Raw genomic sequence first — 280,643 nt, 5'->3', positions numbered from 1 at the left:
TCCAAACTAACCATGGAGTTTTGGGGGGGGAACAAAGACGAAGCCGTGGACCAGGGAGAGAGTCCGCTTAGGCTACATTGTTTTAAATCATAAGACAATCATCAACAATCATAAGACTTTAGATGCAAGGCCGTGGCAAAGCGTGAAAAAAGAAAGTGGACGTGGTTTGGCAGTGCATTCATGTACTGAAGAGCTTCCTCCCACAATTCTATCCATTCATTTAGATACAAAACAAGACCAACAGGCGTCAATAGTGGCTTTCGTTGGGAAACAAAACTCCTCAGCTGGACGTCACGCCGTTTTAAGTGCACACATCCTGTGTTCCTTCACACGGGGCGCAAAGACATTTAACATCCAAGACTCAAGACAAAAAACAAATCATTCTAAAATGCATCGGACAAAAAACGCCTCATCCGCTAACAGCTAAATCCGACCCACCACGTTTAATCTGATTGGTCATTACAGGAGGTGAGAAAGAGACTGTACAACAATACTGGCCGAAGGGTAGAGAATGAACGTGAGGCTGTTACAGCAACACTTTTAATCACTTGGCATTATGAGTTTAAAAACAACAACAAAAATCATCTGGAAACTTGGTGCATTCTTGTATATATAAAACAATCATATTAATAATAATAATAATAATAAAAAATAAATCATTACTTTCGCTCAAAACACACACACTCTTGCATTTGCTCATACAAACGTGCCGCATTGTGAATGGTCACAATCGCCGGTGCGTTCATTCCTCGCGTGGACCGGCCTTCTGTCTTTGTGGAATGTCAAAGTACGTGAGGTCCGACTGGAAGAAAAAAAAGACAACAACAACAACAAAACCTCCTTCAGCACCAGCAACTCGGCCTTTACAAAATTGGTTTTGTACACGAGCAGGTCTCAGACATGCAAACTTCATCATAAGCAGGAACAAACACACGAGGAGCCGCAGAGAGACCAACGCAGTCCGAAGGTCTCACACAGAACCACCACGGTGGCTTTGTGTCACCGGTGATACGCGCAGATGCTGAGACATTATTGGCCATTGGTGACTTTTTCCAAGCGCGTGGTCAGAAATTGCCGATGGGAAGTTTGCTCGCTGTGGAGGCTCTTCACCCCGACCTGCCAGCAGCTCCACTACAGCGTAGTAAAAAGCATACAAAAACTAACGAGGCGCACAGAAGCTTTACAGTAAAACAGAACCAACCGAGCGGGTGGCTGAAATCAAACATGCAGGTACAAAAAAACAACTACATTAGTGGCACCCTTTCACCTTTTTTTTGTGTTTTTTGTGTCTTCGAGTGTCCTCCTCGTCTTACTGACATGTTTCCATGGTAACACTGAACTCTGTCACCGTGGCACTGGCGGCTTCCTGTTCTATTTAAGGAGCTTGGTCACTCGCTTTTTCGAGTTCCTCTGCACGCGACGTCTCGGCGGGGACCTGGCAGCAGGGAATGAGGGGGGGGGGGGCGACCTGGAGAAGGCCTTCTTCTTACGGAGTCTGGAGAAGATGTCCTCACAATTCATTTGATCCTGTCCAATGTATTTATTCTAGGGAGCTTAAGGCCGACAGATCAACTGACCGGGATCTTGGGAGGAGGTGGGGGGGGTGAGGTGGGGGGGTGGGGACAGTCCAGCTGCTTTTGGATGTGTTGCTTCAGGGCAGGAGGAAGGTGGGAAGAGAACGGAAATAAAAGCTAATTTGCTACCAAATGCTCATGATAACGTGGCGTGTGGCAGTTCTGAGGCGAGAGATCAGCCCCCCTACTCCCAAAAAAAAAAAGAAAACAAACAAACAAACAAAAAGAAGAGAACACTTTGTTTCCTGTGTGATCAGGAAGATGTGCTTGGAGACGGCTCTGGAGTGTAGAGCTGGAGGCAGTTTCTGGCCCGGGAGGGGCGGACCTCGCTGGGCTCCGTCGGCAGGCTGGTCCCACAGGAGTGATGCTACTGGACAGCTGATTGGTCCGACGGATCAGAAGTAAAGGGCGGGCTCGCTGCTGTAATCTGACAGGGACGAGCTGTCTGCAGGTGTGAGCTGAGGACAAAAGGACAACGTTGGAAATTCAACCTTATAATTATTTAATTATAATCATGCAACCTTTTATGATTGTTGTGCTCCACCTTTTCTCTCAGACTCAACCTGTTTGCATATTTTGGCTGCTGTAAAAGCTGTCAATCGAGTCCACTTCCTTTAATCCTAGTATGGTTTGTTTGTGGTCTGAAAGCCAATAAACCAACCAAAGGGATTTCATGATGAAGTGACTTTTTCTAAAGCTAAACAGGAAACAACGCTCTCTAGGTCCATTAAAAGTGTGACAGCGCTCCATCAGCTATGAACCCTTCATAATTACTGAGATGTCTTTTGTGATACCAAAGAAAAGAAGCTCATCCCATGCATTAATGTGCCGCAAAAACGGTATTTATCGCCCTTTTTCGTCCTGATGATGCGGGAGGTCTATCACCTCCTATTGTCCGATCAACGAGTTCCCCGTCAGCCTGTGCAACGTCATGTTGACCCTTCTTGGTCCGTTTGTAAAAAGTGAGCAGGAACTGACCAGAACTACAATGCACCAAACAGATTCCCAGAAGATCCTAAAATGACCATATTCTGATATTCTGTCACATCACACTCCAACATAAAACCCACTGGACTAAATACCCCGGGTCAAAGACATAAAACGCAAGCTGAAAGACACAACCCATCATTATGAACCCATCCATAATGTAAGGGAAAAGGCTTAGCAAACCACCCCTAATTAAACCATGACACGGCCCCCCCCCTGAAACAGAAACGAAGGAGATCTCCCTCACCATGACCTCCTCGCTCATCTGCGCCTGTTGGTTAGCGGTGTCCTCCTGGTAAACACTCTCTTTGTGCTCCTGCCAGGCGCTGAAGTCCACTGAGTGCTTGGGAATGTAGCTGGAGAGGTCTGCAGGCGACACCACGGGATGCATTACTCACATGTAAAGGGCCGTTTGCATTTCAATGAGGGACCACCACAAGCTCATTTTTGTTAAATGTGATCCACGAGTTGTCCAGCAGAGGTCACTGTCTTCTCACCCGATGTTGTCTCTGAGCTTCCACCACCCACATGAGGGTAGTAAAGTTATGATGAAGCAGCAAAAACCTGATCAGACAACTTTGTGGTTTTGATTTGACATAAAAAACAATGTGTCTTCCCGCAGAGAATTGATATTTTAGAGCCCCAAAAACGTATTCAAAAGTCCATAACACACCTTCATAATTAGTCTAATGCCACACATTAAGCTTGAAGAAGAAAAAAAGCTGAGGTTTTTGGCATTTTTTACGATTGTCAAAGTAAAGTGTAGAAAAGAAAAGCCGTGGTGCGGCTATAAACAGTATAACAGTATAACAGTATAAACAAGAGCAGTAGCCTCCAAGAGACTCCGCCTTGGCTAAAGTCATACGTCAACGTGCTTTACACAGCTGGTGTTTAAGGATAGGCGTATATATCTGACTTCAGACCATGTAGGAGCAGTGCCATGGAAACCAAAAATACGCTTTTACTGCTTTACGGATCATCTGGGGAATGCAAAGTGGTCATGGCTTTGCAACTTGAGCTCATAGATACACGGAGGATTGTGGGTCAGAAAAAGCATGCAGGATGGATACTGCAAAATGCAACCGGATGCAGCAGGGCATCCTGGTATTTCTGGCTTACTCCATTTGACATTATGTGTATTGATTTTGGGGCGCACTGTATAGGGCAGGGTGTCAGAATACACAGGCCGTGTCCTTCACGAGGCGCTCTACATACTGAGCAGGCCGACAAAGTCAGATCGTCGTGGACAACCAAACCTCAAAGGGGCCGCCGCAGGAAATGTCAAAGCTACATACGACATGCAACAAACATACGAACCGACTGTCCCCCCCCCCCCCCTCCCCTCCCCCGGTCACATGCCCCGAGGACTCACCGTTGCCGTTGTTGGTGTGGGACGGCGAGCCGGTGATACTGGGTCGAGGGATGTGGATGCGTCCCACCATGCTCGGCTGTTCGTCCGCCACCGCCCCGTCCTCGTCCTCGTCCTCGCTGTCCCACGCGCTGCTCTCCGACGGATACTCGTGCGTACTCTGCAGACTGGACTCATTGAAAGAGATCTTGAGCTGAAATAGACACACAGGCGGAGACAGAAAGGTTGGAATAAGTTATTATCTTCAACATGTCCTTGAACTGCTGTTGATTTTTGCCAGTATGGTCTAATCCCCCCCCCCACACACACACACCCCACACACATGGTTGCAGTGATTTCTACTGCCTCCGTATTGTATTTTCATTTCACTGGAAAAACAATAAAGATAAAAACACCAGGCACTGAGCAAACTGAGTTTGCACGGCTGGCTGTCACTGAGAGAGAAAAGGAGCAAATAAAACACATTTAATCTCAGACAGGAACTACTGTTCTCAAAGGATAGATTCCCTCCAGCCAGAAGGCCACAGTTCACTCCTGAGCCACTTTGGTCCGTTTGCACAGGACCAGCTATTTAGGGGCTCCACAAACAGAATTTGACCCCCCAAATACAACCACAACAGTGATAGTTAACTATTAATAACACAACCTAGAGCGACCCCACCCTCCAAATGATTCGTTTGAGGCCTTTCGACCACTTCTCAGAGGCTTCATCAGCATGTGCTCAGTTGTACATTCAGTATTCAGAACTCGACTACAGGTGCAGTAAATATTAACAAAGCGTTTGCTTCCTTATTGCTTGGCAAACCTTCTACACTAAAAACTGTCACCTGACTCTGCCCTTTGCTCACACTGCTTAATGCCAGTTCACCACCTCATCACTCATTCAAGAGGGCCTTTAATTGGGATTCTTGGAGAGCCAGCTGCGGTTGCGTTAGGCGCCTCGGGCGCAGCGCGTGCTGTACTTTTAACGCGTCCTTTGAGCGGGACAGGTGGCGGGGGCCTCGCGGGGGCCCAGTGATTGATTGTCTCCTCCTGTGAGTCTGTCTGGCAACGCTTCGGTGGGCCGCAAACACGGATCCGCTGGGTGACCTCGGGGGCCTCGCACCTCGCAGCGCAGTGGCCCCCAGAGGCTACGGAGGCTTTAGCTGCCAGTGGGGCCCACGGACCGGCACCTCGGCCCCTTAGAGGAAGCGGGGCGGGTTCTCGGAGAGGTTTTTGCCACCATAACACTTCATGGTGATTTGGGGGTCCTATCCATTCGCAGGGAATTCAATGCAGTTTGGACTGTATTTATGCACCATGCAATTAGAAAATGTCAGTCACAAATCAGAAAGACAAGTGACGGTTTCTGCCAAGTGACCATTTATGAAGGTTTTCATTATTTACCCGGCGTGTTTGTCCGTGTCTGCTGACTGCTCTTACCGTGTTGTACCTGGCTCCATCTACTCTGCGGGGCCTGATCTAAATCTGCCCTAATCTCAGTCACAAGGCCAGTAGCCAGCAACACCACCTCCGACTCAATATCACTCAGGGTCCACACTCCGACAGCGCGTGTCATTAGGACCTGAGCACACGTGGAACCGCAGGTTTTCTTATCCAATGACATGGGAATTACACATATTTCCTCACTTTTACAGAAATCCTAACTAGTACAAAGTGCAGGTACTGTGCTGTTCAAATCACATCATCGTTATTATCTATGCAGACAATACATATAAAAACAATTGAATGTTTCTTACTTGTCTTACATTATGCAAGAGCTAATGTGAGATGCGTTTTGACTTACTTACGATTATATGAGACACAAAACACATTACAAACTTCCTGTCCGGAAGGATGAAGTGCAACGTTACGTTGAATTTACAAAGCATAAAATTCAGGACAATGGTTTATATATTGAGGACATCTATAGATTCAGAACAAAGTCTATAGATATTGAAGGTTCCACAGGGTGGTGTAGCAATGAAGAATGACACCTTACTAAACAATATACAGACCATTTCACATTCTCAATTTGTTTCCCATTTTATTTCCATTTGTGAATGTGAATGACATCTCTTGGCAGGAAGTCAACATGGACTCAAGCTGTTGCCAAGCAACGCAATACAGACAGAAGGGGTCGTTTTATTGAGAAAAGACAATGTAAGCTTTGTCCGACAGAAACCTAAATAGAAAGTAAGAACCTGGAAATGAGCACAATGTGTCCATTTTAAACACACTTCTACAGATTTAGGAGGAACGCCTGTAGAACAAAGACATGGGCCTATCACAGGGGTCTTCAAAACGTGAAGAGGTCCAGTTAGAGAACATTTCTAGAAGCAAAGGTCCGGTAGATCATAATGTCACTAGTTAGTGTGATTAAATAGAGGAATAGAGTAAATCAACATTTGCATTTTATCAATAAACCACTAACAAATCAAATTATGATTCAAAAACTCTCTCGCAAAAAAGAACAGAACATGTGTGAGATTGCAAATATAAATATGAAAATTTCTGCATTTCAAATAAAGTGGTTCAATTCAGAAAAAATGAAAAAACAGAAAGATAAGCTTGATTTTCCCCTTTTCTGCTTCAGATTTGGACCTTACAGTCCCAGCTAATTATAAATAATAAATCTAAAACCCATTTTAACAATTGAACAGTTGAATAGAAATAATATAATCGACTCTCTTTTTGGTAAGTGGGAGAATTAAAATCTAGTTTGACCTGCCAGGATTTGAAGTCTGGGCCTGAGTGCAGATTCAGGACAGGACGTTATGGACGAGATTCACAGGCGACGGATTTGGGATGGAGGCAGAGTCTAAATATGCAGCCTCAGCATCTCTGGGACACCGCCTTTTATTAATTCCAGATTTCTTTCTTAAAATTGGCTAAACATTTAGATCAAAAGCCTAAAACGTTTTGGCTTTTAGGTAAAATGAGGTTCTGTGCGTTCAACATGTTTTCAATTGATTTCCGCCTTCTTAATCAGGTTTTAATGACGCACATATCTGATTGGAGCAGATTCAAGAGTACATACGAATAAATCACAGATATGGATCAGTAGGGAGGCTCTATCCTTTTGTTTTCACTTTGATATATATATATATATATATATATTATCCCTATATGTTAATATATTGAACTATTCTCTGTATTAGTATTTTTTTTTACTTGCATAATTTTCTTTTCATACTTTTTAAATGAGCATTAGAGGAGGAAGCCAACAACGACCTCTTCTGTAATTATTGTGCATATGGCCATAAATAAGTTGAAGATTGAGGAGGCCACGTGGAGCAGGACGAGGGTTCAATGGACAGCTTGTGAACCCTGCGGACCAAACAAAGGAGCTTTCGCAACCGCAACCTTTCGACCAATTACTCACTTGTGTTACCTAATGAGAAGCACCTCAATGATTAGTGTGTTATTTCCTCGGTTTTGACCCGCTACGTAACAACGTTTCACATTTCTGCATCATGCTTCTCCAACGTTTCATTGAAACGTTTCTTTTAATACCATCAACAACCTCAGCACATAAGAAGATAGATGTGATGGCTTTAGACACACTGACAGATGGCCCTCTTCACTCACTGGATTTCTCTTTATTAAAACCGTATTTTCCTCCGTGGCTAAGTTTCCACATTAGTATCCAGCCACATTAACAGTACAATCCAAAAAACAAGTCAAGTGTATAAATACATATTGACACTGTTCCCGTCTTTAAAAAAGGGCCCACAGTCCCAGACGTCGGCTATTTTTAGGGCCAAAACCGTTCTTTCCTTTGGTTCCTGTGTTCACTCTCTTCACCATGAAAAGCGTTCGCTCGCTAAACTGGCATCCTGTCTGAGAGGAAGTCTGCGGATGCCAAAAGAGGGTCCATCAATAAATCAGGCGAGCCGCTGGGCTCGCTTCCTCTTTCGCCGTCTACCGGCTCTTCTGTCTGTTCCACCAGCCCCCTCCTCACACGAGACCTCGCTGTAACGCCTCGGCCCGTGTCCCCTCTCCGACTCCACGTATCGGCTGCTTTATGAGCAGCACTGATCCGACTTAGAGGTGAAGGGAGGGAGCGGGCGGGTCAACCAAACTGCGATCTTAAATATCCCGGCCTGCCGCTGCTCGTGGCTGAGCTTCAGCCGCGGGTCTTTTTCATCTCGGAGATAAAAGCCAGCATCATGGGAGGCAGGAGTGATTTGTCTTCTGTCCTCAGGCTGTGGGACGGGCCAATAGGGGCCCGACTCAGCCCCTGCTGTCCCCCTCGTTCACCACAGGGAGCTCAGACGGGACGCTGCAGTATTAACAGGCCACTGACTCATTATTCTGGTTTGGTTTTATATCCTCAAAGACGGGCTGTGATGCTCGGGGTGTGTGTGTGTGTGTGTGTGTGTGTGTGCGACGGTTGCTTTACGTCAGCAAGCACCTTCGACAGTACCAGGGAAAGCTTGTTCAGGAGGTGACCTTAATCCATAGGAAAACACTGTGCTTTGTGGACAATGCATTGCTAACTCAGGCTATTTATAGGTTCCCATTATTGTCAAAAAAGGGTAATTTTATGCTATAAGTCGCTATGGGTTTAGGCAGTTTACAGACAGACGGCTTCATGCAAGACATATCAGTCATCATTACAATATGTGCATGGGCTATTTGTGTTATGTATATAAATTCAGTTGTCTGGGTAAGTGGGAAAGCGTTTTTGAATGAGGTGATCTTGGTTTTAAATATCACCCGAGACTTTTGTTTCACTTACACCCTTCAGATTTTAAGCTTGAACTTAAATTAAATTTAAAGCAAAGCAATTCATTACTTTTCAAAGTTAATTATATTCTATACGACATAAAAAGAGGCTACAGGCGTAATGAAGGAAATGGAAGGGAGCATTTCAAAATAAAACAATGATCTTTGTGACACGATTGAACCGTTCAGGCGAGACGGCACAATCATGTGTGGGATTTGTTGTTTTGCTTGTGCTGAAGTAAAACCCAAGAGGGGTTTGTGAAGCTGAATACAAAATGAAACAGACTTGTTAGGACTGCGGTTGTCCTCAGAGTCTGGAGCGGCTGGTGCAGCAGCAGCAGCTTCACCACCACCAGACAGAGACATTACACCGAGCTGAGCAAATCATGTTTACCCCACAGGTTCCTTCCCCCCCCCCCCGAAATTTCCTCAGCTCTATTTTGTTATCGTTTGCATGATTTGTCTGACGCACAAAGGGGCTCTGGGCAGACAAAAGGAGTGAGGGAGAGAGAGAGGTAGAGAGAGAGAGAGAGAGAGAGAGAGAGAGAGAGCGAGACGAAGAAGAGAGTCAGCAGACGAGATTATGTCTTCATCAATGTGCCGCGCCAATAGGCCAGATGGGAGCTGCGCCAGGAATGTTTTCAGGCCACCCTGCGTGGCGTGTCCTCGTTTGGTGAAAATTGGTTCCTACTGAATGAACACACACAGACACACACACACACACACACACACCGGCAGTGTGGATGGCGTTGCACACCGAGGCCGCTTGGTAGCAGTGGCGCTGCGACACGACAGCGCCGGCACTCGCTAACAGCCGAGGGTGCAGCAGCAGCACGACGAGGGCGTTTGTGTTTACACAATGTGCGTCTGACTGGGAGTACATCTCTTCAAAATGGGAATGCACCTCTATCCCAGCTGACCCCAGGTGGCATTGGGCGTGGATGCGGACGGCGATATTGGCTTTGCACCTGCTCATTGAAAGCATTGGGTGGATAAAAAAAAAAAAAAAACTTGATTATATTTCAACAATGTCTGCCGCAGAATGTGTACACACTGCACGTTAAAGTGCTTTAAAAAAATACTACCACCGCCGCGTATCTGCTGGGCAGGAGACTGATCAGGTGATTAGAGGTAATCTCCAGCCTGGTAGATAATATTAGAGCAGCACCACAACAAAGCGGCTGAGGAGTTTAACTGTCGCTGCGTTAGAGAGGGATAATACAGCCCACTTGCACTCAAACAAAGCGCGCCGTGTTCCACTGTGCCGGTAAATTGGGATAACTACTGTGAACCAGAGGGCCTCGTTTGGAAGAGACGACGTGTTGGCTGCGCCATTAATGATCAGATGGAGTCTTTCAAAAGACCACTCCTGCTTTTGTATTTTGGTTTTATCCTGACCTACATGTAAGACATGAATAGAAACCCAAACACCTTTTCACAGATACACGTCAGAACAATAAGCATGAAGGAATATTCACACCTGCTGGGTGGCACATGTTTCATTTCTCAGTATCAGCTTCATCTGTGTGTGTTCAAATAGACACCAGACGTCTTAGGCCTAGCTTAGCATAGGTGGGACATGCACAACGGTTCCCTAGTAGCTTATGCTGATTTGTTTTGTTGAATTATGATTCATCGAGCTCGACAAGCAAAGTAGAGAAAAGTACTCCGGCCCTGTCAGCCCTGAGTGATGTCTACAGGTATGCCTTTCAGCCCCAACAACCTTCACCAATAGGATTAGGCAGATAAAAGCTCAACGGGAAAAAAACAAAAACAAAACAATGACAAAGCACTTGCTGCACTGCCTGCTGCCAGTCAAGCGGAAAACTTGGAAGACGTGCTAAAACCCAGAATGCGACTCCGAGGGCAACTTCTCTTTCCTCTCATCTGGTCTACGGTGGCAGATCGGTAGGAGAGCAATCCTCAGAGAAATTTGAATAACAAAATCAACCTGACACCTGAACTATTTCTGTCCGGGCACACATGGGCAGAGAGGAGAGAGGTGGTGGTTTATTTACAGAAAAAATAAATTCACCCCTATGTATGATGCACCATACCGTCACCACACCCCAAAAAAGACGTACTATTTGTGTGATGCTGGCAGTACCAGACTGAAACAGAGCATAGATTTGTTCATCAGAAACTGTTGACAGCAATCACACCTGAAAGCATTTCCCTGACGGTAATTATGAGTAATTTACTGAAAGGCACCGACGGGCTGCCGATAAGACACACACAAGATACAGCAGGTCGCCTTCGATACACTAACAACCGAAAGGGCAAACAAAAAAGCTTATGCAGGGATTCAATCCTGCAGTGTCCAACACAAATACCAGACCTTCAGGCTGTCGCTGACCTCTAAACATGTCCGTGAATGGTCTGTGCACAACTACGGCAAAAAAGGGTAGCCTACATGCTCTTGTTTTGGTACCGTCAGCCTTCCCATCATGCATTGGGTTCAAATCAGTTCACCGTTTGTGTGGACCGACGTGTGTCAAGACTGCGTGAGCCACTGCTGTGATCGTGTGCCCTTTGGAGGAGAGGTTTAAGTCTCTCTAAAGCTATCTGGGCTGAATTATCTGACTGATAAGAAATGGAGAGGAGAGGAGACACATTTCCAAGCTTGTTTGTTTCAATCAGCGAGACCCCAAACCGACCTGTGTTTGGCCCATCTAAAAACACGAGCTGGTATGGAGAGAAATGTCTGCACACGTTGCATATGTAACGTGATATCAGCAGGGTGGAGATCGAAACCCGTCCACACACGGCCCTCGTGGGAGCCTTTAGGACTCACTTCTGGTTGGTTGAATGAAAGTGTCAGGACAAAAGGCCGGGATGGGATCCCACACTGGATTAGGATCAAGGATATTCTCTGGGGTCCTGGATGCATTATGGATCCAGACCTCATTGTTAACGTCCCCAATTGGTTTGTCCCCAATTATCACAGATTTTTTTAACCTTTGGGAGGTGAAGAGGAGCCGATGGTGTGTCCTCCCTTGCTCCATAGTCGAGCTGGAGGTGAATTGCTCTCCTGTCAATTGGATTTTATGAGATAAGTCAATGATCTACGCAGTTTCTCTTCAGCATGCAGTAATGATGTCACACACCGAATAGGTTTACTTCATAAAAAGCAGCAGGAAGTAAAGCATACAGTATGTGGGTTCTGGGCCATGCAAGCAGCTCAAGATGGCAAAGTTGGTCCAGATGGAAATATGGTGTGTTTATTACTAATTAGCAGGTGTAGACTACATTTGTTTGGATGCGCTCAAGTAAAAAAAAAGAAGAAATTCTGTGTGTGTATATATTTAAATAATTAAAGACACATACACAATAAAAGATGGTTGACGTACAGTGCCTGTCAAAAGTGTGTCCAAACTTTCGACTGTAAGTAAAGTAAGTAAACAAATAAAAACTGAAACGTCTGAAGACTTTTTTAACCATGCAGTGAAATAACTGACCTTGGCGTGTTGCAGTGAGCCTCATTAAAACACACCAGCCCACTGTCAAACATCAGAGGGCTGTTTGGGTCTCCTCCCCCAGATACACATATTTAAGTCAGCTGATTACAGGAGGAAACCCATCCAAGCATCTTTATTAGAGCTTAAACCCGTGGAAATGCTCCTCATGGCAACTACATATCCACCAATTACAAAATCTACAATGTGGGCACTGAAGTAACAGTGCGCTTGTGTGTGCGTGTGAAAAGCAGAGAGTGTGTGTCCTTATCCTAGAATCCTAATGACAGGATAGAATGGCCGCGACTGGCGTTGCCCCGGCGACAGGCGCCATGGATATGTGACAAAGGGAAACGGGAGAGTGGAGGTAGAGGCAGACGGTCCGAGTGAGACAACTGCGGCAGTAAGACAGACAGCGTTTGATCATGGAGGAGCAGGGGAACGAATGATGGGGGAGCACCGACGAGTCACACAAAAACCACAACACCACCTGACATGCTGACGCTGCACATCATCAAAGCTGTACTGTCGATACCAAAACAGTCTCTGCGGAGGAGTTATTTGAATAACATTTACATTACGCACTAAAAGCGGCACATACGGCCGCATTCATAGATGAAGGCAGTAGGACTGGATGCACTCTTCCGCTTTCGGGGCGATGAAGACAACCAAATCAATTGATCCAGGGTTAGAGGCACGTGACGGCAGATGCTGGGAAAAACAAGTTAGCTGTTTCCACCTGCCTGTGTCACTCGCCCACTCAGCTTTTTTTTTTTTATAAACTCCCCACTGTTCATGTCTCTTAACTTCTTACTCGCGCACTATGAAGACACACACATGGACAAGCACACTGAATTAGACATGACTACGATGGTGGGGCTCCGCTGGACGAATTCTAATTACACTGACGTTGCAGGCTTGCATGCGCCTGGGGCCTGTGTGGGAAACCTGTGAGCGCGTACGGGCCAGAAATGAGCCACGGTGGAGCTCGTGCATGTGTTTTGTGTGTCCACATCCTGCAGGCACAGAAATGACAGGCTTGTCAAACGGAAACCATATTTGAACCACCAGGGAGAAAATAGAAGCGGCGCTTCTCTGCAAAGCAAAACGAAAGCACCTTCACCATCGAGAACAGTCATCAGACATCAACATCCTGCACCTGCTAACCTAGTTTCCTTTATAATAAAGATATACGTGGAAATACTGAAACATCAAGACTTCAACAGCTGAATTTAAAGCTGCCCTAATGGATGTTTTCCCATTAGCTACGGATCAATGGCCTGTCTGCAACGTGAAAGGGTCGGCTTGTAGACGACAAACAGAATGATGGCCCTACACACCACGCCGCTCCTCCGCGAGCTTCACTCGTGGCGGCTTGGATAAAGCCCGAGACGCTGGTCCTTATTCGGCTCAGGTCCATCCTTTACGTAGGACCCCGGTTCCCTCCTCCCTCACTGCGAGCTCGGCACAGCAACCACTCCACTGAGTCACAGCTGCGGGAAACAATGGACTTGCATGATTCTTGCACTTGTATCCAAATGGTTGAATTTGCTTCTTGAATGTTGCTTTGGATGAAGCATTCATCCTTCAGCTCCGGCCTCCCAGTTCCACGGAGCAGATAGGTGTCGTCTCCTAAACTCTTATCAACCTTATTTTCAGTTCGCCTCAGCTCCAATGAACCCACTTCAAACCACATAGCCGAAGTCAGCAAGTAGCTGATGAACACATTAGAGCCTTTAGCAGTGTAAGATACACACATTCTCCAATGAAGCTGCTGGGAACCAACTCAGTTACTCTTTAAAGATGCTTTGGCCCAGGGCTTTTTGCTTGGTCTCTGAACAGTAAATATTTTCTTCCTAATCTAAAAAATGTCTCCTGTGGCTCCAGCTCAGCCTAAATAAAGAGGAAAAAGGAAAGCAGGACAGAAGGCCGTGGGCTTTTATTTTGAAATTGTCAGAGCAAGTGGGTGTGTTTGTAGGTTTTCAGGAAATAGAAGGGAGGAGGGATAGGGAATGTCTACTGAGTGGTAAATAATTAAACACAATGGACTTTCACACCTGTAGCCCAGGCACACAAGGTAAATGTAGGAGTGTGCCCTTTCATTGGCCTTCCTGTGCTACGGGGGATGCTTTTATACCATTTAAGCTTGAGTATTTTTAGCCTGCTGTATGTATGCCATTTAACCCCAATGAAGTCTGTGGCCTTCACATTCATGCACCAAAGAGGAATGTACTCGATGCTGCAAACTCACGACTTTGATAGGACTACCGTAACTTTCTCAAAAAGCAGCCGTTCACGCTGCGCCTTGGCATCAATGCATAATGTCAACATGGTCTTCGTACTTTAGTTAAAAAGGGCTGCAGGAATTATTTATTTATTTGCACTTTTGAGATTTTAACCTCTTGTTCTACCCCATAAAATGAGCCAGTAAATACCCCTCTTGTACATTATGAAGCCTTTCCCTTTCCTAAAAAAGTATCCTATCCTATCCTAAAAATATTGCATTACAGTTGTAATGTGTGTGATTTGGTTAAAAAGTTTTTTTCTCCACTTTCCCACAGTAGGAATTTAATATCTGCCTTTGGCCAATCCTATTAGATTTAGTGTGGTCTGAAGTTACGTCAAACAGCAACATACGGCTCAAATGTTGAGTGCCTATTGGATCAAATTACATGTTCAGGTTCCCATAGACATCCAGGATGTGAGCAGAACCAAGCAGAGTAAAAGTATTATTGTTGCTGTCACACCTGTCTTTCTGCAGACAAACCAACAGGAGTAGGTGGTAAGTCATAAGAATCGTCACATAACTCAGTTTGATGAATGTGATTGTGCATCATGAGGAAAATAACTGAACTCCAATCACTATCTTGACTGAAAACATGTAAAAGTGAAACTGTACTCACTTTCGGATGCATCATGGAACGTGCCTGCACACAACTACTGAAGTGCATATGCGTTACCACGGTTACCAAAAGATCATTTACTCCCCACTCAGGCCAGTGGTTCCCTTCCACGCACTCCCACAGCCCATCACATGACTGCGAGTAGGCACGGCCAATAGATAGGATGGCCTGAATGGAATACTTCAATAGTATTTGACTGTGAGAAAACAACTGATTGACCCACAATCCTCTTCAGCAAACCTAATCAGTAGCGTCTGAGGAAAAAAACTCTATATGATAACTTATCGTCTTTTGGTGGAATCGTATGGTGATGAAATCATACATTGAGATATCCTGACACACAATGACGACGTTTATTACCAAGCACATTCAAACTCAAATTTCAAGAAACCCATTTATTATTATATTATGATTGCCTGCATGCAGGTAACATTGTCAATGCATAGCTGGAAATATCTATCTATATACAATTTTACTCCGTTTATTTAGCGATAAATCTCTTAATAAAGTTAGAATACTTTTGTATTCACTTCATACAGGACAAAAATGTCTCTCTCTCAAAAACAAACCACTCTACCCCCTCCTCTGTCTTGTTGCCAGCTCGATCTCTCCTTGATGGAATGGTGTCTTCCACCACAAGGCAATGAAAAAGAAACATTACTCGAGTCAGGACAGCCCAATCCAATCAAACAGCAGAAGAAAACCAAGTCACTCCTGGTCTGTGCATATCACCAGAGCCAGAGTCGATTTTATGCAAATGCAGGAAGAAGCTGCACTTGACCTACATAGCTCTTCCCCAATTCCTTCCCCAATAGAGAGGAGGAGATCACAGGAAGCTGGAAGCCAGGGGACAAACCTTAATAACCACCAGCGCACAGGAATAAAAGCACTGCACTATGGATAATGGGAGTAAAAAAAAAACCACAAAGCAGAGTGGTGCTTGTGGAGCGATAGAGACACAAGCATATGAGACTGGATGGGGTCCAGCGTTCAGCACCAACATGCAGCCACAGTGCGATGGATAGGGGGAAATGTTTTTGGAAAATCCAGAAGAAGAGGTGATGACCTGCTTTGATTGTTAAGTACTGACGTGGATGAAGGAACATTGTTTTTGCAGCCAAGAAGAAGAAGAAATGGTTTCGGGTTTGCTGGAAAAAAGATTCCAGTCCCAGAGCAGAGCGCTGAGCCGAGGCCCTTCTCGGAGGCTTCTCCCACACAGAAGCGGCGCTGGACAAAAAAAATTCCGCACAAATTACACAGGCCGGGCCGAACCGTGGTGCTTTTGTAATTGGCTGCGCGGCCCTGCCCAGAAAAGAACACGAAGAGAGAAAACAAATCTGGACCCGAGGACAGCAGACGGACAGCAGAATGGAAGAAGTGTTTGTCTTGTGAGCGACAAGGACAGGAGACAGGATGAGCTCATGTCTCACGCTCTCAGGCGGTCTGCATGCATGTCATGCTCGCGCGATAAAAACACACCTACGCCGCCGCCGCCGCCGCCACCACCACCACCACCACCACCGGATGGAGGTTCACTCTCGCAAAATCCCTCTTTAGAAGGTCATGCTCTGCACCCTAACCCACATAACTTTATTTAGCTACAATCTCCGAGCTTCTATCTATGCCAGAAACATGATGCCGAAGTGCAAAGGTACTGTGGACGAGATCATCGACTAAGAACCATTTAAAAGGTAATGGTGCAGCAACAAAAAAAAACCCGATGGCGTCCTTGGATTGAGTGTTTATTGAGGCAGGGCATCGTCTCAAACGCTTCGATGCAGCTGCCAGTTGATAAGAGTTGCACTCCTGATACCAAAGCTTTCCTGAAAGTTTTTTAAACTTCTGACAAAAGAAGTCAAAATGTCTGAACACAACAACCTTGTGACCTGTACGGTACGAATGGGATGCAGCTACAGTGGCGTGACAGCGGAGTCCATGCCTTTGCTCGTCAGCGTCTCCACTCGATAGAAGCTGGCGTAGCCGGACTTGTTGTGTTCCGGTTGGTAGTTGGATTTACTTGGAGACCAGAGGATTAAAGCAGAACGGGTCGAGGAAACAAGACTTCGGGGCCAACAGGCCGAGACACTGGCCTAGATCGAAGAGCTGCCAAAAGGCCCAACATAATGTGCATTAGAGCTCCTGCGTGGCTTTGTAAAGCACAAAGGGAAGGGTTGTGTGGTAAATAGATTAAAGAAATTACTAATTCATTTGCACATTTGGAAATTCATTGATTGCAAATAAAAGTTTGTTATTGTTCTAAAGACTAAATCTTAAACGAGGAAAGCGTTATTTAAGTGTATTTTCTTTCTTAATGAACACGTTCATTTTGACAGCCGTAGTTGTGACAGCAATGCATTAAACATTTGTCCTCTGTAGGCGGCCTACTGTAGACAGAGAGGAAAGGTTGAGGGCTGACATGGACCTTCATAGGCTGGACCTGAAACTAGAGGATGCTGCAGCGACAAATCCTGAGAATCTGAAACATCGCAACAATCCTAACAAGGTGTTATCTTCAAAGGTAAAGATACAAGCCACAGACAGGCTGTGTTCCTCGGCTGTAAAGAGAAACACAAAAACACACAATAGATTCTGAAAGCAGCCTGCAGCAACTTCTTAAATTAATTAGAAATAGTCTTTGATTTCTAATTAATCCCCAATACAGATGAAACAGGGGCAATTTGCAGCAAGACCATCGCCAGGCAATCGGATTAAGATGGCAAGATAACCAAAACGCCCAAAACCCAAACTTTGTTATCATTTTAATTATGATTGAGGGACAGGCCTGGGAATATCTCATCTTTGAGCAAAAGATAAATTCAACCGTAAAAGAAACAATAAGTGTGTTCCTCGGATTCTGTGACAGGTCGGAGCCTTAATGACAATGTAGAGTCATTATGTTCGGAGAGGCCACCTAACCCAACAATGCGCTGCGTGACTAATAACATGCCTTTGTGGGGCGGCAGCACACCGAAGAAAGAGTAGCTGCGTGTCAAGTCCCTGTGTAAACACACGCTTTTTAATCCACTTGGTATCGGGAGCAGGTCAAGTGACAGGACGGGGAGATTCAGAGTAGCAGACACACTCACAGCGCGGAGATGCTGCTCCAAGTCGTTAACGACAGCGCAGGTGAGCGGAAGGCACCGGGATGAAGAACAAGAGAGTGGCAGATGCACTGAGAGAAAAAAAAACTGGGCTTTGCCTGTATGACGCTTGACTACTAAATTTAGATCAGAGGAAACTTTCATGATCCACCCGGGAAGATTTGGCAAAAATAACAGAGAAGCGAAAAGCGTCATCTTCATTACTGATGAATTTGTTCTCTGTGTTTCTGAATAACAGTCTCTTTAAATGAAAATTTTACTAAACACTAGTGACAAAACACAAGGGATGTCTTTGCATAATAAATGACTTCACTCACTCCATAACCAATTAGTGGTTTAACTACATCAACTAATCTGGTCAGCAACACTCTGTGTGTCCCCTTCCTTTCTCGCAGTATAAAACATTTGAATAAAGCCACAGATTGGACGGGCTCTTGGTTTTTAATCTCACCTTCTTGCCCAAGGAGCCCGTCTTGGAGAGGCAGGACTTCTCCAGGGACAGGTACCCGCCGATCACCTCAATCTCCTCCACAGCGGGGTAGCGCTTCTTCAGCAGGGAGCCCAGCTGAGCGTAGGGGGCCTGCTGCGCTGTGGGCCCCCGTGGGGCCTCGTTGGAGGCTTCTTGCTGCTGGGGCTCAGGTGAGCTTGGCAGGCCCTCGGGCTCCGCCCTCCGTTTAGGGACCACGGTGAAGGTGTTACCCTTCCTCCTCTGCCCCATGGGGCTCGGAGCGGGGACCCGCTGCTGTGGATCCACTTCAACGTCGTCTATGTTCGTAACTGGCAGCTGATCCACGGGGGGCTGATCGGGAGCCGGGGAGGGGACGGCAGACGGGGCGGGAGAATCCGAGGGAACCGGAGAGAGGGAGGGTGAAGATGGGAAAGCTGGAGAAGAGGGGGGTGAAGAGAGGGCAGGCGGAGAGTTGAGAGCAGGCGATGGGGACTGAGGTTCTGGGGGCGGAGGACTCGTGGCAACGGGAGGAGATGGTTCAGGCTTTGACACCCTCACCTGCCTCTTGACTTCCTTCTCCTCCTGCAGTTTCTCCTCATCGCTCTTTGAGGGAGTCACCGTGGGCACGGGGGCGTGGGTGGTTGGCACTCCTGGGACGGGAACCTCTGCCGCTCCGTGGGAAAGCGAGGACTTGTTCGGGCTGCCTGTGGCGGACGAGGCAGCAGGACGGTGTTTGGGGACCACCGTGAAGGAGTTCCGGGATTGCAGCCGCAGGTTCGCTAGGGCCCGTGCCTGGGTGTCCCCATCAGGAATTCGGTTGAGGTCTGGCTTTTGGGAGGGACGGATCTCAAAGTCCGACGAGGAGCGGGATACCTTGAATATGACGGGGCTGGCGGGGGACTCGGCGCGGACGCGACGGCTCTCCGGAGAGCATGGCACCTTGGGTTTGATTGGCACCACAGAGACCTCCCAGCCCCTCTCTGTGGTGGGCTCGGTTTGCCCCTTGTCTGGCTCATCCCCGGGGCCCAGGGCTGCACCGTGACCTCCGCTCTCCTCAAACCATTGACGGGAGGGAGACACGGGCTGGGGGTGGGCGGCGCTGCCAAGCTCAGAGACGGCGTGCTGTGGCTTTGGTTTGGAAGACGAAGGACCCTGAAAGACAGGCGACGATGGCTGGCTGCTGAACGAGGGGCCCGGCCTGGCCTTTGGCACCAGATCTGGCTGTGGCCTGGACCAGAGTCGCGGCCTGCTGCTGGCACCGCAGTCCAGCAGGTTCTCCGTGCTCCGGGACTTCTTCTGCAGCTTCCCGTAGTTGCTGTCAAACTTCTGCAGCATCCGGCTGACCCTGCCCTGACCCTCCCCTGTCTCATACGATGGGGCCTCATGATCAGGGCGGCCCAAGGTGCTCAAGTTCTCCTCACTCTTGCTTATCGAAGTGTCATAAATGACCACTTCCTTGGCTCTTATCTCAGTTACAGCACTCCCTCGTCGGTCCAGGAGGTCGCTCAGAGAGCTGTAACTACTGACACCGTTTTGTTGCCATTTGGACCCGCTTTTGATCCCTCCAGCTTCCGGAAAGTAATCCGGGTCCGACTCGATTATGATAATGTTATCCGCGCGGATAGTCCGTATGCCGGGTACGTTGCCGTACAGCTCCAGGATGTGCTGGACCGGGCGGGCGGCGTTTTCTCGGTCCTGTCGCCTCCTCCGCTCCTTCTCCAGCTTGATGAAGGGGTTCTCCTCCAGCGGGCCCAGGCTTTCCTGCAGCACCAGGCTCTCGCGTCTGTCGTCGTCCTCCCTCGGTGTCGTCCCCTCCGCGTCAGTCGGCCGTGGCTCTTTGTTGTTCGCGAAGTGTTGAACGGCCGTGGTGATGGTGTAGCTGCGCCCGGACCCGTCTCTTTTGGGTCCGCTGCCGGTGCCGCCGGTGCTGCCGGTGGCCCCGTTCACGTTTCCCGGCTGCTCCCCGTTAACCCGCTGCGAACCCGCGCCGCCGGGGCTTGTCTCCGCGGCACCGACTCCTCCAGACCCGCCGCCCTTCGCCTTCCTCCTCTCCAAGATTTCTCGCTTCCAGGCCGGCATCCTCGGGCTCTCTTGCCCGGGCTCCTGGCGAAGGACGCGTAGCTCTCCTCCGCCCGACATTGCGGAGGTTTGTTTGGAGGGGATGAGGAGGAGAGAGGCCGGCTCTGAGGCGATGTGCCGCGGTCCGGTCCGGCTGTAAAACCTGTATCCGGCTCTGACTGTACCTGCTGCACCGATCACCGCACACTCACATGCATCCCTACGGTCTTTTTTTCGCCCTCTCTCCTCTCGCTCTGCTTTCCCACCCTCTGACTCCACACAGCCCCTGAACGCGGCCCCGCCCATCCGCAGCAGCACGAGCGCCTTCGGCTGTCCCATTCGCTTCTTGATTGGTCGTTTCTGCACAGAGACACGCCCCTTGCTGCCCGTAGAACGCGCATATTGACGATAACCACTCCCATTTTTATTGTTGACTGGGCAAGGGAGGCCTGTCAATCAAAAGTGTTGCGTTCAGGTTCAACCCGCCCCTCCCATTTTTGTAGTATGTAATACCACCAGTGGCTGCATCCCATTTTTGGAGGGTTGAACATAGATTTGCCAATATTGTTTTCGTCGATAGTTAAGATTGAATCACAATCCTATTGGGTGAAACTCAAAAGACTAAGTTCATCCAACACATTATACATGTAATAAATATTATGGTTACTACATTTGGTCAAAACTCGATATATTAGTCTTAATTGCATCTAAGTCACGTACTGAAGATTGACTGTTTTTTCTGTTTATTTTACTATTTATGATTTACTATTAATAGTCTAAATTCATTTTAGAAGAAAAAAAAGATCACACACAGTATAAATGTTACTGCTATTGCAGTGCAGGCCATTGAGCAGTGCGGTGTTTTTGTTGTAATAAGAACGGAAGATCCAGGAGGATGGAGGCCAACTAAGCATTTTGCCGCTGATGCCACCTGTCGATAATCCGGCCGCAGTAAACAGATGATCGGAGAGGTAGCATGCTGCACATTGAATCATCACTAAGGAGGCTATTCTTGGGTACTACAAGCTATTACTGTACCTCATCAAACATTTATCTGCGAGCCATAATTAAGAACAGCGAGGCTAAAGAACACACGGGAGGAAATGCAAATAATCAAATGCATAAAATAAATAGGTCAGAAGGTAAAATGCTTGAGAGGAATTAAATCAGCTGGAGTAAATAGAAGTCACGTCCTCGGGGTGCTTCTGAAATCTGAGAGGTGACGTTAAAATATTCTATCAAAACACATTTATTTTTGATTTATTATCATCTTCATTGGCGGTAATATTTTAAGAACTGTAACATGAAATGGCAAATACATTCAATGGCATTAATTTAAGACACAATCCATCACATAACGAGCAAACATATGCAACAATAAAGCTGTTAATGCTCGACAAAAAATTAAGATATAAGTGAAGGATATGCAGTGTGATGCATCTGTTTGCAGTCTGAAGACTGATTTACACCCCCTGTTGAATTTACTGTAAAACAGTCAGGAAAATAATATTTTCTTTTCAAACGTCATCTCCTTCCGAAAAGGTATTTTGCAAATTTGACTTACGTTTAAAACATACAAGTATTGTGCTACATATTTTAAAAGTCCAGTAGCGCCTCCTGGCGGCCAGGTAGACTAAAGCCTATCGACAGACTCGATGTTTACACACTGGACGACATCGGATAAATGTTTATGGTTTATTCACAAGTATATACACAGGACAATAAGGGTGCAATAAAAAGAACATTAAGAACATAAATAAGATTTAGTCAATTTCTTTCCAAAATCAACATATAACACATAATTGACAATGGCAAATTACCTTAAAATGAGACCAATCATACAGCCATTACAGTCACAAGGTAGGATCAAACTCAGATCAAATATATTACATATTGTACAAATAAATAGCAATACACAAAGAAGACGTGTACACAACTGACTGATCAGCAGAAATCACATTCAGTTCTCCTACGTGGATGTGAGACTGTGAGCAGAAGTTTCAGAGCCAGTTTATTGCTCTTCAGACTGTTCTCCTTGATGAAATGGACAAGCGAGGCAACTTGTGGGGAGGGGAGTGCGGTGGTGAGCGACACTTCTTGAAACAGGCAACAAAGTAAGACACACGATAATAAACCGAACCATATTGTGTTGCAAGCAATGGTTTGCTCTGGGAGGAAAAAAGCATATTTTTGGTGCATCTCTTCAGCTGTCACCCAAGACAGTTGTCCAAAAAGAGTGGCTAGGGCATTGCAGCCTTTAAGTTTCAACTGTTATTTAAATTGTGCACATGTGCAATAAAACATAACTCTGGTATACATTGTCCTCATGGCCCATTGTTTAACATTGATTGCACTGTGTAAAAGGCACACCATGACAAATACACATGTACTGGTGACTCTTCGTATTCCTAAAAGTATAAAAAAAAGACCAGCAAACCACCCTGGTGTATAGGGACTCAGAAAAACAATGACTTGTATACATATTCATTGCCCCCCCCCCATCAATCTCATTGAGAACTTATGGTGCTGCTATACAATATCCTCCATTTTCCAGGGAAGAGAAATACTGCACTATAACTCAAGCAAGGACGGACTTGTGTCCATTTCGTAGCTATTGGAAACACAAATATGTACAAACTCTTTTTGGACAAGCAAACGTGAATGAAAACCTGCTTTGTGGCTTTTCTTCTTTTACGTGTAGAAAAAGCAGCCAAAAGATAATTGACGCCATTGTTATGCTTTAAATCTCTAATGGCAGATGACGATTGCTCTTTCTTCCTGTGTGGTCGGTGATGCGAACTAACGAACGGCCTCTCCTCAGTTGACGCGGCACGCTCGTATCATCAGCAGCTGCAGCAGGATGAACAGCGGCGAGACGATGAGGCCATACCACAGGTCTCTGGCTTGCTCCTGCTGCGCCAGCTTCTGGCACAGCAGCACCTCGCACACCAGCTTCAGGCTGAGCACCGTCAGCACCCAGAGGAGCCGCAGCACTGCAAGGCGCTTCTCATTCTCCTGGTAGAGCCGGATCGACACGATGGCCGTGAAGTAGGTGCTGAGGCCATCGGCAGCAAACAGCGGGACAAACACCACCCACCAGCTCAGTGCGGGCGTGAACATGTCAGCTCGCAGAGCGACCAGCATGCTGAAGACCAGAAAAGCTAGCAGGTGGAGAAAGAGTTCAAAGGTGGCAAAGCCCAGCCACTGGACCAGTTCCTTCAAGGAGAACAGCATAACGGAGGACGGATGGGTCTTCTACCAGCTGCGGACTGACTGACGGTGGAAGAGTAGCGCACAAGGCAGCCGGGGTTAGGGTGCAAAGGGCTCCAGATCGCAGCAAGAAGTTACTGATTACTCAGGATTGGTGAGGTGCTGCAAAGGTGACCCACTGCACTCTTGGCTACATCTTCAAATCCATCCTGATGATGATGATGATGATGATGACGACGGCGATGATCTGGAATTTGATGGCAGGAAGTGCTCCCAATCTCTGGAAACCCTTCCTTATGTATGACAAAGAAAACACAATATAAGTACAGAAGATACAATGCGTTACATCAGACAGATGCACGAGGCATACAGCCACACAATGACTATAACGCAAAGTATACAAGGCCCAAATCACATCTCCCAGTATTAGTACACAGCTAACGTCGGTTAGGCAGCGGCTGCAGCTCTCCTCATTGATTTCATCACATTGTCCGTTGACCATTTAGACCGAATAACCTCAGCTAGATACTAGCTATGGTTATGGTAATGTAATATTGAGTTTGAAATGAACTTACACGTGACTTTATTACTATAATAACGTTACATCGATGATACAAACAGCATAGTTAGCCGATATCACCCTAAGCTGACCAGTCAGATACTACGTGAGTACAAGCCATCTGATTACCAACAGAACGCAAGCATTGGCGTATAGCACTGTTATTTTAATGTCAATTCACGTTACTTTACCTTAATAACAGTCAGGTGTTTCCTTCTCCATCCAGCCGATGGTGAAACTGTCCATATCACAAAGCTATCAAACCATTAGCATCGTAGCTGCTTTTCCTCCTGGGAAATGTCGCGAGACGAGTAATTCCGATTGTACGGAGGCCGAGAGGACTGACTGATTTGGGTCAGTTTGCAATTATTTTCCAATTGATGCGTTTGTGTTCCACAGCTCCACTTTTACCTTTGATGCAATGCTGATTATGAATTGCATTTAGTTATAACACAAATGTAATATTGGCATTTGGATTCTTTCCTTATCCCCGGTGTAATACCACGCGCACCCCAGTCAGTGGGGGGCGGTAGTGCGTCACCAAGTCACCCGCGAACCATCAGACAAAACCAGAGAAGAAACACTCTGAGTTGACAGAAGTGAGGGGAAGTCGCCGATTGTCTTTTCCAGTGGTAAGTACACCGACTTATTGAATAATTTATAGTGTTTTCGGAGTTTTTGGAGTCTAATATTGAAGAGTTAACACAATGTATTCTGTTGGTCGTGGCTTCGACATGTACTGTACGTTGAACGTGTAGAATCAAGGGGTTTTGCCAGCGAAGGTGACAAACGTCTTCTGGTTGAATAGCTCAGGGTCACACATGTCTGAAAACATGTCTGTGCACGCTGCAACACAACATAAACACTACGTAGTAGTGAAATGGCTAGGGATCTTTGTAATCTGCCATTTCCTGAATCCACTTTGCCTCGTACTCATAACTTTTTTGCACCAAGGGTTCAATTTCATATCAGGTCATCAATGCAGGCCCTGATACCACAACCCATACAAGCTAAACTATTATTAAGAAGAAAAACAGGATTAAATTGCCAATTAAGGTAAAAGGGTCCTATTTAATGGAGTTTTGAAAACATGTGGCATATTCTGCAGTGAGAAAGTACAGAGCCATGCTGCTGTTTAGAGAAGCGGCGTCACGCATGCCTGGTCAGTTTTATTGGTGACTAAGGCGAGATGAAGCGGTATTTTGACAGAACCTGACCTCTTCCCTGTGTTACCCTTTGTGTGTTATCACTAATGTTCTCAGAGTAAAGATGCAGACACCGGCAGAGTCCATCATCCACAGCGGCTATTTCCATCCAACGCTGCGATACTGGCAGACCTGCGTTGCAGATTTAAGACCTGACAATCTCATCTACCCGATCTTTGTCACGTAAATTAAATTCCTTTGTATTTACAAATTGCAATCTCATGAAAAGGTGTAAAAAAAAAAGGTACTGCGGTTGAGGAATTAGATATAGTACAATATATGTATGTCCTTTTCTAATGGATCAGGCGTCAATCTTGGCTTTTTGTCACTCTCCCACAGAGACAGTGCCGATGCTGTGGAGCCCATTTGCAGCCTGCCGGGACAGGCCAGGTAAGAGGGACAAAGCCTATCATAGACATCCCAAACCTGAATCCAACATCACATGCCACTGTTGGGAAAACTTAAACAATGGTCTTGTCTTAGTACACACACACACACACACACACACACACACTCGCAGTTACTTGTCACACTGCAGCTGTAAACCCACTGAGGGTGTTGTCTCCAGATAAAAATAGGGTGGACTCGGAGCCAAAGGCTGGACCCACAACAAGATAAGAAAAGAATCCGTTAGACTTCTATTTCCCACGCACCAAAACCAAACTGCAAAAACCGGCCTTCACTTTTTTGTGACCCGAATTACAAAACACACTGACTGAACTGTACAGAGTTGTTTGAAATTAGACCATTTCTTTCAATGCATATAAGAATATAGTTCCTTGTTTTGAACAAAACCTCTTAAGATTGTTTTCATTGTCATTTCAAACATTCCCCAAAAGGCCCTTATGGGTTTTGATGTTACTCTCTTATGTTTCCATAGATACGGGGTGAACAAGCTGGAGGGAATGTTGCGGCCTCTTGTGGAGAACGGCTTGAAATGTGTGCTGATCTTTGGTGTGCCTGCAAAAATAGAAAAGGTATCTAAAACTACAAGAGGTTTAGGGGGGGGATCATGTTGAAAATCCAACTGTCACAACAGTGGGATTTGCATTCATCACAGTTTCTGTGACATCAAACATGTAGCACTCATTCCTTACTAATACTACAGTATGTTATAAAAATACGGACTGCACCAACGCTCTGGTGTCTGGATGTAAAGTGTGTTAACAAGCAGATTAATGTCCACGCCCCGTGGAAAGAGACAAACTCACTGAGCGTCTCGTTCCCGTTAGGACGACAAGGGTTCAGGCGCCGACACGGACGACACGCCCGCTGTACTGGCGGTGAAGAAGATCAGGTCTTTGTTCCCGGAGCTGCTGGTGGCGTGCGACGTCTGCTTGTGTCCCTACACGTCACACGGACACTGTGGTCCGTATCCTCCACGACTTGCCTTCTGTTCATTTAACTTAAAGAGCAGCACGAAAAAGGGGGGAAAACAATGCCCACATATTTAGTGTTAATAATAGTGTTTTTCCTGCAGGTATCCTGAACGACGACGGTACTCTGAACAATGACGCCAGCTGTCTGCGCCTGGCAGAAGTGTCGGTGGCCTACGCCCGCGCCGGTGAGGAAGTTTGCTCTCACCGTAGCGTTGCAAGGCTGATGTCGTTTTATAATGGCCGGCGCTAATAGTGTCGTCCTGCTCTGCAGGCTGTCACATCATTGCTCCCTCCGACATGATGGATGGAAGGGTCCGAGCCATAAAACATGCCCTGATATCGAACGGTATGGGGAACAAGGTAACGGACCTAAAATCCCTGCGCAGTGAAGAAACATGCAGAGACATGTAGAAAGGGCTAAGTAACTTTCTTAATGAGCTCGGCACTGTAGGTTTCAGCAAGCCATTTGACTCCTTTTCTGTCTTGATTAATACACATTTGTTGCTACAGGAAGTATTTACAATAGCAGAATGGTGAATTTCGAATTGAGTCACCCAGAGCAACATTGTAGCTCCATTATAATAATACTACAATGGCGTTCTATGGCACAGACTAATCATTTACATTAAGGTGTAGGATACATTCATTTTTGGTCATAGCTCCTGAGCATCTTTTTTTTTTTCCTCCAGGCTTCAGTGCTGAGCTACAGTGCAAAGTTTGCTTCTTGTTATTACGGCCCGTTCAGGTAAGCAAGTGCTCTTTGAGGTTGAGCGTAAACGGATCAGTGCAACAACTCCCTGACGTTCGACTAGACTGAAGCTGTCCGCTGTGTGTGTTCACAGAGACGCTGCACAGTCCAAGCCGGCCTTTGGGGACAGACGATGCTACCAGCTACCACCCGGAGCCAGAGGACTCGCCCTCCGGGCCGTGGTAAGCGCGTTTGCGTGTGAGCATTCAGGCTGCAGGTGTAGGAGCGCTTGTCTCACCGTCGGTGGTTCTGCGCTGCAGGAGCGAGACGTGAGAGAAGGAGCTGACATGCTGATGGTGAAACCAGGTCTGCCGTATCTGGACATCGTGAGAGAAGTCAAGGACAAGGTCTGTAACTGAACCGGCTTTGGGTCAACCGAGGACATTTTCCCTTTGCTTTTAGAAGACATTCCACAAACAACCCGTCATTCTGGAAATATTGTTCCTTTTGGAGTAAGTCCTCTCTTTGATGACAGCGATGGTTGTTTTCCCCTCGCACTCTTCCCCTCAGTTCCCGACTCACCCCCTGGCGGTGTACAACGTGTCGGGGGAGTTCGCCATGATGTGGCACGGAGCGCAGGCCGGAGCGTTCGACCTGCGGGCCGCTGTGATGGAGGCCATGACCGCCTTCCGCCGGGCAGGTGAGAGGGCGCGGGAGGAGGCGGGAGGGGGAGTGGACGCGCACATCACTCACATCGCCGCGTCCTCCCATCACTGCCGGGGTGTAGTCGTGTCGTTCAGCGGGTCGAACGGCTACGTCCGAAGGCAAAGCAGTTGATTGTTATTGGGTCGTTCTTTTATAGTCACCCTTCAAAGGTGGAGTGAAAAGCCTGCTGTCATAGAGACAGGACAATGGACAGCCTGCAAGTAAAGGGAAGGCTTTCATGGAGGTGCACCGCGTTGAACAATGTGACGCAAATAGTGAACATATGTGAAGAATGGAAAAAGCATGTGAATGGAGTTTTAGATGGACAATCAGTGTCCTCAAATATGGATACATTTTATTGTAAATTGATGTAACTTTAAATCTACATTTAATCTGATTGCTGGCATTTCTTTTTGTTTTTTGTTTCTCCACCTCTGTGCTGCAGGCGCTGACATCATCATCACCTATTACACGCCTCAGCTGCTCAGCTGGCTGAAGGAGTAAAGAAAGAAGATGTGAGGCTACAGAATGGCAAACATAGAGATGGGTCCACAGACAGGCTACCTTAAAAAATAATAAAGAAACTTCATCATGTATGAAAACAAGATGAAAATAGCTTTACATCTTTATTTTTACTTTTCCTGTTCCATTCTGGGACAATACACATATCAGTAGGTTTATCTGTTCAACTGTTTTTCCCAATTTGTTTTTGTTTTAAGCTTTTGAACAATCAGAATGTAAAAGTTGACAATCCTGTAAGTGTTTCCTGTCAGTAAATTTCTCCTGTGTGTCGATGGTATCAGCATTAAATAAATGTCTTTTAATAATGGGATGTAGGAATCGTGGGAACGTGAATGTCTGATGAGATATTTCTGCTTCTGGTTTCTGCTCAATCACTGTCATCCCCGAACAGACTCTTTGACCAATAAAATCATTCATAAACAGCCACAACAGGTGTGTGTGTGTTTATATTCAGACATGTTGAGGTCTTGATACTCCTCTTGTTCCTAAAGTATGAGCATTGTGTAATACTAATTCAAATACATCTTCATCATGCAGTGCTGTCCTTGTTTAGTAAGGAACATTCAAGATTTGTATTTATATTCTAATGGGGTTAAAATGCAGTTCCACATCCCCCCTGGAACGTGTGTTGATTAAAATAAAATGACTCCTTGACATTTGACACAATGACATAAAATTCCTCAACTAAACAAGATACAAAGTGGATGCTTTTACAGTGAATGCTGGAATCCAAAGGCGTCTGATTCAAGGTGCTGCAGTGGTGTGATCAAAATCCAATTTGATTTGCTACATGTACCTGAATTATACAAAGGGTGTCCTTTTACATCTTTTTAAAAGTGTCCTTTCAGGTCCTATTCCAGACCCCGAGCACAGTGCTGACCCCTGACCCCTCTGAAGCCATGTGGAACTGAACTAATTTAGTGAGCTTTTACTGCTGCGAGAAGTCAAGATGTCTGCAACAAAAAAGATGCCTTTAAATGAGCCTTTAAACCTACATTGCTTTGGTGTGAGTGGCATTGTTTGAGAGATATACGTATGCCCCCCTTCTCTCCAATGAAACTATGACACTTGGCTTTTGGTGTTCAAAGTACCAAAAGAATACATTTGGCCAGTTGAGATGTGGTTCAATTTCTCCAGAAGCCATGATCTGGTTACCTCTATAATCTACAGACCTTGTTGTCCATGTAGTTCCATTATATTTGAGATAAGGCAGACGTCTCCAGGCCGAAACGTAAAAAACTTGACAACTCACTCAAAAAAAGAAATCTAAATTGATAAAAAGCACTATAGGTAAGAGGAAAAACATGTTTTATATTTTAATATAATTGCTGGAGTGAATTCTATCAGCTGCGGAGGGTATTTTCTAAAGGTCTACTCCAGATGTAAATATACACTGTTATGAATAAAATCTCAACAGTTGGTGCATAACAGCAGACAGTTAGACAATGGACAACAATATATAATAAAATATAATGCTATTTGTAAGTTTAATTTTTTAAGTTAAAAAGTTAAAAGTTAAGTGCAAGTGTAAGAGTATGTGCATGTGGAGTGTGAAGGGAGTGACCGGTGGGACGTCTTTTTTTTGTTTTTTGAGTGATCCAAGAATTAAACTTAAACTTTTCCTTCGAGCCTCATACAAGGACCGACCAGCAGGAGGAGCAATTCAGTCACTGTGATCGATGTGACGCCTCTTGTGTCAATCAATCAATGAAATCTACCAAGCAAACATGTATAGTATATAGTAAACATATAACATATAGAGTATATCATGTATCAGATTACACTTCCTCTCAATAAAATCCAACTGGCTGTGAACAATCAAACCCATTAAAAGCTTCACCCCCCAACACAATCCCTAATCCTTTAACAGTAATTACGCACAGGAGGCACGTGAATTGGCAGACAGGGGGCGACTCACGGCCTATTTGACATTTGAATTTAAACACTGCAACAAAAAAACCCTTTTCACATGTAATCTTGTATTTCGCACTTTGGTTTAGCATCACATGCTTTTCATTTAACAACATCATCCTTTTGTCTGTGTTTAAAAAAATAAATAAACATCCATGTCAGAACTCTCTTTTTTTATTAACAACATTTGCACTTCATGAGAGATTTTTCTACATTTAAAACCATACCAACTCGCTGGAAACGTATTCGACAACACTTTCACCTGTAGAACAATCCCCTTAATCTAGTGGTCGGGGGGGCTTTCCTTACAGTGTGTGACGCGTGGGGGCCGAGCAGAAGGCTGCTCTCGTTTAAATTGTAGTCATCTGGATCGATGTCATTACTCTCCCACAGGCTGTCAGTGTGAAGGACCACGCCGCGCTGGAGGAGTCGCTTTTGGAAGTACGGAGAAGCTTTATCTCACGTGGATATTACGCAGACGGAGACGCATGGCACCGCCGCGCCGGCACGACAGAATGATCCCTTTACCGACTTTGTTTGACATTTGAAAAAGAGAGAAGGAGACCGGGAGCGAGGGAGACGGATACTTATGGTGTGGCGTCGGGGTGCAAAAGCCGGCCGCGTCTCCTCTCCAAACGGTGCGCTCTCCGTGGCCGTAACTTTCCAGTCTGGGACTTACAAGCGGCTCGGGCGCGAAATGGGATACAGAAACGCGCTGGGATGCTGCCTCCTCGCCGCGCTGTCCTGCTGCCTCCTGCCCGGCTGCCGAGGCAACATAACCATAGCGGTGATGCTCCCGGACAACCACCACAAGTACCCGTGGGCTCTGCCGCGCGTCCTGCCAGCCATCCTCATGGCGCACGAGGACCTGCACGGCAAACACCGACTGCTGCTCGGCCGCTTCATCAACATCCTCAACTACAGCACGGAGGACCCCGTCGCCGGCTCGTGCGCCGAGACCGTGGCGCAGGTCGTGGCCGTGGACGCCAAGCTCTACATCCGTCCGGACGCGTTCTTCGGCCCCGGGTGCGTGTACCCGCTGGCCTCCGTGGGGCGCTTCGCGTCCCACTGGAAACTCCCGCTGATCACAGCCGGAGCCCCCGCGTTCGGCTTCGACGAGCGAGAGGAGTACCGGACCATTGTGCGCAGCGGGCCGTCCACCACCAAGCTCGGGGACTTCGCGAACGCCCTGCACACGCACTTCAACTGGACGTCCCGGGCCTTGGTGATCTACCACGACCTGCGGCACGACGACCGGCCGCACTACTTTCTGTCGGAGGGCATCTTCCTGAACCTGAAGAACAAGATGAACATCACGGTGGAGGCCGAGCCGTACGAGGACCACCACAACGTGTACAAGCATCTCATTAGTTCCATGAAGGAGCGCGGGAGAAGTAAGTTCGCGCTGAAGGAAACGCATGGATTTAAAAGTGTGATTGAAAGTTGTAAAGCCTGGGGGAATGTGCACGAACCGCTTTAATGTTCATATTTAGTCCTGTAATGTCTACGCCAGCTTTTTGAAGTGTGTGAGGTTAACAGCTGGTCTCTACAAATAATGTGTCAGGAAAAGGAGAAGGATATTTCTATTTACTGGATAACTGGGACACGTATTAGTTAAGGAAAAATGCCCCGAGTGCAACATTATGTCCACCCACATTTCTGTTCGATTGTGAGCTTTGGTTTGAATCCTGCAGATTCTGCGCTTCTACAATGAGGCTCCACTTCCCAGCAGATATAGACAGAGGATGATGCAGGGAACATGTTTATCCCGCAGCCATTACAGAGGAATGTTTAGGCTGTGAGCAGTCTGCATGTTTATTGCTTTGAGGACCACCACCTGAGAGAGAAAGAGAGAGAGAGAGAGAGAGAGGGGCAGGGGTTGTGATCATATGGACACCCCGCTACGTCACTTTACCAAATGTGTTATAATGCCTTTTATGGAATAGTGATTGAAATGATGCACACAACGTGTATTGTATTTCTGTCAGCAGTGAGGTATAACAACACCCCCTCCCCCTCTACTTAAAACTACTTACGGGAAACTAAATGGTGAATGGAATTCATTTGGAGTTGCTAAACAGTCTTTTGTTTTTAACAGCTGTTTGTTGGTGAGGCGTAAATAACACAGCAGAGTCGCTGTTAAATCACCCATCAATGTTCTCGCCTTGAGTTTAATTAATTAACTGGAAACAGTGTGGCTGACTTCATCATCATCATCAAGTTTATTGTGTGACAACAACACAAACACATATGTTTGTGCATGAGAAGAGAAAGAGAGCAGCTTATATATATACTATATATATATATATATATATATATATATATATATATATATATATATATATATATATATATATATATATATCCTATCCTGGACCTATGAAGGTCCGGTAATAGAACTTGAACAATTTACCATCTCCTTGATTAAGGACTCATTCCCGCAGCACTGATGCATCAGGTATGGAGTTGGAGTCAGGAAGCGAGTAGCTTAGCTTTGCTTAGTATAGAGACTTATGGTGTGAAAAGCAGCTTAATTCAAAGAAAAACACCAACAGATGACAAGCTCTCTAACGTTGTTTCTTGTTTGACCGATACAAGAAACAGAAAAGTAAAGCTTTTGGTTCGTTAGAGGAAGGTATGTGCTGGAACTCTTTAGTGATGGACAACCATCAACACTTTATTCGGCAATAAATGACGATTTTTTTTTAAGAAGTCCCAACATGTAACTAACCCCTAAAAACTGAAATAGTCTTTTGTGATTTTCAGTTCATATTGAGGTTATGCAAACAAGATGAAGGAGTTGATTTTAGATGAGTGAGCAGCTTATCCCCTGTGTTTTCACAGACATGAGCTTTATGTCACATCAAATCAAAGCATAGGTGTGGGCAAAAACATTTATCCTCCTATACTCCTGGGAACGTTTGGTGGCTCTTATCTGGAACCATCTCAACATCTCAGGACAAATCCCGCTTCCAGCGAGTATTATTGTTTCTGGCACTGTGAACAGCTTAATCTGTTGTTACAGTAACACCGTCCACAAATACTGTATTAAACACAGGGTAAAGGTAATCAAAGCAGTGAGGTGAAAGATCCAGGCCGCCACCCCCTCCTCACTCCCACTTCCACCCCCTTCCCAAACGAGTTATGGAGCTACCGCAGTGAGCTGGAGGTCACGGGAGCTAATGGTTTTGTCAGGGCCTGTCGCGGCTCGTCAGTCAGCTCGCTTTTACCCCAGCAGATAACCTCTGGTAGATCGCCTCTGTGATGTCACCCGACCGCCGCCGGGTTCAAACGGCGAGGAGGCCGAGCCGAGGTGGGAAGGGAAAACTGGGGCTTTTAACGTGAAGCCACACATCATCGGCGCTTCGACAGCTGACCAAGTAATTACGTGCCGTTGTAGAGTTAAACGCCCCCACCACCACTCCCTCTAAATTCCTCAAATTCCTAATTTTAGTGCCGGAAAAATGCTGATTTTGGACTCAAGTTTTCAGTAACCCTGCTTGAGTATTTTTTCTTATGTCAAACATAATTCCCCTACTGCCCGGTTTCTACTCCTTCTGACAGCTGGAAGTAGCTGTGCTAATTTTACATTTAACATTAGTTGAGCTCATTGGCTTCTGCCCCCACAATGTTTACCATGTTCACAATCTCACTTTAGGGTGTTAGGGAGAATAAGGTTGGCACAGCATTAAAGGAAGAGTACAGCCGAGGCTTCAGGTCAGTCATTACTAGTCCTCCTCTACTTTTCCTTTAATATCTGCATCCAATTTAACAGTATCCATCCACAGATGCGGATAAAGATTTTTTTTTAAATCAAGATCCATTTCACATGAATATCAAGCCTATGGCAACAAAAACATTGTGTCAATAATAGAGACCAGAGATCATAAATGACATTGACACAGCGAAACAAGTGTCCACTTGCAAAAATAACAACTCTTGAATTGACCTATTTTGCACTAAAGTGAGTGTATCCGCAACAGGTAACTATTTCTATGTAAATATTGATGATGGGGTGTTTGTATTAAAATGTATTTTATTGTATGATAGGAATATGATTTTGAAAGGGTGCATACGTGCACATTTGAATCCTTACAATAACTAAACCATTTTCTCATCCTGTAGTCGTAACCTTTCTGCTGATCTAAAAATCAATTTCATCATTATCTCATGTCACTCAGAGACAGACCAGCCTTCACACTCTCTCAGTCTTCATTGAAACGGTTATTTACCTTCAAATACTGTATTCAGCAGATTTAAGCCATACATTGGACATTGTTGTTGACCGTTGTTGATTTTTTATTTTGTATTTAATTTTCTTTTTTTCTAAGGGAAAAGCATGAAATGAAAGCAGTAAACGTTGTCCGCCTCATGGATGTTGATGAGGAAAGTTTAAAATATGGACTTTACAACCTGTTGGCCTATGACGGAAGGATTTATGGCAGGGCCGTTCCCAAATAAACTAGCAATTGGGTAGATTTCACACTGTAAATCGTGATGGGCTACAAATACACGGCTCACAGTCGAGTGTTTATATTGTGCAAAGGGAAATCTTGTTGACCCCTTATGAGCCAGCTGGCTGCCTTATACGCTCAGGTGAGGCCCTGGTGCCTGTTCCAAAGTTGACGCTGAGAACTTAAAGTGACGCGCTTTAGCCATCGTGCCTCTCGGCTGTGGAAGGACCTGCCCGAGGAGATAGGGCTCGAGGAATCAGTCCTTTAAATCACTTCTTAAAATATATTTTTACTTCTGATGTCATTGCTTTACTTGTATTCATTGATTTTACTCAATAATTCATTTTAATTTAATATGCTATTTGACTTATTTGACCTATTCTTTCTTGTTTTATGCAGGTTTAAGTGTCACATTAGTTGACAATTTTTGTCGGGCCTCACTGTTGAGCTTTTTGTTGTTATTACTCTGTTGCTTTTGCTGCTTGGTCTGTCAGAGCACATTAACAACTCCCGTGTTATAGTTATTCAATTGTATTAATGTCATTATTATTTTTAAGAGCCATTGAACGTGACGAAGCCAATCATAAACGGGGACCGGAACTATCATTGTGTTTCCATTTTTTATTTACCTTGTATGCAGGCTGACATTTAACCGTTCTGTTTGCAGGAGTTGATGACGAAATAGAGAATCCTTAAAAAATCTTGATTTAAACAAAAAAAAACTCAGACGTCAGACAAAAAAGTATTGAATCAGAATTGATCAGTATCAGTATCATTGCCTCTTTGGTTGAGGTTAAAATGAGGATTTCAAATTCTTCTAAAAAGCATGGCTCATGTGCAAGAAGGATTTTTCCCTGCAGTGCGGAGAGAGCAGGAGGAGGGTTGATTACCGCTCTGGCCTCTGTGAAAGGGAACAACTTGTACCAAACAATTCAATGTGCTTTTTTGTGAAGTATTACCTCGGCAGGTCCAGATATGGTGCCACTGCTTCAACACAGGAGGACATTTTCCCCCTCGGTTGTGCAGCACATTTATTTTGGGAGCGGGCCAGGAGACATCAGGACTCCTTGGCATGGTGAACCCTGTTGGAAGGGATGAGAGTTGGGTTCTAAACAGGAGCCGGCTTTGGTCTAACACATGAGGAAATGTCTGCTAACTGGGAGTGCTGCCTGGTAGCTGGCAGCAGCTGCTCCAACACACTGCAAATGGAAATAATGCTACATTTCCCTGTTCATGACTCAGCGGCAGGAGGGTGTAGGTGGCAGGCTGAGGGTGGTGGGTAGAGACACCGCCCGAGGCTGGTACAGAGGTCTCCAGTTTGATTCCTACAACAGCTAACGAGGACGTTTGGTTGCAGTGCCTACGTGCATTTCAGTGTGTGCCTGCTCGCTGAGTTTAAAGCTGTCTTTCTCTTAATGTTTGAGTTGGCGTCTGTTCTGAAACTCCATGCCTTTGTCAACACAAAGTACAAAAAATATCAAGTAAAATTGACAAAATGAAAAGGCACTTGTTGTAATTCGCTTTGCATCAAAGCGTCAGCTAAATGACATGTAATATAATGTAATGTAATGTAATGTAGGCATGGTGATTGTGCGGCTGCTTGTGTTTAGAGAACATGTGGTGGCTTCTTTTTATGAATCAAACATATTTATATATACTGTATTATAGACCCATTTTTAGTATTTTTAAGAATGGTTTTCCAATTGTTCCAACTGGCAGTAGAACCAAAACACATCATAAGAAGCAACAAGTCACCACTACATGACAATATCAATGTTTGTGATTTCACACCACTATGGTAGGCTATGGTGGGCTATGGTGGGTTATGGTGTGTTATGGTGGGCTATGGTTGGCTATGGTAGGCTATGGTGGGTTATGGTGTGTTATGGTGGGCTATGGTTGGCTATGGTAGGCTATGGTGGGCTATGGTGGGCTATGGTGGGTTATGGTGTGTTATGGTGCGCTATGGTTGGCTATGGTGGGCTATGGTGGGCTATTGTAGGCTATGGTAGGATATGGTTGGCTATGGTGGGCTATGGTAGGATATGGTTGGCTATGGTGGGCTATGGTGGGCTATGGTGGGCTATGTTAGGATATATGGTTGGCTATGGTGGGCTATGTTAGGATATATGGTTGGCTATGGTGGGCTATGTTTGGCTATGGTGGGCTATTGTGGGCTATGTTTGGATATGGTAGGCTATGGTGGGCTATAGTGGGCTGTGGTGGGCTATGGTGGGCTATTGTAGGCTATGGTAGGATATGGTTGGGTATGGTGGGCTATGGTAGGATGTGGTAGGCTATGGTGGGCTATAGTGGGCTCTGGTGGGCTATGGTGGGCTATTGTAGGCTATGGTAGGATATGGTTGGGTATGGTGGGCTATGGTAGGATATGGTTGGCTATGGTGGGCTATGGTAGGCTATGTTGAGCTATGTTAGGATATATGGTTGGCTATGGTGGGCTATGTTTGGCTATGGTGGGCTATTGTGGGCTATGTTTGGATATGGTAGGCTATGGTGGGCTATAGTGGGCTGTGGTGGGCTATGGTGGGCTATGTTTGGATATGGTGGCTATGGTGTGCTAAAGTGGGCTATAGTGGGCTGTGGTGGGCTATGGTGGGCTATGTTTGGATATGGTGGCTATGGTAGGATATGGTAGGATATGGTTTGCTATGGTGGTCTATGTTTGGCTATGGTAGGATATGGTAGGATATGGTTTGCTATGGTGGTCTATGTTTGGCTATGGTAGGATATGGTGGGCTATGTTTGGATATGGTAGGATATGGTTTGCTATGGTGGTCTATGTTTGGCTATGGTAGGATATGGTGGGCTCTGGTGGGCTCTGGTGGTCTATAGAGGGCTATGATGGGCTATAGAGGGCTGTGGTGGGCTATGGTCGGCTATTGTTTAGGCTCAAAATATTTTGTTGGGTTTGGGAAAGATCTTCAAATGAGATATTAGGACATCTGTTGCCTTTGGGTTGAAATAATCATGAATTAGTTATGATCAGGGAACAAACATGGTCATATTTAGAGCAACAGTGTCTGATAGGAACAGCTTGAGTCCATTTACTTCCTCTGTATATTTATACTGTGAGAAATGCTCCGTACCCACATTCACCTTTGAAGGATTTCTGGCTCGATTTTGGCTTTTTTGCTTCTTCTAATATACATTTTACTTTATTTTTGCATATCTGCAGCTTTTGTCAGATTTATTCTATTTATATACAACATTGCAATAGTTTAAATATGTATAGAGATACGAGCAAAGCGAGGAGACTTCCTCCAAATGTAAAACTTGTTTTTGTGGAATCGACAGATAGACAGAATCAAAGGTTACTCGAGGCAAATATTTGGCCTAAAATGTCTGGCTGAATAATGAATTTCTCCATCCAAGAGTATTATCCACTACCAATGGTATGCTGTTGACTTCAGGATGTGTTACTAGAAAAAATGTAGGAAAATACAGCACTCAACTCTTGATAGAATAGCAGCAGTTGAACTGAAACACAAAGAGGCAAGACCAGCCACAGTAAATAAGGTGATAGGACTACCTCACAGCACCCTGCACCAAACACACAACTACCTCCCAGCTCACTGGATGCTATGAAACTAAGCACAGGTCACAGCCGAGGTTCAAAACATCAACACACGCAGAGCTAACTGAAAGGAAATTTGGGGATTTAGGGGCAAGACATCAAAACAAAGAGTGTGTTTAGTAGCAGAGAGGTTAGTGAAACTCCGCCCACCTGCTGCAGGCTCCTCCAGTGGAGCGTTCAACCCCGGACTGGTGGATTTCCAAGCCACCTCCTGCTCCTCATTGGTTTGGCCTGTTGTTGCAGATGCTGATCGGTCTCTACATCTGGCATTTATTCGTTTATGCTTACTGCTGGTTTTAAGTGAAAACAATCAAATAAGACTCACTGTGGAATTGAAAAATCCAAACGTGTTGACAAACGAACTGAGACGTAGACAACAATCTGAACATTGTGTAGAGCGCTGTGGTGTAGATGTTGTATTTAACTACGGATTGAGTGGGGAAAGTTACACTTGTCAAACAGCACTTACTACTCTACACAATCTCCATCTTATCGAGCATTGAGACCTTCAAGTTTTGTTTACCTACCTGTTTTCAATACAAATGCACTGCGTTGACATCTCGATTAAATCTATTGCAATGCACAATGTTTTGGAAAAAAATCGCAATAGAAATTCAATGGCAATAAAAGCAATATTTAAGAAAAATGACGTGAGGTAAACCACTTTTTTGTTTGTTGTTGTTCTGTCTGCAGTTGTATACATCTGCGGGCCCCTGGATTCTTTCTGGAACATCATGAAACTGTTTCAGAGGGAGATCCAGGACCCAGAAAACTACGCCATTTTCTATCTGGACGTGTTTGCGGAGAGCTTGACGCATCGCAAACCGTGGCAGAACTCCGACGCCGACTGGGCCGATCCCATCAAGGTGTTTAAGGTACAGAACACCCGAACACATGCACGCACATAGGAACACGTATGATGCATCTGGGGATAACATTTAGGCTGTGTTCACTCTGTAGATTCATTGAATGTGGGCTGTCGTAGTTTCACCCACTTTGTAATTGGAGGCATGAAATAATAAAAGGCCAAAACCACCACTTTGGCATGATAATTGATGTCTATAACAACCATATTTTATTCTCTCTTCGTTTTCCCTCCTGACCCTATAATATGAATCAGATCCCCACTGACGGAATAACACAGAAGGAAGTACTAAAAGCTGACAATTGGTTTAAATACTTTCAGGTTCCATTGTTTTGGAGTAAATATCACGTCTTCCAAAAGGCTTTTATGGTAATGACACGTTTAAGTGCACTCTAACTGATGATCTTAGGTGGCTTCATCATTGATGACTTGTGCAAATTGTGTCTCCCAGAGGAAAAAAGACCCCCCCCAATCCTTTCAACCAGAATAAGGCCTGAAATTCTCTCTAGATAGTAATGAATGGGGGATGTATGTTTTCACAGGAAGCCTTTCACCCTACAAATTACTGCACTGAGACGTAACAGAGTGGGCCCACTTGTGTTTATCTCCCTAAATGTCACACTGGCTTCTCTTAATTGGATTTGGTTAAGTGTTGAGAGTTGACGCAGAGCGGCCTTATGAATTTAAATATTGCTTCACATTCATTAATTCCATTTGTGTTACAATGGACTTTTGCTAAAAATGCTTTAAAAATTCACAATATTAAAAAAGCAATCAGGACATTTTAAATTCCATTTGCAGGACTTAAAGATGACTTTTTGTTGTTCCTAGCTCCTCACACATCTCCAAATATTCATGAAAAACCCCAACTAATGGCATTCTACGTTTTAGTAGTGCGCATAACCCTAACCCTAACCCTATGCTGCACATTCATTGCACATATTTTAGGTATTAAAAGTTGACATTCATTCAAACTGTTGAAATATAGCACCCAGATGGAACAATACCAAAGTTTCCCATTAGTTCCCGTTTTCATGTTGTTGAAATAAAGAAATCTAAAAGCTGCTTTAACAAGCCTCCACGCATTAAAGATATTGCTTTGTTTGTGCAAAAATTACTCTTCACAAAGATTGCATTTATATCAAGAAGAAAACAGTTTTTTTGGCATATAACTAACTTCTCGAGGCGTTAATTTGTCTGTGAACCATAAGGTGATCATTATGGCCAGATGTTTTTGTGAGTGTTAATCTCTTTGTGATGGTTGGCCATGAGTGCTGCAACATGAAAAACAACGCAGCTCCTCCTGTTAAGAGCAAAGCCAAAGGTTTTCCCTAAAAATGTCTAAACCTTGTTGTTGTGGTAGCAGCAAGTATATAATAAACCAATAACAAATTCATTCATTCAAGGCATTTGAGGAAAGTGTTTGAACAGAAGTTTGGCTGAAAATTATTATTTTATGTCATCACCCAAACTTTTGATCTGTGTCTCCTCCAGTCTGTTTTCGTCATAACGTACCGACCTCCTGACAATCCAGAGTACACGAACTTCCAGAGGAAACTCCACGCCAGAGCCCAGAAGGATTTCGGTGTGCATTTGGAACCATCATTGGTCAGTTATCAAAAAACGGTTGTTTTCTCAGCAACTTTAAGACACCTTTAATTCTTTATAAGCTAAAACGAGAGAGAAGAGATTGTTGTTGCTAAGAGATGTTAGCTATTAATACCTTTGTTTTTATCATTGCTTTCATCTCAGCTGTTGGGAAACAGCTGGGAAACAAACAATCACCTTCCCAAATCAAGGTTTTTCATAGAAGGAGGCTCTTGAATATTAGCTAAATCTTTCAAATTTCATAATCATAAACGTGTGTTAAAAACATTCGATCGTCTCCCTGTCGTTCAAAATGAGGCCTCTCTCCTTGCAGATGGACTACATCGCCGGCAGCTTCTATGATGGTTTCGTGCTGTACGCGATGGCCTTGGAGGAGACGCTGGCGGAGGGCGGAGCTCAGAACGACGGCATCAACATCACGATGAGGATGCAGAACCGTCGATTCTGGGGTGAGCTAAAGTGGCTTAACTTGTAACGACTGCTCCGTACATGAAAGCAGGTTTCAGAGGATCAATGTACAGGTATGTATTTACTTTGCGTTTGTGTACCAAATGTTGTTCAAAAATAACACCAACACAATAATTACACTTTTATCACAAAGCACTCCTGTTAGTAGTCCATTTAATGCCGGAGGTGGGTGCTCTCACATTTCCTTATTCATGCTGTTGGCTGCCAGATGACACGTTATTTTGGCAGACGCGGAACAAAGGGGTGTCATTGATGGTTGTTTTGCTCAGCAGGATTGATGAAAAATAGGGCCAATGTTGAAAAAAATAACTGAAAGTTGTTTGGTTCTTTTGACAATGCTTTTTTGTCCAAAACTTGCGCAGACATTCTTTTCTACTTTCTTCTCACATAACAAGTCTTTTCCAATCGTTTTCTACAGTGTTCAGTAGGTGGGAGACAAGATGATGCACAAGGGTGATTAAGTATGGCTGCAGAGTCATCTTAAACTAAATGTTAAAATCAGTTTAGCAGAAGCATTACGCTGATCCGGATTGTCAAGGAATGTAAGTTAATGCCATAATTACATGAAGACGTAGAAAAAGCCCTCAGTTTGCACAGTGAATCAAGCAAATTTGAATTGGAGCGACAGTAAATAGGCCACACGCTATATGATGCTGCCCCAGACTCTTAATGTGGGAATGCTTTGTGTTTTTAGGAGTGACAGGATTTGTTACCACAGACGAAAAAAATGCCAGGGACATAGACATCAACCTGTGGGCAATGACCAACCAGGAGACAGGAGAGTACGGGGTGAGTCACTGTTACATCATGTATGTTGTGTTCAATGCGTTGGAGATCTTCAGCAGAGTTTGATATCGGGGTGGTAGATGAATTCATGTTAATGGACATTTCTTTTACTGCTCTAATATGTTGTTTATAAATTGTTATTTTCTATTGGGGTATGGGATATTGCTGACAGAAGAGGTTTGACAGGATTCAATGTCGGGAGGGAACTGATTTAAAAGTAGGCCTGTGAGTTAAAGCTGGCAAAATTAACACTAATATCATCAAAAGTTGAGACATTTGGCAGGACGATAAGGGGATTTCAATAGAGATTTATAAAGAACCTAAATGTGTTTCCATCAAACCCGTGTTTGGACTGGCACAGTCTGTGTGTTATTTAAAGCAGATTTGGCATTGAGTCCTTTTTGTCGGCATGGACTGAGCTGATAAGGACTCGGTCAACCTTTCTTTTTTAGGTTAGTTACTACAATGATGTCACAACGTTTTAAATACTATTGATGAGTTTGCAGAGTCTCATTGTCAACATATAAGGCCGGCGTCTTTACGGAACATTGGCTTCTTGTATCCTACAAAGAAATTATTGTCCTCATTTATTCCACTGGTATTAACTATATAACTTATCTAAGAATGTAGAGCTGTTAAGACAAATAACGATAATGCCCGACCACATTGAGAGCTAATTCACTTCATGTGTGTCTTATTTCTAAATTAAAATTCTAGCTGTTTTCAAGAGACTTAGTTCAAAACCTCAGTCTTTAAAGAAATAAAAGCCAATATACATAACTATTCGGGATGTATTCTGTTCTGACTTCTCTAATGATAAGATGCATAAAACCTCAAATTTCCCTCAGAGTCCAATGAAAATATTTGTGTACTGTATGTCTTGCTCTGCAAACAGGGTCGTGAACTGCCCCAGTGTGTGTCTGTTTTTCTTCCGCTGAGGGGAGAAGAAGTGGGTTAGCTGCGGACTTAAGTTAGAATTTCATAGCGGTCCTCAGAGGCTGTCAGCGTGACTGCGTGGTCTAATTTATCCTCGGCTTTTAATTGGACCGTTTTAATGACCGATTGACCCAAGCAGCCAGCCAACCGGCTGGAAACCCCCACACTGAATATAGTAAAATACAATGTCACTATTGAAATGACCATTTAGTTTTGATGAATTTACTCGCTGTGTTTACTTTTTGTATCTTCTTTATCTAATTTAATTTTCATACTGCATGCCAACAGTTATCGAAAAATACAAGATATCTTACATTGCTCGTTAATTGACATGGCTATTGGTATAATCAAACAACTGAAAAAGAAATAAGTCTAAGAACATGACTCTTACCTTACATGTGTTTACCAGAAGATGAGATAACACATATTTGGTTCTGATCCACAGCGCATAAACAGATGTTCTAAACATGTGTTCACATAGTTACACAATCTTACTTTAAACTAAAAGTCTTCTGCCCCGTTCAACACTGACACAAGTGACATCACTTTTGTTTATTGGACATCCCACAGGGTTCTCCAAGACCTGTAAACAACAAGTCGATACGATTGAGGGAATTCCCCTTCACTGTTGCAGCATATGATGTCATTTTAGATAACGGTGTGCACATTCCTGTTTCAACATAACGATGCCCCCCGTGTTCATAGTGAATATTCAAATATTCAGAGTAGCCTGCATACTTGTATGAATTGGAGGTTTTAGGAGTGAATGCAAGCATGGAGTGAATTTCTGGAGGAGTGCAGTGCAGTAAACACAGGTGGCTTAACTGAATTAGTGTTACTATTTCAGATGGTGCTGGAATAGTGCTGCATTGTTTGGATGATCCTACGTTGGGTCAACTGCCTTTAAGGTTTTAGCGGAGACGACACAACTCGCCGGGAGCCTTGGTGGAGACCAGAAAAACTCCTCCGGCTAGTTAGAAACACGGGAGTCGTGTTTCACAGCAGGACAACAGATGCTTCTCCTGAGGCTGTAGGCCTACCATCAATTACAAGCTCACATATACTATGTTAGGCGCTATTCTGGATGTTGGTCACGCAAGCGGAAAGAGGAGCAGGAATTGTGGGGGACTAAAGAGAAGGGGACAGAAAAGGGTGAAACAAAACCAAAAGATGGCTTGAGTGCTGAAAAAATGAAGCCGGTTCATCTTTGATTGAGAGTGCGTCACGCAGCGACAAGGGCAGGCGTCCTTTTGCAGCTTTATGGCACCAGCTTCCTTTGAAAATGACTTGTGGCCTGTTACTTGTTACTCAGCATAAGACTTTACTGCAGCCATGCTCTGTGAGGCTCAAGGCACAGCACTTTTACACCATTTTAACAAAAAGTGCTGTAGTAAATACTAGAATAGAAAAACAGAAAATGATTTGACTTTTTCCGGCCATCAACAGAAACCCTCTGTGGAGAAGTGCTAATGTAACATGTCCTTCTATCAGCTGTTAGATAGGTGACATCAGCAGTTCATTCAGAAATGTCCACAGGACTATGAATGAGTGAGCTAACGTTGCAACACGCTCCACTTATTATTATTTCCTGTGTGTTGCAGCTGGTTGCGTACTACAATGGAACCACCAAAGACATCATTTGGTCACAGACAGAGAAGATCCAGTGGCCCAGTGGGGGCCCACCGCTGGATAACCCCCCTTGTGTGTTTTCCACAGACGAGCCTTCCTGCGTTGATGGTATGTCAAAAGTTAAATCTGCCTACGGATGATTATACATGTGTTTGAGGTGAAATATTCTCTAGGAACAAGCTACAGAGGAATGACTAATGGAAACACTCATTTCAGGAAATTGCATGAAAAGAGTTGTGACAAGTTAAGTAAGATTGAATCTCTCATCACATGCACATTAAGGTGCACAAATGCTTTGTTTATATTTTTGCTGTCATCTCTACAGGGCTTATGATATTTGTGTTGATGCTGTCATGATAAATGTGTTTTCCTTCATTTAATCTCAACTCAATGAAGTGAAAGAGCAAATGTAAAAGTGTAATATTTGTTGCAGTTAAAGATAATTGCTGAAAGGGATCTTTTTTGCTTGAACAGCGTGATAGTTTCAAAGAGAAATGTCACAGACGATAAGCTGAGGAGGAAAACCACTTGAATTACAAATGTATTTTGATGTGAGGGGGGATTGTGAGTGGAAGAGCCATAAATCAGACTCAAATAATTTATAGTTGGGAGCCTGGGTGTCACCTTCTCAAGTGTTGCTTTCAGCATCAATGAACATGAGTGTTGGGGAATTTAAAGAAAACAAATTAAGGATTAACAAAAATACGGCCCCACAAAGCACAAAGGCATCAGTGTTGTATCCGCAGAGTGAACACATGGAGAAGGCCAGGATGCTGGAGTCGCTGTGCTTCACTGAAAGTTTCCTGGCTCAGCTCAGGTCCCCGTAAAACATTACGTTTTCTAACAAAAAAAAACAGCACTGTTAATTATGTTGTGAGGGAAACATTTGATTCTGGATCATGTTGGTTTTCCGGGTACAACAAATGTGGTCGCAATCACGCTCCGTAGAAGTCTGCACGTTTTTTGATGTACGAGGTGATTGTAATTGCTTGTTACAGATGTTCACTGTTTATATACATCCAGTGAAATAAACATCCTCTAATGTTTATTAGTGTTGGAAATTAATGTTCTCTAATGATGAATATAACATCAGCAGCTGTTGTAATTAGTCTCCATTAGGGTTTTAAACACATATCAGTTAGGCCCAAGCTGTTAAATTGTTTTTGGTTGTTGTGGCTGACCGATTCCTAAATCAATGCAGCTGTGGTTCAGGAAGTCACAGCTGTGTCTTCTAAACCACAGTTGTCATTTTTTTCTCTTTATAAAGATATGAATGTAGACATCTGTTCAACATGTGAGAGGAAACCTTCTACACCTGTTTTCCAGATAATCTGCCAGTTTTGGGTATTGTAGCTGTGGGATCCGGCTTAGCGCTCATTATCTTTGGAATCTCCAGTTTCCTCATTTACAGGTGAGTTTAATTGCAAGGAGATGATGTGCTTCCTGTCTTTGCTGCTTTTTAGCTCAGTGGACATGCAGAGATGATCTCCTTTTTTTCTGAGATAGAGAGAATATGATGAGAGAATTGAAACAGAGCTTATGGGGCCTTGCTGCTGTAGGTGCCAGTGTGGTGTTTACACTTGTTGCTACAGCAACGGCTCAGCAGGTGACGGCATAAATGCAGCGATGAAGTGTGTTTAAGTTTCCAAAGTGAGCTCATATACCGTACTGGGCTAGAATGATGCTCACTGGTATTCTCACTAAATTATCATCAGTGTGTTTATTAATATGCTTTCTCTGTGCTAGATTAAAACCACACCACCTATTTGGATTTTCACACACAGCCGATGATGATGTGTGAATGCGAAAAGTAATATTGAAAAAATCGGCCTCTGTGGTAACGACGATTTGAAAACGTGCTTCCAATGCAGAACAAACTGTTTTGTTTGGTCCGAATATTCACTGACAAGAACAACCTGGATTTCTGGATTTCAACCAAATGAGTAGCTTTTTCCTTCAAAAACAATGCAAAAACACTTTCAAATGGATCCCTCTCAATCATCACTCATAACCACAGGAACCTGAATTTTCCCTGTCATTTTGTATTTCTTCTGGACATTTCTGGGCTTCAACCCGTATTAAAACGTAGCGGCCGGGTGCCAGATAAGCACGCAGCCAAGAGGAAGCCACCAAAAGGGAGCAGACATGCACGGCCAGAAAAATGCTAATATAATGAATTGAAACAGCAAAGGTTTGTTTAAAAACGTCGGGGATTCTGGGACTGATAAGCGACTTCATTCTCGTTGAGCCGGATACGAGGGGTCAACTTTGAATGTTGTCTTTATATAACTGCAAACACTTTTTTAACATACCTAATCAAATACCAAGATATTGTGTTGAAATAGTAGGATTTTTTCTTACTGTTTTCTAACTGTTATATATAAAGTTGTTTTGCCTGGTAGTCATTAGTTGAATAAATAATCACCCGTCAAGACCTGGACTGAATTGAATAGCCTGAACATTATGGGTTGCAGAATGGGGGGCGTCACAAGCCGTATTTAACTGGATACAGGATGGAGAAATTAAATGGAATTCACTAATTTAAAATAGATGTTTGAATAATTGTCGGTGTTGTCGCCCCCGAGCAGCTGTGTATGTTTGGTTAAAATAATTGCCTGCCTCTTTTTTAATGATAGTAAACTTTTACTGCACTGCATTCAGCTGTAAAACTAAAATTCAACTAAAGGCCTGTGTCTCTAGTGCACAACCTATGTGCTGTTAATGAAATTCATAATGAGAAATAGATTGATCAACATTTAAATACACAAAAGGGAAACCATGCATGCCGTTGGCAGTTAGGTGATTGGGAGGATTGCTAAATTCAAGGAAATTTCAACGATGAAAGTCAACTATTCTTTCCATTTTTTCCTGTTTTCATCACTTCTTCAAAGGTGTCTCTACATAGGTGTTTAATTATATACATGATTAATTAACTATTATACAGGAAGAGCTCACTTTTATTTCCCTTCTCAGCTCTGACTAACAAATCACACCGGTAATCTGATCTGATTCTAATACTGACTATTAACACAAACAAGTGTTAATCACCAGCCGATCAGAATGGATTTTGATCCGAGGAATGATGGAAGCAAGACTGAGGAGCAGCTAGCCGCCTGAGGTAAATCCACTAAACCGGAATCTGTGTTGATCATTTTATGTGGATAAAAGAACTACCACATAATTAGAGGTTAAGTGTGCCCTTAATTCTGAGAACATTGACATTTCCTTCTATATTTGTTTTTTCAGCTGTTCAGCAAACTCAGCATGGTTTCCTAACGAGCTAGCTAGTTTCCCTGGACTCTTGGCGAGTATGTTTTGTAAAATATGCTCTTCTTTTTGAGTTTTGTTAAAAATAATATTTGATCCGAGTATAGCATTTGATGACTTATAGCAACACATGTCTGTTTCTGTTACGGGAACCCAAAGGGGAATCTCTATGACGCATTCCTGGTCCTGACCCACATATCTGCTCAAGCCCCAACTAAATATTTAGATTGAGATGATTCAATCAATGACAGTTTCATGTTTGCAAAGCTATTTCTGACAGACCCAAACACTTTCATTGAATTTTGAGTTGACCTCAAGCCCCACAAGGCCATGAAACTGTACATGTAAATGTAATGTAAACCACGCGTTCAAGTGGAACGGATGGAATCACCGTAGAAGGCTAACGAACCCCTTCCTGTTTCTACAGACACAAGTGGAGCTTTGGAGAGGCCGTCAGCAGAGCTGTTTACACCCTCTCTCACCTCCCAGCTGCTCTGAGGCCTCCGTGTTCACTACTTGACCTTTAAAAACACCACTAAGCTATTTCTAAAACTTTGACACTGTTAACAGTTATTCTCAGATCAATCAGCCAGTAACCAAGAGTTTCTTAACTTTGGGGTCGCTTGACATGCATAGGGGGATACAATTTATAAGGATGATATATTGATGTGGATTTTTTATATTTTTCATATGAACATTTTAAAAGAAGATGTATTATTGATTCAATCCATTTTGTATTTGCTGCTGCCTTTTTGTAATTTCTTTCTAAAAGATAAAGATTTTATACTCATAATTCATGTTGTTTTAGTGTAATGGGAACGCTAAGTCTAGTTCACAGAGCGTAAAATGTTAAATACACAACATAATTGAGTCGACCCAAAACTGTGAACTTATTGATGTATTTTGTATCAGGACAATGGCTGGCTACTTGGATATGTTTTGTGACATGTTGCTCCTCTGACCTGATAGTGTACAGTGTAAAATGTGCGCCACAATAAGATATGGTGAATAAACAACTTAATAAAAATCAACTTCTGTATGAAATTTGTGTTCCTGCATCCTTGCATTATTCAAAAGTCACAAACGTATGCAATGCAACACAATTTATAGTCATTTAGCCTGAAATGCAGCCTCGTAAGTTCAATTTTCTTTTTATTTATTCGGAAAAAAATCTGCTTTTGAAATGCCCAGAAGTCTTATTTCCGGCATGAGCATTTTGAAACCTGATTTTTTTTAAGGCGGTTAACTGCACTGGAACATTCTTGTTGTTTTTTGAGAAACCTGAAAAACACAGACATGTGGACTGCAAACATTTAACTCCATCAAAAAGAAATAATGCTCACTGATTTCTACTTAAAACATTGCACCACTCGGGGGATTCAACGCGCTGGACGCTCAGCGGCGCTCCGTTGGTCCCGAGTGAGGCGTGAGGCTGGTGTGCAGCAGCGGTGAGAAGGGGTGTTGACCAGAGCAGCAGTGCCTCTGTTGTTTTAATGGAGGGGTTGGTCCAGCAGAGGTATTCACATATGGGACTTATGAAACAATAGGCCCAGTGTGGAGCCCCACACTTTGCCCCTCTGGCTGCCAGAGGTCTAAACGAGACTCCTTAAACTGAAAAATGCTTCTCTTTTTTTGGTGGTGGTGGATGGGGCTGGAGGGCACTGGTGGTTAAATGGTGTTTCCTGTCCTTAAAATGGTTGCACATAGGCATGACCTGGAGTGTTTGTGGATTAAAGTCACATGACTGACAAATGTTTTCCCTGGTGAAAACAAGTTTGAACCCTTTTGGGGCCAACTGGTATGGTTTTGGGGAAAAGCTCAAATGCGGTGATGTGCAAGCGCTTCAATAATTCCCTGCAGCCATCTGGAAGTGTTTTACACCTTTTAGATTGGGCTGGAATGTATGGCCTCTGCTCGTTTTTCATAGTATTTTAAACAAAAAGATTCTGTAGTAATAGTTTAGTCTGGTCTGGTCTGTGGTACTCTGTGTTTTCCAGACAGACTGATGATAAACAAAAATCCCACTCAAAAAATGACTATGTTCATCAAATCTGGTCAGGCTGTGCAGACCGTTAACACATCACACCCCAACACTAAATAGCACATGACCAACATGACCTAATATCTAATCTAATCTAACATTGACCTGAACTATTATCCTGTAATAATACTCTGAGTAAGTGCACTCAGGGAGCACACAGCTCAGACAAAGCGCTTTTCAACTGTTATACAATAATGTGTTCATCTTCCTTATCGTTTGAATCTCCTCCAAAATGTAATGGCTTCTTTCTTTGCCTCGTCCTACACTTGTCCAACAGTATTTTTTCCGTATTCCTGCTGACAGAGAAACCCACAAACAAAACTGTAACACTATTCTAATAAAACCTAATATAACAAACCGTAGGCAATAAAGTGTCTCTAACCGAACTCCCTACGTTCTAACAGTAATGTAATCTCCTAAAATGAGCAAACTTAACGTGCTGTACGGATGAAATACGTCTTAGTCAAACCGGAGGTCAGCATTGTACTGTGTCCCTCTACAATAAGACAATGAGACGCTTCCAATGGATTCAGCCGGACTGCAATTTTTGTTGCCTTTTTAAAAACTAGAAAAAGCTTTGTTATGAATCAAAAATGTATCTTCACTGACTAAGTTTGACACTTTATTAAAAATGCTTTGGCTCAGATTTTATGACAGGATTTTAATCCGCAAAGTTGTTGAAACAAATGTACCAAATGTTGTTCTTGTACATCTTAAGTAGGCGCATTTATATTCAAAACACCAAATCACATGCAATCAAGACAGCCACTTCATAGAGAACATACAGCAGTATAAATCCATGTAGGATTTGTTTCATTCCATTTCTTATGACTTGCTACAGCTGCAAAGCATTTTGAAATGTAATGTAAGCTTTATGTCACTGTGATTTACTGTATTATGCTTCTGAGAATTGCCCAAGTCTTAGGATGATTAAAAGGTGATTTTTGTATAAGCCACACAATTCTTTCATTGTTGTTTGAGTAATCGTTGAGGCAACGGCAACTACAAACTCTGTGTTGATGAGAATTCGTCATTGTCTCGTCGCACTTTGTGAAAGTTCTTGAGCCCAACACTTGGTTTTGTTCTCTGTTTGTCACCTGCAATGTGAAATTTGATATTTAAGCTAAAAGAAATCTGTAGATTACAATTTCAGAGTGGTCTTCTTAGTTTCATTGGTCTTGTGACTTTGAATCTTTCATTTTTAAGGTTGCATTATTTTTACAGTTTTTGAGTTGTTTTTTACAGTAAAACATTGTTGTGTATTTCAGCATTTGTTTGAAAGAAAGAGCCCATTGTCAAGGACAAAAAAAAATCACCTAAAACTGAGTTTCCATTCCATTCCAGTTGAATAAGTAGAGCATATGGCCCAATGAAGTTAAGATCTAATAGAATCCAAACACACACATACAGACGTGTACTGTCCCTGCAGATATGAGGCTGCTATGTCAGGAAGTACCACCAGAAAGATGTAAATACTGCACAAAAACAGCATATATTTTAAATTCCATGTACTTTATCCTGAAAAAAGTGTATATATATATATATGTATGTATTCTACTAGCTTGAGCTTTCTTGATACTTCCAGCAGGTTATTCATGAGGAAGCAAAGTGAAGAGTTGGTTATTCTGCTTTTGTTTCAAACATGCAATTAGAAAGACATCTCTGCAGGGTTAGGGAGATTCAAACCTGTAATAAAAACATCAGCAAATGTCATCCTTCCCAGAAGAATCATGAACCCAGTACGCTGTAAGTGAGATCGTCCCCTCGTTCGTTGTGCTGCTGTCCTTCTTGACATCGCCACCTGGTTTTTCCCTTTTCCCAGGAAACTGAAGCTGGAGAGAGAGCTGGCTGGAATGCTGTGGAGGATTCGTTGGGAGGACCTTCAGTTTGAGAGCCCCAGTAAATACCACAAACGGGCAGGCAGTCGGCTCACCCTGTCGCAGGTACAACATCTTCTCCTTGTCGTGGTACATTCACAATACAGTAAAAGTGGGCTGGCGAGGAGCACCAAAGTGGTTAACTTTCAAATGTATTTTTAAAGCAGGAAGCCCTGAACATCTCATCTACATAATTCTTCCATGGTCTTACGTTCCATCAGGTGTGTGATTAGCAGTGTGTTCTTCTGGAAGGTTACGTTGCCATGTCTGCCAGCGGGAGAGACTCAACACCGGGTCTCCAGCTTTCATCACACGAGACTTTATCAGTATGGAGACGCCACTGCTTTAAAATGCGACCCGCCGAATATGAGAAGATGCCATTGCCGACGCGTTAGAAGTTTCCCAAGTTGGGACCGTTTGCGGGCTGCGCATTGAGAAGCAGTTTGAGGCTCTCCGTAGAAAAGGCCAAGCCGCGGCCCCGAGAGGGTCCAAATCCTTTGTTGGTTCACACATTCCTCACAGCTTTCCCGGCTGGGTTTTGCGGTGGCAGGCGCATATTAAATGATGTTAAAACGAGCCTCCCGTCTGGCCCCGGCCCGCACGTATACCATTCCTCATCATGGTCCTCAAGTATCGGGTTGTGTTGTCTAAGCTGGCTAATGCGTGTCCTTTGGGTTGTGTTTTTTCGAACCCACACGTGCGAGCGTTCATGAAAAGCACATGCGCGCACCTTTTTCATTACTGGTTTTCCGTCCAATTCCGGGATAATGTGCGTTTGGAAAACGCAGTCTTTTTCCAGACCGATGTATTTTCCAGCGCGCCGTGTTGTGCCAACATTTGCATTCTATGCAAAGTTAACTGTGCTGGCTGTCTGTATGCAGTGCGCCCACTTGATTTTTATTCACTCCGGGTTGCACTGCAGACATTTGCCTAAGGACTCCAGTTGGTGGTATAAAAAAAAAGAGTAGAAATCAGCTGTATTTCCATTTCTCATTTCACATCTAGGCGAAAGAGAATTTCACGCTTCACTGGGGAAAGTACTTTGGGTGAGAGAGTCGGTGGATGAACCCTTTTTAGGGAGCTATCTCGCAGTGAAGGGAAGGTCTTAAATGACCGACGTTTAATCCTTGACTTTTTTTTCTCCTCTTCTGTATTCTTCTCACCACCGTCTCAGAGAGGCTCCAGCTACGGCTCCTTGATAACTGCCCATGGAAAATATCAGCTATTTGCAAAAACGGGCTATTTTAAGGTAAGGCTTAGTGAGTTCTGACATTTTCAACTCCTGCGCACTCCTTTCCCACCCACATACGTGCACACTCTCAGAGAAAAGCCAGAGAGACGGAGAGAGGAGAGAGGAGAGAGACAGGGAGCGTGTGGGCGAATTTAGGTAGTTGGGTTAATGTGAGCTATAGAATGTGGGAATCTTCTTCTTCTTCGTTCCATTTCTTTCTTTCTTTGTTCCCACACTCCCCCCTCGCAGTCTGGTCATGGCCATCAACTTGTTGCAGTTAATTCATCCTTTTAAGGTGGTGGAGGTGTGAGGAAATGTGACAAAAAAGAATGCTAAAAAATGATAATGTCTTTCAGCTGTGTGATGCAGGTTTTATATAAATGCTGATGTCACAGTACAGCTGGAACGGATCCTGATACATTTCTTAAATTCGATACAGGCCTGAGGTGATTACATCTGACACCAAACAGAGAGAGAGCTTCTACACACAAATACTACAGAAAATCTCAGGTGTTTCTTTTTTTTAGAAGAAGCCAATGCATTGACTCCCTGACACATGGCACCAATCATCAGCTCCTAACTGTATATTTCCTTTCGAATAAAAGTCTCAGCTCCTGTGTGGACGCACACAGTTGTTTTGAGGGATATTCACATAGCTGCCTTTGGTTACTGATATTCACATATCAAAAGCAACAGATACCGTTGTTCTGCAGCAGCGGACTAAAATAGACCCTGAAAGTACCTGCAGCTCACTGTTCTCTCCTCTGAATGCTGCCTATATTCCTCTTTCCATTCTAATCATACTTGTGTGCGCTTTTTATATTACTTGCTTTATCTACTTCTACGCCAAGTTCCATTTTTGCACGCCATGTAAAATAGACATCCTCAGATTGCATCCATTGCTCTGTTTCTTACACAGGGGAACCTGGTGGCCATCAAGCATGTCAACAAGAAGAGGATTGAGCTGACAAGACAAGTTTTGCTTGAACTCAAACATGTAAGTTTTCAATTATGTCCTATAGTAGATGTTTTTGTCCTATAGGGTTCAGAGAATTATTTTGTAACAGTTATGTCAGCTGAATTTAACAAACAAAAACCAGGTATGTGTCAAAGAACATTACAGTCTGAACGACATGCTGTCTAATTACATTTCAACTTCCTCATGAAGAATCAAATGAATGGCTCTGGATTTGTTTTTACGGATGTCTTTGGTTTTTGACGTGTATTTGATAACTGACTTTGATTGGCAAAAACTGACATTTTATTGCAAAAAGTTACAACGTACAACGTTCAATCTCTCCATCTGTTACAAGCTCACGAAAAGAATGTTTTTTTACTCAGTAAAAGCTTTTTTTAAACTGATGAAAGGAAGCGGGAGCCAGCTCCTCATTAGTACGTTCAGCCAGCACCACAGCAGGATGTTGATCATTAAAGACTAAACATCCCTAAACTGTCTCCTCAACTTTGACGGCCTGTGATGCAGAAAAAGTTCCTTTGTCCGGGAAATAGTTACGAGATAGTGAGCAATAAGGAAGCTGAAGAGGAAAAATGTATGTGGTTTGGTGATGGAAAAACAGCCCATTGAAACCCATAAGTAAGAAGCTCATGAACAAGATTGAAGCTTGTCGGAAAGATTTTTAGCCATTTTTTCCACTTCAATCATCTCTGACCCAGCTGAGTTGTATTTTATTTTGTTCCTGTGAGCTGCAGTGCGCTGAAAGAGATCAGCTGGGGCTCCTTGGATGCCTCTGTGGTCCCTCGGTCAGTCAGCAGGCAGCCTCTCGTTGCCCGGGGGGCTGATTGACTGTCAAACCTCAGCTCCAGAAAAAGCCCCCCCCCTCTCCCCCCCCCAGATGGGGTAAGAGACGGGCCTGTCAGTGGAAACTTAACCACTCATCTTCCAGCACTCTCTCAACCCCCCCCCCCCCTCACACCTCTCTCCATCAGGAGAAAATATGTAGGCCAAAGGGTAGGCTAACATCTCCGAGCTCTAACTGCCTGCCCCTGTCCTTCTGTGGGCTCAAAGGACAAAAGGACACTGAGGACATTGGTGACACAGTTTTTAGAAGTTTCACTTTGGCTGCATATAGATATTTGACATAGATATAGATTTGTGATGTGTCTGACAGCACAAGGAGGATGTGCACTCTATGACCCACCATTGATCCCTCTTGATCCCTGAACCCCAAACATCTCTCGTTCGCTATACTTTTCCTATTCAAAGTAACTATTGTGTTGTAAAACCAGTGGGATCAGCGGTTATTTTCCACGCAGAGAAGTTTTTACACGCCGTGCCTGCTTCCCTCTGATATTCCTGCTACGAACATCCTCACTGTATTATTTTTTTCATCATCCTTAGCACACAGGCTCATTCATAACCACCAAGGGCAATTTATGCACATGCACATGGTTCAACGGGGTACCCTGAGCAGGAATGCGTCTCAACATGTTGAAAAAGACACCGTGCCAGCTAGCTGAACTGCAAATAGACTATTTTGATGAACTGCTGGCAGCGTTATTCTCCAAACTTTGTACATAAATGAACCATCAGTCCTCTCCCCCCGTCCTCTGTTTCCATGGGGTTTTGGAATGTGATGTTTGGAAAGAGTTACACTCACAGTTGCAGTGTATATGTGTGGTTATTTTCAGATGAGAGACGTTCAGTTCAACCATCTAACCAGGTTCATTGGAGCCTGCATTGACCCCCCGAACATCTGCATCGTAACAGAGTACTGTCCCAGAGGCAGCCTGCAGGTAATGTCTTTGTAAACAACAACAACAACAGTATTTTTTTTAAATATTCTCTCAGGAAATATGTGAATATTAAATAATGATTTCTTTAATATAAATAAAATAAAGATTTATGATTCAAACTAACAGCCTCCCGATACTAATGTCTTGAAGTTTAAATTATTTTAATTTAATTTCTTATTCTGATTCTCACATGTGTGAGCAATTTCTGTTACTTCATTTTGATGAATGAGAAAACCTCCCTGTACTTTTGACCTATTGATTTTACGTTGAAGCAAATATCTTATTTCTTGGCTCATGGCCAAACTTCCCACCAAATTTTATTATTCAGCGGTAATGTACGGTTGCTGTTCACATTGACCCGAGCGTCCATATCACTGCGCACTCAAAGTAACACGTTAGATTTTACGGGACCGTGAGCTGACATTTGAGCTTTTAGCTCGGTGGCGATCGACGGAAACCCCTGTAAATCCCCCTAAATCCCACAAATGATCGTTTTGAGGCAATGCGAGCTTTTACAACCGGACAATACAGGTGGACGTCACGAGCGATGTGAATGAATGAGATGGTGCGGGACCCAATGCTGTTTACATGCACGTACGGGGACTATTTTTCCTTTAGACTGATGAAATGTGATAACATTTGGTGGCTACAACTATTTTGTGCTGAAAGGCAGCTATTTACTTACTATTTATAATTTCACTGGTAACCGTATTATAAAATCACTAAGGTACTTCAGGCTGTAAAAATGTCCTGACTCTTTTTTTTTTAATCTGTTTCTGTTTTCCAGGACATTTTGGAGAATGAGAGCATCAACCTGGACTGGATGTTCCGCTACTCACTGATCAATGACATAGTGAAGGTACAAAACAGAAAGCTCTGCAAACAAAAAGCAGGAATCAAAGGCAGACTCCTCCATTTATATAATTGTTGTGAATAGATGTTGGCAAAGTGGTCCCGTTACAATTAGATGCTTTGTGTGTTTAACGATTGGCAAAGAACAATGTCTCAGTTGCCATGGTTTCACCTGGACAGTTTGTGAAAGAGGGAGAGGCAGAAAACCCAGTGAACGTGTCATTAAAGCCCAATACAGAGTCTGAAACTAGAGTAAATAGTGCTGTTATACAGTGTAAAGTCGCACAGAAGTACAATTATAAACTTTGCAAAAACTTTCCTTCAAGCCAATCAAAACTAATCATAGACTTATTAAGAAGATTATCTTCAATCTGTCCTCACAAAGAGGCTTTTTGTCTCTTGGATGGACCCGATATTGCCCTGCGTGCATGGCAAAGCCCTTTGGCTTGATTTCTCCACACAGATAACAGCGCTCTGCAGAGAAGAGGCACTATAGTGAAGCTTTGAGGGACTTTTGACTCACCGTTTCCACAAAATATTGAACGCGAGTACATTCAGTACCCACAGTCCCTTTCCCAAAGGAATTAACAGTAATTTCACAGAAATTCTCCCATGACTTTTCCATCCTTGAATCAGGGCCTCTTTTCAAAACCTACCGCATACATCCACTTCACGTCAAAGCCTATTGCTTCCATATGTCTGGATTGGTGTGTTCTCATATATGATTTGCTGTGAAGAAGGAAAAAATAAACCAGGAGAGAGAACCCCCCTTAATGCTCGACTTCACACTCCTCTCCCACCAGGGAATGAACTATCTCCACAACAGCTACATGGGCTGCCATGGAAATCTGAAGTCATCTAATTGCGTGGTGGACAGCCGATTTGTTTTGAAAATCACGGATTATGGCTTGGCCAGCTTCCGCTCGTCCTGCGAAAACGACGACACACACGCACTCTATGCCAGTAAGTGGAGCTTGTGTATTCTGTCACAGCATCTTATCACTCACTAAGTCCAAGAAATGGCCTTCTGTTATGCTGCAGACATGCTGTAAGTGCATCCGTTTCTTTGTTTCTCAGAGAAGCTTTGGACGGCCCCTGAGCTGCTCATATACGACCGCCATCCTCCTCAAGGAACGCCAAAGGGTGATGTGTACAGTTTTGGCATCATACTGCAGGAAATAGCCCTGCGGAATGGGCCTTTCTATGTGGAGGGCATGGACCTCAGCCCCAAAGGTAAACACCAGTTTCTTTCAGAGGCTTCCTAGAGGTCAGCTGACCACCGGGATCCTTTCAATCACAAGTGTGCAGCAAACCAACCTGTACGGCATGAGCACATACTAAAAGTAGATCCAACGGATCTGCAGTAATTTAAAAAAAAAAGCATATCTTAGTGACGTAATGAAACTTCTTCATAAGAAGCTGGCATAGAAATGTTTCTGAAGACAAGAGGAATGAACAGACGGAAGTTAACGTAATAGTAACTTCATTCATTGGCTTCTCATTGTTATTTCAAACCTTATCCTGTAAAAGGTCAGACAACTGGACGCAGCCATTTACGCAAACAAAGAACAGGTGTTGGCCAGATGTCAAAGGCAGGTGGAGTGTGGGACAAGAACATATGAGAACAAACCCAGACAAAGCACAAAAAAGGCAATTGATTCACAACATTTTAAACGTAAGCAGTGTTTCCCCCAGGTTAACACCTTCAGGGGGGAGGAGTAGTGAGGCAGATGGTTCGGCTGACCGGGGGGTGGGGTGCAGTGATGTGTTGGTCGGGTTCTGTGTTTATTTATTTATTTTATCATTAGTATGTCTGTGTACGTGCCTGTTATTATCAAATCATGATAGAACCACCTGCTGGTATCGACAGGCCAGTCTGTGATGCTAAGACACAATGTGTCCCTCAAGTGTGTCCTTTCTGTAGGACTGGCAGGGATTCCGGTTTCCTCTCACGTCTACATATCCGACAGAACATTCCGCAAACCAAATAGAAAACTGAAATAATCCCTTTTTCATTCTCTATGTATCTATTCATTTTTGGAATATACGTACTGTATTTACTTACTTACCCAGATCAGTCTTGTTCAGCCAGGGCGAGTACTTCCCATCTGACAGCCAAGCTCGGTCCAATCGGTCTGTGGTGACAGAAATGTGTGTCTCTCCGCTGCTACGTATGTGCGCACATAAGGACACGTGTGGAAAAAATATATTAAAACTTTTTATTCCACACTTTTCCAGGGGGGCGGGGTATAATTCCAGCGGGGAGGGGGGTACGTTTTAATGGTTGAGGAAACACAAAAGAGCCAGCTTAAAGGGTGGATCCATTCATTTTTATATTATGATGTAGCTTCTCAGTAGTAGTAGTAGTCAATGACGTCTGTTGGTTTTTAACAGATTTTAGTGTAAATATTCTAGTTTTATTGTACACGTAAACTGTTGGATATGTTCAGGTGGTTAAGATATATTTTGCTGCTGCTCCCATCCACATCTGCTTTACCTTGTTGTCATAGAGACCCTTCCAGCCGGTACTACAGAACGAGCATTCAGCTAGTGCTAGAGCTCACATTAATAATTGACTTATTGATTGGGTTACCATGGTTGGTTTCTGTTTTTTAAATCCTGGAAAAGAACGCAGACTAAGTCGACCCTTAAGCAATGAGCAATGGTTTAGGATGCTATTCATGTAATTTGCCAGCAAAATAATGTATTCATGTGTACTGTATATAGCTAGGAACAGCCAATGATGAACATAAAATAAACATTTCAATATACATATGACCCCACAGAATCAACATGCGGAGATACACAAATATAATGTAAGTTAAATCCTTAGGGCCGATTTGACAAATTATATTTCTAAACAACAACTTTATCACTGAGGTCTTCTTTTTTGTACTTGCTAAACAACAAACTCTTATCTTCTTATTTTAGCCAAGGCTAAAAAATCCTCAAGCTTTACCACTGATGACATTTGGGCTCTTTAGCTTCTTGCACACATGTTTTTTACCTAATCTGCTGTTTCCTCCTTAGTGATAGTGGGGAAGGTTATAAAAAACCTTTCAGGGCGCATCCACTCTTTGATGACTTTAATTGGCCTTTTATTCAAAGTTGCGGTCGCTGCAAGTGCATGATAATTTTCCCTTAACAGCACCTGGAAAATGGCACTTGTTCTCCAGTGTCTGAATGTGACTTTCATGATGACACTAATAACCGAGACAAGAGTATATGGAGGAATTAGTATGCGAAAGATGTCTCGTTCAAACGTTTTAAATTACAGTACAATGCATCAACCAAAGAAGTACGGTGCAATGCTGAATATATTAAGGGCCATTCAGCAGTAACACGGAAATATAAATACTGAACTCTCATAAGGATCTTAATATTCATAAGGCAGTGTCCTGAGAACAGCATATTCTGGCTTAAAACATGTTTATTAGCAGCCCTGTAACTTGCATTAGTAAGAAGTCAGATGAATACTAAATGTTTTCAGTTGCTGAAGTTGTCTAAATGTGTAAATTTAAGCTTGAGTTTACATTCACATGAGAGAAAAGACCACAGAATACAAAAGAACACTTGCTTCCTGGAGTCATAACTTCGCATTGAGGTGTCCAGGGCAACCAGCAGTAGCTGTATTTCCCATGAACAGAGAGGAGAGTGTTATCAATGTTCTTGATAAATTTCACTCTGAGCAATAAAATATGAAGGCATCTTCTGGACAGAGATGCCCGAGGAAAGTGTAGCATCACAAATTAGCACCGAGGGCTGTTGAATTGTACGTACACACATTTTACACACCATGAAGAAAATGTGAAATGCAAAGTAAGTGGTCCCAACACCCAAAACCTTCTGTCCTCAACAGAGATCGTACAGAAGGTGAGGAACGGTCAGAAGCCGTACTTTCGGCCAACAACGGACAGCAAATGCCACTCGGAGGAGCTGACCATCCTGATGGACGGCTGCTGGGCCGAGGACCCAGCGGAGAGGCCCGACTTCGGCCACATCAAGATCTACATGGCCAAACTCAACAAGTGAGATGCACAGCTTACTTTAAAAAGTCCTCGAAAAGTCCCCAAAGTCCAAGAAATCACGTCAACTCTAGATTTGGCAAACAGGCCGTTTATGTGAAAGCATTAAATAATTCCAATACGCTGGGAGCAACAAGCACTACTGTTTTTTCAAAGTGGAGGCAATTTGACGGATTGAATTTGACGGGGTCTGTTCTTTCTCAGACTATCAGTGTCACACGTGAACGCTGTGTTGAGAACCTCATGTCCCTCTGAATCACACGCAATCGATACATCAAAGAGATTCAAAAAGACAAGCGGGGAAAAGAATCATGTTCTCGAAAATCGCTGCGGCCATTTGAGATGAAAGGCCGCATGTAATTCCTGACAGGCCGCTCCGTTCAGGAGGTTTTTCCACCTCTGCGTGTATGTTTGTGTAAGAGAGGGCAGTGGGTGAGTCCTATTGTTTTCAACGATCCTATGAATCATTCATATGCACATTTAGGTTCTGAGTTCAATGTCGACCGACGCAGGGAGGGAAGCTCGTATGTTTTCCCTCATGCAGAGCAGCTCTGTGAGGAACAGTTATCGTGTGAAGGGTGATGCAAAGTGACACTAGGGCGCGCACACACACACACACACACACACACACGAACATACACAAAGTATAACACATTTTTTAATGTAAACTAGATACTGATGGGAGCTGTTTGGGAAAGAAGGAAATAATTGTATATGTGTACAGATATAATGCTCGACAAGTGTTTTGATATTTTTTCTATAAAATCTTTGTAGAATTTAGTCAACAACTCACATCAATGGGCTTCATCAGGACTCTGGCTGTGTGGCAATGAACAAACGACCCATTCAGTGTTTTTTGGAATTGTTTTCTGGACTGAAGCCAATCAAAACGAGTGAGACAAGCACGAAAAAAATATATCTCATCCTGTAAAATAACCAAAATGTTTATGTATGACTTACATGCTTTAAGGGAAATAGGATCTCAAACAATACAGCTGTGTACAAATACAAATTTTAGTCTTGAGCTGTAAGGAAAAGCGTGTTAAATTAAATAATTGCGCAATTGTCATCTGGGATATTTCAATTTCATTCAATAATGTAACGATTAGATTGAAAAAGTAGAATATATATTATTCCACATACAATGTGGGAAAATATTGGTTGGACAGGCTGTGTTCTGCTTTCATTGTATAGAGTTATCGGTTTCCATTGAAGGTCACTCACACAGTGCAAATGCCACCGGCGCTGGAAACTGAAGGTGAAAACGCATGATGAGTATAGTCATTCTGTTTTGATGAAAGGGCCTTTGCAATCAGCGCCAAAAACAAAGGAGCTCGAACTGGTCGAAGACAGACCAGTTCCATTTTTGTGAGATCAAGTCTACAGGCTGCATTTATTTGTTCAATACCTTCATGCATAATAGTGTAACGCATTAACATTCACCAGAAACAAGTTACGAGAGGTCAACTGTTATTCCTTGCATTAATAGATTGCTGAATTTTAATTTATTCACATGTGTGAGTCAATCCTCTACCTCGTAACCTCGTAACCTAATCAAGAATGCTTTGAAAAGCAAGCATCCAAAATGTACGATCATTAAAGCGTTCATACAGAGATGTGAAGGTGTGCGTGTGGATTTAGTGGAGCGGCGACCTAAAAACAGGTGCTTTGGAAGGAACTCCATAAACAGATCTGCTGGGCCGATGTGTTTTTCCCTCTCGGTGCGGCCTCTCCTCCGTCAGTGTAGTGCAGGGTGAGCTCAGTGATAAACAGCTCTCCATTTGCAGCCGGCTCGGGGCAGAGAGCTGCTGTATGATTGTCATCCTCAGAAGCACTCACGGATGCTCCTGACGGATGCGTGCATAGCACCTCCTCGTGTGCATGATGCCCGGCACCGCGTTAATGCTCTGTCTGACGCTTATTTTCATTAGGTAAATGTATGTTGTTGACATGACGTGATGGATGGGCTGTTATTTTTGGTGTGTGTGTGTGTGAGGCTGGGTTTGAAGGGCGCGGCAACAAGAGGGGTGTTCAGCAGTAAACGGTTTGGTTCAACCCGCATGGGGAGCTGACACTGACTCTGTGTTCAGCATTCAAATGTTCCCTTATTTTTTTGTTTTATAACGGTGTTTTTCTGAGAAAACTGGCAAATGAGCTCACAGATTTGAGGCAAAGGGAACTGAATGTTTGGCTGCTTTGTAAACAAGAAAGCACTGAGAGCACCGTCCAACTGCACAATGTGTTTAGAGACACATAACAACACAGTTTAGCTGGTTGTGTTGGGTTTACATTTCAACTTTAACATATGGTCCCATATTGCCCCATTTCTGTCTGCACCGGGCATCGGGGAACCCTCCATCCACATCCACCCAAGGTTCTCGTCTCTGCTTCTGACAACATTAAAGACAGGAACCTACAGAGACATTTCTTATTTGGCTATTTCTTCACCATCCCCTTCTTCTCTCCCTCTCTCTCCTCACCTGCTCTTCAAGCTCTTTATCCTGATTCTGACTCAAACAGAGAAATTCAAAAACATCTATATTGAGTGGTTCAGCCATGACATGACAAAATGTTTTGGATGACTCCGCAGACGTTTCAGAGCGAGTCTTCTCCTTGAAATACAGTACATTGCATTGTGTTGCTTCTCAGTTCTAACGGCAAATCAAGCCTTTTAGCGCAAAAAACACCCTTTTGATTGAAGGTGGCAGCTGACATTGAAGCATGTGAGCAGCTGCCACACCGCAATCAAAATTGTATTTGACACTTAAACAGAAAGTTTAAAGAAGCTGAAATTCAGATAATTCCTCTTTAGAATAAAAACTCTAATCCTAACCCCCTAACTAATCTTTTATATTTGATACCTTAATGAGGGATTTATGACGAGCTCAATGTTCTTTCAGACAGCTGAGCTGATGTTAGCGTTGATTCATTTGCAGCAGAGTGAAACCCGATTGTTGCTACAGCTGGAGAGAAGCTCGTAAATGTAAAATAATGTAAAAATGTAGCTCCAGCCACTTCGTGTTTAAAGGAAATTCAAATTTCAGAACTCCATATTTGAAACAGAAGTCAACAAACCAAAGGGGGTGACTCTCTGGTGACTACATCTACTTGTATACAGTCTTCAAATGCTTCAAAACAGACATCAAAACTCTAGTTTCAGTATTTAATCCGTCTCATTGATGTTTTTGAGAAGATTAACAGGATGCAGGGTTATTCCTTTGCTGAAATGACCATTCTTGGGCTTCTCACCTCTTCCGCCTCACGCTCGGCACAGATCCACCGCTCGGTTTTCACCGGGTTTTTTTCCCGTTTGGATGAATGGTGGAAAGCTTCGGGTGTCTGTGAACACGGTGCCGTGATACGCATCGCTGTCTTTCATGTCTCCCTCTGATGTTTTGTTCTTTAAACTCAAACAACACGTGGGTGTGTGTAGGATCCGTGAGCCACAGGGAATATGGCAGGAGGCCAGGCATCGATGCCCCGAGCCGTTAGCGCCGCTGTGGATGACTCACACTCACTCGCAGTCGTGGGGGAAAGCGCGGACATGTGCTTAAGCAAGTGAATTCAGAAATCACAAATGATACACTGCGTGCATTATATGGTCGCCAGTGGTCACGTGGCCACGTTGGGAGGGTGGAAGCTGCAGCACTCAGAGACTCGCCGAGACTGCCTTTTAGTCTATTGGATCCTGGAGAATATCATCCGCACAAGACTGCACTGTTCCAGTTTGCCACACTGCTTTTGGGCAATCCTCTTTTTCTGTAAAAGCCACAAATCAGAGGAACACCGGGGATAAAGTTGTAAAGAGCTATCAGCACAATTAACCACAGTTTAAAAAGTCAGTTAAAAGCTGCTCAGCACCTGGGCCTTCAGATGCAAATTAGCTAAAGCTATATTCTTTACAGTATAGCAAATGGTACGTATGGACGTATTAACGTATGTTTGAACTGTACATGGTCCCCTCAGATTAAAATGAAATGTAACCTCTGAACTCCAGCCGTCCTGCACATGAGGCTCAGTTTGTGTGTCATAGTTCGTGGTCCTCAGGCTGTGAAAACGGTTTGGATGGAGCTTTGTCAAGTCTGGGAAAATAAGCTCAGTGATGTCAGCAATGTTATCTAAGCTTGGCTTGGAAACTAAAAATGTCTCAACAGGAAGGCGGACTATGAACTGGCTGTACCAGATAGGGAAGGTCTGATGAAGATATGCTAACGGAAATGAGTTATCTATAGTTTTATGGCGTCTGGCCCGTTTTAGTGCCGGGAAGTGGAGGCCTTTCTGCTGGTTGGTTTTCAGCTTTTTGTCTCTAATGCCTCTTATTTGTGCCTTTTCCTGCAGCAATACCACATCAATGGAATAGGCATTCATTTTCCATAGATCAATATTGAATGTCAGTAACAACCGATTGGATGCCGGCTGCGACTTAAATTTGTGGCCAAGGGGACAAGGGGTTCATCGAGGGTAAATACTTGGTCTTGGCCTCCTTTGAAGTTTAGAGGGTTTAACATTTCTAACCCAAACCCATTTTTAAACTTATTGGGGAGCTAATTGACGTTTTTATTTTTCGCATGATACGTTTACATGTTTCATCCAAAGTCCACCATTGTTTTGCCCCTCACATCGATAGATGGATCAGACTTTACAGAGTACTGCTGGATATGTGAAAACGAGTTGCGTAAAGCCTTCAGGGGCTCCAGTGGGAGTACGATGTCTGATGAAGAGCTTTAAGTGATTTGCTTGAGTCAGCGTCGGTAGAGTTTGGCCCGCTCCTCGTCCCTACTGCAGGCCAGCAGCTCCGGTCTGCAGCACATTAGCTGCTTATCGCGCCAACACACCAACTGCGAGTGGTGGAGTTGCATTGTGGGTAACGTGGGAGGCAATTTTTGACACGGAAGAAGAATGTTTGGAACAAAAAAGATGGAAGGGTTAGGGTGGAGTTATCAATAAAAAGAGTGCAATTCTAAATTGATGGAGTACCTTGAGTACTACTACTTCATTCCTAACTGGATTTTTGTAGTCATACAATTTTTGTTAATCATAATATTGTGCCATCCAAAACAACAACGGAGATCTGGGAACAAAAGGTTTTCTCTTGGCCGTGTGAGATGCTTGGTTGTCAGTAGAGTGTTTTTGACTTAACTCTCTTATTTTAGTTGAAAACTGTTTCTGAAAACGTTTGACTCCAAAAATAGGCAATGCAGGAACATTGTTTTAACAGCGCGGTGTATTTTGACAGTGTGATTGGCGTTAACCAGCTTCGTGAGCGGTAATTGGTCGCCTTGTTATACGGTATATAGACTCCTCGGCTCAGGTAGGCCGGGTGGAATTTAGGAGCAGTCAAGGGAGGCAGAAGATGTTCCTGCCAGTAGGAATGAGCATGTGTGTGTATTTTTAAATGTTGTACTAGCAATTGCAGTAGGACATAGCTCTTCGCTTCCTGGGGGGTTTGTGCGAATAAAACCTAATTTGACTCTGTTTGTGTCTTCCATAGGGAGGGGAGCACCAGTATTCTTAACAACCTGCTGTCCCGGATGGAGCAGTACGCCAATAACCTGGAGAACCTGGTGGAGGAGCGAACACAAGCCTACCTGGAGGAGAAGAGAAAAGCTGAAAACCTCCTCTATCAAATTTTGCCACAGTGAGAGCAAATGACCGACGCACTTTAAATTCACATTTTTCCTTCTACCCAGAAGCTTAACATTTCCAATCAACGTTAAACTAGCAAATTGGCATAATGTTTTCAGCGGAGCTCAATATGAGTGTCAATTTCCTTAAATCCCTCTTTAATTAAAGATTCTAAATCCCTCCCAACACTACGTTTCATACACACTTCCCTGTGGTGAGAATTCACTACAAATGAAAGTCATTAAGGAGGACAAAGTTACAGACACCAAAGGGAGTTTAGAAATGTAGATAACACAACAGCAGTGAATCCCATCTTTCTCACCCATTAAGCCACTTCATTTATGCGGAAAAATCCAGATTTATACAGAAAAGAGCCTGAGAGAAAGGACAGAAATCACTTCTCACACCCTTTCAATACATCTTTAAGGAAGTGGAGTCACCTAAACAATTATTTTGTCCTCATGTCTCTCTCTCTCTCTTTCTCTCTCTCTCTCTTCACATGCAGTTCAGTAGCAGAGCAGCTAAAACGAGGCGAGACGGTTCAGGCAGAAGCTTTCGACAGCGTCACCATTTACTTCAGCGACATCGTGGGCTTCACTTCCATGTCCGCAGAGAGTACGCCGCTACAGGTACACAGCAACCGCTACCATAACGTTCCCATGCCCGCGGACTCGGTGTCCTTAACCTCCTTCCGAGCTGAACTCTGAAAGCTTCTGAAAGCTTCCACCATCTCCTGTTGCTGCAGCAGAGCAGCAGATCTGTCCATCCATGAAAGCATCGGGTCTCTACCTGTGTCTCATCGTTCCCACACATGGGCTGCTGCTCAAAATAGTACAGCTGTTGCATGGAAGAGTGTGTTGACGCAGAGTTGACTCACATTGTACCACCACATATCTCCCTCTCCGTTCAATATTGGTCGGAAAGTTGATTTGTGGAGCCAACACATGATCCACGCACAGGGTTCTACGTTTCATGGATAATTTGACTCCTTCGCCAGGAAAGGAAGCTGCCCACAAACAAACGAGGGCTCTTCTAAACCTCTAAACCTCCTTTCTCTAAAAAGAACCGATATGCTTCTTATGCAATAACAGAGTAACCCACATCCACATCTAGTACAGTAGTGGTAGTAAAACAAGTGTAAACAAGTGTAAACATGATGTAATCACAGTGGCCAGCCTGTTGCCAGCTGGTTGGCCCCCAGAAGTGTGAAAAAAGATGATTTTGGTTCTTAACCGTTGCAGCACTGACCAGCAAAAGTGAGCTTTTGAGTTTTATCCTGTGTTTGGTGCATTTTAGTTTAGTTAGATTTGGGCTTTTAAGAGTTCAGTATTCATAAAACAATCTCTGCTGATTCTTTGCAAATCACAGTTTAAGTGCTCACTCTTAAAGCACATGTCCTGACCAGCAGAAATGCAATAATAAAAAAGAGATCATCAAAGTTGAAGACTAAATTACTAAAGTGGGTCAAATTAAATGCAGATTGCATTTGTGCAATTTTTCCTCTGGGTATTTGACTGATGACCCTGTAAATGTGTGGGAGTGGGAGACTGGGAGGTTTTGCACACATGTTGGCCTCCCAATCTGTCATCCTTGTAAACAGAAAAAAACAGTGTTGTAAAATGTTGGCTTTACAGTTGTAAACATTATTGTTGCTTTATCAAGTCACATCGTTGACACTACTCCGCCTCTCTTCAGGTTGTCACATTGCTCAATGATCTCTACACCTGCTTTGATGCCATCATCGATAACTTTGATGTATACAAGGTAAGTCGGTGTGGGAATACAACAGAACAGCTGTTCATATTCCAATTCATTTTGACTGTGTCGTTCATCATGACTCATCCACCAGGTGGAGACCATCGGCGATGCCTACATGGTGGTGTCGGGCCTCCCGGTGCGGAACGGAAAACTGCACGCCAGAGAGATCGCTGGGATGTCGCTGGCTTTGTTAGAGCAGGTCAGAACGTTCAAGATCCGACACAGACCCAACGACCAGCTCAGACTCAGGATAGGAATACACACGGGTGAGTCCACACTCTCACCTGCAGCTGTGCACATCTGCATCCCATATTGGGTCTCTCAAAAAGGCTGGTTTCCATCCCAGTGAGGTGTCTTTGACTACAGCACTGTTGGCTCTACACCACCATTTGTTTTATTTGTTTATGATGGTATAGCTACTTTTCTGTGTGGCACAGGGAGGTGATTATTCCATCCTGTTTGTATCCAACGCTCAATTGGCTCCTGGTGGAAAACAGCCGGTAATGAGCACAAAACCAGAACTTTGTGAATTATTGAATAAATAGTGATATTGTTTGAACTCTGAAGCTCTGAGCTACTTGAATATCGGCTTTATCAAACGTTATTCGGTTGTAGCATTATCAGAATATCCAGATATTCCAAGTCTGTATCTTGTTACAAATTGCCCTCTTTCCCTTCTAAAAGCGTTGTGGGCTGATCTAGAATTGGTTGCAATAGATCTTTCCGAATAAAGAAATTGAGCTGTTAGCAAATTCTCACAAACTTGGAATATAGATTTGCTAAGACATGAAACCTTCTGTGCTATTGTTAGTCCAAGAAGATGTAAAAGAAATATGTAATGTGACACCTAACGTGCTGTGCAGCCGGATGAATTGATTACTTGGAAATGATATTATTAAATTCAATTGAAATTTTTCACTCTACTCGAAAGCTGAAACTGAATAAAAAGAAGGATTTATTCACCACGGGTCTGTTCTATTAGCCTGCGTTAGTGTAACTCGTAAACCTGCAACTGATGTAAATCAAGTTGAGATATGTAACTTCCCACCGCCAGGTGCCAACGTGCTGACTGGACACAAACACTCCGGATGTTTTAACTCGACCTGTCTGCAGCCTTTAATCGGATGTCATTTACAAGAGGCTGCTGTCAGAGTATTTAGACTGGATCGGCTCACGGCTCATATTCTTAATCAGGCACTTGACATGCAACAGAAGAGGACTAGTGTGGGAAGGCTAGTACTTAGCGAGTCATTGGAAGCAATCTGAGCATAATTTTAATCAAATTATATCATTTCATTTACACTGCCAAGCTGGTTGTGTGATAATGACAGAAGTTCCCAGTGTTTGTTCCCCGCTGTCAGATGTGACAACACAGTATTCTGCTGTTTTTTTTTCCAGGTCCGGTCTGTGCCGGCGTGGTCGGTTTGAAGATGCCCAGATACTGTTTGTTTGGAGACACTGTCAACACAGCATCTCGAATGGAGTCCAACGGAGAAGGTAAGGCTCACTGTCGCTTCTTTTTGTTCTATTTTGCCATATCTCGACTTGACTTATTGACTCACTAAACCTCTGACCTTCTTTGGCCAGTGTAATGGAAATATGATTTCCCTCAAAATGAGAGAACATCCTGTATATGTATGATAAACTGGATTCATTTTTGTGTGATGTTTAGTATTCCTTGATTGTTGGGTATTTCTTTAATATACTTTGAGTTTAAGCCATTTGGAATCAGTTTTACTGTCAAGTATGAAACAATACTGTGTAGTAAAAGATGCACATCTTGTCTATGACAAGCACATGTACATTTTATAAAGCTAACAGTGAGAAGAAAATAAAAGAATTTGGAACCATAGTAGGACCTTTATGGTTCAGGAGGTGGTTGTTGGTAGGTAAGGTAATAGCTGATGGTGTTGGATGGAAACGTTATCCAGTCAGAACGGGATTTCAAAGCTGAATATGAGAGGTATTGATAGACCTGCAGAGTCATATGAGTCCCTCCCTTTCTACGCTGACGTTTCCTTTCTTAACTGGCAGTGACAGGAAGTAGTGTCATAAAACCCTGGTTGGATAGTTTGCCAGCCAATCATCAGAAGTATTGATTAGCTACTGAATCGCTTCCTGTGCCTCCACTGGTAAATAATTTATTGCACTTACGGCCCTTAGCCAGCGATAAACTGTGCAGTCTGATGCTTCACTGGCAGGAATCTCATCTCAGCATTGTGTGCATTGACTGGACAAAACAAAACAGATGTTCCTTCCTGTTAGCTTCTCAGTCGCTGAGGTCGGAATGCCTCGGCTCGTCTCACTCCTCACTTTCCTCCTCTGTGCGGCTCGAGGCCGGAGATGAAAGCAGTGTGGTGGCGATGTGGATATTATTAAAGTTATCATTTGTCATTCACAGTGCGGGAATGCTCAGTCTTTGTTGTGTTTCTGCAGCCTTAAAGATCCACTTATCCTCTGCAACCAAAGAAGTGCTGGACGAGTTTGGCTACTTTGAGCTTCAGTTGCGAGGAGACGTAGAAATGAAGGTAAGAAGCCAAATTTAACTTCAAGAAAATGAGCACTCAGACCACTAAAAACACTCATGTGGCCTCAAATTCGGACTTATGGGTTAAATTTTGACTTGTTGATTGTCCCTTTGATCTTAAATACGCCCCCCCCCCCCTGTATACATAAATTAATTGCTTTTTGCACAGTGATGCCAGCCTACTGTGTTGAGAAAATCAGCCGACCCGTCTGGTATAAACAGCTGTTAAAGTCTTCAAACTTACCTTAGTTCGTGCTAGGTGTCTAGAGTAGTACATGTTGCCATGGTGACCTCTACACACACACAAACACACTGACTGAAGTGAGTGTAAAGTGTAAACGAGCCTCGGTTGCAAATGGCGACAAGATATCATACTTGAAGGAGGACATTTGTAAGTGAGATATAACAAATGCTCAACGCAAATACTCTTGAAAAAGAAGACTTGTAATTTTAAGTTAGAAACACCCCACTTTATACTACAAAGAGAGATACGGTTCTGCTTTAATGCAGCTTCTGAAAAACTGTCAATGTATTAAACGTTTAGAGGAGCCAGTACGTTTAGGTTCGAAAGTCTTGCAAACTGTTGAAACATAAGTAACAAAAACTGTATATAGCGCCAACACCCCACCCCCCCAACTTCATCCCCATTGATGAACATATTGATTCCTGCATTTTTTTTCAGGGCAAAGGCAAAATGAGAACGTATTGGCTTCTTGGGGAGAAGACTGATGTGTATGTTATCTGAGAGGCCTGCTGATGATGTGGGATCAGCAGTGGAGATGATATGCAGACGCTCCGGTGGCCGAGCCACTTCTTTATTTGTTCTAGAATAAGTCCTTACTGGTGATTTCTGCACAGAGGAAAATAGGACACCATATAACCCAACAGAGGGAATTCCAGGTATATTTATTACCTGCATACTGTAACTGCAAAAAAAAGAAGAAGAAAACAAACACGACAAAATATTGTAAAAGCTGTTTTTTCCTTTTTGTCCTGAGTAATTTTCACTGATAAATTCTTATTTTTTGTGCTTTCTATATTAAGATTTGTATAATGTGTTCGGGAGTCTATGATGTATTAAGTATTTGTTTGAAACATCCAATGAGATTTTGAGGTACAGTGCTACGATTGATGTCATTGCAGGGGTTCATAAACCGTGCTACACAGTACAAGATTATATGTATATATGTATATCCAAGATACTGTAAGATATTTTGTTGAATAAACTGAGTGAAACACTCGTGGGAGGTAATTTGATGCTCCTGATATGAGGTGTCTGGTTGTTTTTTGATATTTGCATCCACAAAGGCTGTAACATGAGAAAAGAGCCATAATCAGTCAGTTCTTTTTATACATCAACGTTGAGTCGGTTCATGTGAGCTCTTCTCAGGGCCATATCCTCCTGAAAAAATTCACCAAAACTTTTTACCTTACTTCAACCCCAAAATAATGAATGAGAGCTCACGGTGCTAATGCAGAAGTACAGAAGCACGTTCAGCAGTCTACCCGGTGTAACCTTTTCACAAAGGTCTGTTTAAATAAAACCGCACCTTGAAGATTTTCTTTTCCAAATTTATCTGCCCATTTAACATCAACTGCGCTTTTTCCCTCAACTCTCCTAGCAATTAGTTCAGGTTTATCTGATCCGGCCATTATTTTCCCTCCGACTTAACACCTCCCAATACTGCTCGTACTATTCCATTGTCATTATCTAAAACACAACAAGTGTGCAGCGGAGAAACTGAGCATTAAGTGTGTGTCGCCTAATTGAGTGCAAGCTGCTGTGGACAGATAAGAGAAGAGAAAAGCGTGTTTGGTAGCAGGCAGTTGTGCGCTTGTTGTAATGACATCACCGATCATTACAGGCTCATTATCAGTTGCGGAGGCAGAGGCGCTGTGTTGGTGGCTGCGTGTGCTTTCTTCTCTGCAGGGGGACATCTTCCCGCTCCTGGATGGCTGTAATTACCACCCACTTCCCACAGCGATGCTTCGCCAGAGCCTATTAGAGCCCCAGCAATCCGAGGGAAGGTCTCTGCTGAAATGGGCTGTGACCTTCTGACCCCACACAACTGACCGGGCTGTCTGTCGTCTTATTATTTTCTGGCTTTCCATCCAGCCGAGGAACCAAAGCATACTGCAAAATAAAAAAGTGCATTAGCCATATCATTTTCAAAATCATTAAAAAATATAGGACATAATATAAATAAAAATATAATTTATTTAATTTAAGTCTCAAATCAGTGATGGAGTTTGTGGATCATCAACTCAGAGCATGTTATCTGGTTATCTATGCAGAATAAAAACTGGAAGGTTTGTTCTAAGATGTCTGACACTGGCCTTCAATTACCTTAAATGTAAAATATATACATATAATATTTATATATATATATATATATATATATATATATAGTAACTATTAATTAAATGTGTGTATATATATATAAAGAATAATAATAATATTAAATAATTTAATTTATAAATAACATGTTAAAAAGCCATTCAATCTTTTGCTACAGGAAAAAACAGCTCGTGTACTTCTGATGCCTGTCCGGGTATATGAGAATATGTCAAGTTTCAAGATGAGAATAAATTCAAAGTAATCTACCAGGTCATTTCAGTGCTTTTTGGCAATGCCAGAAGTGTGCTGGCCATGACATGTGGCACACACAAAGGTCACACACATTGCTAGCTTTGCTTTTCAGGTGTCATGTGATCAAGTAAGTCATGTGTTTCCTGCCGGCCAATCGGTGTCCTGTGAGCACCCCCGAATAGACAAAAGCGTAGGCCCCTGTTCGTTCTAAACAACCAGCTTAGAAAGCTGCAACGGCACCAGTTTGATTGACAGATGGTTCCATCCGATCACCTGTCTAGTATTTTATGGAAGTGCCTGCTCAAAAAACATTACTGTTTGTAATATCAGTGAATTCTCAACCATCAACATCCCTGACCCGGGATATCCGTTCTTAAATGTTCAAACCATTTCTGACGGCTGTTTGTTGTCAGTACCAGACGTACAGATTTACTTGGATTGTTTAAGTAGGAGCGTCAATGGACAGAAACTTATGAAGTTCTTTGGAAATTTCTCATTTACAGATTTACACATAACGTCACAATACTTTCAGATTGAACTCACTATCAGTGTGTGAATATTTTGGTAGAAGGATCATTTTTTATGGCCTGTTTGAAGTCTATAGGCTAGTTTATCACTACTGAGAACATTATCCAGGCACTGGTGCATGTGGTATCTATGGCAAACATAATCACAGGTCAGAATAGAAGGATTGGTGACAAAGCACAGTTTGTCCACTGAAAACTCCTCTGTTCTTCCTCAGACCAAATGCTTTGTTTCTGTATAATATCCACGGTAACAGATGCTGAACGTTATTTTTAGCAGTGTTCACATTGAAATGAATAATTGATGTTCTATTCTCAGTGGACAAATAAATAATCAAGGTTACTGTAAAATAAATAAAAGGCTTTTTTTACACTGACACTCACCTTCATGTGAGACGAGAGCTGCTGCATGTTGAAAATGTCTTATTTACGGACATTGTACGGGGAGTGAAAACAAAGTATTGTGCAGTTATGTGAATTAGAAAAGAAATAATAGATAATATCTATTATATGAAACTTTTGGACATTGAGAACAGTATACTCTCTATGGAAAAATAATCTACTCACGTTCCACCACCTTTTTCTTTAGCTGTTTTTGACAATTACACAGTCTTCATCAGCAGATGGAAGTGGCTTTGAAGTCATTAGGAAATTGTGTTACGTCACACCAATGGCTGAAACTGGGTTTATTATTAATATATTTGTTTTGGAGCCATTGTAAGAATAGTAGAACTAGAATAGTAAGGATTTATTTCTTTTGTAAAGGACAAACAAAGAAACAATATTTGACTTGTGATTGACAGCTGCCCCTGCAACGTCAGCAGGGTGGATGTTCCCATGGGTGATGGATGGACAGATTAATCAGTGGATGGATGTGAAGACATTTTACCAGGTGATGAAATCAGAGGATTACTGTTGACTTGCACCTCAGAGGACGATGCCTTCACCCACACCCCTCTCACCGAGACAGAAGGAAGCGCTTCTGTGCTCGCCTTAAAGAATGTGGGGAGGATTGTCCATCACTTAACATTTCTGTCTGAAGAAACCTCTTAGCTCTTTAATAATAGCGGCTGGTTTTCCACACAGGCCAGTCACTTTTGAAAGAGTTTCTTAATCAGACCGGATTATATTCCTGAAAAGTTAATACTGTATTTAATATCAAATGTTATGCACCAACCGTCATGTTAAATTCCTTGTATTTCTAGCATACTTAAGCAATAAATGTTCCTGTTTCCTGAATAGCTATAATAAATTGAATCTATTGTGCTAAAAGTTTGAGGGCATATTTTCCTTTGAGACGTTTAGTAACTTTCTTGACAACGAGCATTTTTATAATTTTGTGCAACAGGAATTCATAAAGAATGCATGTACCAAAACATACAATACAACAGAATACAATAGAAACACAACGCAGCATATTAAAATATGTGGTAAAAAAAAATTCAATTTCAAATAGTTTGCAACAATAATGTTTTGACAAGATATCCACAGTTGAGTCAATTCACAGCTCTGACTTTGAGTCGACTCCCAGGTTCTTCAGAACCTGACCCAGTGACACAGATGAAGGCCGTTAATGACAACTATGAAGGTAATATAGAGGCATCAAGCTAATATTACAATTTAGCTTCAGAATTCCTCACAGTAAAGTTAACCTACCGGTTAGAAATGGTTTCTACGGACTTTAATAGTTAAAACATTGTTTTGAACACAGTTAGTGACACGCTGAGATAACACTAACAGACGCCTATTATCACACTGTAACACAATATGCTCTGTGCTCTCTGGTGCTCTCACACAAATACAGAGATCATCTACCTCTGTTTGTCTTTTGCTGTCAGCATTATTCAAGTTCCAAGGTAGTTGCTGGCGGACGCCATGATTCTATTCTTATAATAAAGGATATTTTTCCATGCTAAGTTGCACCGGTGGCCTTTGAGGCTCTGTAGAGCGCCAGGTACCTTCCAGCGCTCGATGAAGACAAATCTGAGTTAGCGGGGTTGTTTATCTGGATGACAGTGGGGTGTTTTCATCAACCATCGAGCAGACCCTGAGAACCTTGATTGTTTGAGACACAGAGTTTTTACAAGTTGGGGCTTACTATGAGAGACAGGGGGGGATGGTTGAAAAGGATCCGTCACATTCTTGAGTGGCTCAAGGAAAAAGTACCCACACTGAGGGGACTGGAATTTATGGGTCGAATTACTTTGGTAGGAAACAGAAGACTATTGCTATTTAATGAAATAATGTTGATTTGTATTATGAACCACTCTAGTTATAGATACTGTTGCCTTAGTGTCACTTTCATTTGCAAACCGGAACATAAGAACATCGGCTTAGTTATTCCTAATACTTGTTATCAGCGCTACATGGTCTGGTGAAATCTGACCGCCATCCACTTGATCTTGGACTGATGATCCAAGGTCAAGGCCGCACATTGCCTTTGTAGAGAGCTCTTTCCTGCATTCGTAAATACGGCTGGAGGGTGTAAAGCAGAGTCCAGCAGCAGTGTCTCCTCATCCGGGCCAGGAGCAGAGCTTCATCTTAAAGTAAACACACAGACGTGAATTTTCGGTAACATATACAAACCCTCACAAGAGTTTTGCTCAAGCCCAATGAGAGGACAAAGAGCAGGCTTGTCTAAGTGAGTCAGTCCTGCACAACACGGATCAGTGGCAATCCTCACACAGCCGGTAGGATATTTGTCTGACTTTTATTTGACCTTTTATTTGACCTTTATTTAACCAGGTAAAATCAATTAAGAATCCATTGTTATTTACAATGATGACCTGGTCAAGAAGCAGTAGCACAGTCCACACAAGTGACACAAACAGCACAGATACAATACAGTATGACAAACACAACAAATTGCTAAAAAAAACATAGTTAAATTAACAAACACCATGTACAAAAAAAGGCAGATCATTGGAAGTTCTTTTTCAAAATGGAAGAGAGACCCTCTCATTTACACTTCATGATCCCAACTACATCAGCATGCAGATAAAGGCAATGACAACCTCAACACCGCAGTTGTTCTACACCTTCTGCAAAGCCAAGAGCAAGATGGGAAATACCACCTGATTGGAGGGCTGATAGGATAGTTAGTTTAAAAAACAACACTATTCTTGCACACCATTTTGAGTTACTTTACACATTCCTATTCTATTCTTCTATATGGATAGTTGTTTACCGTAGTACAATATATACATTCTTATTTACATACTTTTATGGCATTTCGCTACATATTTTTATTCTAAAATGTGAGTAACTGCAACACAACTGTTTATTTGTAATTCTGACAAACAGTAACTCATATGAGAGGGTGTCCGTCCGTAGGAGGGCGTGGCCCCGGAGGGGGCTCCGTTGTCAAGGCGACACTTCCCTAAACAGGGCCCTTTTGCTCAGTGGCGTGCGCAGTCACTAAAGCGTTAATCCCGACGACATAGGCGAGTTCACTAGCCTTAGAAGTTTGTTCACGGACGCGGTGCCGTATTCTGGACAAGTTTAGCACTTATGCCAATGCTCCAATGGCCGAACAGCAGAACCCTTCGGAGAGGACCGGACGGGGCTGTATGTTGCACAACTGGGTAGAGGAGGTGAGTTTAGAGCGCGAGCTGCTAGCTTAGCCTCGTGTAATATCAGCTAGCCATGTGACGTGTGCATGTATGGATGCATGTGTATCATGTATTACTTCTGAATGTAACGCTACATCTTGTGTTTCATATCAAAGCTATGTGGAGGTACTGTGATGACGTCAGGGAATAGCAGGGCACTGCTATTGGCTTATGGAGTTGACTCATGATGGATGCTATTAGTCACACCTGTGTTTGGCTCTCTGAGAGGTTTATCTCCACAGCAAGATTAAACCAAGTGACTTTTTACCTGCCAAATATTTCCCTGTTTGGCAGGTAAAAACACTCTATGTAGATAGATTTCCATCATATATATATATATTCTCTCTATATATAAATTATTATATTCATTATTTTCATCTAAATCCCACATCTCAATTCATACAGAGGGCTGTTGCTCCTCTTGACACTCAAAGGACAAGGTTACAAATTCTCAAACAAGGACACGGAGGAATTCTCACAATGGACTTGGGGTCCAAAATGGAGACCGTCACCACGCTGAAAGCGAGTTATGTCCCTCCAAAAGGTCCAGTGGTGAGGCTGCGGGGTATGTCTTTGACCATCAGCACGATGGAAGTAGCAATACTGTATATAATAATGTATAGACATATATTGCAAAAGAGTAGAACATATTTTAGTGCTGGATTAGAGCCTTTGCATTTACACTTAGAGCTTTTTTTTTTTTTTACTGTTCAATACAACTTTTTCTAATGATTTGTTATGCAAGCTCTGCTCATCTCTTTTGTATTCCATTGCATCAGGCATCAGAGGCGAGCTTTTGGAAAAACACATCGCCGAGATGATGAGGTAAATCAAGTTTGAGTCTTTTGATGCTTAAAGAATTATTGCGACTGGTAGAGCAGCTGTACATGTAAACTGAGAGGATAGTGAGGTAATATTTACACGTCTGGGCTTGTTTTACTATTCCATCTCAGCTGTAATACCTTTTTTAAATCAGATTTTATGATGTTATTTTATATGGAGGCCAGTCATCATAATGTCGTTTATAGAGTCTCTACCCCACAGATGAGGTTGTGAACACGCTGCACATGTTAACTGCTCATAAAGAAACACAAAGCATCAGGTCTTCCATGAAAATGTCTCGTCCAGCAGTAGATTGTGTCTCATCACTCAGTCTTGAGCCATATGCACTAAATGTCCTGAACTTCGTACAAACCAAGCGTGCTTGATTCATACGGGATTCTTGTCCGCTAAAGTTCTCAGAGCAATTTTCTTAGCTGATCGGTTGCTATGCTCAACAAAATCCCCCTTTTGAATACATTAATCAACCAATGAAAATGTATTTATTTAAATCAGAGGTTTGGAGAGTCAAGAGCTTTTCTTTTTTTCTTTTTTTTACAGCTTGCTGTAAATATCACGTTGACCATTGACACACTGTGACATTAAATGACACATGCAAAGAGTTGCATTTCTTACATTGCCACTCATAAGGCTCCACACACCCACGCAGTTGATGGCTCTGATTAGACCCCTTCTCACGACTGTGTGGGCGTGAACAGACTGGCGTCTGCTTTGTTCTTCTAATGGTCTCCATTTGCCTGTTAGGGCTGGAAAACCTGGACTTTTACCATTGATGGTGATAATGTGAAATGGTTATCTTGTTGCATTTCCATGGATCTTATGCTGCATTCAGGCAACGGCAGCAGCATGGGAAAAGCTATTATGGCTTGGTGTAATTAGGCTTTTATACTATGCGTAAGTCACTTCATGTAAAAATAAAATAAAATTATACTTGTTCTTTCTTCTTCCAACACTATCAAATACTGACATCCTCTTGTTTTCACAGAGACGAGGTTCAGGCTGAACTGAACACGCAGAGTCCTGAAATGGACTACTGCTCCACAACCCAGAAAGATTTCTGTGTGGAGGGATTCGTGCCTCTCACCCCCGAAACAACACAAGTAAGTGTAAGCATGTGTACTCTTAATTACGCGTGTACGCAAGATCGCAAACAGTCAAACAACATGTTTACTGCTATAATAGCGCCCAAACTCCAATGTCAATACTGGCATTACAATTAAGCCTCACATGTTGCATCAGTTTGAAATCTGGATGATTTATTTACTTGTTTGTACAAGCATGTGTTTTCATCTACTTTACACATAAATAGCTTTGCTTGTTTTAAATTACCAGCCAGTTGAACAAAGAGGGCAGTTGATTAGTACTGATAATTCGCTTTTTTTTTCGAACAGCCATAATTGTAAACCAACACCATTAATCTTATTCTAATATTTCCATTAGAGTCCAGACTCTGTTGTAGGAAATCTGGGCAAACTGATTGCTGACCGTTTTTGTTCTAAAATGATTAGTTGAGTAATCCATAGTTCTTTCTGATTGGCAGACATTTCCCCCTGCAGGATAAGCACATGTGCAACTAATAACATTAGTGATTGACAACATTGCATTTAGCACCAAACAAGTGCAACCTATTTTGAGTCGACAGTCCTCTCTAAGCTTGACACTGGTGACCCTGCATAACCTGAAGCTGGTTGTCTCCTGGCTCCGTTAAGTCCTGGCTGCTTTGAGCACATTCCTCATTACAAGTCACTCACAGTCATTATCAACAGAACCATCAGTGTTATGATATTCTAAACTTATGCTAGCAGGCTAGGTTACCATGGTGACTCGACCAGGTTAGAAGTAAGCTGGCTATGTGATAGAGTAAAACCCACAGATGGCTGGCTGTAGCTGTGTGGTAAGCAATAGTCATGAAGAAGAAAGGTGATTCAGACCAAAAGCAAAGCCATTTTCGGCATTGTTGTATTTGTATAATGTGGGTGTTGCTGTTTTTGGCAGCTTGGCTTTAAAAGACGTTTAAATTTGCAGATTTTGGTTGGTTTGGTACACGTGTTAGGGGATTATTTTTTGTATTTTCTTCTTCTTTTCATCCTTTGTGATCAAAATGTTTCATTGACAAAAGGAAACCGATAACAAAGGAGCAACAGACGGTACAAACAAACATAAAGAGCTCTGTCAAATCAGGAGACGTCCGGGAACAGTAGAAAACAAAAAACAGTGCAATGTTGTCCTTGACGGCACTGCATGTTTTTTAGTTTTCGGAGATAAAAAACATGTGAAGGCCTTGACAAAGTAACATCACACATTAACAGTAAAGGATTTAAAGTGTTCTATTAAGACTGCTCTGACTGTATTCGGGTGGCAGATCATTAATCGATTACCCTTTGGCATACCCCCATTGTTTAAAATCAATAAATGAATTAAAGCAATCAATTCAAAATGGCTGACATTATCTGATTCCAGCTTCTGTGCTCTTGTGCCATATTCAGGTTCATGATTATAAAACTGACGAGGCCATCACCTTTTGGAGTGAGAATTACCAGCGGATACAGGTGTGTGAGATCCTCTTACCTGTTGTGTCATGTATTGCAGTTGCTTTGCTGTTGCATTAATTACACATCAAATATTTTTCGGGGATTTTTGTGGATTTATTTGCCGGCCCTAGTAATTTTCTCTCTGATGCTGACCACTGTGGGTTTGCGCTTTTGAATCTGCATTAAGTTCAGTTTTTTGGTTTCTAAAGTGAAATACAGTCACACATGGCCCCTTATAATGCCAGATGAGTTGAATATCCATCAAGGTTTAGAGGAGGAAGATTTCATTCAGATTACATTCCCTCCTGTGTCCTCCTTTACTATTGTGTGCCAGGATGTGAGGTAAGATTTAGGAAAGGTTTGCTCACTTTTAAAGATGTTTCTGTGTTATTTCGTGCCACAGGGTGTGACTGCCGTGCAGAACCCGAAAGCACCTTTCAGGAAGTCGGCCCTGTTCAGCACTCCGATCAGCGAGCGGCTGGATGAAATCGAGCTCCCACCCGATAACTGAAACAGTGTGTTGGAGTATCACTTCACTTCAAGTTGATATTAAAGTGGTTATCCACTTTGAAGGTAATCGTTGTTCGTGACGTTTCACGTCTGCTGGTAATAAGCTTTCATGTTCAAATCTGAGAACCATGAAGTCACTGGAAAGGCAGCCTTTCAGCCCTGAATATCTACACATTTAGAAGATGTTAATAGACATCAGGGGAAGATTGTTTAGGTTTAGTAATTCTGCAAATAATAAACAAACAAAAGAATACATGCCACACACAAAGCCGATGTCAACATTTGCCTACTTGTTTGACTTCTTAAAAAAATGGTAGTGTAGTGTTTTTGGCCGCTCTTGTGTGTCACTTAGTGAAAAGCCAAAGCGACACATGGCCAGTTAACAACAACTAAAGGAATGAACAGACGTAGCTGCATTGCTCTTCTTTCTTGACTAGATTATGTTCATGTTTACATGTGCAACACTAAAACAAACAAATTCCCCTCTACTTTGCAGCTGCATGGACTATGAGTCCATGCATTATTATAGCCTTCTTATAAACACGATTTGAGTGACTATGAGTCCATGCAGCTGCAAAAGCCAGCTATTAACTAACAGCAAGAACATTCAGACTGTCTGAATAACACTGAGATATATATATATATATATATATATATATCTCATCCGTGATATGAATGAAACAGGAACCTTTTAGCAACATTAAACACAATGGAGCCCATCTTTAACCTCTGAAAGAATAACGCTGGGATATCTAATGGAAAAAACATGTGCAATAGACAATCCAGGTCATGTTGTTGAGTATTTTTTTTCCTTTCAAAGCGACAGCAAATGTAATCCTTTTTATAACTGGGCTGTTATTTGTACCATGCCCTCGTGCCGCCTCTCCATCTTATTCTATCAAAATTGGTAATTTGCAGGTCAAAAGATATGTGTTAGGTATAATTATAACCTTCTTATAAACACGGTTTGAGTGACTATATTTCAATATGACGCAGGTCCTAAATTCCTGGGGGAAAAAATGTTTTCCTTTTATGGCCTTTTTCTTTGTTTCATGATCTAAACAAAGATGTTGGCCAATTCTTGCTACTGTCTTCGTTTGGACTAGAAAATAGAGCAACGTGGTTAATCGTTTTTTCATTTGACTTTGAGGATCACTGGAAGCTGATTTAAGAATGTCGATTTTCAGGCCCTTACAGTAAAGGGATCAAATTTTACAAATTTTCTCATACATTAGTTTGTTTTTCCATTCCTAAATCAAAAACGGGATGCTGAGAGAACATCTGTCTACAACAAGCAGAGCATCAATGCAGCTATTTTTGTACTTCATTGTGATTACATGTTCGTAACCATCTCCATGACTACCAGCATCTCTGTAAAGAATCATCTCTTGACGAGAACTGAATGTTGGACTCCTTCTTCTTTTGTGTGGCACGGCTTACATGGGCGCCCACTCGGGGAAATGTCACTTTCTGTTGAAGGGCGGCACGGTGGTGTGGTGCTTACTACTGTTGCCTCACACCAAGAAGGCCCTGGGTCCTTTCTGCCCCCTAAATCTCACCCATGATTGTTAAGAAGAATTGCGATACCAGTGTGCAAAGGTCAGTCCCTGCGACCTTATTCTCGTGAAAGCTCAGATCATTGAGAAAAGGTACACGTCTACCGAAATGGAAGTACTCAAGTAAAAATTAATATAAGATACGGTGATTTTCCAGCTCTGCAACTCTGTTAAAGCAGACCTCTCTGGTTTGAGAACACAGGGAATTTCCACCAGAAGTTTCTGCCCTTGTGAAGGAAAGACTTCTGTGCATGTTGCGGTACAGCCATCCCTAACCTGTCTGTGAGCAAACAAAAACCGAGATTCCAACCGGTCCGACCTCAGAACCGACTGGCAGGATGCGTCGTGTTAGAATTTCAACAAGATAATTCAATTTATGCCTGTTAATACATTCAGTGGTGTTCGATCGGTGTCCTGTGTTTACCTAGCTGGAATAACACTGCGTCGTGTGGCCCGCCGCTCGGTATCGTAATAAAGCGAAGCGGCGCTGTGCTGGTGTTATTTACGTCTTCCCTCAGCACACCGTTGAGTCTACACTTCCCCCCCCCTCCCCCCAGTGTTTTGGTTGGCATTTAGTCAGCTTGTCAGCACATCTCTACCACTTGCTTTTAGCGATCCCTTTTTTCTTCTTTTTGATGAAGCCTAGCAGTGTCTATGGCACAGAAACACCTCCGCCTTTACACCCGGGGGCCAACAGCAAGAGTGCTGCCTGCTTTTTCCCCTTATTTTTCCCCAATGTAAGGGAAATCCTTTTGGCGATTTTATTAAAATGTGTTTATTTAAAACAGCTGTCCAAGGTACGATTCGGTCCGTTGGCGTCGGGAATGTTGGACAGAAACGCAGAAAAGACATATATTCTCCAAAAGAGAGATTCTGCCTCGATTCTAACCTTGACCACACTGCCTCTAAATGAGTGTTGTGTTGAGTCTGAAAGCCCCATTAGGAGGGAGTTGTAGAAAAGCGTGTAACATTAGCATCAAGGTCTGGGATTCCCATTTTGTCTTCTGACTGCAGCCGTTGTCGATTTCTTTCATGCTTTTAGTTGCTGAAAAAAACATTGATCTCCCGACATGCTTTTAGCTTCTAGATTTTTTGACCTTAGACCTTTTTAGTCTGCATGTGTTTTTGCTTTCATCCACAACAGTGATGTTGGCCTTTTATGTTGATTTTCTGTCTATTTTTATAACCCTGAACACCCCACTCTATTGACGTGGATAGTTGCCTAAACTGAACAATAACTCTTGATATAATTAATGCCATGACTAATTAACGATGTAAATCTAAAAATCAAAAGGGTTTAGTTCCTATAAAAGCAAATAAATGAAAAACATTCTGTTTGTCTCTTTATTGCCAGATTTATTATGTGAATTTGAAATGTTGGCAAAAAATATTATCTTTAGGAATAAAACTTATATTCCTAAAACACTTCTCCTTTATATCAATATGGTCTTCTTCTAAAAGCCTTTTTTCAACATTAACATCTGCTGCATATCTACACCTGTCCTCAATCAATAACAGGCTACATATGACTAGCTGACAACTATGAATGAACGTTTTAAAGAAAACCTTCTTTACTACACAAGGCCTTTCAGGCAGTAACAAAAACAGGGTGTAGATAATTCTTGCTTTTTGGAAACCACAGATATGGCTTTGAATAACAATCGACAGAACTTCCCGTCTGCACAATAGAGACTAGAAGACTAGAATAACCTCAACAAGTTAACAACATCAAATTATGTTCTGCATTATGATTTCAATTTCTCCGTCAAATTACTGTGCTGAAGTGTAATACGTTAGTGCTCACAAGCATGCTTTTTCAGCCTCTGCTTCCAAGATGGAGAAGACACTGCTTTTCTGGAACAGCCAGTGACTGTAAATTATCCCAGCAGCAAAAGAAAAAAAAGTGAATTTGTCAACACTTCCTCTGACTCAAGGGGCACCTGCATTCATTGTTTGAACTCTTTTCATGTACATCTTGTGCAAGTCCAGGTGTTCGACGCTCCTGGAGGCCCCATCTGGCAATGGTAATTTGGTAGGATGGTAATTATGCTACGGTCCAGCAGGAGTTTAAGTCAACTTCCACCTCTGGGCCTCCTGATCTACTCTATATTCTCCATAGAAACATTTCTTCCTAACTTCCCGTTCACTTTGACACATCGACAAGGAGCGAAGTGCTGCCACGAAGACACAAACACTTCAGGAAACCTCAGTTTGCTCTAATCCCAAATGAAATCCCATATTGAACATTGTTGCAGAGGACTGCTCTTATCGCCAAGTATCGGTCAGCACAAAGAGCTTCACAGGTTGGTAATCCCTCCTTGTTGTTTTAAAGGGCAGCCATATTGGATTAATGTTATTCTTTGTGTCATCTGCTCAAAGAATTCCTACTGTTTTCTTGTCGGCAATCTATTGTCAGTCACCACCTTGGAGATGATTTTAATTAACTTCCCGCCAAAACAACACTCTTGAACTCTGCAAGACTTCTGCCCAACTGTCCTTTAATGCTTCAACTAATTTCCTGATCACAACAGGAGAAGCAATCACGAGAGACCATGCAACGTGGCCAATGCAGCCTGTCCGAAGTGATATAAAAGAGGACGATACCGTGTCCAGGTCACAACAACAAAGCAAAGAACACAGGAAAGAAGCCCATCTCTGCAGCCAACGCTTTGCACCTCCCGCAAGATCTTCACCATGAGACGGTCACTGATGTCGGTCCTCTTCGCCGTAGCGCTGTTTTTGGAGTGCTACGCTGTGGCAGTGGCTCTGCCGATGGGCCAGACCGACGACGGCTCCTTGGAGCGCGATACGTTCGTCTCGCTGCTGAGCAACGAGGCATCAGAAAACGCCCTGATCGACGGAGACTCGGCAGCAGCGGGCAAAACCAGGGGGCAAAGGGTCATCGTCATCGCCGATCCCAGCCTGTGGAGGGACCTGCGGGGGCCACACAACGGACTGACCGTCTACAAGCGGAGAGCTGACGACAACGGCCAGGACCCGAACATCCCCATTCTGAGGAGGGACACTATGAGGTGCATGGTCGGACGGGTGTATCGGCCCTGCTGGGAAGTCTAGGAGACTGCTCGATCAAGGCGCCAAAACAGCGGCCGACTTTTATCGTTTCATCCCGGGCAGCGAGTTGCAACGTCACTGTGTCTGTACTGAAATGATCGCAGATCTGAAAAATAAAACTCCTGAATTCTGCCTTATGTCTGAATTGGTTTGGTATCTGTTCCACGACCTAACTCTGACTCTTACTGACGGTTTCACTTTCAGATCTATTCATGATTGATGGCACAGAAGCGCTAGTTAAATAGTTATAACATTAAACGGGATACATTTTGTGAATGTATGTGATAATATTGACATGTTAATCACTGAGCTTTGAAGGTGCTGACTGGTAAGTGTTGGGCATTGGAAAGACCCGGGCTAGTTGTTTCTCTCTATCTCCAATTTTATCGCTGAGCCAGACTTCTTCTTCATACAAACATACTGTATAATGGTGTTGCTCTTCTCATTTAACACTGTCAAGAAAGCCAAACTGCAAGAAAGAGGGACAATCTCACAACCCCCCAAAAAGGGTGCAGTCTTTTAAATGTGTTCCTGTGGGTAGCAAGCAGCTGGAGTAGTTGCAGTAACAGTTTTCTAATACATGATTAACATCAAAACATTATGCAGGTGGTATTGTGTGGTTCATTGAGCAAGACGGTTTGACAACCTGTTTTGTCTTTACTCTAACGTGAAATCTGTTTTCCGACGTGTTAAACGTTTCCGTCTTTTGTGACACAGAGGAAAAGAGTTTTATGGCGACGTTGGTGCAGAATGATGATTTGATTGTGTGGCAGCTAATTCAAATTTAGTGAGCTCGGCATGTATGCGAGTTTCATCTGGAACTTGTGTGTACTTGTAGAGGCTCCGTTAACAACTGTAAAACATTCTTCACAAAATGCCTCGTGAGAGCAGTGAGTCAACAGAGAAGAGGATGCTTTTCTGGGAATGTCTGCAACTTTTTGGTATTTTTGAATGACGTTCTGGTTAGAAAGAATTACGCTAATGATAAAGGCAGATATCCAGCATTTAAAAAAAATCGTCATGGCCTTACAGATAAGAACAGGACGTTTGTTCGCCCCGGGGACATTGAGTTTTAGCCATGCTAGGGCTGTGTTTCTAGAGATGGTAATGGCCAGAGCTGGTGCGGCTGAAGACTGTTACCATTGTTTTAACGACGACTAGTCTAGTCTTTACTAACACTGAGGAATGTGAAATGGCAGTTAATGAGACTTATTGTCGGGAGGAGAAGCTAATGTAACGTAAGCAGAATTATGCAACATAAACTGCCGTATTTCCAACGAATAGAAATTCCTCCTGCAGTGTTTATTTTTTCTGTAAGACATGCATGTTCACAACTCAGGCATATTGTGTCAAGTCTTCTGCATTAAATGAGAAAGACTTACACTTATAAATTATGACAAATTACAAGAGCCTTTTGGCTATCAACTAAAGGTTTTTTGAGAAGGTGTTTTGTTTTACTGATAACATTAAAATTACAATAAGTTTACTACCGACAGAGCTTTTTCCATGTTATAGTAATAGTAAATAATATACCATCCGTAGAGAGCATCATTCTTTTGTATGCTATATATGGATGGTATAATAATGGTGAAAAAAAAAAAAAAGGTACACTGTCCTTTGAAACTGTTGACAAAAAAGGTTTGAAGGCACAGCTCTGTCAGCTTCATGCTTCATGCTACAGACTACAATATCCCTTCACCTTGGAAGATACCATTTGGGACAATAACCTCTTAGGGAACTGTTGGACAGTTGAACTTAGTGAATAGAAGTTTAATGAGCTTTCTTAAGTGGGATTTTAGAAAGCAAATCACAAAAAATTAGAATCAGTGGCATCTGGTCCAGAGAGGACAATGGGGCAAAGGAGCTATTGACATGAAATGTTCACCAGATGTTGGTAACAACCCAAGTAATACATACATACAAAGAAACCAAAACAAAGAAGTTCAGAAATAAAGTTATGTGTAATAAGGTGCAAAAAGGGCTGGAAAGCCAAGACAACAGCTGAAAACTAATCAGTAATTAAAAAGCAATCCAGTCCCTTGTCAGTGCAAATTAGTATCAGCTGGTTCAGTCCCAACTGATGGCCTACAAAAAGGTCTCATTTCCAAGGTGTCACAGAAGACACATCCCATAATGTGTAAAGCAAAGAGCCGTCTCAACCTAATTGTTACAAAACACAATGATGGCGTTGGTTAGAGGTGCATTTCTAAGCTGAATGCTCCAGTGAGATGAGAGCAGAAGTGTTTGGATGCCATAATACACACATGTTTGAAGGGGAAATGGCACTGCACATCACCCTAAAAACACCATACCAACAGTGGAGTTTGGAGGAGGGAACATCATGGTGTGGGGCTGCTTCTCAGCAAATAGTACTTGCAAACCTCACATAATTGAAGGAAGGATGAATGGGCAAATTTACAGAGACGTTCTTAACAGAAATCTGCTGCCATCTACCAGGATGATGAAGATGAAACGAGGGTGGACATTTCAGCAAGACAATGATCCCAATGGGAGAAAATAAAGCTGCTAGAATGGCCCAGCCAATCACCTGACTTAAATCCCATTGAAAATCTATGGAAAGAACTGAAGATCAACATTCATAGAAAAGAGCGACGGAGCCATCAAGATTTAAAGACTGTTTGTGTGGAAGAATGAGCCAAAATCCCACCAGAGCAAAGCATGCGACTAGTTTCTCCAAACAGGAGGCGTCCTGAAGCTGTCATTACCAACAAAGGCTTTTGTACAAAGTATTGAATAAATATCAGTAAGCGTGTTCAATACTTTTTCCCTGTGTCATTTCACATTATTGCACATAACTTTATTTCTGAACTTCTTTGTTTTGGTTTGTATTACTTGGGTTGTTACCAACATCTGGTGAATGGTACGTCCTCTCCGCGTGCAGAAGGTCTAAGAAGCAGTTCTTCAATCACTGATGAAGTTAATTAGTGACATAATTTCAGCATCCTAAAATACCTTGAGATTTGGGCTTGCCCTTCACCGCCACTGCCATTAATATAGAGTATAAGCAGGATAAACAATACCGTATAGATATATAGTGCCTGAGAACAATGCATCAGAGCTAAAGTCAAAGATCTAAAAGGAAAAGAACATCACATATTATCACATGAGAGAAAGTCATGATTAATTGCAAGCATGGTTACAGCAAGGTAACGTACATTTGGCATTTCTAAAGACAAATTACCACATAATCAACAGTAACCCGTGGCACCAAAAGCCATCCAAAGTGTAGCATGACAAAACCCAGAACGTTGTCCATAGCTTTCCATAACAAGACGCTGAGTAGTGTGGAATGTTTTCATCCGTCTCTCTGGCTACTTAACAGTGACGCTGATCTCACCAACACTAGTCCAGACCTTCTTGTACACAGGCTATTGTCCAGACACCAGCAGAGGCAACCGTGAGCTTGGAGCCACATGGACACAGGGTCCTTTTATTTTAGTTACAAACTGTAGCAGTATGTTTTATTTTAAGTTGCAGAGCCCTGAAAGTCTTGATTTGTGTGTATACAAGTATGGATATATGGTATTTGTGCTTACAAGGCAAAAACAATCGGTAGAAATCAACAGTAAAAAAAATATATAGCATATAAATTTATACACAAACAAATGTATACAAGTACGGTAATTAGATCCCTTCTAAAATTAGGGCTGGTGGCTCAACAGCTCCTCGGTTTTACAACCAATTTTCAGCAAATAAAAAAGTGAATGATGAATAAGAAACATAAAAAAATGAATTTCTGCGTATCTTTTGAATCCTGCCCAACTTCTAATGCTGCTCTCTAATGCCTAAAACATAATTACTGTTATTTTACTATTACAGAGGAGATCAGGGAAGGTTTTAACAGGCTAGATTTGCACAGCGAGACCCCTCAAGCTGTGTCAGGGCAGGCCCACAATTGTCTGAAATGGTTGAAACAGCTGATGCGGTGAAAGGAGGTGAAAACATGAAGGCTAATTATAGCAGAAAAGGAGTCATCTGTCTATGGTTCCTGCAGATTTGTGTTTGTTCAACAGTGCTCATTTTCCACAGTTTACAACAAATGGCCTTCACTCTCAGTGGGGTGCTTTGGAGAGCAAAAGAACATCTGGAAGTGATTATTCTGTCTGGGCTGCCAAATTGACACGGCACTATATTTACCTTTTTGTCCCTGAGACATTAAGTCTAGCGTACTTGTGATAATTGAATCCAACTGTATGCTACATCTCATACTGGAGCATTGATTTTCAGTACATTTACAAACAAAGGATTCATATTTCTTCAGTTGAGTTGGTTGTTTTGATCACATATGTGAAGATGCGCTGTGTGGTCATTGACGTCAAGGATGCAGAAGTTAAAGCTTGTGTAAGTATTTCTTAAATCTACTTGTGAGTAGGACGTCTTTATTGGGTCCTTAGGACTCACACACACAGAATTAAACATTTATTGTATCAAATTGTCATGTTAAAAATGATTACACATCTAGTTGACACAGAGTAACATGATCATCCTGTGTTAGAACAGGCCTTTGCTTTGGTTGTCGCATCTCAACACCAATCCATTTCCACACCACTGATTCCTGTCAGCTTCTCCTTGCCAAGAGGGAACACTTCCTATATGTGTTTAACATCAAAGGCCTTCCCATTAAGGGCCATGTGAAAAGCTAGATGATGATTATCTGAAAGAATATGCTTAGAATTCTGAAAATAATGATGGGCACCATTAGACTTAACTATTTTTTGTGATGTTGGTGCGGCTACTCTCAGTTAACTCCTGTCAAACAGGACATGTCACATTGGAGTGTAGTGTTTTATGCCTCTGCCGCACCATATGATACCCGAGGAGGACACTTTCTCCTCCCATCCAAGGGTGAAGAGCAGGGGACAGGGTTAGGTCAGACCACTAAGAAGGAGTCAGATTGTAGCCTGAGGATGGGTTGTGCAACAAATACACTTGAGGCCAACAGGAGGTCCTTTGTAGATCATGTGTTTCCGGTCTCCAGTCGGATCATTCGGCTTTCAACCTCTACATGCACATAATTGTACGTATACCCACCGATATAATGTTTGAAATGCATGCATTGTGGTACAAAGAGAACATCACATGTATAAATATGTTTTCCAAATGAAAAAAACAGCGTTACAGCATCCATAATGAATGAATACATAATAAAGTGATATTTTCAATTAATAACCACCATACACAGATTGGAAAATACAATTATTTTTCTGTCCTCCTTTACAGTCTTTAAATATCAGAATATCACTTGATCAGTTGGTGTACACCATATTATAGGGTGAACATCTGCTCTACCATCTGTCTCAAGCCATAAGCCATACTTGATCTCTAGATTTATTGCATTATGTGCATTGATAATGATGTGACTGAAACCTGATACTGAAATGTAGTTAGGAGCTTCTAAATCCTTTGTTCCATAATATGATCAAAATGACATCTGCCGCCAAAGGGCTCTCTGATTTACATTGCTGATTGAACCCCTAATTTGAATTTTTAGTATAACGGATCAACATCTTTGAGGCTGACTAGCTGTTATTCTGGAAAAGCCTGGAAATTGTTTTTAAGAATTCCAACTGTGGCAAATTGTTTGAATGCTCAATCTTTCAGGGATCTTTGCATTTCAGATGGACTGCAATATGCAGTTCCTTGTTCAGTACATTTACAAACAAATCTTTGACACTGCAGCATCATTGCCACTGAATGAATCGGTACCTTTTAACGGTGGAGCACCTCTGATTGACGCAGAGCACCATTGTCAGCACAGATATTGCATTTGCTAAGATGCGTTACTGCCTAGTGTTGTTTTCAACTCTTTGATATCATGCCATTTATACGTCTTGACAAATTTTGTCAATGCCTTGATTTAATAATTCTGAATCAAGTAGTGCATTCACGCGCAGATTTATACAATTTGCAATGTCCCTGTTTTCCCAGGACGTCAACCCTTCATCCTACCTTTTATTGTCCCACAGCAATCAGAGCAAAGACACACCCTCTGCCAGCTTTTTCAAGTGATTTAAAGAGCTTTGCTGGCTTCCCGAAGCCCTTTCTCCCTGAGGGCAAGAGCAATGTGGAGTGTCAGGGAGATAGAGAAAGAAAGATGACTTTTGGCCACAGGTTTTCTTTCTTCTCTCTCTCAAAGTGTTTTTTTTCCCCTGTGTTGTAATGTTTTTGCTGGGCATTCTAGCCTCTAACATTCCCAGAAATGAGACACAAGCAGACCAGCTGTATGGGCGGAAATACCTCACGCTTAGCTAGAAGCGTGGCCTGATTCATGTGCTGTTAAGTTTTTGATCAGCGGCATGGCATAGTCTGTATTTTGACGGGATTGTCCAAGTTAAATAGCCTTTCTTTGATTTCCAGAGCCTCTCACAGGGATTCACTTGTTTCACAATTTCACATGAGGCAGTACAGTGGGAACGTGTTTATTGTCAAGTGGTATCCATGGAGGTTGTTATAAAGCGGTAACCTTTTCAATACAACCCGGCGGAAATGATGAATAGTCGTCCTCCTGGTGAGATTGGATAATGGCTGCTTGTGTTTGACAAAGTCACTTGAGTCTGTTTCAGTGTCAGACTGATAACACCAGTTGTGGGGAGGATGGTTTGTAATCTCTTTCGGCAGTCCATCCATCAAGACACTTGGGCTTTTCAATTTTTTTGGAGATTATAGAAATGTTTCCTGCCTTACATCAAGCGGTGTGAGAGAACATCCTGCAGAAACCAAACCATGACACACTTTTAATCTCTGACTCCAGCCTTCAAAGAAATGGGTCAACTTCACAGGTAGTTGTAGTGGTCATTGAGGAGATTCAACAGGTGCTGGTTGTACTGGTGCTACACTTAGAGATTGAGTGGGACCTTAACGTCATTTGCATGGTCAACTTCTGATGATTCCACTTTAAAAACCAAAAGAGGGAAAATGTTTTGGATAGTTTTCCAATAGAGTGCCTGGTCTGTGAGAAGCTGCTCCGGAGGCTCACAAAGACATCTGCTGATGGTTTGTCTTTTCATTTTATCACTCGCTTTTTAAAGCTCTGCTATCTAGTATCAAAGTAGGGCTTCTCCTTCCTGTCAAGTTTGTCTCCATTGTTTCACTTCAGCCACACTTATCCTCCCTCAGCAGTCATTGGTCATTATGCGCTGAGGTTGCATACGTTTTTATTTACGGACTGAAGTGACCTGCAGAGGCAACGCACTCGTCTGCTCAGAAAGAGCTTGTGCTCCTCTCCACAGCTGACTCCATCATTCAGTCCCAGGTGCCCTTGACTGGCTCCATGGGGCCGGGTGACATCATCATCACCCCCCCCCCCCCCCACCTCTTTCCCCTGCTGTCTCTAATGGAGGCCCGGAGCTGGTGGAGGGACATGGTGAATAATTTAGAAGCTCTGGTGCACTTTATAACCTGGCCTCCAAGGCTAGCCGGGGCATTCACACCAAATGCATTAGTATAATAGTTGGGGAGGAAACTAGCTCTTATTGACTGATAGAATCAATAGCTGTGCTTCTGTTTGCTGTTGAGTCCCCGTTGCTGTATGTGAGGAACGATTGGTCAAACTAACAGAAAACACTCAGGAGAATGACAAAAGAGTAACTTCACACGATGACTGATGAATTAAGCAGCTGATAATGATTTTAGCCACTTGAATCGTTCATTTCTTGATGTGGCTTTGTGGGGAGCCATCGGCAGCGATCCTAATTCCCAACGGCAACCCAGAAAAGCTCTACAGAACACGTGCAGTTTACTCATTTCAATGAGGAAAGAGCTTGATTATCAAGTAAATTCAGTGTGACAGGAAAATGACTTGACAAATGGTGCAATTTTTCATGGCTTCATGAGTGAGATGCTGTTCCTCCTAATCAGGAGGGGGAGCTCACCTTAAGAGGTGACAGCTGAAAGAATTACTCCAGTGTAATTTACCAAAGTGCTTTCACTTCACAAAAAGGAAAACGGCTTCAATACATTTTTATGGTTTGGGCTAGATAAACAGCAATAAGTGGTAAACACACTTTTGCGTTTTTTGGTACAATGGTGGCATTAACGGAGAGGTCAGCCTGTTGGTTGGTCCCCCAGATTGAACAGGACTTGAAAGGTTTTCGATGACTTGTTGTGGTGCCTAGCGGATGCCTCTTACTCAGCTCCATATATGCTGTTTTTAGTGAAATGTCTTAAATCCGACTGGATAAATCAAGACTTGCCTCCCAGAAAATATTGCCCATTACTTTGATTTATGGCCAAATAACTGCTAAATTCCCATCGGCGGTACTCTGCGTTCATGGCTAAAGTGTTAGTAAACATCTCAATATATGTCATATAACCAGCATATTTTAGGGGAGGGTGTTCAAAACCCAGCTAACCGCAGAACTAGCAGTTAATTTGTCTCATGAGGCTTGGTGGCAGACAGGTAAAATCGTTTTGTGTAATTTGGGTTACAGCCAACCTCCTATGAGTTAGGAAAAATACAGTAAAAAATGGTAAGTACATCATTCTAACTGCACTCTAGATTTAGATCTGATAGGTCTCCCATGAGGCGCAGTGTAAGTGCCACGGTTCAGTGGCATACGGTCTCCGACAATCTCTGTGCATGGAGACAACAAAGGAGATGACCAAGTGACCCCAGAGGTTGATTTACGATGTGTCAGCAGGAGCAGCAGCATATCGCCTCCCTTCCTCCCAGCCAACTGAGGATTTATCACAGCTCAGTGAGGACGCGTGGCAGGCAGCCCGATCAGGTCCGATTACAACACGCTGTAGATACCAGGGGACTTCTCTGAAGACCGGCCATGCTGGGTGATGACATCACAACTAGCAGGAAAGAACAAACGGTTCCATCACTAGTTCACATGGAAACGTTTCGTTCTTCTTTTTTGTTTTTTTTGTTTTAGTAAAATACCTTTTAGGGATATGTCCAAAATCAACAAAGCGAACCTTAAATACTACAATCTTGCATGGCAAGTCTCATTAGAAAGCATCATATAAAACGTATAATGTACCAACAAACCTGCTATAACAGCCTCGAGCATGAGATTCATGAGCAGTCTTGTTCTCATCATCACCGATCTCGTCAAATCAAAACACAAACACCAGCCCACTTGCCTCTAAGTGAAACAGAGATATAACCTTTGATAGTTCTGGCGCGTACAACATTAACTTAATGGCCCTTTAGTGAAAACTTGGTTGCTCAGTGACGTCAGGATAAACACAGCAAACAGTCTGAGAAGCAAGAACTATTGATGCTTCTGTCAACGTGATGTAATGTAAACATTGAGATGTGTTGTACGTGACCACTAGTGGAGTAAGATGCATTTGTCAAGCCAGATGAGAACAATTTAGGATAAGATGAGCATTTGTGTTTATTAATCTTTATTTGAGATTACTTTGTGAGATCAAAAAATCAAAGAAATGCTTCTTTATAAGACACTTGTAAAAGTGGAATGGCAACAACTGTCTAAAATGTATTCTTATTTACTTTCTTCCTGTAGGAAAGTCCACTGGCATCATATAATCCTTGGACCAAACCTGTAAATCCCCAAAATTTAAGAGGTAATGTCCAGTGGAAACCTATTTTTTTGGAGAGTCCTCACCCAGTGGAGCTGCTCAGTTGCCAAAAATAACCTGAAACAAGATAATAACTGTTTTGTCTCCCAAAAACAACATGTGTTGCCATAACCTTAATAATCCCAGTTTGGATTTCTACAGTGTTTTATTTTTTAAACAACTTAATATTTGTGTTTTGTATCCTGGCTTTTATTTGTCATGTGTGCAGCAAAATATAGTTGTTATAGGACTATTCTCCTGTTGAAAATTCAATTTAGCAACCCTGTGTTGACAAGTTCTTCATAGATTATTAAAGAAATCCTAAATTGAGACAATGATCATTCATTTATGGCTTGAGATGTTTGTTTTTTTTAAACACTGATCTCTGTTCCGTTTTTCTTGGACATGTTAAATTCGAAACAAAACAGAGTATTTTGAAAGGGAAACGCACCAAACTCCTGCCTGAGACTACAGAACACGGTGCACGCGCGCGCAGCCTTCATCTGCTCGCCGCTCATACCGTGCACGGTAGAGAGGTTCATGTGGTCTGGAGAAAGTCCCATTCACACCTGGCTCAATCGCTGCCCTGTTCAGGCCACAATGGGAGCCTTTCTCTCGCTCACCTGACCACAACTTTTGGCAGTGGAGACACAAATAAAAGGGTACCGACCCGACCCGTACCGTACCGCTCGGTGGAAACGAGTGTCCGAGGTCAGCAAAGTTCAGACAGCACATGACTTTTATTTAAATATCTATAAATTGTGGAGCTGAATGCCCTGGTGTTTGTTTGTGTTTGGCCCTGCTCTCCAGCCCAGAGGCCTCATTCTGCTTGCCAGCTGCCAACCTATTAGCACCCTGCAGAAACCCTCACGCCGCTGCCTCGGCCGGCTGTTTGTTTGACTTTGTCAGATTGAATTGAGACGCGGAGACGTTGTGGACGGCAGGCGAGAACGGACACCGGCTCATTCTGAAGGGTGCTCTTGTTAAATCTCTGGTCCATCTCGGACAATGTTTAGACTGGGAAGGAGCTCCGCACTTTGGACTCTGGTCTCGGCCCAACCGCTTGTGGGTAAGATCTGTATTACTCAAATGGTGAGAGGTGCTATTAAGCCAAGCTTGGCATTCTTTCTGTCCCTCGATGCTGACTGGCCATCTCATATAATTGGAAGAGTTGAATAAATATGGAAAAGGACTAAAGCCTTTGGGCTTGAGGAGACTGGAATGTGCATGAATCATGAAGGTTGTTGTCGTAGAATGCTTGTTGAATTCACTCAAGAGCTTTTAAGGCCAGAAAGTCTTTGTGGTGGACATTGTGGCTCCCAAGTAGTTGAGTCACCCAACATATCATTAAATGTGGTCCCCATCAATGCAGATAGTTGTATTTGTACAGCACACATTAAATTGGAGGTATCCGCTCTAATAATTACTGCTTAACAAATTCAATGGAGTTCAATTGAATAAATTACTTGAGATAATCCCAAATCCTCCTTTTTCTTACTGCAACCACTTTCCACCAAATGAAAAGCGGTAGCAACTAAGCGATGGAGCTCCTCCACCCGGTGAGTCAGAACACCGTTATCTGCTCAGTCTCACAGAATGTTAACTCCTCGCATGAGAAATCGTTTTAAAAGACTAAAAGTTACAGGAACTGTCACAGCCTGATTATTTTATCATAAATAACAAGCTGCTGGGATAAATCCCTCTAAAGCTTTTTAAAAAATAAATAAAATATCAATGTCTCTGGTTGAAATTCAGGGGGAACCAGGAATGTCTTTTCAAAAACGTCACCATTTTGAAATCTTTCACTTTGAACCACAGATGGTCATCGTTTGCAGCCTTTGCTTGAATGCAGGTAGCAGACCGTGTGGAGAGCATGGGCTGGAAATGCTATGTGGAAACGGTCCGAGTATCATCTTTTATTGGTTTGAAAATTGGCTTGGTAAGAAACAATCTGGTCGTACGCTTCTTCCCTCAACAGCAAGTCCAGTCTTGCATCTCAAGTTGCTAATTGGACTGCAAATGACGAGCAGCACTCACAGAAGGAAGTCTGGGCCGGCACATCCGGAGCACATCACGTCCACGCTGGAACCCCAGAGAGGAAATACCCTCTAAGCGATTTTCAGTAAGGTTACCAATGTGTTTCTGTGAGTTATCTTGACCTGCACAGATGTGATGTTCAATTTTCCATCATAATAAATGTCACACAGCTGAATCTTCATCGAAAGGGCCAATCACTGTTCCAGGCCGCTGTAAGTGTAGTGTGGCTTGGAGGCGCGCACAGGAGGAATCTGTCTCGTAAACAGATATGGCAGGCCAGTCATGACCTCAGCCTCAAAGTACAAGTTCTCAGTGTGATCTATGGGTTTAAAAGGATAACTAAGGCTAATTATGTGCCTCTGAGGAAAACAACAGAAGGCTCCCAGCTGAACAGATCGGAGCTTTAAAAGGTGTCAGCGCTACTGTCCAAATGTCAGTATGTCAAGTAACAGCTGCATGGTGCTCTGTCCATCAATTATATATAGCTTTAGCCACCAAAATGCATTTAAAGCTTAACGCAACATCTAGAAATGCTATTCCCCAGTCTGTCAGATCCTCTGGTTTGGCCTTACACAAATGCAGAAGCATCCAAGCAGGTATCCTGCTTCCTCATGATCTGGATGATGAGCAGAATTTAGTGCAGATTGCAGGTGGTCTTGTATAGCAAAGCTTTCCTGGCATCCCCCTGGGGGGGGGTAGGGGGGGGGGGGGGTAGTTCATCCTGGGTCTCAGCTGTGAATGGGTCTAAGTGATAAAAGTTCCCACTCTGCTGTCCATTAGCTTTAACTACTTTGGGCTTAGTGAAACTGTTAGTGGTTGACTAGTTGGTATATTTAGTTTGGCAAGTCAGTGAACTACACAGTAAAGTCTGCAGTCCTAGTTACTGTAAAGCTGTGCTCCAAAATTTCTTACAACTCTAAAGACCACTGCATGGTGAATTTCAGGCTTATATAAATGGCAGGTCTTTTAAACACCTAAAAAAGAGGCAGTTAAGGGGGATTAAAAAATAGGCAGGGTGAAGCTTAGGTCTTACTGTTCTGTAGATTATCCAGAATGTCACATCTTGCATAACTAAAGTTTGTGCTAAATATTGACTTTGGGACAAATTGTCATATGACATCTTTCCTTGAAGGGAATATTCACTTAATGTTTATGAGGCAACCGAGCTGTGATGAAGTCGTAGAGCTGGTGAACCCTGCAGGATGAACATGAGGCACACAGGGGAAACTGAGCTTAGTGCTTCCTCTAGTGGTGAAAAACATCACTGCTGTGAGAGCGCGAGTCTGGTTGAAACCATTTAATAAAGGCTTTAAGAACAAGACATTCAAGGGCATAAAATCGTAGCTGTACACTTTACACAGAATAAAAGTCACATTTTAAAAATAAAAAACCACACCTCTACACTGGCCCCTTTAGTTATTTTAAAAGCAGGCCACACGTCTTAGAGCGATGCTTCACAAGTGTTTCAAAGCAATAAAAATAGCTCGTCTGGGATAGTTTGGACTTTGTCAAATTATAGTGAGCCAATTGTGAATATTAAAGAGTCAGACATGCAGCCAAGTTGTCGTTTGCTGCCGACCTCAGGCTCTCCCCAAAAAACTGCAAGTGTGGGCAAAGAGATGTCGAGGGCCAGCTTTCAGATTAAAAAAGGAAAAATAAAACTTGTAGCATGCTTTCCCAAAAAATAAAACATGTTCAGTTTGTGGTCATAAACTGACATGGTCTTGGTGTGCAGCTCCTATTGTCACATTAAACATTTTAAGTTACAACTGTACAAGTCAGCACATGGTGCAAACACACTGTCCCCTCACTGAGGGAGCTGCGTAGCCAAATCCTTCACTACCGAGGACTTTAGCTGCGAGATGGTGGCAATCCGCATTTGTTTCGAAGTGGAGTACTTTCCTTTAATGGCCTGCAAGAACAGAAGGTTAGAATTTTAGGTTTCAGATAGTCATTGCAGCGTAATCCCATAAGAGTGCCATAGCTGCTAGAGGTTCAGTGCAAACCAATTAATGTTGGTAAAAACACTTACCATGTGCTTAGTGAGCCCATCATTCACCTTCACAACATTCTTGGCAATGTGCGCCATCACAGGAATCAAACTCTCTGCTGTGTAGTCCATGTAGTGCTGCAGGGTCACATCCTGAGGAGAAACCAGTTTACCATCAGACATCGATAGCAAGACAGCTCACTTGGCGTAGAGTCACCGTCGTTTGACAAATACGGGGCACCATGTCAGTTGGAAGTCATGAAATGCCGCACATGGGACACCGTTGGTTTGCAGAGTCAAAAGGCCTTTATCTGAGCTGTAAGAGTACGAGAAACGTACCCAGTCTCCAGCGTCCAAGATCTTGAGGGTGAGAGCCAAAGAAGCGCTTGCCACCATGGAAGGTGGGAAGTGAACCATCTCATAGTCCACCATGGTGAGCTCCAGGAGGTATTTGGCCAGTGTGTGTTGCTCTGCAGTTACCTGGGGAGCAGACAATTGAGGAACCGGGATGTAAGCGACTGGGAAAGTGGCAAAGTGGTCACGGGGACTGTTGGTTCAAGGAGCAGCTACGAACCTCGTGAATCTTTGAGGCCCTTCTCAGGAACTGCAGAGGAAGAGGGCGGCCCAGTTGGAACTTGAGCACCCGGAGAATAGTCATCTCCATGTCTCTGATCTGGGCGGTGGTGTAGGCGCGGTCGGTCACGTAGGCAAAGTCGGAGATCTCAGGGGGATACATCTCCTCGTATTTGGAAGCAAGGAACATGGCAGTCACACCGACAAGCTGCAGCTGCTTCTTGGGGACCGGTTTCTCCTGCATCAGGCACAAACAGAGTTTAGAAACTCAAGTTACCCTTGCCACTTCAGTAGACTGAGGGAACTTTAAAGACACCAATGGGCTTACGTTGGATACGGTTACTCACCTGAAGAAAGCGGTCAATGATTCCCACGGTCATGTACATAGTTTCCTGCAGCAGGCGGAACTTCAGGCTCACTTGCACCAGCCAGTCAACAAGAATGGCCCGCATGTTACCAGTGACCTCCTGACCCTGCAGGTAGGCGGGTTTGACGTTCTGCTCAACCTGAGGAAACAAGAAACTGGTTAAAACTGATTAAACAAAACATTGCCGTTTGCTGGGGGGGGGTTAGTGTCACTTGCCTCAAGTTGTCTGAGGTACTTGTAGATGTCTTTGACATATTCGCTGCAGAGCATGGGGTTGTCGTAGTCGTCTGCATCCACGTCGCGGACAGCGGCGTGAAGCATGACATCAGAAAAAGCTTGGCAGAGGTCACCGGGCGCACAGCCAGAGGTCTCCATTGGCGTGGGGGAGGCTGGTTCTGGGAGAACCTGGGACCATGGAAAGCACAATTGTTTAAGTGAACTGAAGCAACAGCAGGCCATTAGAGTCCGAGAGCAGTTGACATGCAACTCACCTGTACCTGTACCTGCACCGTGGGCTCCGGCTTGGCAGGAACAACATTTTCTGGTTTTGGTTGCTCAACAACTGCTTTTCTGGTGACAGGTTTGGTCTTCTTGGTGGCCTCTGTCTTGACCATCTTAAAAAAGGAAAGACCGATGAAAACTGCATTGTGATAAGCAAGCACACCCTAGTTTTTTTTTTTTTTTTTAACAAGTCCTATAAAGCAATTTTCCAATACATAAATATCAGCTCTTAGAACATATTCAGAGACATAATGTTGCAATTTCCCAATCAGAAGGTACTACTACCCAGACTATTCAAATACAAGTGGTTCTCAGGCGGTGGCAACATTTAATTGGTTTTGCCTCATACAGGTTAAATCATTCAGAATACAAGTCGGTGACGTCAACCACATGCTGTGAATCAGGCCAGAGAGCGAACATTAGGAAGGCTCCTGAATGCATGGCTATGTAGTTGGTGCCTTCACATTGTGGTCGTCCGAAATTATTTTCACCAAGGAAAGACCGAACAGTTGAATCACGTGAGCCTTCATAATAAAGTCACATATTTACCTTCTTCTGTACTTCTTTGTTGTTATTAGCGATGTTTCCGATTTCGCCGAGCGCAGCTCGAGGCTTCATCGTGGGCCCGGCGGCTGTGCAGGCCTTCCCAGCGAGGTCGGTCCTGGTGGAAGCCAAGCGGTTCTGCAGTAACACAAAATAACTTAACGTTAGAGTGGAAGTGCGTGTTGCCCGTTTTTAGTGTGCAGTACTGCCGTCTCCAGTCAAATTCCGATGGATTTTTTGCACCAGAGCAGACGGAAAAAAAAAAAAAAAAAAAACAGGAAGGGAATTTTCAATCGAATAATACAAATTAAATAACTAAAGGTTTATTTCACGCGCATTTCCAGTATTAATACACAGAAGTAGAAATGCGGTAAACAAAAATACATTTAAAGCACTTACTCTGGTTACTCGAAGAGCCATTTCGGGATGTGCGTTTCTTCCACAACGAGGCGAACAGTCGTAATGGAGAATGGTGCGGTGTAGATTCAGGTTGGCAGTCTTGGTTTAAATCCTCGCTGGCTACAAGCTGATTCGCTGTGACAGGATTTCTCCAGGTTGTTGATTGGCTGAGCGCATGTGTTGCAAATGCGTTCCCCCGACAACCAGTGGTCACGTGAGTCAAATCTGCTCTCCTCCTTTTCCGTCCAAGCCCTTGTTATTCATCTTTATTTGACATATGTTTTGATTTACTTCATAGATTAATACAGTATATAGTGAGCACGTTTCCTTTCTGGGATAATGTAACAAAATGAGAGAAAAGAGTGAACACATTACAATATATTCTGGACCACTATTCATCATCGTAACTAATGTTTCGATTATTTATCCCCCCGCAAAAACCAGACATAGAGAGTAATTAAATGTTTATTTTCTATTTTGAATTCATGCATGTCTTAAATGTGTCTTAACTATTATATCAACCAATAATAGCAATTTCACAAATGGTCGCTCTACTTTGAATGTGTATCTTTATATTGTGTTAAGTGGATCGATATGTGGAATTCCTTACAACCAGAATTCAAAATCCTGTTTAACTCAACCTATAACAGCTTTTTAAAAGAGCAACCGGTCAAGCAGTCATAAATGAGCTGATGCTGTTTTAGACCACTATTTTTGCAGTGTTTCTATAAAGCCACAAGAACATTGCGAGCATTTATAAATATGACCCTCGGCCGAGACCTGTTTAGTACTCTAACCATGTTTGATGGACCTATAGCTTGAAGACTGCTAATAAAAGTAGAGGGGATTAGAGGCGACATGTCTACGCATAGGGAGAGAAAACATAACAAACTGCCGATCACGACTCAATAGTGAAAGGACAGAAGTCTCGTGGGGAGGTGGAGTTTACGAGGAGCATTCGAAGGCAACACATCCTCTCAAACTTGTTTTCCTGTTCTAACTTAACGTCAGGTTAACGCTGCAGCCACCAAGGCCACGTCCACCCTTCCGATTAAGATTGATTGATTAATAAGCAACAATACGTTGATATTAAAGGCTGTATACTCGGTGAAATAAAGTAGGTTTACTTTTTTTTAATGGCCTGAAATGTGTTGTGGCTATTCTCCAATACCCATACCGTCCAATCGGAAGATCACAATTTCCGTGACGTCCACCGGAAAGAGAAAGGACGCAAACGCACCACGTAAAACAAAACAGATGCCACCACAAATCAGCGACAGAGGACGCCAGCAGAATTAGCCACCACTGCTCCCAGGCGGAGTGGAGTCTACATTTTATTTGAGGACTGACCAGAGAGCCACAAACACGACATACCTAGACGGCCCTAGTTGATTCACCCCGAGGTAAATGTAGGCATCCCGTCGAAAGTTTCAAGAAGAAAACATCGTTTCTCAGACACGCGGTAAGTTAACTGTCGTTAATGTAACTGTAGTGAGCTATGGTTATTTGGCCGAAGTGTGTGCTTGGGGAGTTTCGGTAGTGAACAGTAAAACACGAACATAAGCAATGCTCAAGTTACATTTTTGAGTCTTTAACGCTAGCATCAATGCCGAGTCGACTTCGTTTGCTTACGGATTAAATAAATATTCGCCTGGTTAACACGTGTCGCCGAAAACTTTTTTTCAGGAACTCTGCTATTAAACAACTTAAACCTAAGCAGTGCCATCGATTGCTTTGCCTTTGGACAACATGTCCACTAACTAAACCTAAAGACCAGCTGTATTTGATGGAGCTAGTGTTAATCTTTAGTGCTAACGTTACATCAAGGTTTTGTGATTATTTAACCTGCCGTCTTAACCGTATTGACTGATTGTTATATCCGTTGGTAATACTAGTTCAAGCAGCGGGTTTTAAGTTATTGTCAATATACTTAATTAACTTCTAGTGGTATTAAAAACAAAGAACAGACAAAGGCAACAACAGTGCTAAAAAAATCCCTACCATTAGCATGCTAGTAATAGCATGATCACGAGAATCTGCCTTCACGGTTGTTTCGGCTAACTAGTTAGCTTACGAACAATTTGCCTAAATCATGTACAACATCGTCCTTCAGTTGTCTGCATTTTAACTTTACACCCGACCTCCGATATAACAAAGGAACCATGTCCGGTGCTATGTAGCATTTAGCTATATTATCAAAGTGAGGCTTTAGCAGCAGCCATTAGCTTGCTAGCATGACTCAGTGGATTTGACGAAGTAACGCGGCTGTGGCCCGGTGTGTTTGTCAGGAAGCAACCCGTAAGACTGCAGCGACATAAATGGTATCGATTACTTAAAACGCCGCCGCTTAGCACTTCTAAGTATAGTCTCTTTACGAGTTTCCCACTAACATAGCCCCAGTACCACCAACTGTTAGGTTGAGGTACAATGGGTGGTTTTGGGCTTTTGTCTCGAAGATAAACGTGCTCTTCTTGTTGTGTGATCTACAGGTGTAGAGCTGCAGCTTGTAGCCATGTTAGAATCTGTTACTACGAGTCTCTGGCCCCACACCGCTGTGACCATGTAACGTTATGATTGGGCAAACTGTTTACGTCTCTACTATGTGTTGTGAGAAACCTACAGAGGCTAGGTTTCATATTTTGATACGAAAGCCGCTCTGTCAACCGGATTCTTGGGATTGTCTATATTTAGATGTGTTCACTGCCTTACTGCGTTAGTCACTCTAGTGTGTTCCAAGGAGATCACAATGTACTTGTGTGACAGTGTAAGGCCATAACTCCCACGTGAGCCTGGGGCACTGCTGTTTACAGGCACATGCATGTGCAGATGGCAGCGGTGTAGGGTCAACAGTGTCCTGGAGACAAAGACGACTCTGATGCAATTACTCAGAACTTTGCGATGTGATTACTTTTTTTTAAAACCTTTTTGGTTACCCCATGTTTTTACAGTAATGATTAACTGTCCACCCCAAGTTTTTGCATAGTATCATTGTTTATTATATGTTCTCATAAAGCCACTTCAAAGTTCTCAAAAGTTAAATATTTTCTACAGCCAATAAAGATTTTAGCCCATGGCCAATTGACCAGAACTCTTGAGCGACCTTCTATCTTATCCAGGGCTTCCAACCACATCTCAGTCTGCAAAGATATTTGCATACAAACCAAAAACACCGAAACAGGATAAGTTGCAATCTCTACTCAAAATCGCTATCATGACTGGTGTTCCAAGTGCTGGTACATTCACTCGTGTCGGACAGTACGTACTTTAACAACATTGCCAATATGTTTAGTGTTCAATGAAAAGACCAGATAATTACAGATATAATAATCATAATCTGTTTCGTTGTTGGAGCCATACTATCGAAGTAGTTCACTTTCTAGGGTAACGTCTAAATTCATGAGTTGTTGATAAGTCACATCATCATTATATCCGGGGGGTCAATATAAAAATATATGAGAAATTATTTATTTATTTTTCCCCCATTGTTTTTTCACACATGAAGATGCTTGCTCATAATTCTGTGTATGCGCGTACGTGGCAGACTACTCCCCTTCCCCGCTGACCAACTACTATCCCCCCCTAAAGTTGCAAAACCTAGGGAAAAAACTGACATCTAAATCTAAGGTGTCTTTGTGCCTGTCCTTTGTTACTTCTGTTTCACAAAGGCTCATTCCTCCACCATTCGTCTTTGTTTGTATTCTCAGGTACACCAGACGGCACACATCATGGCCCAGGAGACCAATCAGAGCCTAGTTCCTACACCCTGTGCTAATGGCTGTGGTTTCTATGGCAACCCTAGGACTAATGGCATGTGCTCTGTCTGCCATAAGGAGCACCTGTCAAGGCAGAACAATGGATCAGTCAGTACTTTGACTGCCCTTGGTGAGACCTGTGGTGTCCGTCGCACCTTTTTTTTTTGTTGCACATAAAACTCCCAACCTCTGCCTGACTGTAACATGTGGTGAAATCTCCCTCAGGTGGCAGCGGTGGTGCCGCAGCTGAGGCCTCTGCCATGCAGAGGTTAGAAGCCACCTTGAATAATGCCGCAGCAGCTGCCGTCGCTGCTGCAGAGTCTGCAGCGGAGGCCGCTGCCTCTGCTCAAGCTGCTGCCAGCGAGGCTTTCAGGTGAGGGGATCCCTGGGCAACGTTGTACTGCCTTCAAATAAGACATTTTGTTGAGAACTGAATTATCTACTTAACTTTTAAGCCTGTGATCCCAACAGTATTTAGTTCTTCTTGGTTTACCAATAAATCGGTTCACGTCAAACCTCAAATTATAGGCTGCAACTAACGCTTATTTTGATAATCGGTCAATTATTTTTTCGATTAATCAATGAATCTGATCTAAAACGTCAACTAAAAAGCTTTAATTTCCAACCCTTTATTCTAAAACAGAACTGCAAATTCCCATTTCATAAATACTTCAGAAAGTACAGGTTGCTCCTTGAACGTCATAATAATTTATGAAAAACAATGCTAATCAGAAAATATACCAGGATTTGTTTTGACGCCAGAACTACTACATTATACTACGTCCAGACGCACACACTCCGAAACACCCTCCCCAAATTCATTAAGTTATTACCATCATTGGAGTGCAAGTTAGTTTTTTATCGATTTCATCGATTCGTTGTTGCAGCCCCACTCCGCAAACAATGCACAGTTTTTTAAAGCAGTACAGAGAAAACATCTCTACCGTGTATCAATTAGATTTAATCTTGCATCTACTAAACAGCGATTGGTTTTCAATTGTTGAACAGAGGCTTTGTTTAATCCTAATCCTGGATGAGAACTAATATTTAATTAAACTCTTAAATGTTGAACTTAGTTAGCGGGTAATTCATTTGGAATTGACTTTACCAAACCTTAAAGTTATTTAGTGGTAGAATTTCATGCTGATAAAGACTGTTTAATATATGGAAATGGGGTTTGGGAAGTGTTTTTACTCATTTTCTTCCATTCATCATTTTGCAGTGGCGTTTCTACTGCGATGTCTGTAACACAGCAGATGACGGAGATGAGTCTCTCCCGGGAGGAGAAAGGAGCAACAGGGAGCAGAGTAGACCTCTCAGACCCAGGTGGGTTGGATTTAAAGGGTCGACCCTTCACGTGTCAGATTTAAACTAAATTTGTCCTTTTTTCCTGCAGTGTTATTTGTCTTAGTGTCTAATGTTATGCACCAACCACCATGTCAAATTCCAAGTAGTTCTAACATACTTTGGTAATAAATGTTCCTGACACCTGAAAAGTGGCCCAAAACTGATTATTTCTGTACTTCATTAAGTACAAACTCTCAAATGTTCTGTGGTGTATATACTATATATCAACATTGTAGCATTAACTTTATTTATAATGCCTCCACTCTCAGGATGGAGGTTTTGCTCCAAGAAGGATTTAGGTGTTTACGGTGTCTGGTACCTTACCTTGACAATTGTTTTTCTTATACGCCTTCAGTTTTGACTCAGCCCACATGCTCGGCCGCTTATCCCTCCACTGCTTGTAGTGACCAGCCCAAAGAGCCCGAACCCCAAAAACCCAAGAAGAATCGCTGCTTTATGTGCCGCAAGAAGCTCGGCCTCACAGGTAAGAAACCGAGGCAACAGCCGACTTATTGTCAGGAGAAAAATCTTCACTATTCCCAGGTTTGTTCTTTTTCTTCTGGGTCAAGTTCATTTAGTTTCTTACATAATTATAATGTAGTTATAATTTGCAAGATGACGCTTATCTTCCATTTTGTCATGCAGAGCAACGTATAAACTTTCTAAATTCTGTTTTTATTATTAAAAAATACGATAATGTCAGTGGTCCATCACCATCTTTTGAAGCAAATGTAAAAGGACGACAAAAGAGTTCAGAAGTTATTGATCACATGTAGCACGATAAAGGCAAAAATGATTTACATAAAACCGGGATTCAAAGTTTTCGTAGAAGCTGATGTTGATATTTTGTGGGTCCTTAATAACATTTAAAACCAACTTTCTCGCATGAAGGATCCTGCAAAAGGCATCAGTTACGTCTAAAGACTTGTGACGACATACGGTTGAGATCTGTCTCTAGTAGTCAGTCTTTTTAGAAGATGAGCTAATGTTTGCAGCAACAATGTTTTATGAGCAATTCATTGATTTGACGCGTTCTGTCCTCTGCTGCGGCCTTTCAGGTTTTGACTGCCGCTGTGGGAATCTGTTCTGTGGACTTCACCGTTACTCTGATAAGCATAACTGTCCGTACGACTACAAAGCCGAAGCTGCTGACAAGATTCGCAAAGAGAACCCTGTGGTCGTTGCTGAGAAGATCCAGAGAATATGAACTGGACTCTCAGTTTGACTTTGAACACTGGGATCTATAGGCTTTAAAAAGAATGGACTTGAGCCCGACCTTCTTCCTGAAGGACCTGTACCCCCTCCTCTCCCCCGCTCCTTTTTGTTTGTTTCAAATTCAAGACTTTCCTCCCAGGGCATGAAAGTTAGCATATTTTCAGCTTTCATTGTTGTTTATGTGCGCATTTAACACTTTTTTGAAGGGTTGTGGGTGTGAGGAGGGGCGAGCGGCGGTGTGTCATTGGGAGTGACTGCGGGAGGCTGCTGACAAACCAGTGGAGCCCTTTTTAGAAGATGTTGATGGCGGTGCCCATTGTTTGCTGATGGCACCGTCTCAGCCCCCCCCCCCACTCCCTCCTAACACACAGCTCGGACAAATTGCTGAGGAGACTTTAAAAAAGACTTTGTTGCGAGCCTTTGCCTGCTGGCCGGCCTGCATTCCTTCCCTCCGGCTGTGTCTGCGCCACTAGAAACACAGTTGAACATTTTACTCTGTTTTTAGTTGCGCCCCCCCCCCCCCCCCCCACTGTTTGTGGGCTAAACGCTGCAATCCTCCCTGTTCAAAACCATCCACTGAAGTCACTTGATGCTAGTCACCTGACTAAAATGTTAGTTTCCCTTTTTGCGTTTGTTTTCCCAGCGAAGTGGTGTGTGTATGCCGTGTGTTGGGGTATGACAAGTAGTGTGAACTTGTATTAATTTTTGCCTTCGGAAGGGTTTAGCTCCACTAATATTTCATCTTTTACTTCACCTTTGAATGTTTTTCCTCTTTTTAATGTGAGCTGACAAATTCAAAAAGTGTGTGTGTGTGTGTGTGTGTGTGCGCGTGTTGAATGGTTGTATGCTGCAGTGACTTAGACCTGTGCTTGTAGGTTATTAATCAATTTTCCGTTTTTTGATTGTTTTAGGTCTGGCTGCTTGTGTGTTTTGTTTTTTATTCTTTTTAGTTATGCAAGTTTGTACAAACATCTTTATTTATATACTGCAGTGTGCGTAATCTTCCAGTAATAAAGAACTAGTTGTATGATGTAAATAAATTATGTTCACAAATATAAAACAAGAGTTCATGGCTCTTCATGTCTGTCATGCCACTGTTGTCCTGTTCAGTCTTAATTCTAAATGTAGCCAGTCCTTCCAGTTCTGAACTTTTATTCTTTATGGTTCTACTTGATGACAAATATTTAGTCCTCACCAGCATCTGTTAAAGTGTTTTAATACGCTTTGTAAGATTATTTGTTACAGCACGTCAACGATACATCGAAGGTGAACCGCTGCAGACGCTTGGTGCGACATCCTTTAGTTCTGCATCCCCTGAACATGGAGACCGTAGGTTTACCCACACACACACACACACACACACACACTCGCACTCCTGTTCCTCAGCCTGTCGGTGCACTGTGGGGAAAACCTGGTTTCTTTTCAGGAGCAAACAAGCTTTGAGTTGCATGAGGTCTTTCTTCATGTTGTTCTTACAATGCTGTTTCACTAGTACTCTTGGTGCTCCTATTATTATGTTCCAACTACAAATTGTCCTCCTGCAATATTTAAGTTTTTTTTTTCCTTTCACCTTCAAACATAGCAAGTTATTGTATTATATAAATCAAGCACCCACATAAAGCAGATGTGGTGTTTTTGCTTCATTATACAAAGGGAAACATTACTTTCTTTACCTCATCTATAAAACTTTCTAGGAATTCTAGATGTTTTTTTTTTTTTTTTGTAATGTGAGGGATACATTTGTGGTCTGTACACATTTCTTACCAATGCTGCAAATAACCTTTAACTGCAAACTAAGTTAATTTCCCCAATGCTAATCCAACATTTTACTTAACTAAATCTTTTAAGAACATTATTTTCCCCAGCAATTTGCATAATAACCATAATTTTTGTAGGAGATAAAGTTGTCAGTTTGCGTGCTACTTTGTGACGGCTGAACATCTAGATTCATGATTACCACACTGCTTTAGTATGTACAACGTTTAATCTTTGCCACACATCACAAGTTGCAAATGAGTAATATGCATTTCACAAACTCAACAGTCAACATTTTTTTACATTTCAGATAATTATTTTGGAATCTTGCACAACTTGCCTGTCTAGTGTTTCTCTGAGATGTGTGAAACCATAAAGATCACCACAACATGATCACGTAGACGGCTCATTAATTTTAATTAAATTGCCACTAGGTGGCATAAAAGATTTGTGTAGCATTAAATTTAAAGCCCAAACTCTCAAACAAAATATGTAATCCATGAATAAAGAACTTTAAATTAAAAAAAAGAAGACTTTAAATATAGCAAGATGACATTCAATCATCACTGTTCAGACACCATGGAAGGTGCTAGATATGCGTGTTAACATCAAAGCTAATCCAGATTTGAGCAAAACTTGTATACTAATTGTGTCCTAATTATAGATATGTACCAACACACAACTGACAAAATAGACTGCTGGACAAAGACACACATTTATAAAGGTGCTTTATATGATGCTTGCTGATGAACATAGAACTGGATTTACAACTAGATTTCTGTAAATGTCTGTTGATTGGTTTGTGTCGATTCTTACCTTGAAAATCTACGTACTTCCGGTTTAGCGGCTACGCTTCGTATTTTTATTTTATGGGGAAAAACCACAAAAAAAATTAACCGAGTAAAAAGTTGTTGGTTTGGTTTCAACGATAAAAGGGACGATGATAAGGTACACACACCTGCCTTCCACCTGTCTTAAAAACTCCTGTTTTCAAATTCCACCTTTCGTTTAGCCATTTTTTGGAGAGAGGGATAGTTAAAAGTTCACACAAGCGGTATGTAATACAGACTGAGGCGCGCGAATGCACAACGACACACGGAGAGTGCATTGTGGGATTTGTAGTATTATGGTGATGCGTGCGATATACCGGCGGGCTCTAATAGTAAATCGATCTGATCATGCGGGCCAAAGATGATTCATTCACGGGCCGGATGTGGCCCGCGGGCCTTGAGTTTGACACATGTGTTGTAGAGCGTGTAGCTACAGGATGGTGTTGTTGCTGTGATGTTTGTGGTATATTTTAGAATATTGTTTTCATACTCAGAACACACAAATACATGGTAACAAATATATTTTATTCTCCCCACAAAAATGCACACAGAGTACATCCCAACCAACACAACGTGGCACATACAGTGGTCTACATACAAAACAACAGAAGAATTTACTGTATAAGTTACAGTAAAAATCTGCTGCATCCTCTCTTCTGTTCCACAGCACCTCATCCACATCACAAACAAGGTTTTCCCTGGCCAAGCAGCGGGGGAAATATCGCTCAGCATGTCCAATCCAGCCATGAAAAGCATCACCTGCTTTATCTCCACATGCGTCTTCCATAGCTTAGAGAAGGGGGATATGCGTTTGTGGATTTCGGTCAAACACTTTCCATCTCCAGCTTGGGTCAACCAAAGTGGCTCAGATCTCATCAGAGTTTACGGTCCTTGGCCTTCCTCGTCCTCGTCCTCCCCCTGTCCTCCTCGTCCTCGTCCTCGTCCTCGTCCTCCTCTTAATCTCACTCATCTGCCCCTGTTTCTAATGTTGTCATCCATTGCTCCAAAACGGAGGAGCTCACCTGTTTTATGCAAAAGCTCTGATTCCTAATTGTAACGCTCTGTGACAGGTGTTTTCCCATGTGACGAGTCAGTGTGCATAGTAGGGAAATTGACTTTAGAATTTTGAATGACTGTGTGTTTCTTGTGAAAACAAAAAAAGATTTTCTTCATGAAAATTGTACAGAGAATGCGGAGAAGTGTGTGTAGTGTTTTGAAAAAAGTGTGTTTTAGAACTGCAATTTGAGTGTAAAGCAAGAATTGTGCTTGCAGTTTAGCAGAATTGGTTCAGGGGGTTGGTGCATGAGTTACATGTTGTGGTCATTGTGTGTCAAGTACCAGTATTTGTGTGTAAACAATCGAGAAAAACTAAGCATCTCTGGCCATGCCACGTTGACAATGCCGTGCAAAGTTCTACACACACTTTGGGGCCTCTTTGATGGGAAATAAATGTCTTCAAAAGCAAATCCAGTGGACTTTGGATTGCAGGAGGTGTCTGACTGAGGGGCCCCTTCCATCTCTGGTTCATTTTTAAGAGGAGCGGTCTGAGCCTGATGCCACTGGTCAAATACAAGCGTGAAATGGATGATCAGATTCTTCGCGCTCGCCCTGCGATGGCTGGAGGCTCGAGGAGACGTCTTTTCCACTATCGGTCAGTTAGACATCTCCGTCGCGGCTCCAACTCTAAATAGAAACCTTTAGTGGTCATAAATACGGACTTGTGTACCTAAGAATAGCCCCGGTGTAATTCTATGAAGGGTCATCTCGAGGGTAGTGGCAGCTTCTGGCCATTTGTAATACCTTTTTGTTTTTATTTGCTCATTTCCTTTTGTTAGATAAGAATATTGATACCAACAACACTTGTGTCAGCATGTTATTATATGATCCTATGAAGTTATTGCTCACAACTTTTCTCTTCCACTAATTTACTTTGCCTCATATTTTGGTATGCTCACATGCGATTTTAACATAGTGTGCAAGGCATCAAAAACTTATTGGACATCTATCATGGACAAAAGTAGATTTTCAATGGATGCTCTAATTTATGAAGGCTGGTTGTTCCTTCTCTTTAAAGTCATTTTAGAATTCACTCACAGAAAATGTGGAGAAAAGTCTTCGTTATTCGCTTTTCATCCATTTCTCTGCCTCGACCAGTTTAATAATTACATTTTTGCCCATTCTCCAGTGATGGTTTAATGAAACTGTCGGACTACGTTCACATGTTACCATAGATTTGTCAAACCAGCCGTGGTAGTTCATCCACACACCGGCCAAATGACCGGGGTCAGGGTATGTGCACAAATACAGAAATCCCCTCTTCTTCATTTGCGGCCTCGCATTTCGCCAAAGAAGGAAATGGATGAGATGAAAAAGATAAAATCCTTAGACGCTGTGCTACTTTCCAGCTGCTTTCTTCTGCTAATTTGTAATGAAGTTGAAAAAAAAAACACTTACTGGGCCACGGAATAAAGCATGATATTTACAAATTAATGAGGAGATAGTTATCTATGCCTTGGACTTGGCTCAATTTTGTTGACACTGTTGTGGATCCTTGCAGGATCAAGTTGTTCTGTGCCCCTTCATTTCATTTATGTGACGGATGACCGCTTTGTCCCCACGTTCTTGTTCCAGTGAGGCTCATACACTTCTCAATTCAATTGCCTGCGTGTCAATGAAAGCATCGATTTCTCTTCTAACCTGAAAGTGAGGTCAGCCATCACTTGGCGCTCCAATGTCTCCCAGATTCCCTCTGACAGCCACGCACCCGTTTATTATCTCGATTGCAGCAGCACACTGGAGCGTTGGCCGATGTCCGAGGGAATGCGTTCTCTGCCTCTGGTCGTATGTGGATACTTGACTGACCACTCCAGTCCCCAGCGATTAATGCTCTCACAATGGGTGAAACGATTGACTTCCATTCTCAGTGATGGCCGACTTACGGCTTACATTTATCTTCATGCGTGCCAAATGATTCACCAAATGCGGTAAAACTTGACACCGGGGGATTTCAAAGTACAAATACTAACATTCAAACACTGAAGGGGGCCACCTGTCAATTATCTTCTGAATGCCTGACCTTTGCTGTAACCGACGTAATGGAGAAAAGCCAATGCTCGTCTGCAAAGACCTGTGAGAGCTGACACACACTCCTAAGTGGGAAGGGAAGAAGGCAACAGAGAGAGGGGGAGAAATTATGAGAGAGGATCGAAACATGACAAATTGATGAATTTAAGGTCACATCTCAAAGGGAAAAAAGACGGCAGCCTCAGCATGCTGATGTTCTTTTGAAAGCCAGACTTCTATTGAGGTTTTAAATGCTGTGAAGACAGAATAACACCAACGTGGGTGTGAATTTATTTTTTAAATGGTCTGTATGGTCAATTACAATTGTGCTAAATTGTGATCCGAATAAGATCAACTATATATTGCACTTTCTCTACATATGGACCTGTGGGCAGACTCCCTGAACAGGTGGGCGGGGATGCAGCAGCAGCAGCAGCTGCTGAGTCTCCTGAAGCACGACTGAAAAGGGTGTGAACCCCGTCTCCCTTGTGTCGACTGATAACCCTGTAAAGGGGTCATTTTGGATGTGAATAGTGAGCTGTGCTCTATTACTCAATTGGTGGATATGAGGCGTTTCAGCTCGGCTCACGCAGGGAGCTGAAGTCGGTCTCTGGGGAGGCTCACAGGTCCGCCTGCTGGGTCTCTTCCTGAAAAAATGTCAAAACGGAAATACCGTAACTGCAAAGTCATCTCAGGGTGCTAAGTGTTTGCCTAACGATGCTCACCGAGAGAAACCTAAACCTTCATTAAATCTTCAGGGCCTCTGGTCTTCTTGCACGTGTGTCTGTATCGTCTCCAATTACAAGATGAGTGAGAGTCTCTCTAGGCGCTGGAGATGGTCTCTTGGCCATTTGCGATAAGAACAAAGCAGGAAACGTCCGTCAGGCCGAGCTGAGCGCCACAGTGAACGATCTCAAGGGCCTGACCCACGGATGTATTTCCTCGCCTCCTACGTAGTTATGATTCAACATATATTCACCTGGCCAAGCTGCTGGAGAATAAGCCACACTAGAACATCTTTGGTGTCACTAATTTGCTTCACCTGTCCAAGATGACCCGGTCACGTGAAGCAGTCGCCATAGCGACTGCGCCGTCAGATACCTGAGTGCGGCGCTGGCGGCTAGCCAGGGCAGAGGAGCGCCTACCAGGACGGGGCTTAGACCGGGCCGGCGCTGCAGAGGACACACGGGACGGACGCTTTTTGTCCATTTTCATCATGCCGAGAAAAAGAGAGACAGTTTCCAACGATGATGGTGAGTAGAAGATTAGAGGATTGAAACTCATTTCTTTTTTAGGTCATAATGATTTGAGTTGTGTTGGTTATAACAATGTAACCACTTTTAAGAGTTCTGTGAGCTACGTTTAGTCAAGGGATTTATACCAAATGTTTAATATGAATACTTCAAAAGGTTAGGCCGCGAGTTTGTATTTTGGGTAAACAAATAAGAGACCCAATCGTAGAAAGACGGCTCCACATCAAAACTACATCTCTAAAAGTCTGCAGAGATTTTAGTATTTCAGCATATTAACATTGGTTTCTTACAATGAACACAAAGTGCAGCCGATGGGACTGTCATTAGTTTGGGAGCTTTTTGGTCAATAGAAAAATGATTGGAAAATCTGTATTTCTTTTTTGTGTATTTCCTTTATTTCAACATGTTTTTGTAACATTTAGGTTACTCCTCGTACTATGATACATTATTCATTATTCCTCTTCCCAGTAAAAGGAAAAAAGAAACAATCGTTTCAAGTGTCAGCCCTCACAGAACAGGGGAGCTCACTAATGTACTACCTTCTTACCTTACCGTACCTTCTTACTGCTTTATGTATTCTAGAGAATTCTTGAAATTTAATCATATGTGCTTTCCCCTATCTCCAAAAAACAAACTAATTGGAGAGGTGTTCTTATTGTCAACACGTAATGTCTTAGAATATTGAGGTAGCTAATGGATAAATTATTCTGCAGAGAAGTCTCAATTACAAGAAAGGGTGACTATTCTCTTTCTTTGGTAATCTATATCTACGCCGCGCTAGCAGCTCGGTGACGTCTATTCTGGCACAATTGTGCTTTAAGCTAAGTTCTATTATATTAATGCTAGTATGCACTAAAGGAGAAAACTGTAGCTCGCTGAACATGAGATAAAGTGTAATTTTAGTTCCTGTGAGAACGTCTGTACAGAACATTTGACAGTCGATACTTTGATGGAACATGTGACTAATGCTTTGTGGCCTTCCTCAGTTGAGATTGAGGTGGACGGTGATCTAAGTGGCAGCGATGGTGAGTCCGTCGAACGCCACGTCATGGAACTGGTTTGAAAATTATTTTATTTTAATTATTTTTTTCAAGGGTCACCAAATGCAATGTTTTGTGTGTTTTATTTGCTCACAATGTAGACGACGGACCCCAGAGGAGACCCAACAGGAGACAGGGAGCCGGGCGAGGAGGTGCAAAAGGAAGAGCCCGGGGGAAAAAAGCAGCCAGCGAGGATGAAGACGAGGACGATGAAGATAAAGCTCCAAGGGGACGCAGGGTAGCAAACAAAAAGAAGCCCACGACAAAGAAACGTGGCGGTGGCGACGATGACGAGGATGACAGCGAGGACGAGGCTCCCAAGAGGAAGAAAAAAGCAGCAGTCAATAAGAAGAAAGGAGGCAAAGCCCCAGAGAGTGATGAAGAGGACAGCGATGTGGGGAAGGGGAAGAAGGGAAAGAAGGCAGGGGGCAAGAAAGGGGGGAAGGAGGCGGAGAACACTAAGGGTAAGAAGGGGGATGCCAAAGGGAAGGACAAGGGGAAAGACAAGGGAAAGGACAAGGACAAGAAGAAGAAGAAAAAGGACGAGAGGTAAGAACGCCGATAGTTAATAGATGATAATAAATGGAAACCTGACCAATGGCTTTCAGTATACAAAGTCTGTGAGGGTGGTGTCTGTAGAAAGCCAATGGATATGCCCAATTGAAAAAGGTGTATCATCTGGGGAGCATGAATATCTCATGGCATGCTACTCAGCTATGCCAACATACTCGCCTTCTAAGCTCGTTTCCCTTTTTGGCATATGACCCGTCAAAAGGAAATATGGCCTTGCAATCCCCAAAAACCTGTCTGATTCATTCTCCACGAACGATTGGATGGATTTCTATGTTTTGCTCTTGTTTTATTGTTTGCCATTCATAGTCCTGAGAGAATGGATCACACTTATTGAATTATTGCCAGACGTTCCCTCCAGCACCACCACATTAGTGTTTGTTAGTGAAAGTTTGCTATGCAATTTGGTGCAGAGATCCATGGATGAATCCTAAGGACTGAACCATTAGGTCAAAGTTTGAATTTATCCAATAATTAATAACAAATCCCTTAAAAGGACATTCTAATAAGACTCAGCGCAACTGTTTGAGTGCTATTTAGCCAATGTTGTCATAGCTTAAGCTACCATACCTTTGCTGTGTTTTCTCTGTTTGACATTAATATTTTTTGGCCTGCAGCAGCAAAGCAAGTAACTCACAATGGTATTTGCTTCCCTTCCTTTGTACTCTCCGTCTGATTCTTCTGCTCAAGTTCAACTGATACCAACTCGGAGGAGGAGGAGGAGGAGTCCTTGTCAGAGGGAGAGATGGCCCAGCTGTTGGAGGAGGTGGAGGAGAAGAAGAAGCTGATTGCCACCATCAGGAACAAGCCGTGGAGGATGAAGAGGAGGCTATTCGACTTGAAGTAATCATACACCTATAACTTTTTTGGGCTCAGCCCATAATCTCTCAGCCATCTGTCAAGCCTTGACAGGCTGAATCACGTGCCATTTGGTTTATTTTAAATAATTATTTTGAAACTGTTAGAAACATTTTACTACAGAAACCATTATACTATGTTAAACACTCAAGTGAAAACATAAAATTGGGTTGATTGCAATTTGGGTTGAAACATTATTTGAATATTAGATTGCAACTAATATGTCTGAATCGTTAAATGTGCACTTTAACCAGAATTTGCATTTGCTAATTGCGAAAAACTTTCTGTGGGTCTAGAAGTAATTCACTATGAAAAAAAACTACATGAAATCCATTGTAACATTTATCTTACATGGGACCTTGTTTCTTCACAGGGAGGCTCAGGAATTCGTGGATAAGTTTGAAGGAGCGTTGGGCAAAGGAAAGGGCAGGAAGTGGTTTGCCTACAAAGTGATGATGAAAAAGGTCAGCTAAAAATTAAAACTTTTTATCTTTTTTCTTTTTTTTGGATGACTTTTAATGTATTTTTTTTTCATCCCAGAAATGGATCAAGTTCCAGAGAGATTTTGAGAATTTCAGAACAGCCTGTATCCCGTGGGAGAGGAAAATCAAAGATGTGGAGAGTGAGTAATGCAAATTGTGCACAGCAGTGTTCATCAGCTGAACAGCGAGCCCTAGTGGACAGATGCGGAATTCATGTTTCGCCTTAATGTCTTCAGGTCACTTTGGGTCATCCGTGGCGTCTTACTTTATCTTCCTGCGCTGGATGTATGGCATGAACCTGGTGCTATTCGGTTTCACTTTTGGACTGGTGGTCATCCCTGAGGTGAACTGATGTCAACACTTTGAAAATCTTCAAGCTATGCATTTGATACTTTCTTCCTAGTGAATACTTAAGTACATAAGACTAAAACTAATAAAAATCCAGTAAACATACAGATAAAGTAAGTAGTAGTATTCAGCAAAATGTTCAAAGTGAATTAAACAACTGTCCTTTGATGTAGTGGGAAATAACAATCAGCCGTAATGACTGGTGTTTGTTGGAAGAATTCAGTTCATCAATAAAAACGTTTCTGCTTATTATAGGTTCTGATGGGCCTTCCCTACGGGTCCATTCCCAGGAAGACTGTACCCAGAGCTGACCAGGACACCGCACAAGACTACTCTGTCCTCATGGACTTCAACGTGAGTGGAAATACGATGATACAACAGCCCAACCAACATTAGGTTCAGCGTATGCATTTTCAAGTGGTGCTATAAAGTCCAAAAGTAAAGAACTTTGGTGCTAATCTGTTTTCCTACTGATTATTTTCTAATATGTCAGCAGTCTGAGCGAGACATTTCTGTTTGCTTGTTAAGCAATAAAACTAAACTTTCGTTTCATTCAACCCAACTCAAGTTTTTTTTCTTCATCTCAGGGCTACTGCAAGTATTCAGTCCTGTTCTACGGCTATTACAACGACCAGAGGACCATTGGCTTGCTGAAGTTCAGGCTGCCTCTGTCCTACCTCATGGTTGGAATCGGCACCTTCGGCTACAGCCTGATGGTTGTGATCCGCACGTGAGCCCGCGGCAGCAACTCAGAATCTCAACACTGTTGTGGAAAAATCATCGCGCACCAAGTTGGATAAAATTAGCTTTGATAATTTTTTTATTAACAAAATTTTATTATTGACAAAACAAAGCCAGGACTAAAACAAATGTTGTGGAGACTTTAAGTCGATAAAAGCGTCAGCCAAATGACATGTGATGACATGTAATGTGACGTAATGTAACAAAACGGAACATATTGACATGAAGGTAAATCAACTGTTATTATTTGTTTTTTTCAGCATGGCCAAGAATGCTGATGTCGGCGGTGGAGACGGAGACGAAAGCGAGTTCACTTTTGCCTGGAAGATGTTCACCAGCTGGGATTACCTCATTGGCAACTCGGAGACTGCTGACAACAAATACGCCTCCATCACCACTAGCTTCAAGGTAACCCACGGCAACGGACAAATAAACGCACGCGTGCGGTACTTTTGAGCACATGGGTTGTCCCATTGTCGCACTGCCAGTGACTGTAAATGTTTCTGCTCCGGACGAGAACAGGAGTCCATTGTGGATGAGCAGGAGAACCAGAAGGACGAGAACATCCACCTGCGCAGGTTCCTCAGGGTCTTGGCGAACTTCTTCATCACCTGCAGCCTCGGTGGCAGCGGATACCTCATCTACTTCGTGGTGAAGAGGTCTCAGGAGTTCGCTAACAGGACCGACCTCAGCTGGTACGAGAAGAATGAGGTAACGTTGCAACAAACGTTTGACAAATCAGACACTTTCTCTTCTCACGCCAATCAGACAAAAAAAATCTCTACTAATAGCAGTGACAAAATATGTAGCAAAAAAGATGTAGAGAGACAATAATAAGCTGGTAAAATTGAATTTTAAGATATCATTGGTTATGGTGCTTGTTTTGGACTGGTTTCGGACAGTTGGAGATTATCATGTCTCTGCTGGGGCTGGTGTGTCCTCCTCTGTTTGAGACCATCGCTGAGCTGGAGGACTACCATCCACGAATCGCCCTCAAGTGGCAACTCGGACGCATCTTTGCCCTCTTCCTGGGAAACCTCTACACCTTTTTGTTTGCCCTTTTTGACGAAGTCAACACCAAGGTACAGCAGCAGTGTGTGTGTGTGTGTGTGTGTGTGTGTGTGTGTGTGTGTGTGTGTGTGTGTGTGTGTGTGTGAGCTCTGACCAGCTGGATGGTTTTCTGGGACCACATTTCCCCTCTATGTTGATCTAAGGATGTAAATTATTCTCATTGTCCCTTAAGCCTGTGCCACTGTGTGTCCCCTAGCTGGAAGAAGAAGGAGCCATTAAGAACGCCAGCATCTGGGCCATGAAAGAGTACTACGCCAACTACACGCTTTTGCTCAACGGGACCGGGGCGACCCCGCCCCCCATGAGCCCCGCTGATGTCATCAGAGGACCCTGCTGGGAGACCGCTGTCGGCATTGTGAGAAAAATACAAACGTATTTAACCACACGGAAACCAAAGTATTTGATTAAAAAGTTAAATAGATGATTACCATCGTGAATGTGACATATGTTAGTAAGCTTCTGTGCTGTTATGAGGAGTATTTGCTCAAGAAAAACAATGACGGATTCAGCAATAACCTGCTACAGTTAAAGATGAAATATTGCAACTTGAATTGTTATTCATTGATTAATGAGTGTGCCGTTTTGATATGAAAACGTGTCTTGTTCCAGGAGTTTGTGAAGCTGACCGTGTCGGACATCCAGGTGTCCTATCTGACCATCCTGATCGGTGACTTTGCGAGGGCGGTCATCGTTCGCTTCCTCAACTACTGCTGGTGCTGGGACCTGGAGGCGGGATTTGTGAGTCTGACAGCTGAAGCATTTAGAAGGTTTACCTCTTAAAGATGTTTCTTAAACTGGTCCATGGCTTAGAACGCAGTGCTCTTTTTACCTGCTGTGATGGAGTATGTTCAATATATATCCTGTCCAACAATACTAGATCCCATAAACCCTAAAAAACATCAATAATAGCTTTGTTGTTTACATCTTGATTTGCCTACTCTGTCTTCACAATTTAAGAAAACATCTTTTATTGTGACACTCCACGCCAGCATACGATTGGGTCATTTTTTTATGAAACGTCGGAATGAGTCTTCCTCTGGTGCTGTTTGTTAAACGTCATACTAAGTGACTTTCCTGAAATCCAGCTGTCTATCTGCTCATCTGGTGACTTTATGTAAGTACTGATCCTTTGCTCTGTTCACTTCAGCCGTCATATGGAGAGTTTGACATCAGTGGTAATGTACTTGGATTGGTATTCAATCAAGGAATGATCTGGTAGGAACTTCATTGGTGAATTGCCTTTTTCTCCCGTGTGTGTGTGTGTGTGTGTGTGTGTGTGTGTGTGTGTGTGTGCGCGCGCATTTGCGTAACTTTACATGCATGCGTTATTATATCTGCATTTACCAAGGATCTCTGAGTGGATGTACTGTATATTATCAATGAAGGCAGTATTTCAGCACGTATTGGTTGGGTTACCATGACGCCCACTTATTTTCTAAAAACAACAATTGTCCACGTCTAATTATCAGTTGATGTAGTTGTGTTGATATAAGACACATTATAACACAACGTTTTACTTGTTTATATTGGCATTGTAATCAATTAAACAGAATTAACAAGCCGTCATCTGATCACATGACATGCTGCCATGTTCGGTGTGCTTCAGGATGGGTGCGTTTTATGCTCCTGGGCTGGTTGGCATCAACGTGCTGCGCCTCCTCAGCTCCATGTACTATCAGTGTTGGGCCGTCATGGCCACCAACGTCCCGCATGAGAGGGTCTTCAAGGCCTCCAAGTCCAACAACTTCTACATGGGTCTGCTGCTCCTCATCCTCTTCCTCAGTCTGCTGCCCGTCGTCTACACCATCATGACCCTGCCGCCTTCGTTTGACTGCGGCCCCTTCAGGTGAGAGCCGGGACAAAAAGGCCTTCTTCCCAGAGGACGCGTAGATACACGCTCACTCGCACTCGGGTTGACCATGTTTGCAGTGGGAAGGCGAAGATGTTTGATGTGATCATGGAGACCATCAACCTGGACCTGCCGGCCTTCTTGGGGACGCTTTTCAGCTATGCGGCCAACCCAGGCCTCATCATACCGGCTGTACTGCTCATGGTGTGAGTGTAGAGGAGACACAGTGGATCACATGCGCACACACACACACACACACGTCTTTGCAACCACTGGATAACAGGTGTTTTCTCCTTCACAGACTGGCCATCTACTATCTGAACTCTGTGTCTGAGGCCTATCAAAACGCCAACATGGAGCTGAAGAAGAAGATGCAGATGGTAATTACAGAATGGGATGGACGCTGTTTGATGGTGCTCACAGAGCCACAGGCTACTGAACCGATGGAATAAACTGGATAAAAAAACGTTATGATAACGAAGAAGTGCAACCTGCAGCTCAAAGTATTTTATATTAGCTTTATGGTTTAAAGAATGGTGTTGTCAGTCGTGCCTGATTAGTGCTGATTGGCAACACCAACATCACTAGCATAGCCTCAAAATGACTCAACAAACAATTTCTCCTGGTTGAAATTCCTGCGTTTGCTTGGCTGTTTTGCCCTCTCCATTCCAGATGATCACACTCCCCAAGTATTTCTCTGAGTGTCTATCTGACAACGTGGTAGTGTTGACATTTTTTGTTACTTCAGACCCCTGGGCGTCTCATGCAGACACTAAAGCCGAGGGATGGGACAAAGCGCCAGTATTTGATGTCCTGTGAAGGACAAAAGGCTCAAATTTGTATCAATACGCTCCTGAAAATAACACATGACTCATTTACTTGTGTTTGTGAAGCATTTGACAAAAACAACCGAGACTAATAGTTTTTCCTAAATGTCTCTGAAATATTTTTCTGTCTTTCTTCGTCTCCCTCCTTCCCCGTCTGTCCAGGCTCGGGATGAAGAGAAGAATCGGAGGAACAACACGGACAGCACCAACCAGGTCATGAAGGACCTGGAGGACCTGCTGCCAAACCGATCCCTCATGCCTCCTCCTCCACCACCTCAGCCCGGTCAGTAGGCTGCACTCATCGAGGTGTTACGGTTTGCACGTACGACTTTGCATCCAGGCATGTAGCTGATGTATCACTGTATCCGTCTGAACAGAAAAGAAGCCGCAACCAGAATCAAAGCCAACAAAAACGAAGCCCGGGACAGCGAGTAAAGGCGTTAATCTGGAAAGAGACGTGGCTCTGGCATCGCCCAACCCCAACCCCAACCCCAACGGCCGAGGCCCGGTGAGCCGGCCGCCGGGGCCGAGGGGACCTGCACCAACGCCGGGCGCTGAGCCGGGCCGGGGCCGCGGCCGTGGGAGGGGGGCCCCTCCGAGATAACCGCGTGAGAGAATCGCATCCCTGCAGGCCGTGTTCAGGCCTCCAACCATCTTGGTTCATTCCACAGTAAGAGACATAAATGGGCACAAAAGCGAGAAGTTGTGGCACTTGAGAGAAAAGGACCTCCATTAGGTCTCCATGTCTCCCTCCTCTCTTCACAAGCTCTATGTTGACCGTTGGGGGGTTGTCACAACACAACAACACAGTGCTGTAGAATCAGAAACTTTTTCCTAACTCATAACTTGAAGAAAGAAAGAATGTGTGGTTGATCCATTCTCCTGCTCACGAGTGTCCTGAGTCAATCAACCTTTCTGCACATCCTTTATTTAGACTCACACGGTGTGGATCAGTTGTCACGTTGTCGATGCTCAAGATGCACGTCCCGATATCTTTGTTCAAACGAGACAATTTAAGTTAGGATTACTTTGTGCAATTGTGCTATGAAGAAAAAGTAAGAATTAAAAAAGAAAAACATTAATCTCAGGACAAACTCTGTTTAAATGTTCTAAATAGCCATCGCCATAAATACTTCTGATAATATGAGATACAGCAAGATAGAGCTTCTTCCATCCCAAACAATCTTTCCGTGGCCAAGAAACAGACAATTGAGCAAAAATAAATTCTTTGAAAAAAAAAGATTGACAACAAAATATCTACAAAGACCGTTTTCTAGTTTCTAAATGCATCTCCCAGTCTCTGTAAACATTCTTTATGTATTCCCAATCAAATAAATCTGGGGTATGAAAAGCCAGATATTTAGTACAAATAATGGCGTAACAGATGATGGATAGTTCAATAGATACATTGAATGGAAGTCAATCTATTAAAGTCTTCCCTTTGGGACAGAAATACAAAGTACACCAATATTGTAACTTAGAGGTCTTTAATGCAGGAAATAATGGATTTCATCATGTCTACTTTGTTCATTATGTTCATACATCCATATTATTATTATTTATTTTTTCTATAATCACAAAACATGAGATTGTGTGATTGAGTCAGTTTTCAGAGTTCTTGGTTTTCTCACCTTTACTCTGACTTTGTAATTCATGGTACGACTCTGACTTTAAATAAAGCAAAAAATCACTTTAATTGTATATTTTATCCTGTGTGTGTGTGTGTGTGTGTGTGTGTATTGTAAAAGGCTCTGGGGAAACAGGAAATTAATAAATGTTTTTTTATTCCATGAATGAGTACTTTTCTGGTCAAAAAAAGGAACTTGACCACCAAGAGTTGGTTTGGAGATGTGATACCATTGTCTAACATTACTTCTAGCTGCAGAATTGAAGGCGGCCTACAGACGTATCGCAAGGTCACTTCTTTTTTCTTTTTTTAAACTTCTTCACCCAAGACAACACTGACTTAAGTGACATCACTTCAGGTTATTTAACCTAGATCACAGAAAAGGGGCTTTATATACTTTTATAGTCACATATGTTTACACCCTGAATGGGTTCAGTTCCCTTTCAGCAGTATCAGCTCAACAACATGTGGAACATCAGGTTCAGTCATTTAATTGTGCAAGACCAACAATGTGCAGTCTCAGGAATGTATTTAGGAGAGTTTCCTTCAGCTCCTCTAAAATACGTCCTACAGTGAACGTTTCTGCTGCTCCCACTATGTGTGTTTGGTGGATGCGTTGTTTGATTAAAGGATCAAGTGCTTATAACAAATTACAATACAAGTCCGCACAGAAGAGTCACCAAACCTGTCAGAAGCGACCAAACCTCTGTCGCCTGGGAAGGAATGTTGTCTTTGAGAGGCAGCAGGCGATTGGCCGATCCCTTTGCAGGTAAAAAAAAACAAACCTGTGTGAAAACCGTCTGTTCAGAGATGGGTGGAGCCTCGGCAGGGAGTGAAATACAGAGACTAGCACCTGAGATCTTCAAATCGGGGTGGGAAGGCCGTCTGCAGTAGCACAGGTGAGTTTTTCTGTTTATGTTTAATTATTAAATATTTAACTCAACTTTCAGCTCTTTTTTAAAAAATGTCTTTCTGATTTGCTTTCATCCCTCAGAAATAGTTTTTTTTCTGTTTCTGTCTATAACTTTACAGCAAACATGTCCTTCCTCACAAAATTCTTCAAAGGTATTCTCCATAAAACAGACCCAGTCGACGACACCGTAAAAGTGAGTATCGTAAGATCTGTCAATTCTGCACTTAAAACGAGATCAAAATGTCATAGATATGTGGAAGTTAATGAGAGCCTCTGTGTGAAGCTCTGTGAAGCCTTGTCTTCCATCTTTCCCGATAGATTAAATACAAAATCATCTTCATCACTGCCACGAGTGAGTAAAAACATTTGTATTTCCGTCTGTTGTTGTAGGTGAAGGATAATCCTAAACCAAAGTACTATGGAACAGTCACTCCGTATTCGAACTTCAACGCCACCCAAGATGCCGCCACCCTTCAGAGCGCCATTAAGAGTAAAGGTGCGTGTGCTCGCTCACGTTATCTGAAGAGTGTCCCCGTGCTTTGAAGGTCGGGTTCAATGGTCGCTCGTACAGAGACGGCTTTAAGTTAAATCACTCTGCATCAATAAGCACATGGTTATTGCTTATTGTTTTCACAATGCTTTACTCAAGTCTAGTTCAGCATTTTAAATGACTTACTAGTTTTTTTAAAGATCCACATCTGCTCTCAAGACATTTTGGTGTAAGGCTTTGCTTAAAGCGCTTTAATGAAAGCACGACTTGTCCCTCACAGGTGTGGACGAGGACGTGATCATTGCAATCCTGGTCAAGAGAAGCAACGAGCAAAGACAGAAGATCAAAGTAGTGTATGAAGCGTCCACTGGGAAGGTGAGTGATTCACTTCTCATGAGGATGAACACAACATGAACAACGCACAAGTCTACTGCCACAGGAAACGTCACAGGAACCCCCTCTGACCCTAAAATGTAAAGCCTGGTACGAAGAGTATCATGGGATCTAAAGTGTCATGGTGGCTAAAACAGCACACTTTGAACACATCACAAGTCCGTTTTGCGACCCGTGACCGTGCGAACCTCCCCAAAAACTGGTGGTACACCCCCTCTTGATCTTCGAGAACACAACAACAACAACAACCTCACACAAATAACAGCCCTTGTTTTCTAGTAGCAGTCGTGGTCCTCTCTGCAATGTCTTGACCATAGTGGAGAGCAGCTCCCTCACGCTGTCGTGCTGCTGCTCCGTGTGTCTTGCAGAAGCTGGACATAGATCTGAAGTCTGTTCTCAGGTCACATTTTGAGGACGTATGTGTGGCCCTGCTCATGGACCCGACTCACTACGACGCCCACCTGCTCAGGACGGCCACAAAGGTGACTCGGACGTTCATGCACCATATATGTCTGTATCATCAATTAATACCAAATCTCACTTTTTGCCATTTTACCTGAGTTGTATCTGGCTTTTGTTGGGAGAATTGTTTCTTTTAATGTTTGAGTAGTAAAACAAATTGAATTCAGTCCCATTCAGCATTTGCTCCTTTCCGACAGGGTTTGGGCACCAATGAAGACGTTCTAGTGGAGATTCTGGCAACAAGATCCAACCAAGAGATTCGAGAGATTAAAAGGGTCTTCAACGAAGGTTTGGCCCCATTCAATGCAGTTACTCTTTAAATCAAATTTGGGAACAGGCTGAGCTCTGAGTAACTGAAAGGCTTTGACATTTTATGGAACAGTTTATGTATTTACACTGTGGTGTGAGGACTGTGAGCCTCTAAACAACCAGCGCAGTCACGCGACGTGCCAACCACATCATTGCAACGTCTGATGTCTTTGTAATGCTCCCTGTCCTCCAGTGTACAAAACAGAGCTGGAGAAAGTCATTCAGGATGAGACCAGAGGGGACTTCACCTCGGCCCTTCTGGCCATGTTGAAAGCAAACAAAGACGAGAGCAAGGAAGTCGACGCGAATCTGGCCCAAAAGGACGCTCAGGTAAAATCTGCTTTACAATGTTAAAAGAGAGCTTGATCCAACCAGTCAACAAATTCCCCCCTTTAAAATAAGACTTTCCTTACAAACAGCAGAGAACTGTATACTATGGGACAATATGAAGTTGGGGACTAGTGGTGCTCTAGTTTGTATTTCCAAAAGCATGAAAGAGTACGCATTGTTTATTCCCCCCCCAAAAAAACAAATTGTGTTTGTTCGTGGTGATGAAGGATCGTGTTTCCCAGGGCGACAGTGTGGCTCGTTGACGTGTCTTATAGAACAAAGGAGCTCTGTGGCAGGGAGGACAGATCAGGCCTTGATACACACAGTACTTTAGGATCATCTGTTAACCAGAATCACCATATCATCTCGTAAAGGCGTGTTTTCCACCCGTAGATTCTGTTCGAGGCAGGCGAGAACACCAAAGGAACCAATGTTTCTGCCTTCATCGACATCCTGACCAAGCGGAGCGGGCCGCAGCTCTCAAAGAGTGAGTTCTAGAAACGCGTGAATCAGTCAGCTGTAACGTTGATTTATCGGAGGCGGAATCTGCCGAAACCTTCCTTGCAAAGAGTACACGTGCTCATACACTTCTGGAAAAGCTGGTGGAACCACACTGTCACACTGTCAGGTAACAGGTGGAACACACCCAGCAGTATGGAAACAAAACAGAGCAAAGTAGCTCTAAGTCTTCTGATAATTCTTTTTGTCTAACTATTTTGTGTTCATCTTTTTCTTTGGAGTCCACTAAACTTAGAGAAAACAGAAGAAGTTGTGAAGATTTTAGTATCAAGCACATACAGTATATTATTTCAGAGTCATCTCTGGCAGGTCACACTTAAAAATCCTCTCACGCTGTCTTCATTTAATAGCAAAGATATCTGTTGGTTTCTTTAAGAAACATCCTCTTTCTGGCTAACAAGCACGGCCCATTTACCCGTTGTCTGTTTTCCTCGTCAGCATTCCAGCAGTACGCCAGCGTCAGTGACGTCAAATTGCCCAAAGCCCTGGAAATGGAGCTAAAGGGAGACATTGAGAAATGTCTCATTGACATCGGTAAGGAGAGTTTCTTTGTTTCTGTCCTGATTTGGTCTCATATGGTTTCATTTCTCATGAAGGCAGAGTTAGCTTTTCTCAATCGACATCATGCTGGGATCATAGTGGACCGTCATTAATGTTGTTATTTTACATACAAGATAAATGTATGTAAATGGAAGCTGTCAGGCAACTGTCAATCCAAAATACACACCTTTAAAACAAATTAAATGAAATTTAATGAAATTCTTGAAATATGAAACATTGTTTTCATGGGCTTTAAATTACTTATTTGGGTGTAACAGTGATTCCGCAGCAAAGGTCGGCGGTTCACCTAAATCCAACCCTGAATTTCCAAAGTAAAACCTATTGAAGTCTGGCCAGTGGTTTTGATGAAATTTTACACAATTATTTTAAAATGGGCAAATGTATGGATGGTCATTTGGACTTTGCCCTCCTCAAAGACCACGGCTAGTTGGGTGACGGGGTTGTTTTACAGTTGAGTCGCAGTTATGCAATATATTATTCAGAGAGAAAACCCCAGAGGGGGTGTGTTAAAAGAAAAACAAAAAAACAAACAGAGGGAGTGCAAACTATATTAAACATGCAAAATAACCAGAGAGGTTCCATCAAAGCCACCAGTGAAGAGAATAGCATGGATAGACCCAATCCTAACAATACTACCTGCACATCCCGGTCTCCTGCGAAGAGGCACATCATGAAAGTCAATAAAATAACGCGCAGCTGTCAGACATATTGCAATATCTTCACTGGGAATATATGTGCGTCTTTTTCACCTTTAGTGAAATGTTCCTGGAACACACCCGCTTTCTTTGCAGAGAAGCTCCACCTGTCCATGAAGGTTTGTGTGAATGTCTGTCTCTTGCTCAACAACTCTGTGGCTTAACCCAAATGTTCTGAGGTCTGGTCACCATAAATATTGTTAACCTATAGAAAACACTGCTTAATTGTGGTGATTGGTTAACACAAAAGCCATACACAGAAGTAGTATATACTACATCTGTGTATGACTTATTGGATGACCCAATACATGATAAAATATTCAAAATGAACACAGTGTGTAGTAGAGCAGCAGAGTAAGGCCATTGGCATGCTTTCAGTTAACGGCTGCTCTGTTCTCACAGGGCCTCGGCACATGCGATCACACACTGATCAGGGTGCTGGTTAGCCGCTCCGAGGTCGACCTGAAGAAGATTGTGGAGGAATACAAGGCCATGTATGGTGTCTGCTTACAGGAGGATATACTGGTAAAATGACATACCTATGAAATATTAGAATTTTCCCTAATGGCTGCTTTAACGATCCGTCTTTTTCAATCAGACAACTCAGAAATGTATTTAAGATATTGTATCAGAGCATTTTCGCTGAGCACATCTTTTTCTCTGTTGTACAGAAAGACACTAAAGGACATCATCAGGCTATTCTGCTTGGACTGTGTGGAGCTCCCTGACACTCTGTTTAAAACCACCTGTCTTGAATTTGAGGCCAACCTGTGCAATGGATGCAACTAAAATGTCACATTAAAAATCACTTTCATAAATGTGACTAATGTAATTGATTAAGTTGAGGTATTCTAACCAACAATAAAAACATCTCATACCTATCTTGTCTTATGCTGTTTCTTCCCTTTCTTTCATGTGTTGTAAGTTGTGTGGTCCGTTTACTAAGTCAACATGAGGTCCCAAATCTAAAATTTGAGTATCAATTATGAGATGGTAGATCCAAATTTGTTGGTATAAGATGTCAGGTTGAAGTATTGACCTATACAATATCAATGTTTACGTTTCATAATATAAATAAGTTATATGAAACATTGCATACAATTTAGACTTTTTGAGAACATTTTTATAAAATTACGAAGAACACACCCATTGCTTGGTATCTCATTATTTGGAATTTGTTCTAAATTCTAAAATCTTTTTCCTCACAGAATCAGGCTTCCCTAGGAGAATGTTTCTATGGTTGAGAGGACCCGCCCACATTTGACACGTTTATAAAGCGGCTAATTTGGCCAAAAATTACATCTGATTTTCTGATTAAGACAGATTACACTTAAAATATGGAAAATTCAGACACTGCCATCACCACCTCATCAATTGTGTCTGCATCTACATCCATGCCATCTTTATCCTCATTGGACTAACGTTACTTCGTTCGCGGTGCTCTGCGCAGAAAGCTGAACAGCGCAGTAGCGACGCTCACGAGTAATACACACACGTGACGTGGACTTGTTTACGGTGTCCGGAAGTGCTGTGGCTTTTTGGCCAGCTTGGATGTTTTATCCCTTCACGACGGACCTTGAGATAACTGTTTATGTGGTCCGCTAGAACAAGCACTCGTTAATTATCGAGCTTTAACCGGGAGAGCACATGTAATTGTTTGTCGTACACGGCGTTGAAGCCAGAAACCTTGGATCCATTTTTCCAACTCGACTGGCGTGCCGGATGACTAGCTAGCAGGCTAACAAGCTAGCAGGCTAACAGGCAAAGCAAGCTGTCAAGTCTGCTGGTTTATGTCTGTGTGTATAGTTTAGTTAAGAAGTTAAGTTTAAACGGAAGAATGATTAAAAGCAACAGCGAGCTCGGTCTTATTCTATGAATGGGCCGTAGATTAATTTAATTATTCGGATAACAGTGATGTTTAGGATATTCGGGACATAAATACTGGCTCCGGACAGACTGGTGATGGAAGACAAATACAGCAGCAACGTGCTGTCCGGGGGGAAGCTGGGCATGGTCGAAGTGCCCAATTCCAGGTATGTGTCTGTTGATGACTGATTGATCTCATCCAACCGGTGTGAGTAACTTCTTTATGCTTTCTTGACATTGACTCCCCCATTCAATTGAACAGTTGACAGGTACTGTATATGTAAAGTAATGTCCAAAAACTAAAAAGTTAAGTGGGATTGGAAAACCTAAGCAGATGTCCTCATGTTTGTTTCAGGTTAACCAGATACATCGTTTTACTGGTTGTCACTAAGGTCCTCAAGGCTCTGGGGATCTTTGAATCGTATGATATCCTCAAGGTTGTTCACATTGTCCAGTTCATCTTCATACTAAAATTAGGGTACGTACTTGTATTACCTGCTTGCCATTTTATTGAACATTATGTGTTACTGTAATTAAACTGAAGTTCTCTTTTCTCAGGAGTGCTGTTATTCTGCTTTTCTTTCAAAAGCCTTTCTCCTCTGGCAAAGTCATCTCAAAGAGACAGGTTTGTTGACAATGTTTCCCATTCAAATTGTATGTGATCCACCTCTTGCTTTATTTAAGGATAAAGCAGTTTCATCTGCAATTTCTGCTTTATTCAACATAAAATTTGAGCCCCATGCTTTAAAGGCTGATCTTTATTAAATGAAAATACATTTTGTAAAGTCACTCTACCAACCTAACAATTCCCTTCTTTTGCCTCAAGCAGAGAAAACTATTAATACTAATTTCTGTTTTCATTTTAAATGTGTTTTCTTTTCAGTGGATAAAGTTACTCAAGCATGCTGTTTTCAGCTGTGTCATATCCCTCCTTGGCTTCTTTGGTCTCACTCTCTGTGGACCTCTAAGGTAACATTTCACCAATAATGTGTGTTAAGAGTACGTTTATAAAAGCAGCATTGCTGTATGCATGCATGCAAGATATTTGTGTTGTTTTAAGTGTTTATTCATGTATTTGTGTTTACTTCAGGCCAACTCTTTTTTTTGCTTAGGATGTGTAATGTGATTCTCTTTTTTTCACAGGACATTGTTGCTTTTTGAGCACAGTGATGTTGTGGTTGTTGCTCTCCTCGGCGTCCTGTTCACGAGCTCAGGAGGGGGGCCGTCCAAGGTAAGAGGCCACAAGTGTACTGGTTTGAAATCACAAACCTGACCCTACCTAAATACCTGTGTTGCCTTGTCTATACTGCCTCAGGTTAATCGATCACTGTAGTAGAAGTATGTGAAATACATTTCTGTTGGTTTGTCTGGATTCACGTAGACCAGAGGCGCTGCCCTCTTCATCATCGCCGTGATCTGTCTCCTCCTCTTCGACAACGACGATCTCATGGCAAAGATGGCGGAGCACCGTATCCTTGCTCCTCATGGGAGCCTCCTCGTTATTTTATTTTTTCCGCCTGATCTGTATGTGTTTTTTGTATACCTTTTTATTTTGTGATTGCCTTGACTCGTCTTCAAACCAGCTGAGGGCCATCATGACAGCGCGCTCACTCATTTCCTCTACACAGCCATTGGATTTTTAGGGGTTGCCGATCATAAAGTAAGCAAAAAGCTGTGTCATGCGTTAAAGGTTCTGTTTAGTGCTGCTCACAGAAGCATAGTAAAGTATGACTTTGGTTTTCTGAATGAGTTTCCACCCTCTGTCTACCCCTCAGGGAGGCGTAGTGCTGCTGGTGGCCTCCCTGCTCCTGAAGGTGGGCTTTCACACGGCCTCCAGGAAACTGTCAGTGGAGATTGGGGGCTCGAAGCGCCTCTACGCCCTTGACAACTTGGTTTCGGCTATCGTGCTGCTCCCCTGGGTCATAGTGCTCTCATTGACCACAGACGTAAGGGCACAGACCATGTGCTTTTTCTATGTATTTATGCGCTCAGATGGTCTTCCTCGACGTCACTCAGATGATTTGAATGACCTCCTAACCGACTGCTGTTTCTCAACGCCAGAGTAAAGTAGAATCCTGGTCGTCCCTCATTCTGCCATTTGGGATGATCATCCTCTCCGTGACGATCCTGGAGTTTTACGTGGAGGCCATCTGCAACACTAAGATGGAGACGCCGAGGTGCGCTCGCTACGGCGCCATCGCCCTCTTCCTCAGTGCCCTGTTGCTGGCGAACTTCTGGACCCACCCGCTGACCGACCAGCTGCGCTCCATGAGCAAACCGCCCCAGCAGGGCAGCACGGAGCATGTGCTCTCTGGAGGAGTGATAGTCAGTGCCATCTTCTTCATCATGTGTAAGTGAAGGAGACGGCACCTTATCTCGGCACCGGCAAAGCATTTATGGATATTTATGTTCCTTCGCATGTCACCATTCTCACTGAAGTGCATCACGAATTCCTTTTGTTTGTTTGTTTGTTGCTCATCTTAAATGTGCATCTCTGTCTGCAGCCTCCAGTATTCTCTCATCTCCATCAAAGAAAGGTCAGAAAGGCACCCTGGTGGGTTACTCGCCTGAAGGGACCCCTCTGTACAACTTCATGGGTGACGCCCTGCAGCACACATCTCAGTCCCTCCCACGGTTCATCAAAGACTCCTTGAAACAGATCCTAGAGGAATACGATTCCAGACAGATCTTCTACTTCCTGTGTCTCAACCTGGTATGCATAGTGAGCAAAGTGGGAATTGACCAAAACGCTTAAAGTTCCAGGACCACAAAAATTCTTGTCAAAATAAGAGCTTTCTTAATACGTCACACAAATTGTGGAACCCATGGGACATATTAGAGATCCACAGGAAAAATAACAACAGCAAAGTGGTAACGATGTTCTGAGTAGGTAAGTTTATTAGAGTGAACTTTCCAATAGAGATTGATAATGTAAGGAGGTTATTGTCTGTATATTCCCTACAAACTTCTCCTGCTCTCCTATAATATTTTAGAGGCAGTGGTTGGCTGTGGCCACCAAAGAAAGCCCTTTTTCTAATATTTTCACTTTCTTTTTTAAGAAGTCAATCCCGTTCTCTTTTTTAGAAAATAGTCAAGATTCTGACTTTCATACTTGGGATTGGTGTGTAGATTCAGCTTTGACATTACCTGCTCTCTTGTTATATTCAGGTATTAAGTGTTATGTGTGTTGCTCTGTTCCAGGCTTTCACCTTTGTGGAGCTCTTCTATGGTGTTTGGACCAACAGTCTGGGACTGATCTCTGACGGCTTCCACATGCTGTTTGACTGCTCTGCTTTAGTCCTCGGCTTGTTCGCTGCCCTCATGTCGCGCTGGAAAGCCACCAGGATCTTCTCCTATGGGTAAGGGCCGTCAAGAAGACATTGGAAAGTTGTAAGGCATTTCAAACTCCAGCTGGATGTGAAAATGGTCTCTCGTTCTGCTTTGTTGCAGGTATGGTCGCGTGGAAATCCTTTCTGGATTTATCAATGGCCTGTTCCTCATGGTCATCGCTTTCTTTGTCTTTGTGGAGTCGGTAACCCGTGTGTTGGATCCTCCTAATATAAACACAGACATGCTGACTGTGAGTACACTGTCCTGTACTGAAAGTGGGCTCGCTCCAACCTGCTCATGTACTTGAATAAATGTACCTTTTAACTTAATATTAAGTATCTGCTAATAAACTCTGAGATATTTCTATTTTCCAACATTCACATTGCTCACTTTATTTTAGTATCAGAGTGGCTTCTTTGTGTTTAGGTTGTGCAGTGGTTGAGAAAAAGAAGTGTGTGTTGATGAGCTTTGGAACAAACTGACTGATGTATATTTTTAATTATGTGTCAGTTATTAAAGATCTTTCGTAGCAGCCCAACATCACTCTGTGTCATGTTTTTTTTTTTTTTGGTCTCCTCTAGCCGGTGTCTGTGGGAGGCCTACTGGTCAACCTGGTGGGCATCTGTGCCTTCAGCCACGCTCACGCCCACGCCCACGGCGGCAAAACCTGCCCGTCGAATGACCACGGCCACTCGCACCACGGCCACTCCCACAGCGAGCACGGCCACTCCCACAGCGAGCACGGCCACTCCCACGGAGGGCACGGCCACTCCCACGGAGGGCACGGCCACTCCCACGGAGGGACTAGCGGACACGGGCCCCCCCCCGGCTCCGGGGGTGGAGGCATGAACGCTAACATGAGAGGTGTGCGCTTGCGTCGTCGCACTCTCGTAATGCTGCAGACTAGAAGTTGTCTGCAGATAAAATTCTTATGTTTTCTTTTTTTTGTTTTTCATCGCAGGTGTTTTCCTCCACGTCCTGGCCGACACTTTGGGCAGCGTCGGTGTGATCATCTCCACCATCCTCATCCGCCAGTTCGGCTGGTTGATCGCCGACCCCATTTGCTCGCTCTTCATCGCCACGCTCATTTTTCTCAGCGTCATCCCTCTGCTGAAGGACGCCTGCGAGGTTCTTCTTCTACGAATTCCCCCAGAAATTGAGAAGGAACTGAACAGTGCGCTGGAAAAGGTGAGGGGTCACACGTGAGGGGGGGGTATGTTTTCATACAACACGTGATGCTTTTCAACTCCACAACGAAGGTTGTGTGTTCTGTTTTAAAGTGTGAATGAAAGCGAGGCCATTTGCATAATATGTTTTTAGTTTTAATTGGAGGTCCAGGAATTGTTGCAATTTTGTAGTCTACTTTAGGTTTGCATAACCATGGAGCCTATGGCATGTTTCCTCTCACATGAAGAAATAAAACATGCCCCACGGTTGCTTGCCAGGTGTCAACTGAACCTGCTTGTGTTGTGTTGTGCGATCGCCATATAGTTTTTGTCTTCATGCCCATCTTTTATAAATCAATGACAATGTATTGAAGTAGAATATTCTCATCCGAATTCAAGTCAAGTCTTGTTCAGTATTGTTGACAGTAAAAATACGACCACCCCGTCAGCAGAGGAACAGTCTAAAAAGGTTTCCTGGTGTTGTTTCAGGTTGAGAAGATCGAAGGAGTTTTGTCGTACAGAGACTCTCATTTCTGGAGGCATTCTGCCAGCATCATGGCAGGGACCATCCACCTCCAGATCATGGCCGGCGTGGTGGAGCAGAGGATCGTACAGCAGGTCGGTACAAACGGTAGAATCCAGAGTGGTGGTGTTGCTGCACTGCAGGGCTTAACTTGTGCTGTGTAATTGTAGATGGCCTAAAGGGTCATTTTACATTCATGTACCCCGAAGAATGAATCCTCAGGCAGACCGCTGTGAAATGTTGAGTTAGGATATTGACGATTCTGTTTGATCTTTGTGCCACAAAGGTGACGGCCGTTTTGAAGGACGCCGGGGTGAATAATCTGTCAGTGCAGGTGGAAAAGGAGGCCTACTTCCAGCACATGTCGGGACTCAGTACAGGATTTCAGGAAGTTCTGGCAATGACGCAGCAGATGGAGTCCATGAAATACCTCAACGACGGGACCTGTATCATGTAACGAAATTCTGATGGACCAAATGAAGGCTTCTGTCCCTTTTTCATTCAAATGTACAGTTTATGTATGTATGCGGTTTAAAATAAATCTTATATTGGTTTTATCTTTGTATCATCTGATTTTGCAGTCAAATTGTTAAACTTCTTATGTAATCGATCTAAAGAAATAATTATAGTCATGACATATTCTCTTAGGGCAAGTTAATGTGTTATTATTTCAAGGCCGACAATCATTTTGTCATGTGTTAATTATTATTATTTTGTAAGTCCATTGCTCACTGGCTCTGAATACAGAACCACAACTGAAAACGGGCAGGAACATTTACATTTGAAATCTCTTCTAGACGGCAGAGTTGATAGAACCAAAGTTGGTAACCTGTATCACTGAAAGTGTTTTTTTTCTTTGGGGGGGGGCAAAAATGTGCCTGCACAGTAACTGGATAACTTGTTTTTCTATAACAATCTAGGAAAAAAGATAATTCAATTTTTTTTTTATTTGCATAAGTTTAACTGCTACTGTGGTAAGTGAATACTACTGTTAAAAAGCACCTTATTTTTTACAATACTTTTTTATTGAGTTTTGGGCATCACCATGCGATTAATCATGATTCATGCAATGAATCACGATAAGAACGGGTAATCCTTGCCCGCGCTAATTCGGTGTCATTGTTCTTCCAGTTATTTTGGCCTAATTAGGGATATTTTGGAAAGGGTTGAAATGATTATTCATTTCAAACTCAAGTTTTAGTAATGACCCCAAAGTGATGCATCTTTTCCGTTTTATTGGCAGTCTACTAAATGATAAGCTGTTAGGTTTTGACTTCTGCATTTACCAATGAAGAGAAAAACAAAAATAATGGTGGATAAACTTCTAGCTTCATTTGAGCAATGAGCATTAATCTAATGCATCAAGATGTGAAGAAAGACGGTTAAACACGCTCTCTTTGGCTAAGGTGCTGACTATAACACAACTGAATACAGAACTACGTGAAAGGATAATTTCTAACCACATCCCTGCGTGTTCTGATTGACGCGCAGGTGTCCAAAGCCTGTAATGTGCAACAAATAACCAAGAGGGCTCAATGCATCCTACGCAGCAGACGTCCTCTTGCCTTCTACTCGATCTTATTGGAGGTTTCCACGGTGGCTTTGATCTCCATTTCTGTGGGGGATTTAAAAGGAAATCAGTTCAAACCACCATCTATTGATCGTATACGTAGCGTTTTTTTCTTCAATGTTTTTTCTGTAGTACTGCAGATTCTTTACCGGGGCAAGTTCCGCCTTGCAAGATGATGTCATCAATGGCGATGTCGCTCCTAACTGATGAGCCCCTGGTTGCCTCAAACACAATCTGGAAACATATTTCTCACTGTGAGCGATTAGCAAAACAACAGTTTAATCTTATAACTAGGGCCGGGACTCGATCAAAAATATTAATCTAATTAATTAGAGGCTTTGTAATTAATCGAAATTAATCGCATTTTAATTGCATAAATATTTGACCTGAGAACAGTGATTAGTAATTTTTTTCACATGGATTTTTATTTTTGTTCAACCAATTCCAGCAGACAAGTGTAGCAATAGCATATTTAGAAATATAGTACTTTCAGAAATTCAGGTAGCCTATAGGTTAGTAGACCTTCTGTAAACTAGTTTTTTTAAGTAGACCAATACTTTCAAGTACATTCAGAACATTGGTTATTTTTTCAGAAGTGGACCAGTTACCCTGGTGCTTAAACCAGTCATCTGGTGCAGTGTGGGTTGGGTGTGGGTCCTTGTACGTCCACGCTAGCTGCTAGCTGCTAATTGTTTTGCGTTGAGGTGATACTTGCTGTTCGAGGTGAATTCCTTGTTGCACAGCTTGCACACAACCACGCTCTTATCGACGCTTCCATCTGTGTGTTTATTATAATAAGATTTCCCATTCATGGGGCCAACCGACACGGTCTCGTCAGCTTCTTCGTTCATGTTCACTGTGGTTTGTGTGTTGTCTGAAGTCATGAACGCTAGTTGGTGCTCCAGTATAATCGGTCCTCCGAAACTCATCTAGTGAGAAACGTTCCGCGGTGCAAAAAATAAGTGTAAAAATGCGCAAAAAATGTTTAATGTGTTATTTTTTGTGCAATTAATTAATCTTAATTCACATTGTAATTAATTAATCGTAATTAACGCGCTAAAGTCCCGGCCCTACTTATAACTTATGATAGAATCCTAGTAAAAAGTATATAACTGCTATTATTGTCTCTCAGAACAAAGGCTGTACATGAAGACGTTTTGTTGTACTCTTGCCTGATGCTGGCTGTCGCTCTGGTACTCCACCGTGGCCCTCAGCCAAGCGATGCTCTGCTCGCCGCTCAGTTGCCACAGCAACAGCTCCTCTCCATCCGCGCGGAGGTGAATGCCGAGCCGACCCGTCCCCGAGCCGTACATGTGGTAGTAGAAGTGCAGGCACTGTGGCCCCTTGGAGCCCCTCAGAGGTCGAGACAGCAGACGCGCCCTCTGACCGGGCAGCATGGGCGACGCCTCCATGTGCAGGTAGTATCCTGCCAATCAAAAGTCAACGTTTTCAACAGCCCTTCACTGTCTGGGGGGAGAGTTTAATGGGGAAACCCTCACCCAGTCCCGTGGTGTGGTCTCCTCTGGGGCCGGTGTACGAGGTCGGGGGGGGTCCTCTCCTCCACCGCCAGTCCGCATCGTCGCTCTGCTTGTCCTGAGCGTAGCCGCACAGGCCTGCCTCAAAGTCACAGTGTCCTGGCAGAGACATTGACAACAAACCTGCAACAGAGACATGAAGGACACCTGGTTTTTGTGATGCAAAAGATATGTTTGAAGTAGGGGCGGGACTTTAGCGCGTTAATTACGATTAATTAATTAATGAAAGTACTATATTTCCATGTGAAAAAAATTACTTCTCACTGTTCTCAGGTCAAATATTTATGCAATTAAAATGTGATTAATTTCGATTAATTAATTACAAAGCCTCTAATTAATTATTAATTAATATTTTTAGAGTCCCGGCACTAGTTTAAAGTAAATAAAACATTGAGTTGATGGTTGGTTACACTCTTCCGGTCGTTTTGCAGATTCTTACCCACTGTCAGCTCACAGTCTCCGAGGCTCACATTGATGTCATCCAAAGCCACAGAGCCGCATTCCCAGAAACTCCTGCAGGTGCTGACAAAAACCAACTAAAGAACAGAAATAAAATAGTAAGCAGATGCGTCAACATCCGCCCCCCCCACAGAGGAATCAAATCCACTGCTGGCATACACCATCACTTTAGAAATGAACTAAAACAATGAACACTTTGTTGTGTGTGACTCATGAGGCGGAAATCATCAACCAGCTGTTTTCCTAAAACGGTGCAATGTGTAAAGTTGGGAACAAGTTGGAACCATGTAGAGAACGGCTTTGGGATTTGGATAAATTCATTATGGTATACATGAACACACAATGACAATATTATAACCTCTAGCGTTGTGTGGTAAATAAATTATATCACAGAGCAGATCAGTTTTTTACTTCTCATATTAATTCTTAAGCATTTTTCTGTTCTTTCTGTCGTTCTTTGCATGTGCTGCATCTGTCCTTTTTTATTTTTTGGGAATAATTAAAATGACGTAGACATAAAACCACACCGGCCTTGTATTGACCATTCTGTCAAAAAATCTCGACAATCAGCGGAGGCCGAGTTGCATAGAGGATGGACATCGCCCCCTGGTGGACGTCAGAAAGGATACAAGTTTAAGGCAGCTCCACATTTAGTGGAAAGTTTGTGTAGACTTTCGTGTTCCCCAGAGGAGAAACAATAAAACTGGTGATTTGTGACTTTTCTTTTTATGTTTACCTCCTGGTTTCCTCCTTTCATTCTTTTTTTGTTTCTTTATTTCAGTTCATTTATTTTGTATTTCTACCTGCTAGCTCCCATTATTCAGTCATTCATTCTTCACTTCCTCTTTCTCTTCCTCACACACTACCTTCCCTTTCTTCATTCTCTCATTGGATCTCTTCTGCCCTCCTTTCTTTTTTCCTTTCCTTTATGCACTCATCCTCCACTGCTATGCCAACTGTTTTGATATATCCTCTTCCTCTCCTCTGACCCTGCCAGGCTGTGATGTCTGGAAGGTGATGTCCGTTGTGATCCAGAATCCTCTGGAGTTCTCCCCGTGAGTCCAGATCTTCTCCTGGCTGCTGCTCTGCTGCTGCTGCTGCAGATACACAGCAAGCGCCTCGTCTGTCTGGTTGAAACCTGCAGTTGCCACGGTTATTTATGTCTGGTGAGTCAGTAAAATAAATCGACAGCCCAGGATTTTCACTGATGGCACAAGGTAAACATCCGTCACCCACCCCTCAGTGAGTAGGAGAATCTCAAGCAGTACTTCATGTTCGCAGGGAGAGTTGGTCCCATCAGCCGGGTAACGTAACCAGAGCGTCGGCTCAGCTGGGAATGAGACAACAGGAAATATCCTGCGAGGAGAAGATGGAATTGTTTTTATTCTTTCCTAAATCTGCTTACCATTAACGTTCCCACCACTACTCGCACCTGTTATTGATCTTAGTTTCAACGGTCTCCAACAGTTTTTCAGCCTCAAATAGCATTTCATCACCCAGAGGTGCCACAGTTTTAAAAACTGTGCAAAGTGAGCTTCAAACTGGTTCATAAGAAGCTAGTACCAAATCTCTGGCTTGTAAAGTTGTATTTTCTTCTTGTGGCAAAAATAAATAGTGATGAATAAAATGATTGAATGAATGATAGATCCACAGAATCTTAAAATAATCATCTGGAAGAGTCCATTTGAGCCGGTCAGTTAGACATATTGGTTTAGTAACGCAGTCCTATGACATTGTCAAACTCATGATGGATTGTTATTGAAAAAAGGATCAGTATCAATGCAGCAGAAGCAGAGAAAACATCTGGCTGCCTACATTACCCAAAATGCAACTCCAACTGCACAGATTTTGATGTGAAAGTAGCGTTTAGGCTTCGAGCGGCCAGCCTCAAAAGATGAGGAGCAGGCTACAAATATCTTGTAAATTCCCTTCTTTCTAACTCCAGTCGCACATTCCTTTTGAATTGTTTTAACTCCCCATCTAATGTAATGCAGGTTTAAGTAGACCAAAGCCCACTATCAGTGTCGTCTAGGCCCACCTGACCCTGTAGTGTGGTCTCCATTCCTAAATATGTTGGGCTTCACAGACACTCTACTCCACGACGACAAAATCCCCTGGTCCTGGACGTAGTGGCAGAAACCTGACTCAAAGTCACAGCTGGAGATGGAGGGGTCAAAGGTCGGCTCTGTGGAACAAATGTACGGGAGCAGTGTTTTGATGTTGGATAAACAGGTTTGAGTGTTTATTATTTATCAGTGAGAGTATTTGTATGGCCATCAATAGTCCACAGAAGATGATTACCGGTACCCTCTGGATATTTGTAAAGATATATCCATTTATTTACCAGGTTAGTCTCTCTTTAAAAAGAGAGACCTGGCATTGACATAAGCAATTAACATAATTGCACATAGAATGGAGCAACAACAACAAAACCCACTCTCTCTGATCACATAATGTGATCACCATTTTCACTTTGAACATCACAGAGAAAGCATTGTAAAAACGTGATATTCTATATATCCTTTACGATTTTCATCGGTTTCAATCCTAGGAGGTTATTATTTGGTCATCGATGTAACGGTTGTTGAAATGAACACAAACTGTGAGTGCAGCTCACCAGTGTCTGTGCTGCAAAACTCTGGAGAAAAGGAAATGTCATCAACTGCCACGCGTCCCCCCCTCGGGCTGTTAAAGGACACCTCAAAGACCAGCTGGAACAGAAGGAAGACCCTCAAAGACAAAGATTGACAAAGACAAAGCCGTTGTGTCCACGCAGATGCAAACACAGGAGGAATGAACATTATATTCCACATGTAAATGTAATATCTTTATATAATGTTTCTTATACAACATTCAGAAATGGGATGCTTCATCTCCTCTTCCCTCGCTTTTTAGAATGTCATTTCTGTTAATGTAGATCTTTAAAATGCAATGGTAACAAAGACATGACCCACTCACCTGTACAGAGTATGGTGCCTTCAGGTCCACCTGGGCAGGGGCCCATTGTGCCAGCGTGCCGCTCTGTGTCTCTCTGTCTGCCCTCCACAGCTCCTGGTACTGACCCAGCTGGTCTCTGGTGTAAACAGAGAACAGGTTCGACCTGCTCTCGCTTCGCTGGTACTGAAAACTCAGGCACCCGGACATCGGCACCGTCGTCATGGGAGACGCCAGTGTGGCCACTTCGTTGAAAGTTTTGGCGTAGATGGAGTCCACGTACATCATGTGACCTGAGCGAGGGTTCAAAAGTGAGCTGTTCCAACGTGGGTGAGTGCAGACAACACCCGCAAAACAAAAAGCTTCTGGGAACATTTTAGATTCAGGTTGTTACTTTCATCCAGTTTGAGCCGCGCAGAAAACACAGGACATCGAAGGCCCTGCACTCTTTGAATGGAGAGTGTGGTTTTGTTTGCTTGTGGAAGCAACAAGTATTTGTTACGGGGGCCAAGAGCTCAGAAATAAAAGGATAATGCTGATGGTGTTCTGTATGTTTCAGATTGACATTGAATGAATTGATCCTGGAACACTATTAACACACACACACACGACTTGGAGTCGATCCCACATACGCCGTACTTCTGCTGTAAATACATATTAGAGCACTACAATCATGGCCAAAGTATGCAAAGAAAAATATAAAATGTAGAATTAATTTGCTCATTTGGTCCAACATGAAAATGTGCAGGGCCATGTCATTGGACACATTTATATGAATCCTTCTCACCTGTCTTGAATGTGTGGTCACTTTGTATGTTGTTGTGAAGCAGCTGGCCCCCGCCTCCTCCCACATACCAGTTTACATTGGCATTCCACCGGTTACTGTATCCACACAGGTGAGATCCCTCAAAATCACACTCTAGAAGCAGAAACAAACAAAACAGGGGCTGCCATTAAGGGTTTGGTTACAAAAGGCTTTAAACGTAATAAAGTATGTGTGTGAGATGAAGGGACGGCGCACGGATGGTTTTAAATCCAGATGTGCAAGCTGACGTGGTTTATTCTTTGGTGTTAAGAAGCATGTGTGAGTGATGTATGTAGTGATGCACCGACCCAGGCAGTATCCAGAGCTGATGTGGATCTCAAAGATGGCCACGCTGCTCCCAGTGCTCCGTCCAGGTTTACCTTCGATAACGACCTAACCAACAACACATGCTCAGCAATACTCGGCCACCCTGCTGTGGAGTGACATAGCAATGACATCATAGAAATTAGCCACGGTATTTGGACCCATGACATGTACGGACATCTCATTTATTTTTAAATCTCTGGTGAGCAGCAGGTTTCCAGTGAAATGACTTCCAGAAGAAAGAGGAGAAACACTCCTTGTCCATTTGAGTCGTCGTTCCGATGGATGAATAACATGCTTTTATTTATTATTTTAAAATTAGATACTCAATTGTTTAATTTCTTTAGCTGAAATTGACAAAAAAGCTTTGTAGGACAACATATTTGTTCATTTTCATTTAACTTCTAAAGAAATAGTTCCAGCTGTTACATTTTGAGAAAAACATTTTTTTGCTTTCTCTCTTGTACATAAAAAGAATGGTATCCCTTTTATGTCCATGCCTTAGGAAGGTTAAACATTACAAATGTAGATCTGGGAGATGGATGGCTTAACTAACACAGAGGTCACTAAAGGTCAGAGGCAGCTGTAGCCTGGCTCTCTTCAAGATGAAACATAAATCTTTAAACCGATGAATCTGGTTTCTTTAATTCTGATATTTTAGTGGGAGTTGCGTTGTTGAATTATGTCCTGGCTTGCCTGAGCTAATTTAATTGCATCCAGACTCCGTCCTTAACACGCAACGTAGTCTCAGCTTTTTGATACCCACTATTTGTCATGTAGTTTCTTTAGAAAGGGCTCTCAGTTGGTATCGATTATCTCTTCAGATTTTTGGGAAAAAAAAGAAAAGAAAGAAAAGAAAAGAGTATTCAGAATCTGGTGGTAAAACCACCGACATACCATTGTTTCACCTGGGTCTACTTTGGACTGAAATACATTCATGCACTAAGGGGCCCACATAGCAGAGACCCCAGTAAACGTCATGTAGGCCGCGACCCTGTCACAGTAGGCCCTGCCCATGTATTTAATATAAACATGTGCTGCCCTGTTCCCACACTGTTTGGATAATGTTTGTGTGTGTCTGTGTGTGTTTCTCCACACACTTTGCGCTGGCCTATATTTGGGCCTGCATGTGTAAAATAAAATCTTTGTCTTTCGTCCTATCAACAACAGCATAAAATATTGTGTTCTGCCCTAACAATTTCAAATTTACTAAAGGTTTAATTTACATGTAACTTTCAGATTTTATTCATTCATTTGAGCTCTTTTTAGGCCTGGTTGTCCCACATTTTAAACAAAGATTGTTTGTTCCAGCCTCTCACCCTGAACGGCTCGGTGCCGTTCTGCAGGTCCATGCTTGAGATGACCCAGCTGTCAGACGGCGCCTGGCTGCCCCACAGCGGCTTGTCAAAGCTCTTTCCCTCGGTGCGCTGCAGGACTTCCAGGCTTCCCTTCCCGCTGATCTGGAAGACGAGCCTCAGGCAGCTCCACTCCTCCTGCTCCAGGACCGGACTCAGCAGGGCGCCGGTGATCTCTCTCTGTGGCCCAGTATCTGCATCTATCTCGGCCTCCCGGGTGTCGCTCATAGCCGCGTCCACTGAAACAAAGTGCCCTGAAATGACAGGGATAAAATGTTGTCAAATCACTTTAAGAGGTTTTATATTGCATGTTACAAATATAAAAGTCAATACTTGAAGAAGAATAATATGAACATTTCATATTTATATTCTATGTCATTGTGGTTATTTTAAATGCTATTTCAGAGTTTGGGAGCACAGCAGAGACCTTGAGTGTCCTGCATGTCATTTCGTCAGTATCCATCATAATGCAGTGGATTGGTTCAACTCCAGAAAGTAGCCACTTATTTCATGAGCTGACAAAGACATTTTTTTTAAAAAGTACCCGGCCTCAAAACGAGGTCATATGAAATAAAAACTGCATTTGCTGAACTAGGCTGCCACTAATCCGTAAAGATGTTAAAGCTTATAAATACTTCTAACTGGAATGCAGGAATCATGTGACCTTCTTTTGTGGAAGTGTTCGCAATAGTGTTTCTTTTGTTTCAACTATAAAGACTTCTGTGAAGGTAAATCCTTTTTAATGGGTCTCAAAGTTTTTTGACTATAAGAAAGAATCGACCCCAAGCTCTGAATCGAATTTCTACACAAAGTGACAGAGAAAAAGTGATGAAACAAGTCATTCAGTCTGGAGAAATGCCAGCAGAGCTGAAGATTATTTTTAAACTTCCTCTTTCCTCTTTTGGCGAATAAGATAAATGCTAATATGTTGGCATTTAGCAGCCGATGTGAATGTTAGTTCACACACATTTGCTTATTACCAATAAGCACAAAGAAGAGCAGAGACTGATGGAATGTCATTATCTTTGTGTATATTTAGTGCTGAGTAGGCTGAGATTTTGACCTGATAATATTTTACACATCTTATTTTCTTATCTTAAAAAGAGCCAAATGCTGAACAAAAATGCTATATTTTAAATTCAGCTCCGACCACAACAGAAACTCTTATTTTCTTCTTTTTACCACTCCACACCTCTGGACTGTCTTCACTCACCATTTATTATTCGTCCCTGTGGAGTGTCCCGCTGCCCGGACAAACACGTGCTCATACTGAGCTCATAATGGTTAATTCAAGATGTTTTCCTTCTATTTTGTGCCAATGCGTTGCAATTGCTTTTAAATGTTTGAATTTACACAAATTCAGTCGTGAAATTTAGGTGATCATGACGTATCGACTTGGTTTTATAATGGTCTCTCCCTTTTTGAAGTCAGACAGGAAAAAAAGTACATAAAACGCTTCATATAGTTGACATGAGTCCACTTCTCTTACAGACTCAGCCGTGCTGGACTCCTGGGGGAGGAGAATAAACACTGAGCACGCCATTGGCTACACTGACCTTTTAACAAGTAGCAACACGGATGGAAACAGAAGGAGAGAAAGTTTCCCAGACGGAAGGCTGGCAGCAGGACAGGATGCCACTGCAGAGCACTTTCGTACATGCAAGGATCATGCTGGGAAAATGGGTATTAAAGAAAAGTTTTTCCAACCAAGTCTAGCCGGGGATACAGTTGCTTCTGTGGAGGCCACAGTGATGCTAGAAGGAGGACATCCTCCTCAGTCCAAACTGTGTAGATGTAGAAAGGGTTTGGTTTAACAACAGCCATACAGCCCTTACACAAGTACACAAGCAAATTAAGCAATTTGATGGTGCATATTCATCAAATTGATATAAGGCCAACTTTGGAAATGCAATATTATCAATTTGCTTGTTCCACAGGGTCAGGTATGAGGATTTCACACACACAGGAGTCTGTTACACATTATGGAAATGCTTAAATGCTCAGACAATGTAAGATGAACGACATCATTACATTGTATGCACCGAATAATTGATTAATCAGCAATTGATGGTGCAGGTAGTTTCTGGTTGTAGTTACTTCTTACCACTTATGCCGAATATAACTGTTGTGGTCTACAGAGCTGAAGTCAGGACAATGTTAGCCTAGCTTAGCATAAATATATAACAAGATCAAAACTAAAACCTGGCTGTACGACCTTCCAAAAAAGTCTCACATCTCCAAAGTACCGTGTTTTCCTTTGACACAACAAAATTACATGCTGGAACAAAAGGTTCCAACATGTAATTGCCCTCGAAAACCACAAATTGCTCTTCTGTCCCCTTTAAGAAGTAGGCCCATTTTCATTAAGCAGTACACCACTGAGAAGGGGGAAAATAATAAAGATTGTGGTATTAGAGAATTATATGTTCTGGCACTGGAGATCCAAATATACTGTGGTCTTGGCCTGAATATGGCTGACTGTTGAATTTCGTTAAATTTAGTTGTTTTGGGAGTTTTAAGGGTTTCGCATCAGGTCAACGAACTGATTATTTTCTAACATCAACATAACTTTCACCTCTCAAATTGGGGCCTGCCTCATGTCACAATTCACTTGACAGGTTGGTGCTGCAAGTACAACGTGACGCCTCTCTTCATATTCTGTGCAAGCACGGATACATCATGGGAGAATGAATTTGGCAACAGTTGCGTAGTCTCCAGAACAGTGCAATGTACACATGATCCATCTCCTGGCTTTGATGACATAAATATTGACTGGCGTGACGGAGATATTGGCATGTACACAGCACAATCATTATCAGCTGCAGGAGCAACCCAGCGAGAGAAATCCGAAATGTGTTACTTCATTGACTCCAGATGTTTGGAGGTGCTGGAATCAATGCGGACCAGATGGGCTTCTTTTCACCAGCATGCGTTGTTCATTTGGCCAAAACCAAGCACCAAAACAACGGCACAAATAGCGCAGCTCCGCCACTAAAGGAGCAGCGATAAAAGAAAACGAGTGAAGCTGCCGCGTGGCAAGTGTCCCAGTACCATCTCTGTTCAGGCTCCAGCTTGTTGAGTCTGCTTCCGAAGTGTATCCGCAGGTGTCGGACTCAAAGTTGCAGGAGCCGGGCAACCGCTGGCTCTGGGCTTGGATGGTGGCTTTGAACACAGAGGGGAAGGGGGGTGGGTGGGTGGATGGTAAGAATGAATCATAGCAACTGGCATTGACAGAAACATGCCCTCATTCACCAGCACTGGTACGACCAGTAAAAAGTACTCACCAGCAAGAGTCAAGAGGTAGAATGGAAGCATCGCGGCTCCCTCTGGAAATGAATCGATCCTCGGAGGAAAAAAGGGTGAGCAAAAGTAGGTCTGTGTGCATCCACAGTCAGAAGAAATCCAAGAAGTGGCTGGGAAAAGTGTGTTTTTGAAGATCCCTCTGGTGAGTGTCTCTCCAGCTCGCAGACTGGCAGCACACTGCAGACGCTCCGCTGGCAAGTGTTTGTGTCTGGACAACAGGGGGAGGAGGAGAAGGGGGACTGACAGAGAGAGAGAGGAGGAGGAGGAGGAGGAGGAGAAAGAAAGAAGGTGCGTGATGACTTGGTGGGAAGCCCTGGTGTGGGAACACTGAACAGAGAAACAAGGGAGGGTGTGAAAAGAGGGAGAAGAAGGGTGGAGAAAAAGAAGTGGGAGATCATTGGGTGGTCAGAGATGACAAGGAGCTTTCCTTGGTGCTCAGTGATGCAGATGGAATGATCCTAAAAAGAGAACCAATTGTATAAAACAGTGTAAAATCATTGAACAGAACATTTATTAGATGGTTGCAAACATTGAGCAGAGTTGACACAAGTCATGCATCAAGGCTACTCAAAGCTTTCCTTCAGCATCTGGTTTAAATATACAGGCAATAAAACATCACAACAAGAGGTCCTTGGAAAAATGTTCAAATCCTGCTTCACAAATCATCCTGTAAATCTGTTTGACCACTAAGTCTCAGATCAACAGGTCACTGAATCTTAGACATTTCTCAACATTTGGGATGATGAGCAGAGGAGGCAAACTTCTGTCAGTGAACAATGTACTAAAAGAAGTAAAACATTTGAAGATAACAGTGTGCAACCAATCAGCACTCTTATTCCGCCACGATCGTATTTCTTGCCCCCCCCCTAGTGGTTCCAGGGGCGAGTGCCTTGCTAAAGGGCCCCTCAGTATCCTATTGCCAGCCTCGATATCAGCCTCTCAGTAGTCATAAGGATGGGTCCTCACTGGAAATGTCCTGACCGTAGTTTCAGTTGACTAAACGTAACAAAAGCGTGAATCCGTGAGACCAAAGAAATGGTTTTCCCACTGTGGCATGGAAGCAGTGGACTGGTCTGCACACGGCCCGACCTCAAACAAATCCAATAACTTTGGGATGAACCCGGAACGCAGACTGAGTAAATCCCTGCTACCAGGCTCTCTGTGAACCCCCCCCCCCCTGAAGCATTGAGATGAACAGGTCACACAGAGGGTGACACAGCAATAGTCACATGGTCTACGTGTAACAAGTGGTCCCGTGCATTCGGGATATTATCACACCTTTCAGATCTGTTTAAATCTCTATAGGAGGTTGAATAAAACGAAGTGCCCCATCTAGCCCTGATATTTGGCTTCACTGAAAAAAAGAAAAACAAGATCGAAAACTGTCTTTACAAACCTGCAGAGTGAAAACACTTTGCAACCCTCTCAAAGATTTTTCCTGGCTGTGAACGTTCCCACGAATCATCCTCCCATTCCACTGAAATACAAATGAACCATGTGGCAATTTGAGGGCCACCACATCAAAGCTGTGCCAGAAGCTTCACAGTTGTAGCATGATTTGGGATCATGACTGGTTCACTCGCTCATGTTGGATACTGGAGGCCGGCCTTGGCGTGATGTCTTTAAGAGGAAGCGCTTTCATCCACATTTGGGATCCATCTGTCCGCTGAATCCGTATTTATCAGATTTTCAAGAGAAAATGACTCAAACATTCAAAACAAAGATGATTGTAAGGATTGTACCGATGGGGTTCTGCCTTTATTCAAGACAACAATGGTTTTAAACTAGTTTGAATGCTCTCAGTCAGAAAGTAAGGAAACAATAAGAAACACTGAGGACCAACTCTATCCTGCTAAAGAGTGCCACCTGCAGTCCGACTGAAAGCACATCCACATGAAAACAACCGAACCGGCACCGAGCATTTTGAGAGGCCATGTTTTTTTGCAGGATGAGACATAAACTCTGCAATATTTAACGATTAAACATGAATGTGCGTTCATTCCAGTAATGGGTTCAGTCTGTGCTCACTGCATGCTGTATATTTAACAACAAGACATGCACATCTTCGCCCATGTATGCAGAGAAGGCCAGAAATTATTGATGTTTCCGGAAATAAAATACTGGCTGTGTGACGTGACCTCAGATACGTTCGGATGACCTCATTCTGCGTGTTGGACTCTCCGTCTTGGAGCTCTTTGATTGGCTCTCTCAAAGGTTCATTGCCTGTGTTTTACACTGGCACGCAGGCAGTTTGTGTGGGATCAAATCGTGCAGCCCCCAAAGATAGGAATCCCTGATTGGATGCCATGGTTACTACTCTAAACCATCGCCATCCTCCTTTGCAAATTGTTGTCACGGAAACACCTGCTCGGGCGGAAGGTCACACGTGACTTAGGTGAGAATTAGTTACAGGGGCTCAACAATATGTAAACACGGGCCCCATTGATCTGCAATACCAGGCATTGAGTGACACTGAAACATGCACTGATTATCATGCCAGGTGCTCCACAAGCTCCACCGCCTGCTTCACACTCCTCCATCGCATCGACCATGATTAGTTCCTTCATTTCTTGTTGGGCGTGTAAGACTAAAAACAAGATTAACAAGCCTAGAATAAAAAGGGTTTGTGTGGACTTCTACAAAAAAGGGAGAACCATGTTCAGCATGATAGTACTTAAACATTCAGTTGAGATCATGAGTTGATATACTATATACTTTTTTAGATACAAGGCTAACACATTTTACCCATAAATATAAATAAAATAAATATGTGGGAAAATATTTGTAAACAGTAATTGAATGTGTCACTTTTTCTGTCTTTTAAAATCAGAATCAGAATAAACTTAATTTATGCTTTATCCTCAATTTTCCACACAGTTTATTTCTACAAATAAAAACAGGTGAGAATATAAACATTTAACAACTATACAGTACAGATACAAATCTAAATATATCCAAAGTATTATATATAAGATCATAACTTATACATTATACATATGATACTTAGTGCAAATGGAGGTGCAGTGTGACTGATTAAATGTTCATAGGGAGACTGTTTTTATTGTGTGGTGGTTTTGTCGTACAGTGCTCTGTGGCCCTTACCGGAGCGGAGGAGTCCAAACAAGTTGTGTTTCCTCGTACTTTCCCCCAAAACTTAATTGGAACGTGTGCGATGTCAATGGGACCAAAGCAGAGAGGCCCTTTTTCAGCCATCGGTTTGCTTGAAACCTTTCCACACACCTGTTTCCAATCAGCTCTTCTATTGGAAAAGGCTTATGTTGAAAATGAATACCGAGTGAAGCAAGACAACTTCAAGCAAAATAAATTGTTAAGATTTTAAAAAAGGCAACCTTATAATCCCTGAAGTTGATTTAATAAATGTACACATGTTTTATTATTGATACCCTTAATACAGTGATTTCAGTAATGAAACGTCTCCCTGCACACAGGTGTTGCTCTTTGCTTCTGGTCACTTTACCCCCCCCCCCTCACACCGGATGTAGCGGTGCGGGACGCCGCCTTCACCATTTCACCGGCTCTTTCAGGTGCTTCCATCCCACTCGGCGGCAGCGTCGTGACGACGGGACCGATTCCCACGAGGCAGGTTTACGGCGACCCCGTCGACCCGCCGCGGCAAGACACCACGGAGCGGACGCGGCGCCGCACCGCACCGCACCGCACCGGGAGGCGGGATGACGCCGTGAAGGAGCCGCCTGCACCGGCGGCATGCGCGGTGTTTTCGCAAAGGCGCTTTGTGCGTCGTTAATCCGCTCTGATGTCACGACGCAGAAGGAGGGGCCGCTGAGCGCACCGCTCTAATCCCGAGTCAAGTTGTCTGGAGGGTCGAGCCGAGCCAAACCGAGCCGAGCCAAAGCGAGCAAGGCACGAAATACTATCGGCGCGATGTGCGCTGCAGCAGCAGCAGCAGCAGCAGCCGCCGCCGGACGCGGGCCTCTCCTCCCCTGACGCGCAGGTAAGTGTGCGCAAAGCCGCAGGGCGGAATGACAATGTGATCCGGTTGTTTTCGCTGATGGCGGATCCGACACCTGCGGAGGTTTAATCTGGACCGTCCAGGAGGCAGAGAGAGGGGCATTTACACAGCTGACCGTATGCTGCACTTTCTCCAGTTAGATGTCCGTCGTTTGAATCGTAACGCAGTGAGGACATGCTTCATATCCAGAATAACGCCGCGATTTGTTCCCCATTAAGAGCATTCCAGACAGGCGGAGGATGATCACTAACAGATAATGAACACCAATTCCAGAAAGAAGGCTTTTGCCCCTTTTTTTTAAATAATAAAATCGTTCAAGGCCGTTAGAGGGGATTTAAGAAGCCAGTAAGCCTTCAGAATAAAAGCAGTTGCCAATTTGGCACCTGTTCATGGATTAATCTTCTCTTTCTGGAGCAATGGCATAGTCCACATGTACACACAATGTAAGTATTGTGACTAGTGTGTGTGTGTGAGTGTGAGAATCATGCTGTCAAGAATATAAAGATCAGGAGAGTCCTCCAAAGTGTGGAGTTGCAGCTCAGGATATTGATTCTCGTTATTGGTCAGTCATTTTATAATATAAGGAAATGGAAAATGGCAAACATGATGAGCAGAGCCCCAATAAATCCTCCCACTTGAGAAGCCCGGATGAGGTTATGTTTGACACCTTTGCTTCAAACACATTATCACAGTTGTTTAAATGTCTGCTGGTTGAGTTATGGATTAGTCATGCAATCAATTTATTGTTCAAGCACTAGGACGAATGTTACAGGTTAGCGCAGTATGAGGGCCTGGGTATCGGGCAACATTTAAACTAATTTAATCTAATCATGTAATACGAGGCTACCAGTTGCATAATGCATTTGGTCATTAATGTTGCCTTTTTAATAACACTAGACCGCCCAGCCTGTTTACGTCATCCGTACTGAGATATATTATTTTTTTTGAAGTCAATTTCTCTCCATATATTTTTACAGCAAAGCAAATAACAATGCATGACGCACCGGCCTCTGTGGGGGAAAGGAGATGCGTACTGAATACGAGTCCAGCAATTCACTACTGTCCAACTCTCATTTCCACAGCTTGCTAAAGCACAACACGTCTCCAATTATATCTAAAAAAGGCTCTAAATGCTTCACCCGATTCATGTTTTGAAGGTCCCTCAGCTTGTTTGATTGTCCATGGTGAGTAACCTGAACATCCACGTCCCCCAACCCCCCCCCCCCCCCCCCCCCTAAACAGCCATATCTACTTTGTATTGCTATTGAGCCATAATGGGGGGCTCATAAATAAGAAAGGTGCAGGCTAAGAAAAGGTGTGGTCCATCCTGGTGTATAGCCGTATAGCACACATGCGTTGTTGTCTGTGTCTGCATGTCTGTGATCGGCGAGTTAATGGGCTAGAAAATCTCCTCCCCCCCCCCCCCTCCCCTCCGACCCCCACAGCTTTCACCACAGCCTGACAGATGGAAGTACGGTGCTCCGCTCTACAGGCGCCCGTACGTTTCGCTGCCAGGGCCATCTGTGTCCCCCCTCCCTCGATGAGCCATTGTCAGAGAGGGACATGAGCCACCCGGGGAGTCCGCCTTCGCTCCTGCTGTGCCCCCTTTTATGTTCCCTCCCCAGAGTTTGTGGCTTGTGCTCAGATTACAGGATCCACATTAACCTTCGCCCTCCGTGTCTTCTCTCTCCGTCCACTTTAACAATCCATCTGCACGTATGGAGTGACCACCACGTACGTGTCTGCAAGCAGCTCTCCTGAGACACATGGAGTAGCAATAACAAGGAATGCGTTTGAGCTGTCGTATGCGCCTACGTAAGCAAGCGCGAGCCTTTTTGCTCTTTAAATCCGACTCTATGATTGTCCTCCATTGGTGACCTTTTTCCGGAGCCAGTTTACTATTCCTGGAGCATCTAGAAGGATCCCAGTGTCCTTTTGCAGCGCGTTGACCTCAGATGGGTAAATCCTGTGATAACTGATGGATACCCTGATAGCCCCGTCATATTAAATAAGTACCAAAACTGGGTTTCTCACTTAGAGGGCTTTATTATTCAGATGGCCGCCCTATCCATCTCTCCCTGTCAAGTCTTATCTGCTACCAGAGAGACTCCTCTCCTTGTACTAATGCCCTGCATCCTCCTCCTCCTCCTCCTCCTTTCATCCTTTTATTTCTTCTCGTCCTGTGCCATCTGCCAGCTGCTGATGGATGGATGGATGGATGAATGTGGTGCAGATTAAAGTGCCCTGCATACCCAGATGAAACCCAGAGGATTTAGGTTTTTACTATTCGCACTAGACAGGGAGTCCCCGGCCTGATACCCAACGTCACTGTAATAGTTCCTTTCTGTGTGGGGAGAAGGGGTTGATTAGCCATAGTAGCATGCCAACCTTTAAGGGAATGCAAACTTGATGAAAACATCATGTTAAACTCTGTTTTGTTGTTAATATAATGTACTTGTTCCATCTGCCAGAAAGATGTCATTCACTTATGATGACGGTTATTTACGACGCCAAGGCCATATAGGCACCCGTGAAAACGATAGCCATCACGCGATTACCTTTTACCTACCTACCATTCTTCATTCTATATACCATGTGAACAGAAACCATTGCAAAAAACTCCGACATCTTGGTGTATAATTAAATGTTTCTTGTTTGTCCATCTCTCCCAGGCTATGCTATGAGCGGGGTTTTCTTGGAGACAAGAGGAGCATGTTCTGAAGCTTGGAGTCGGACCACACCCCAGCCATGAGCCACAGGTATCAGGGAGAGCCATGCAGGGAAGCGGGCGAGGAGCACAAAGGGCCTCCTAGGAGCAGGCAGACCAACGGGACGTCACCCGGGGAACCTCCTGTACGCCGGTCCTGGAGGCCGTGTCAGATGGTCAATCAGGATGGAGAACTCGATCCCCATCACCACCATCAACACCATCATCAGCCTTCTCACAGACACCACGCGCCCCCGAGTCACGGACCCCCTCGGCATCGCAGGCGGTCCTCATCAGGGCAGAGCCCCGGCCTGGTGGCTGCTTCCAGCCCCGATGGCGGCGACAGTCGAGACGCCGAGGCTCATCCTGTCCCGCAACCCCGCACTGCCGTCACCCGTTACCGCCGCCATGGCGACCCTAACCCCAGGCCCAGAGGTCACAGACAAAGGCAGCCCGTCAGAGCGATGCAAGACTCTTCACCTGGTGTGGATGAGCAGGCGGCAACGCAACGCACCCCTGATAATTCTGTAACCGACCAATTGCAGGACGAGGGATCCCCTCGCCAGAGTCCTGCTGCAGTCGTCACCCCTACAGAGCTCTCCCCCGGTCCTGCAACTAATAAAATGCCACTTCACCCGCAACATGCTCCTACAGCTTCGGCAGAAGAGGACCTCCAGGAGCTTAAAGTGGAGTGTGAAGTGGAATTGGAGGCAGTTGAGGAGAGGCATGAAGATCGAGAACGGACTGAGGAGGACGGAGACCACTGCTCAACCGCAGGTCACTCCAGCTGCAGCCACAATGACCTGCAGGCAGGCGATGACAAAGCAGAGGAACATGCAGAGAAGGACGAGGAGGTTCCGGAAGGAGTGTTGGACGACGTAGCGGAGGATGTTGCAGCTCAGGGAAGTGAATTCACAGATCTCTGTTCCGACACAGAGAGCGCTGCTTCGCTCAGTTTGGACGGACCTCTCCACAGCCCGCCGCCACTGCACTCACCAACCCCTCCTTCGTCCCCGGATGTTCCACCTTTCCCTCAGCTCGACCACCTCAGCGAGGACACCAGTTTGAGTCCTCTACCCGACAATGACCTGCTACCGGAAGATGAGGACGAGGATGAAGATGAGGATTGCTCCGAGTCGTTCACTTCCTGCGCCGACTCTTATCCTAAAACCTATGCAGACTTTTATACAGAGTCCCACCAAAAGTCGTACCCAGAGCCCGTCTACGAGTCGTACTCTGAACCAAAATGCCATCCCAACTCTTTCCCTGAGCCCCTTAAGACCTCGTACCCCGAGTTACACAGAGAACCTCGCAGGCCAGCTGGCTGGAGGATGGAGTCCAACGATGTCCAGCAGGAGCCTTTTAGGAGCCACGGCCAGGAGGATGTGCAACAAGGGGCTCCATCCACCAAGGGCCCCCATTGCGCCCCTAGGCAGGGCAGGGGCCGAGGCCCACACCACTCCCCTCTCAACCGCTCCGTTGGCTGCCGGCTGCACCACTACGACGGCCAGTCTGACGGCGAGGGGGAAAGTCCCGCCCCCAGGAGTCGCGGTCAGCTGCCCAGGCGAGCAGAAGCTCCGGCCAAGAGCCCCTCGTCTGGACAGACGGGCTCAGGAGAGGCCCCGGAGGAGCGCAACGTGGAGGGGCTTCAGGGGGAAAAGGGTACGAGGGGCTCGGGGGACGCCATCGTCCTGGCGATCAAAGACATCAAGGAGGCGATTGAGGAGGTAAAGATAAAGGCCGTGCGCTCCCCCTACACACCGGACAAGCCCGCGGAGCCGATTTGGGTGATGAGGCAGGAGGCGAGCCCCGTGGAGGAGGTGTGTCCACTGCAGCCTACAGCTGCTCATGTGAGTATGACGTAAAATGACTCAAGTATTTCTCACAAAGGACTCTCAGCAAAAGGATCAGCTCCCCTTTACAATTTCACATGGAAAGAATTGCAACATTTTTAGTCTGAATTGGCTCATTCAAAGGCTACCAGATGCTGCACTTTTCTTATAGAAAATAAGAAGAAATTTGGAAATGCATTGTTTGTCCCGTTTTAAGAGTTTGTTGCAGATCATAAAAAACTTTAAAAAAAGTTATTTTTCACTTTTCTGCAGATCTGGTAATTGTTGCACTGCCGCTGCAACAATTGAGTCATAAAAGAATAGTTTCACTATTTTGGAGAATATGACTTTTTGCTTTCTTTTTAAGACTGGACTGAGAAGACCTGATCGGTCGTTATGTCTTATGCATTACTAATGCTTTGAGCCTTTTGTTTTAATGGAACAGAGATGTAAAAGTGACCACTTAAGGGTTTAATGATTATCAGTACTTATTTCTTGATTTTGCTTAGTGCTTTTCTTATTTTATCTCTGAAAATATTGAACTGTACTTTCAAGACAGTGCTGATGAGTTCCACTGCCCAAGGAGGTCTGCAGGTTTACAAGAATTCAATTAGATTTCATTGCAAGTTTTACAAGTTTTATATCCCCGGCTCCCATTTCTTTTTCATGTTAAATGCTCACATCCTGAATCGTTTATTCCCGGAATAAGATGTCAGCTGAGTTGCAGTATATTAACTGCAGTTTATAAGGAGTGCTTTAGAAGAAAAACAACTTGCTCTCCTCTGTTTCATTCTCTCAGTCTTCTCCTCACTCCCCGGCTCAGTCGGTGTCCGAGTCTCCCCCCCGCTATGCATCACTTCCAGTTCGGGGGCCGGTCAGTCCGCTGCGAACCGAGTCACTCGGAGCGCATCATCCTCAGCATTTCCACCAACCGCAGCCCCAACTCAACCATCACCACCACCAGGGCCACCATTCACAGCAGAGGGACCCGGCGAGGCCGGCGCACACATATGCCGCACCGCAACCCCTACCCCTTAATCAGCATCAGCAACGTCAACACCAGAATCAACATCAACAGCTGCTAGCTCAGCGGGCGCGACCGCAAGGCCAGCCGCAGTCTCCTCCGCAGCAGCCGACTCTCCAAGAAGTGAGAATTTGTGAATAACCATCTGCAAATCCTTCAAAATATAGATTAAAAAAAATGTTCCAGAGCTTGGCTGAAACTAATTACTTTTGGTTTTAGTATCAAAGTAACCGTTTGACCCTTTCCTGCACATCCATTGGTTCACTGCAAACAGCAACCTCCAAGAGCTCATTTCCTATTACTTTTAGTTAAATGCTGCTAATTTAAAAAATGTAGACTACTACAGGAGAAAAATGGAATGGCGTCCGGTTGTAGACCACTAGTGGTCGTTCATAAAGTCAATGGCAACATTCTGCAAAGGCAAGCATCTTTTACTAGTGTTTATTCTTCCAGCAGTAAATGGCCTGCGAAATATAAATGAGTTTGGGGAGACCAAAGTGAGGAGGGTAATACAGTTTTCCCTTTGTTTTGCTTTCTCAGCTTCGCAGATCTCTTCCTCCATTTCCAACATTTGTTGACGGTGGGTGGACTCTCATGGTACACTTATAGTATCATTGTCAGTACTTCTTTCCATATTTTGAAATTGTTGTTGACACTGTTCTCATATTTGAAAAATGCACCTGTATAGTGGCTGTCTAGCATGTACTGGTCTATAAATGTAACGAGTGCTCTTGGTTCATGCAGTCCCGGGACCATGCGACCCAGAGGACCTCATTGACGGCATCATCTTTGCAGCGACCTACCTGGGCTGCACCCACCTGCTGTCAGAAAGGACGCCCTCAAAGAGCGCCCGCATGCAGCAGGCGCAGGAGGCTATGAGCAGAGTCCGGGTGAGAGCAAACAACGGACTTTTTGAATTCTTCTTCATAGTGAAGAAAGTGCCCCATGAAACTATTCTGGGTGCTATAGGAACACATTACTTTACCTTCTAGTGAGCAGTGATCATCTTCATTTTGCATCCTCACTGGCAAGTGTAGTGTCATCTGAGTGTAATCTTCTAAAATTATGCTCTTAATAAATAAATATATGAATATATATATATATATATATATATATATATATATATATTAATGACACAGTGGACACAGTTTTATATTTTTGAGATCACAGGCATTTTCATTTTCTGGAAAGGCACAGCCATAAGAAACTGGAATGTCTTGCTCTGCACAAGGACTGTTTAACTGTGCTCAAAGTTTATCGGATCAGGACACACGAAAAAAGGGAGCGAATATTATTTTGAGAGATACCTGATCATGTCTTTTGTTTTTTGCAGATATTAAATGCAGATCATTGATGATCCATATTGCTAGATACAGGTCCCTTTTTGTTGTTTTATTATAGCACCAATCGCTGAACAGAAAGCATAAAAGCTGATGTCCTGATCTACTAGGAGCTCAAAGTTCAAATCCTCGGTTTGGAGATACAATTTCTAGCTGACTTTTACATCATTGCTGATGTAACTGAGCTTCGCTTTATATTTGGTCTGAGAAATTCTCAGCAGGCGACACAGCCAGCAGGCAAAAAGTCTCCGGGTTTGTGCACGATGGATCATTCACACATCACCGCTCCGGATCTACAGCCGGACTGGGTTTTCTCCTCGTAGCCAATGGACGTTATATAAGTTGAAAAGCAAGGCTGTGATGCCCTGGAGCCTGTAACCCTGCTTTATGCTACAGTCACAGTGCATAATGTCACAGTGCATAATGTCACACGCGTAACGCAAAGAGAAAAGAAAGTGCTACTTTAATCACGGTGATTAAACAAAGTACATTGGAGTGTGTACCTACATGCCTTTTTAAATTCGACATGGTAGATAAATATTGTGTGTGTGTGACAGACGAGGAATATTCTGATCACTGTAAAGGCCTCTGGCAGCCTGCTGTCGTCTGACGGTCAAATCTCTGTCCTCCCACACGCACATCCACAAAACACACCTTAAGGTCCTTTGGTCCCTTGATGTTGGATTTGAGACGGGCGATTTAGGTCGTTGTCGATCAACCCAAAAAGCTCTTTTCTTTTACATTGATGTCTTGATGCATCTCTCGTCACAGGCCGCCCAGAAGCAGGCGAAGAACAGGAAAAGGGTAAGCTGCTTTAGTCTCTTTGCGTCTGTATTTCTTGTAAAAAGATGCCCTGTAAGTACATAAATTTGACGTTGAAATGCTTCTGTTTGAGGAGAACATTTGCGCAGGTGATTTTATAGGTTTCCCCTGGTTTATCATATTTGGATATGTCGCTTCTTCGGCTCACTTCTGCTCCTTGTTGTTCCTCTCCGGCCCCGCAGAGCCCCGACAGCGAGGCTCCGGCCACCGCCGAGGTCGATCTGTTTATGTCCACGCAGAGGATCAAAGTCCTCAATGCAGACACTCAGGTACACGAGAGACGGTGCCTCACCAGAACCTCGGGGCATCTCTTGGGGGAAGATGTCATCGCACAAAGAAAATGTAATCCCCTCCTTTTTGGATCACCAGGAGTCCTTGATGGACCTGCCACTGAGGACGATCTCCTACATCGCGGACATCGGTAACATGGTGGTGCTGATGGCCCGGGGGAAGATGGTGCGCTCCCGCAGCGCACAGGACAACTTGGACCACGCAGCGGAGCAAACCACCATGACGCACGACGACAGGCGGCTGTACAGGATGATCTGCCATGTCTTCGAGTCCGAGGATGTGAGTTCTTATTCTCCTAAACTATACATGTGAATTATACTGTTTGGAAGCTTGTATCGGGGGACACTTGCTAGCAGTGAGGAGCCCTGTGAGCGCGCCCATCCCTCCAGCTGGTGCGGGGGGTGGAGCTGTTCTAGTTCGTTTTTTGCAGATGACATGACCTTCAGCATGCACTGAGTGGGTTTGCAACAGAGGGTGAAGTGGTCAGGATGAGTGGGAGTTTAATTTTTTTATTTTTTGCAGGAAAACGCTAAATTGGGCCTAGTGGATGAGTAGTGAGTCACTGCCACAAGCGAGGGAGAACCACTCAAACTCTCTCTGCGTCTTGTTCAAGAGTGAGGGCAAGATGGAGCGTGAGAAGTGTAGGTTCAGCTGCTGACGTGACGAGGCAAAGTTCTTGATTCACCATCTGCACCCCCCCCCCCCCCTTCACCTCCGGTCATGAGCTCTGGGTAGTGGCCGAAAGAATGAGATTGCGGATATAAGCGGCAAAGAAGGAGCCTCCTTCATGGGTTAGAGGTGCAGAACTGTGATGGTTCTCTGATCAGGAGGCCATGCACCCTTTTTTTTCCCTTGCACTTCCAAATTGTAAGGGGCCCAGTGGTGGACCCAAACACGCTGGAGAGGGTACCCGTCTGCTCAGGTGACATTGAGGTTCCCTCACTGTAGTGCATAGCACTTCAGTTTCTGGGAGAACAACTTTGTTGCAGCTGAAAAAGTCCTTTGCTCCCTGAACAATAGGATCAAATGTCTCCTTAACACAAAGGAGAGGGCTTTCATTGCAAATCATTAGTCCAAAAGGACTTGAAGAGGAAACTGAGAGAGGCCTCAACTACAGGGGTCCGATGGAGGTCAAACACAGAAGCAGGAAACCACCGAGAATCTCATCCTTTGACTTGTCCAGTGTTTATTTTGCACCAAAACACTGGCAATGCGACTGCGTCAATAAAAGTAAATTCATTGTATTACTGGAAAGGTTTTTAACAAGTGATTCAATTGCATAGTAGGCATATAAAAAATAATTATCTGAGGACAGCATATTATTTTGGCAGTCACATCCATTTTATAGTACATCCTAATATCGTACAGTGTGTTTATTTATGTATTTATATTTAATGCTGAGATGATGAAAGCCCAAGTACTGTATCTAAAACATTGTATGTTTAAAAATGTCCATAGCTCAGGAGGTATAAAACAAATCATCATTAACTAGTCAATAAAATGGCAAGTTATAAATTCTTTGTTTAAAAAGTCAGTTTAGTATGTTGAAGAAATTATTTGTAGTTAAATCAAAACTTGAACAAAAGCGATATATATATATATATAATTATATATACATACATGCACACATTAGTAGTAGAGCTATAAATAGGAAGTTTTTACTCTCTGGTCTTCAAACATATGAAAGGACTGTAAGCGACACCTGCCTCAATTAGAGCACTGACAGAACTTTTAATAGGAGATTACCCAAGCTGAACAATCAATGCACTTTCCTCCTCCTCTCCCTCTCCTTCAGGCTCAGCTCATAGCTCAGTCCATCGGCCAGTCCTTCAGCGTCGCCTACCAGGAGTTCCTCAGGGCCAACGGCATCGACCCCGAAGACCTGAGCCAGAGGGAGTACAGCGACCTGCTCAACACTCAGGACATGTACAACGACGACCTCATCCACTTCTCCAAGTCGGAGAACTGCAAGGATGTAAGTGAGCCAGTAGGTGGCAGCACAATCACAGGTGGTGGTTCCCTTCCTTCTACTGGAGTTGAACAGTGTTCCACACGTTGACCTTGGCGTTTTGTTTGCTGAAAGTTACGTACGTGCAAAGAACCCCCGCATTCAGGTTGGATCACGTTATCACAAGAGATTTGAATAGTGAATGTTCCCTGGCAGGTTTACATTGAGAAGCAGAAAGGAGAGATTCTGGGTGTGGTGATAGTCGAGTCGGGCTGGGGGTCCATCCTCCCCACCGTCATCATTGCCAGCATGATGCATGCTGGGCCGGCGGAGAAGTCCAGTCGACTCCACATTGGAGACCAGATCATGACCATCAATGGGACGAGTCTGGTGGGTCTACCGCTCAGCACCTGCCAGAGCATCATCAAGGTACTTTGATCCACAAGTGTTTCTCAGAAACTTCTTGTATTAAGCAGATCTATTTCAAAATGCAAGATGCACTTTGTTTTACAAATGATATCCATCTTCCAGTTGTATTAGTTACTATACAATAAGCAGTAATTTAGTGTGTCTGTAGACTAAGAACAAGTGTTGTAACCCAGGACAACCGTACCCGTTGATGTGTTACCTTCAGGGTCTGAAGTCTCAGTCCAGGATCAAGATGAACATAGTCAGGTGTCCTCCTGTCACCATGGTGCTCATCCGCAGGCCGGACCTCAGATACCAGCTGGGCTTCAGCGTCCAGAACGGCATCGTGAGTGTGCTCTCATGCCGCTGCTCTCTTTCAACGATTTGAGCTCTTATTTTGGCGGGAGCGCTTTAAAACCCACAGTCCCTGGCGGCCACGGAGCAGCGGTTGTGTTCAAGGACACGTATTACTTTGAGTTCACGCTCCTTGTTTTTTCTTAACTGGCACAGATCTGCAGCCTGATGAGGGGGGGCATCGCGGAGAGGGGAGGAGTCCGCGTCGGTCACCGCATCATCGAGATCAACAGCCAGAGCGTGGTGGCGACGCCCCACGAGAAGATCGTCCAGATCCTGTCCAACGCCATGGGAGAGGTCCGAGCAATTCCGTCTTTAGAAACAACCCCTGTGATCCGATTGGTTGTTTGACAATGAGCTGTGACGGCTGTTTTTTTTTTAAAGAAACCTCATGTTCTTAATTCCCATCGTTTGGCTTCTTTCTGCTGCAGATCCACATGAAGACGATGCCGGCAGCCATGTACCGTCTGCTCACCGCCCAGGAGCAGCCGGTCTACATCTGAACCAACACGTCCCCTCACGCGTCCCGCTTTCAGTTGTTTGATTGTTGTTTGTTTTCACTTGACTTGCCTTAATCTGTACAGTACACTGTCATGGAAATCTACAGTGTGGCAGCAGAACAGATTATCTCACCTGGCCGAGTGTTAATGTGACGTGTTATGTTTGACCAAAGAGAAGTAGTGGATCTTATTGTGTGTAATTTAAGTTTCAAGCAGAGTAAATAATACCTTTTCGGTTTAATAGCTGTACTATCTGAATGTACTCATGTCGGACCTATAAATAATCAGGGCAACCCAGATACATTTTAAACGGAAGTATTCAAGTTAGAAAGGGGAATGCATGTACAATAAACTAATGAAACGATGCAGTGTCGGTAAACTCTGGTTTGTTCTATTCAACAGAACCGAGCGCTGTTCTTTCAGAAAAATGTTCAAGTGGGACAAGAAACAATCGAGGTATGCAAGAAACCTAAAGTCATTCTCTAAATTCTGTCAGCTAAGAAGTGGTGACAATGCGGCAGTGATTGCTTTAAAAAGAAAACAGTTCAGAAAAATGTAAAAAGAAATTTTAATTTTACGAATCTTTTGTAACAAAGGAGATCACCAACAGAAATCAAACTAACAGACATTTAAAATTATTGTCATCACACACAATCTCCCGCATACAAAGTTCAGTGTATATCCAATAAAAAAAACCTATGCAAGAGCTGGTGTCTCTGGCAGCAAGCAGCTAATAAAGAGTCAAGACGTTGTGTATTCTGCACCTTCATGTGAACATGCAGTGCTGATACGTTTGACCTGGTTTGTCTGTTCCAAACGCTTGCAGGCTCTAATTTGCCATGTCGTAATTACAACTGCATTTCCAGAATTTTTTTAGTGAAGTCAGTGTGCAGAGCACATGTATTCAATAAAGAACCTTATAGTGTCTTACATTATACCAATAAGGCACTTTGATGCTGCTTCCCAGACATGTGTGTGGAAAATATATACGACATGAATAAGAACACGCAGGAAAGTCATGAAAAAGAGGGAGACAAATATCTACATTCAGGAATGAATTCTAAAACCCCCAAATTAGCACATGTTTCTGGTCAGGGCTGAAATGTGTAGTTGACAAGGGTTAGGGGGAGGTTCTTGCGTGGTATGAAAGCTACTGGTGAGGGGGGTCTGAGCATTGTTGGTGCACAAAGCAGCTTGCTAGTTGGTTGCAAAAGTCTAGATTAGATCTACAGTAATGTATCTACATAGATATATTTGGAGTAGTTTCATAGTTTTAGCTCTACAGAGGCTTTTCGGAAAAGCCCTGAAGGTCATCCAACACCTGCTGACATTTGTAATGGCAAATTCAGAATCCTTAAATCACTTCTGATTCATATAAAAAAACGATGGCGGCTCAATTTGTGAAGTTGTTCCTTTCCAAAGTTTTAACAGGCAGACGCTGGGGACTTCAATGGTTATAAGTACAAAACCACCTGCTGGGATATTTATCCTTTGGAACAACGTGATGCTAATGCATGGGGGATAAACTAGGCCTATATTTGTTTAATGGGGGAAAATAAAACCTTCAGACAATTTAAAACAATATACACACTGAAATACAGTCAGGGCCATAAGTAGGACTGACACTATTTAAAAGGTTGCCTCTTCATGCAACATCCAACGGTTTGAACAGAAGCAGTCAGTATTTGGTTATAAGGGTCTGCCCGGCCTCTGAAATTAGGGATGTGTAAAAATGGCTGCATTCCTAAACTGCTAATGTTGTGTTTTAGTTAAACCAAATGGTGACTGCTTAGTTCAAACCTTTGTGTAAAGATGCAAAATCTAAAGAAAATGGTGTCCCAGTCCAAAAACAAATGACCCGGACGGTATCTGCAAAAAAAGCAAATAAGCTGTTTGGGATGGGACATTTGCTGGAATACATGACATTTAAAAGTGTCCAGAATAATAGTTGGAGTTCTTTTCATACATCTGAATACGAACAAACTTGAGTTGCGCCCAGGGCCAGAGAACGCCTGTAGTGACGACGATGTTCCTTCCTGGCGTCTGGGCCTACAGCTCAGTGTCATTGTATCTCTGAGGATTGTAGTATCCTCTCTTGGTCTGATCGGCCAGCTGTCGGCGGTACTCCGCCTCGTCTTCCTCGTACCCTCTGGCCTCGGAGTACGGCGGCCTGAGCGGCTGCTCGGGGTTGGAGCTTGAACTGATCAGACACACAGAGGCCGCAATGATCCAGCAGTTTAGCGTTTCCTTTCATAGGAACAAAAAAGGTATAAAACCACACAATATACTGATAACTATATATTATTCACTTGGAAGTGCGATGCTCTCACCCGATTGGCTGAGGCCGGTGGAGGTTGGGTTTTGGTTGTTTCACTGGGACAGCATAGATGTCAGGATGCTTCTGGGCAAGTTCCAACTGCAGAGAGAAGACTCAGGTCAGGTGCAGCCGACCGGAGACAATCACAAGCAAAGCTAAGGTACTTCTGCATTGACTTCACCTTGCAGAACTGGGTAATAGTATCTAGCCTTGTAATATTATAATGAAATTATTGTTAATGAGGTAGGGGTGAGTGTTTATTTTGATTGTATTTTGCAAAATACTGAAGACAGGGGCAGAGCTACGGATTCTGTAATATGAATAAAGACAATACTCACTCTGGCATTTTCTGCCTCTTGCAGCTCCAGGATCCTCTGAGCTCGGGCCAGATGGTCCATTTTCTCAAAAGCTTTAATCTAGGGGATAAATGAATATTAATAAATGTTCCATTGTATATGGTAAACGGTAGATACTGCACATCCACATGGCATGATCCACATATCCACATCAGTCAAACGAAACATTTCGGTGTACCTCCACGAGATGAAGATGACAGACCACCCACAATAGATGATGGGGTAATAATGAAATTTAAAAGAGGGATACAAACATTCAGTTACCTGATCACCCATTTTCTATTTCATATTAGAAGCAATGAGAGCGAAAGAAGAAAGAAAAGGAATTAAATAAGGATTTAATAACTGGGTCAAAACGTCAGTCATGAAAAGATTTTTGAGTGAGGAAAATGTCAGAGTACCACTCTGAATAGTAAGAGTTAGGTGTAAAAGTTCAAAAGAGGAATTTCTTTCTCAAGCTACCTACTTTGTTGTCAAACGGTAAAACTAACCTTGCCGAGGAAGGATTTGTTGGCGGGGTCCTCGTCGCCCGGACTCCGCTCCTCCGACGCGTGGCTTGGACGGTGCGCCGTGGGCTTCAGGGCCACCGGAGGGGGAAGCGGCTTGTTTACGCCCACTACATCGCTGCTGATGGTGCTGCTGGAGCGCGAGTCATAGCTCCGCGATGAGTCAGTCCGAGTCTGAGCCCGCACCTGCAGCAGGAGGGGACAGCTTGTGGTATTTTGGCGCATTCTGAAACCTTTATTTAGCTGCCAGAGACAGGCTTTTTTTGATGATGCCTCAGGTTAAAACAACTCCTCGTGGAAGAACTAAACAAGGTCGAAACATCCCAAACCGTGCTCGCATTTACTGTCTATCCGCAGGGTTCAGTTATTCAGGCTTCTTTTCGAACTTTCATTTTCAACTTCAGCAATGTGTCTGATAAGATTCGGTGACATGAAAAAAAGGTAAATACATATGGATTTTTAGTGAAACCTGCCGAACAAACACTCATTAGTGCAGATAGGTAGGTGGGTGTAGCGTGCTTGGGGAAGGAGGATGGGGTGACCGGGGGGGGGGGGATCTCACCTTGGGAGGTTCAGGGACAAAGGGGGGGATGGGAGGGCTGGGCTCTCTGTCCAGCCTCTCTCTGCTCCCCGACTTCTTCATTCGAGCCCGGGGTTCAGGATGAGGTTTCTACACGCACGGACACAAGAGGGATGTCACGGTAACGTTATGGAAACACCGGGGACACTTCGAGGGGTGACTGGGGGGTAGACTGGGTGCCCTGTGTTTTTATACGTGTCACACCTCATCCGACAGCACGGGCTCCGATGATCGGCTGATGGCGGACACCGGCTGGGGCTCGTCCAACGTCTCGTCCAACTCGTTGTCGGTGTAGGCCCCGCCTTCGTCCGCCGTGTCTTCGTAGTCGCTGGTGAGGCGGCTGTCCATGCTCAGGTAGTCCGCGCTCATTGCCGACAGGTAGGACATGCCGTCTTCGTGGAGATCCAGGTCCTCCTCTGAACCGTCCAGCTGTGGGAGAAAAGGGTGACGATAGGACCTCAAACTCGATGTTTTACAACTCGCATGAATTTCATCGAAAAGTACATTTGATCAATTTTTGTAAAAGTCTATCTGCAAAACGGTGTTTTGACCCACCTTGCCCTCAGACACCCACACAGCTCTCTCCTGCTGCTCCCGGATGGAGTCCTTCACGCTGCCGTACCACGCGTCGTTGGCCGAGTTCAGGTCAATGGTGGCTGGACAAAAAGACGACAGCGATTTAGAAAAGGTTCAGGTGTCAATTCATTGTTCACTTGTCACCGGATTTGTCCACGCGGAGCAGCTGATGACAATAAGAGTCATTAAGGCGTTCTGAGTCACGGCCCCTTTGATGGTAAAACCCACCTGTGAAAAGGTGTGAGCAGGTCTTCCTCAGCTTGAGGGCCTGCTCGTACAGTTTGCGCGCGCTGCGGGTGGATCCAGGTATGAGGCGGTTCCTCATGGTTTTGATGCCTTGCTTGCTGTCTGGGTTCAGGAAGAGGACGATGGGGTACCACTGGGTGTAGTTCAGAGTGTCCACAGCTTTGGGAGTCACATCCAGCAGAGCATGACGGTCCTGAGGAACACGGCAGGTGGTTCACTGTTAGTTGATCCAACGGGATTTCCAGAAATGTACTTTTTCTTAGTTTATTTCCCCCGAGTAGCGAACCTGCTCAATGATTTGTCTGATGGTGTTTAGCCTCACCACCCCGGAGGACTTCTCACTTCCTGCATCTTTGGGCTCCGTTTCTGAGAGAGGATGAAAAGCACCACGACAGTCATATCGTATGTTACAGAACGCTGCATGACCAAGTGAGACACAGTTAAACTATGAACGACGGGAGCACTTACTAGCGACGACAAACTCGCCCGGCAGATCGTTGCCCAATTTTTCATTCACTGCGTCAGAAATGGGCCCGAATATGACCACGGGCCTCCTGAAACCAGCTGAACATTCAACAGAACACACAGTGAGTCACAAGCAGACACAAAGCAGGACTGACAGAGGGAGCAGGGGTTTGTTGTGGGCACCTTCGCGTAGGACCACCCGCTCATATGCAGAGAACTTAGTGGTAACTGGAGCTGCAGTCAGATCCTCACGGCTCTTGCGCAAGTCTTTCTTCTTGGCCGCCCTTTGACCTCTGAGCCTCCAGAAGTCTCCTCTGTCGTTGCCCGATGCCACTCGAGCGGCATTCTGGACGTTGGACATTTGCTCTGCTCTGCGAGACAGAAGAAAAGGAGCTTTAGTACATCACTGAAGCGTGAGTAACCGGTAAAGCCCGACTAACAGCCATGGCGGTTTTCTGTTTGATGAAAGCAGAGCCATCCGTCACACACCTGCTCTTGTTGGGGATGATTCCTTTCTCCCGCAACTGGTTGTCTTTGTCGGAGCGGATCGCCAGCCAGTTGCCGAGCTTGCCATCGTAAAGAGTGTCCGTCACTTTGAAGATCTCTCCTCTGGTGAAAGGAAGGCTCTGAGGGGCCTCCTTCTCGTACTCAAAGTGGGTCCTGATGAAGAAGGAATCCCCTCTGCCCGATGCTAAAATGTCTTTGTACACTGAAACAGAAGACACAGGTTTAAAGTTTTCAGCTTTTCTCCTGTGCTTCACATTGTATTCATCTGTCCATCTTAACTATTGTTATTGACGCCAATAAAGATTTGTATTAGTTGAATTGGGATACATTGATAGACACAAAACAACAACAAAAAACTTGGGTTCTTCTTTTTACCATCTTTTATAAAGTTTATAGTAATATTAATAATTGTCTGCTCCAGATCTTGTCATTAACTACATTCCATGTAGAGTGCATTCTCTACATCACCCTCATGTAGTAGCCACTAGCCATGGAGTGTTGTACCTTCAGGTTTGCTTTGAGCCAGAATGGTTACATCTTCTCCTTTGGGAATCTCCAGGAGGTAGAGGACGGCATCCTCTCGCACCATGGCTCGGAAGTCCATGTTGTTAACCTGCAACAGACCAGTCGGTACAGAAATACCATCAGAGAGAGGGATATAATGCAGAAAATAATTAAATACAACAAACAGTAATCAGTATATAGGATCCTTTTTACTCAGAGCGTAGAATGTACATGAATTGGGGATATAATGATTTTTGTTTCTCTTTATCCTTCTTCTGCTTTGCTTGCACTGCTGTTCTCCAGTTGATGCCTAAACCTGGTCCCACGTGGTTTAGGAATCAAAGAGAAGTCTCACCTTCATGATCTGATCTCCCGTGCGGAGTCCCTCCTGCTCAGCTGCGCTGTCCTCCTGAACGCCAGCGATGAAGATGCCTACATCGTTGCCCCCTGCCAGCCTCATGCCCACGCTGTCCCCTTTCTGGAAACGCACCATCACCGTGTTCGGCCTGGTCGATGGAAGAAACATCATATATACATCATACTATCTGTATACATGACAGAAATTACTTGATATGCACTTGTGAACTACGGGGTCTCTAGTTTAAGAACCTACACTGGTCAAAAATCAAATACCAAAGACCTATTTGCAATATACTGACCCAAAAAGTTCCTGGTCCTCTATGCTTGGCTTCAGTGTCATCTTAGGAGCAGCGTGAACCCTCGGGGCAGCCATGACGGCTGGTACAGAAGAAACATTTTGTTTCTAAATGTTGTTTTTTCCCCAATACTGCTTATTGATCATCATTGTATTTTCGACAAAGCACATAGGTACTTGTTTACCTGGGGGAGTTTCCGATCGTGGCTCCTCCCTCTCTGCCTTCAAAGGGGGCGTGTCTTCTACAGCCCTGTCTGGAGCTCTGAATGGCGTTGGCATGGCACCCATTTTTGCCAGCCTGTTGGGTGGGTCCTCTCTGGTAATTTCATATATTCCCACAAAATGATTAATCTTTATAGGATAGTCATTGAATGTGGGGGGGCTGGGGTGTTACAGGTCATCATCCCAAAACAAGAAAACCACAGATTGAAAAATGAATAATAACAACACAAATATTACAGTCATTGCAGAGAAAAATCTTCCTCAATGAAATCCAAGGTTAGGAAGAAAAAAAAATGAAACTATTATCAGTCAATTCTTTTGCATGTGATTGGCTGAGCTTCATGAAACACAAATCAACATAATCCCACATTGTCCTGATTTTCCTGCTGCATTCAGCAACCCAAACATAAAACCATCTCTGGGGGTGTGCTAGCGGACTCCTCTGGGCTTTGATCTTTCTGAGCAGTTCTTGCTTCGGGGAAAAGATTACTTCTCACGGCTCAAGTTGTAATGACAGCTTACCTAGGTTTCTCCCTGAGCCTCTCATTGGAGGAGTGTGAGGAGAGGTCTGAGGGGAGGCCCCGCCTCTCATCCTGTGGAGAGTAGGAGTGGTACGACTCGATCTCAGAGATATCTGCAACACAACAACAACAACCGCGTTTAAAAGTGAAGCACCTTTCTGAATTTCAATGTTAAATGGCCATGAGGCCCTTGGGTTTCATTTCTCCTTGACTTGCCTGGATTTTAAAAAATGAATTAATCTTGCTTGTGCACGATTCAAATGGTCTGCAGGTCAGGGAAGCAGGACAGGGAACAAATGAAGGTTGCATAGCTACAAAGTGGAGTATGCCCAGCAATTATGTATAGCACCTGCTCCAAGGGGCTGACAGGCTGGATTGCATTTTCATGTATTTAAGTATGGCATGATTGACCTAGCACAGCAATCCATTACGGATGATAATTAAGTAAGTGCACTCCAGGTGATTTGGACCTCGCAAAGAGGAAACTCCTCACGCAACACAAGCGACTTTACAGCGAGGGATAATGGCCCCGGTGCCAACCTGCACATAATGAAATTCTGTCACATCCAATAGCAGATTATGGATGGGGGATTAGATCACCCTGCCCTGAGGCGAGTGGGTACTTTCACACATGCAGACACGCACACACAGAAAAAGACACACAAACACACACGCACACACTAAACTGGACAAAGTGGGTCACAAGTCTTCCGGCTATCAAACCCCGCCCCCTGGAAACATTTGGTCAGTGAACAATCCACCACCTATCCAGATTGGTCCTGACCAATCGCAGCGCGCAGTCCGGTCATGTGACACTAAAACCAGGTATAAAAGAGTGCGTAATCATGGTGGTAGGAATCATTAACGGCGGTAGTAGTTTGGTGAATGTCTGGTTAGCTCACAGCGAGGACTACTTTAAAAAATATAAAAATATTTGCACACCTTTAAATGAAACTAAAAACTGATGTGATAATCAAACCTTTATTATGAAAGGAAAACAAGTTTGATGGATAAATACAAGAACAGCATCATCAATGTTTCAGCAGTTGATTTGTGTGAGGCTCATGAGCAGCGCCACGCCTTGCCTCTACGATGGATAGGACCGGCTGCTTTTCATTTTCGAGTGTCTCTCACCATCGAGCTCCGAGTCGCTGTCGGCCATCGGAGGGACTCGGATCATCACTTGCTGCTTGTCTCTCTGCACCACCAGCTGCAGCTTCCCGCGGGACTTCTCGATGAGCTTCCCTGCGTCGCTGAGTGACAGGTTTTCGGTCGCTGTGCCGTTAATCTGAGCGAGAGAGTGAGAGAAGGAGAGAGGGAGAGAGGGAGGGAGAGAGGGAGGGGAGGTCCGGAGACGGGCAGAAGCTTATCACTGAATTGATGTTGAAGGAGAGTGACTAAAAGAGGTTTGAAACTTCCTTAAAATAAAAGATAGAAATTGCATTTTGAAGAAAAGCCATGAACCTACCTTTAGTATAATGTCCCCTTCCTGCAGGTTCCCATCTCTGCAGGCCAGTCCTGTGCTCGTCATCTCTTTGATGAAGAGCTGACTGCCAAGACGAAGGCCATACTCTGTGGGAGAAGAAGTAGTAGAAAATAATCCTCTTTGTGCAACAACACGTGCACAGCCAGCAAAAAGAGAGACCTGTGTATCACAGTGAGAGGTTCATCAGCTCCTCACCTTCGTTGGGCCGGTTCTTCAGCAGCAGCACATTCATGGGTTTCTCCAGAGGCTGCAAGTCCCGGGTGGGGCGCGCCAGTGGGATGGGCATGGCCGCGGGCGACGGCGAGCGCTCCAGCCGGTCCCTGCTGCCGCTCCTCTTCACCGGCTCCTCGTACTTCCTCGGGTCGCTGTGCACGCGTTGGCGCCCCCGCTCGAAGCTGTGGTCGCGGCCTCGCGCCGGGCTGTGGCCGTCCCGCCCGTAGCGCAGGTCGGGGCTGTCGGCCCGGTCCAGCGTTCGCTCGCTGCGGTAGCGCCTGTCCGGGCTGACCTCGCGGTCGAGGGCTCGCTCGCTGCGGTAGCGGCGGTCGGAGCTGTGGCCTCGGTCCAGCGCGCGCTCGCTGCGGTAGCGGCGGTCGGGGCTGGGGTCGCCCTTGTAGGCCCGGTCGGGGCTGCGCTCTCGGTCCAGCGTGCGACCTCTGCTGCCGTCTCGCCTGTACTGACGGTCGGGACTCAGGTCCCGCTCCACGCTCCGGCCGCGCTCCCGCCGCTCGTAGTCCCGCTCGCGCGTCTGGTAGCCGGAGTCCGTGTAGCCCGCCCCGCCTCGCTCCCGGTCCCGGTCCCGGTCCCGGTCCGGGCTGTGGTCCCGGCCGAGCGCGCTGCGCCCGCTGTAGACGCTGCGGCGGTCCTGCTCGTAGTTGTAATCTTCGTTGTAGTCGTTGCTGAAGACTCGGTCATCGGGTGACGGGGGACGGTTCAGCATGTTTACTGGAACCTTCCTCGGCCTCTTGACGGTCTGTTGATTAAATCAGACTTTTCTTCAATAAAAGCAGAAATTCAGAGGTCACTTCAGCGCGACACTGAGAAGTAGAGGGACAGGGAGGAGGGACAAGTAGAGCTGGAGCAACAAACGCGAGCACATTTCCTGTGAGCCTCAAACACACACCACGATTACATGGGAGGGATAAAAATGAACTCTTGACATATTGTTTACAGAGTAACAATAAGGACAATAAGCTTCAAACAAAGATGTGCTTACGATTTTTGCCACTTTGCCACACTTCCTGAGGGTCTGCACGGCGGCGGAGTGGAGGGCCCCCTCCATGGAGACGGCGTTCACCTGTATCACTCGGTCGTTCTCACTGAACACAAGCACACACACTGATAAGAGCCAAAGCAACATGCAAATAAACATTGCCAGGCTGCTAAATGTGAATGTTTATTTAGAAAATATTTTTAAAAAGCTTTTATACATACAGTATCAGTCAAAAGTTTGGACACGCCTTTTCATTCAATGAGAAAATGTGTCCAAACTTTTGACTTGTACTGTACATTGTACTTGGTTTGCCTTCATAAGTAATCATATTAGTAGTAATATAACATGACTACTACAAGTTGGGAAATTAATCCTTTGGGCTACTTCAACTGTAACAGCTCTGAGCGACACCACAGCATCTGTGTACACGTTGTTATGTGTATAAAGAATCAGATAATTTCCACCTCTCCTAATAACTAATCACGTGAAAAGCAAATACAAAGGTTATTAACATCAATTCTGTTTTTTTGCATTGTGAATATTTAACGCATATAACTCTGCAACTTTAACTGACAAACACTAAACTGCTTCAAGTTTTCAAAATGATTTTTGTGCTTTTCATACTAAATCCTGAACAGCAGTACGCACAACAAAAAGCCGTCCGCCGGTCCTCCCTGCAGGACGTCTGACACAACGATGGAGGTCTCTCCACTTTCATCATTTGGGTTGTCTCGCCCCCCTGACACCGCGATGCCAAAGCCCATCTTTGGATCCTGACAACAAAGATAAAAACATCATGTGTAGCCGCTGTCTATTCTGTGTGTGTGTGTGTGTGTGTGTGTGTGTGAGACAGAGAGGTCCCATACTGGCCGTGGTGTAGTTCACCATGTTTTATTATGGCTCTGTGTGTATTGTTAATGTTGATTAAAGGGTTTTGGGTTATTGTGTGACAGTTGTGCGTTGTTGAGTCTTGAGAGAACTTCCATGTTCACAGGTGGATTTTAAACAAGGGAAAATCACTTTGCTGAATAACCGCCGTTGCTAAAGATTCCAGTGGAAACGTATTTGAGCTTTTAGAACGATTCCACCTGCCAGTGCTCTAGTTCCCCAGATTAGAAAAGGCCAGAGATTTCATGACCCTGTCTCTTTATCCCTTCCCTTCCATCTGTATTTAAAAAAAAAAAAAAAAAACATACAATTTAGCACTGTGTTGAGCAGATGGCCTTGGAGGCAGAGGGAGGGACAAAATGAAGGCACGAGAAGAACCGCAGTCTCTTTACCGCCAATAATCAATTCATCTGATGAAAATACAGATTTTTAAATTAGATACTGTTGGGAAATTAGGAAAATACTGCTGACATCACCAAATGTAGACCTGATCTGAGGTGTTTATGAGCCCCAGAAGGCAGATAGACTTCTCTATGCTACAAAAAAATCACCAGCATGTTTCAGACAAAGAGTAAGTGGGAAAGTCACGACACTCATAAAGTTTTTAGATGAAGGCAAATACTGCAATGTCAAAAGTTCAAACAGGTTGTAAATCAGTGTGTGTGTGTACTGTGGGGCCTTCTCAATAAAGCCACAGTGAGAGAAAGACTCAGCGACTTCCTGTTATGTTACACCATTTATCGTCAGTGTACTATATAAAGTGTGATGTTCTATAATTCTAATAATAAACATGCCAATGTAATTTATTTTCCATTGCTGATGAATCTAATTATTAAATATGTTCTTCTAAACATCAGGGGATGAAAATCTGCCATTTGGCTGAAGGTGACACATCTGCAGCAAGTCTACTTTGTAATCAATGTTTCCAATTAATAGAGTGCTTTCTAGGCCAACTCCAAATGTTAATCACTTACATGTTTTGTACTCAACTCGAGCACAATTAATAACATATTATTAAGATATTAAAGTAATCTCTTTAAATAATTATCCCTAATGTTTGTCTGTTAAACTCTCGTGGATTCAGAAGATGTTCCGTTCGACAAGGTGAGCGATGTTTAAAACGAAGGTTGTGCTGTGCCATCATAGAAAAATAAAACAATAAGTCGATGTAGAGCGCAGAGACAGCTGGCTGTGGTGTGGTGTGGGGGGGGGGGGGGGGTGCCTCCAGCAAACCTTATAGCACTAAATCTGCTTTTTTGGCTCCAGTGAACCACAGCAGGAGACAATGTGCCCATCATGATGATTACTGAAGCCCAAGTGGTTTTGCTCTGCTCACAGTCCTACAGGCGTTCTCCTTTCAAATCAGTGTGCAGCCTGGTTCACGTGGTTGGTGGCCAGATGACCAACCATTATTTCTACCCTCTAAAAAAGGTGTGAACAGCACCGATATGCATCACAATCATGAAAACAAAGCACACATATGCGTATACATAACATACATGTATGACTAATTGTGACCATTGACGGTAAGGTTTTTCCATGGCTGCACAGTGGTTGTGCAGCTGGGAGTCTGTGTGCCCTTTGAGTTCCTAAATGCCTGCTCTGTGTGTTTATGTCTAATTCATAAATAGGGTTCGGTGTGGTGTGCTTTGGGGCAGATGGACTCACCCTCTGCAGAGTCACGGTGTACTGCTCCCACACGGTCTCCTCCATGACCGGGTTCTGTGGGGAGAAAGGGAAGATTAGCATGCGTAGTTTCAGTTCACTGACCAGATTAGTGATTAAAAAAAAAAAAAACGACAACGCTAGCACACACTAGTCTACAACCAGCAGCCCCCACAAAAGCAGCGGCAGGTTTCCGCTGCCCCCTTCGGAAACGAGTCCTGAGCAACTTCAGTCTCTCGTTGAGTCGTTATCGCTTTACATCGGCGAGTTTGCTTTTAAAAGGTCACAAGTAGTTCAGGGGTGCAGTCTTCTGAGTGTTCCACGAAACCACCAGCATGTGATATCCATCAATCATAAGATACACGAAAAGCTGACAACGCAGTAAGGTACAGGGCTGCACATAACAATTACTTTCCTTCTATTATAAATTAATCTCCGTTTCATTTTATGTCAGAAAAAGAAATAGTAGAGCTCAAGCCATTCACTAGAAAATTATTTGATAGATCCAGGATGAATGATCAATATTCCAATCACCCCATCCATCAGTCGCTGTGCACTACCAACCATCAAGTTGTCAGAAATATTTAAAAACAAAATCCTCCATTCCTCTCAAACTGTACCATGGATTCATTTTCAGTTTGACTAAATAATAACAATAATCAAACGCTACGCAACGGTTGATGCTACTTTGTCTGCAACACAAAAATGAATAAATATTGAATCGACCAATTCTTGTAACACTTTAAAAACGGGATTTAAAAACAACCCCCGTCACCACGGAGCGGTGTGGTGCTGCTGCCCGGCTGAGACCACTTGAACAAATCTGCTGGCTACAGTCACACTCACGAGCCCCTGAAGGATACGTATGGTCTTGACCGCGTGCGCCCATTTCCTGTGCAGGCTGAGGACGGTCTTCATGGCTGGCGCTGCGCGTCTCTTCCTCTCTGCGTCTCTCCCTGTTCACCGCCAGCGGTGCTCTGGCGGACTGATGTGCGCCGCGGTCTCCTCCATGGCCACAGCTGCACAACCAGCAGCAGCTCTCCTCCTGCATCTGCCCGCCCGCCCGCCTTTGACGTAAGAGGGATTCTGCTGGCCTACATTCAGCACAAATCCCACCGTCTGCAGTCGGTGTAAACATGCAGGCACACCGACATCTGCACAGGGACGCCGCGATCACACGGCCGACAGACAGAAAATCATACCAAGCGCTCTGAGGTCTGCTCAGACTCAAAGACAAAGGACTCTTTAAAGTTTCACAGAGCCTTCAGCGGAAAAACTCTGCGTGCCGCTGACCTCTCAGGTCCAGGGTTAGGGAAACAACTGAGGCCGGCAGCTCACCCATCACAACGCACTTATTTCATCTTCTGGCAAAGAAGGGAAGAACCAGAGGACTGGCAGAGGCTGCAAGACTGTGTGTGTGTGTGTGTGAGAGAATATAAAACCGGACAATCGCTACTTAGAAAAAGAACATAAGAGCACGGCACTTTTATTATACTGACAATTGGCTGAAATTAACAAAGTTGTAGTTTAGGAAATGATAGCGCTACCCCTTGTATTGTTTACTTTTGGCCTGAGACAACAACAGAGACACGTACCGAGAAAATCAATGTGTAGAAAGAGGGAATTATTATCTGAAAGTCTGACTAAATGAAGCAGCTTGGGGTGAAGACAAGATTGTCTCCTTAAACTAAGCAATATCATTTTCCCGGCTGCTTGCAGGCCTGCTGGAGAAGTCATGGCTCAGGCCTCCTGAGTGTAACACACGTTACATAACAAGACAACCATATTTCTGTGGAGGAGGGGTGGAATACTGGGTCATGCTCACAGGCCGTGACAAAGGATTTAGAGAAGGAAAAGATGACCCTTACACTAACTTAAACACAATATGTGGGTAAAAGTAACAAACAAATAGTGCTATTAAGAGTTTCAGACACATGTTTGAGACTAATTTCTGCAGATAAGTATTTTTCATTAACATTTAATCTACTGTTACATGTCTTTATTCAGAATTAGGCCTAGCCCAATAGTTAAAATTATAATGTGAATAGTGATACCTGACTGTTTTGGCAAAACCTCCGAAAATACAGTTTAAAATAATATATAATAATTATCATTATTATTTGCACAGGAGAAGCAACAATCAGAATTATATACTTTGATTAAAATAATTAACTTTTTGCTAAAGAATTCTAAGAACTATTTCATTGTTTCAGCTCATGGCTCAAAGAGCGCTGGAATTCAAAACAAGTTTCAGTACCAATATAAACACATCTGGTAAAGAAGGAAGAACCTGATCTGTGAAATTGTACTGTAAACCATGCCAGTTATTAGATGTGCAACTAATATATTTAACTTTAGGACCAATATGAAACATGATGCAACAAATCAGTCATACTTTTGTTAGATATTTGTAGTGGTTTTAATATGCTGCTGGCGGATGATGACAGAATGAGTTGAGCGCGTCTGCCCCCTGCTGGACACAGGGCCGCATTACACCACCAGGCATCCCAAAATACCACAATGAAGCGCGCTTTAAATTAGACAATGGCATCAACTACGGGAGAGGTCGATACATTATCAGCGGTGATAGAGGCAAACCCACATTTTAAACTGGATGTATTAACTTTGGACGTGTTTCTGTAAATTAACTAACGTGAAGCTGACGTCACTAGCGGACATCTAGCTTAGCATCGCAGCAGGTGTAGCAAGATGCAACAGGCGTTCATAGGATCTCACGAATATAAAAAAATACTATAACAGGAGTATGTCGGTGCTGCTATTGTCCATCAACACGTGTATTTTTGAATGAGAGTACTTACGGTGAAATACTGTGTTGTGTATCTGCTCAGCGAGAGCAGCCCCCCTCCGTTTACTGGCATCACGCACTTTGAACTGACTTTAGATCAAAACAAAAACACTATTTTCACTACCGGTAGAATGTGGATCAAAGTCTTGATGACACTTTAGTTTAAAGTTTAAAAAGTGTTTTGACTACTTAAATAAAGTATCGCACATCATATATTACTACTAACATTAAGTAAACATTCATAGCAAAAACTAGCGCCGACGGCTCCTGGCTTGGTAAGATCATACCAAATATCAGCATGGGGGGGGCGGGGGGGGGTCTAAAAATAAACTGTGATAAATAACAGAAAATTGAAACAACGTATAACATCAAACTCGCTTGATATTAACAAAGTGCTCATTTGGTTATCCGTAATAACGAACCGATGATCGCTTTATAGACAGAGGTGTAGCGGCGGCGTGTAAGATCAACACCACCAACATGGACCCGTCCAGAATTCCCATTGGTTTTTGAGGAGCATGCTGTGAGGCTTCCAGACAGACAGCACACAAACAGATTTAACAGAGCATACCGCTCAACATAATTAGGGCACTGCAATTATATATATATATATATATATATATATATACCATATATATATATATATATACACACACACATACATACACTTTACCAGCAAATGCTCTACAGAGGTACATTAATATTAGTTTAATGTGTGTGAAACAGGCAACATGCTTAAAATTAAAGACCACAAAAAGTTGAAGCGTTTTACCCCAAAGTGACTTATTCCACCACGCCTTTGACATGTAGTTTGGAATTCATCTGTTCTCTTAATTCCTCACGTCTGCATGAGGTCAAACAATGATTACAGTCACCGTTCCAGTTCAGCCAGTGAATTTCCTCCAAAGCAAACAGAAAACTATTTGTTGATGGAACCGCCTCCATGAATAGGGGACATTTTAAAAACAGGAAGGGGCCTTTGACAGGCTGCTGCAGAAAAAAAATGGAAGCTCTCAACTGTTATTTATCACTCTATGCTAGAGTGAAGATTTACTTTTACTAGAAGAATGAAAACAAAAACAAACCAGATGTAAACAAATATATGTAGAGGTTGCAGCACTTTTACACATGAGCTGCTGAACCAAAAGTCTAGAAAACCATGCACATGTGCAGCTGTACCACAATAAGCTATTGTTGTTGTGTGCGTGTGAGTATGTGTGTGCGTGCGTAATACTATCAACTCTATCCATTCAGGCCTGCACTAATCCAGTATTTTATAAACAAGACAAATCACAGAACCCCAGCTGACTCCAAAAATGTTCCAAATCCCTGATATCAAGTGCAGTTTAATCGTTTGCTTTCATTATTCACTACTTTAATAAATTACTTTTAGCTTTTATGCTCGATAAAAAAAACATTTGAAAAATATTGTTAAACTTCAGTGTATAAGCACTTTGGGAATGACATAATGACATTTCAGAAAGATTCTGGCCCATCATGTCAAATATTTCAATAGCTAAAATATGCCAAATATGCCTTAAAATAGGCCACCCAAATGCAAAACAGCTCTGAATCATTTGTGTGGCCAATTCATTAAAACAATGAAGCTTCCGGGACATGACAAACATGTCTCTGTGGTTAATTGTCATCCTGCATTCGCTTGGGGTCAGTAAGGCGTACTTTTATTTAAATAAGTAAAGAAGTCTGGGAAAATCTGATATCTTCAAATCATTAGCATGGCAGAACACAAGCAGCCTTGTTTGCGGCTTTCAAATACATTTTGGATGAGCAAAAAAAACAACACATCCATTTTTTCATTTTATACAGTGACGAGATTATGAAAGTTTCACAAGATTAATATTCATGACATTTTCATCAAGAGATAAACACAATGATCCAAGTGATGTGAAAGCATGTAAACCGCTAAAGCAGCATAAACATAAGGAAAAGCAAGGTCTAAATCTTCATCACATAGAATGTGTCCAATCAGATGTCACGATGATGTGACCGAATCAAGCTTAAAATCTCTGTACAGATTGCCAGCTTCGCAACTGGTGCAAACATTTTGCTTATAAAAAGACTAAAAACACACAGTGAGAAGGCGACAGGACCACATCAAAACCCGACTCTACGTCGCACTGACAACGGAGCATCACATAAGAACACGATGCGGGGAACGTACCATGGTAATAGCCGAGTAGCTGCGTGAGGAGAGGCGGCGAAGGTACAAGTACTGGGCTTCTCTGGACCAGCGGAACTTGCGGTTGGACTTGAGCAGGTCGGTGCTGGTCTGCTCGGAGCCAGGTTGGTCCCTAGGCACACACAGGGAAACACACACACACACACACACACACTTTTAAAATAAACTCTTAAGTATGTTACACTGAAACAAATTAAATCAATAAGACTGAACCTTCACTCGGAGAAAATAACGGTGATGATGTCAAAGTGATCTCAGGGATTTCACATTCATGCTTGAGAAAATGTTTTAATTAAAGACAGTATTCAGTGGCGTTCATAGCGTTTACTTATTTTATGAACGGGCAATAATTACTGGACTGTCCAAGTGCAGATTTGGGCCACGACATTTAGGACACAGTCACATGCCTGATTCACAATTATGTTGCGATATTTCAATGGAGAAGTGGGAGCTTGCTGCTACAGGATCAGTAAAGGCCATGTGTTCATTTGCTGGGCTCTGAAGAAACTACAGCAAATAGATTTGATTATTTCATTCCGGAGAAAAGTGCAACTTAAAAATGCAAAACAATCACCCAGCTTCTCGAATATGCTTCTCTTTGTTTTATGTAATTGTGAATGGTCTTTAATTGGTTTTGGGACAGTTGTGTCAATCTAATCAAAGTCATTTGAAGAAGTCAGCACATTTCCCGTTTTTCTGTTAGTACACACATTCAAATATTTACTTATACAAAAAACAAAAAAGTAAAAACAGGAAATATAAATCAAATATTTAAAATCACAGGACCAGATAAAGAAGTAGGGCTATAAATAGAGTCACACTACAATCTGCAGCCTCACTTCTAAAGGAGTATCTCCGGAATGATCACTAACTTGCCCATACAGGTGGAGTTCTCCCTAGATTTTAAACTACTGTTGTTTTCAACGCCACGGCAGCGAGTCGGACGCTGAGGGAGTAACGGGGCGTTTCTGATGCATTAGGATCATTTGGCTGGATACAGTCAGACAGCACTGAGCAACTGTGTCCAAAGGGAAAGAAGCGGAGGGCCTCTGCCGCCTTTCACACATTAAGCACAGACTATATTCAACTTCTCCAGGAACAAGTTTGTCAATCCAAGAGATAAAAAGAGAATGTCAACTTTGGGTGTGGCAGCACCTACTTCTTGCTCTGTGTTGATGTGCATGTTCCCTGTCGCTTGTACGGTTTCAAGAAGCAGCGATCCAAGTTCTTAATATAGTTCAATCTTCAGAAACTCTGGTTCCTGTACAATGTTATAGCTCCACAATGGCTTTTGTTTGACATTTCCTGCTTTTGTGCAACACTATTAAAAACACCGGCAACACATTGAAACAGCTGTTCAATCAGCTGTTACCACTTAACTACTTTGTAGCATTATATTTTACCTCCCTAACAAGTTATGCACCTCGTTTGAATCACTTAACTGTTTAGCAATTCAATGATAACGTTTGACATCTGTCAGTGGAATCACATTAAGACATGAAGCTCGGTTGTGGATGAAATAAGCAGTTTATAGTACTTTTAACGTTTCTATGCTAAGTGATGAACATCTGTCTTGATTTTTACGTGAGGATTTATATTGGATTAGTTTCAATGTATCTGCACACAGTACCAGTAAAACACAAAGGATGCTAGCATCTAGATCTAGACATTAGTGAAAACAGTGCATAAAGAAAAACAAGATGATGAATCCACAGAATATAGAATACAGCATTCAGGGTAGAAAGAACATAAGATAATAATCATTATCATCGTCTGGTTGCAATCAGGGCTGGGCGGTATATTTCAACCAGTATACTAGTATAACATTTCCTTGTAGTGTATCGTCGCAATAACTCATGTTGCTCTTCAGCAGGCAACAGAATTTATTTTTTCCCCTCATCGCCGAGCACGTAGCAGTCGGCAACTACTTGTGTTATGTGTACAGAGATTGAGTCATGGTTATTTCAATATACAACATGGATATACAATGGAGGGTTTGGGGTTTTGAGAAATCCAAATCCATAAATGAACTATTCATACTATAAACTTACTATTTTCTGCAAAGTTTGTTGAGCCGCTGGTATTGCTGCTGGTGCCAACACTTGGCAACCACAACAAGCCAACGCTCCGCCCAGCTGTTCAGGTGGCCGGTGTCAATGAATTCATGAGTTTACTTGGAAATGGGGTGATGCAATGTTTGGAAATAGAAGTAAGACGACAATGAATACTCCAATCGCAGCGATTCGCCTGAGACGTAGAATGTGGACGTCTTCAGGATCTATCATCGCCCATCCTAACACACAGCAGCGTACGAGGACTCGGCCTACGCTTCCCTGAACGCTACACTAAAAAGGTCCATCATTTCTTTCAAACAGACCTACTCCATTATGCAATGGACTATTGCCGTGCAGAAGCACTCTATGCATACCAAGACGACGGGACAAAAGGGATCCAACTCACCCAATGGGTCTCCACAGCTTCCTGCCGGGTGGCAGAAGCTCCCGTTTGTTCAGGGGCACGATCCCTATGGCCGCCTGCATGATTGTGATGAACTTCTTAAACTTCATCTTCTAACTCTCTGACGGCGGCGGCATCAAACTGCTCCGTCTGCACCTCCGTCACTCATCCTCCAAACAGAAGGAGGAGGCCGCCGGCGCATTTAACGTTTCCGCGATCGCTCGTCTCCTTCCCTCAACACCACAGGTTTGTCCTCTCCATGGCGCCGGGCCACGGCGAGGTCCCCCCGCGGCCGAGCGACTACGAGTCCCGTCCCCTGCTGCCCACTCCGACAGATGTCCTTTTGGCGTTTCCCTGAGCGAGGGAGGGTGGAAACGGGGAAACAAACGGCCACGTTCCAGCCAGGCAGAGGGGCGGCCCGGAGAGGATGACAGCGCGTCGCTCTTACGTAACTCCTGGAGCTTCTCTGAACATTACACTAATGAAAACACAGCCTCCGCCGCTGCCGCTGCCGCCGCTGGAATAATTGTGGCACTAAGCCGTGACAGAGCATGGACGCTCTCCGCCCCCTTCTGCTGTAATCCCCCCATCCAGGCTTAGTCTTCTCACACATTTACACACAGACAGACCCCTTTACTTCACCCTTGCACACCCCTCTGCCAGAGCTAACCCATTACGAAGGTTTATTGAGGACAACCAATACTAAGCTCATTTGAGCTGTAATCAAGCTGCACTTCAAGATTTGAGAGCAAGCAGGAATAGATCTGAGTGAAGGAAACACGTTTTCAGAGCAGTGCCTTGTTTTGAAACCTGCCTCCACCACCTTCTGCAGCTGCTTTGGCAGAGCATAGTATTTATATATGCATCTTTCCAACCAACAAAATTCCATTTGGTGTTCTCCTCTCATAATACGGTCACTTAATGAAATCCTGTCTGGGGCACTCGGGTTTCTACTGAAGATGAAAATCTTTGAAAGCGTCCCACAAATGTGCAGTTTAATTCTTTTAAATTTCTGCAAATGGTTGCTGAAAACTCTTTTGAGCTGTGGATTAATACATATCTGGTGCTCTGGTGGGTATTTAGTCAGTGGGATTATGTCAAAAAATTAAAGGAATGAACCAAGCGTGTGACCCGGTGTAACAGTGTGGATCATAGATGTGCTCTTAAGAGTTGTCGCTGAATGGCACACAGGAAGAGAAGATATACCAGGATTTGTGTTAGTCAGATCTGGCAAATGCAGTGGAGACAAAGACACGTATTCCTCCCTACACCAGACCTACATCCTGCTCCATAAAGCAGAATGTGACGTTAGCCAGAGCCAGAAAATGGGAGCCACGTGACCAGGGTTTACACTAGAAGCTACTAGATAATAAAGGAGCTAGTTGGCGCTCAGCCTTTGAATGTATCTGTTCATTATTTAAGGGTTTACGACTCAGTTTATTGCAGACTCAGCACAAAGAAAAGCTGCTACAAAAATTCTGTCATTTTGGGTCACAGTGTCCAAACAAGAAAACCTTGAGATCATTAAAGGAAACACCTTGTGATAATACAGGATCTTTCAAGCTTTTTAAAACAAAAGCAGCACTGCCCTTAAAACAACAGCTTAACATTAAAGAAAGAAAAAGGTCCCTGGCTTCCAGTCAGGAACACATTGTCCCTGATTTGAATACAGACATGGACAGGACCCGTTTCATGTTCCTACTGGCACCTAGTACAAATGGATTTAAAATAAATGATCTACTGCAGCCACCCACTTTATTTAAACCGGGCGACTGATGTGACAGAAGAGAAAACCCATGGCCTGGAGTCAAGTTGAACCTGGGTCATTGTGTTTTAAGTTCAGCTCGAGGTCGCCGCCAAGACCAAGGACTCGCAAATCATCTCAGCCTCTGAAACACACGTAAAAAGGTGATGAAGCAACCTAGAAATCAGACCGATGTCATACACATGACAGCTGACATGACATGACAGACCTCCCTTACACCGCCGAAAACCGTTCAATAATACACCCACCAACTCCCTCCGACTCCCACACCTGAGCCGAACCGTGGCACGCCACGGCACAGATTAAATGTACATCATGGAGTCGCCATGCCCCCCCGATGAATTGCCAGCCGACTCTGGACAGGATTTACATTGCAGCAGCTTGGATGTCTGGATTATGGCTCTGGATGGTCGTGCCATGAGAGCTGCTGCAGATTTGATGGAGCAGCAGAAATCCCTCAGCGCTCCAAGTGGGGGCTAAAAATACCACGAGCACAGCGGGGGAGACAAAAGAACAACACACGCTCCTAGTATTAAAAAGAGAAGTGTTGAGTAACAACGGCACAAAAGGAAGTAGAAAACAAGGAGACGTCTTTTTTGGGAGCCTGTGCAGAAATCACTGACATTCACAGGTGGTTTTATCATAATCCAACACTTTACAGTAATCTCACACTGAAACCTCATCCAGACCGGACTGCATCCTGATAGACAAGGGCGCGCATGTGTAGGGATTCAAACCCCATTTAGGATTAAAATGCGCACAAACACAACACAGGAGGGGACCCGGACTTGCACCCGTGCAGAAGAGTGGAGGGGGTTAGCGATCTCTACACCTACAATGTGTCTACGTTGTGTATTTCAGCCATTGCAGGGGTCATTATTGTATTTTTTTTTTTGACAACTCTTTCCAGTTGTAATTAAAAAAAAAAGCTCAACAAGCTCAACATTCTTATTCTCTTCACTTAGTATAAATGAAGAATATATTTGATACACTGGATAGATATTTGCTTTGCCACTAAATGCATGAGGTAAAAACCAACAATGGATTGAGGGTGATCTAAAGGAGGTTTCCGGCAGGGACCAACCCATAGATAAGAAAGGCCTGACTCAGCTCCTGTCAGAGCTACTGAACGTTTTAACATCTTAACTCTACACTACAACTTAACAGCTTTATTGTTTTGTCCACGGCCATCAAAGGCTCCAAACACGGAATAAACAACGATATAATTGAATATTGCTAATGATACGCATACAATCCAATGTCCATTGGATTTTGAATGAGGTTTCCGAACTACTTGAACAGAACGCAAAACACAGAGCCCACTTTGTCCCTCCACTCCCTTTAAATGGTTTCCTAGTTTCTGTGCTTAAAGAGGTTTCATTCTGCACCGTCCAAAAACAAACATCCTTCCTCAGCACACTCGCTCTTCTAAGCTCAACAGTTCACGTCTTCTACGGCATAACTGGTTGCAAGATGGTGACTTGTATCCAATTTCTATCAAAGATTTGAAAAACATGTTAAGCTTCTTTAGACTTTTTTGGCTCTGCTGCAGTTCAACATTTTAATCTTTTGAATCTTTACAGTGATTTCTGTTTCTCCCCCATAGATACACACAGCCACCAACAACGCTGGCCTTGCTCATTGGCAACTATTTGTAGAATAATTGAAATGCACCTTTGACAAGATTTAAGAGTTCAATGGAGGTCAATATTTTTTTAAACATTTCTAGAAATACTTAGCAATGGTAATGACAATCTCAAGTGTGTTTTTCTAAATCCACCATAAACCTTTCTGATTTAAATCAGCAATTTTCTCAGTCATTCTCTGAATCAAACATGCAGATCAGGGCATTTTTTTCCACAACACTTAAAATCCTGAAAGAGCAAATCACACTTTGCCTACTTCCTTTGTCAAAGCACGTAATCATTATTTAATGGCAATGCCTTCTATATTGTTCTTCTTTTTCAACAGGGTAACCAAATGCAGGCTGACTTGTTTAGTCATCTTAATACTTTTACATAAGCAGTTTGTTTCTCTGGCCTTTAATGCCCAAGACTATTATGCAATGTCCATATGCAATGCATGTGCGAGACAGATGGAGGGACACATGCCACTCACAAATCGGTGATGAGAGTGAGGAGAGAGGGGGGGGGGGCAGAGATTGGCTGGCAGAAGAAAGAGAAACGGTCTTTGCATGTGCACACCCCAAGTGTAATCTGGATCACTAGGTTGACACGGAGTGGTAAACAAAGAAAAAAAAAGAGAAAGAAATATTACAGTTTTACATACAGAAGCATGTCGTCCTTGCCGCAGTTTTTTTCTCTTCTTTCATGAGACATTGAAATGAAAGAGTGTAATCTGAGGAATGAATGCTCAGCCTACCGCTAAGGACAACACAACGTGTTCTTAGTATGGTTTCGGGTTAAGAGACCTAAAAAAAAAAGAGTTCACATACCGCAGAAACTTTGTTTTTAAGGCTGAGTCAGTATCTGGCTACAGGACGCCGGCTTTATATGTTCGTATAAAACTGAGCTTTCCGTTTATTTGAATTAAAACCTCTCATTTTCCTGCAATTGCAAGTCAAATGCACAATTGTAATTGACTTGAAAGCGGCATCCACAGTATTTAACCCTTTGCATTGACAAAAAAGAATTATTGGAGGAATGTGACGTTAAATCTTTTCTAGAATCTCAACAGTTTTGTAGTTTTCTTGGACAACAGGAGTTAGAGCAAAGTGGCAAGTGAGAGTAGATTAAATATTAGAAACTTTTAGAAAAAAATAGAAAAAGTTTATGTGGAAATGCAACGGAATTTGTCTCCAAAAGGACCACACGGGTTCAACAACAGCCTTCCAGCAGCAGCCCAGCCCAACTCGGTGGGCCTAGTACCGTATTTACATTGAACCAACCTAATGACAGAGGGCACGCGCACAAACACGCAGGAGCACTGAGGCCTGCACACACTGCCAGGCACATTGAGCGTAAAGGTTACCTGACACAGTTAACATGAACTCAAACTGTTGTTTATTACTACTTTAAGCTGCCACGGTGAAGCCGCGTGGCTCGCGCTCCCATCGGTGTAACGCTTTATATGTACGGCAATGAGCGCGAGGAGACACGGTGAAAACATGTCGACGTCGCGGTCAGACGATACGAGACCTGACGTTACTTACCAGGTGAAAATCCCTCTGTTTCCCCTTGATGTAATGTGTCCACAGCAGATAAAGACGAAACGATATGATGTACGTTAAGTAGACGAGGACGTGATGTTCTGGTGAGTATTTTGTTTTCGTCTGGTCCGAAATATGTATTTGCCACTTCCTGGTTCTCGCAGGTATGTGGGCGTGTCTTAGCCTTCGCAGGTGTGCTGTGTGCAGAGCTGCGGCCCCAACCTCTAGTTTCGACACGTGACTCGCTGTGGGTGCGGACACTGGGGATATTGTACTAAGTCAACCATCCTGAATCCTAAATGTGACGAAATGACTCAGTTTACTACCGACAAATGAGATAGTAACAAAGAGACTCATCATGAGAAGGCAAAGGAAGACATTTTAATCTTCAGCACTAGCAGATTCATCACATGACCCAGGTACCGATTTCATCTACAATGAATTGGAAATCTGTAGTTAACACCAGAGATTAAAAAAATCACTTGTTGGGGGTATCGGAAGAACTGATATTTTTGAAAATAATGAGAAAACTTCAACAATTAAAATACCAAATAAATGTGAATGTGTTTGTGAAATGTGTTTTCATGTGAACTACAGGTGTCATATCAATGGTTAAAGCATTCTATTAATAGATATCTACCTGGACAAAACAAACTAGACTTAATAGATGTACCATTTAGAATATGGTTTATATTTATATTTATATATTTTATGTATTGCTTCTTAAATGGGAAAAATGAGTTTAGAGTTTTTCAACTGCATTAAAAAATAGATCATATTTATAAGGGGTTCAGTTATATGTGATAAATGTTATGAGTAAAAATCAATGAAAGAATGTCTTTGTTCTTCTTGTTTCTTCGTCACTTCAGTTCATAAACTTAATGTATTTCCTAAGACTCCCTCTGAATACCAATGTAAAAACCCACGGGTAGTGACAACCATATTCATTAACCAAGTGATGCCACCGGTGAACCCATTTACTTTATTGTTTGCTATTACTCATGTGTTTATGGACAAGGTCCAAAAGTAACGGCAGCCTGTGATTGTGGTTTTTGTCTGACTGATTTAACCGGCTCAGTTTAAGACCTTTGACAAACAGAAGGCCAAGTAAGAGCTGAATTTGTCTGAATAAAATTCGACTCGGCAATCGCTCTGATCCTCACACCACTGTTTGATCTCATGAATTTGAGTAAATGCTGCGGTACAACATCAGTGATGCCGATAAATATGTGTGTTATCTCTGCTTAAGTTTTAAGTTTCACAAAAGGTAAATCCCAACATAAGTGCAGACTTCTTTAACCCTCCTGCTATGTTTGTTTCTTAGGTACAGCAATGATGTTCCCGGGTCAATTTGACCCGGTGCATGTTAAATCTTCCAAATGTTGTCAGAAACCAAAAAAACCTATGAAATATAGTTTTTACCTCATCATCAACACCTTAACTAACAATTCAATCAGTTTTTAATGGAATGAAGTTATTTGCTCCTCCATAATTCATAGTTAAATTAGTATAACTCACTCGTTTTAATGAAAAATAGTCTGCTCAGACATTATTTTAGGTAGATTTGAAAAACCTAGACATAATTTGCATTAGTCTACCATAACATGTATTTTTTGCTAGATTTTATTATTTTTTTGAAGAAAAAAAAATGTCATGGGGTGATGTAGATAAATAGAGATGAGACACCTATGCTGTTCAGGGTCATATTGACCCGCTTACTCAAAATCAAGCCAAATGAGTAAATAAGAATTTCTATTGAAAGTAAACTTCATTCATAGTGTTAAGAAACAGACATTTACAAAGATGAACAAGAGATGAGCAAAATTAACGAGGTGTGTGTATGCGCGTGTATGCGTGGGTGTGTGTTTATTTGTGTCTACACAGCACATGAGTGACATGTCGTCACGGTGTGCTTTGTGCAAATAAATTTTACACATGTCGCACATGTTGTGCTTGTCTTGTTGTCATATCGCCCTGCCTGTCTCTGCATCCCACAGGCTGGCTACCGATTCATCTTTTGACCTATAGACCCCAGCAAGGACGAGAAGCCGCAAATATGCATGAAAATGCACTTCGTCCAGCTCCTTCCAATCCTCCCCCAAAACACGTCTCCTTTCTAGATTAGTCATCTTGAGAATTACTTTTTGTAATGACTTTGGGAGGACCAGCTCAAAAGCTGACTTGATGTCTGTGACACGAGTCACTGCCATCCTGGTGGGGCCTGGCACAGTCTTTATAATATTTTCGGCAGTCAGTCTCAGCTGACTTGCGTTAGGTGAGGATGACCACTGTATTTCCCGATTTTTTGAAAGGAATGTTTCGCTTGGAACAGATATTATACTTTCCTCATCCGATGTTTCAGAATCCGAATTTCATCTCAAGATGGTCTTCATCTTCGGACACATCCTCCTCTATTTCGTTGTTGCGATCAAAGATGAGCTCCAGAGCCTCCAGGGCCGTCATTCTTTTTTTGCTCATAGTTTTTTACTGAGCTGCTGAGATGTATGCATGCTCTTCAGAGTGTAATGTTTGTAAGATTCCACAGCAACCCTTTTGTATGTGGCCGGGGTTTTCCCACCAAAATAGTATATTTATTTCTTGTACAGGTGGGGGCTGTTAGAAAGAGAGTGCATCTGAGACCCACGTCTGGTTCATGTGGGGGGATGGGCACATAAGTGCAGGACAGAGATCGGTTCCAATAACAAACACTTGATTGTTTTGTTTGAAGTTTGAAACAAACAACTTTATATGTGGGGCTGTGAACAAGTGTGTGTGTGTGTGTGTGTGTGTGTGTGTGTGTGTGGGTGTGGTGTTAGAGAGAGAAATGTGGTGAAGAGTGAATAAGAAAGACAGTCTCACATTTTCAAAGAAAGAAATGGTCTAAACCCCTTATAGCCTCCACGTTCACTGCCGGGTCAAATTGACCCGAACATCATCTCTGTAATATAAACCTGCAGGGGGGGGTTTCAAATGCATGATATATATATATATATATATTTTTTTTTTACGTTGGTTACACTAATTAAGCCAAGCAGAAGAAGTTTCATACAAAAAAACTACTTTCAAATATTTTTCCTAGATTTTTAAACAACATGACAGGAGGGTTAAAACTACACTTCAAAACAGCGAATGTGCAAATGTACTTGGTTAATTTCTATTTCTGGCAGATGTTTTTATCCTAGTCAGATTAACCTAAATCCTATAAACCTGCAGTCATGGCTTCACACTCTGCTCTGTAAAGCCATTGGTGCATGAAGGCGGACGCAAGACAACACATCAGATATTACATCTGATCAAAAGAGAGAGATCCCACGCGAGGTAGTAGTGGACAAGGCACTCATACAGAAATGCTAAGTACAGGCAAACGTTATATTCTCCTCCTTATGTAGCAGTGTTTATGATATTGCTGCGCCCCCTTGTGTTGAAAGAAAATATGGCATGTGATTGAATGACTTCAATCGTCAGTGTTTGATTGTAATTTTACTGTATCTAATGCAGTGATTCATTTTACTATGAAAATACTGGATGTATATGTTTACAAAGAAATATAATAACATATGCTTTTTATTTATTTCACAGATACAAGTTCAGACACAAGTCACTATAATACAATTGTAGGCCTATAAATCACACAAAAGTAAAGATTTTCAAACATTTGAAGCTGAAAAGAAGAGACGGTTGAATAAAATACAATATGGTCGTCGTATATCTCCAGGATTAAAAAATGTTTAAAGCAGGCGTTAGTTTTAATAAATCAATAGATCAAATGTACCTTAAATGTACCTTAATGAATAAGGAATATAGCAGATCTGAGTTTAAAAATAGCACAAATGAATCATCTTCTGTAATAAAGATTTACTGTTCGACGCGAATTTGGAAAATTAGTTTTACATAAAGTTTATTTGGTTTTTACACCCTGTTTTACACTTGAATGCCTTAACAAAATCATTTCTCAAATCTGCTCTATGTAAAAATATGATTTAAAATAACAGCATTATCTTTCCCCGTTGCTAATTACGATACTAGAAAATATTTTTCCTCAGGGATCCAGCCGCTGATAACATATGAACATTTTTCAGGGAAATTCAGACATCAAACTCTATTTTCTTTGTTAGCACTGTTAAGTTAGCAGCAAAGTGCAAATAACAAGATAGGAAACGGCATCCTAGTGTTCTATATAACCACAGTGGTTCAATGATCTTAACACACAAAAACGCAGACTATATCCCCCTCTTATTAAAGGGATTTCTAACAGAACCATTGATTTGGCACATTCACTTTTGCCTAAAAAGGAAAGTCATAGAGGCACAAAGTGTTGCTCGCAGTGGTGAGACTGTTATCAACACGGTACAGCAGTTTGTGCCACATTTACACTATTGTGAGGTTCGGATGTCTAGACACTGTGGGACCAGGAGGTCAAAGGTCAGGATTCCAGGTGGCTCCTCACTAGAAAACAAAGAAAGGTTATTGGTTCCTGTTTGTTAGTCAAACTAATTAAAGCTAGAAGATTCACTTGAATAGATTACAGAACGGACCTATAGGACAAAATGTTTAAGGTTACAATATTATTTATATTTGGAAAGTCAAACAATTGAATTAAAGCATGCTTTTTTTGGTTGATTAAGTAGCCCCATTATTCAAAGCAAAGAAGGTGAACATTTGCACATCCAATCCCAGTTGAGCAAGCATACAGGGAGAGGTATGCACCGGGTTAGTTTTTAAAGTTCATTTATATAGAAACTTCTTTCTTTACTGTTTCAATCATCTGTAACCCACTTTCCCCTGTGTTGACAGAGATGCAATGCTGAGTGGGTAGAGGGAAAGTGTGTTAGCCTGGCTAATGTTCAGTAATAGGTGACAGGTGATATATAGTATATATACATATTTATAGAAATTTGGCTTTGGTCTTTGGATCAGGTTCTGGTTTCTTAATTTGTTCAGGTTTAAGCCCCAGTTTAGTTCTGTGCTGAACTGATGGAACACAAAACAATAAAGCAGAATTTTGTCTTTTTTTTTCTTCTTCAAAGTATCGATTCACCTTCGGTATGCAAATGGATTGAACCGACATTCAGGGTTACCGCCAAAGGGACGTCGGATATACTGTATTTCAGTGCTTCAAAGCAAGTTGCATTGTATTTGCACGTTGATTTTGATACCATACTAAGTTAACTGAAAACCAGTGGCCACCTGAGAGGAAGGGAACATGCAAAAACACAGTTACGGTGCTTCATGTTTGAAGGTTAAAATAAAAAAAAGATTTATGAAGACAAATGGCTGTCAGAGAAGTCCAAGGCCTTAATTTACCCCTCTGCCCTCATTATGCTGTAGTTTTTGTCAGAGGCTTTCAGATCAGATTAACAAGCTCCCAAAAAGAGCAGAATCAGCAGAACTGCTTAATGTGGGCTGAAGAACCACTTCATATAAGCTTGAATAAGGATTTGGCGGTTATGTAAGAAAAGTGCTGTAGAAAGAGGGGATTCATTGAGGTTTCTCAGGCTGACAGACTTAAGGACCGAGGGGCGGTGGAGATTGCTCGGCTGAGTCATTGCAGTATTGACGTCACAGGATGCCAGTGGGGCCTCTATAACCCACGAGCTACCAACACTGAAAAAGAAAGTACCAGAAAGAAATGACAAATCGGATGCTGCATGCTGGGATAGCGGCAAGAGATTATTCAGTTTCCTCTGCTGATACGAATGTGAGTCACCATCCGGACTACTGGGCTGTTTTTTTGGAGGCAGGCTGAAACAGCGTCTTTTCCCAGAAGAGAAGATCAGTAAAAATTTTTTTTAAAAGTCATTAGAATAGTCCTTGGATGTCATTGGCTGCTTACATTGTGGATGCTGAGACACAAACGACTGTTCAACTGCAGCTGGGTCCCCTGGGTGAGTCTGTGTGACCCTGGAAATGCAGAGACACCCAGTGACCCCTGGATTCATCCTGAAGGATGCTCCCAAATACACCAACGCCACAAAGTAGAAGGCCCACTGTCTTCATTGTGTTTGAGAAAAAGTGATAATGTTGTGATAGAATTCAGATGTCATTTTTTTGAAAGCGAAACCACTCTGCTGCGCTGTCGGCTAGAAGCAAAGGATGCCGTTGAACAATGTATATTGATCAATTGCCACGTATTTAGAATCCTTTCATACCAAGTAGACGTCCAGTTCAGAGTCTGCGGGGCTCACGCTGAGAGACGGCAGAGGATCCTCCAGAGCGATGGTTGAACTGGAGGCTCGCCGGGCTTCACTGCGGCATAAAAAAACGCACAAGCATCTAAATCAAGAGCACATCCCAATTTGAACTTTTGATGACATTTTACTGTTGGGGAAAAAGATGCAGTACGTCGTTACGACCATGCAGGGTTTCCCCCTCAACCTTAGTCACCCTTAGCGACGGTATACTTCATTTTGAATGCATTTCGACCATACAAACTTTGATTCTTGGAATTCAGACAAAAGAACATAAATATCAGCGGCGCAAGTCCAGCGTACCTGTTTTCAAGGTCCTCTTCGTTGTTTCCTGTGGGCTTGAAAGAAACTCTCGGAAGGAGATCTGGTTGCTTGGAGGAACTGTAAACTGTTGTAACAAGCAAATCATCAATAAGCAAATCAAGCAAAAAAGAATCCCAGAATATCATACTAAATGAATTCCTTACGCTTACAGTCTGCATCCAGGTTGTCCAAGCTCTGGGCTTTCTTCTCCTCATTCTTCTCTTCCTTCAGTGGGGACAGAAACTCCTGAGAGGCAGCCTTTACCGCGTAGAAGGAGTTCTTCTTCCTCTTTGAAGATGCTCCTCTCAAAGCTGAGGGACACGAAGGAAGAGTGATTTTAAAAGTGAAACCCACTCATCTCACACTTTCTGCAGGGAGGGAGAATACAGGAACTTACGATGCATCTTTTTGAAAACAATTGAGCCCATGAATTTCAAAAATCTGTCCGCGTAGAAGCTGGGCCTGTGGACCGACACGGTGTCCTGAGAAGCAAAGAATAGCGCCAGGCTCATCATCACGGTTTGTAGGGACAAAACACACAGTGAGCAGAATGTGCGGTAACGTACCCCGTCGTGTACAAGAGCTTTCCACGAGTGTTCCACCTTCTTGATGAACCTTGAAGATGTAAGAACACATCGGTATGTCATCATCTGTTGGACTATTGTAGTCATACATACTGTACACTGTGTGCAGAGGCTGGTGGCACACAGCGAGTGAGCCGACAGAATACTCCTATACCAATTCATACATTTGGGACGTTAATGGAAACTATAAATGTTGAGGCACAATCTGTGGAAATGTGACAGGCAAAAACAATAAATGCCAAACTGAAAATGCATTACATAAATTAATTGTGTGATTACATTTTCAAATTAATTCAAATTATTTAATACAGACCATTAAGCAACGTATTTAGAATGCAATTGTTATCCAAATGTGTCCAAAAAGTATGTGTCCATGCATGAGAGAATAAATAAATACCAAAGGTGTACATTGTTAGCTCACCGGTAGGACTGAAGGATGTCTATGATTCCTAAAAAGATGAGAAGGTTCTCATCTTTATGTTTGGCAGGAATTCCACCCAACCTAAAAAAAAGGAGAGTATTATTGCCATGGATCTTATCATTTTTATTCAGTTAGGTGAAATTAACAGTATAGAAAAAAAGATTTAAATGGTTGCTCTAATGCTGTCAATAGGTGTCATTTAGACCAAATCACACTTGTGGCTTTTTTTTACTTCAAAAATGGCATACACCCATGATAAAAAGTGTTGGTGGTGAAGAAATAAATCAATATAACACAGGAAAAAAATACATTTGAGGAGCCCAACTCGTAAGGAGGCTTTAGTGCAGATCTTATTGGACCAGCGCTCCTAGACACTCACAAGCGAAAATGAAGCTCGAGAGTGACGTCTGGCTTTAAAATTCGATGCAAACTGTATTGCATGCAACCCTAAAAAAGCAGAGAAATTTATTTACAAAGAGGGAAAAAAATGACTCACGTGTCGTCGTCAGCCACCGGTTCGGAGCCCTTGGCGTTGCCCTGGATGGACTCCAGGGCGGTGGAGTAGAGGACTTTCTGTCCCTTCCTGCTGTCACATCGGTTCTCTCTGCCCAGCTGCTTCCGGTCCGAGACGTGAATCCCCAGCAGGAGGCTGTAGTCCATGATCTTAAAGCTCTCAAGGACCTGGCGTGAGATGGAAAGGGGACATCAGCTAAAAAAATAAAAAAATAATGATGGAGCTGACAAACCTTTCCCTAAGGCGGTAAATGGTCCAAACGGTCCCCATTCTGTGGTTTTATGTCACCTTTCCCGGTATTCATGGAACTATTTTGCCGAGAGGTATTATCACTTTAGGGATGAGTTGGTTAATAAGACAAGTCACATTACCTGTACTCATTTTATCCACCCACAGTAAACAAGCTTTATATTGACCCGTCCCAATTATTACGGCTAAACTTTGAAACCATAAGTGCAGTGATGTCATGAAGTGGCTCCTCCAAACAAAGAGGCCTTTACTTTCCTAATACAGTAACTGAGGTCATGTACAGCAGGTCCAGCTGCTCAGCCTGTTGTACACTAGTCAGGTGCTTTGCTCCGTTGGCCGTTAATCCTTTATCAAGTGGCCACTGTTGTTTCGTACTAATGGAATAACAGGCAGGCGCTGATGAAGCCTTTATAACAGCTCATGGTTGCATAAGTGGTGTCCTGATCGCTGGCCTAATTCAGATCAGGTCAAGCGAATTTAGACCGACTGTTTGGTTAGCTACACAACATCCCTTTTGGACCTGACACAATAGTATAGATTATCCATATTAGTTGAAATTTCTTGTTGTGAAAACGTTGAGCAATGGAAGAGGGTTCCATCCATCACTCTTCTGCAAGATATGTCTGAGTTTAACAGGCAGATTGCATGATTTTCTCTGAACAAATTTGTGTTCTCCTGAGGATAAACCCTTTTGATTTCAATCACCCTAAAAACATACCAACAGCAAGACTAGTATGTCGTTAGTTCTGTCTAAGAAAAGATTTGGAAACTATGAAGAATATTTACACCTTTAGACTGTTAGTCACATGAACCTCACGTGAAATGTTATCTTTTGGTTATGAAATAAATAAGCATCTTCTGAATGGATGGGTATTACAGAGAAAACCCAAACCACGACCGACTGCTAATGGATCTAAAATCCCTGTGTGAACCCACCCGACAGTCCCTCTGCAGGGTCTTCATCAGGGCACTGTAGGTGTCCGGGTCAAAGTGCAGGCCCTCGTGCATCTCCTGGAAGTCCAGGTCTTTGAACGTGGGCGAGGATTTGACCCGCTCTTTGCGCGAGGCGCGCCGCTTATACGAGGAACCCTTCAGGTCGTACTTGTAGTGCATCTTCATGGCGCGCGGCAGCACGTTGTTCATCACCACCACGCGGACGGTGACGCCGCTGCACTGGATGCAGTAGAGGCCGTAGAACTTGGGCAGCAGCGTCCTCGGGTTCTGATTGAGGTTCTACAACAACAACAACAGGGAGAGAAAGGTCGACATGTTGAATAGAAAGGACAATTTTATTTGCAATTGAGTTAAACTGCATTTGAGTTTCATGAAAGATGATCATTATTTTATCATTTGTAGGTAGGAGGGAAAGTGGAGGATTTTGGCATCTGTGTTTCACTGGCATCTGACCTTCATGCTATTCCGATGTTAGACTGTTGATGGTGCAGCCACACAAAGGAATTAAATGTGCAAACAAATGGTTTCAAATACAAAAACATTTTGCTGGCATGCAAGAAAGAGAAAAACACGAGTATGAGCGTTTTAAAGAGATTTTCACTTTGTGTGGGGATGGTTTACTGGTAAAACGTTTGACATCATGGGTTGGTACAAGGTGGGGGAGGGGGACTCCCCATAATATAGGCCTCTCTGTGACAACTTGTGCTCTAGGAAGTAGCTCACCATGTAGTAACCAGGAAGCAGCTTCTGCAGGAACTCGGCCTCCTTGTGCTGCACCGTCTTAATGATGAACTCATCGTCGCTGGTGAGGTAGAACCAGGAGCTGCTGGCGCCGGGGTTGGTCAGCTCAATGAGGGGCTCATTGCACATGGAGTACTGCAATTCAGAATAATGCGGCAGTCATTGCGGGAACGAGTGTTGCAATCAAATCAACTGAAACTTCCGCCTGATCGGGCTGAATCAGAGTGATTGTGGTCATTTCCACACGGACCAGATAGTCGTCTGGTTTGATGCCAAACAGCTCTCGGAAGTAGCGGAAGGCCAGCGGCGCATACGTCTTCAGACGGAAATCTGGGTAGTGATGGGCTGGAGTCAGGTTGCTGCCCTCACTGGACAACAGAAAAGTTAGGAAAAAATATATATAAAGAATATATGTGTGTATATATATATATATATATATATATATAAAGAGAGAGAGAGAGAGAGAGAGAATGCATCGAAGAATAGCTGTTAAAGATAAATGACCTTTTCACGTAATATATTTTCACACAGCACAGTTGGTGAAGTATGTCCAGACTTAAATTATATGATTATTGATGGTTGAATTCCATTTAGCGCCTTTAAGGCTCCTGCTGTTGTTTCCTTCACTAAGACCTAGGCTCCGTGTCAAAAGGCCTGCTGTGAAACGGACCTATGGCTGAAATGTGTAGTTTTATACCAAACCACAAGCAAGATAATCAGGTTGTAGACTTCTCGATTTCATTCAAGAAGTTGGATGCTGGTTGTATCTATATATACATACTGTATATACATAAGTATGTACAGAAATATAACTTCGTTGAATAAAACCAAATTCTCTAAATGTCTAAATAAAAAAAATAACACATTGTTTTGTAATTTGGGTGAACTTTTCTTCTATTGGTGGTCCATGTATTTAAGTTTGTTGAAATTCTCTTAGCAACCAATAAATCTAATGCTCGTTCAATAACAAAAGAGAGTGTTTTTCCACGGTATTCATTCCAATGTTAATGGCAACTCCACTTTCATTATTCGCATTAGCTGAATGTCACACACAAATGTGGAATATTGGGAGGCCTACCTGGGCAGGAAAACACTCTCCACCATGGAGAAGTCCTGCATGAGAACATCTCTGTCTGGTTTGGAGCTGAGGTTTCCCACAGCATAACCAATGCCAAGCTGAATGGCTCCTTTCAGGGCAGCTGCAGTGGGCTACAAGGAAACAAGAAAACATAGTTGTCTTTTAAAAAAGGAATCATCTAGTTTTTTATTAGTCAATTCCTTGCAATGTGTTGAATGGTCGGCCCAAATCGGTCTGAAATATTTTTCCCTTATTCAACAGGTTTGCACTGCGAGTGTCAACGGCGAGCTAGACCACCTCGTGTTGTAACGCTACAAACCGCCTATAAGCAGACATGTGTCAGTTCATAGCTTCCTGTCATCCGCCTCCAATCGAAAACATTTTCTCTGGAGATTTTTCCGTCAGGACCAAAGTGTCGCACTGACCATCAAACTGACACGGACTTTGCTAGAACAAAGCAAAATCATGTGTGATGATGATGATTTGATTGATTTGTTAACAGAGAATTGTAGTGGGTCTAAAACAGGCAGAAGATAAAACAACAATAACCTTTTCTAAGTATGATGTTAAGAACCACTTTTCTTGTCTTACGGTATATCCCTGAGGTTTTATTCACAAGAATTAGGAAGTCTCCTGAATACACACTGTTTTTTGAGAGGTAATGCATCGCTCAGCTGTGTTTAACTGACTTTACAGAATCATTTTCAGTTTTGATATTAGCAATGATTCTGTAACAGCAGAAGCCCCTGTTCTTATAACAGGGCATTTTTGAGATGTCTGCTTACCTTTGTATGATCCCTCGATGCTTTAGAGGATTTGGTTCCTCTTCCTACACTGTCTGCCGTGGAGGTTGACATATTTTCGACTGAGAGAACTTGATCAGAGGGAAGCTCGGTCGTTCTTCCTCCAACCGTGAGGTTGACTTCCTTCTTTCCTTTAAATGATGAACGACCAGGCAACCAGTCACCAAAACGGCACTTCCCGGGTGCGCTGCTCCTGTACAGGTCAGTTAGAAAGAAGAGGGGTCACACAGTGTGCAGCATTTGCATGAATGAACATGCTTTTCTTCTGCTGCATTAACATTTTAGTTTTTCAAACATTCTCCTGCAGTTTTTTTTAGAGAACACCTACGATTTACTGATAGTTAAAAACCTCTCAGTTTGAGGCGCTGCGGAGTTCTGAGGAACCACCAGTGTTTGTTTCAGTCTTTAACTCCAAATCCCTCCCGACAACCCTTGATCCTCATTAAGAAGGATTGAAAAACCATTACATGTCAAATTCCCCTGTTTTATAACAGTAAGCAAAGGGGGGCTCAGTGCTTCGTCGCTCACGTATGCAAACCTCAACTTCCTGAACACGCTGGGAGTAATTCAGACAGAAACAACACGTCCAATGACTTGTTGAAGGGGTGGTAAAATACATGTCAACCTACAATGTAAACAACTCGTGGAAAAAATACTTAAACAGTAGTTTAGTCAACCTTGCTTCATGCTAGCCTTTTGGAAGCTTTGTAAGTTTATATAAATTCTCTTGTTATGGATTAAAAAAACACCACTGGAATGGCTTGGAATAAGCATTCCTTACACAGGCCAAATTAACATTGAAAATGTGTTAAATTGGGCAATCAAAACTCATTATTAGTTCCTCACTAGCTTTTCTAAAAAGAAACACGCAGATTATCCTCACACAGTACTAGTTTTAGTACTAGCAGTTTTACATGTACCAGATAAGTATTTGTCCCTCTTTTGAAATATAATAAGTGGATGTGTGCTTGTTTTATGTGTAGAAGTTTAAATTATTTTTCACAGTAAAACATTAAGTGCAAATTATTTATACATGTGTAATGTTTTACAAACCAATCATATATCCTAATGACTAAACCACAAATAATATTACAATAATAGGCTTAACACTGAGCCTTGAGGAACTCCACAAGTAACCTAATTTTGAATGGATGTTGTTTTTCTGAACACATTTGATACGTCCAGTACGCATGTTACCTTTATGGTGTTCTTCCTAAAATGTTTATTTCTGAAGCATGTACTGACTCAAGTGACACAAATGTTGGCTTGTGAAACATAATAATTAAGCAATCACCAATGTCTCGAACTAACCTGCAGAACCAGATCCTAGCAGTCATACCCCTGTTTATTGTGTCTCAGCATGTGGAAATGGGGTCAGGCTCAGGGAGAAGCTCTTACGTAAGGTTTATGATGAGAAGGTATGGTTCTCCTGATAGTTTGTATGCTTGAGTTGGAGGCTCAAGAGATCACAAAACCTGCTTAGTTGAATCTTTTTCATGAAGATGTCATTAGTGTTTGAGTGAATGGGATTTTACCATCTATAGATAGTATAGAGTATTAGACTGTTCATTCCAGGTTTCTCCACTTTACATACTGAAATCACCCAGAATACGACCTGAGAGCTCAGCGTGGCTGAAAGCATGTGGGATTAAGCAATCACAAGTCAATTTCGTTAGCGTATTAGAAGAAATAGATGAGATATTGGTGATGCTTTATCAATGAGAATAACTCTTAATATAGCTCAACGGAATAGCATACAGTCTCCTTAATGACTGCGAAGTTGAATCAACATCTTTTGAAAACGTTCAGACCTTTAACATGTTGTGTATCATGTTAAACCCAAAGGAGGATTTTAACTGTAGGCTCTAGTGTATGTGTCCCTCAGGTGAACTCAGGGAAATGTTCAAACCAGCACGCTCACTCTGCATGCACACTGCAGCTCTTTTGCATACATGCAAACGTTGACCGCCACTCCGAGCTCGTTGGAGACATTTTACTTTCTCTCTCTGACATGTAGGCAAGTGGCGCCCCTTTATCTTCTTGTGATATTATTATCAGTCTGTGTTCCTCCTGAACGGCACACAAACAACCTGCACAGGCTATGTGTCGCTACAATGATTATTCGTATTAACAAATGCGAATAAGCCACGAAACACACAGCTTGGGGTTAAAGAGACACAGGAAAAACCGGCGCCTCTGTCCTCACTTTGCAGTAGAGTTGGCCAGAAGAAAAGCTGCTCAGCAGAAATAAAGGCTCTCTGCATCCTTACCTTGACAGGCATTGTTGTACGATGACGGAGAAAAGTGCAGGTCAGTCAAATGATATTCCGATGGGAACTCTGTGGCAGAGTGAGATGAGGAGCAAAGTGCTGCAACAATTGTAGAGCATCCTCACCACTTCCTTCCTCCCTCTCTCTCTCTTTGTGTCGCTCTCTATTTCTCTCTCTCCACCTACCCTTTGTATTATTACTCAGAAGCTCCATAAGTCAGAGCTTTAGCTCTTAATATTGTCTAATAGGTATGTAAATATGTAAGTAAAACTGGAAAATTATAACTTTACGCAACCTTTATTATTAGATATTTCAAAAATAAAAATGTCTAATAATTGCAGTTCATTCCATTTAAAAAGGTACAGGAACCTGGAAGTAGTTCTGGCCACATGAGTACGTATTACATGACCCATGGGGTCAAGACGTTGACTGTAGTTACTACATTAAAATGATGGAAGCTTCACGAGTAGAGCTTTACAAGTTAATGACGCTAGATGACTCTGTCCATCCAACCAACATGTGGTACAGAGAACAATGAGGAGTCTGGAGTTTGTCATTTGTGATGATACACAAGCGTTATGATGGGGGCGGCGTAGCATTACACATCATCCTCTTTACTCAGGGAGAGACATCTTTTATTTTTTATAAAAAAATATGATGCAGTTTTATTTATGGTTTATTTCTGGTCAAATGTTGAATATGAATCTTGTGGGACCGGAGCTAACTATTTGTATGACTCAGCAAGAGTAATGTGAGTATGTCATTAACACTTTTAATGCTCATTGTAGACAAAGAGATTGCAGGAAATGATGAGAGAGAACTACCTAACTGTATATGTACTAGATCCAAAGGATCCAGGAAGACAGATTGCAAATGCTGGAAAACCAAATGCACAAGGAAACTTTGACAAACTGGCCATGAGGAAGTGGATTAATGGCTGACGTCATAAGGAAAGTAGGAACAGGTGAACAGATGGGGGGGGGGGGGGGGGGGAGTCAGCTGATCAGCAAAGGAGAGAAAGTCCGAGGACATCTAGTGGATAGAGGGAACATGGCGAGGCCTGGAGAATTAAGGGTGTGGCTGGAGAGGAGACAGCGTTATTTTATTGGTGTTACAAAGACTGTCAGCAAGAAGAATGGATATTACTACATAGTTATTCTTAATGCATGTGAATCCAGGGTGTATTTTGAAGCTACTGTAGGATGTTTCCATCAAATGTCTTTTTTTTCTATAAGCACACCAGGTGGCACTGTGCTTGGGTCCTGTGCACACCTAATCGCTTATAAAACGTGAGCACAGGACCCAAGCACAGCGCCACCTGGTGTGCATATAGAGTAAAGACATTTGATGGTAGCATTCGGCGCCTACGGCCCCTTCAGCTCTAACTAGGCCTCAGGAAGTGGCTGGCCTGCCACGCGCAGACCCCAGATCTGGCTGTACTGTCCTCTTTGACCAGCAGACAAAGCTCCATTGGGTGGGGGAGAGCTCCCCGTCCGGCGCCCAGGCGACCCAGGGCGTACTGCTGGGCCCGATGGATGGACGGAGGGCATTGGAGAGGCCGCAGCGGGACTCAGCGGACAGACTGCTGACTCTACTGCAGTAAAATGAGAGAACCTGGTGCTCGGAAACACTGCGGACCGACTTAACAAACGTTCACCGATGCAGATTCATGTATTGGGCGGAAGTGCTTCTTCCTGGAGTAATGTGAACAAGGGTCCGTGTGATCACATGATCAGTGGCGGTTTATTTGTCATGTTTTTGACTGTTCATTTCTCATTTCAGTTCAAAGATTGAACCATTAGCGGGAATATGAGGAACAAAAAAAAACGTGATTGTAACATCTCCTGATGAATATGTATTTTCATGCTCATTGTCCCACTGAATGTTTCTCTCTCCTGCTTCCTCTACCTTTGTCCTCCTATCACTTCTGCTCAGTGGAATGCAAACTGAGCTTAAAAGACACATGCTGCATACTGGGAGGGCCTAAAGAGAGTGCACTGCAACAAGAGAGAGACGGTGGATCCGCCCTGCCTGTTCACAGCTGTGCCGACACATCGGAGGAACAACAATGTTCCCACCGGCCTCTCTCTCCACGCTTCTCATTAGCTCCCTCGTTCAAACACATGTTCATAGGGACTCCGATCAGTGTTCGTGTTATATAAACATTTCTGTATACTATCCTAATGGGTTAACTTTACATGGCTCACTTAAAACCATTTGTTGTTCTTGTTCCTGATTTTTATTGCACATTCTTTTGTTATTTTCTCCTAACAATACCTCTCTTTCCCATGCTCTGTTACTTGCTCCTTCCCCACACTCCCCAGTTCTTTCTAGTAAATGGGACAATGTTCGAGTTGTTTTGAGAACACCAGAGGGGACAGGCTGCCTGCGAGTTGGACGTCAGGAAGGTGACTCAAGGCCATCGGATACCAGCTCAGTCTTACAAGATTCAACTTGCTATTACAAATAACTAAATGTTGAGCAACTTAAGATGTGTTGGATAATGAATGCAAAGCTTTGTTCTCTGAAACTAAACATATAACTTTCCCTCTAAACCCTTATCACCCACACGAGGAGAAAGACTGCAACAAGGAGAAATTTGTGCGTGTGTGTGTGTGTGTGTGTGTAATAGTTATGCAATCGGTTTGCAAAAGTGTTTTGTCTGTCTGTTTTGTTCTCTTACTTCACGTATATCGTCACCATCGTCAACCACAACATTGGGGAAGTCGGAGTCTTAACACGACAACTCAGGAGCAGGAACATTTTTTTTAAATTTATTTTGGACCAACAGGTGTTTTTTATCCAGGACGATTCACTGACAACAGCTTTATTAACAGCCTATTATGTGGTTTTCTTTTGAGTTGAAGAGCAACACAGAGCAGAGCTCGTTGCAGAGCAGGTTGTTTTGTCAGCTTTACGGAGTCCTTCTCACGGCGGGTTGCGGGCAGAGAGGCTGTGTTGATCCAGCTGTGCTCATCGGTCCAGATCCGCCCTCCGTGCTGCGGGGAGGCTCTTTGCCACCTACAAGAAACACGCACACAGACAAACGGGAAATTATTTAATGCATCATTATTTGACTGTGAAAAAACTACCACCAGGTTCCTCACAAAGCAAAATCTATATTATAATAATTATATGATATTACAAATTCAAAGTAATGCTTTATAGTCATTTAGTCAGATTATAATAAGCTTCAAACCTCAACGTACTCGTTTCTCCAGCTGGTTGATGTGCCGCAGGCGCCTGTCAATCATTCTGTCTCGGGCTGAGACCTCTGAGGTAAGACTGGCGAGCCTTTGGGCCTGTTGGTCCATGATGGCCTGCAAGACAATGAAAAGGTCAAAAGGTGAGCAGAGACAAATCATTTCCACAAAGTGCTCAGTTTACACTGTGTAATAAAACCCAGAGACAACAACAGTAAGGTCTTTATATGAACTTTTTGTGGTTTCAATTACCAGTTGTTTGGTTTCGGCCATTATTTATCTTGTGCTCACCTTCACTGACCTCGGCTCGGTCCGGCTCTTCACTTTCTGGATGATCCGGTTCATGCGGCGCTGCATGGCTTCCCGCTCCCTCTCTAGATGCGCCAGCTCCTCCTGTAGATCTGTGGCTGCCCTCCACAGCCGGTCCCCCCTGGCAGTCAGGATCTGCAAATCCTTCCTCACCTCCAGAACAGAACACTGGTTTTCACACTATCTGTATATTGCATTTCTCTCCGCTCATTTTTACTCCTTCCCAAAGTAGTCCCTCCGTCCAGAACAGCATTCAAGTCAGCTGCAGCGTGAAAGTCTCACTGATGGTGCAAAATAGGATTCATTTTATACAGTTGTTTAAATAAACAACACAATTTTGAGATCCTCAATCTATATCTTTGCAGCTGAATCATTAAAAGATGTGTGGAAATCAGTGCACTATGAAACGTTTAAGGAGCTTCGGTCACATCAGTGGGTACATCATTATTTAAACCAACAGTTTCACTCATTTTTCCCGGGATTATGAAGCCATAAACATTATTGTTTCATCAAATCAATCAAACAGTTTGGGTTAGGATCTTGAAATCCACCCTCACCTGCCTGTGAGTCCGTCCGGCCTGTGAACTCTGCTTGCGGAGGCTCTCCAGACTCTCCGCAGCCTCGTCCAGCTCCGCTGCCACCAGCTCTCCCCGCCGCTCCAGCTGCCCTACGTTCTCCACCAACCCCTGCAGCAGGTGAGCCAGTCCCAGCGAGAGCATCCTCAGCTGGGACACGGGGACCTCACCTGCCTCCTGTGTGGTGTAGGGACCACCTGGTGGGCGGGCACGGTAGGCCTGGCACAGTCCCAACAACAAAAAGGAAAGCCGCAGAGCTCGGTTCGGTCTCATACTCCAGGATTTCTTCAGCTGCAGATTCCAAGTCCCCTTTTGCCGGACTATAGATCTGGATCCTCAGTCTCCAAAGGCCACAACCAGATCTGATCAGCATGCCAGGTATGTGGCTTCACGCAGACTCTGCAGCTTCAACGTTCAGGAGAATAGTCCACATCTGGCGAGCCTCTAGAGTCCGGATGTGCATGGGATGGCCCCTGGGGAGGTCTGGAGAGCAGGAGTTATAAAGGATAGAGGGAGGAGAGCTAGACGAAGACGAGGGGGTGAGTTCCCATGCAGGCTGACACATGGACAATTGAAGAAAAAAAGCAGCCTGAACAGTCAAAATATCCATCATATATGTACACAAAACATTGGATGATTTGTGTTGGAAAGACTAAGAATTAGATTATGTTGCTAATGCTGTATTCTTTATTTGAGTCAGAGCTGCGTGTTAACAGAAGTAAACCCTTTGCTCCCCAGGCTCTTGGATTTGTACATAAAAGTAAAGCACGAGGGACATCTGATGGCCATTTGGGGAACTGCGATGAGCTTGTTTCTTCTTCTGGGAAGAGTCTGTCTTGGAAATTTCCATTATCATCCCAAAACTGAGAAGGAGGAAGTTAGGAAAATGAAGCATTAAACGACAATATGTCAAGTCATAAAGCCTGATTTTTAAAGGAGAGAAATGTGTTGTTCTTGTAACCCCCCCCTTTTCTCTTCTTTGTCCGTAAAGAAGCGGGCTACTTTTAAATAGAACTCGATTCCCGGGCCACACCAACACAGCGAGAAAACGACCAGACAGATTATATACGTATCAAAACAATAATTTATTTCTATTTAAGATAAGTTTAAGAATTTTAAAACACATCAAGTAAAGAGCCAGGAGACGATAAAACCCGAGGGATGATTCGATCCAGCGTAAAAGAACCTGTTAAGGTTCAGTCCAGAGTGTGATTTGATCCGGGTTTTCCTCAGTCCCAGGCACCGAATGGATCACTCTCACGTGATTTCAATGAGTCCGTTCTACATGAAGGAGTCCGGGGACCAGGGTTTCCGGGGCGCCACTCTGCTCCTTCACTACGCGTCTCCCCAATATTGTTCCGCCGTCAGCTGCCGGACCGGGCACCTTCCATTAGGGAGTAGCGGACGTTGCCCTTGGGGATTCCAGGAAACGGCTCCAGCAGGGCACAGGGGATCCAGCCAGTGACTCCGGGGGACACACGTCCAGCCGTCCGAGCCGCTGCTTCTCGTGCAGCACGCCTATCCGTTTTTTCTGGAAAGAGATCTCACCTCCTTTTATTGGGAGGGATCTTCCAGCTGGCCAATCCGAGCTAATTAGGTGCAGGTGTGTCAATTAATCGTGAGAGGGAAAGAAATACAAATTGACAGCTATATTCAATAACGCAAAACCACAGCAACAACTAAGAAAATCACAGCAAACAATATATAGAGACCACAGCAAACAATAAGTAACTATACAAAATAAACTAAACTCAATCACCTGCTCACTTAATTATATTATGTGACATTCTCAGCCCTCTATTTCCTGGCATTCAGGATACACAAAGAAAACTGTATGGAAGCAGCATCACGTCACTGAATGAGCAAGGGCCTGCACCACAATACAGTTAGTTCATTTTAGAAGACGTTTGAATACAATCTGGTGAGCAAATCAGTCAAATATTTAAAAGGACCTAAAGCCATTGGCCAAGTAATACCCTTTTTTAACAGCGAAGAACGACAACTTCTTTTTTCTGGGTGATACCTCCTTAATGATTTCATCCGTGTCAATGGTCGTCACAACAAAACGTGTCTAAAACCTCATTTAGGATCAGTAGTACTAAAGTAGTTGTTTAGGCTTTGTAAAAATCTCGGTTTATGTTGGTTTCACACAGGAAATGATGAGAAGTGTATTCAGATTCTACTCCTGAAAATAGTTCTCAACAAATGAACTGTTCATTTCTGTTTGAGCAACTTTAGCTAAACCCTGCAGTGTGCAGCTTTTTTTTTTACCACACAGTGAACCTAGATTCCAAATCAAACTTTGTATTTGTTAGGTCTTTTAAATATTTAGTGCCACAGACATGAGAAATGGAAAAATGAACTATCACTGTTGGTTGGTTTCCATCTTTTTGGGAATTTGTCTACACAATGAATAATATAGGATACAACCCCTTTCCATGAGTTAGGGTTTGAAGCATTAAGACAGCTTCCCCCACAAACCGGCAAAGGCTTTGAAAATAGACCAAACCAATCATAAACACTATCATCAACTCTAATGGCATATTATTGAATTATTAGAATCTAATTATTTTAAGAAATAGATCAAGTAAATAGGTACATTTAGACGTTTGCATAAGTGTGCTTCGTCAGTGGTAGTTAAACATAGTTACATTAAGTAGCATGGTCAAAGTAGATCCGTGATAGCATTCGATTCCAAAATCATTTTCTTTCATGAATGGGTGAAATCACATGTTAGGGAGCGACCCTCAAAGAGCTCCTCCAGGGGGCGGAAGCCTTGGCACTTTGCCGCAAAGCTGCCCACGAAGAAGAAAAAAGCGGAACCAAAACACGACCGAAACCTTCGAAGAAAAGAAAGACATGCCTTATTGAAAAACTCAATCACAACAGCGAAATAACTCCCAAACATGTTGGGCCTGGAGGCTTTAGAGGGTCAACTGTTGGCTCTGATGCGGACTGAGGTGCGAGCGGCGCTGACGGAGCTCGGCGGACTCCTGGAGGAGCGCTCGGCCTCGGCCGCCGCCATGGCCGCTCGGCGGCGCTCCGCCCCGGCTCCGGGCTCCGGCCTGAAGAGGGAAGAAGATGAGAGCGAAGTGACTCCGACCGAGGAGAGTCGCTCCTTCAATGAAGCCGTCAAGGTTCCACTTAATGTTACTTTTAAAATCCCGTTTTTCTGGCTGTTTGATATGTAACGGCACCTTTAAACGGTTTGTCATGTGACGTTGACGCGGACTTACAGCTTCAGACATTGTGTTGAATTGAATATTGTATTATATTAAATATTCTTTCGCCCATAGCAGCGCTTGATAAAGTGCATCAACAAACCTTTGCTCAAATTTACTTCCTCCGCTTAGCTTAAAAACATGTGATTTAGATTTTGTTTCAATCAGGCAGTTTAATGTTTTTCCACCCTTAGACATTATGCAAGTTAGAGAAATAGCATTTTCTCACAGCTGACAGACTGGAAACCCTTTTTTTCCTTTTACACAATTGCTAAACAATTATTTGTTGGATCGTGCAGATAACTTTTAATTTACCCCAAAATTGTTAAATTACCATTGCGTATAAATTAACATCTCATTGCTACTCTCTTTCCTCCCAACGACTTTGCAGGACCAGTTTGCATCCATCATGGAATCATGGACCAAAGGGGCAGTACAAAAGATCCTGGCGATGTTGACAGTGTCTGTTGCCGGGGGTGGTCCTGCTGCACAACAAAGGGACGGGCCGAATGGCCGGACCAAACGGGCGAGACTAAAGCCGAAAGAGAGGAGAGTGTCTTCGCCAAGTGGTCGTACGTCAGTTTGAAGGCTCGAGTGACTACGGAGATGCTTTTATTTGCCTTATTTTCCTTAACCGGGTTATATGTTGTTGTTAAATGACAGAATCTGCATCCGGTAGCTCTCGTCAGAAGAAAAAGAAACTTGAGGAAGGACCCAAACAAGAAGCAAAAAACCAGAATGACCACATATATTACAAAGGTATTGACACCATGGTCAGTTTGTCCTGTGTTTGGAACCGTGTAGTAAGCAATGAGCATAACACAAGATGATTCCCTGACTAATGTTTTTCTCTTTTTCAGAAGAGAAACATATTGATGAACCAGCAGCTGACTCAGGATCAGTGATCACACCTGGTAACTACCCCTTCTTTACAAACCGGCAGGAGAAAGACGTCCTGCGTTAGAACATCTTCATAATATTTAAAAAATAAAAATAAATTATCATTTTAAATGCAGTCCAGGGTGCTAAAGTATTAAACAATCCAGGTGATCGTTTTTAAAGTTGTTGCAATTATTTTTTTCTTTAAATTGCACTAGCTTTGAATAATCTCTTGTAGTTATTAACATTAACAAATGCAAGTTAGTGAAGATTTTGTAATTTGATAAACAAGTTTTCTTGCCAATAGTTTCTAACTAACTTCTTTTGTTCACGCGTAAGACAAAGTATGAGTTCTATGTTCATTTATTGAATTTGAGCAGCCGTGTTGATCTTTTAGTGTGTCCCTGCCACAAAGTCCCCTAATAGAGCTTCTTCTTTGTTTTGGCGGATGCAGCCACACAGGAAAGTAACTCCCATTTGAACGAAGAAGTTGGCGTCCAGGAGGAAACGTGCAGCTCCACTGCCACGTCCCAGATTACAAAGAAGAAGACCACGGAGCCGTTGAAGTGTCCGTCTTGTGACAAAACCTTTGCTCTGAAGTGCATGCTGGACCGACACCAACTGACCCACACCAAACCACACCTCTGCTCCGAGTGCGGCAAGAGTTTTTCCGAGAAACAGGGGCTTGTCGCGCACTCCAGACGCCACACCGGAGAGAAGCCCTACGAGTGCTCCGACTGCGGGATCGAGTTTGCCTACAAGTACACCTTGGCCAGACACGTGCGCCGCCACAGCCTGAAGAAACCCAGCGGCCGCACGTGCGCGCTCTGCGAGACTCAGTTCGACGGAGCGCTGGAGCTGCAGCGGCACCGGTGCGGCGCCTTGAAGAAGACCTTTGTCTGCTCGCTCTGCCCAGAAGCCTTCGAGTGCAGGGAGAGCTTGGCCGACCACGAGAACCTGCACTCGGGGGACCGAGACTTCGTCTGCGAAGTGTGCGGCGAGAGCTTCTTCTCGTCGTCGTCCCTCACCGCCCACCGGGTGACCCACGGCCTGCGGGACAACTGCTGCGACGTGCTCGGCCTCGGCTCCAGCGACGCCAGCGTCCTCCGGAGCCACCTGAGCAAGCACAGCGGGGAGAAGCTCTTCGCCTGCGAGGTCTGCGGCAAGGGCTGCAGCCACCGGAGCGCCCTGAAGCACCACATGCTGACCCACACGGGGGAGAAGCCGTACGTGTGCGAGACCTGCGGCAAGCGCTGCGGCCACGCCAGCGCGCTGCAGAACCACATGAGGATCCACACGGGGAAGAAGCGGGGCCAGCAGCCCGTCTGCCACGTGTGCGGCAAGAGCTTCCGCTGCACGGTCAACCTGAAGTACCACATGAGCGTCCACACGGGGGTGAAGCCGTACGCCTGCGAGCAGTGCGATAAGAAGTTCAGCAACCCCAGCAATCTGAATATACACATGGTGATCCACTCGGGGGAGAAGAGGTACGGCTGCAACATCTGCGGCAGGAGGTTCACGCAGTCCGTCGGCCTCAAGCTGCACAGGCGGGTGCACACGGGAGAAAAGCCGTATTTCTGCGTGGTCTGCGGGAAAGGGTTCATGCACTGCAGCGACTTCAAGAAACACCAGAGGGGTCACCTGCCACAGGAGCCAGCAGACGAGGAGTCCGAAAATAGGGCTGTGAAAAACTAAAACATTGCATCCCCCGTGTGAAATAGGAACGACGTGTCTCAGCGATGATTGAGATTGGTCAATCCTCCATCTCGGACATTGGTTTTGGTTTGCAACAATGTCTGCAATGAAACCCTGTGGTCATTTCTGAAAGTAGAGATGATGGATAAGCGGTTGTTGGTGTCTCTTTTTGGGACCAACAGGCTTCAGCGCTGAAAGGCAAGTGGTAATCGGCACAGGCCAGAAACCCCAAATTTGAGAGGGGGAACTTGATAAAAGGTGCACCACTGCTATTTTGTATACTAGTAATTGTGCATGTTAACCAATAACCCTCAAGATTCTGTAAAGAACCCAATAAAAATTACGGTTTTTGTCCGTTACCGTAATAATGCTTTGATTTTTTTATGTGACATTTTCACTATTAAACTTCGTTTTTTTTATGTTGTTCTATGAGCACAATATATAAGGTGAACAAGCCTGGTTGGTAGGCTTATAAGTCAGCCTGTACCCCAATGTTGAAACTTCCTCATCATTGTAGCATTACAATTTCCCTTTGTTCAGGCTAAAAGCTCAAACTCTTCTAAATAATCCACAGACCAAAAGTACAAACAGGCAAATAGACTTCTCAAACGGAGAAAAAACATTAGAGCTGCTTCTCTCTGCCGTCCACAATTATGAATAATTTACTTCACTGCGCTTTCAAGAAGCGGTTCTTGCTATCAGTTTAATGCTTTTTCACCTGATTGGTTTTACTGGACTCAATTACCATGTGGGTAATTCCCTCCGTCACTAAACAAAGGGGGGGGGGGGGGGAGTGAATGAGGGCTCAATAACAAACGCTTCTTTGTGCCTCACCTTGTTTAAACGCACTGGGTGCAGCGGGGACCTTAAACAACATACAGCTCTGATGATTACATTTTATGACCAAGCTTTAGTAATCTGCAATGGATCTTCTAGGAACTATTTAATTAATTTAACTATTTAATTACCTCTCGCCTAGAACTGTTGCTGTACTGGAGTGAGATAAAAGGAAAAGGCTCAGCACACACGCAACTGCAGTGTTGACACAAAATGGCAACTATGCCCCCTTTCAAAATTCATGATGATCTGAGAAAATCCAAAGTTCTCACTCTCCCAACCCTCCAAAAAACAGACAGAAGCTCATGTTCACTAATATTGGTTGGGTTTTCCTATAAGCCACACAATATAATATACTGTATATAGCAATTATTAAGTTTCCAACCTGGGATTCATACTAAACATTATTTTGACAACGTTTAGACGAAATGTTTCATTTGATTTTTCAGCATTTCCATTTGCCATAGCACAATTTGTTAAGAGGATGTGATTGGAGAGACCATTAATTGATCTAATCTGGCGTTAACGGAAGAACACAAACAGGAATATTGTTAGTCGAGTCATCAGAATTTGCAGACCATACTCCGAAACAGTGACGCCAATTAAGCAATTGTCAAAATCATTTCAGAATGATTACCTATCGATATTTAAAAGTGGATCGGCTGTTACGTTGCATGAAACTAAATAGTGTAACTAAAGTGTAGTCAGCTTGAGCTACAAATGAGAGCTTTGTGAGTCGCTTCGTGGTTCTGCAGCAGTGTTTCTCTGTGTGACTCCGGCTGCACTAAGCAGGTCACACACTTGTAATACCACTTTTTGTATAACCTTTAGGCCAGCACTGCTTAAAGCTGCAAACAATTCTGTGTTTTCACTGAGATTAACCTGCCATGGACACAGAGGAGAGAACTCCTCCTTTTATTGAAAAAGTTAAACGATAATCATGACTGGACAGAAAATAAATACACGAGCTCTTTGATTTTATTAATGTAACACACTCGCAAAATGTTTTTAATGGAGACAGACATATCAGCAACAGTTGTTATGTGAAGATCTTTGAAACAACGTCATGATGCAACTGTTTTTTTGTTCACTACCAACATAGTGAGTTGAAAAAGTTCTTTGAGCCCACCGGGCCCGGCCTGCTTGGCACCAAAATGGCACACAGACACGGTTAGCCAACAGCAGGAGAACACAGCGCAGCATTTCACACCTGAAGTCACAGGCGTTTCCCTCAGGAGTTGGTGGAGACCAAAATCGGAGGGTAAATAGACAAAGCCCAAAATGTCTTTGCACGCTTTCTTTGGCCTTTACATTTCTAGACCCACTGTGAGCATGTGTTTATGGGCTTCCTGCTGGCTATATCAGAGTTAGTTACCTGGGGGATTTAATCAGCATTTTATAGCTGTTCCTCTTCTAATCATCTGTATAGGAAGATTCTTTTGGGGTATAATCGTCCATATTGCACCATTGATCTGCTTGCATACAGGGAAGAGTCATCGCTTCAGTTTATTTCTAAAACATCAGCAGCTTCAACACCTGCAGCAAACCTGCTGCTGCCTGCAGGATTGACCTCCAGCCGCTTTCATTTCTCGTCCAATGCGGCGGCTCCCTGCGTGTCGTCTAACTGTGATTAATGGAAGGCAGTTTCAGGGGCACCACGCCGACGGTCAGCAGGAGCCGCGCGGTGACAGAGTGTCACTGGCGGCAGAGTGATGAACTGTGCGGACGGAGAAAAGGCCATCAGCATGCAGAGGTTGGGTTGTCTGTTCGACTCAGAGCCCAGATTTAGTCACACAGGTAATCATAGCGTCACTGTCGGAGCTCCTGGACGCTGGAGAGGCCCGTGTGTAGAGATCAATGGAGCAAATACTCTCTTGTTTTAAGACACATCCCTTAGTTTAGTGTGAATATGATCAGTGTTTCACACTTTGAGGTTATTTAATTGTACTCAATTCCAGTTTATGTTTATATATAAAGCTCATTACAGTATAATTGCATGGATGGATGAAAAAGGCCTGTGAAATATGTGAAGCATATGATGTAGAAGGATTGTCTAAATAGATTGATGCATGTGTAAACAAAATAAATTAAATGATGAAAGAAAGGCTGATGGAAGAACAGTTGCATAAATGCATGGTAGTATAAGTGAAAGTATAGCTGATCAATGAACTTACGGGTGAATGAATGATGGATGACTGGGAGGAAGGGTGGGTGAACTGATGGATAGAATGAATGGTAATACGGATAAACAATTCATAGATGACTTCATGGATGATTGGTAGAATGGGTAAATTAACGTATGGATGGGTGAATACTTGGATGGGAGAAACAGTGGATTAATGCATGGTTGGATGATGAATAATTAATGGTAAATAAATAACTATAAAACGGGGGGGAGGTGTGGGTGGTAGATTAGGCGGCTTCTGGGAATACGTGTATATGAACTAATGAAGTGATAATAGGTGGATGAATGGTGGGCCCTATCTTGTATCTGGAATGTTGTCCCGGGCCACAGAAGCAGATCGATGGATGTCACGCTGGGCATGTGAACGTGTGATTCTAGAAGCAGCACGTGATCAATCAATCCAAGGGCCAGTGCTCACTGACATGATGACTCTGACCTTGAATAGACACCATTAATTAAATCTCTGTTGAGCTCTTTATCACTCAGTGCACCCCTCCATGAGGACGGCTGATCAGTCAGCAGCAGTGAGGAGGATGACACGAAGCCCTCGGCATGCTTACGTCACTGCATTATGCTGCGTCATCCAACGTACGGGAGCCCAATTGTAAACATCAGTTCACACATTAAAATCAATGCTTAGTTTGAAAGTGAGGTAAAATCAAATCTTCCCAATGTGGTGCTGGACAACAACACATCACCTTTCGCGGCCTTAACCCATCCCACTTTCATTATTCATGCCCCAAATAATAAAGGTTTACCAAAAAAACAACAACTTTGAATTTAACAACACAAGAGGCCACCATTCAAAATCACAAAAGTTAAACGTTGACTTTTCCTGCTCAGGGAAGGTCGTTACACAATGTATCGCCAATAATGCTTTTGGCAGTGAGATTTGAATGCATTAACCAATGGCCTTGTTTGCAGGTACATTAATAAAACCACAGGACGAAGGCTCCGTAGTCTGAACCCAGGCAACAAACCTCCTTCCAACCTTGACGAAGGGAGCACACTCCAGATCCACCCTCAGTGTTCTTACTTTTCACATTAAGCAACAGTTATTAAGTACTTTTTTAATTATGTAGCAGCTTTAAATACGCTTGGGAAGTATTTTGAATAATAATGAGACAGTGTATGCAGCAATGTCACACTGAAGGGAAGTGAAATAAACATGTTTTGCTAAACATATGTTCACTGCTCTTCTTTTTTCTGTTCTCTCACATTAGTACAGGACTGATGCACCTGATTCACTGTGCATCGTTGTAATATTGTGTCACTCTTAACCAAACCTACTAATTATTAAGTCAGGACTTTATTGCTGGAACAGGTGGTTTATCCAATGAAAAAAACTGTCTGGAAAAATGAAATAATGAGAACATTTTTACAGCAGAGTTCAACATTTACCCTCTAGTTTTAAATAATAAGGGTTGTTTCGTTTTGGTTGTTGGGCTCCAAACCTTTGAGCAGCGGTGTGATTAACACTGCCGCTCAACACATGAATACTATAGTCACCCAGCTGATTGGATTTCATGCACCAATTGCATTTCTCTCGTTTTTACTATGTCGCTTAAGCATTAATTCTTTTTTTCAGGCTATTGGGGAGAAAAAATACCTAATTATGAAAATTTGATAAAAAGGAGAAGTGAAGTGGTCGGCTCTACGATCATCCACCAGAAGATGGCAGTAGTGCTCTTCTAGCGTGCACGACAGCCTCCAAAGAAAACCAAATAGTACATCAAGGATGATCGTGTGTGTGTGTGTGTGTGTAGAATGAGAGATTTAAGATATCCATCCTTTCTTGTGCCATCTCTCTCTCCCGCTCTGCAGGTAGAGGTCTGCACAGACAGGACCGCGCTTTGGGATGCAGATTCGTTACTACTGCAACGTCCCGTCAATGAGCTGTGAACTCTTCACGTATTCGGAGGCTGTTTGGGCAACAGGAAACACTTTGAGAATAAGGGAGAGTGTCTGCAGAGATGTTGGACTGAAGGGGGGGAATGGAACACATGACACAATACATGCAGGCATCAACATGTTGCCTCTGGCAGTTTATTCTTTAGCAGAGCAATTTTTTTTACCCTCTCATGTTTTAGCTTTGCATTAAAAAGGACACATCCGTAAATTGATGTTGTGTCTCCCCGGCCGGGTCACCCTTCAGGGCCTCTAACTCCACAGCTGGTTTGTGCAGGCTCTACAAACAGGGCTTCTGCAGAGCCAATGCGGGGAGTGTTGATAAAGGAAATCTTATAGCCACATCAGCAGCAGGTCTTATCGCTCATTTTTGGAGGGAGAGTTTCTCAAGATCAACTTAGTGAGATGAAGGGACATTGCTGCTCACTTCAACTCATCATACAGAGATGCCCCATTAGGAACAGAACATGTGACGCAGTAACAGATGACCAACAAAACAAGTCACAGCTCTGTTGGGCTGATGGTCTCTTGTTTAAAATAGCATCATGTGTAGAGTGTAAAAATAGACTTTATTGACACAATGGAACTTACTGCAGGTTTCTAAGCAGCATCCTGAGCCTGCGCCTCCCTGCTGGCGACCCAGAGAGAGACGAGCTTTCCAAATACAAGTTTGTAGGTTTTCTCTCCCTCCAACTGCAGCAATGGATGAGGGACGTTCAACAGATTTGAGGGGACTTTGCTTTAAAAAAATCACACATTTGTAGCTTGAACCACATTTAGCATCATCATTGATAAACAACACATATGGGACTTGGATTTTGATCATTGGCTGTGAAATGTACCTTTTCAGTGAGCCTGGCTCAGGGACCCACTAACCTATTTGGGCCCCTGGGCCTATACCTAAAAATGCATAATCCATCCATGTATTTATGGAAATAGGTTTAATCAAGATTTTACTCAAAACAGAAATACTAAAGGAAAAATACTATATAGATATAATTGACATTTTCAAAAAGTTCAAAAAAAGCCTTTGGAATTAAATAGAGGTAAACTATAGAGGGAACAAAATTGAAATATTTCAGTCAAGTTCCATGCTGTGGCGAGTGATGCTGTCCTCCAATCAGAGGGTTGGCGGTCTGATCCCAGGCCCGGCTAACCTGCATGTCAATGTGTCCTTGGGCAAGACACTTAACCCCAGCATTGCTCCTCTAGCTGTGACTACAGTGTGTGAATGTTAGTTACTGATGGGCAGGTGCCACTGTGTATGGTAGGTCCAATCATTAGTGTATGAATGGGTGAATGATGTCATGTGGCGTTAAAGCGCTCTGAATGGTCGGGAGACTAGAAAAGCGCTGTACAAGTGCAAGTCCATCTCATCAAAACTTCGTACGTGTGAAATTACAACGTACAATTAACACAAATTAAATTACATAAAGTATATTCACTGTACAGTCGGCTGTATATTGACTTGACTTAAGTGTAAACTGAATTTTCAAACACCCGCAAATCCAATAACAGGAAAATGTTGGTGATGGATCTGTCCACAATCAATGGTTTATAGCAAATGTGCAGCAGGAGCAAACACTGCTTTATTCTTTTGCCCTGGGGTGCTGCTGATGAAAGGAGGGTTCATTTTATTGACTGACAGGGAAAGGTCAGAGTGGGGAAATGCCCCCCTCCCCCCAGGCTTTAAAGATGGAGTGATCTTTCGTGTGAAGAAATAGAAACAAGGCCTCTAAATGGAGCCTACAGGGGAACGGACGCCCAGCTGAACTATCGACAGGAGAAGGAGGAAAAACGAGGGCTTTCACGAGAGCCGCAGAGGGATGAAGTCTGTAATTTAGCTGATTTCCCTCTTTGTTAACGTTTCCTACTGCCTGGGGAGGACAAAACATTTAAAATGCACACAAATACAAAACCATTATTAATGACCAAATCATTATAGAAATTGTCCTGTTTTAGAAAAGAAAATGAAATATTAATGCAGAATAAATATGTAGGGAATAGACTGTTGCAAATAAAACCTAACCATGAATAAGTAAACATATCAGGCCTACATACAAAAAATGACAAACATTTGTGCATTTAATTTATGAACAATGAATTATCCGTTGCAGACCAAAAAAAACACAAAATAATGTTACACAACACCATCATGATCACATGATCACTTCTGGGGGCCTTGTAGGTGTGAGTAATGATTTGTTGGGGCATACAATAATAACAATATATTTTAATATATTTGTATGTAGAATGTATTAAAATGTTCCCTAATTGATGCCTGTATAGCTGCTGGTCTGGTATTTCATCAATAGACCTTTCCATGAGCAGCGGTAGGTTCAAGGAACTCCAGAAAGGCTGCTGCTATAATTTTATTGTTATATTATAAGTCATAATTTCTATTTGGGGGGGAAGGACCGATGATTTATGATGTCTGTGTATTGAAGCAATTTTCAGGGATGAAGGACTATCCATTCTTTGACCTAGAAAAAGCATGAAAATCCAACCTGACATTATTTAAAGGGCTCCTTTCTAGCCAGCTGTCATAAACCCATCTATGCATCACATTTTACTCCAAACTCCTCGCTCCACTTTCAGTTTAGTCAGTTTCTGGTCATTACATATATTTAGTTTAGTTTTCAAAATTAACTTCTGTGTTGATAGCAAACTCTTTTATTTCCACTCGTTGCACGCACAGTCTCTCTTCAAATGGAAACTTCTTAACTTCATCTTTTTGGTATACTTCAACAAAAGGTCATGGTTTACCCTGATAACTACGTACATTTTGATTTTAGCTGGGTGACTCAGATGGGTTTACATATGGATTCATCCCTACGGCAAAAAGTCTGTAAACCTGTCTGTAAATGGTTTCTTTTAAAGCAGGTTGTAGACTTGTTGCCCTTAGGGAAGCCCTTTAAAAGCCCGCAGTCAGGAGCACAGGTTCTCAGGATCACCAACCTCCTCTTAAATCACTTCATAACACGTTTTTCAATTTGGCTTCTTTCTTGACTGCTATTACTAAACGTCCCCGGCCTCCTCCTCTTCATTTGCCTTGTCGCTCATCGTTTCCTCCGCCACTATTGTTCAATCACCATGGACTCAAATAATAGAATTTCCATTTCTTTCACCTATTTCAACACCTCTACACCACATTAAAGCATGATAACAGAAAATGTTCCCACTGAAGCTCACACTTTCTCTAGAAGTTCCCATTTTACACCGTGAACGTGTAGCCCAGTGCGTGTGCATGTGAGCGGCCCTTCATGTGTGGCTAATCTACCTGCTCTAATGGCACCATTAGAGTGTTTCATTGGGGCCCAAATAGGCTGAGGCCTGCTCTTAATGGAGGCTCCGCGTCTCTGAACCGAAAGCACAGCCCCGTGGCTGGAGGAGGACATTTTGCTGCAGCAATAATAAGGCATAACAAGATCTGCAAAGTGTTCAAATAGCAAAATCAATACTAAACTGAAATGTTGCCATGGACACGTGGAAGCTTGAGGAGGAGAGTGGAGGGGCGCCAGTAATCTCGCACCGATTATATTGAAGTTGAGTGTTGCCTGGTTTTATCTTTGGTGATGGAGCAAGAAAAATGGCTGAAAAATCATTTATAAATATCTGGGCTCCGCAGAAGAAAAATAACAAGTTCTTTACATTTGTAAAAGATTATCTCGAAAAATATGGTCCAAACTTTTCATTTAGCTAGTTTCTTAAAGGCTGGACATCGCCCAATGGTTCATTTATTTGCCTGTCAGTGAGTAAACAGATTCTAATAATATTTGACAAAAGAAAGCGCCGCCGGATTGAGATTCAAAAGGGTTTCATTTAGTAGCTCATAACTACTGGTGTCCCAGATTCTTTTTTTTGATCCTTAAAGGTAGCAGCAATATTGCTATGAACATACTTTCTATTGTCGTGGCGGGTGTGGTCACCTCGTGATGGATACATTTTTTTAGGGTGCATTTCCTGTTCTGATAACAGCCTTCGTATGCTGTATTATAAAGACATCTGAGGCAAAATCTTTTGGAGGTATACAAACAAATTTAATTAAAATATTCCACACAACCTCCACAAAAGATGATGCACATTTGCATTAACAAACAATCAGAATTTTTCTTGAATCTATTGTAAAGTTGCAAACCACATTTACTTTATTCAAGAAAGCCTCAATTCCAAGACCGTCATACTGTGAAAAAAATGATGGATGTAACTGTGTGAAATATGAACAAAGAGAGCTTGGAAGGAATTTAAATCCACCGCACCACTGTGAAGTGGGTTTCAGATGATCAGACATACAACCAGGGTCATAGTATGACTGCATATTATTTTGGATGAACATAAAATACTAAACGAGGCTTTTCTTCACATCGCTCTTTGTCCGACCTATCGGGTGAAATGTATGGTGCGACTTTGTTAAAGACGCAGAGGCTTTGCATGTACACGGCTCCACCATAAACGAGACCCTGAACGCTATAGAGAGATCAAGGCTGTTGACTCAGCCGACAAACAAAGAATGGACCAGGAAGATGCCGTTTCTGTCTACTCTCAGAGGTGAAAGTGAGTCACTGGAGAGCGTTGTTTTCTTTCTTTTTCCTGCTCAGAATGTCAGGTTCACTGTTAATGAGAAAAACGCGGATGTCAGAGGCTGAACTCATGGGCACTTTCTGCCCGTCTCCAAGGAAACAATTAGGACTCTCGCTTCATGGGCAACAATAAGCCTCACTTTCAGAATGCAGGAAATCTCTCCTCTCTGTAGAAACCATCTATTAGGGCTGTTTCGTGGAATCAAAAGACGACATTTGTAAAATCACAATTAATAAGTTCAACACGAGTTCATCTTTAATTCTTTGTCCTTAAAGTTCAGTTCATTGTTAAAGTTATTCAGATTTAACTCTCAGGAGGAAAATGTCGCACTACAAAGCCGTTTGGCATTCAAGTCCAAAACATTGTTTTTGCCAGTTTTCATTGTCAGTTAAAAAATATATAAAGCATCCGACAGTTAAAGCACCTCCAAGGCGTGAATGGGCGTTTCAGTCCATACAAATAATTAGCACCTGCGTAAGAGAATGTCTGGTTCTTTAATGGGAGTCACAAGTACGTGGAAATAACAGCTTCAGAAGTGAAGTTCAGTACTTCCAGGGTCACGTTAGGATACAGTTCCACATCCAGTCATCACTTATGACCTCACGCTCACATTTAGTAGAAACCCGAGTAAACATTATATAGTATACAGTATACTTACAATTTCTAGGACACTGATGATGGCAAAGGCTCGTGGTTATTCGAGTACGTAGAGCCCTCTTCCACATAAAATATGATAATGGATTTTACTTTACTTTAATAGAAATAAATTATGTCAATGTGGAACTTTTGTCCAGATTGAAATATTGTAATTGCCTCTAAATCAGATTCCCGATTTGACTTTGGTGAGTAGGTTACTTTTGTGATTTTATTGAAATGTAGCACCAATAATTGTGCCCACTCCAAAATAAATGTAAAAACGGTTCCATCTGACTTTTCATATGAATTTTAATGGGCCCAAGGTACTCGAGGCAGTAGTGTATCGTGCTGAACAAGGCAAACTCTTAAACAGACAATGCATTTCTTCCTCCAGTACCTTATTGCTTTTATAATACGGTTGCCGTACGGTGCCCTTAATGGGGTTTGCCAGGTGTTAAAAGGGGGGTGTCTTAGTGTGAATTGGGGTCTGTCACTATGAGATCGTCAATGCGCTGTTGATTGCAGAAACCGGCGGCTCCTCAGCTGAGATGTTATTTTTAGTACAACACCTTTTCTTTTATTAAAAACTTTTGATTTTAACTTTCAATCCAAGATGTCTTCTGTCCATCTGGAGTTTATTAATTTTTTGTACTTGATGGCTCAATATAGTACACCCCTGACTCTGAACCAATCAGAATGCTGGATTTCATCTATACGTAATATGATTTGATTTCCGAACAAAACCCAGGAAACTACAGTCAGCTTTAGTCTTAACCTTGTGTTTAGAGATGAGAACATCTTAAAGTGGCAAAAACAGAATTTAATATATGATTTGTGTCATTTTTAATAACTTAAAGTTATGTTAGCTGGCGGATGTTAGTCTTCTACATGCCGCTGCCCCCCCCCCCCCCCCTTCGAGCAGCAGACATCAACTTGTCCACTGCACTCCACTTGAGAGTCAGGTCCTCCTCTGCTTCATTAGTGTCTATGGTGGCAATCGACCAGCTGATATAAAGAACCCTGCAGCCTGGAGAACAATCAGACAGGAGGGAAAGCCATTTCTTTCTCTTTCTCCCCTGCTTCTCTCTAAGTATTTTCTCTCTCTCGCACACACTCACACTTTCCTTCTTTCCATCACACTTTCCATTCACCTGCACCATTGTGGAATCTGTCTCAAGGTTATCCTTTAACTGCCTGCCAGTGTGGGTGTGTGTGCCAGTGAGTGCGTGTTGCTCAAAGAAGCTGTTGTATTGATTCAGACTGCAGGGAGAATCTGTCAGCAGCCGTGAGTGCTGATGAATAGCACAGGGACATCCAACTAAAAAGGACAAATTTAAACTGTATTTATCCAGGTTTCTTCTGTGAGCTCGCACTCTTCGACCACATGAATGCGTCCCTTAAATGCTTCACTTTTCATTAATATTCAGCTTAAATTAAAATATATCAATCTGTTTAATAGGAATGACTCAGTTCAAAGGAATTCATTCTTGTTTAATTACTTGTTTTATACTTATATAAAAAGACCCAGTCTGTAGACAGCGACACACAATGCAACCTTTAGTCTCTTTTTATACACAACGAAAACACCACCCAAAAAACATTATTACACGCTAACAGAAAGTTTGACGCCAAGGGCGGTTTGAAACATGGGAACAAACCATGATGTTTATATTTTAACCAAGTAACCATGTCTTTATGTCTGTCTATGAAGGATGAGTTAGAAGATGGGTGCCACAAGGTTTGATAAAATGGGACGTCTTTTTAATTCGCCAACCCTGTGCTAATTTGTGGTTAATGTGGCTAATTCGTTTTTGTTCTATATACACTATTAGATACCATGCAAAAACAAATAAACCGTCATGCTACTGTACCCAGGTAGCGAAGCCTCGTATCCGCTCTAAATAACAGTCACGACGCAAATACAGCAGTTCATGTCTCTGTGAAGTGACCTGTTCTTCACACACAGTGTCTCTCACTAGTCCCTGGAGGCCATGGCGTCCACCTACAAGACAGCAGATGCTCTGCCTAGTGCTGTCACCTTTCCTCTTTGTAATGTGATGAATGTTTCACCCTTCTTTAAAGAAAATGTGCAACATCTGAATCAGCGGCACAAGACACAGCGGCCACCACACAGATTGCTGTCTGAGTGGATTTATTTGATGTAATCTCTGCTGATTCACGTTTGCCAAGAGGAAGTGCTGGACCAGAACTTGGCAAATTCCCTCCCGTAAATTTCTCAGAGAAGACAGGAAAATTGCTCTCCTGTATATCTTAACCTCTACAAATTCATCCTTTGTCCCTCGAACACTTCCACAGTGTTATATGTGGTTTCAATTCCTTTAATGTAAAACATTTTGTAACGCTGGTAATGATGTTGATATCTGTGACGTTATTGCCGGCGAAGAGAATGATTGGTGCCTGTCACTCTAATTAAGTGATAAACTAATGATACATGAGCGTGTGGTTAATAAATGCAAATTGTTTTCTTAACCCCGATTTTATTGCTTGAATTAGTTGACACCAACTCATTGCTCATGGAAGCATGCAGCAGAATGAACTGATTAGCAGATAAATAATGTATTTCATTGCCACACAATTATGTTTGTATTTATTAGTGTACTGTGAGATCAACAGTAAAGGAAAATGTGGGATAGTAACTTCCCCCTTCTTATTTTACCATATTTACCATAATGCGTATGCAAGTAGTTTAACAATGCAGTGAACAATGACAATGAAAAAGATATGTCAGGTGTTTTTTTCTGACATGCTTTGCTAGTTTGAGTGTCTGAGCGCTCATTTAGCGCTGCATGCTGCACTGTTCTCAGACCCACATCTCACTTATCAAATTAAAAGATATCAGTTGATGTCAAAGAAAATACAAAAAAAAAACAGAATGATTTTTATTTTTTCAATTTCCCTGCAGCCTAACAGATAACTCAATTATTTATCCCTACTGGCAGAACTTTATGGAGATTGCTTTTCATTCCTACACAGAGGCCAGCATGTGGTGAGTGGATGTGTGCTGCTGACGGTCGGGATGGCTTTTGTTAATCCACCCATCCCAGTGGGACACGGATGCGGCTGCTAGCATCAGGAGAGGCAGAGGCAGCCTCCCACCGTCTCCGAAATGAAAGATGCAAAGGGGTGTAATCACAGACTTAGCAGAAGAAAAAAACCATAATTCTGTTGAACCATCACAGCGGCTTGAGGAGACGAGCCGCGCGGATGAACGGAGGGAGCGGGACGGGTAGACCAACAAGGACGCTGTCAGAACTGGAGAGCTTTCGGGGGATCTTTCCAAAAAGCGCATCCTCGAGGTGTTTTGTTCACTTTGTGCGCTGATTGGCTGTTGAATCTCCCCGCGTGTGTGCGAAAGCAGGCCTGGGGTTCATTTTTGATAATTCATTTTAATTAGCGAGCAGACAGGCGTCGTTCTGTAAGCAGATGGAGGAGACCAGCGGCCCCCGACGCGGCGGCGCCATTCACTCCGGCGACTCCTCCACTTTGCCCCGTCAGCCCCCCCCCCCCCTCCCCCGCCGACCCGCGGGGTCACGGAGGTCGCGGCTCGGAAGGAGACAGGCGGGAAACGCAAGAAGACGCCGTTATTCTCCTGCGACAAATCCTCCACGACGTGAAGATGTAATCAACCCCTGACAGCTGCTAAGAAAAAGACAAACAGCGAGTTCTTGAATCTTCATTAGTCAACAGTAAATGAGGTTTGCTTCATACACACACACACACACACCGATGCATCGGAAAAAAACGAAACAGGCCCGCGTCGCATATCCATTACACCTCAACTGAGAAGCGTGGTAATAGTGTTTATTGATTTCCATTCTCTCCTCTACTAGTCAAGCATGTAGAGTTTGGATGGCGGGTAATGAAATTACCTTCACTCTGGAAGATGTCAGGAAAGGGTTGCAGCTGGAGAGAGAGGCCCCTCGGTGAGTAAACACACCACCTGTTTGCGTCGCCTTAATTCACAGCCAACGCCAGAGCTTCCTGTCTCAATTGACTCCTTTATTTTTATTTTTTTCATTTTCTCTCCCCCCCTGCTCCCATCGGGGCAGTAATTCATTTATTATTCATCTCATCAGTAGCACTAAATGATGTAAATGACCTTCTTCGAACTGTATGGGAGTCCATTTGGACACTGTCAAACACCATTAGACATTCAGCGCCCCGGCTGCTGGAGAGGGTCAACTCTCTTGGCTCAGCACCGACACATAAAGCGCGACCGGGCTTTGTGCGGTGGGGATGGATCAGGGAGCCGGTGGCCACGCAGGCAGGTGTTTGTGTTTTTATTATTAAAGCTTTCGGCTGCAATCTCTAACGGTCAGACGGAGAAAGAAATGGCAAAATGGTTGGAGTCAGAATTGGACCCATGACATGCATGGTTGAGTAAATGCCTGGGGCGGTTGTGTGTATGTGCATGTATGTGCATGTGTGTGTGTGTGTGTGTGTTTTTGCTCCCCCTGAGCTCGCCGCTCTGAGTCAGTAAACACAATGCCGTCTTTAATTAGCTCGGCGGGTCTAATTGATTAATATTCCCTGCAGTGCAATTATACGATTTCATAGACATGCTTTCCCTTTTCTTGCTGCCTCGCTGCCTTTTCTCTTTCTTGTCTGCCACCTCTTCATCAGATTTTATCCTTATTTATAGCCAGGCAGATTTAGATGGTCTGGTAGGAAACACAGTAACTAAGGTCATGCGTCTGCCTGTTTGTGTGTGCCAACTGTTGATATTAGTTCTTCCACACACGCATTCAGGATGGTTACACTAAGAAATGGTCCCAACGGTTTCCTGATAAAAAGTGGTTCTGCGCACTTGCAATATTTTCACAAGTACAGACACACAAGTTGTTTCTTATAAATTGTCACGCCACTAGTGCAACACAATCCGCTAATCCGCTCTTTATCTCGCGATGTTCCACAGTACATCGTTGGCGAGAAGCTGAGAAGTGTTTGTTACACGAGTGACGAGGAGACAAACGTGAGGAGCTCAAGCCCGGATGAACAAAGCAATGAGGATGAGAGAGAAGACTTTTAATCAGTGGTATCCTGTATGTCGGAATGATTGATGTTGAAGATCATTTTTGGTAAAGACTAGATGAATTCCCTACGCTAGTAATTATTCTATATTACCTGGATTTTAGTGTCCAATTTATTGCAGAGATTCTCACTCTAATAAATGTATTTATTAAATTAATTTATGTACAAACCTGGGAATAAAATACATACAGAGCAACAAAGACGGAAACCAGCAGCAACATGTTGCTTCATCCCTACATTTTTGTCACATTTGGTCAGTTTCATATTCTGCATGTTCCCAACACCGACTGCAGGCTGCAAGTGCAAATACAAACAGTGGGCCTCATCTGTTGCCAGCCTGTATGAACCCTGTGTGTGTGTGTGTGTGTAATTGTGTGTGTTAAACAGCCACCTCATCGTGATTCTCAGAGGTATGCGCACGTGCCCAACAGCGAGCCAGTGCGGTTGCCTGGCATTATCGGGAGGGGAAAGAGCCCATGATGAGAAGCCATTTCCCTCCATTGAAATAACACTCTGGCGAATTACTCTTTGAACTTGACTACAGGCTTAAGAGCCTCATCACTGAGTCATTGCAGCCAGAATGGCAGAGTAGCAATAAAGCACCGTCGCACACGTCCAGACAGCTCATGAATAACAATGAGGAGCAGGACACAAGACTCAGACAATGGGCCAGGGAAGGAGGTCTTCACGGGACTCCTCCATCTGTCTTCTCCATTCCTCTCACATGCACACAGGTAATTAACACTCAGCACACTATTGGCTGAACCAAGAAGGTCAGGAGGTCAGGAGGGTTGGTGTTGTGTCTGATCTCGGGGGGTATTGAAAGATCTCAGATTTGAGTTGATGTGATGCAGAGTTAATAATCAAGAGAGTAGACATTTTGCTAGGCTCGAGGTGATAACCGTCGTCGGGCCCCTGACCTTCATTAGATTTCTAAATAAACTTTGCGACGGGCCAATTGCAAACGGAAACATGGGGACGTGAATTAGTTCCGCACAAGGTGGGTTGCTACGTCTCAGAGTTTTAAGACTCATCACGGTGGCACATCTGATCACAACAGTCAGAAAAATGGTGAAACGTTTTGATAACTGGGCTCCCTCGCCACTCCCCTTTACAGGCCTTTAGGATCTGCTTCAACACAAAGTGTTCCTCTCACACACAGCCAGCGTGCTTTGGCTCTCCTCTCTAAATATTGTTTTTTGTCAGCGCTCAAATCGAGGGACGTCATATTAAACACTTTGACGCTACTGACAGAAGTCGTATGTTTTCTTATCATCATCATCATCATCATCATCAGCGAGGGATGTTACCAGCACGCGATTGATCGCAGACATTTATGTACAGCTTGTGGACCGGGTGACCTTGTTTCAAGTCAGACGTGGGGGATTGATAATCTCTTTAACAATCTGCTTGCAGAAACACAGCTGGGCCAGCCATATCCCAGCATGCCTCTGTTCACATCTTTCCGGCCAAAAGCAACTGAATCTGCACGTAGTCAGGAATAACTCAGGCACAGCTTGACATTTGGCGTATGGAGAAAATATATTGGATTTATAATTGAATTATTGTGAAGGGGGGAAAAAAAGTTCTTTGAATCGTTTGTGGAAACATAGTGACTTGTGACCTCTTTTTCATTTGAGAACTCAAAATATGAAATAATTAACGCGGGTGCTTTACTAAACCCTCTTTCTACCCCTCTTTAGGGCTTATTTATCTTTCATTTCTTGACTTTTTAAGGCCACATGCATTGCTTCTGGGCTTTCAGAATCATTCCACATTCATTATCAAGAAATAAACTGCACAAATTTGTTCTTGTTCAGCCACATCAGTGAGGTCCTTCACGTTGATGTTGGCTGATGAACCATTTGTTATTGATCCAGCTTTTTTGAAGGATGCTATGTTGAAACAAGAAGGAGCCTTGCAAGTTGTTGCCACAAAGTTTGACGCACATGTTTGTCTAAGATATCGCTGTCAGTATGAACATTTCACTCGATTGGAAGAGAGGCCAATGGACCAGACTAAGAATATATCCCCAGATGAAAAGTTCTTGCTCAAGTTGTGTGCAAATGCTCGGACAAGTAGCTCTTTTGGCCAGTGTTTGATGAGGAGGGAACTGACTGCGTCATTTGATATATGTAATTGTTTTTGCTAATTTTATTCATAGATGAAGAGCGTTAAATTACCTTGTTTAAAATGATATATCTACTCATCCTCCCTTACGGTAAAGTCCTGAATCTTCCAAATGCCAGATACAGTATGTCTCCTGCTTCACTGACAATTATCTCAATTACTAACTGCGATGTCGCCCAAGATCTATGTAAAAAATCTCAACCTACATCTTTCCGCCGCTGGAACATCAACATAAACACATATCAGTGAAAAGTGGCATTATAAAATGAGAGAAATCATTTTCTTATTGCGCCAAAAAAGGGCAATACAAAACTTTATCCGTTGGTTAAACGTTTGTCCCTGGGGGAGAGGTAAATGGACCAGAAAAGTTACACTTGTTTGAAAAAGTATTTAAAGACTTTTTGCCTTGCCTTGTTTGAGCAGGTTGCGGGCAGTGTGCCCCTCTGAAGGACCTGTAGCATTTGCTAACAGCTTCATTTAGTTCCAGGCATGGTGTCTGGCGGTGTGCCTTAACCTGGCTGGGCCCTTTAGGGCTGCCAAACCCCCCCTGGCAGCAGCCTTATTATTCCCCTCCTGCTCTCGCTGTGTAATTTGATCATGTTATTCATAACATTTCAGCTGACGCCTCTCCCTGGAGTTAGCGTGACATTGCTATTTGCAGAGGATAAATGCATTATAGGATGGCCCAGTGCTCGGAAATTGAGCATTAATATTTGCTCTTGATGTGATGTATATAAACAGACAGATTTGGAGGCTCTTGGCTCCTCTGTTGACAGCCCACGAGAGACGGACGGTGGCTGAATAGTTGTGGGGCCGAATTGAGAGACGGGAGATGGTCGAATAATAATAATAACAATTCATGTTTGTGTCTTTATCTGCTGGGAAGGCGGCCTGCTGCTTCCCGTCCTCCGGGGGAGGGGGTCGGCAGATATCGCCGGGGTCCCAGTGGCGCGTCAGTCGTCACGTTGGGCCAATTTCGCTCGAAAAGCATGCAGATTTAGCCGGTGAGGAGAAAATGCCGAGGAAAGCAGCGGTAGACGGACAGACCACTGGGGCCGGCCCTGGTTGAATGTATGCAAGCAACCCCCCCCTTAGAACAGAAAAACCTGTAAGGCCTGAGAGCATTTTCTTCTCTCTGAAAGGGGAGAAGCCCCCCCCTTCAAGGCTTCCAATCTCTCTGTGAATCCATTCAAATACAACAATAAAAGCAAAAATATGTCCCCCATACATAGCAGCCTTCCCACGGCCCTCTGAGGAATAGAAGTAGCTCGGTCCTTGGGGCCCTTTACACTAATGTTGCTCGGTGGAATCTCCATTTTCCATTTAACACCGCCTCTCGAATGGAGTTCATGAAATAAAGTCTGAACGTCAGGTTTGGCCTTGCAGTGCAAATAATGCTGTTTGACATTGGGGTCCATGCTGGAGGGTTGCAATTGATGTGTTGGACTGCACAACAGCTTCAAGGCTAAGACTGGCCTTGAAACTCAAAGAAGTTTTTGTTATTTTGCTTCTGATTTGTGGATTCACTGAAGAAGTGACCTTGACTCGTGTTTTCATTGCAACAATCAGTTTATCAATCCAATTACTGGAAAAGCTGAGAGATATTTGCGGTTTTAAGCTTGTCAAACCTCTCTTTGGTAGATATTAGTGTATAGTTTGGACCGTGAGTTAAATAAACCAAGCAATTTGAATACATTGAATACAAATTTGGTTTTAGTCTTAATCTCTGGCTTTTTCTCACAGATTGAAAGCCACAGATCTCCCATCAGAAAGAGGTCGCCAGTGGAAGCTTCTTGTGCTGACATTCATACTTTGTTTAATGCCTCTTTACAGGCCTTTGCTTATGTCTTTTTAAGTTACTGAAGATATATTTTTTTTCTCAGATACATGCCATGTAAAATAAGATTGCTCCACTCCCACCAGGCTGTTCCAAACCTTGCACAAAAATGACAAGGCGGAGGTCAGATACAAAGGAAGGCACCGTACCTTTTATTTTAGAAGGGTACGGTAATCTGGTGTTTTTTAGGTGAACAGGGTCGTTTTTTAAATTTGTGGAACACGTTTCCCTGAATCCGACCAAGTGAACAATGGTTTTAGTAGGAAGATGAAAAGAAAAACACACCATGCCTTTCAAATGGAAGATGGCAACCCTGAAAGCATACTCTGCTTTAACAGCCATTTATTTGAATGGTACAATAATTGACCAAACGAACCGATAAATGCTGCATTGATCAGGATTCATGATGGTATTGATGCACTTTGGCTTCTATTGTGTAGTCAGATAACATGACTTGATAAAATGTAGGCTCATCACACCATACAAGGAATTTAATGACGATGAATTAAATGTTGACATATTTAGAAAATTAGAAAAAAAGACTATTACTGAAACATTGGAGGTAAAAATGTTCCTACTTCAAATCTGGTAGGGACTTGGATGTCATCTTTCTTGTTCCTTTTGTCACTCTCTGCAGGGTTACAAAAACAAAACTGTCTGATTATCAAAAAAAGTGGTGTTTTGGGGGCTTTTTGCTTGATTGACTGGTGCTACAACCATTGTAATTGTCCCATCAGCTTTCATCCAATTTCTGCAGCAGTCCCGGACGCATGCAAGACCCCCAAAATAAAAGATATAATAGCATCAGTGTGGTAGGCCTCCTCTCAGCTGCTCCTGGATGCCTCCACACGGAGGAATCCTAATTGGATACCTGGGTAACCTCACAGACTGCTATCCACTAAAGCAAGAAAACAGAGCCCAGACACCCTGAGAATGAAAACTCATTTCAGCAGCTTGTTTCCGCAATGCCGCTCTTTTGTTCATTACCCAGAGGTCATGGTCAAAGGTGAGAGAACATATACCCACTGTTAAATTAAGACCTTTGTGCTTAGTCCCCTCTTCACCACAACACTACAATGCAGACATTACTGATGATAAATAAGCCCCCCCTGGATACTTACTACCATCACTAGGGGCAACAACAGCTCAAATATAGATTCAAATCTTAACAGCTGACCACTATCAGTAGCATGAATCCACCTTTTTTAATTGGCTATTGTATGTTCTCCAGCTCGAGACGGAGAAGCCACAGTGTTTGTGTGGATTAAGGGGGCTCTCTGAACCAGCACAGAATAATCATTTATTGTGATGACGATGAGCTCTGACGTGTCGTCTTATTGACAGAACAAGAAGTACCCAGTACGTTCTGTTCATGCTGAATCTGTTAAATGTGGGCTTCCGTCTGGTCTTGCGCGAGGCCAAGCCACGTAGCCGACATACCAGCCGTGCGTTTAACATCAGATTGGAGATGTAGCCACTGAAAAGGACCGCTCGGACGCTCCGATGTGAAACCACTGGACGACTACGGTTGTGAAAGCAGCGTTCGTCCTTCCCACCGATGCAATCGCTAAGTGACTCTGATAATGACGTGCCACACCCAGGACCATGTGTCACACACTGTAGTCATCAGCAGGAGGTTGAAATGTCAGCCCTTAGGTTAGGGAAGGGGGAAGGGGAAATGAGGAGATGAGAAGCAAGAAGAAAGTAAGGACGGAGGGACAGATATTGAACGTCTGAAAGAACAAGCCAGCGGGACGTTGATGAGAGGCTGCCGGCGCGCAGAGGGCTCATTGTTTGTCGCTCCCCTCGGCATCCTGATACTGATGGAAAAGGCGCCCTTCAGTCCAGCATGGGATGCATTGTGCCTACCAGTAACTATGCTTTGAGCCCCTTCGCCTCAACATCAAATAATCAGAATAATGGGTTGGCCACCGAGCAGGACAGGAAATAAAGACGCACGACGGAAAGACAAAAATAGGCCCAAGCAAAAGCGAACAAAAAGGGTGGACAAAAACACACTTCAAAAAAAGGGGAGAAATTACAGAAATGAAGGGAAGGAGAGGCCAGAGGAGGAAGAGTCAAGCTGAGAACATCATTTGCAAGCCCAGAAATGGACCACAGACCACCGTGGAGCTTAATTCCCCCGTTTTCTGTAACAGTGAGCTCTCATAGGGCCAACACGCGTACAGCTGATTACACGACGCTCCTTGTCAAATTGTGTGGATGGAGACTTTTAGCAGGAGACGTCCAATGGTAGTTTGCACTTCCTCTCTGTCCCCACAGGCTGCCAAATGACCTTAAATTACAGTGAGCAGACCATCAAGCCTTGAAGTAATTGGCACATGGTAATGCTTTCAACGGCGCTTCTTTATTAAATCGAAAACTAATGCAACGACACATTTGCTTTCACCATTAGGCCAGTGGAGCAGCGCTGCCTCTCCCCTCAGTGCTAATGGCTTTGTTGCTCATTGATTTGACAGATCTGCCCATAAATACGGCGTGAGGTCTTGAGCTCCATGTTGCACTCATTATAGTGCCCAATTCGTCAGACTTGTGCAGGACCTAATGGGCTGAAGGGAACTGTTGTGCGAGTGTTGTTACATCCCAAAAGACACCAGCCGCATCTCTAACAATGCTCTTAATACGTCCCACTGGCCTGCTCGCCTTGTTGTTCGGGCGACTTTGCGTAAACAATAAAAAAGGAGGTGGAAGGCCTGTGAATACTCTAAATTATTGTTTAGAGTAAGTTTCAACATCAGAATTCATGCTGGGGATGGTTTGTGTTGCCGTTCTTCTGCAGCCTCGAAGGCCTGTTATTTATGAAAGGGCATGCTTTTGTCAAATGACACCATTTGTTTCCCAGGACATCCTCCAAAAAGAGAAAAGTGGACAGAGAGACCACAGCCTTTAAACAACAATGGACAAGCTCTTATGCGTTAATTCTCCCTCGGGGCGGTTCAAAACCAGTGCGTCTCACATGTTCAGAGACTGTGGTGAATATTAAAAGCGGTAATGTGAAGCGCTATTCTGAGCCAACATCCCTCTCACATCTGGAATTTAGGCACAGATGTTATCAGAGAAGAGACTATACAGCTGAAACAAGTAATATCCACAAATATATAAAGCTGCACACAAGTTTCTCTTGTTAGTGTACTAATGATGTGGCTTTTTCAGATAACATCACTTCACACCTGAATGAACTGATTTTAAAGCTGAAAAACAAAGGGACAGGTGTGGTCATTGTGTGTTGTGATTAAATGTTTACTATAGTCATGCAAGTTATTATCCTTTCAAAGACCTCAGAGTTTACTTTATATGATTATGCTCCCAAAATTATGCTTTTCCAAAGTTAGCTCTTTTTGGAGACATTGCAGATCTTTTCTTTCTTAGGTGTTACTTGCTCAGTTTGTATAGATTTATTATTATTATTATTATTATTATTTATTATTTGAATAGGTTCAACTGGATCTCATGGACATATTTCATATCCAGCAAACTTTTTATCCTTCGTAGGATTAATCGATGGCGTAACTACTTTCTCCCATGCTGTGTTGCACTGCCAAACAGCTCTTTTGTTGTTTGCGGGACCCACAACAACAACCATATCTGAAGTTGTCCAACTTGTACAATATTTTTTTCCACTTTATTCATGTTTTTTAAAGTCACCAACTTCTCTTCTAATCACAGTGGCAGGAAATGATGTGCCACTTTCCTGCTGCCTCTGTTTCCCCCCCTGGCAAGATTAAAGTTTCAACATGTAATAAGTAGTCATTTTTAAAAGGGTAATATAATGTAAAGTAAAAAAAGAGGGGGGGAAGCTTAGCACTCAGATCCTTGGACTGTTCTTTGACACAGTGATCCTTCTTGATCTTATATGGGTTGCAGGAAAGTTAAAAAATTAAAGTTAAGCCATTAAAGTTAAGACGGCCGTGGTTCAAGCGGGGAAGTCTGTAACTGGGCAACAACTGATCTCAGATTTGAAACCCAAACTTCAGTAGCTGTTTGTGGCTTGCTCGGATCGAGGTATGACATTCAAGGGCAAAGGCTCTGATTGATAGGATCCCATCTCCCCTTTGGCACATTATCAATCTTATATCAAACCAAATTGCCCTCTTCTCAATCCCCATTGAACCATGTGTGTCTATCACCCTCTCCATCTTGAACATGTGTCGACTGTTAAATTGATCTGCGCAGGCATCACACAGAATTGTCTGGGCTTTTTTTGTCGAGAGGTTAAATGGTGGAGCAACAACAAGCATGCTGACCTTGGGGGAGCAGCCTGGTGGATACTAACCAACGTGGGTATTCAGACGCTGCAAAGGGACTGATCATATCAAAGTTTTAAAGCAAACACAGCGTTAAGCCAGGGTGTGATTCACGGTGCGCTTTAACAGTTTGGGCAACACAAACTCTGTCTTGTTACATAGCTCCGTTTCACACCGACAACCTGTGTCCCCGTGTTTAAGCGTTTGTAACTACATAAACTCCAAGCTTAGGGTCAGGTTAACCCATAATTGGTTAGAGCAAATATTTAAAGAATAACTTGTCTCAGGCTTAAAAGAACATTTCCTACAAAGTCTATGACTGCTAACAGCACAATCCGGTAAATATTTAAATTAGTTAACTGAAATGCACTGAACACAAACTGTACTTTAGAGGAATATCTCATTTCCAAATATTTTGTCATAATCATCACTATTAGAAAAGTTCTAATATTGATGATAGCTTTTTCAGTCAGTACAAAAAGGACCAATATGCCAACTTTATTATCTCTTAATCAAGTTTGTAGAAACTATTGAAATACATGCAGAACAAATCAATGTTTGAATAAACTAAAAATCAGAAATGAATGCCATCACAGTGTACTCTGGGAGATATCTATTGGAATTGTTGTGCATAGTGTAGGACCACAAACACATCCCTTTTTAACACATCTATTGTAAGAAAATACCAGAGTGACACCACCTGTGTTGAGGTGTTGTGAGTATGTAATCAACCAGGGTATTTCTAATTAAATATGGTGTTGATTGGTTCAGGGGCTAAGGGAACAGTATATACCTGTGAAACAGAGGTGGATCTTCTATATACATATTATCATCTCACTGATAATGTTTATGGGATATTCCAAGCCGAGCTTCTGACTTAATTACTGTCTTTCAGTTGTAGCCAAGCGGATGGACTGTGAGTGTGACACCCCGGAGTAATAAACCCATGATATGTAGCAAAGGCATGACTGCCTTCTTTGGGCACAATTAAATTGAACAAATGATCAGTATGAGAACCAATCAGAATGTAATATTTATGACAGTGGGTTCAACAGTTAAGTCTGTTTTTTTTTGCCTTGGGTGAATTCCCAAAGGACATGACACCAACTAAAACTTTTCATAAATGCTATAGACATGCTTATAAAGACACGCTGTTGGCTTGTTGTAAGTCTGCCAACGTACAGTTTCCACTTGTTTAATGCATATACACATTTCTGAGGAAGTGTATCCAAACCTTTGACTGGTACTGTAGTCCAATTTCTAAATAAAATTCAATTTTTCACTTGCAAACTCCTTGGTTAGGTTTAGTCGTTTGACCAGGATATTATTGTGTCCATATATTCTTGTAATATCGGCATTCACATAACTTTGAGTCCTGATTGGATTTTCTGCTGCTGGGTACGAATCTCATATCTGTAAATCCATTTTAAGAATAAAATAAATCTCTATTCCCCATTGAGTGTTGTTCAGATGTCAAAGGTTGTACTGACATCTTAAAAAGGTCAGGCTTGTTTTTTTTCTCCTTTTATTCTCACCCACATGGAGACGAGGGACACTGCGGTGGTTTTACCAGGGGTGATTTCCCCTGTGCTTTCAGACCCAGAGGAAGTGAGAGGACTTGACAGATGCGTCCTGCTGTTTGATTTAATCAACCCAGTGTTTCTATGCTTCATATCGATTCATCTAGCTGACCCATAAAGGTTAATAAAATAACTCTGATCCCCACATCTGTTACTTGCGTTGAAAAAGAAAAATCCTTGTGTCTGCACTTTAACAGGTTATTACAGTACTTTGATCTTACTGGAAAGTGAAGCTATTTTACTTTAAATGCAGAAATTAAATCATCCTTTTTCATCCAACAAAGAAATAGGGACTGCTAAAATACAGAGAATACCAAGTTCTAAGGAAATAAGAACAAGGTATTTTTATAGGAAGCCATTAGTTTATAATGCGATGTAGAAACTTCTCCATTGAACGTCACTTTAATTCACAATAATCTTTCACTTTGTTTACCATCAAAATTGGTTTCTAAATATGAATTTTACGTTATGAAGGTAGATGGACCAAAGAGTTGTTAATAGCCAAGTACTCTAACTAAGTACTCAGGAGTTCTTACATTTTTCTTTAATACATTGCACCTTTCGGAAAAACCTTAATGTTTGAAAACTAATCATTATGTGTGGATTTTAAACCCACATGAGTAATCATCATGCATTAACCCCCCCCCACCCCCATTTCTCCCTCACATTTGAGGAAGGAACTGAAGACCAACATCTCCGCCCTCTGGTGAGCCCATCAATCGAACCAATTCAGTTTGCCCGACAATCCGGCATCAGGGCGGAAGACACTGTCATCTGCCTCCTACTGCTGCTGCTGGCGTAACACTCGGGTACCAGTGCACCCTCATCCCACTCCTCCCGAAGACGCCTGCCCAAGGCATGCCAAAAGAAAAAGCAGGTTTTTTGCAGTGACAGTCTTGAGTAATATAAGTTTGAACACTGTCACGGATTAGAATTCCTCTGAGGAAGACCCCCCCCCCCCCCACGCACACACCAGAACAGGGTCCGGAAACATAGTTCAACTAAAATCAAAGGATGTTCATTTATAAAAACAAATGAAGTCACAGATTGAATCACTTGAAATGATCTTTAAATTGGAAAGAGACCGGATTTCCTGTTTTCTGCCAGTCATCACCCCCTCCAATATTGCACAACACATGCAATCCCCCCCGGTCAGGTCTAAAGGCAGTTTGTGGCTATCTGGAATGTTTTCACATGTGTTTCTCTTCACATCACACTGAAGTAGAATGTTTTAATTCAGCCGTGATACTTTTCAAACTGATGCCTGAAGCAGACTGTAGATGGAAAACACAACGCGATCACAGCATGGAGCCTTTCCTAATCCAAAATTAAATTTGATAACAAAACCATAGAAAATTGATGTTTCACACATGGGCTCTAATGAAAGGGGACACTAAAGTATTTAATCAGAATTGCTGTCAAAGAGTGAGTGAATAATGAAGATATTCTAGTGCTTTTTCCATAATTGCATCTAAACGCACAGATGCAGACTAACTAACGCATGCAGCAAACGTTGCTGGAGCGCAGTGACTCGTTGGTTTGGCCTTAAATTGACCTCATTTTCATCACCTCTACAAAGACTCAGAACAGTCATCAGTCATCAGAATAATCGGTTCCTTCCTGACACATAGGAAGAGGGGCAGGCGCTTTCCTTCAATGCCGACTCACGTTATTTACCGATACTTTTTTCCAGGTGAACACAAGGGATTTACAGAGCAGATAGGAACGCTTGTAAAATAAATGTAAGCGCAACTCAGGACGAACAACAAGCAAATAAACAGGTCTTATAAAGAACGTTCATGTCAACGAGTAAAAGTCGTTGCCAATACCCAAGACAATTGTGGAATAATTGCTTAATTGTGCACCATTGTGTTGAAAGAAAGGCCATTTGAACACATTTGATTTGCACCCTTTTGTTTTCAAGTAGAAATCTGAAAATAAAAATCTGGGATAAATTATTCCTTTTGCACCTGGCAGTGTAAAAGCTGCAATTATATCAACTGGCTGTTTGTTTCACACCATTTCTGTTGTTTGTACGAGATGGAGGGTGACTGGGTGTCACAGAGGGTTACCTCTAAAACGTGCTCAGCTTCACATTTGTCTAATTGGACACTGCCGGGGACCTTTGAGTGCGCCGCAGACGTGTTATTCTTCTTTGTCTTGTATAACTGTCTCTCACAACACCGATTATCGTAAAAAAAAAAAAAGCTCCTGGCTCTTCATGTCTCGTGCTCCTCGGTGTTATTTCATTGGCTGATAACTAATTAGAGAAATAGGTTTCTGTGGCACACGCTGAGGGATTTAATTGTTGCCTGAGATTTTTTTTTATTACAATGTCATCTGACAAAACAAATTACAAAAAAAAAAAAAAGATTAATTTCCTTTGATTTTCTTTTCAGTGAGTGCTGTCACCAGCTGGCATTGTTTTTCTTGCTCGTAGGTTTTGTTCAGTGCGGATTGGAAATCCCCTTTTGTTCTCGGTACTGTGTGTTTTCACTTGGAGCGCCACAGCATATTTGTTTGCAGCGTTCATGTCTCAGGTCGGAGAGGAACATCAAGACACAAGTGTGACAGTCTGTGAGTCGTCGCTCAGAGGGGAGTGACAACAGTCTTTGTGCTGAAATGTCACTGCAAAGCAGGACAATGTCAGAGAATATACTGGGAAGGAGACATGTGTGTTTATTTTGTCATAACACTGTGGCATACGAGACACCTGACAGATGATTTTCCTTTTGTCTTCATAGAATTTTAAGTAAGGCGGTGGAAAGAAACAACTATTGAAACGGGGCTTTAAAGAGGGCCATTAAGCAACTCGTAAGGCAAAAAGTCACTAAAAGGGTCTTTTTCTGCTGCTTTGTGTGTTTTTGGACAGAACAGGAAGTACATTTATTAGTGTTTTTGCCGTGTGTGTTATTTAGCAGCATAATGAAGTTTCATGGAGGAAGACGAGCTGTGCAAACCGGCTCATTGATCAGGTTGGCCTCTCTCCCTGTGGTTACTCCATCATCTGCCACGGGGCGTTTCCATGAGCCAATCACATTGTTGCTGTCAAACTTGAACCCTTGGCCTCCCTGCTGGTGGCCGTTGTCATATCAGCACCCCCCCCCCCCCCAGTGTCTGGATTACAGGAAGGCAACTCACCTTCCCCTGGATTATCTAACGCCACGATGGAGCCCAATCTCTAAATAAGTTGTGCAATTCATATATTTCAAGCAGTTTTAATAAATTATTGTTCAATTTTCTCCCGATTTTTAATGTCACAATGAGCTGACTCAAAAGATATTCGCTCTACTGGTCTTTGTGTCCGTGGTAGCTCTCACTAAGACCTCTTGAAAAATGAAATGCAGAGGAAATTGAAACAGTATATCATTGTTCTATGTTTGTTTGTTTTTATACAACCTTCCATGGCTGTACTAACATCTGTTTGCAGCAGAAGAAGAAATGGCTGCTGTCTGACACCGACTGACGGTTCTTTGTTTAGCTCTGCAAAGGCACACTTGCAGTTTGTGGATGTTAATTAAGTTCAAGACTCATTAAATTCTCCCGGCAGCTCCGAATCACATCCTGAACTTGAGTGCTTCAACTTTGACCTTAACTGAAGTTGCATCCGCACTCCATTATTTTGTCCGGTTGCTAAGCCAGGCGGATCAATGCATAAAAGAGAGTCTCTTCTTTAGCACATCAATGGGATTGACACCTTTAAAAATATATCCAATTGTTGTTATATCACCCTTTTAGTTGAATGGAAACCGATCTCAAAGCAGGAGTATTGGCTTCTGCGCTGCTGTTTGCACACACTCAGTTCCTAGCATTAACTGTACCTAAAGTACCTACTCAGCAGAGAAAATAGTCTAATTCAGAATATAATTATTACTAAACTAATAAAAAATATTGAAGCATTAAGGTGTTGCTTTAATGCAGCAGTTGGTAAATGTTGAGATAATGAGTTTTAAAGGTGAGCTGCTGGTATAATTTCCCCCATCGGGACCAATCAATCCTAATTGATTTGAAAGAATCATCATATTGATGATAACTAGAAGGCAGAGCAGTGAAAGACAATCTAGTGACTAAAGTAAAGCATATTAGCCCCTGTGTATTAGTAGAAGAACCTCCCAGAGAATAGATTAATGCTACTTTATGGGAAAACAGTCTTTCCCATTTGTACTTCGTGAGAACATTTCAGCTTAATCATGAAATACCAGCAAGGTGGAAAAGTCACGTACGCACCTTCTCGCCCCAAACCAGGACCGAACTGTGACCACAAACGTCCCAGCCCCGCCTGCTGAGGACATTGTGGCGACGGAGGGGATCCGAGCTGCGGGTGACCTCATGATCAAGAAGCCTGTTGTCCCTGTCCAGCAACACCTCGTGAACCAGGCTCCACATCCTGCCGCCGTTGGCCTGTGTCCCCGTCCGCCGGGCCCTCTCTCAACCCGCCGGCTCCGCGCCATTTCCCGTCAGCCATCTCGGGCCGATTACTGTATCCCTCACGGCCGTGTGTTGAGAGGCTCGGAAATGACTTAAGTCTCTTATTACTCACACGAAGGCAGGAACTAGAGATGCAATTACGCCTACACGCACCTTAGGATATGTGGAGGAGGAGGAGGCGGTGCCTTGATCTCTCTCCGGGTGAAGAAACGTAGTCGCGCGGGTTGATGACATGTGACGCTCACAGGAGAAATAAGAGCAACTGCTATTTTTCTTTTTAACGCCGCTTTCCCTTTTCTCATTTCGGCGCAACAATGGTGGTGTTAGCGCATGGGTGGACACGATGGGAACTTCCCATCCAGGGTTTACCTCACCCGACGGCCGCTGGTGAACCGGAAACGGCAACGCGGCTACTGCTTATGCAATTCATCATCACGTCAAACGCAGTGCGCAGCTCACTGAATTTGTTGGTGTGCTCACATGTCCGGAGTCCCTCTCAAGCCATGACAGGCTAATGAAAATAAAACAGAAGCCCCCGCGTCGCTCCCCCTCCATTGAGAGGAAGGCGAAACGTGTTATTATCTCTACGCCGTAGCCAGGCACAGCCCTGGTGAATTTATTCCATTATGTTGCCATCAGCTGTGTGCACGTGCAGGCTTATAAAGGGGGGGGGTTATCAGCCCGACTGACCGAGTGGCCTCTCAGGCCGGAGGTAAAGCTTGGGGTCCTCGGGGCTCACAGCACGCGAGCTGGTTGCCGGGTAAGACTAACGGCTGGTAGCTAAGCGACAGGAAATGTGTTCACGTCTTCTTATGTGACCTTGCGTTATTTTTTTCCCGGTGTGTATTTCTTGCGATTCAGAGAACCGCCCGGCGATCAGGAATGAGAGGAAAAAGAAGGGTTTTCAGGTATTTGCAGCAGACGCTTTCGCCCGACGTTTCCCTCATTCTTCATTCATGGTCGCTCTCGAGGCCGATGAATGTCATTCCATTTTTAAGACCTGCTCCACACTCATACAATCAAGGATAATTTCACCTTTTGAAAGTCCTTGTGCAGCTCTTATTACTTGGACCGCTGCTTTTTCATTTATTATTCTTAGCCGATGTCCTTATCGAGGACACTTTTGTCCACGTCGTCCATTGGAAAAGGTTGATACAGTACTTGGGTTTCAATCAGAAGCTGCATTAAAATGTGGTCCCTTAATCCATTCTAGAGGTATGTTGGGCAGCTTTTTTGTTAAACAAGTGCTCAGGTAAAGCAAAGGTATAAAAATAAGACCTAGCGTCTGAAAGTATGTAGTGAGAACCTATGAGTAGGTTGCAATTACTTTGTAAAACACATTCAACTTCTATTTTAAATGGATATGAATCAGTAAACGTACAATTAAATCTTCAAATTGTGATGAAATATCAAGTAATCGTATTCCTGATTACAGTAGAAAATATGTTACAATCCAATTAAATCTTTAAATGCATTCTTTTCAAATATGCAAATCAGATACGTGGACAAAAATTGAATGTCAAACTCCAAGTTCCATTTACGACCACCAATCAGAAACCTACTGAACCCATTAGACTAATTGGGGTATCATGACGTAACATGGAATCATAATTTGCTTATTAAATACAGACTTTTCTTCCCCCCCGGACACGAGGCAGATGGTCTCATGCGCGGTGGAAACGTCACAGCAACCAAACATCTAAAAGCCTCTCTTTTCCTATTTTGAGTGCAACACGTGGATCTGGCTGCATGAACGACGTCAGTCAGCGGGAGCAGTGAAGCGTGGTGCGCTGTGTGTCTGTATTAAACCTATTATTATCATTGACACAACACACTCCCTGCTCCGTGTTCTCTGATGTAATGTCCTCAGGCCAGCGATAACAACTGGAGCCTTTTGTGGTCTGTTAATATTAGCCGCTCGCGCTATCTGGATGCCGCTCTCTGACAGCGGGGCCGCGGATGTTTTGTGTTTTCGGAATCACTTTCTGTAATTTAAAAAAAAGGGGCAGTGTGGAAGATTTGGTGATATCTAGTGATGTGGCTGCAGGCTGTAAATGAAGTGTCGCAATAATGTTCCATTCACAAAAGGATTTTTCTTCACAATTCTTTTGAAGAGCAAGTACGCTGAATCAAAACTAGCCAAGTACAATTTACTTAAAATGTTGAAATACTTTTCTACTGAGCTGATCTCATTGCCTCTGCTTAGCCATGATGTGATTATGACATGAAACCATCCTTGTCTCCTAAAAAAAGACACAACAAATCAAAAACTGCATTGTCAATTATGTTTTTATGGACTGTATTGTGTCACAAATGCGGTTTTATCAAGTCCAGCTTGTGAGGGGAGGAGAATGGAGGAGTCAAACAGAGGCTGCAGTTCTAAAACCCCATCACCCCCCCCCAAAAAAAAACACAAACCATGGTTACCTAAACTGATGACATGGTTTAAATTGTATTTGATTTATTCTGGCAGCTGGGTTGATGAAACAGCTTTGTTACAAATTATTATATTATACTATAATGTTATTTCTTCTATCTAGAAGGGGGAGTATACTTACATAAAACTACCAACAACTATGTGCTATGAGAGCAAACAATAGAGAATTCATCTCTAGGAAAAAGCTGTGAAGACACACCCTGGAGTAGCAGTTGAGTGACGGGTGGCGTCTTTCCAGCCAATGGAAGATTCAACACGGAGTAAATCATGAGTCATACAACACGTGACTCCTGCAGAAAAACTTCAACCTATATCAACTAAGTTTCAATAAACAGAAGGTTTTTTTTCTCCAGGAATAGTTGCCTGAGGAGACATTTTTTAACTTTTAGGGTTTCAAAACAATGGGCCGTGAGATCAATTGCATGAGCCCTTAACTTTACACACATCGGGTATCATTTAATGGATTAATTCAGATACAGCAGGGACTTTTGGGGCCCGTGGCGCTTCACATTCATACATACATTCCCATTGATCATGTGAATACTTCCTCTAACTTTCAGCCCTGAGCCTCTGAGCAACTTTAAGTTTGGTGCCTTGCTTAAGGGCCCCTCAATTCTATTCATTTTCCCCTAACAATCAGAGACTCGTCTGTGGGTTACATCGCATAGGTGACCAGCTCCTGGGCTCTTGCATGGTCTGCTGCCCCAAGGTGAGGCTATAATAAAAGGGTGACACTCTCCCACTCTCTGCCTCTTCCCCTTCAGTTATTCCTTCTAATGTCGCCCAGTGCCGATTCTCTTTGACACTATTCTCCATCTTGCCTCGAGAACCGGGAGCGTTGAGCATCAGCGGGAATATCAACGACGGACCCATGTGTCGGGGGGGGGATCTCCGATGAGGGTGGAGGAGTGCTTTCTAAAAGGCGGAGGCCACTCCTCTGTGCTCCACCACCAGATAAACAGAAGACTTATTTTATTTGAATAACTGCATGATTTTATACTTTGAAGACACATGCAGAAAGCCAGATGTTTGCCAGAGGCTTTTCCTCTTGCCGTAAAATCTCTGAATACTGCATGGGAAGAAGCTCACCGTGATTTCATCGTTTAGTTTCTTTCTCAAAAATTACCTCAAGGCAATGAAACAAAACAAAAAACATTGTGACATGCAAGAGAACACAACAGTAAAGCCTTTTCACAGCGTTTCGTCGTGTTTTTAATATCCTCTTTTCTTTTGGGTTTTGCTCACAGTGAACTTTTAATTACCCATGCTCTAAAGTAAGAGCATGGCTCATTTGGGAACTGTGGGGGGGGGGGGGCATAGCAGTGGACAAATTGATTTCCGAACAGAACAACAACCCTCCCACATCTACTGGAACACAATGAGGCGTAGAGGAAACCAACGTGTGGCTTTGAGAGCTGGACAAGCACCTGCGTCACTAAAAAAAAAAAGCGAGCTGAGCAAAGGTCACAAGAAGAGGAAGAAATTGGCTCCATACGGTAACAATCCCCGGCCACACCTGCTCCCACTTTTCTCAGCCAAACAAAAAAAAATGAAAAAAAGCAACAGTTCCGTGATGAACAGACAGCATGAGGGCAGTGCAGCTGCAGAAAGGGGGCCGGGGTTCCCGTTGTGAGGAGCGTGCCCTCGGTCACATTCAGGATGTGTCCTGTATGCTGTTCCACTGGTTACGTCTGTATTTCTTGTGTGAAACAAGAAACACAGTCACACTCACGGGTGGGTTTGATTTGAATGGTGTCTGCCGCAGCACAAGGTGGATCATCAGGGGGACACATGCCTTCTAGGAGCACTAGATGATCTCAGGCTTCAGGTACATAGAATAGGTAACACTACGACAGGTCCACGATGTTTAGGCTGCAGAGGGGATTGCTATTCAGGCGATTAAGTCAGTCTGTAAAAATAAAGTTGCCCTTGCGGTCACAACACGCGTCACACAATTAGCATTAAATAAAAATGTAGAGTTGAAAAACGGATTCTTGTGCCCCCAATTGGTAGTAACAAGCTGATGTGGCAGACATCGTTGATTTTTTTCCAATCATTTCAAAGGCATTGTATAATGACACAGATGCTACACAGAGCAAATAAACTCTTAGGGGAAAGGTCGACTTGAAGCAAATAAATTGCTCGGTATCACCTCAGTCTCTTCTTGCAGGCAAGCATTTACTTGACCTTTTTCCCAAAGCCACTTCATTCCGTTTGGTTTCTGTAATAAAGCGACTGCATATCAAAGAGAGATCCCAGTAACCACAATCATTTAATTCTGCATCATTTACTAGGATTGAACTTGAGTTCAAGTCGTGTCCTGCTGTTCTGCGATGTGTTATGGACTTTAGTGTATACCTCACACTAACCACGTTACGTTAATGGAGTAATATAATTTGTTCAATGTGGCAAACTCTCATCGTAACCATACAAATATTGTCGGCATTGACTTAAATCAGTTTATTGTTTCCAGCTCATGGCATGCGTTTTAACTTGATTAAGTCAAGTCATTCCCTTGCTCTCGTGTAGAAGCAGCAACAGGCATTTGGAGAGGTTATCTAAGACCAACAGATGACTTTCATTAGTGGCCCAAATCCCATTTTCCAACAAACACAGATTTCATTCCCTGTCTGGTACAATGGACCTCCTCGGGAATTGGAGGGAACACACAGAGTGCAACATGTCACAGGGAAAAAATCTTAATGATTCGTCACCTGACGAGGCAAGAAAACCAAAAACGTTTTCCACTTAAAGTCCCCTGTGCGTCCCCTTTTGCACATACCAGGCTGTGTCAAGCTAACGCCATCTTGTGTTGTGTACTCCTCCACCTGCAATAAAGCTACCAAACAGCCATGAATGGCCAGTTACATTGTCGCACAGTCGCTTCAGAAGTGCTGCTCAAATGGTGTCATCAAACAGCACTTTCAGATTGAACGAAACATGAACCATGTGAAACAAAAAACATACAATTTGTTGATGCGTCATTGTAGGACTGATGGTTTTTTGTGGCCAGGTCGACATCGATTTGTAGCATGTCACTGATGTCACCTGTCAGGCGTTGGTTTGGAACGTTGCGTCATCGCTCGTAGTGTAAACACAGCATTTGTCTTCTGCCTCTACAAGTTGATTTAACTTGTCAAACTGGATTTTGGGTCTGTCAATGAAATAACCCAACAGATACCATGTTTATCTTTCAAAACAGAATGATTTTGGTTTTTAAGTTGAACCCTCTCCCCCCCTTGTACTCCTCAGTAGTCCCTCAAAGAGAAACGCAGCATTAAAAACAGTCTTCTTGGTTTTGCTGAGGTGTCTCATTTTTTCTAAATCAACATTCATGGATCATTTGTATTTGGCATTTAAGCTGACAGCAAATTCAAATGAATGCAAAATAGATGCATACTCGCTACAATACTTTTTCTCTCTCCCTGAACATTATGTATGCCAATTTAAATTTGTATATTTAAGGAAAAGGCATCAAATGCTAAAGAATGTTGTATAACACAGTTTACCTGATAATATTTAGTAGTCATAGAAAATTCAGTTCCAATGCATTCAGGTTGTTCCACCCTGTGCTGTGTCTGCAACCAATGGCTTCTAGGGAAGAAAAGCCGTCTCCATACTAATTTGGTTGTGTCCCTTTGACCTATTTGGCTGCATAAATTACTGCATGCTGAAACGGAGACATGCAGAAGAATAATCCAAATATTGATACTTCATAACCACACGCTAAAGCAAAGTTGACCTTGGAAACCAGTTTGACTAACAAAAATGTACCGTCAGGTTAATTGTAAGAGAAGATCAATAATACTTGCTTGTTGTTGTAAGTCTAAGCACATTCACGGTTCTTACTGATGAAAAGTTCATCAGTAATTACAGTACATTTCATTTAGCTGACGCTTTTATCCAAACGACTTACAATAAGTGCATTTCCACGTAGAGATACAAACTCAGAAGAACCAGTAACAAGAAAGTACAATTTTCATCAGTAAGCAGTTTCAGATAAGTGCTACAATGTCTTAGTGCTACAGTTTGTTAGTGTTTTCTGGAAGTGAAAATCTTTAAAACAAACCTTGATTTTATACATTTTATCAGACCTATTACTAATGTCATAAAAACAAAAAAAGCAAATGGAGCATAAATGCTCACATTGTGTTAATGTGAGTAACGGCCGGGTGATTTGAATCGATGCGCAGGCTTAAACTCTGGGTTGAAGCTGTATCGATTCAAAATGCTCTAATGCGCCCAAACCTGTGAGGAGTCGCAGGTGAAGTATCGATGCAGGTTTCTCAGAATAAGAAACACTTTATTTCATCAGTGATTTATATTTTTTACATGTATTTTTCTCACAGCAGTCCTGTGTAGGTAATTTATTCCTTCAGGCAAATTAACTTTGCATTTACTCTTTTTTCGCCATGAGTAATATCAATGAAATGACGTAAATATGTACTGCGGCGGCAAGTTTGGGGTGTTTTCATGAAGGCAAAAAGCAGTTGCATGTATGAACATAGCTCGAGTCTTATTAACAATCAGCAGCCTGTTTGAAATAACTAATGTTCTATAATCTACTGTAAACAAACATAACAGTGATCAAATTTGGACATTTTTTCTGCAATGCAGAAACATTATTTGTGTTTTTTCCATGGAATGGCAATGGAAAAGTTGCCGTAACAGAAGGTCTTCTGAGCCCCAAATTCAAATTCAATTGACACAGAACAATCCAAATATGGCAAGAACAACATCTACTCTGAGCTAGAAAACGAGTTCAGAGATGTCTTTGAAATGTCTCATTATCTCTTCGTGCAAACCAGCCTTCTGCTCTCTCCTCATTTTGCTTTTTAAAAGTATGAGCAATTGACTGCATGAAATTTTATACATTTCACTATTCACGAAAAAATGTTGACCTCGGACAGACCAGAAAAAAGATGATGAAATAAGGAAAGTCCAAAGTTCGAATGTATGGGAGTAGCTTTCGTTTCAAAATGTGAAAACCTTCTTTTGCACATCCAGGACTCCTCTGTTGATGTGTAATGAGGCTCTGCAGCACAATAAAATCTAAGTCCAATGAGCAGGCACAATCTTTCACTCGTAATTAAATTTACTTTCCGTGAGGTTCTAACAAATGCGAGGAGAGGACAAGTATATTGTCCCAAACCACCACAGGATTATAATTTCTTTTCCCAAACAGCCTTTCCAAATGCAACAAGCACTGCACTCAAAGACCCCTCTTGAAACCTTATTTTGTCCCTCATTGTGGCGCCGGATGAATCTGTGGGTACAGGCTCACTCATGGATTATCTGGCAGATAATGGACCGTACCCGACCTTAATTGGATTGACATTTCCGTGCTAATAGCCTAAACCTTTGTAATCACTTGATGTAGTGAATTGTAATATACCGGGCGAGGTCGTTTATGAGTGGGCGGCTGGCCTACATATGGCGCTGTGTTTATTCGGCCAACAAGGTTATCTACCCATGTCTTTTTAATGGGTCATTTTTCTAACGTGAATTAGTGGTCGCTGAGCTAAGAAGCATCATCAGCATGTAAAAGGCCAATAGAAAATTATCATAATTTCCCATCCTGTATGAATTAAGTTTTTTTCTTTTCTCACACCGCTACATCCAGATTTTGTTTAACTAGGAGCCCAAAGAAAGGAGAAAGAACTTCTTCAGTGTTATTATTGCCAGTACTCTCAACCAGCAGCGTTGCCTCAAATCTAAGACATCCTTGTGTGACTATATGGACTGTACAATACATGTAAAGTGACTTCATGAAGTGAGATTGATTCATGAAGACCATAGTTGTTTTAGGTGTAGTAAAATACATATTCTTTACAGTTTAACTCAATATACTTTAAATTTGACAGCGTCTTTGCATATGTTTAGTGCGAAGATCACAATTACAGTTGCAAGTTTTAACAAAAATAATGTCAAGAATGTCATGAATAGATGTAAACAGTTACACTTGGAAAGGCTACCTAAAGACCACCCGTAGCCTCAGCCCCACCTTCTGGCAGGAACATGAATATACGAAATACATTGTGAAAATCCAAAAAAAAGTGCAACCGATAGGAAAGATATTAACCTAAGAGAAAAAGTCAAGGGATCACTTACGTTAAGGGTATTTATCTTCAGGGGAACATGAATGTTACCATCAATGAAACTCAACACTTCCTGCAAAAGTTTTTAAAAAGCCTACCAGAGACGGATGGAAGCATGCCCCCTTAAATGCTGAAGGGCCTTTAATTTAAAACATCTGTGCAGGAAGCCCTTTCATTGAAACCTTCATTGACAATAACTTAACAGCAATCAAATGACCACAGAAAACAGAGCGTGTTTTTCGTTACCCTTACTTGGTCAAGAGGCTGTAGTTGGCATCAATTTTTCAATTGATCGGAAAAACAAGGAGGCGTTTTTACTAGAATATGCTGAAACATTTGAATGAACAATGTGAAATTAGTAAAGATTAGTAGTAAAGCGCTCTTCTCTTCACGTTTTGTGGCTAAACGGTTTGCATGTTTCTCTTGTGAACTAAGGATAGCTGTTGGACTGGATGATTACATCGTTACTGCATGCTGTAAAACCTACATCTGGATTCTTTGTGCTTTTCAGCTGCCATTACAGAATCAGTACTTTTTTCTTTAAATCCAGCGGTGTACGTGAAATGCTTTGCCTCAACTCAAATTGCTCTCCCCGGGAGCAAAGTGAATGGACTGATTTAATTCTCTTGGTGAAATCGTGTTCGCGCAAAGACTCAGAGTGACATGAAGATTTTGTGAATTGTTCAGTGGGATTTCTAAAGTGTTGCTGTGGGAAAGTGGTGGAGTGCTGGGCCTTTGAATGAAGAGAAGAAGAGGTGTGAACCTCCGGTGTCAGAGGGGGAAGAATTTTATTCAAACCCTCTCGTGTGCGAGTCGTAGTGTGGAATATTGGGTCTTTGTCACACCTCATCTGGACACAGGTGGGGGGAGAAAGGACCAGTAATAAACTTTATTCTTTATATAGAAAATGTATAATTGAAAAAAAGTTAAGTAGGGCTAATTTTTAACATAATTTCCAAGAGAAGGTTTAACATTGAGATTTATTCTTCGTGGTTTTAATAATCATATAAATGTGATGTCTAATAATACAGATTGTGGGAAAGCGCCGAGCAAAATCTTTTATAGATTCGCGATGACTTTTTATTTTCTAGGTCTTGGGGAATTACAACAATTAGTATCAAGCCCCGGTGCCTGTATTTATCTGGGAGTCTTAAATGCTGAGACATTTTTCTGTTTAAGCAAAGATTGACCTGCTGGTGCTGCTCTAAATGTCAGGAGATCATCACCAAAGTCACTAGGCTCCTTCCACTGGGCGGCCCTTAATATCTGTACCAAATTCCATCCAGCAATTGTTGAAATATCAGTCTGGACCAATATCACCCTCCCTAGAGCCATATGGCCAGACTGTCAAAAACCAATAACGATGAGCTTTCTTCTCGAGGAGCGCTGTCCAAAATAGATTGGATGGCTGGATGAAAAAAAAAAAAAGTAAAGAGTGATAACAGCAAAGAGGACGTATCTGTCAGGCTTGCGTTTTTTGATTTCGTGATGGAAACAAGCGATTGAGATGAGACACAAACAAGCTAACGTGACGATAACTAATGCAACAATTCTAACCATAAAATTCTGCATTGTCCAGTCAAATAATGGCCAGAGATTTACGGAAGCACAGACTTGATCGTTCCTCCTCAACGCCTGAGCTGTGTTGTGCAGAGGGACCAGGAGGACGGAGAGAGAGACAATTGTTCATGCTGCGAGTGACCAGGCGATTTCTCTCCATGCATGGTTACGCATCAACAGTGCACTTCACAATCATAATGACCTGCAGGACTGCAACACTCACACACACACACCCCTCAACGGGGGCGATGATGCTATACTTCTTCACTGAGTCATGCACACAACCCCCCCTCCCCCTCCCCCTCCACACACACACACACCAAGTGGCCTTTCACATTTCAAACTTGCCATCAGACACCCTGCCACCCTCTAAGCTGTGTGTCCTGGAGAGGCCTCTGTCAGCCGTGACTGACAGGATGACAGAGGAACGCTGTTGTGAGTCATGCCTGGGCTGGTGGCCTCACAGCTGGGTACCTCCAGCACCACACCTGGGTACCCCGACTGCCAGACACACCCGCCAATCAAGACGAGAGAGAGTGAGTTGAGCCTCATTCACATGAGGAAAAGCTGAGATTCACAAGAGATTATTTAAAATGGAAGCAGCATGCGGAATATGGATATGTGACAGTTAGCGAACTTGTGAGGAGAAAAAAGCATAGGGGGGGGGTCTGTGAGGCAACAAACCAAAGACAGAAAAAGGACAAGTAAAAAGTTTATTTGAGGAGGGAATTTGGACAAAAGCCACAGAGCTTCTTGGTGTATATTGTAGGATTAAAGGAACGATCTGTAAATCCAGCCTGTAAGCCTTGGTGATTGGTAGACGCAGAGAGCTCGGCAGCTCCTGGCAGAGGAAAAGTGACCAGTAATGGGTGGGTACAATGTCCTCAAAGTGGACTTTTTGCGCCTTTCATACAAATGCACCACATTGTCTCAGGTCTGGGATACACTCTTTATATAGTACTTTAAGACTATACTTGATGGGATTGTGCAAAGGACATCAATGCACAGCAGTATGGGATGGAAAAGGAGCTTCCCTATATATACCACTGGTATTAGGTGGATATTTCCAGTATCTCCACCCACAGTGGAGAACCTTGAAGATGCACCGTAAATTGTTTTGGAAGCAATCGCTGCAGACTGGGGCCTTAAAGAGACCGGCACTACATCTGGAAAAGAGGCTATGTACCCTTGTTGATATGTTTTGCCGGCAGGTTAACTCGATTAGCACAAAAAAACAAAACAGGACCAATCAACGTATTGGAAACTAGATGGAAAGTTAAAAAAACACATTGATACTTTTTCAGCGAAGACCACAAATGCAAGCTCATGGGGCTCGAGGAGAAGTCGGTAAGCTTCATCCGTGGATGTTATTTAAGTCTGGAGCAAAGTGTTGGACTAGCTGGCTGAACCTGCCATCCCCAGAGCCAAGCTGACGGTACAGCTAATAGAAAACAAATCTTGAAGCTCAGGACAAACAAATACAACAGATTGCCTTTGCAACACGCTGCACTTCATCTCTTCCTGGAGACGAGTGACGTTTGACCCTTCCTGTCTCACACCATCTGCTCGGGTCACCACAGGTTAACCTCGGCAAAAAATACACTGTATTCAAAAAACACACAGTAAGAAAAAAGAAAATCCTACGCATCACAATGTGTGTAGGACAAAAGCAATTATAATCTTGTGTATCAAATAAGAATATACAATTTAGATGAGCTTCTGTCCTGCCCAATAAATGTCTTCATTCCCACAGATTCAAACTTGTTAAGCTGTGGCGGCCGTAGGCCTGTAACTAACACGGTCTAATATACCCAAATGCTAATTGACTGATTCCCCTCTGTACAAGGTGTCAGATGCAGAGACGTATAGTTTAGGTCCTCGGTTTAGTGTGTAATTGTTGTAAAAATGCTCACCTCAGGACAAAATAATCCCACCAGGAGAGACGAGGGCCAGCTGACCATCATCCCGTCCGTCCGGATGCACACAAAACCAGCACGACCCCATCAGCCAAGAAACTCGCAACGGTGAGCTCATTCATTTGTCGATGGTCAGAGACATGTTGGCAAATGCGGAACACGGTCACCTTGTGTACTTGTCTCACGGTGAAGAGAAGTTGGCTCGGCGGTAAGTTTTGGGCGACTTCACCCATCAGCAGCTAATCAGAGGCGCTGGATGTACGGTGAGAGACGCGCCCCGACCCTCCGACAGACACCCGGCCGAGCGCCCAGGACTCAGATGCTGCTAATCTAATCACCTCGTCCACATGGCAGCTCACCTCCTTTCACCTCACACACACACACACTATGCGGTGCCCCAGCTGGGAGCAGAGCCACCCAGACACAGTTCACTGGAGCAGGGACCAGACCTGCACCAGTCGCCTGGCCAGGAGAACAACAAACACACACACACACACACACACACACCCCATTTGAACTGTTCTGTCTCGCAGGCTTTGTTTTGAAGTCAATTTCTGTCCCCCTCTTTAGAAATGACCTTTACTTGTTTATTTTTTCTCTTTGTTTCTCATCCTTCATCCCATCTGTCCTTTATTCGTTTAGATTTGTCCCCTCTGACTTTTCCTTCACCATTTCGTCACTCTGCGCTGTTCTAACAAACATTTCTTATTGATACAAGCATAAATTTGGTTTATTAATCATCTCTATTAGACATATTTAATCTTGCACATAGAATGAGTACACCACACATGATCTGGATGTGTTCACTACTAGGTGTTGTCACAGTATTTAATGTGTTTGCTCAAAGGGAATGGGGTGGAAATTTGGCTTTGGGCATTTTGATATCCATGGGAAAAACGTTGTCCCTAAGAGCATTATTAAGGGGTGTAATTTATGTATCATAGCCTTACCACCAGCTCCTTGTCCAACAACATGGGTGGATGGAAAATCGGAGTCCCGCTTCTGTCTCAATTTTGTGCTGTATTTGCTCAGCTAATCCCACTTTTGAGGGATCTATGCTGGATTTGATCAAATCCCTGCCCAAGTTCTGTTACCGGCTTGTTATTGTCTATTATTAAACGTGGATAAGAAAGGTTGCTGATGAACATGTCTTCATAGTTTAATTTGATGACAAGTTGGGAGGGATAAAGCTTTTAAATGCATGAAGGAAATACATTGAATAACTGTTGCTGGAAAAAGCCCGCCATGAATCATTTTGTAAAAAATACCATCCATCCCAGCATGTCATTAGGATGACCCGCATTCTGCCCTCATACCTCAACGGATTGATGATTTGTATTGGAATCGATATGCAGCTGTGGCACCTGAGCCTCCAAATCCATGTCATTGCTCTCCAGCTGAAAAGATTGCTACTCAAACAAATGAAAATAATAAGTGATGGGTCAATTATGTTGTAGGACTCTACAAGATAATCAACAAAGTTCTGATTGATAATAGACTTTTGTTAATGTCGCTGGGTAATCTTCTGGCAATGCGGTTCCGTTGTGGTTCTAAATTACCTACTTTCCAGCCAAACATGGCATGGCTGCGACCGAGGGATTTGATCAGGACATTGAAGTGGAACCGAGGCCCACGGTGACACCACATCTGCTGCCTCGGTCCGCTTTTAGTCCATTCCAGGCTTGTAGATTATCTGGCCACTGTGATTGTCACAGTCAGTGGTCCAAGGAAAAAGGCTGAAGAGGGTGTGCTCACGGCACTCAGCTTCTCTGAGCAACACACGCGCCGTCATGTAAACACAAGATAACCCGTCAGCACAGTGATTTTAAAAGCAGTGTCTCAGGAATGACATTGTGTATTGTGAAAAACAAATAGAGTTGCTAATCTTAGATGAACAAGCTCCAGGCTAGAAAACACCACACTGAGGCACTCAGTGTAACCACATACTTCTATTAGAATTTGACCAGCAAGACGGTAACAAAATGAATTCTGTTGATATATTACTACTATGCGGCTCCAACAGATCACTTGGAAATGTTCTGCATTCTTCACTGAAGCACAAACAAAATGATAAACTGTGCTGCTGAGTCACAACAACAACTGGAGATTTCTTAAAGCTCCGACACATCCAACTCGGCTGTTGGTAATATGACAGTGTAGAAACAACAAACGAGCGCCTGTGATCTGTAAACATTGGACAAAGTTGGGTTGAATAGCTGAAAATATCAGCTGAGCTTCTAAATTTGCTGTGATTTCTGTGATTGCTCATTTCTTTCAGGTTAATTAATTAATATTCTTGTTAGGAATTTGTGTAGAATTGTCATTATTGGCATTTGAATTATCCAGTGATGGACAATCATAAAACACCGTACCCCCCGGCCACAGCGTCACAAGAAACTGTTTAAAGGCATTCAACATACTTGTTCAACCTCAAGGACGAGGATGAATTCCATATGGCACCTTTGACACTGACTCACAGCAGTACGATTTGATTTAGTCTAGATTTGATTTCCCAGAGGTCCCAGGTCCACTCAGATGTGAATAGTATGTAATTAGAGATAAGACATTTGTCTTTGACACATTTCTTCTGTGTCAAACTGTAATTGTATCCACCCAGACTCTGGACATACAGTAAATGAAAGCTGCTTCATCTCAACCATAAAGTCTGTACAGTTGGGGGTTGATTGGATAAACTCATTTGTTAGGTAAATTTAACTTTTTTTTTGTAATAACATGCAACCAAGTTTAGTCTTTTCCTGAAAAACAAATATTTCTTTAAGGCTTGAAAGTTCCAACTTCAAATATTGGATAAAAGAAACAAAAACAATCAAATCTCATTTTCAGTTTTTTAAAACTTGTAGAAAACTGTTCAGTCCATTTCATTTTTGTTCTTTTCAATTTTCTTTCTGTGAAACAATTGTTGACGAACCTGTCAAATTAATGTCAGTTCAGCAAAATCAAATAACTCAAAGTAAACAGAAAACCAAAGAGGGGAGATTATGATATTGTTCTACAAAGGACTTATGTGAGAGAGTAGCAGGGCTGGCTTTATAATGATAATGCTGTCATCCATTATCCTCTGACCCACAAGAACATGTGGTCAGATACATGAGCTAAAAAGGTGTCACTCTCACCTCTCATTTGAAACATTATACAAGTATCTTTCATTCACACTAAATTGGTATAAGTTGGGTCCTTCTTGTACATCGCTAAATTAAATTACTATCTTCATAGTCAGGGAAAGCAGTTTATTGTGGAACTGTGCTTCCAAAATAAAGGTTCAATTCTGCTCCTGACCAGATGTGAATACGAGTAGTAAAATCAAGCTGACCTCTTAACTTGAATGCCTTTTATATTGTGATAAATGTCAACTCTGAGTCGACCCTCATGCAACCCAATGCATTTGACTGTTGGAACCTGAGGATCATGCCTCAGGTTGAATTAAGTAAATGGGGAATATAGCTTTTGATGAGGCATTACTGCTAGTTAGATGCGTTGCAAAAGAACCAGGAGAATAGAGCTAATGGATCCTTAAGGGGCTTCTATTGATCAGTGAACTACCATCCTGAGACGGGATCAATAATTCAGCCATACCCTGAAATCTTTTTTTTTTTTTTTTTTTTACAATAGAACCAGTGGTTTGTGGCCCTTACTCCTATGACAACTTGTTAGATAGTGAGATGGAGACCTTCGAATAAAATATTTGTTAGGCTTCAGGGAACGGTACATTTTAGGTAAATGCTATTAATTCTACATATTCATGACAGAAAGAGAGCACTTTTCTTTGAAAAGGCAGGCACCAATAAAATAGTTTTAGAGGAAGAATAAACAAAAGTTTTATCAGAAGTTGTTTTTAAGACCGGTCACCCCCTCCGATCCAGAGAGAAATCACCGCTGGGACCGCTGCTCCTGATTCTGAAGCTGTTTTTTTCTCGCTGCTCGCTAGGAAATCTTTGCACAATGGATCATGCTCTGCCAGGCTGCATTATAGGTATGTCTACAGACAACGTCGACCATTCAGATGTTGATTACCCCCGCCGTAAGAGAAGGCCTGCTACATGCGTTACTGCAGAGAAAGACCCATCGGTAGAGTTACAGTATGAGGAGGTAAGCTCAGAGGTGGGAGGTAGGCTCAGAGGTGGAAGGTAGGCTCAGTCGCTCATCTTCTCATAACACCCGACAGTCATTCCTCCAGGACATCACGTGATAAATCTGATCATCGCCCACCATTATGACACCGTGAAACATCAGGGCAAAGGCTTCACCATCAACGAAATTAGATCCAATGGCTATCGTATCTGTGGACTCAGCAGAGCAGTCACGACATACATCCAAAGGTTGAGAAGGCCAGCTGAAAGCCATTCAAGAACACTTCAAGAAGAATGTCTTATTTTATTCTTATATCGCACAAACCAAAGTAAAATTACATTAAAAAAAAATTCAAGCACAAATTAAATCAAAATAAATGGTTAAGACGAAGGTGAGCCGATTCTCATTGCAGATACCTGACTCCTCCGAGTCGTGGCTGGCGAACCAGGGAGGTGAGTTTAATAAGGTCATAAAGAATAATCAAAAGAGTGGAATATAATGGTAAAATATGTTATAACATAGTCTTATGCTAAAAGGTTATAACAGCCTATAAACAAAACATTTTATTTTAGTTTAAAAGCCTCAGGAGCAGCAGTGAGGATATTAACCCAAGTACAGATCATGTTATTGTAAAATGAAGATGTATAGTAGGCTCCTTGTGTAAAAAGTAGTGCTGTCAGTTGAACGCCTTATTAACAACGTTAATGCAAACCCATTTTAACGACGTCAATTTTTTTATCGCGAGATTAACGTTTTCTTGAAACTAATAAGGGGGGGTGGATGACTGTTGTCTGAAAATGTCAACGGGCTTGTCTGTTTGAGTGGCTGCCTGAAAGCAAAGAAGAAGTAGGCTTACCTTTTATTGGTAACCTAACTGGTTCATTGTTTCTGAAATAAGAGGCCTGACTGCTTTCTTCACAGCAAACGGGTAAAAAAGAAAATAGTAAGCCGTGGTTTAACTATAGGCCTTGGTTACCTAAAATGTGAACTTTATAATTATTTTGTACCGCCCTGTTTGGTAATGTTGTTTTTTAGTAAAATAAAACATTTGTATAAAACAAGTCAATCCACTTTAGAATGAAAAAAAAATATGGAAAAAATGATTAATTTTGAGTTAACTATGACATAAATGTGATTAATTTCTTTTAATTAATAATTATAAAATGTTTTAATTGCACTAGTTTGCAATTGCACTAGCACTAGTAAAAAGTACAAATTGTGATCAATAGACGGCAATAACTGATCCCTTGCACCCACAATAACTACAACTACTAGAATTTAGCTTGAACACTGTTGTGTGACATCACATTCTGACGCCCCAGTCGGGGACGTGTTGTTCTAACATTCTAGTTGCCTAGATACCATGTGTGACATCACATTCTGTGACATCACATTCTGACGCCCCAGTCTGGGACGTGTTGTTCTAACATTCTAGTTGCCTAGATACCATGTGTGACATCACGATCTGAACTTCAAAGCGATTGATGTCATTAGTATTCTGATCGTGGGGAAAATCAGTCACTTTAGATTGGACACTGATCAAGGACTCCGAACTGATCGGCTGATCTAATCTTCAAAAGGTAACAAGAACATCTTTATTTGACCAATTTAGAATTGTTTTTACATTGTAAGAACAAATGGAAGTCAAAGTGTTCAGTTGGGAGATTGAAAAAGCCAAAATATTGAAGGCTTTAGAGTCAGAGAGAAACATCAGGGAAAAAATACAGGTGGAGAAGATGGCCCTTGAGAAGCGGATAGCGCAGGGGGTCAGCTCACCAAGTCCACCTGGAAACCAGGACCGCTTACCCCAACTTGACCTCAGTCAGCAAATTGAGGTGGCACCCAAAAACAGTGACTTGAAGAAACAAATGGCAATCAAGGATCTCAGTTGGGAGGTTGAAAAGGCAGAAATGCTGGAGGCTTTAAAGGCAGAAAGACTCCTTCGGAGAGCGATTCTTGCTGAAAAGAAGGCCCTTGAGAAGCAGATCGCACCGGCGGTCAGCTCACCAAGTCCACCTGGAAACCAGGGCCACCTACCCCAACCAGTGCCACACCATCCAAGTAACAGCACAAAACATCAGGAGCTGTCAACAACCATTGTGGAAGTCCAACAGCAAGTTGAACTGGCACCCGAAAAAAGTGTCTTGATGAAGGAAATGGAAATCAAGGAGCGCTGTTGGGAAGTTGAAAAAGCCAAAATAATGAAGGCTTTACAGGCAGAAAGAGGCGTTAAGAGAAAGATACTCGCAGAAAAGATGGCCCTTGAGAAGCAGCTCGCACCGGCGGTCAGCTCACAGAGTCAATCTGGAAACAAGGGCCACCTACCCCAACCAGTGCCAGACCATCAAAGTAACAGCACAAAACATCAGGAGCTGTCAACAACCATTGTGGAAGTCCAACAGCAAGTTGAACTGGCACCCGAAAAAAGTGTCTTGATGAAGGAAATGGAAATCAAGGAGCGCTGTTGGGAAGTAGAAAAAGCCAAAATAATGAAGGCTTTACAGGCAGAAAGAGGCGTTAAGAGACAGATACTCGCAGAAAAGATGGCCCTTGAGAAGAAGCTCGCACCGGCGGTCAGCTCACCGAGTCAATCTGGAAACCAGGGCCGTCTACCCCAACCGATGCCAGACCATCAAAGTCCCTGTACAGACCATCAGGACCGGTCAAAAGCCATATCGGACATCAAAAAACAAGTCAACAAGCTGTACTTGGAAAATGCTGTCTTGAAGGAGAAAATGGTCACCAAAGAGATCAGTTGGGAGCAGGAAAAGGCGAAAATAATGAAGGCTCAAGAATCAGAGATGTCCGTTAGAAAACAGGCAGAGGCTGACAAGAAAGTCATTGAAAAGGTGAATTTAGAGTGGGAAAAACGATGGTTCGTAAGAGAGGAGGAGTATTCTGCACAGCTCAAAACTCTGCAGGACGACTTCGACAGAAAGAATAGCCAGATCATCATGGAAAGGGACAATCTGATCACTAACACAACCAGTGAAAAGAGAGCTCTTGAAAAACTGAACTTGAGTGAGGCCAAGCTGAAACATCAAGAAAGCAAGATGATCCTGATGGAGGCCGAGTGGAAAATAAACCTCACGGCTCTGGAAAATCAAATGAGAGATGAGTTTGCCGAAAAGGAGGCCAGGCTACTTGACTTTCAGAGACTTAGAACAGAGGCCTGGGAGAAGGAAACTACTGACATCAAATTTGCCTTGGAGATGAAAGAGAAAGAAATCGCGATCATCTACAGCGAGGCAGAACGTAAAATGAAATGTGCGACTCCGGATCAACACCGCCACTTCCAGAGAGAGCGGGAGAGTGAAACACTCAATAGAGAGATGAACAACGAGTTGCTCCTCAAAGTGAACCGATTGGAGGAAAACATCAGGCTCCTGACCCAAGAGAAAAATGACCTCCGGATATGCAACCTCCGCCTTCAGGAAGTCGCCCATAAGACTGACAAGGAAAGGGTGCAGATGAAAAAGGAGGAGAAGAAGTTGGCGAAGGAGAAAGACATGATACTGAAGAAGCAAATGAAGGAATCGGCCAAGATTGAAAAGGAACTGCTGAAGAAGCAGAAGAAAGAGAGGGAAGAAAATGAGAAAAGACAAAAGGAGGCACTGAAGAAACAAAAGAAAGGAAAATAGGCTTTCATCGAGCGGTTTTGTCCGGTAGTCCGGTTTACCCAAACGCAAGTTTTAAAAAAAAGAACACCCAACATGCATACAATAACACACAGGGTTTCATCATAGGGTTTTTTGTCCGGTTGTCCGGTTTTCCCAAACGCAAGTTTAAAAAAAAAGGTTAACAACCAACACCTACACAATAACACACAGGGTTTTGTCCGGTAGTCCGGTTTTCCCAAACACCAGTTTAAAAAATAGGTGAACAACCAACACCTACACAATAACACACAGGGTTTTGTCCGGTAGTCCGGTTTTCCCAAACACCAGTTTAAAAAATAGGTGAACAACCAACACCTACACAATAACACACAGGGTTTTGTCCGGTAGTCCGGTTTTCCCAAACACCAGTTAAAAAAATAGGTGAACAACCAACATGCACACAAAAACACAGATGAGACTGCCGCTGCCCCCGTCTCCAAGACCCACAAACACCAAAAACAACTCCTGACTCCGACATGACGCGTTGTGACGTCCCAGAGCGTCACCACGAAAGCCTAGATATAGGAGCCCGTTTCTTACATCAGATTCACCATTGGGGTGCGGGCTGCCGCACTCCCAATGCTTCCGGCGTGGGAGGGTATTCTAACGCTGGAGAGCTTTCCGGATGAGAGACCCGGCTGCTAGGAGCAGGTGTCTTGAAATGCCGGAGGGCTTTCTGACCTTCCTACGACGGGAGCATTGGGAGAGCGACCTCGCCGCAATCCCATGGTCCGCAACGGTCGGATCTTCGGACGCAAGATTGTCTTGCCGCGAAGAACGATCGTTGGACGCAGAAGGCTGTTCGGAAGGTCCGAACAGAAAGCTGTTCGTCCGAACAACCTGACGAACAGGTGGTGGTGGGTGGGACCCTTCTGCGTCCAACGATCCTTCATCGTGGCAAGACAGTCTTGCCACGAAGAAGGATCCTCACATATTTTGTGAAAAATTAACGCGTGCAGACAAGAAGCCTGCACCGCAACGCCGCGTTAGCGTGCAAAGACCAGTACACGTCACTCGTTCAGACACCAGAATGAACGAGTTCACAGTAACGTTCATCTGGCATTAATACAGTACGTTCAGTTCACCTTCACCCAAAATATGAACTTCATACGAGTTCATGAACTATCGTTCAATGAACGCGTTCAGGCACAACACTGCCCAGGCGTACTTGGAAAATACATCGATACACGTCAACAAATACCGCACCGAGTCATTTTTCCTCTGCATATTCTCCCATATCAACAAGATCCATCTGAAACTGTCTGTCTATATCGCTAACTAAAACCCAGTTCCTCGGAAAATGTACCGCAGCCTTGGCGTGTAACGTATACACGTCTTGTTCCAATAAAAAAGGCATTCACCGCGGTCATGGGAGAAGTCACGCCGGTACATTCTCTAACGGCGTTGCGCAGTTTGGCCACACTGGCCAATTCCCCTGGATGCGATCGATCATAATTAATCTTTTGCAGCGTCCTCTCCATGATGGTGCCAAAGTACGAGTGACCACAGGGCCGTTCATTCCAACATGTTTTATTTCTGTCATACAAGACATATCAGTGGTAGTCGGAAGGAGAACATTCATTTAAAAATTACGTTATTAATGATGGTGTCCGGCGCATTGTCTGCAGATTTCAGCTGGTTTAAAAGTACTTCCGCAGCCCCCATGATGCGGGCTCCCCCAACATGGACATGGAGGGTATGAAGTTATCATTCCACAGCCTTTTCATCAGAGGTTCAGTGTAGCTGGTAGAAACACTCGTCTTGCTCTAAACACGGATGGTTTTTCTGACTGGGATTATTCGTCTGACATCCGTAACAGATCTCTATTGTATCGACACCAGACACTGTCCAGCAAGTGTATCACGCTCATTCCAATGCCTTCCACAAACTTTTCGGAATACTTAAACACCTCATGAGATTCACCATTCTTCTCTTCCTGTGTGGTCATAGGCTCTGGGGATGGAGGAGGGGTCGGAATCATCAGAGATGGAGGTGATGGAGAAGAAGGGGGAGTCCAGGTCGTTGGGAGGCTGGCATTTTCAGAGCCTGAAAATATTATTTTTTTTAGGATTTTGCATAATTAACCCCAGTTGCAGATACTTATACACATAACAAGTACATAACCCACCTGTCATTCTTTTAGATGCTTAAGGGGTGGATGATTTTTGGTCTACGCAAGAAAGTTAGCAGGCACACCATATTGCATACCACTCTGTGTATTGTCGTAAACAAGACGTTTTCTAACAGACCCGTAAGCCTGATTTACCCTGTCTCTCTTGATTGCTTCGTCAATTTGTTTAAACACTTTTTGCAGAGCAGGCCAGTCACGCCACTGAATAAAGAAAATGAGCGGGAAGCACGTGTTATACTCTTCGTCTGTAAGCGGATATGGCTGTTCCATCCAGTCCTTACGGCCCCTATTAGCCACAATTTGCTCGCGGTCCTCGCATACTTAAAAAAAAAATGAAATCATCATGTTGTCTGTTATACCGGTCTGCGGTAAGATGGTATATTTTCGGGCCTGATGCACTATACCACTGAACAGCGTAAAGCAATTCCAGGAAACCTACTTGATCAAGGTCTGTACAAACAACGGTCCAAAACTGTTGCCAATCTTGCACGGACATGTGACCACCAGAGCCCTGGACAACATTGACATCTTTTTCACGAAAATCCCCTTTCTCATTTACAGGGGCGATGTATGACGCCAGAGTCACTTTTCCATCATAGTATTCAACGATATACACATACCCGTTAACTCCCTCATACTGTAACTCTACCGATGGGTCTTTCTCTGCAGTAAAGCATGTAGCAGGCCTTCTCTTACGGTGGGGGTAATCAACATCTGGATGGTCGACGTTGTCTGTAGACATACCTATAATGCAGGCTGGCGGAGCATGATCCATTTTGCAAAGATTTCCTAGCGAGCAGCGACAAAAAAACTGCTTCAGAATCAGGAGCAGCGGTGATTGAGGGCAGAGTGAAGTATTTGAGGTGTTTCTGTGGACCTATATACACCCCTCAATGACGTATTTTCCGGTCTGGGGACCCCCCTGTGAAACATCTTGTGATAACACCTAACTGTCTGCCCAAACTTCCTACAGACGTTTTGCCCTTTGAGGTCTTAGGGGTCACCTGAATGTCTAGCCCCCAGTGTTTGATTTCTATCTGGATCAGAGGTGTGACCGGTCGTAAAAACACCTTCTGATAAAACCTGTATTAACTCTTTCATCCACACACACACGCACACAAATTATCACAGAGTCATAAAACTGTCAGTCATCAATTATGATTGACAGTTCACACCCCTCCCCCCTAGACCCACCTTATTATTACTACTGAGGGATAATGGAGAGGAAGTCATAGTCGCATCAGGCGCTCTGTCTATCTCCTGGTCTGTCTGCATGCGTCTTGTTTTTCTGTTCATTCTTGTTCTCTCCCTTCACCCTCACAAGAGATCAAGCAACCTGAATCTTGAGCCGCGTTTCCCTCTGGTAGTTTCATGTGATTGGATTTATATCAGTTGTGGTTGTCGTTAAACAAAAAGAAATACATCCAACGTTAGCAGCAAGGGAATGAAGAGGCTCTTTGAGTCATTTTGACTGTTCAGCTGGTCCATGAGAGTCTGCTGGTGACAGATTCTCACCTAGTCATTATCTGAGAAGCCACGCCCATTTCTCCTTTCCATCCATAGCATCTTCTCCCATTCTCCTCCACAGAAAGGACACTATATTTGATACCAGATTAATGTATACCTAGAAATGTATGTAGATGGATAGTGTAAATGCATTTTTTTTGCGGCACCAAATCTGCCAGTATAAATTAGTTATGGCAGATTCAAGCAATATAAACTTTCCATCTTTTCCCTGATGAAAACATGCATTTCATACTGGATAATCATTGTAACTTGACTGTGCTTCCTCTTCTTTCTGTTCCAAGGGCTGCTCTGGTTGTAGTCCCCCCCAGACAAAACCGTCCCTACTGTGTGGTTTATAAGGTGTGAAAGGTTAGATTAGAATATTTTGTCCTCCTCTTTGTATCAGTTCATCTGTCTTTCTTCCCTTCTCTCTCACAGACAAAATTACCCAGATAAAGGGACTCAAGAGGGTTGCTTGTTCACACACAGATAAACAGGCAGGGAAACCTGCAGCATATTGAATACCTCATCAGAAAAAAACAAAAAGCCTCTCAATGTCTCACTGCCGGTTTGATCAAGGCTGCTTTTGACATTATCAACCCCATAGGTGCAGTTACTCTTCTGAGCTCTGCATACCTCCACTTCAGACTGCACAATCGTGAAAAGATTTAGCAGCCTTTCATAACAGGCTAGAGACGCATGGTCTGCTACACAGCGTTAGCTCCAGACCGCAGCCCTTATAAATCTTCCACTAAACATCTGGGCTGTCTATAAAAAGGGAGGAGGGCGTATGTGTAGCACACCTGATACCAGATACTCCCGTGACACCGAGCTTTGAGGACACCTATTACAAATGTGCTTTTCCATTGGCTGAGACGACTATCGAGGGTTTACGAGGGAATTGTGCACCGGGTTTCCACACACATTTGCCCTCCGCTTCCGAGCATAATGAAGATGTATGTTCACCCAAAACTAGAAAAAGGTATATAGCATCCAGCCTTATGAATTACACTGTGTAATACAATATTTGTATGCTTCAGGGGATTTTCGGATATGCCGGCCTCACACTGAACTGGAAGTCTGGCTGTTCCTGAAAAAAATGTAAAAAAGGACTTTAAGGGTAGGTCAGAAGTTATTGAATATCTTGAGTGTTTTCCCTCCTGTTAAGTGCGGGATTAAAAAAAAAAAAACACAACCGACATATTAGCTGGTGACAGGATCCTTGCTTGGGCGCTTTTTATGCTTCCAAGGCTGCTGATCTTTCAGCTCCACTGAAACTGGATTTATTGGACCCAGGGAGCTGCAAAAGTTCCAACATGATGCGCTAATAGCTTCATGTGTTTAAACAGTGTGTGCTATACCGTTTCATTGCAAAAGCGCTATCTGCATCATCTGACAAGTTGATTCCTCTGAGGACAGATTAGAGCCAATTTGTTCGCCCAGCAGGATTAAGAACACCCCTACTCTGGGTTTTGGCCTTTTGCTGTGGAAGTGACAGACAGAATCCAGCTGTCAGTTTCAGCCTGGGAGCCTGACGACGCAGAAGGATGAGTCACGTTCAACAATAAATGATTCACAGACTAAGGTCTATTCTGTTACAGCTATATTTTGATAGTTTTGCATTGCTGTTTTGCCCTTAAATTCAGGTTTGAATCCGACAACGGCCAAAGTTCCTGTGGACTACAGAAACTTGAATCCCGAGCCCCCTTTGGGAATGTGGCTCATTGCTGCCTGTTGAAATGTGATTATGTATGCTCTGTAAGGCTTACAAGGGGGATTTACACAGAAACACATTAGTCATCCTGCTTGTCATATGACATCTGAAATGCCCCCAAATCCCCCAAATAAATGAATAGATTGAATTATCTCAGAGTAACCCAGTTCTCTTCTGTCTGACAGGTCGGGAAATAGTCACACTTTGACAGACGTTACAATGAAAAGTGACACATAGAAGATGCATAGTCAGCTGTTTGTTTATCTACAAACAGTGTAATTTATTGTCCTCCAAGTAAATTTAACTCTAAATCAAGAACATCTCTATATTTCCCAGGGAGATAATATCTCGAGGTTTCACTTCTCATTTAGAAAAGCAGCAGCTCACTTCTTAGATTCACACCACCGATCCTTTCCTCTCTGACAATCTGCTTAACTCTTTACCTTTTCTTCCCGTCGAAGGAAGTCTTGCATTGCCCCTCCGTTCCCCTTAAATATGTGGCACGATGGGTATGGTGAATACATCTTAAAACACAGCCACTGGCTGCCAGCAATAACAGGCTGACTGGTTTCCTGTTCCGGCTTAGATTGCCTTCCTGTAGCGCTAAAATCACATGGTCGACTGCAAGTCTCCTTGAGCAAGACGGGTTTGACCTGATCCTGCAGAACAAACCAACCTTGTCAGCTGACCCCACTGGAATTTAACACTGTAGTGTATTGAATGCGGTCTGAAAGGGTTGGATTCCTGGCACTAGAACAGACCTTTCAGGAATGGTTTTGGGCAGCTTTACAAATTCATATTGTATTTGTCTACATTGCAGTTTGAAAGCATATTGCGCAGTAAGGGTTAGGTAAAGAAAGGTGTACTGGCACAGGGGGGGCGGGGCAATTATATGGAAGTAAATCTGTGCCATCGGGGGTTGAAATAAAAAAGGTGATTGAATTTCTAGCACTGAATATTTATTTATTAAGAAGAGTTAAGCCCTGTTATTATTGGACATGGCTACAATCCGAAGCCGAAGGTGTTTTGGGTGCTCGCTCTTTTAGCTTGACGCACGATCCTGATCTTGAATCTAGAATTGGTTGCTCTTCCTTAGTGTCCCGGATGTTGGTGTGTCAAGGTTAAAAAAATTTGGGTTGAATATTGTAACCTCCATTTCTGTTGCGGCTGAATATTTCAACATTTTTTTGCAGTGTTTTAATGTTGAAAAACAGGTACATAATTTCAATGCATAAATATTCAGTGCTAGAAAATCACCTTTTTATTTCAACCCCCGATGGCACAGATTTACTTCCATACAATTAACTATGGAGTAAGTTGCTGTTAAATTTTTGATTATTATTAATTAGAATTATGTTACATTTATTTAGTTGTTTCCAGTTCTGTTTGTTTGATTTTGTTTTGCCCATCCTTTTAAGTTATATTTTGTGAATAAAGTCCCTACTTTGCACTTTAGCTGCTCTCCCAGCGTCATGCGTACCCTGGTCCTTCACAGGGGGCTAGGTTTTAATAAATATATAAAGGGTTTAAAAAAAGCTGGTCTCTTACGAGGGTGCTTAAACCTTTTATTTGAAAAGTCTGAAGACTGACTGTCCCCAAGGTATCTTTATTAAAAAAAAGTATGATGCATTTTACAGGACACGTTTCCTTTCTACCTTTCTGTCCCTCATCATGGTGAGTATTCAAGGTCATATGGAGGCAGATTTTGTAGCCCGTTTGTTCTGACATTGGCAGAGAATGATCATGTTGTCCCTCATCCACCTGGCGGGGTTCTGTTGAACGTTGCGTGATTCCATCACTAGGCTTAACGAGGTAAATTTATTAATTTGCCTCAGCATTACGATCAGAAACATATGTGGCCGCTGGGGCCTAATAACTTTAGAGTGATGGATGGCCCAAAGTAGTTTGAAGTACCTTGTTCTAATTTGTTGTGTTTCAGGGGTCCGGGAACCTTTATTCCTGGAGGGGCCTTTGGAGTGCCACTGAGATACATGCGGAGCAGGTCTTCTGGATTCCATTGTCTGAGACAATAAGGAACCAGGTACATTTTAATTTTTATGTTAGTTTGGTTTTAGAGCTTTGAGGACAGGGGCGTGGAAGATTTGCCCCACAACAATCTGCTGTTAATTTCCAATTAATCCTTTCCTGTATGCTGTAAAATGTTATGGTTGAAGGATCAAAAGATCTTTCAATTTCCCAGAATTCTAGCACATTTGCTTTGAATTTTTATAATGTGCATGTTTGCAGGGAAAATTTTAAATCATTTTAAAAGATGGCTATAATACACATAAAGGCAGCCAATAAAAACGTGGCAGCAATCAGCGTTCCCAAAGTTTCGGCCCAACAGCCTTCTTCTTCAGAGGAATACATGAGTGAAAATGACAAACAGGCAGTATATGCAGAAGAGAGAAAGAGGGGGAGTTTGAGGAAAAGCTTCTGATTGCTCACACCTGTATTGATCACTTCACCTGATGTTTTACATTTTGCTAATTGGAAGGGCAACTGGGGAGGACGGGGAGGCAAAGTAACGGAGAGTTCCGTGAATCCTTCAATACAGATAAAAAATACACTCTACACCCAACCGCAGGGATAGTGTGCTGGGTTCTGGGGTTGTAGTAGAGTAGGGGCCGCACTACCGTAACAAAATGCACACAGTATGTGTATCATCAAACAAAAAGCTGATTGCATTTATTTTTAAAAGGTATATGATGAGCAGACACAATAAAAAGTCACATTCTCCAACGAACGTATCTCTTTTGTCTGTGCTTTTACAGTCAGTGCCTCCTAAAGGTGAACTGAGCCACTGACAATAAAACAAAGAGACCACAAATGAAAGCTCAAGTTCTTTGTTTTTCCTCGGGGAACACGATATTATGATGATAGGATGGCTTCAGCCGCCAATAACTGCTTAAGAGTTTGTATTGGCAGGGACCCGAAACCTAGTAGGGCTTCACAGGATGTACTATTGGCACAGAAGGTACAACGACAACACAAGATCAAGGTGCAAAAAGCTAGTGTGCGATGTATTTTTATAATCCAGAAACCTTGGATATTAGTCTAAACATGTACATTTGTTTGAGTTGTGGAATTACTGCTCGTGGGGAAACTGGTGAGCTCAAAGAAGAACGTGCTTTTGAAGCTTCATTCCCTTTATTTAAAGCTTTTTTTAGTCAGTAGGGATTCAAATCAATATTGTTGATGTCAAAGCCAATTGAGTGTCTTGGTGAATGAAACTTGGAGTGCTGCTGACTTGTATTGCATTATACAGCAAGTTTATTTTTTATATATTATGGATTTGTGCTTAAACCTTCTCATGTCAACAAAATACTTGGTAAGGTTCAGGATCATGGTTCGGGTTAAAAACCAGTGAGTTTGTGAATTAAATGACAGTTATGAAGTTACGTGACTGACTTCACGTACGCAGGATGGTCTCATTAATCCCTCGTTTGCTTTCAAAATGGAACACAAACAGTAGTCCAGAGGGACAAAGTCTTTTTCACCCACTCGTACTTTGTTGCTCTTCATATGACTTTTTACTTTGCTTCCATCATATTAACTACAGAATTAGAGGTTGTCAGCGAAGGCGGTCAGGAACCAGTTAGCAACAAATAGCAAACTTTCTTTTATTTTAAGCTGCATTAATCCACAATAAAGCAGGCAAACATAAAAACAGCTTATGGATACAGAGCAGTTGTCATTTTTTGTGTGTCCCCCTAATAAATGTAAGTCCATTATTTTCATTTTTAGCAACAATATAGATGTTTCATCTCATTCAGCAGCTAGGATTCTGATTTTTTGCTCTGCCGTTTGGCGCTGGGCAGCTAGTGCACAGCTTATGAGAGCGTGTTTGCTGCAAACGAGGTTGATGACAGCACTGAGACTGAATCCCAAACAAAAAATGAGCTAAAAAGCTCTGCAGAATGATCACAGCTAATGAGAATAGTCTTTGTCTTTACAGGTAGGCATTCACAAAGTATAGATCAAATGTAAATATGAAGAAATAATGTTCAGTGGAGCTTTAAATAAATGATAAGCGGTTCAACAAAACACGTCAAGGACGCTGAGATGCTGCGGATGTAGCTGCAGCGTTCACTCTGGTTAGTTACACTGTAGGGATTACAGGGCCCAAACACACCGGTCACTGACCCGTCCAGGTTTACGTGCAAGCATTCCTGAGGCTACTCGCTGGACCTAACGAGGCCCACTTTAAATCCTCATGCATCTACACACAGGGGCTAGTGGGGATACAGCAAGATTACCAATAAGACAACTATGCTGAGGGCCATGAGGCCGAGGTCATTCATCACACATGTGCAGACACACGGACGTGCTCAAAGTACACAAACACATGATCACCATCACCTTCGCTGCTGTCAGATGAACCCATAGAACCCTCTCCATTAGTCCTGAATGCATTACTCACACACGTATGGAGATTGCTCATTATGTTGCACGGCGGTGATGCAACAGGCAGGGGAACACTTTCTAGGTCTGCTCAAGCTTATTCTAACACTTGAACACAATGAAATTGGTTTCCTTTACCATCTTTACAGGTACAAGTACCTCTTACTCAATTTGGGCAACTGGGTTAAAATAAGTATAGGGGTCTGTTGGGGGCAGGTCCGAGGTTTGATTTATCTAACCGGACATCCTTGCAGTGGTGTGTATGGTATGGTTGAATGTGTTTACTTTGTTGTGCAAAAAAGAACCAGAACAACATGACAAAGCACAAGGCATTGGTCACACCTGCAGCCCATCAGCTAATTGGAGGGGGGAGGATATATGCACGGAGCTGAGCAGCAGCCTGTGGAGTCACTGACCCAGAGAAGGGGGGGGGGAGAGAAGAGACTCTTAACAGTTTTTGTTGAAAGTTGGCCTAAGCGCCCTTACCCTGAGCGTGTTATTAAAATGACCCCTTTTGTCAAATGATTACTTTTCCTGAGGCTCCTGTTTTTTCCCTGAATTGGCCCTCCCTGGGTTGCCATATATATATACACACACTGGGCAACCTTAATTATATTTATTTGATGTGTGTCAAATTGATTGATCAAATAATTTACAATTTTATGGATTTTTTCTTGGGACAAATTTGGATTGTATTATGTGTGACACCTAGGTTTTGCCTTGTAATTTAACTATATTCATAATACACAAACCATCCATAAGTAGTGTGTGTGTGTGTGTGTGTGTGTGTGTGTGTGTGTGTTTTTAATGTGTGGCTTGGTCGCCTCTTTAAAGCATTTTGCTGCGTTTGATCCACATAATTCAACAACAGCTGATGCATGATATGAGCAAATTAAACGTTCTACAGTAATGTCATTTCCATTGTTCCACTTCACTTATGAACTGTTTTGAACCAAAGGAAGGTTGAACACCCCATAAAGAACCAGTGGTCTTTGGTGGCCACAATAAGCCCCAGAACCTTTGTTCTATGCTCTAATAAGAATTCCTCTGCTCATGTGCTTTTCTGCTTTCCTTTCCCACAAAGTCATATGATGTTATTACTTCCTTTTAAAGACCACACTGACATTAATTTTGCATTTCCACCAAGTGGAGAGAATATTTAATTGTTCTACCAGCAAATCCAGGACAAGTTCAACCATTATGACACTGATGGTAATTTCTCTCATTGATCTCAGATGGAAACATTCTGCTGCGCAAATGTCTCTTTTTTCCTTTATTGTTCTGTTCTGATGGTCTTTCTTTTACCATTTATGTGATTTTAGCTTAATGGAACAGCTTAAGGAGATAAAATAATAACTAAAATGTGTTAAAACACAATAAAACAGCAGGATAAAAGCGATGCCTTCTCTGATTCCACACTAGTTTTTTTTTGGTTGTGGTTGTGCCTAAAAATGTCATTTTTAAAGAGATGCTGTCAGTGGTCCAGATATCTCTCTTGTTGTTTGACCGATGGACGAACAGATCTTAAACCCCCATAAGCAAAGGAATAAACTGTTCTTTTGAATTGAACACAGACGATTTATCATCTGCATCATTGAAGAATAAGGACTGCGATGGTATCACCAATCCCATGTACTTAACTTATATTACCATCCCATTAATTACAAATCAACTGATCCTGTTATCTTTCTCATCCCGAAAACAGCTGGAGACGAAAAGATTTGTTTTTACAAACAATAAGATAATACAGGATACCTATACATTAAATAAAACAATCATTGTTTGTCACAATATTTAATGATTTTGCCCCTAGCATTTGCAAAAATCATTAGCGGTGTTATTTGCCTGCTGTGCTATGGGGTTAGCAGGAGCTGGCTAATATTAGCACGGGAGTATACAAAACCACGAACAGTGTGTTTTCTCTGCTCACGCCACCAGCTGAGACGCACAACCATTGTCGAATCAATTCCCAGTCTGATGATGTCTGATGGTGTGTGTGTGTGTGAGAGCCTTTGTTTATCATTAGTTCCTTGGTAGACAGCTCAATGTGTTTGCTCCGGTTGACATCTCTGTTGATGGACCCTGAGGTGATCATGATGATGATTTAGCATTTTGTGCATTATAACTAGACATCATGCAGTCAATTCCCTTCTCTTCTTTTTATTCATTTATTCTTTTTTTCTAATCAACAGAGAGACAGGTTTCAACTGAAACGTCTGTTCCATGCAAAACTGAAGCAAACCTCATTCAAAATGTATCAGAGAGAGGGGGGGGGGGGGGGGGGTTGTGTCAAATGAAACAGCCCCTACCGAAAAATGTTGATTGGATTATCGGTGAGCAACAGGTTGTCAGGCCTGATGCTTCCCCCTACGATGCTCCAGGAACCTCTCCAGTGTCACTTTACCACTTCTAACTTTATTCAATGTCATAAATTAGAAGGAGTCAAAGCTTGTTTTTACACATGACATAAACAACAGTGGAAAGTTCTGTGTTTCCACCTCTATAAAAGAAAATCTTTTCACACATGGCGCATCATTGTTTCATGTGGAAGGCCAATGACCCGGCAGCTATTTAGGACGAGAGAAGGTGAACTGCGGTTCACACATTCCTCATTGGAAAGTTTGTCAAAAGGCGAGCAGAGCTGCCACCGATGGCAAGCAGCCTTTCCATGAAGGCTATGAGCTGCGGACTAGAGTCAGGTGCAATAGATACGTAACATCCCCTTTTTAATGTGTAATAAAAACTCTTCATTTGTATTCCAGCAATTATTTTGCACCCTCCGTAGTTACAAGCAGGAAACATTGTTCATATGTCATATCACATTAAATTTGTTTTTACTGCCATTACTAGTGCTATTTTTTTTTTTTTACTAGAGAATGAGTCTTTTTTTAATGAGCTTCAAGCCAAATTTCCCTAGTGGGACGATGAAAACTGAAATTAACCAAACCTTTCAAGCATGGTCATACGTTTTCTGTATAAATCACTACCAAGTATAGTTTTATAATAAAAGCAGTGGAACAATACGTTCAATCCTCCAACAATATGGAGTAGAGGTAAATCTTTTCTTTTTCTTGTCATGTCTTGCTCCATGAAGATAAACCCACTTTGTTAAGTAAACATTATAATTAGGTTTGACTCTGCTTGACTTTCATCAGTCTTTTCTTTCCGAACTGGACCTAATATAGCATTTGTTTGATCAAATCACAGCAGAAACATTAATAAATTCCGAGGAAAGGTTTATTTTACAAACCCTTGTGCCCTGCTTCTTGCTTGTTTTCAGTAACTCAATCTTTGCTTTGACATTCTCTCCTTTCGTTTGGATGTGAAAAGCTTCCTTTGCTCTCGCCTGCTCTCCACCCCTTCAGATTCGACCGGTACACCCATGAGCTTCGTGATGACATCATGTGGAAAAATCCCTACTAGCTGCCTGAATAACCGTTAAAGTCCTCGACCCACTGTGCATCACTGGACCTTTTGTAGGGTCATTAGTCCTGGTTTAAAATGCCCGTCCGTTCCTGGGTGTAGTCGGGAGGAGCCGGGCTGGTTGATTGTGACGATGCCAAGAGTGGTCTGGTCTGTTCACTGCATGGCGTCTTTAAGCTAATCCGCCCCTCCGCTGTACTGTTCAACCTCACTTCATAGTGTTGCTTTAATACGCAGCTGTTTCCTGAGGAAACGCTCCTATAACTCACTGTGCACCAAGTGCCCAGCAATAAAGCAAAAGACAAACAACGTTAGCACCTACCTCGTAAAAATGGTGAAGCAATTAACAGCTATGGAGCCAGATATTTCCCTTTGGAGTTTGAGGAGGGAAAAAGTTTTTTTTTTGTTGGATTAGGACTGCGACTGCTGCACTATATCTGCAATCAATTTATATACCAATATGTCAGAGGAGATTGACTTTCACAGGTCCGGGATGTAAGGATGATATATTGATAAGAGTTTCAAAGAGCGGGGCACTAATGGTTCGTCGGTCCCTCACCAACCGCCCTCCATGTGAGAGTGATGTAGTGATGGTGTGAGCTGGTTTGTTCATAATACTCAGTTGTGGTGTGATAAAAAAACGGCCATTCACCAAATTCTTGATCTGTCACCAAAACAGTAACAAAATCAAAGGTTGATGGACATATAAATGGTATACTTCTCGTGATTGGTTTGATTGGTGTTCACACCCAAAATAAACGCCTCCCAAAGCTCCCTTGGCGGAGGTCAAATTGTTTCTGTTGCCCCCCGCTGGGTTAATTCACAGTTTATTCATTTCTCCACTTGTGGCACAAGTCCAGAACTTTCAGGAACTGTAAGGCAAAGAATTGAACAAATTAAAATGTCGGCCCGTTGGCCCCAATAGATGCAAAGACAGCGATTCACCCTCTCCAGCAGTGCTGACCAAACAGTGTCGTCCCTGCAGCCTAAAAAGCTGCCGTGGCTGAACTATTGTTACACCAATGGGTGGGTGTTAAAGGGTTAATGGAGGGAACAAAAGCAGTGCGTCATCTTCTCTAAAGCGCCCGGTTCAGGCTTGGGGTCATGCCCTTCTCCCTGAAGGCTCTGTGGCTCTAAACAGAACTGAGTGTTAGGGTCACGTAAACTCTCGGGGAGCAAAGGCTCTTTTGAAATGGGGATGAGCCACAGCTTGGGGTTCAATCACCGGGATACAAAATGTAGCCAGTGTCCTCTCACGGAGCTAACGAGAGCCAAGCCGGTACCTCTGACCCGAGTGTGTGCGAAGGTTCACCGTACTCATGTGAAATAGAGAGCTATTAACAGGGAGGTCATTGCTAATGAGGACCCCTGTCTGGATGTCCGAGCCCAGCTCGGCCCGTGGAATGCGGACCCCTCATGTGCTCTTGGAGGAGTTGGCACCACACACTGTTGTGACGCTGGATACGCTAACATTGCATCACACCCAACGTTGCTTTTTAGGACTTTGGACAGTAGGGGTATGACGCAGTAAGTCATTTCAGACATCACTGAGGAGTGGGAGGGGCAATGCTCCATCCCAAAACCTGACCCAGAGCAGAAAGTCCTGTTCATGTTACCCAGCAGATCATTTTTTATGTCATTGGTGACTTTTTTCTTGGGGGGGGGATATCATTGAGCGTTCCTCTTTAGCATATATTTTGCCCTATTTCAAAAACAGTTGCATAAATTGCCATAAAACTCACGATGCTCTGAAAAAAATATTTTTGTGACCCACAGAACCTTCATGTAGCACCCTGCTTGTGCCAAAATGTCAACCTGTGCCTCTACACGTGTAAACACTGAGTGGATCCAGTCACATGCTGCATCGTAAACATTGAAGGGAGCCTGCTGTGTGGGAAAGGTTCATTTTATTCACTTCATCTACCTCTACAATATCTTACTTTGACTTGATCTTGGTGTTAATCATTGTGCCCTCATGAAAAGTAGGACCCTTTTTTGTATTGTGAGGTCCCAATGAGCACGTATAGCTGTTGTGACGATTTTTCCCTTGCAAGGAAATAAACTGAGAGACTTATTTGAGCCAGACTCGGAGCCATTATTTAGATTGACCGATGTGTCTGTGGAAGATTTTGCACAACAATTATCATCAGAGTAGAACCAGTAGAGGGCTTTTGATAGTTTGATAACATTGCTCCATCTGAAGTGACTTCTGTCCGGCTGATATGACCTTACTTTATTCAATGTATCTCATTGTGATCATTAGGTTGCTGTTCTTTATCCTGGGAACCCATTCCACCCTGTGCTTGGGACGTTCAGGCACTAGGAGGCGACGCAGGTCACACGGGGGCGCAGTGACAATGATGTCATCGCTCCTCTCGGGCCAAAGGTCAAAGCAATACTTGTGTAATGTGTAACGTGTAATGTAGATTACAAATCCCAGCCATCCAAACGGACTGTTCATTACTAATAGCGCCTACAAACCACTATTTGCCTTTCTGACACATGAATTAGTGACGACACAAACTCCGACACAACAACATCCCACAGGCTTCTGAGACACAGCACCGGGATGAGAGAACTTAAGACTTGGAACTCACCACAGCTTAACTGGGCTTAGGCTGATGTGTAAACAATGGGCTGAAAAGGTGACCACAGCACCCCTCCCTTCAGGACAAACAGTGTTGAGACAATAGCTGCACACAGTCGAGCAGGAGCTATGGAGCGGAGGGTTTGAGCAGCTCAGCATCTCAAAACACTTCATGTGATGTCTCACAGAAAGAGGAAAGAAGCCAGCAACGCGCGTCAATTCCCGCTTCCTGCATACTCTGAACTCCCATCCTCACAGGACTCAATTAGTTTGTTTTGTTCTGGAAATATTTTCTGTGTGCATATGACATTTTAGTCTGGACCAAAGTGCCAACCAACGGTGCCTGTTTGCCTCTCGGCTAAACCCCTGCTCATCACCCAAAGGACTTGGCTGGAATCCACACGGCACGTTTCATCTCAACTAAACTGTTAAGAATGTCCTTTCTTTTTTCTTTTTCTTTTTTACGGGACAGGTTTGCGTCTTCACAACCTCAGCCCTGTTGTCATTCAGCCTGCATGAGACTTCCAAAAGCAATTGGGCGAATTGGGGATCTCAGCAGTCCGTCCCCGCGCCCTGGGCGACTCTGACCTGAGTATCATCGGCCTGTCTGTCCGACGGTTGCCACATGATGGATAGCCGGGGGCGGCAGAGTAAACAGGCGGCATGAGCTGTGTGCAGGGGAGGTCAGACATGCTGATTTATGGCCTCTGCCATAAATCAGCCCCTCTTTCGGGAACGAGGTCAGCATCAGATCCTCTTGACTCGGGAGCATCTGTGGACTCAGCTGTGGCCTCCGTGACCCGGATCCTCAGTGCCGACCTGAGCAGCCCTTCTTCCTCGTCCTTCCACTTCTAGCCTCCTTCACCCTCCTCCTGCCACTGGAGCACTTTTCTTTTTGTCATTTATCTTCCGCGCTTCATTCTCGGGATCCTCCGTCCTCCTCTCACTCTGACACTGTTGTCCTCCTGCTTTTATTTGTCCTTGAGTCCCACAAAAACCCTCTTTCTCCTGTTACACGTTTTATCTTGTCCTTTGACTTCTCCTTTTTTTTTTTTTTTTTTGAACCTCATCCTCTTCTTACCCTCTCAACTTTTTCTGCTCCTTCACCTTTCATTCCTCATCGTCTCTCACCAGTCACAACTTCTCTCCTCTGTCACCTTCCCCTCGCTCTCCCACTTAATTAGATAACATTATGGCTCACTCCGTCACCATTCAAGTGTCTGTTGCAAACACCTTCACAGACGGACTGAGAACATGAAGCTCACAGAGCCCGTGTCTGGCTGCCATCGGTGGAGCAACATAATCAGACGCGCATTTTAAAAAAACGGGAAATGAAGTGATTCACCAAGACGTTAAATACGTTTAAAATAAACACAATTTGCCCAGGTGCAGTGTATCTATCCCTTCCCTTTTTTCTGCAGAGAAATGTTGATGGAGACTGCAAGTGTGCATTCATCCTGCAAAAAGACATCTTGGTGCAGAAGAAAAAGGAACTCTACCGACTCTGTCGTCACCTCAACAAAAACATCAGGGATTGAATTAATTTAGCTAAAACTATTAAACTTTGTTGATAAGATCCATTTATAATTAAATACATCACACTCGACATTTGTTTAATCATATCGCAGTCGACTGGAACTTGCTGTGTGACGTTAAAAGTCAGGAAAGATGCGCAGGAGGTCACGGAGTCCGACATGGAGGAAATGATTGTGATGTGGTGCCAAGTGGTGAAGATTCAATAACTAACTTAATAATTCTTCTCTTTAATTTGAGTTTCTCTGTGTCTCAGTCACTCTTGTGTCCAATAAAACAACGACCTGCTTTTCCCAGATGCAGAACTGCTCTGCCACAAAGGGTCCATCTGCGGTGATGAATCAGCTGCTGGGGGCATTTGTGTCAAATTCCTATTTTTCCCCCCTGGAGAAGGAACGCCTTAAGATATTAAATGGACATTACGCTGGTGTTCCAAATTGCTTACTAATGCAGTGCACACGACATACCGGTATTGAGAACGATTAGGTGTCCCTTTGCCAGCCCACTGAATCATTACAAACGGTATTATATTCATAATAAATTTTAAATGAATGCATAGTTTAATGTAATGTGTTTAATGTGTTTTCCCCAGTACATTTAATAATGAGTCCCAATGCCTTTTCTCTTATGTGAACCTTAATGTCATCATTCGTAAGAATGTAATCCAAATATCTGTCCGAAGCGCCACAATGTCTACAAATCGTACTTCTAATGGCTCTCATCTATAGGAAGTTGTAAATCGGCTTATTCAATGCAATTGCAAAATGCCGTTTGTATCCTAATGTTTAAAATGCACTTGTTGAAAGTTGCTATTGGATAAAAGCATCAGCTAAACGACATGTAATGTTCATTTCTGAGATGAAGAGCACAGCTGAAACCAGCTGTTTTACAAGTAACTTTTGTTGGTTTTAGTTCACATTTCAATCATATGCAATTACCAATAAAGTAATTATTAAAGGTCTCACCTCGTGTCCTTGCTCCTATTTCATGTGTGTAAAATAAAACTTTCCTCCTCTACATTCAGTCAGCTCCAAGTTGTAAACCCTCTCGTTGGATTAGAATTGAATCAGAATTTCTATTATTCATTCATTGAT

General features: G+C 43.1%; 17 protein-coding genes and 1 long non-coding RNA gene across 38 annotated transcripts; 11 read left to right on the top strand and 7 right to left on the bottom strand.

Moving 5' to 3' along the window:
* Positions 1 to 1,458: 1,458 nt before the first annotated feature.
* tprn (taperin) lies at positions 1,459 to 20,887 on the bottom strand. Its single transcript, XM_037484076.2, has 4 exons — positions 18,551 to 20,887; positions 3,934 to 4,123; positions 2,809 to 2,927; positions 1,459 to 2,032 (listed from the first exon to the last, which is right to left on the bottom strand). The coding sequence occupies exons 1-4, from the start codon at positions 20,684 to 20,686 to the stop codon at positions 1,970 to 1,972; spliced, it is 2,508 nt and encodes an 835-aa protein (XP_037339973.2). The 5' UTR covers positions 20,687 to 20,887; the 3' UTR covers positions 1,459 to 1,969.
* Positions 20,888 to 21,862: 975 nt separating this feature from the next.
* Positions 21,863 to 24,695, bottom strand: tmem203 (transmembrane protein 203). 2 transcript variants are annotated; one of them, XM_037485305.2, is made up of 2 exons: positions 24,566 to 24,695; positions 21,863 to 24,108 (listed from the first exon to the last, which is right to left on the bottom strand). In XM_037485305.2, exon 2 carries the CDS (start codon positions 23,837 to 23,839, stop codon positions 23,423 to 23,425), a length of 417 nt encoding a protein of 138 aa, XP_037341202.1. In that variant the 5' UTR covers positions 23,840 to 24,108; positions 24,566 to 24,695; the 3' UTR covers positions 21,863 to 23,422. The 2 variants fall into 2 exon arrangements, with proteins under 2 accessions (XP_037341202.1, XP_062414856.1); XM_062558872.1 differs by lacking the exon at positions 24,566 to 24,695 and adding an exon at positions 24,391 to 24,500.
* alad (aminolevulinate dehydratase) lies at positions 24,608 to 29,331 on the top strand. Its single transcript, XM_037485304.2, has 13 exons — positions 24,608 to 24,728; positions 24,891 to 25,006; positions 25,637 to 25,762; positions 25,919 to 25,969; positions 26,460 to 26,556; positions 26,812 to 26,947; positions 27,060 to 27,143; positions 27,230 to 27,318; positions 27,648 to 27,703; positions 27,801 to 27,888; positions 27,967 to 28,053; positions 28,217 to 28,346; positions 28,797 to 29,331. Exons 3-13 carry the CDS (start codon positions 25,644 to 25,646, stop codon positions 28,853 to 28,855), a joined length of 996 nt encoding a protein of 331 aa, XP_037341201.2. The 5' UTR covers positions 24,608 to 24,728; positions 24,891 to 25,006; positions 25,637 to 25,643; the 3' UTR covers positions 28,856 to 29,331.
* A 1,441-nt stretch (positions 29,332 to 30,772) lies between these two features.
* npr2 (natriuretic peptide receptor 2) lies at positions 30,773 to 72,348 on the top strand. Its single transcript, XM_037485316.2, has 22 exons — positions 30,773 to 32,178; positions 39,527 to 39,708; positions 41,193 to 41,306; positions 41,620 to 41,755; positions 42,469 to 42,563; positions 45,098 to 45,233; positions 46,452 to 46,536; positions 52,256 to 52,376; positions 53,485 to 53,559; positions 54,461 to 54,538; positions 56,191 to 56,295; positions 57,083 to 57,154; positions 57,951 to 58,110; positions 58,225 to 58,380; positions 61,007 to 61,175; positions 66,664 to 66,810; positions 67,303 to 67,426; positions 68,493 to 68,561; positions 68,647 to 68,821; positions 69,954 to 70,052; positions 70,992 to 71,083; positions 71,765 to 72,348. The coding sequence occupies exons 1-22, from the start codon at positions 31,374 to 31,376 to the stop codon at positions 71,825 to 71,827; spliced, it is 3,258 nt and encodes a 1,085-aa protein (XP_037341213.2). The 5' UTR covers positions 30,773 to 31,373; the 3' UTR covers positions 71,828 to 72,348.
* LOC134107218 (uncharacterized) lies at positions 47,816 to 49,375 on the top strand. Its single transcript, XR_009942709.1, has 3 exons — positions 47,816 to 48,243; positions 48,372 to 48,433; positions 48,820 to 49,375. It is a non-coding gene; the product is annotated as an uncharacterized LOC134107218 (long non-coding RNA).
* A 5,200-nt stretch (positions 72,349 to 77,548) lies between the features above and the next one.
* On the top strand, positions 77,549 to 84,559 carry spag8 (sperm associated antigen 8). 2 transcript variants are annotated; one of them, XM_037485631.2, is made up of 6 exons: positions 77,549 to 77,789; positions 78,213 to 78,372; positions 78,587 to 78,632; positions 79,633 to 79,747; positions 81,134 to 81,196; positions 81,582 to 84,559. In XM_037485631.2, exons 1-6 carry the CDS (start codon positions 77,721 to 77,723, stop codon positions 81,687 to 81,689), a joined length of 561 nt encoding a protein of 186 aa, XP_037341528.2. In that variant the 5' UTR covers positions 77,549 to 77,720; the 3' UTR covers positions 81,690 to 84,559. The 2 variants fall into 2 exon arrangements, with proteins under 2 accessions (XP_037341528.2, XP_062414974.1); XM_062558990.1 differs by having other exon boundaries at positions 79,633 to 79,753.
* A 1,264-nt stretch (positions 84,560 to 85,823) lies between these two features.
* pmchl (pro-melanin-concentrating hormone, like) lies at positions 85,824 to 86,448 on the top strand. The gene has a single exon (XM_037484979.2). It carries the CDS (start codon positions 85,939 to 85,941, stop codon positions 86,317 to 86,319), a length of 381 nt encoding a protein of 126 aa, XP_037340876.1. The 5' UTR covers positions 85,824 to 85,938; the 3' UTR covers positions 86,320 to 86,448.
* Positions 86,449 to 99,168: 12,720 nt separating this feature from the next.
* Positions 99,169 to 102,424, bottom strand: ccnb1 (cyclin B1). Of its 2 annotated transcripts, none has more exons than XM_037485576.2 (9): positions 102,279 to 102,424; positions 101,886 to 102,017; positions 101,327 to 101,449; positions 101,052 to 101,240; positions 100,816 to 100,974; positions 100,470 to 100,706; positions 100,235 to 100,375; positions 99,938 to 100,048; positions 99,169 to 99,817 (listed from the first exon to the last, which is right to left on the bottom strand). In XM_037485576.2, the coding sequence occupies exons 1-9, from the start codon at positions 102,297 to 102,299 to the stop codon at positions 99,713 to 99,715; spliced, it is 1,218 nt and encodes a 405-aa protein (XP_037341473.2). In that variant the 5' UTR covers positions 102,300 to 102,424; the 3' UTR covers positions 99,169 to 99,712. The 2 variants fall into 2 exon arrangements, with proteins under 2 accessions (XP_037341473.2, XP_062414831.1); XM_062558847.1 differs by having other exon boundaries at positions 101,333 to 101,449.
* Positions 102,425 to 103,495: 1,071 nt separating this feature from the next.
* Positions 103,496 to 109,686, top strand: LOC119226952 (AN1-type zinc finger protein 5-like). The gene is made up of 6 exons (XM_037485358.2): positions 103,496 to 103,740; positions 105,983 to 106,160; positions 106,256 to 106,403; positions 107,253 to 107,356; positions 107,733 to 107,861; positions 108,436 to 109,686. The coding sequence occupies exons 2-6, from the start codon at positions 106,004 to 106,006 to the stop codon at positions 108,582 to 108,584; spliced, it is 687 nt and encodes a 228-aa protein (XP_037341255.2). The 5' UTR covers positions 103,496 to 103,740; positions 105,983 to 106,003; the 3' UTR covers positions 108,585 to 109,686.
* Positions 109,687 to 115,386: 5,700 nt separating this feature from the next.
* tmc2a (transmembrane channel-like 2a) lies at positions 115,387 to 124,831 on the top strand. The gene is made up of 20 exons (XM_037485341.2): positions 115,387 to 115,493; positions 116,480 to 116,518; positions 116,635 to 117,082; positions 117,794 to 117,946; positions 118,335 to 118,425; positions 118,502 to 118,583; positions 118,680 to 118,786; positions 119,047 to 119,145; positions 119,379 to 119,521; positions 119,793 to 119,940; positions 120,055 to 120,243; positions 120,435 to 120,614; positions 120,800 to 120,958; positions 121,213 to 121,341; positions 121,751 to 121,818; positions 122,210 to 122,449; positions 122,533 to 122,658; positions 122,754 to 122,832; positions 123,442 to 123,562; positions 123,657 to 124,831. The coding sequence occupies exons 1-20, from the start codon at positions 115,457 to 115,459 to the stop codon at positions 123,881 to 123,883; spliced, it is 2,865 nt and encodes a 954-aa protein (XP_037341238.2). The 5' UTR covers positions 115,387 to 115,456; the 3' UTR covers positions 123,884 to 124,831.
* Positions 124,832 to 125,728: 897 nt separating this feature from the next.
* Positions 125,729 to 130,448, top strand: LOC119226936 (annexin A1-like). Of its 2 annotated transcripts, none has more exons than XM_037485339.2 (12): positions 125,729 to 125,805; positions 125,901 to 126,012; positions 126,210 to 126,315; positions 126,590 to 126,684; positions 127,071 to 127,184; positions 127,362 to 127,452; positions 127,667 to 127,803; positions 128,197 to 128,290; positions 128,761 to 128,856; positions 129,639 to 129,697; positions 129,981 to 130,103; positions 130,250 to 130,448. In XM_037485339.2, exons 2-12 carry the CDS (start codon positions 125,944 to 125,946, stop codon positions 130,304 to 130,306), a joined length of 1,041 nt encoding a protein of 346 aa, XP_037341236.2. In that variant the 5' UTR covers positions 125,729 to 125,805; positions 125,901 to 125,943; the 3' UTR covers positions 130,307 to 130,448. The 2 variants fall into 2 exon arrangements, with proteins under 2 accessions (XP_037341236.2, XP_037341237.2); XM_037485340.2 differs by having other exon boundaries at positions 125,735 to 125,805; positions 125,939 to 126,012.
* Positions 130,449 to 131,055: 607 nt separating this feature from the next.
* slc30a5 (solute carrier family 30 member 5) lies at positions 131,056 to 136,990 on the top strand. The gene is made up of 16 exons (XM_037485338.2): positions 131,056 to 131,611; positions 131,800 to 131,922; positions 132,003 to 132,069; positions 132,328 to 132,413; positions 132,588 to 132,675; positions 132,826 to 132,913; positions 133,028 to 133,104; positions 133,220 to 133,390; positions 133,506 to 133,794; positions 133,949 to 134,157; positions 134,646 to 134,803; positions 134,895 to 135,024; positions 135,356 to 135,638; positions 135,736 to 135,962; positions 136,430 to 136,558; positions 136,750 to 136,990. The coding sequence occupies exons 1-16, from the start codon at positions 131,541 to 131,543 to the stop codon at positions 136,918 to 136,920; spliced, it is 2,367 nt and encodes a 788-aa protein (XP_037341235.2). The 5' UTR covers positions 131,056 to 131,540; the 3' UTR covers positions 136,921 to 136,990.
* Positions 136,991 to 137,678: 688 nt separating this feature from the next.
* On the bottom strand, positions 137,679 to 152,106 carry LOC119226934 (MAM domain-containing protein 2-like). The gene is made up of 16 exons (XM_062558869.1): positions 151,851 to 152,106; positions 148,730 to 149,075; positions 148,497 to 148,607; positions 145,410 to 145,699; positions 144,075 to 144,159; positions 143,749 to 143,880; positions 142,986 to 143,254; positions 142,645 to 142,738; positions 142,066 to 142,212; positions 141,264 to 141,383; positions 141,017 to 141,165; positions 140,008 to 140,104; positions 139,533 to 139,691; positions 139,206 to 139,459; positions 138,183 to 138,267; positions 137,679 to 138,078 (listed from the first exon to the last, which is right to left on the bottom strand). The coding sequence occupies exons 1-16, from the start codon at positions 151,959 to 151,961 to the stop codon at positions 138,032 to 138,034; spliced, it is 2,496 nt and encodes an 831-aa protein (XP_062414853.1). The 5' UTR covers positions 151,962 to 152,106; the 3' UTR covers positions 137,679 to 138,031.
* A 155-nt stretch (positions 152,107 to 152,261) lies between these two features.
* On the top strand, positions 152,262 to 164,330 carry LOC119226933 (amyloid-beta A4 precursor protein-binding family A member 1-like). 3 transcript variants are annotated; one of them, XM_037485334.2, is made up of 13 exons: positions 152,262 to 152,721; positions 155,412 to 157,296; positions 158,078 to 158,425; positions 158,843 to 158,882; positions 159,047 to 159,192; positions 160,414 to 160,446; positions 160,647 to 160,733; positions 160,834 to 161,034; positions 162,551 to 162,730; positions 162,920 to 163,132; positions 163,338 to 163,457; positions 163,622 to 163,762; positions 163,897 to 164,330. In XM_037485334.2, exons 2-13 carry the CDS (start codon positions 155,488 to 155,490, stop codon positions 163,966 to 163,968), a joined length of 3,390 nt encoding a protein of 1,129 aa, XP_037341231.2. In that variant the 5' UTR covers positions 152,262 to 152,721; positions 155,412 to 155,487; the 3' UTR covers positions 163,969 to 164,330. The 3 variants fall into 3 exon arrangements, with proteins under 3 accessions (XP_037341231.2, XP_062414852.1, XP_037341233.2); XM_062558868.1 differs by lacking the exon at positions 152,262 to 152,721 and adding an exon at positions 153,837 to 153,923; XM_037485336.2 differs by lacking the exon at positions 152,262 to 152,721 and adding an exon at positions 154,458 to 154,554.
* Positions 164,331 to 164,729: 399 nt separating this feature from the next.
* Positions 164,730 to 189,250, bottom strand: tjp2a (tight junction protein 2a (zona occludens 2)). Of its 10 annotated transcripts, none has more exons than XM_037485331.2 (26): positions 189,070 to 189,250; positions 181,658 to 181,787; positions 176,673 to 176,726; positions 174,765 to 174,889; positions 174,120 to 174,222; positions 173,102 to 173,876; positions 172,889 to 172,992; positions 172,555 to 172,708; positions 171,422 to 171,533; positions 170,863 to 170,993; positions 170,682 to 170,760; positions 170,378 to 170,528; positions 170,023 to 170,131; positions 169,501 to 169,720; positions 169,195 to 169,382; positions 169,015 to 169,110; positions 168,833 to 168,912; positions 168,529 to 168,739; positions 168,280 to 168,380; positions 167,929 to 168,153; positions 167,707 to 167,814; positions 167,130 to 167,330; positions 166,903 to 166,917; positions 166,621 to 166,698; positions 166,296 to 166,381; positions 164,730 to 166,165 (listed from the first exon to the last, which is right to left on the bottom strand). In XM_037485331.2, exons 2-26 carry the CDS (start codon positions 181,658 to 181,660, stop codon positions 166,015 to 166,017), a joined length of 3,660 nt encoding a protein of 1,219 aa, XP_037341228.2. In that variant the 5' UTR covers positions 181,661 to 181,787; positions 189,070 to 189,250; the 3' UTR covers positions 164,730 to 166,014. The 10 variants fall into 10 exon arrangements, with proteins under 10 accessions (XP_037341228.2, XP_037341222.2, XP_037341223.2 ...); XM_037485325.2 differs by lacking the exon at positions 189,070 to 189,250 and adding an exon at positions 184,136 to 184,631; XM_037485327.2 differs by lacking the exon at positions 189,070 to 189,250 and adding an exon at positions 184,136 to 184,631 and having other exon boundaries at positions 166,025 to 166,212.
* Positions 189,251 to 192,612: 3,362 nt separating this feature from the next.
* pip5k1ba (phosphatidylinositol-4-phosphate 5-kinase, type I, beta a) lies at positions 192,613 to 203,295 on the bottom strand. 4 transcript variants are annotated; one of them, XM_037485586.2, is made up of 15 exons: positions 203,172 to 203,295; positions 200,884 to 201,094; positions 200,099 to 200,229; positions 199,271 to 199,388; positions 199,003 to 199,155; positions 198,262 to 198,558; positions 197,059 to 197,243; positions 196,563 to 196,643; positions 196,124 to 196,172; positions 195,955 to 196,039; positions 195,722 to 195,868; positions 195,558 to 195,642; positions 195,216 to 195,312; positions 194,900 to 194,967; positions 192,613 to 193,512 (listed from the first exon to the last, which is right to left on the bottom strand). In XM_037485586.2, the coding sequence occupies exons 2-14, from the start codon at positions 200,953 to 200,955 to the stop codon at positions 194,929 to 194,931; spliced, it is 1,539 nt and encodes a 512-aa protein (XP_037341483.2). In that variant the 5' UTR covers positions 200,956 to 201,094; positions 203,172 to 203,295; the 3' UTR covers positions 192,613 to 193,512; positions 194,900 to 194,928. The 4 variants fall into 4 exon arrangements, with proteins under 4 accessions (XP_037341483.2, XP_037341482.2, XP_037341485.2 ...); XM_037485585.2 differs by having other exon boundaries at positions 192,613 to 194,967; XM_037485588.2 differs by lacking the exon at positions 194,900 to 194,967.
* A 2,636-nt stretch (positions 203,296 to 205,931) lies between these two features.
* On the bottom strand, positions 205,932 to 207,978 carry LOC119226969 (uncharacterized). 2 transcript variants are annotated; one of them, XM_037485384.2, is made up of 4 exons: positions 207,241 to 207,740; positions 206,666 to 206,836; positions 206,381 to 206,491; positions 205,932 to 206,192 (listed from the first exon to the last, which is right to left on the bottom strand). In XM_037485384.2, the coding sequence occupies exons 1-4, from the start codon at positions 207,529 to 207,531 to the stop codon at positions 206,145 to 206,147; spliced, it is 621 nt and encodes a 206-aa protein (XP_037341281.2). In that variant the 5' UTR covers positions 207,532 to 207,740; the 3' UTR covers positions 205,932 to 206,144. The 2 variants fall into 2 exon arrangements, with proteins under 2 accessions (XP_037341281.2, XP_037341282.2); XM_037485385.2 differs by having other exon boundaries at positions 206,172 to 206,192; positions 206,676 to 206,836; positions 207,241 to 207,978.
* Positions 207,979 to 209,816: 1,838 nt separating this feature from the next.
* On the top strand, positions 209,817 to 213,417 carry LOC119226968 (oocyte zinc finger protein XlCOF6-like). 2 transcript variants are annotated; one of them, XM_037485381.2, is made up of 5 exons: positions 209,817 to 210,395; positions 210,871 to 211,051; positions 211,143 to 211,238; positions 211,340 to 211,393; positions 211,813 to 213,417. In XM_037485381.2, exons 1-5 carry the CDS (start codon positions 210,165 to 210,167, stop codon positions 213,051 to 213,053), a joined length of 1,803 nt encoding a protein of 600 aa, XP_037341278.2. In that variant the 5' UTR covers positions 209,817 to 210,164; the 3' UTR covers positions 213,054 to 213,417. The 2 variants fall into 2 exon arrangements, with proteins under 2 accessions (XP_037341278.2, XP_037341279.2); XM_037485382.2 differs by having other exon boundaries at positions 209,829 to 210,395; positions 210,871 to 211,048.
* Positions 213,418 to 280,643: the final 67,226 nt, after the last annotated feature.

The sequence above is a fragment of the Pungitius pungitius genome, chromosome 18 (assembly GCF_949316345.1).
Source record: "Pungitius pungitius chromosome 18, fPunPun2.1, whole genome shotgun sequence".
NCBI classification, from domain to species: domain Eukaryota; kingdom Metazoa; phylum Chordata; class Actinopteri; order Perciformes; family Gasterosteidae; genus Pungitius; species Pungitius pungitius.
Note: the sequence above shows the minus strand (reverse complement) of the source record. Positions and strands in the feature narration are given on the sequence as shown.

What these genes read in the sequence shown, in the direction of transcription:
- tprn (XM_037484076.2), bottom strand. Translation starts at nt 20,686, where the DNA reads ATGTCGGGCGGAGGAGAGCTACGCGTCCTTCGCCAGGAGCCCGGGCAA. An exon ending in CCACACCAACAACGGCAACG is followed by an intron (nt 2,928 to 3,933) that starts GTGAGTCCTCGG and finishes TGTCGCCTGCAG; the next exon opens with ACCTCTCCAGCTACATTCCC. An exon ending in AGATGAGCGAGGAGGTCATG is followed by an intron (nt 2,033 to 2,808) that starts GTGAGGGAGATC and finishes TTTTGTCCTCAG; the next exon opens with CTCACACCTGCAGACAGCTC.
- tmem203 (XM_037485305.2), bottom strand. Translation starts at nt 23,839, where the DNA reads ATGCTGTTCTCCTTGAAGGAACTGGTCCAGTGGCTGGGCTTTGCCACC.
- alad (XM_037485304.2), top strand. Translation starts at nt 25,644, where the DNA reads ATGCAGACACCGGCAGAGTCCATCATCCACAGCGGCTATTTCCATCCA. An exon ending in ATCTACCCGATCTTTGTCAC is followed by an intron (nt 25,763 to 25,918) that starts GTAAATTAAATT and finishes ACTCTCCCACAG; the next exon opens with AGACAGTGCCGATGCTGTGG. An exon ending in CGAACGGTATGGGGAACAAG is followed by an intron (nt 27,319 to 27,647) that starts GTAACGGACCTA and finishes TTTTTCCTCCAG; the next exon opens with GCTTCAGTGCTGAGCTACAG.
- npr2 (XM_037485316.2), top strand. Translation starts at nt 31,374, where the DNA reads ATGGTGTGGCGTCGGGGTGCAAAAGCCGGCCGCGTCTCCTCTCCAAAC. An exon ending in CAAAAACGGGCTATTTTAAG is followed by an intron (nt 53,560 to 54,460) that starts GTAAGGCTTAGT and finishes TTTCTTACACAG; the next exon opens with GGGAACCTGGTGGCCATCAA. An exon ending in CAGAGAGTACGCCGCTACAG is followed by an intron (nt 67,427 to 68,492) that starts GTACACAGCAAC and finishes GCCTCTCTTCAG; the next exon opens with GTTGTCACATTGCTCAATGA.
- spag8 (XM_062558990.1), top strand. Translation starts at nt 77,721, where the DNA reads ATGGCCGAACAGCAGAACCCTTCGGAGAGGACCGGACGGGGCTGTATG. An exon ending in TGCACAACTGGGTAGAGGAG is followed by an intron (nt 77,790 to 78,212) that starts GTGAGTTTAGAG and finishes CAATTCATACAG; the next exon opens with AGGGCTGTTGCTCCTCTTGA. An exon ending in AGAATTACCAGCGGATACAG is followed by an intron (nt 81,197 to 81,581) that starts GTGTGTGAGATC and finishes TTCGTGCCACAG; the next exon opens with GGTGTGACTGCCGTGCAGAA.
- pmchl (XM_037484979.2), top strand. Translation starts at nt 85,939, where the DNA reads ATGAGACGGTCACTGATGTCGGTCCTCTTCGCCGTAGCGCTGTTTTTG.
- ccnb1 (XM_037485576.2), bottom strand. Translation starts at nt 102,299, where the DNA reads ATGGCTCTTCGAGTAACCAGA. An exon ending in AGTACCTCAGACAACTTGAG is followed by an intron (nt 100,975 to 101,051) that starts GCAAGTGACACT and finishes TTGTTTCCTCAG; the next exon opens with GTTGAGCAGAACGTCAAACC. An exon ending in TCTTGGACGCTGGAGACTGG is followed by an intron (nt 100,049 to 100,234) that starts GTACGTTTCTCG and finishes GTTTCTCCTCAG; the next exon opens with GATGTGACCCTGCAGCACTA.
- LOC119226952 (XM_037485358.2), top strand. Translation starts at nt 106,004, where the DNA reads ATGGCCCAGGAGACCAATCAGAGCCTAGTTCCTACACCCTGTGCTAAT. An exon ending in GCTGCCAGCGAGGCTTTCAG is followed by an intron (nt 106,404 to 107,252) that starts GTGAGGGGATCC and finishes ATCATTTTGCAG; the next exon opens with TGGCGTTTCTACTGCGATGT. An exon ending in CAAGAAGCTCGGCCTCACAG is followed by an intron (nt 107,862 to 108,435) that starts GTAAGAAACCGA and finishes GCGGCCTTTCAG; the next exon opens with GTTTTGACTGCCGCTGTGGG.
- tmc2a (XM_037485341.2), top strand. Translation starts at nt 115,457, where the DNA reads ATGCCGAGAAAAAGAGAGACAGTTTCCAACGATGATG. An exon ending in GAAAATCAAAGATGTGGAGA is followed by an intron (nt 118,584 to 118,679) that starts GTGAGTAATGCA and finishes TAATGTCTTCAG; the next exon opens with GTCACTTTGGGTCATCCGTG. An exon ending in TTGACGAAGTCAACACCAAG is followed by an intron (nt 120,615 to 120,799) that starts GTACAGCAGCAG and finishes TGTGTCCCCTAG; the next exon opens with CTGGAAGAAGAAGGAGCCAT.
- LOC119226936 (XM_037485339.2), top strand. Translation starts at nt 125,944, where the DNA reads ATGTCCTTCCTCACAAAATTCTTCAAAGGTATTCTCCATAAAACAGAC. An exon ending in ATGAAGCGTCCACTGGGAAG is followed by an intron (nt 126,685 to 127,070) that starts GTGAGTGATTCA and finishes TGTGTCTTGCAG; the next exon opens with AAGCTGGACATAGATCTGAA. An exon ending in TAAAAGGGTCTTCAACGAAG is followed by an intron (nt 127,453 to 127,666) that starts GTTTGGCCCCAT and finishes CCTGTCCTCCAG; the next exon opens with TGTACAAAACAGAGCTGGAG.
- slc30a5 (XM_037485338.2), top strand. Translation starts at nt 131,541, where the DNA reads ATGGAAGACAAATACAGCAGCAACGTGCTGTCCGGGGGGAAGCTGGGC. An exon ending in GTCGAAGTGCCCAATTCCAG is followed by an intron (nt 131,612 to 131,799) that starts GTATGTGTCTGT and finishes TGTTTGTTTCAG; the next exon opens with GTTAACCAGATACATCGTTT. An exon ending in TGCCATCTTCTTCATCATGT is followed by an intron (nt 133,795 to 133,948) that starts GTAAGTGAAGGA and finishes CTCTGTCTGCAG; the next exon opens with CCTCCAGTATTCTCTCATCT.
- LOC119226934 (XM_062558869.1), bottom strand. Translation starts at nt 151,961, where the DNA reads ATGGCTGAAAAAGGGCCTCTCTGCTTTGGTCCCATTGACATCGCACAC. An exon ending in ACGGCACCGAGCCGTTCAGG is followed by an intron (nt 144,160 to 145,409) that starts GTGAGAGGCTGG and finishes GTTGTTGGTTAG; the next exon opens with GTCGTTATCGAAGGTAAACC. An exon ending in GCAAGGCGGAACTTGCCCCG is followed by an intron (nt 138,079 to 138,182) that starts GTAAAGAATCTG and finishes AATCCCCCACAG; the next exon opens with AAATGGAGATCAAAGCCACC.
- LOC119226933 (XM_037485334.2), top strand. Translation starts at nt 155,488, where the DNA reads ATGAGCCACAGGTATCAGGGAGAGCCATGCAGGGAAGCGGGCGAGGAG. An exon ending in AGGCTATGAGCAGAGTCCGG is followed by an intron (nt 159,193 to 160,413) that starts GTGAGAGCAAAC and finishes CTCTCGTCACAG; the next exon opens with GCCGCCCAGAAGCAGGCGAA. An exon ending in AGTCGGAGAACTGCAAGGAT is followed by an intron (nt 162,731 to 162,919) that starts GTAAGTGAGCCA and finishes GTTCCCTGGCAG; the next exon opens with GTTTACATTGAGAAGCAGAA.
- tjp2a (XM_037485325.2), bottom strand. Translation starts at nt 184,242, where the DNA reads ATGAAGTTTAAGAAGTTCATCACAATCATGCAGGCGGCCATAGGGATC. An exon ending in GTGGCAAAGTGGCAAAAATC is followed by an intron (nt 173,877 to 174,119) that starts GTAAGCACATCT and finishes TTTAATCAACAG; the next exon opens with ACCGTCAAGAGGCCGAGGAA. An exon ending in GAGGACCAGGAACTTTTTGG is followed by an intron (nt 170,529 to 170,681) that starts GTCAGTATATTG and finishes TCCATCGACCAG; the next exon opens with GCCGAACACGGTGATGGTGC.
- pip5k1ba (XM_037485585.2), bottom strand. Translation starts at nt 200,955, where the DNA reads ATGTCAACCTCCACGGCAGACAGTGTAGGAAGAGGAACCAAATCCTCT. An exon ending in GACATCCTTCAGTCCTACCG is followed by an intron (nt 196,173 to 196,562) that starts GTGAGCTAACAA and finishes TACATCTTCAAG; the next exon opens with GTTCATCAAGAAGGTGGAAC. An exon ending in CCTGGATGCAGACTGTAAGC is followed by an intron (nt 195,643 to 195,721) that starts GTAAGGAATTCA and finishes TTGTTACAACAG; the next exon opens with TTTACAGTTCCTCCAAGCAA.
- LOC119226969 (XM_037485384.2), bottom strand. Translation starts at nt 207,531, where the DNA reads ATGAGACCGAACCGAGCTCTGCGGCTTTCCTTTTTGTTGTTGGGACTG. An exon ending in CCGGACGGACTCACAGGCAG is followed by an intron (nt 206,837 to 207,240) that starts GTGAGGGTGGAT and finishes TCTGTTCTGGAG; the next exon opens with GTGAGGAAGGATTTGCAGAT. An exon ending in TCAACCAGCTGGAGAAACGA is followed by an intron (nt 206,193 to 206,380) that starts GTACGTTGAGGT and finishes TGTTTCTTGTAG; the next exon opens with GTGGCAAAGAGCCTCCCCGC.
- LOC119226968 (XM_037485381.2), top strand. Translation starts at nt 210,165, where the DNA reads ATGTTGGGCCTGGAGGCTTTAGAGGGTCAACTGTTGGCTCTGATGCGG. An exon ending in CCTTCAATGAAGCCGTCAAG is followed by an intron (nt 210,396 to 210,870) that starts GTTCCACTTAAT and finishes ACGACTTTGCAG; the next exon opens with GACCAGTTTGCATCCATCAT. An exon ending in TGACCACATATATTACAAAG is followed by an intron (nt 211,239 to 211,339) that starts GTATTGACACCA and finishes TCTCTTTTTCAG; the next exon opens with AAGAGAAACATATTGATGAA.